General features: G+C 45.3%; 2 protein-coding genes across 8 annotated transcripts; one reads left to right on the plus strand and one right to left on the minus strand.

The window, feature by feature from the left end:
• The first annotated feature begins 15,002 nt into the window (after window positions 1-15,002).
• On the plus strand, window positions 15,003-230,857 carry RASGRP1 (RAS guanyl releasing protein 1). 7 transcript variants are annotated; one of them, XM_044271594.1, is made up of 17 exons: window positions 15,003-15,098; window positions 199,077-199,258; window positions 207,508-207,613; window positions 208,126-208,188; window positions 208,291-208,422; window positions 208,804-208,957; window positions 210,543-210,716; window positions 210,809-210,925; window positions 211,432-211,707; window positions 213,083-213,163; window positions 214,673-214,777; window positions 214,877-214,986; window positions 221,343-221,487; window positions 223,386-223,422; window positions 224,260-224,409; window positions 225,284-225,642; window positions 228,966-230,857. In XM_044271594.1, the coding sequence occupies exons 2-17, from the start codon at window positions 199,186-199,188 to the stop codon at window positions 229,098-229,100; spliced, it is 2,217 nt and encodes a 738-aa protein (XP_044127529.1). In that variant the 5' UTR covers window positions 15,003-15,098; window positions 199,077-199,185; the 3' UTR covers window positions 229,101-230,857. The 7 variants fall into 7 exon arrangements, with proteins under 7 accessions (XP_044127529.1, XP_044127527.1, XP_044127528.1 ...); XM_044271592.1 differs by lacking the exon at window positions 15,003-15,098 and adding an exon at window positions 41,230-41,354; XM_044271593.1 differs by lacking the exon at window positions 15,003-15,098 and adding an exon at window positions 41,292-41,354 and having other exon boundaries at window positions 199,080-199,258.
• A 7,335-nt stretch (window positions 230,858-238,192) lies between these two features.
• On the minus strand, window positions 238,193-264,642 carry FAM98B (family with sequence similarity 98 member B). Its single transcript, XM_044272370.1, has 8 exons — window positions 264,490-264,642; window positions 261,492-261,637; window positions 259,802-259,933; window positions 253,047-253,222; window positions 250,668-250,748; window positions 250,020-250,136; window positions 244,463-244,630; window positions 238,193-238,805 (listed from the first exon to the last, which is right to left on the minus strand). Exons 1-8 carry the CDS (start codon window positions 264,525-264,527, stop codon window positions 238,542-238,544), a joined length of 1,122 nt encoding a protein of 373 aa, XP_044128305.1. The 5' UTR covers window positions 264,528-264,642; the 3' UTR covers window positions 238,193-238,541.
• Between the last annotated feature and the right edge of the window lie 23,716 nt (window positions 264,643-288,358).

Raw genomic sequence — 288,358 nt, forward strand, 5'->3', positions numbered from 1 at the left:
AGACACTCTGATCAAATTGGGGACTAAACAAGGGGCTTGGCCAGATGACCAAGGACTATGAGGAAATAAAGACAGAATTTGTCTACCATGCACTCTGTACCCAGCTATGGCTCTGGAGGCCCATGGGCCTACACATCTGTCGAAAGGTGCTGTCACAGATGTAGTAGGGGAGAACACCAAAAGAAAACAAGAAGGAAGGGGAAAGACACTAGGCCTCACCTCTAGGGAAGGAAAAGGGTCACCACCTATAAAATCCTGCCCCTGGCCCTAACTCCTATCCGTATGGGCACCTCTCGATGGTAGAGATGCCCATACACAGTAACCTAGAAAACCCTGGTGACCCTTGGATACCCTAAAGGTAATGACAGGGCAGAGACAACCCGTTTTTTCCCTGGGGAAGGAACCAGTGTCTCGCTGAAGCCTAGTAAACAACCGGGGGGGATACAAAACACAACAAGCGGAACACTTAACTTCTGAGAATAATGGATGAACAGGACTTTAACAAGAACCACACTCCAGCTCTTCCAAAACCAAATTAAGCTATCCAGAGCAAGAAGTGATGAGTAAAGTCAGACTAAATAGGGAGAGGTAAAGGTCACATGATCCACACCTGAACAGGAGGTGTGACCATACCAGCAACACACCGACAACATTTTTTTTTTATAGTATCTTTTTATTAAAATTTAACAAAAAGCATTATAAACACTCCAATTGCAGGCAAACTAAAAATAAGTCCAGTACATTGATTTACATGGGATTGATCACAACAGCTTCCTTTAGCCCTTACTCAGGTCAGAAGCGGATATCAACTCAGTAGTGTGAATAGCACCCGATGCACACACACACATTCATACACACCTTCATCGGACAGAACAAACATCACTGGCTCTTAGGGTATCAGTGTTTGGGCTCCAATCCAAGGATCCCATATCTTCATGAAACTCTCAGGGGTCCCGCGTCTCTTATATAAACTTATATGATTCAAGGTCGGCATTGACTAGTTGTATCCATTGTTGCACCGTAGGACTCTTAGGGGGTTTCCAATTAAGGAGGATAGTTTTCCTAGCATAAAACAAAAGTATTCTGTATCATTTCCTACTAAATTTGGTGGGAACAACCTCATTAGCTATCCCCAACAGACTCGTCAGCTCAGTGCAGACATTAGGAAAGCCCAGTTTATCATTAATATAAGCATGAATCCCTTTCCAGAAACTATAAATGACTGGACACTGCCAAATCATATGTATTAGGCAACCCTTTTCATATCCACCTCTCGTACATTGAGGGTATGGTAATTTACCCATTTTAAATAATCTCTCAGGGGTATAGTATATCCTATGAAGCCACTTTGCTTGAATTAATTGATCTCTAGCGCTTACCACTGTGGATCTCCATGTATGGCTAAATTCTTTAATATGCGTATCTAAATTTTTTACATCCCATCTCCACTTGACAAATGAGTTATCAAGGGGAGAATCTTGTAACGTCATCAGCGATGCATAGAGAGCCGACACTGGTTTGACCAAAAGGAACCCTCCTGACCACTGCTTCCACAGGACCACATTCCAGCTTTAGTGGTTCTCTGCCAAACTGAGCATGACAGGCATGTCTAAGCTGAAAGTATCTGTATAGACTATGTTAGGGCAGATTAAATTCCTGTTTTAGACTGTTAAAGAATCTGAAGAGACCTTTATCATATAGTTGGGTGAGATAACGCACCCCTTTCTGGTGCCAGAATTTAAATTCTATTAATGAGAACAACTCCGGCAACACAGATTTTTCCACAATGGCAAATATGGTGACCAAGTAACACTATTTTTGCCGGCGTTACGCATCCGACTCCATTTAACCCAAATCTTTACTGCCGCAGCCATCGATTGGGTATAGTGTTCTGCAGAACCAGCCCCTTTCCTATATGCCAAATTCGTAAGTGCTTCATAGGACCCTAGCAACGCTGCATCCAACACTACCGCCGGATTACCCGAATCCGCCCGCACACCCACCACACCACTACACTGTTCGGTAGACAGGCTTGGTTTGTACTGTAATTAAACAGATGTGCGCACCATAGGGTTGAAGGAGTTCCCAGAGATGCTTAGCACTTGTTGGCACTTTTGCCTTTACTCTGCGGTCCAGCTCACCCCAAACCATCTCGATTGGGTTCAGGTCCGGTGACTGTGGAGGCCAGGTCATCTGGCGCAGCACCCCATCACTCACCTTCATGGTCAAATAGCCCTTACACAGCCTGGAGATGCTGTGGTAGCCATGTTGGTTCAGTATGCCTTCAATTTTGAAAAAATCCCCAACAGTGTCACCAGCAAAGCACCATCACACCTCCTCCTCCATGCTTCACGGTGGGAACCAGGCATGTAGAGTCCATCCATTCACCTTTTCTGCGTCGCACAAAAACACGGTGGTTGGAACCAAAGATCTCAAATTTGGACTCTTCAGACCAAAGCACAGATTTCCACTGGTCTAATGTCCATTCCTTGTGTTCTTTAGCCCAAACAAGTCTCTTCTGCTTGTTGCCTGTCCTTAGCAGTGGTTTCCTATCAGATATTCTACCATGAAGGCCTGATTCACACAGTCTCCTCTTAACAGTTGTTCTAGAGATGTGTCTGCTGCTAGAACTCTGTGTGGCATTAACCTGGTCTCTAATCTGAACTGCTGTTAACCTGCGATTTCTGAGGCTGGTGACTCGGATGAACTTATACTCCGCAGCAGAGGTGACTCTTAGTCTTCCTTTCCTGGGGCGGCCCGCATGTGAGCCAGTTTCTTTGTAGCGCTTGATGGTTTTTGTGACTGCACTTGGGGACACTTTCAACGTTTTCTTAATTTTTCGGACTGACTGACCTTCATTTCTTAAAGTAATGATGACCACTCGTTTTTCTTTACTTAGCTGCTTTTTTCTTGCCATAATACAAATTCTAACAGTCTATTCAGTAGGACTATCAGCTGTGTATCCACCTGACTTCTCCACAACGCAACTGATGGTCCCAACCCTATTTATAAGGCAAGAAATCCCACTTATTAAACCTGACAGGGCAAACCTGTGAAGTGAAAACCATTTCAGGTGACTACCTCTTGAAGCTCATCAAGAGAATTCCAAGAATGTGCAAAGCAGTAATCAAAGCAAAAGGTGAAGAACCTAGAATATGACATATTTTCAGTTGTTTCACACTTTTTTGTTATTTATATAATTCCACATGTGTTAATTCATAGTTTTGATGCCTTCAGTGTGAATCTACAATTTTCATAGTCATAAAAATAAAGAAAACTCTTTGAATGAGAAGGTGTGTCCAAACTTTTGGTCTGTACTGTATATAAATGAATGATTATCATATGAAAAAAAATCATATATACATATATATGTATAATAGATATTTCAACCATATATATATATATATATATATATATATATATATAATAGCTTGCATAAATATACAGTAGATTATTATTAATAAATAACAATATAAAAAGTTAAAGCTACATATATAAAATATATATATAAACCATGATAATATACTATTTCAAATATATGGAAAAGGGATCATATCTGTCAGGTATACAGAGAATTATGTATTAAGGACTTTAGTGAATTGTTGGGCCTGAAAACGGAACCATTAGCAATGTTGGAAACTATCTGTTGATAAAAAAATAAATAAAAAAATTATGTATTATAAATTGATTTCAAAGGCTTCGTTTAGACCCTGGGGATTCAAACTTTTTAATTTATAAATCCAAAACATTTCACGCCTTTTGATCGTCTGCATAATGTTCCGGCAGTCTGCATGGATCTGTTCTATAGGCGTTATAGAAATGCTTGAGAAAAGGCCCTGATGTTTATCAGTAATATGTCTTGAAACACTATGGTGCATACATTTATTTTTTGTGTTTGAACGGTGCTTGTTCAACCTGTTCCGCAACGTTTGTATAGTGCTTCCCACATATTGTAATACACATGAGCATTCGAGTATATAAATAAAAAAATTTGACCTGCAATCCAACTGCCGTTTGATATAAAAAATTTCCCCAGTGTTATTATTTTGAAATGAGGTAGAATTGCATATAGAAAGGCAACACAAACACTTCGGTTGTCTACATTTGGAACTACCCGCTGGTTTAGACAACAGAAATGAACTAGCGGCTGATGTTCCCGTTTTCACGTGATCACGCAATTTACTAGGGGCCAATACATTTTTCAATGTTTTTGCTCTTCTGAATGTCAAAGGCGGAAGAGTGGGTAAGGATTTGCCTATGAATGGATCTTTTTTAAGAATATGCCAGTGTTTAGAAAGAATGTTTCTCACATCTTTATGGTTGCTGCTGTATGTAGTAATGAAGTTAGCACTCCATTTACTTTTTAGTTCCTCATCTGTTTTATGTTTCTTATCGACTGATAAACAGTTTTCTTGTGAAAGGGCCTTTGCTCTATTATAAGCCGCCTCAACAATCCCGTGGGGATAACCTTTCTTCAGGAACCTCCTGCGTATTATTTCGCTTTGTAGGGCAAAGTCCCTATTCAGAGAACAGTTTCTTCTCAATCTTTTGAACTGTCCAAAGGGAATATTGGTTTTCCACTTTTCAAAATGTGAACTGGAATATTCAAGATAACTGTTGCGGTCAACTTTTTTTTAAGAAAGTGCGAGTTTCAATTCTATTATCAATTATGTCCATTTCAAGATCAAAAAATTAAATTCTCGAGCGATCATGCGTCCCAGTCAAGGCTATACCCCAATTAGAAGAATTGAGATATTTAATAAAATTCTCAATGGAATCTGAATCCCCATCCCATATAAACAGTAGATCGTCTATGTAACATTGGTAAAAAAACAATATTCTCTAACCACGAGGTGGGCCTATGAATATATCTATCTTCAAAAACTCCCATGAAAAGGTTAGCGAAGCTGGGCGCGAAATAAGTACCCATCGCGGTACCTTTACATTGAAGATATAGTTGCTCATCAAAAGAGAATGTGTTGTGAGTCAAAATGAATTTTATAGATTCTAAAATGAATGATTTTTGGTCATCTGGTATCAATGAGTCATTAGCCAGAAATTGATTGACGCACTCAATGCCTAATTTATGATCAATATTTGAGTATAGGGCTGTAACATCCAGGGCTATCTAACTGTACGTGTCCTTCCATGTAATTCTCTTTAATGATTGTAATAGGGAAGTAGAATCTTTAAGATATGAAGGTAATTGGATAACGTATTTCTGTAATAGGATATCTACATAATGGAACAGATTACAAGTCAAAGAGGATATACCAGATATAATTGTGCGGCCAGGAGGATTCTGAGTATTCTTATGGATTTTAGGTAAATGGTAAAAGATTGTCATGACTGAATCAAAATCAGAGATTTTAAGGCCAATCTATGTTCCGCCGAGGGGTCCGCTTTCAGAGGAAGATAATAATTGGTATCGGATAAAATATGTAAGGCTTCTTTAACGTAATCATCTCTATTTTGGATGACTACACCTCCACCTTTGTCTGCATTACGGATGACAATTGTAGTGTTTTCCTGTAAACTTTTGACTGCCTGAATTTCTTTGAGATTGCGATTTAAAATTGGTTTCTGGTGGATAGACTGGAAATCATCCATCACTAAACTATAGCACGGGTCTATAAATTTCCCCTTATGGTGAGTCGGATAAAAAGTTGCTGGGGGTTTTAGACTGGTGGAAACGTATTGTGTTGTGTCTGAAGTGGAAGGAACCTCAGCAATATGTTCGGTATTTGATATCTTTGAATTCTCTAAAAGACTAAAATGTCTTTTTAATGTCAGTTTTCTGACAAAATTATGAAGATCTAAATAAATCAAAGCCCTTAGTGCTGGATGTTGGGCAGAAGGAAAGACCCCTTGATAAAAGCGACGTTTCTTCCGCATTTAGTATGTGAGTAGACAAATTGAAGATTTGAATTTAATGATCTTGCGGTTTGGCTTCTATTAGACTCTTCTTTTTGCCTTTACCTCCTCTACATCCTCTCCTAGGTTTTTTCTTTTTACTGATCTCTTCCCCAGAGGATGGAAAAAATTTGTGATTGTCACCGTATTGGGGCTTTTCATTATCAGGTATATCGTAGTGGGTGTGAGAACCGATGGAAGGGATAAAAAAGAATTAGGACCTACCAAGGATGTGACATTTAATGTTTCTATATGTCCTGGGCTGGTATTAGAAATCTGGTGATAAGGTGACATTTGGATGGAAGCCTGAGAGGGAGAGAAATCGTGAAGTGTAATGAGTGAATCTTGCTCCAATTCTATAGGAGTGGAGGGTGAGGGTGGTGACCCATGGACCGTGAGTTGGCTCCTTGTGTTTTTGGGGGAAAAGGACGTGGGTGGGAGATTAAGGGGAGCACAACTTGATAGGGTTTCCAGATCAAACACCTGGGTAGTTGGTAAAACAGGGGATCCTGGAGTGATGGTCTTTGGTGCAGGTTCCGTACTTGGGTGTTCTATATTGGAAATCACTGGTAGTGACCTGGTCTGAGGAACCGCTGGCTGTAATGTATTAGTCACAGGTGTAGATGTAGTAACCTCCAGTGTGGGTGGTAATATAGGGTGCGTGTTGATGGAAAAAACTTTATTAGTGGTGCGTTTCTTGCAATAACACTATATCTGGGTTATACTTCTTCAGATAATTAAGAACTAGAGACCTTTTAATATTATTAAGACCCCTAACGTTCCAGGAAAGTAGCTTAATTAACGCCATTTTTCCCAACATAAGAAGAATATCCAAAATCCCAGTCTGATGAAGGTACACTGACACACACATACATACCAAATCAAAGATCCTTCCCATACAAACGCCAACATCCACCCACCCTTTCCAAACCTTCCCAACCCACCCTGCCCAATTCTTCCTAACATGGTTGAGCCTGAAACCCTTAACTAGCAAACTCTCGGGTATGATAGCCCTACCCTAACCCTTAAGATGAACATGTATACCATATAGGTACTTTAGTGAGAAAAAGTAAATAGACAGTTCCTCTTAAATTACAGTGCATGTCAGTTCAGGGTATTGCCACCCAGCACACGTACATAGGGTTAGAATCTTACCAATAGACAAAAACTAAAGATTAGGGATTATAACAGGAATAATAGTGGCGCGGTGAAACATAACACTCCGGCCCCCCCCCCCCCCCCCCCCCCTTAACATTCCTGTTAGTAACATTTAAGCAGTAATTAGCTCTTTCAGATGTCACCGCCGGATTTCAGTTCATCAGCGGTGAGGCCTTGCATTTAGATTCTTGTCGATCCAATCTGTTGCTTCTTCAGGAGTATTAAAGAAACAGACAGTTTTCCCATCTTGCACCCGCAAGCGGGAAGGGTAGATAATTGCGTATTTCACACTTTTCTTCTGGACCTCCGCAGTAAAGTCCGGGTAAAATGACAAGCGGACATTTTCATAGGTGATGTTGCCCTTCTGTCTGGCAGCTAACAAAATAGCGTCTCTATCCCTGTAATTCAGGACTCTCATAATGAAAGGCCTTGCGGGGGATCCCGGTGGCAAGGGCCTGGTTGGAACCAGGTGCTCCCTCTCTATAACAAAGCAACTGGAGAGGGTGGTAGGATGCAGTACCTCTTTTATGAGTTGTTCCGCGAATAATTCTGGGGTAGAACCCTCTGCTCGCTCCGGCAGGCCCAGAATACGGATTTTGTTGCGCCTGCTACGGTTTTCAGCATCTTCCGCTCTGGCTTGTAGCATCTGGACCTGCTGTAACAGCTGCCTGGTGTCATTTCCAACTGCTCTAGACGCATCTTCCACGTCGCTTACTCTTTGCTCCACGGCAGACGTTCTCTCACGTATTTTGTCAAAGTCGTGCCGTAAACAGCTAAGATTACACTGGAGATGGTTTATTTTGGATGTAAGAGCATTTTGACAATCTGCTATAGCTTTCATAATTTGAGAGGCTTCAGCAGAGGCAACAGGGACATGGGACCCCTCACTTTCTTGCTCTGTCTGACTCATGGCATCCATGTATTGTTTAACAGTTGATGGAGCCACAGAAGAGGTTTTGCGGCCCATAGAAATAGTCCACAAAAACTTGAAAGGTCAGCTTAGGTATGGCACTCCTGCAGCATATCAGATAATTACTTTATCGACTCCAGCAAGTCCTGAATATCAGTCAGTCAGACTGTCATTAATTTTTATACTGTATAGGGGATAGGTATGTCGATCCCACCATCAAGTAATACTGTATACTTCAAAGGGGTCTTCTAGCAGCCACTATAACGTTTATGAAAAGAAACTCCTAATAGGAAGACCACAATAAGGCTTACACTGACAATGATGTCAGGGGGTAGACGTTCAGACGCTCTGCCCTGCAGCCACACTCCGTCTGCCGGATCAGAGAGGAGTTCTTCGGCGCACTACCTCTGCTATCAAGATGGCGCCCACCACGCGGCTCCCTTCCCGCTACAGCCGCGGATCACAAGAGTCTAGCAGGCACCGGCAGTAGCCTAAGGTAGGATGTCAGCCACTGTCGGGATGTCGTACCTGCATTGCGCTTTCTATACTCCGTCGCTCCTTGTCACAGCGCTGGTTCTCCCTTTCTTCTGGCAGCATCCCCCTGCTCTCTCCTTTGCGCTGTCAGCGTTTCCAGTATGGCCACCAAACTGCGGCATTTAGGTCCTTGTGGCGTGTCCCTAATGCTTAAGGGATTTGACACTGCCGATGTGGGCTCAAATAACCCCGATTTTGCCAGGTGTACTTAGGGTTCTACTCAGGATTTTGGATGAGCACTGTGTCTTTGCTTCCTCACGCCATGCAGGTTCAGCCACGCCCCACACAGGAAAAGTGAAACCAAAAGAGGCTGTCAGATCACTAATGTGCAGTCAGTCTTTCAGACCTTCTAACACCTGTGACAGGTGCCGTGGTAAATGGAGGGTGGATTGCTCCAGGGTTTTCTGCAGTAGCCGCTCGATTTGTACAAGAATGTATGGTCTGTTAATTGAACAACCCTGGCCAAGTGGTGAAGACTCCAAGCAAGCACACTCCTCTGCCATTTTACCCGTTCCAGAGACGGCAGATAGACTATATACAACTGCCTTAGGTAGGAGTATATGAGCTTGTTCTTGTGTGTGTTGATCTCTTTTCAGGGTGTCCGGAAGCTCATCCCGTGTCTAAGGCAAATGCAAAGAACACTGCAAAAAAACATGCCAGTGAACTGATATGCAGGTATGGTGTTGCTGAAGTTATTGAGTCAGATAGAGGTTCCCACTTTACAGGTGAAGTGATGAGAGAGGTTATGCAAGCCTTAGGGGTGACCCAAGCCTTCCATACGGCGTACCACCCACAAAACAGTTTCGAACGCTTGAACGGGACAATAAAACTGAAAATTTAGAAAGCCATGCAGGAAACAGTTAGACCATGGGCAGAGTGTTTGCCTTATATTCCATGAGAACCACTCTGAACAAGAAGACAGGGTTGTACCCCTTTTTGGTATTGTTTGGCAGTTCTCCAAGGCTAGGATTGTATTTTCTTCAGCAGTTGCAGACTGATAGTATGGTCAGTTACATGAAGGCCCTTACTGAAAGGCTAGATCACACTCATAAACAAGTGTTTGCTTCCATTCCAGACCCTGATTCAGTAGAAGGCACACACAATCTTGAGCCTGGAGATTGGGTGGTGATAAAGAGGCATGTAAGGAAAACCTTTGAGCCCAGATTTGATGGTCCCTTCCACGTTCTGTTGAAAACGGCAACCTCTGTAAAGGTATAAAGAAAGCCTAACTGGATTCACGCCTCACATTTCAAAAAAGGTGCCCAACCTGGAGGATGGAGATCCTTGCACTGCTACTCCTGGGTCTGAGCATTCAAGCTCTACATGTGAACCTAAAAAGTGACTAGGACAATGCCCTTATTAGGCATCATCAGGTCATGTTAAAAAAAAATATATATATATGACAGATGCAGACAATTATAAAAACTGTTGGATCTGTACTCACAGTCCTGTAAGTTCAAAGACTATCCCTTATTTAGCAATTCCGATACCGTGGTTAGAACTTGCTGACATAAATTGTAGAGACTTGTTATCTATCTGAAGACCAGAAAATGAAAGTTTTAAGTTTAACTCCACTGACTACCTAGATGACCAAATATGGGATGTGTTAGGCCTTGTAAACCAAACTAATGATGTACAATCTCAGTTAATCATAGTTACTAACCAGCATACTCTAGTTTTAGGCTTTATCTTACTGCTAAGGAAGGACAAATGTGTCAAATAATAGGATCTGCTTGTTGTCATTACATAGATCCACAAGGCAACCTTCAAGTAAGAGCAGTTATTGAAAAGATTAAAGAAATGAGAGATAGATGGCTGGATGCATATAGTGCTGACAAGGACTCTTGTTAGTCAGATACCTTCTCTTTCTTGAATCCAGCAAACTGGTTTAAAAATGTTGGTGGGTGGCTTATGGGTATAGTGCAGGGAATAATAAAGATTTTGTTGATTGTTCAACTCATTTACATGGTAATTAAGCTCACATTGAGCTTGAGCAGACTGTGTAACAAGAACATAGGTAGAAAAGACTATGAGACATGTTGAGATGATCCCTCGCACAGGTGCTGATATGCAGAATCTGGGAACCAGCAGCAAGGGGAATGTCCGGCTGAAGTATGTGTATCTTACACATGTGGTGAGTGACTATCTCAAAATGGGGGAATTGTGAGGGTTAGGACTCCATGTCGTGTCCTCAGCCGCCATGTTTGTATTTCATACTGCCATTTTACATTAATGAACTGTGAGCTTCTTGTGGTAAGTTACTGTAACTTCAAGGTCACTCCTTGCCCCCACCACCGCTCGTTATAAAGGAATCTTAACAAGCGTCAGGAGAACTAGTATGTGGCTAGCACCCACAGTTAAGATTAAGGAGACGCATAGCCAAGAAGATGCTCATTTCAGATTGTATTTTTAATAAGTTAATGACGTAACTGACTACGTCTTCAGTTGGAAATGATCCAGAAAATCGCTTTATTAACCTCTGCTTTCTTTAATAAAGCTTAGAAACTCTTGATACACAGCTCTATGTCTGTGTTGGTTCTTCTCTATGGATATCCATTACTTCTAATTCAGAGTCCACCGCTCATCCGGCATTGGAGTTTTTTTCCTAATAGCATTATAACAGTAGGGGGCGATATATAAATATGGGGGCACTGTGGGGGCATTTTAAATCCAGGGGACTTAGAGAATTGGTCAGTATGCATTGGGGCTTGGGCCCCGGATCTTTTGAGACCCTAGCAATGCCCCTGCCTATGGCAAAGATTTATTTAAAGAAAATGACCTAAATAGTGACCTAGATGCCAGTATTATCCACAGAGATATTAATCAATTATCTCCAGTGTGATTGCTTATCTGTTATATAAGCAATGAGAACACATAGGATAATAGCACTACTCATTTGTTGGATATGCTGTAGTCATCAGAACTTACGTAACCAAATCTAGATCATGTATGACCTGTTGATTTAACTTGTTCTGATTCTTACTGCCTTAGGGCTCTTTCACACCTGCGTTCTTTTCTTCCGGCATAGAGTTCCGTCGTCGGGGCTCTATGCCGGAAGAATCCTGATCAGGATTATCCTAATGCAGTCTGAATGGAGTGAAATCCGTTCAGGATGCATCAGAATGTCTTCAGTTCCAGAACGGAACGTTTTTTGGCCGGAGAAAATACCGCAGCATGCTGCGCTTTTTGCTCCGGCCAAAAATCCTGAAGACTTGCCGCAAGGCCGGATCCAGAATTAATGCCCATTGAAAGGCATTGATCCGGATCCGGCCTTAAGCTAAACGTCGTTTCGGCGCATTGCCGGATCCGACGTTTAGCTTTTTCTCAATGGTTACCATGGCTGCCGGGACGCTAAAGTCCTGGCAGCTATGGTAAAGTGTAGTGGGGAGCGGGGGAGCAGTATACTTACCGTCCGTGCGGCTCCCGGGGCGCTCCAGAGTGACGTCAGGGCGCCCCAGGCGCATGGATGACGTGATCGCATGGCACGTCATCCATGCGCATGGGGCGCTCTGACGTCACTCTGGAGCGCCCCGGGAGCTGCGCGGACTGTAAGTATGCCGCTCCTCTTATGGCAACCAGGACTTTAATAGCGTCCTGGCTGCCATAGTAACACTGAAAGCATTTTGAAGACGGATCCGTCTTCAAATGCTTTCCTTACACTTGCGTTTTTCCGGATCCGGCGTGTACCTCCGGCAAGTGGAGTACACGCCGGATCCGGCCGGACAAGTGTGAAATAGGCCTTATTGTTCCGATTCTTACTACATTACACAGCAATGTAAATTGCATGAAGATGAAGGATACACTCATTGACAACAAAAAAATACAGCACAAAGAAGTTGTTGTTGGAATGGAATGAAACGGCTCTAGTACCTCTGCAGGGCAACCTCTAGCCTGGATACAAGATGAGATATGGTTAAGCATGGAGGCATACAGTTTCCGTATGGTATTCTGCAGCACATTTGTCCACAGATGTTGCAGTTTAGTCTGTAGATCCTGCACGCTTGTTGCTGAATCTGGTGTCCCAGTTGGTCCCATAAATGCTTGATCAGTGATAAATCTGGTGACCAGGCAGGCCAAGGAGATGTTGCAATCTGGTGAAGGTATTCCGGGGAAACCCTTGCTATGTGTGGATGAGCATTTTCCTGCTGAAAAATTTAATTTGGAAGCCCTGCCATGACAAGAAACACGTGTGGCCGCAGGATGTCTGGCACATATAGCTAAGCTCTTAATGTCCCTCATATCACTACTAGGGGCGACCCACTGTCCTATGTGATGGCTCCCCAGATCAACACACCAGCAGTTGGGGCAGTGTGTCGCTCCACAGAAAAGGCAGGATTAAAGTGCCCACCATGAGGCCTCTATTCTCAAACCCAACCATTGTGAGATCCCAAACAGAACCTGAATTTGTTGCTAAAGATTATACAGTAGCAGTCCAAAGTTTTTTTTCACGACACCACTGCAAATTAATTTGACAGTGGCTGTCTGTCAATGGAAGCACACATAATGGGTAACACTAAATTACTTTCTGCTAAGCACCTGGAAATGGCCTGGACAGAGACAGGGGTGTGTAATGAAGGTGCCATATATGTCTGGTTTGCAGATAATTAAACTGGGAGCTGCTTGTGCTTGTCAGCAGATAAGACAATCCTCTCTATTGGTGGTCTGTTTAGGCCATGCGGAGTCTATTTGCCGCGTGTACCTGCCCTCATGTAGCCACTGCTCCCAATGCCTGGGTCAAAACAACCAAGATGATGAGCAATTTGTTAGCGCAACCATCCTACTTCTCTCAGTCCAGTGATGTGCCCCCTCTCAAAGTCTGCCAACTGGGCAAAATGTCTTGGAGTGCATCATAAAGGCATGTCTATCAGCCCATGATCTCTCACCAAGAGGTACACTACCTAAAAGTAACCTCTGAGAGCCTTTTTATGGGGCAGTGGGGGAAGCACCTTTACACCCTCTTGTGGCAAGACCCAGTGTCTAATCAGACCACACCTACAATCATTTACATATCTGCCTGAGTGATAACTGTGTGCCAAGTTTTTTAGCCAATCCAACATTTTATCTACTTGTGTTATTTTTTTGTCATTGATTGCACAAGTACACTCTAAATACATGCACAATAAATAGAAAGAAGAGAGTCCTGCCCAAAAGAGCTTACAATCTAATGGGTGGTAGAAAACACTGTAGTAGATCAAGAAAGTCAGTGGTGGTCATGGTTGGTTTCTAATTAAAACGCCAGTGCAATAAAATTATTTCTAATTGAGAACTATCATTAGAAACAGAAGGCACCTGGCAAATTACTCTCACAGTAATTACTTTCAGCTGACTACTTATTGGACTGTGTTACTGGACTGTTTCAGTGATGTGAACACATGTCTAACCCCATGGAATGCCATCCCCAATAAACACAAAACAGTTCAATATTGCAAAATGAGTGGCATCAGCCACTCCTACTTTAACAGCTAAGGCGGGGAAGCTGCTCTGTTACTGTGTGCTAGTGTTTCTGACTAATGGAGTGTCGAGTCAGTTTACCGATCTGGTTCTGATCCAGTGACTTGGCACTCAATTTAAATCCCTTCCTGGCCATACACCATTGCCAGTGATAGTCTTGTTTGGCTCACTAGCTAGGTTCCTTGTTCCCTGTTCCAGCATTTGCATACTGATTCCTCTGTGCCTGACCTCGGCTTGTCTTCTGACCACTGCACTTATTTAGAGTAGGGACCATTGTCCAGTTGCGGTTCTGCCAAGTAGGGCTTGTACTGCAAGTAGGTAGAGAAAGCGGGCTGGGTTTTAGGTTAGGGCTCTCTGTCCTTGCCTGTTCCTACCTGCTCTACAACTTACACTTTTGGTTCCTTTCATGAGAGGAGGGGGGGTGTATGCCTACACCCTTTGTGGTTTCTTGCTGGGATTAACTCCAATTTGTCATTCTTATTATGAATCACAAAGAGACACACTTCTTCATATGTAAATATAAGAGTAAGTAAGTTATCAGGTGGTCAGGCTTATTCTTAGCTTAGAGGAACCTAATGCGAGTATCTACTCGGAAGTCTTTCTAGATGTAAATATCTTGACCCCAACTGAAGCATAGATTGATTTTAATATTACATATTATCACTTCCTACTGGACTATTAAAAGCATTCTACATTTTGTAGAGAGATTTTTTGGAGAGAGATCTGAATGTGTAGGAGTATTTCCAAAAATAAGAAATTCATTGACCGGGATACCAGTTTGTGTTAATAACTGTTTGTTCAGGTCTGTTGACTGTGCAGAACTAATCATGCAAAGATGGACTTTTGAAGGGAATGTTTCACAGAATGTTTTTTCAGTTAGTTCACGTGCAAAAAAAGAAAATAATCCAGAGGCACTCACCAATCAACGTTTTCATTTGCTTTATTAACTTTATTAACCACAGGTCAGGAGCAGACACGATACAGTGCAACCAAACAAACAGTAAGCGGCGACAGAAAGTGCTTCCTCTGGCCACAGCGCAAAACGACCGTCGCCGCTTACTGTTTGTTTGGTTGCACTGTATCGTGTCAGCTCCTGACCCGTGGTTAATAAAGCAAATGAAAACGTCGGTTGGTGAGTGCCGCTGGATTATTTTCTTTTTTTGCATGTGAATTATCAATGTCTGACACCAGCTGAGCACCGCCTGACCAGGGGATACGCTGAACAGTGTCTGCAGCTGTACTTGCAGGAGGAAGCGGGGTAATGTGCAGTGCCATCGGATCTGTTGTCTAACTCCATAGATTTTTCTGTTAGTTAAAGGGGTGCTGTGAGGATAGGTCATCAATATAAAACCTCTGTACAACCCCTTTAACCCCTTAACGCTCAGCGCCGGCGGGGGGAGGGGGTGTTCACAGCACCATGCCTGTTCTTACCGGCAGGCCATGCCGGGTAAGAGCAGCATGCTGCACCGCCCCCCTGCAGCACCGGTCACCTCCGATGTGATGCAGAGGACACCAGTGTTTTGGGTCGCCTGCTAGCGCTGCTATTGGCTGGAACAACGCTCCAGCCAATGGCAGCGCTGTAGCTGCACAGGAAGAGGCAGAACTTCTCTGCATGCAGCCATTCTAGCTAGTGACTGCATGCAGAGAGGTTCTGTGCTGCTTGTTGGCTTGCTGGGACTTGTGGTGCACACCACACCGATTTAACCCCTTTTCCTGCTGAAAAGAAGAACATCTGGAATAGCTGCACAGATTTTTTTATTTTTATTTGCAGCTGTTCCAGATCCCTAAACCACACCCGTCCCTGTCCCTTCGCAACCCCCCCTCCCCTCCATCCTTGTTTTACGGACGCCATTTGGTCTGTGCACTTTTTTTTGGTCTTTTTATTTTTTTGTTGCCTTTTTCCAGCTCTGCACCTCTTTTTCTGCATGCGAGCTGTGACCGCTAAGTGCTGCTCATTGTGTACCTGCCTGATCAGCACCTGGGATTATTTGTGCAGATTTTTTGGCAATATTCTTTTTTTGTTAAAATAGAAGACAAAAGTAGTTAGGGCTTTATATATATATATATATATATATATATATATATATATACACACACACACACACACACCAACAAATACAGCACCAGCACAGTCAGACAGTGTGCACTGGGTGCAATTCCTCACAGAGGTCGGCTTCTCCTCCACAATATGTACTCTCCAAATAACGAGGCAGCACTTCCAGCTTTCGGTGACAGGGTGAAGACCCCAAAACTTTATTCCCAGCAACGTTTCGGCCTACTCAATGAGGCCTTTGTCAAGATATATATATATATATATAGATATATATATATATATATATATATAGATAGATAGATAGAAGTAACATTTTTAGCCAGTGTTCACTGCAGTGAACTTTTATACTACAGTTTTTGCACTCACACACGATCTGTGTGCGTGCGTGCGTGCTGCAGAGCACCGATCAGTAGTGTGCGCAGTAGCATCTGCAAATTTTTTTTTTTTTTTTTTTTTTTTTTTTGTGTGAAAATAGACCTGCAGATTGTGGTAGTTAGTTAGATATATATGTAAATTTTATTTCAAATTTATTACAAGCCCCTTCACGTGTGAAAACACTGTGAATCACACCCTAATAAAATAAAAAATGGCCCGTCCATCCCAATGTGTATACTCCGCTGAAGAGGCATACGCCATGCTTGCCTCCGATACTGAGTCTGCCAGTGAGGGAGAAGATGATGCCACTTTTCTCTATTCCTCTACCCCCTCATTATCATCATCATTTTTCGCTGATGAGGGACCCTCTAGAAGGCGCCCCAGGGTAGCAGAGGAGGGGTAGCCCTCCAGAGTGAACCTTTATGGACCCCACCTCCTGACAATTATCAGCCCCAAAATCCTAGAGTTTGTGGGAAACTCTGGAATCCAAATTGACTGCACGGGCTTCACAGAAATTGATTTTTTCAAAATCTTTTTCTCAGAAGATTTTATAAATTTGATGGTGACCCAAACAAATTTATATTCCCAGCTATTTATTTCACAGAACCCTACTTTGCCATAGGTTGGACCCCAGTAAGTGCAGCAGAGATGACATTTTGTGGACTCGTGCTGCATATGGGCATTGTAAAAAAAACAAAAAACAACTATTAGAGAATATTGGAGTTCGGACATTTTCTACCAGACTACAATTTACAGTCAGACCATGACCCGGAAGCGATTTGATTCAATTCGGAAATTCCTATACTACAATGACAATGCACAGTGCCCACCCCAAAACGACCCAACATTTGACCATCTGTTCAAAGTTAGGCCTGTCATTGACCACTTCAGCACCAAGTTTGCTGAGGTGTACAACCCCGATAAAAATGTATGTGTAGATGAGTCCCTATTACTGTTCAAAGGGAGGATTAGATTCCGCCAGTACCTGCCTAGCAAACGGGCAAGGTATGGCATAAAAATATACAAACTTTGTGAGAGTAGCTCCTGGTACACCCACAAATTCAGCGTTTATGAAGGGAGAGATTCCCGGATAGAACCCCAAAATGCCCCCCATCATAGGAGTTAGTGGAAAGATTGTGTGGGAGTTACTGCACCCACTGCTGGATAAGGGTTACCACCTCTATGTAACCAGCATACTCCTATTCAGGTCCCTAACTGCCAGAGTTACTGTGGCTTGCTAGATCCCTGGTAGGGCAACCACTGAGAATGGGTGAAAGTAGGGCTCTCCTCCATGAAAACATGCTGGTGGTTAAGTACAAGGACAAGAGGGACGTCCTTGTACTGACAAACATTTACACTACCCCTGCCGCTGTAAGAGGTACCACAACCACTACCCCCAAACCAGTTTGCATCATGGACTACAACCTGCACATGGGAGGGGTGGATCTTGCAGATCAACTTATGTAGCCCTACAGTGCCACACGAAAAACAAAAGTATGGTACAAAAAGCTGGCCGCACACATTGTACAGCTGCCAATGTGCATGCTATTTCATTCTGCAGGCCACAGAGGAACTTTCCTTCAGTTCCACGAGGTGGTAATCAAGGCCCTAATTTTTCAAACCCAGGCCAGGGAGGGTCCCAGTTTCAGGAAGTTAAAGTGCCTATGTTGTACCAGGGCAATAAGAGATAAAAAAGGAATGAGGGTTAATCTGATCCTTTGGAAGGGGTTCTTCCCAAAGAGAAAAGAAAAACTAGAGGCGCCAATGGTGCTGGGAGGCAAAGAGAAGAAAGTGGATGTGTTGAAGTAAGCCGGTATAGTGAGAGGGTGGTACACTGTCAGTAAAAGTTTAAGAGGGAGGCTGCTGTAAAATCAATCAACAGGGGCAGATGCCCATGTGTATTCTAATTTTGCTGGAGGGAAAGAATGAGAACAGGGGATCTGGACAACAAAAAAAAAAAAAAAACTAGTGGCCGTGACAATCCCCCAAAAAAAGAAAGAAGAAAAAGAAGAGACCAAAGCACCAACCTTAAATGTGTGCCAAGGAATTATGTTAAGTTACTCAAATGGGTAGAGTTTCTCCTACTACCACAATCAATTAGGAGTCACCACATAGTGGATTACAGATTAATTGTGCGCAATTATGTAAACCATGAAACATAAAACATATAGGCTTGAAGCGTCTAATAAATCTATAGAGAACAAACTATAGATAAAAAATATAAAAAACAGCATGCTAAAAACATATTAAGATATCAGAGTATTTACTCACTTCACTGACACCCAAACAAACCAATCCCCCCTAGCCAGAATCACCTGTAGAGTCGCAGATATTGATGGCAGACAGTCATACAGGGGCTTCTTAGCAATATCTTTATTCGAGATTCTGCTCAACGCGTTTCAGGGTTATCCCCTGTGTGAGGTTTGAGGTAGTCATTGTGTGTTGTCCGAGACACAAAATTGTCTCTTCAAGAGTAAGTGATGCTATTCAAGCTTTAGCAACGTTTTACTGGTGAAACTATACCGATAGTCTGAAGAAAACAATCAGCACAGCAAAGGAGTCAGTGAAAGATCCTCAGGAGAACAGCTTGGAAGATGGTTCCAAAAAATATAAACCCAGCAGAAATGGCCGGACAAAAAACGTTTTCAAGGCATCAGAGTGGAGCCAAACAACAGAGGTACTATAGCTAAAATACTCAAAATGTTCTCTTCTTTTTCTTCTTTCTTTTTTTGGGGGATTGTCGCAACCCCTATTTTTTTATTTTTTTTACACTCAGTAGGTTGCCCACATCCCCCGTTCTCATCTTTGTACCAGGGCAACATTTTCCAGGTCAAGTCCCCCAGACAGCAAGTAAGGGAAGGACCCAAAAAAGATGCAGGGTGTGTTCCAAAAGGGGGATAAGGAAAGACGCCATTTACCACTGTGAAACCTGCCCTGAAAAACCTGGCCTGTGCATGCAGGATTGTTTCATAATCTACCACACATCCATGGAGTATTCATTTAATTTCATCCTTTATGCTCCCTGTAATATTTCCACTTTATATCTCTGATTTAGTCCACCTCGCTTGCATATCCACTTTCCAACAACCACTACATATTTTTTTCTGTGAGACAACCGTGCCCTTTCCACCCCTTAAAATGTTCGTACGAGTGTGCACTTTCCAAAAAGAGGTCACTTCTAGTTTTTATTTTTATTTCTGGGGACCTCAGGAATTTTTTAAATGCGACATGGCACCTAAAATCCATGTCTGTTTATTCAGGCCTACAAAAACCATATTTTGCTCATACAGCAGGCTACAAGCACATATGGGGTGTTTGCAAAAAGGGGAGAAAATGGGGAACATATACTTGGGTGCATTTTTTCCTTTAACCCCTTGTGAAAGTGAAAAATTGGGGTCTGCTAGTAATTTTCCATTTTTACAAATGTGTGCTTTGAAATCCTTTCTCTAGTATTTCTGCCTTCTGTGAGACACCTGTTTGCTGAAAAGTACCCTTTCTACCACTTAAAATGTTTGTACGGGGGTGCTCTTTCTGAAATAGGGTCACTTGTTGGGGTTTTTCATTTCTGGGGAACTCAGGAATTGTATTTAATGCAACATGGCACCTAAAATCCATGTCTGCCAATTCAGGCCTGTCAGCAAAATTCATATATTGCCGTTTGCCTGCTGCGCGCCCATACAGCAGGCTACAAGCACATATGGGGTGTTTCCTGAATGGAAAGAAAATGTGGAACAACCTGGGGTGCATTTTCTCCTTTAACCCCTTGTGAATAAAAATTGGGGTCTGCTAGAACCAGTAATTATTTATTTTCCACAAATATGTGGTTTGAAATGCTTCCCCAAGTAATTCTGTCTTTTGTGAGACACCTGTTTGCTGAAAAAGTACTGTTTCTACCACTTAAAATGTTCGTACGGGGGTGCTCTTTCAGAAATGGGGTCACTTGTTGTTTTTTTTTATTTCTGGGGACCTCAGGAATTTATTTAATGCAACATGGCACCTAAAATACATGTCTGCCAATTCAGGTCAGCAAAATCCATATTAAGCTGTTTGACTCTAGAGCCCTGCCATGCGCCCATACATCATTTTTTGAGCACATATAGGGTGTAAGCGTATTAAGGGGGAAAAGGGGAGCAAAATGTGGCGTGCATTTTCTCCTGTTACTCCTTGCGAAAGTAAAAAATGTGGATGTAAAGCAACTTTTTGGGGAATTTTTTATTTTATTTTTTATTTTCACAGCCAAGCGTTTCCTAATTCTTTGAAACGCCTGATGGGTCAAAGTGCTCACTACACACATTCAAATATTCCTTGAGGGGTGTAGTTCCCGGAATGGGGTCACTTTTTGGGGGTTTTCACTGTAGGGCCACCTCAGGGTGTTTTTACATGCAACATAGCTCCCAATTACAATTCCAGCTAAATCCTCTCTCCTAACACCATGTGATGCTCCTTCCACTCTGAAGCCTGCTGTGCGCCCATACATCATTTTTGAGCACATATGGGGAGTTGGCGTATTCAGGGGGAAATGGGGAAAAAATATGGGGTGCATTTTGTCCTGTTACCCCCTGTGAAAGTAAAAATGTGGGTGTAAAGCAACTTTTTCAGGAAAAATTTTTAATTTTTTCAGCCAAGCTTTTCCTAATTGTGTGAAACGCCCGATGGGTCAAAGTGCTCACTACACCTTGAAATATTCCTTGAGGGGTGTAGTCTCCGGAATGGGATTACTTTTTGGGGGTTTACATTCTAGGGGAACCTCACGGTGTGTTCAATTGCAAGATGGCGCCTGTCAATTATTCCGGTGAAATCTGCCTTCCAGAAGCCACTTGGTGCTCCTTTCCTTCTGACCCCTGTGGTATGCCCATATAGCGGTATACAAGCACATATAGGGTATTGCTGTAATCAGGAGAAAATGGGCAATAAACTAGGGGGTATATTTTCTCCAGTTCCCCCTTGTGAAAGTGAAAAATTTGGGCCTAAAGTTAATTTTTCTAGAAAAAGTTAAAATTTTTCATTTTCACAGCCCATTCCATGAATCACTGTTGAGGACAAAGTTCTCACTACACATCTTGAAATATTCCTTGAGGAGTGTAGTTTCTAGAATTGGGGTCACTTTTTTGGGGTTTCTACTCTAGGGGTACCTTAGGGTGTCTTTATATGCGACATAGCTCCCAAAAGCCAATCCTCCAAAATCTGTCCTCCAAAAGCCCTATGGCCCAACTTCCCTTTTGAACCCTGCCATGCACCTATACATCATTTTTTGAGCACATATGGGGTGTTGGTGTATTTGGGGGGGAAATGGGTAACAAAATGTGGGGTGCCTTTTGTCCTGTTACCCCCTATGAAAGTAAAAATGTGGGTGTAAAGCAAATTTTTCTGGAAAAAAATTAAATTTTTCATTTTCACAGCTAATCGTTTCCTAATTCTGTGAAATGCCTGATGGGTCAAAGTGCTCACTACACCCTTTAAATATTCCTTAAGGGGTGTAGTTTCTGGAATGGGGTGACTATTTGGGCGTTTCTACTGTAGGGCCACCTGAGGGTGTCTTAATATGCGACATAGCTCCTAATTACCATTCCAGCTAAATCCGCTCTCCAAAAGCCATATGGTGCTCCTTCCACTCTGAAGCATGCTGTGCGCCCATGCATCAGTTTTTGAGCACACATGGGGTGTTTCTGTAAGCTCCAGGGTAATAGATTTAAAGTTTTTTTTTTCTGTTAACCCATCAAGGGTTGCAGAAAAAATAGATAAAAATGTAAAATCTGCAAAAAAAAAGTGAACATTTTATTCCCATTTTCACTTAATTCTTGTGGGGCACCTAAAGGGTTAACACAGTTTGTAAAAATCTGTTTTAAATAGCTTGAGGGGTGTAGTTTCTAAAATGGGGTGATTTATGGGTGGTTTCTAATATGTAAGCCCCAGAAAGTGACTTCATAACTGAACTGGTCCTAAAAAAATTGGGGTTTGGAAATGTTCTTAAAAATTTTAGATTTTCTTCTAAACATCTAAGCATTCTAACGTCCCCAAAAAATAAAATGTAATTTTCAAAATGATCCAAACTTGAAATAGACATATGGGGAATGTAAAGTAATAACTATTTTTGGAGGTATTACTATCTATTAGAAAAGTAGAGAAATAAAAATATGGAAATTTGCAAATTTTTCTAATTTTTTCGTAAATTTTGTATTTTTGAAATAAATAAAAATGGATTTTTTTTACTCAATTTTACCACGGTCATGAAGTACAATATGTGATAAGAAAACAATCTCAGAATGGCCTGGATAAGTTAAAGCGTTTTAATGTTGTTACCACATAAAGTCACACATGTCAGATTTGCTAAAAATGGCCTGGGCAGAAAGGTGAAAAATGTCCCGGTCCGGAAAGAGATAAAGGCTTTTTTCGGTTTATAGTTATGCCACGTTGTGTGTTGGAGCTAATGAAAGACTAGCGTGCTCTCTGCTGCTCCATCCATCTCCAGCTTGTTTACTTCTGTCTGGGGTATGGACATGGCCATATGCGCCACTGCAGCCACATGACACTTGGGGACACGTCGCTGCTGAAGCTAGGCGTTGTCTGCAGCAGTGCACATGGCCATTTCCATACCTCAATGAGAAGTAAACAAGCCAGGTACTGGAAGATGCCCAAAAGGGAGCCAGGGGGCAGGGTCGGTGCATTGGGACGAGGAGAGTGTTTTTATTTATTTTATGCACTTATATTGCGCTATTATATTCCGAAGCGCTTTACAGACATTAGCATCACGCTGTCCCCAATGGGGCTCACAATCTAAGGTCCCTATCAGTATGTCTTTGGAGTGTGGAAGGAAACCGGAGTACCTGGAGGAAACCTACACAAACACAGGGAGAACATGTTGTTCATGGTTGGATTCAAACCTAGGACCCCGGCGCTGCAAGGCACCAATGGTAACCACTGAGTCACCTGCTGTCCTAGTATGAATCTTTTATTAGGTCATACATGACAAATAAAAACAACAGAAAACCCTGAAAACTCCTTTCAGGGAATACTTAATCAAAACAACATATCTAAATAAGGTATTTACTATATATTTTAAGTATTTAAACATTTTTATGTGACTACCCATGAGAAAAATCATGAAATATTCCAGCGTTCACACTGGAACACACAACAAGCTGATATTGCCTGTTTTCTACAGTTAGTTTTTCAGCTTTTCTGTGTAGTCTGGTAGGGTTACCAGAGTCATCTCATTATTATTAAAGGGCGGGTGATTTATTGACAGATGACAGCTCTTTTGTACTTCTGGAGGCCTAGATAATGCAGGATAGCATTACTATAGACACATATATTACTGTGGGGCACATTTACTATAGTGTTTTAGCCTGTTTTAAGTCTAAAAATTCAGTTTTAGACACTTAGGGGGTAATTTATTGACCGACATTTTAGGGTACTTTCACACTAGCGTTTTTGTTTTCCGGTATTGAGTTCATCACAGGAGCTCAATACCGGAAAAAAACTGATCAGTTTTATCCTAATGCATTCTGTATGGAGATAATTCCATTCAGGATGCATCACTTCAGTTCCTCTTATGTTTTTTTGACGGAGAAAATACCGCAGCATGCTGCAGTTTTCTCTCAGGCCAAAAATACTGAACACTTGCCGGAATACCGGATCCGGCATTAATTTTTATTGAAGTGTATTAGTACCAGATCCGACATTAAGTGTTCCGGCAAAACGGATCTGGCTTTCCGGTCTCAGCATGCGCAGACCTTTAAAAATGCCAAAAAAATTAATACCGGATCTGTTTATCCGGATGACACCCCGGAAAGACGGAGTCAGTATTTCAATGCATTTTTCAGACAGAGCCGCATCCGGATCAGTCTGACAAATGCCATCAGTTTGCGTCCTGGAATCATCTGCCGCAAGTGTGAAAGTACCCTTAGCCGCCGGTCTTAATAAAGCCCCATGTAGTGTCTCACTAGGTAAAGGTGGGCACTACACAGGTTAATGTGTTTCATTGCATTGAATGACATGTGCATGTTTTTCCCTGTGTTATTTGGGTGTCAGGCCTGTCAGGGTGTAGTTTAGCCTCCCAGGCGTTAGGGGGAACTAGAGAGCCCTAGATACATATAGGAAGGCCCAGACAGGAAGGAGTTAGTTCATTCCAGGGGACTAGAGGAGTTACTTCGTCCACCTGAAGCTCCTGAGGCTAGGATTAGCTCAGTAGAGACACCCCAGTCGCAGGACAGAACCTCCTGGGAGAAAGCCCACAGTCATCCACCAAACAAGTAAGAAAATCTCAGGGAAAGATAAGTAACCCTGATGGGCAGATGCCTTAAAAAATAAAGCAAGAATCTAATACCTGAGGAAGATATAATTACCAAGGATTTAAGCCACCATTTAAGCATTCGGGCCTTGGGATAGAAAGCCAGACAGGAGTTCTAGAAAGAACAGTGTACGCAATTTCTGAGGAAAGGTACAACCTGATTCTGAGTGCATTGTGAATTTACCCTCTGCGTATCTTGCATAATTAATACCTGCCATTTTGTGGAGAAAGCCTACTTGTGAAACTGTGATTTAAAGACTGTGTTACCACCTGCTGTACAAAGTTGGACTGTTCAGTAAAGTAACGTTTGGTTCACTATTCTACCTGTGTACCTCCATCATTCCAACTACCAACCGGTGTGCCACCGTCAAAGGCACTGGCGTCACGAATCCTAACAGGGACCTTGCCCCAGGCACTCAAAATACCCTGTAACATCCAGGGCACCTCACCCACCATCAGGCCTGGTCCCTATATACAGAGTGTGCCCCAGAGGAACCGTGTCTACCTCTCCTTCACTGCCACGCGCCTGCCCAGGGTTCTCCAATACAGTGAGTAACCCTCGATTGCCCATAACCGTGACTTCGCTATACCCTGCAGGTCTGGCGTGTTGCATAAATTGGAGTCATGAACAGGATACGAACATTCCTGCGCCATTGCGGATACAAAAACTGTGTGCTGTAAATTGCCTTAAAGTGACAAGCCCTAATTGTTTTATTGCAAATTGCTGGGCCAAAGTGAACTGTGTTAATTGCGGTGTGAAGATTTTGTTATCTGGACTGTTTGCTGCCGATTTAAGTCACCGCTTGCTGTCAGTGAATAGACAGCCATATTGCTCACTTAACCTGATCGGATTACAAGTGCGCCTCGTGGAGCTGTTTGGCGCGAAAAAGAGGACTTTGGCGCGAAAAGAATCAGGCGGTGCCGTACTATTTCGGGGCCCCCTGGTTCCCACGTTATTCAGGGGAAGCCCACAAGTTAAAAGACTTCAGGGAACAGATACTGGCCTTGTTCCGGCTTTATCCCATAAATGCTGAGCAGCAAATGGAGATCCTCTTAGCTCAGTTAGAAGGGGCCGCCCGCAGGGAAGTAATGTCATGGCCCCGTTCTGAGAAAAATAGCCTGGAACAGATCTTTGAACGTTTGGGCACCACATTTGAAGCCAGAACGGTGTCAGAAATTAAAATGCGTTTCTTCAGCAGAAAGCAGCAGCCTGGAGAGTCGCTCCGTGATTTTGCCCTGTCCTTACAGGAGACGCTGAGAGCTGTAGTCCAAGTGGATCCTAAAGAAGCTGAGGACCAGGACCGGACTCTTAGAGAGCAATTCATTGCAGGCATAAGTACTGAACATTTAAAGGGCCAGCAACGGATGTTGTCAGCTCAACACCCTCACTGTACATTCTTGGATTTTAAAGAATTGGCCATCAGCATACTAGGCCAGAACCCTGCTCCAGGGCCAGCAACCTTCCCTGAAACCCAGGCTTGTCAGCCAAAGACTGTTAATGTGGGGTCTGCAGGAGTCGGTCAAGCCACCCAAGCTCCAGTCACGGATGTAGTGGCAGCACTAATGGAGCAAGTGAACTATCTTACTCTAAGTCTAGAGAAGGTGTGCAAAAAGATAGAGGAGTGGGAGAGACCATTGTTACTAGAAGATGAAGGTCCTTTTCCTCCAAGGCTCCCACCTGCATATGGAGATGTATATCCAAAAGAGCCTGATGGGCGACCGAAGTACCGGCCCAGAAGTAGAAAACAGCCTGTCTGCCATCACTGCAAGAAATATGGACATACTGAATCAATGTGCTGGCAGTTAAACGGGTAACCCCTGAGGCAGAGGACCGCCCCTCGGGAGGTAGAACAGTAGGTCCAAAGGATCCAAACTGGATGCCTAAGTATGTAGGATCCTGTCCGAAAATTAATATATGTATCAACGGGATACCCTTTGAAGCCCTGTTGGACACTGGGTCACAGGTCACCACCATTCAACGGCCTGCTTTCAACAAGTTCTGGGATCCAAGTCTCCTCACCCAGCCACCAGAGTCCTGGCTAGATATCATCGCTAGCAACGGTAAGCCAGTGAAAGTGCATGGGTATTGGGAACCTACTCTTCAGGTGGGAGAAGCCACCCTGCCACAGCAAGGCGTGATTGTGGTACAAGCCGGAGGTAAAGGAGGACACCCTGTGATCTTAGGGACTAATGTTCTTAAAAATTGTTACTCCGAAGTGCTTGAAGCATTGAATCAGACCATATCGTCCGCCTCACCTGCTTCCAGAAGAGTTATCCAGAAAACTATTAGCGTGCTGTGCGCTCAACAAAGGTTCGCCAACAAGAAAGGAGAAATTTGCACTGTCCGGATCCGGGATAACCGGCCGGTGATTTTACCTCCAAATTCCCAGATCATCCTGTGGTGCCGTGCTGTATTAGGGATCCAGGGTCAGGACTATCAAGCCCTAGTGGAACCTATTCCTATTAAGGATCATCCTTTCGTACGGACAGCCAAGAGCCTGGTGACCGTGTCTCAAGGTAAAGTGCCTGTTCGTTTAATCAACTTTGGTGATCATCCCGTTACTCTCTTTAAACACTGCCCCGTTGCTCAGCTCTTCCAGGTGTCTTTCCAGGATGTGATCCGTCTGCCTGCCGCGGAGGCGTTCCAGACCGCGCAGAACAGCAGCACCCCAACGGCATCCTGGTGGGAAGAACTACATGTGGGGAACGAATCCACCCCAAAGGAGCAAATAGAGGGAGTCCTGAAGCTGGTGAAGGAACACCACCAGGCTTTCAGCAAACACTCCAAAGACTATGGAGAGGTCAGTGTGATCAAACACACCATACCCACTGGCTCTCACCCTCCTATTAAGGAGAGGCACAGACCCATACCACCTACTACCTATCAGTCTGTGAAAGAGATGATACAAGAGATGAAAGACTCTAATATAATCCGGGACAGTCATAGTCCCTGGGCTGCGCCCCTAGTACTCGTTCGAAAAAAAGATGGCAGCATAAGGTTCTGCGTGGATTACAGGAAAATTAATCAAATCACCCACAAGGATGCTTATCTATTGCCACGCATTGAAGAGTCCCTGACTGCCTTGGGGTCATCAGCCTATTTCTCCACCTTGGACTTAACCAGTGGGTACTGGCAGGTACCCATGGCCCCAGAAGATCGAGAAAAGACTGCTTTCACTACACCTATGGGCCTGTTTGAATTCAATTATATGCCATTTGGACTGTGTAATGCTCCAGGAACGTTCCAGAGGCTGATGGAACGTTGTTTAGGCCATAGGAATTTTGAGACGGTGCTATTATACCTGGATGACGTCATTATATACTCCAAGACGTATAAGGGCCATCTAAAGCACCTGGGTGAGGTGTTTCAAGTTCTTACTAAATATGGCCTCAAAATCAAGCCATCCAAGTGCCACCTGCTGAAACCAGCCGTCAAATATCTCGGGCACATTGTCAGTGCCGAAGGAGTACAGCCTGATCCTGACAAACTTGCTGCTGTCCGTAACTGGCCTACTCCTACGACCGTGAAAGAGGTGAGAAGCTTTCTCAGTTTTGCAGGGTATTATAGGCGATTCATCCCGCATTTCGCACTAATTGCGGATCCCATCCAGGAACTCTTGAGGGGGCATCCAAAAAAGAGCCCAAAGACTCCTATTCCTGTTGAGTGGAATGAAGAGCGGGAAATTGCCTTCCAACTCCTAAAGAAGAAGTTGACTGAACCCCTTGTTCTGGGTTACCCAGATTATCAGAAGCCATTCCACCTCTACACAGATGCCAGTAAAAGAGGCCTGGGGGCCGTGTTGGCTCAAGTGCAAGATAACAAAGAAAGGGTAATTGCCTACGCCAGCAGATCCCTGAAGGGAGCTGAGAAGAACTGACCAGAATTACAGTTCTTTCAAGCTGGAGTTTCTTGCCTTAGTGTGGGCTGTGACCGAAAAGTTCATGGACTATCTCGCTGCCACACAGTTTGTTGCCTTCACGGATAATAATCCCCTGGCGCATCTGAATACAGCCAAATTAGGGGCACTGGAGCAAAGATGGGCCTCCCGCCTGGCCAACTATGATTTTACTGTGAAGTACCGGGCAGGCCGCTCCAATGATAACGCTGATGCTCTGTCACGACTCCCCACTACAGAAGCCCCAGATGAACCGAAAGATGCCTGGGAAGAGGTGGAGATGCCAGCGTTCTATAATAAATTTACCCAGCAGGATAATATACGTACTGAAGATTCCCCTGCTGCTGACCCTTCCTCATCAGATGGTCCTGAGTCCAGAGGCGATCAAGAAAGATGGATTAAGCTCCAGTCCGAAAGTAGAGTCCTCGGTGAACTGCTTGACTTCCTTACCAGTGGAAAAATCCCTGAGAGGATCCGCAGGAAGAGTGCAGACCCAGAGCTAGTGAGACTGTGGAGACATCGCCATCAACTATTCCTTCAAAAGGGCCTGTTGCTCAGAAGGAGTCTGGATCCAGTGTCCTATGATAGAGTGTATCAAATTCTCCTGCCACGTCGGGATGCCAGCCTGGTGCTGGATATGTACCACAAGCAGTCCGGACACTTCGGTGTGCAAAAGACTGAGGCCACCATTCGCAGAAGATTCTATTGGATCGGGATGAGAGAAGATATTGAGAAATGGTGCAGAGAATGCACTGCCTGTGCTGTGGGGTGGACTGAACGCCATGACCAGAGGGCGCCTCTCCATCCTATTGTAAGTAAGGCTCCTTTAGAACTTGTTGCCATTGATTATGTAAAGTTAGAGCCGAGTCGCTCAGGGTATACATATGCCATGACTATAATTGATCACTTCACCAAGTTTGTCGTAGCAGTGCCTGTGAAAGACCTGACAGCCAAGACCACAGCGGAGGCGTTCTGGAAGCATTTCCTGCTGCCCTACGGCTGCCCAGAAAGGATCCTCACCGATCAAGGGTCTGCGTTTGAGTCACAGCTGTTTCATGAGATGTGCCTGCTACACAACTGCCAGAAAGTCCGGACCACCGCTTATCATCCGCAAGGTAACGGACTCTGTGAGAAAATGAATAAGACTCTCATTGAAATGCTGAGAGCAGTACCCCCTGAGACGAGGGGAGATTGGCCTACTCTGTTGCCGCAGCTTATGTACACTTACAACAACACCATCCATTGTTCCACCGGTTACACCCCGTTCTATTTGATGTTCGGCCGACAAGGGAGATTGCCTGTGGATCACTCCCTAGGGGTACAGGTGCCGGATGAGATCAACCCACTGCCCAAGACTGATTGGGTAGTGGAGCACCAAAGGCGTCTTCTTAATGCTAAGGAGATTGTCCAGGAACGGATGGAGATTGTTCGAGAAAGGCAGCAGAAGGACTATGATCAGACTGCCCATGCGGGACCCCTGGCTCTGGGAGACAAGGTATGGTTGAAAAACAACCACCGGACCAGCAAGTTGGACAGCAAATGGGAAAGGATTCCCTATATCATCACTGCCATCCCCAATGCTGCAGCCCACATCTATCAAGTCTCCAGAGACGGAAAAGGTTCCCAAGTCGTCCACAGGAACCGCCTCAAGCCTTGTATGGAAGGAGAACCAGCGGCAGAGGAGATGGAACCTGAGCCTTCTGAAGAGGAGTTGCCGGCTCCACCTATGGACCCTATGCAGGCTGTGGAGAACCTGATCCATGATAAAGAGCCGCTCCACTGGGCCCTCACTCCCTGGCTGAATTTACTGGTTCCTGCTCCTGTTCCTGTTAGCCCTCAGCCTCAGGACACCGTACCCCAGAGAGCTCCTGAAGAAGCTCCAGAGGCGATGGGCTCCTCTGACATTCCTGAAGCCAGGCAGGAAGAATCCCTGCCAGTAAGAAGGTCTACCCGTTCTACCAGGGGGCATCCACCTGTGAGGTTTGGGGACTACATTATGGGCCCAGGTAGCCCCTCACGGGAAACCCCTGTTTAACTTTTGCAAGCCTGGGTATGGACTCATGTGATCCTTTGAGCCTCCAAGGACTTATGGTTATTTACATTTCTTCTACTGTTCTATTATGGACTATCCTGATATTTATTGATACGCTGTGCCAGGTCAGCGCCCCTGTTCCCTCACATTATCCTGAGAGAAGAGAACGACGCCCCTTGTCACCACTCCTTTCAGTGATCCTGTTTGCCCACTGTTATATTGTAAATGTGGTGAATACTGTATGTGCATGTTCTCATCTGTCTTTCAGGTTGCCGCTTCCAGATGGGCGGACCCTCCATGTTGCACCGAGGACGGGCAACGTCATAGCGTGGGGGTATGTAGTGTCCCACTAGGTAAAGGTGGGCACTACACAGGTTAATGTGTTTCATTGCATTGAATGACATGTGCATGTTTTTCCCTGTGTTATCTGGGTGTCAGGCCTGTCAGGGTGTAGTTTAGCCTCCCAGGCGTTAGGGGGAACTAGAGAGCCCTAGATACATATAGGAAGGCCCAGACAGGAGGGAGTTAGTTCATTCCAGGGGACTAGAAGAGTTACTTCGTCCACCTGAAGCTCCTGAGGCTAGGATTAGCTCAGTAGAGACACCCCAGTCGCAGGACAGAACCTCCTGGGAGAAAGCCCACAGTCATCCACCAAACAAGTAAGAAAATCTCAGGGAAAGATAAGTAACCCTGATGGGCAGATGCCTTAGAAAATAAAGCAAGAATCTAATACCTGAGGAAGATATAATTACCAAGGATTTAAGCCACCATTTAGGCATCCGGGCCTTGGGATAGAAAGCCAGACAGGAGTTCTAGAAAGAACAGTGTACACTATTTCTGAGGAAAGGTACAACCTGCTTCTGAGTGCATTGTGAATTTACCCTCTGCGTATCTTGCATAATTAATACCTGCCATTTTGTGGAGAAAGCCTACCTGTGAAACTGTGATTTAAAGACTGTGTTACCACCTGCTGTACAAAGTTGGACTGTTCAGTAAAGTAACGTTTGGTTCACTATTCTACCTGTGTACCTCCATCATTCCAACTACCAACCGGTGTGCCACCGTCAAAGGCACTGGCGTCACGAATCCAACAGGGACCTTGCCCCAGGCACTCAAAACACCTGTAACATCCAGGGCACCTCACCCACCATCAGGCCTGGTCCCTATATACAGAGTGTGCCCCAGAGGAACCGTGTCTACCTCTCCTTCAGTGCCACGCGCCTGCCCAGGGTTCTCCAATACAGTGAGTAACCCTCGATTGCCCATAACCGTGACTTCGCTATACCCTGCAGGTCTGGCGTGTTGCACCATAGCTGGCGGAGCATCCGCCAAAGTTAAGAGAGGAGCCGGCCTCTACATTAGCATAACCAGCGCCAGTCCTATTTTTTTTCACGGAAAACGGTTCGCGGACCCATTCAAGTCAATGGTTCTGTGAAAAAACGCGGAGGCACACAAGATTGTCATCCGCGTCCGCGCGTCCGTTTTTTTCCTATCATTTGCATGGCAAACTTGACTTAGACTTTTTTTTACTTTCGCAAAAACACAAATGCTATCGCACTCTGCAACCAGCACTCTGCCCTGCCTCTATGCTGGATGTTGAATGAGGCATTGATGTACATTTTGGCCAAAGAGTAATAAGCTACTCACCATGTCAAGGTCGCCTCCATGAGTGGTCCCTAACACTAGTTCCTACCTGTTATGAGCCATGACAGCCACACAAAGTCCAGGGAGCGCAGTTACAGCATGCACGCCAAGCACACTCTGCTTTTAACCCCGTCCGGTGCCATTACAGCTTTCATCGGATTCAGGGATGCAAGTACCAACATGCATGCTGAGCCCACTATATACTTCTCCTGGAGCCAAATGGCTACTGGTAGGTGCTATATAAGCAGACTCCGTTTTATACTGACTTTAAAACCAGCCTCCAGGGCAGACTAACTGGTCAGGTGTGCATGACTGCTTGGAGATCACCATGCCTCCAATATATACTACAAAGAAATTTTTTTGGAGGGTTCAGTCAGCACAGCCCTGTATGCAGGTGCACATTGCTATGGCATAGCAATGTGCACCTGCATACAGGGCTGTGCTGACTGAACCCTCCAAAAAAATTTCTTCGTAGTATATATTGGAGGCATGGTGATCTCCAAGCAGTCATGCACACCTGACCAGTTTTTTTTTTACTTTCCTTCATGTCTAGTGATCCTCGCAAAATAAAGGAAAACACACGGAAACGGATAACGGAACCCCATTTTGCGGAACGGAACACAACAACGGTCGTGTGCATGAGGCCTTACATTTACACAATTTTCTATGTCTAATCCAGGCATAGAAGACGATAAATGAGACGGGCGTACTGGCCCACACCACGCTTACAATTTTAGACCTGGTGTGAGCGTGGAAAAGTTGCAGATTGCTGCACAACTAACCTTTGCTCCGCCATCTGTGCCTGAAATATGCCTGATACTGGCATATTTCAGTATAATAAATGACCCCCTTATTTTATATTAGCATTTACTACTGAAGCTGCACCTGTTTTGGAGACTATTTTCTGATCTATTTATGTAGGTGCACCTTTTTTTTTTTGTGCTTAAATTTGTCCCAAAAACAAATTTCTACTCCACTCCAGGGCTGCTGTAGTTTGTTTTCTTTCTGGAAGACATGCGACTTTTCTCTGCAAAGATGCAACTTTTTTCACGTGCAAATAAAAATTAGGCCAGTCTAAGGCCCCTTGCAGATAAGCGTGTGCGGATCAGGTCCAGATGTGTTGCGAATGCGTTCAGTGAAAAATGTGCGATTTCGCAAACAAAGTCATTAAGTTTTGTCTGCGATCGCGTTCAGTTCAGTTTTTATCGTCTGGGACGAAGCATTATGGCGAAACCCGGGTCGGGCAACACAGATTGTTTTTAAACACGCTTTTATACCTGTACTTTTGTGAGTATATGAAATTATTTTTATCTGACACATTGGTACGTACTTCACCATTCTTGTGACCTCCTTCCTTTGAGACCTTTGGAAGTGGAAGTCTGGTGCTATCCTCTACAAGTGGCATTCTACCTTTTGGATCGCGGTTTGGATTAATACCTGCTGAACCGACGGCTCCAGGCTTACGTCCGCTACACCTACAGAGCTCTCCTATAGAAGCAGGGCCGGACTGGGGATAAAAACCAGCCCTGGAAAAAGTTGCACACCAGCCCCACAGCATTGCGTCATTATTTACTTGTTTATAAAAGGGGAAAGCATTCATTTTAAAACACGTGTGTAAACACGAATATGAACTTTGCCCCACAATAGCTCTTTTGTAGAACCCCATTGTTCATATTACCATTTTACTGGCTAGGGCAGCGCTAAATCCCAGCCATCAGTGCCGTTGACGTCACCGGGGTTCCTGGCAGCCCCATGGAGAGCCCCGGCACGTCACCAGATCTTCAAAAAATGCCTTTGCCCTGCGCGATTTAGCGCAGGGCAAAGGAGAGCATCGGAGCATGAACTGCTCCGATGCTCAAGTCAGAAGGCCTGCCTGGGTGAAAATGGAGGGATGTCCGGGTTCAGCTCTGAACCCGAACAACCCCTTTAATTTATACTCAGATATAGTCCTCCTGTAAGTACCTGGCCTTCCTCCTCTTCCTCACCCCCTTCCCCTTCTGTCCCCCTTGAATGTATGTCAGCAGCAGCACCAGGAGAAGGACTGGAGCTGCAGGCTGCACAGGGACAAGTGAGTGACTGGCAACCCCTTCCTGCTCTCACAGAGTTGCTGGGTTCTCCTGGAAAAGTTGTTGAAGTGCAGCTGCCTGGAGGTGGTGGGCTCCAAGCTTCTCACAGCCACTCTGTCCATCATGCATGGAGTTTCAGCTGCCTGGAAGTGACCTCCAGGCTTCTATGTAGGAAGGCACAGTAGACTGCTGGGAGCTGCCTGTGTGGAGGCTGAGCAGCCTGCTGGATGCAGAGAGCTGTGTGATCACTGTCCCCTCCTGTACAGAGAGCAGCAAGGGACTCTCCAGGAGTGGCATCGGCTGGGCAGATCCGCTTCTAGGATGTGGGCTCCATGGGCACTCTGTAACCCTCACATGCTTCTTTATACATCACAGCAAGGAGATTGGGGCAGTTGACAGCAGGGCTCTGGCTGGAGGTAGCACTTTGTGAAAGGTTGTCACACAGGTTGTCAGGGGCTGGTAGTGGAGAACATCTTGGTGTGTAACCTGGTGTCACTGTGCTGTACAAAGGACCTGCTGGGCATGGTGCCTCCACAGGGGGCAGATAATCAGATTGACTGAGGAGGGCTTGTACTTTGGAGAAGAATATGTGGCTTCATGTGACAGAGCAGAGGAATCGCACAGAAGAGTGTGTGGATGAGGATACGTCGTGTCTCCAGGAGCTCTGCCCCTGACATCTCCAAGTGACAGACACTGCTGGACACCCCTGGCACCCTGCACACAGAGCCTTCCTGTATGTATGGCTGGTGCCAACTTGTGATCAGATCTGACAGTCTGAAGCCAGGAAGCGCTGCCACCCTGTCCCCAGGTCTGCTCTGTGCATGCACCCAGAGCCCTCTGTGCCCACGCCGGTGATGCCATGTCCCGCAACCATAGTGGAGGTGATGTGGGAGGCTCTGGGCTCTGGATAAAAAGCAGCTCTGGAGGTAAAGGCAGGGGCAGGGACCGTTACTACGGCACGAAAGATGTGGAGTCGGGGCAACAGGGTGCTGTTGAACTCCAGTAGAGGGGATGGGCTGCTTCTCCTGGGCACCGGTGACACTGGCAGGGGCAGCGGTGTGGGACCAGGAGGGGGCTTGCAGGAGAGCCGCCGTGGGAAGCAGGGAGCTCGCATGAGCTTATTGGGGAAGCCGCTGTCGTACAACAGCAGCCAGAGCTGCCGGAGGAACGTGAAGTACCGGAGGCTGCATAACTACCTGTGCAACGTGCTGGAGAGACCCCGGGGCTGGGCATTTGTCTACCACGTCTTTGTGAGTACCGGACACCGTGCTGCTGTGTATAATGCACCGCCACTCGCCACATGTGGGCATGGCCCTGACATCAAATACATATCAGGGAAAGCTATACTGTGCATTTATAATGTGTGCAGGGTGCCTGGGGGGTCCAGCAGGGTCTGTCACTTGGAGATGTCAGGGGCAGAGCTCCTGGAGACACGACGTATCCTCATCCACACACTCTTCTGTGCGATTCCTCTGCTCTGTCACATGAAGCCACATATTCTTCTCCAAAGTACAAGCCCTCCTCAGTCAATCTGATTCCCTGCCCTCTGTGGAGGCACCATGCCCAGCAGGTCCTTTGTACAGCACAGTGACACCAGGTTACACACCAAGATGTTCTCCACTCCCAGCCCCTGACAACCTGTGTGACAACCTTTCACAAAGTGCTACCTCCAGCCGGAGCCCTGCTGTCAACTGCCCCAATCTCCTTGCTGTGATGTATAAAGAAGCATGTGAGGGCCACAGAGTGCCCATGGAGCCCAGATCCTAGAAGCTGATTTGCCCAGCCGATGCCACTCCTGGAGATTACTGTAAACTGGAGACTGTATGTAAACTAATAGTATACACTACATAACCCTGGCAGCCTGCATAGTCACATGTGGGCACAGCCCTGGCATCCAATACATATCACAGAGAGCTGTACTGTGCATTATAAGCTATACTGCACAGTATAGCTCTCTGTGATATACCATATTTTTCGCCGTATAAGACGCACCTAGGTTTTTGAGGAGGAAAATAAGAAAAAAAATATTTTGAACCAAAAGGTGTGCTTTTGGTGGGTTTTGAACTAATTGTGGTCTGTGGATGGCACTATTACTGGGGATCTGTGGCTGACGGACACTGTTATGGGGGGATCTGTGGCTGACGGACACTGTTATGGGGGGATCTGTGGGTGACGCACTGTTATGGGGGGATCTGTGGGTGACGCACTGTTATGGGGGATCTGTGGGTGACGCACTGTTATGGGGATCTGTGGGTGACGCACTGTTATGGGGGATCTGTGGGTGACGCACTGTTATGGGGGATCTGTGGGTGACCTACTGTTATGGGGGATCTGTGGGTGACGCACTGTTATGGGGGATCTGTGGGTGACGCACTGTTATGGGGGATCTGTGGGTGACACTTATGGGGGATCTGTGGGTGACACTTATGGGGGATCTGTGGGTGACACTTATGGGGGTCTCTGTGTATGACAGTTATGGGGGGGGATCTGTGGATGACACATATATAGCATCTTATGCTATGTGTCATCCACAGATACCCTCCATAAGTGTCCCTGCAGTGAATGACCCTCAATACAGGGCTGGGGGCCGGCATCTGGCTTTATAATGACAGCGGGGCCCGTGCAGTGACTATTCTACTACACGGGCCCCGCTCACTGTATAATCGTATGTCTAATAGTAAATAGTTATGTGCATAATCGCATAATGAGCGGAGTACTTACAACTACAAGCGCTCGCCGAGAGGAGGGAGGAGGCAGGAGGCAGGCCGGGAGGACAAGCGCTGGCAGCGTGAGTCATATGTCATGCGCCCACGCCGCCTGCTTCATTCATAAAGTGGGCGGCGCAGGCGCGTGACGTATGACTCACACACTGCCAGCACCCGTCCTCCCAGCCTGCCTCCTCCCTCCTCTCGGCGAGCGTTTGTAGTTGTAAGTACTCTGCAAAAAATTTGCGCCAAAAATTCGCACAAAAAATCGCGCGGAAATTCGCACGAAAATTCGCAAATCGCAAAATAAGCTGCATTCGCCGTGCAGGCTGTCAGGGTTATGTAGTGTATATTAGTGTACATACAGTCTTAAAATATATAGGACTGTATGTAAATAATATACACTACATAACCCTGACAGCCTGCACAGTCACATGTAGGCACAGCCTGGCCCCTTCTTACCCCCAGTATTTGCGGCTCCTCAAGTCCTCTCAGGGCTGTTTGCATCGGTCATGACGGCGGGCGGCAGACACAGGGGTCGGGCTCTGCTTCCGGTCTGCGGCCTGGGCCCGGCATATTGAATGTGGAGGTGAGGCCACTTGCAGGAAGTCAGAGAGGGGCAGCCACACACAGGACAGCAAGCCAGGAGGATCACGGGCTGCTGCTCACAGTGACACCAGGTGGTCGGAGGGAGAAGTGCCGCTCCCACGGAGGCCGGCTGCCGGCCTGCTCAGCTCCACCCACCGGCCACCACTACAGAGCTTTCAGATTCGGCCTGCCGGCCGCCGAAAAGGTGCAGACACATCGTAAAGCGGCCCCAGGGCCGGCGGCCTACCGGGAAATTTCCCGGTATCCCGGTGGGCCAGTCCGGCCCTGTATAGGAGACACCGATGAGACCTCCATCTACGTGCTTCATCAGTGGAGTCTTGTGAGTATAATTTATTCACAAGGCGCGATAGGTGTTTGGAGCATACTACACCATAGTGTGTTTTTTTTCACTCCATTTCAGGTTTTCATGCCACTGTTGAGATTTGACGTGTGTATGTGGTCCTATTAGCTAAAGACCTTTTTTGAATACAAAAGAAAGGGAACTGACTGAAATAGAAAAATAACTTTCTCCTGCAGCGCAATCCTTTTTCTATTGCTATATTTGGTGGACTTTCACTCACATTGTCCTAGGATTTGCAGCGCTTGAGGGGGCAAATATCCTGTACAGAGACTTTATTATATTTTCCTGACTTGTTGAAGTCCTGTTCATCCATCATCCTCAGAAGTTGTGTTCCGCTTGTTGTGTTTTGTATACCCCCCATGGTTGTTTACCAGGCCTCAGCGAGACACTGGTTCCTTTACCAGGGACGGAACGGGTTGTCTCTGCCCTGTCATTACCTTTAGGGTATCTCAGGGTTACCAGGGTTTTCCAGGTTCCTGTGTATGGGCATCTCTACCATCGAGAGGTGCCCATACGGATAGGAGTTAGGGCCAGGAGCAGGGTTTTATAGGTGGTGACCCTTTTCCTTCCCTAGCGGTGCCAGTGAGGCCTAGTGTCTCTCCTCTTCCTTCTTGTTGTCTTTTGGTGTTCTCCCCTACTACATCCGAGACACATGCTCGTTTGCAAGGGGCCTAACTGAATATGAACCTGTCTAACTGAAAAACAACCACCAGAGGTCAGACTAATAAAAATACGCCTCGTCTAATTCATCAACGGCTTTGTGACTTTTAATAAATACTCGGCAAAAGGAAGCTGAATGAAATTCGGCAGTCTAATTTTACACCTAAAAGTAGGCGAGCTTGATAAATGTGCCTCTCTCTGGGGAACATTTACTAAAGTGCCGCCACCTGTTTCATTTACCAACAGTTTTTGCACCTATTTTGGAGGCATATGTGCCTCTTGTGCCTATTTTGAGTTTTGAGACAAATTCTGAAGTTTTCTAACTTTTGCGCCTAATTTGCATCCCATTTATGTAGATACGCCTTATTTGACATCAGATTTTGTCGGAAAAACATTCTAATTTCTCTGCCACCCCAGGGCTGGTGTACTTTTCTGTCTGTGTTTTGAGTGGGGAGTTGTGCCACAATTTGCCTAATTTCAAGGAGACATGTGCCAAAATTCAGCTCACTTGCGCCACATTTTCATGCACAAACTATTTAGGCTAGTTTAGTGAATTTGAATCTGTCTTAGGCTACTTTTACACTAGTAGTATGGAGCTCTGGCAGGCTATTCCGTTGGGTGAACAGCCTGTCAGATCCATCCTACCGCTAGTGAACTTGTGCCCCTGCACTGCCGCTCCGTCCCCATTGACTATAATGGGGGCGGAGTTCCGCCGGAGGCACGGCAGCGCACTGTGAGAGGCTGCCGGGATAAAACTACAACATGTCCGACATTTATTCCGGCAGCCTCTCGCCGTGCGCTGCCGTGCCTCTACCGGAACTCTGCCCCGCCCCTATTATATGGGGACGGAGCGGCAGTCCGGGGGCACACGTTCACTAGCAGAAGGATGGATCTGACAGGCTGTTAACCCATTGGAAGAGCCTGCCGGAGGTCCGTGCCGCTAGTGTGAAAGTAGCTTTACAAGAAAACAACCACTAGATGTCAGAAGTAAACCAAAAAGGACAAACCAGATTTATGAAAGGATAATAAATAAGGTACAAATTGAAGACAGACTTTGCCAATATGCATGTTCTTTTTCACTCCAAATAAAAAGGCGAGCTTAGTAAATGTGTGCAGCATTCCTGCAACTCTCTGCATCTGGGATAAGCGGTCCTCCAATCGACACAGTAAAGGGGCCTAAGATACAGTTCCAGACACAGCCACCTGTCTAGATAGGTCACTATAGCTGGGTATAGGCCATTAATAACTAACGGGTTCTTGGCGGTTTTTTACCAGTAAAAAAAATTCACAGTAACTGCATGTGTTTTTTTTATTTTTTTGTTTTTTTTGGGCCACCTGAATTTTTTTGCAACATTTTATTTCTTGCTTTTTTGCAAACAGTGGGGGTCATTTATCAAAGACCAGTTGGATTTTTTGCAATTCAGGGGTCGCAGTTGCAGCAGACATGCAACACGCTCTGCAACCCCATTAATTTTAATGGGATCACCGCTACACTGCAGTGCCCCTGCGTTCCTGGGCATGTAGCGGTACCCTTAATCAGGTGAACCAAATGTGTCTATGCAATTAGTTGGATAGGGAGGTCACTAGTGACAGACTCCCTGTAAATAATAAATTATTGTGGGTTAAAATGAGAAATACAAAAAATCATCTTAATGGGGTTGGCCACCTTGGGAACTTTTTGGCGATGCCCCTCCTGGGTAGACCTGCATAGATACGCATACTTACCTTCTCCCCACCGCTGGGTCTCCAGTACTTTGATCCCTGTCCTCCACTGCCTTGCCTGGCTCCTCCTCTGTCAAAATCTGCTTTGACACTGCTGCAACTAAAAGTTGATGCAATGCAAGGGAAGCAGGTCACCATTGCGGCCACAAGGGGATGTTAACAGCAGAGGACCTAAATGAGGCTGCCCAGGCTGGGGAGCAGGTAAGTATACTTTCCTTTGCAGGTGTGCCAAAAAAAAGAAACCCCAAAAGGTGGCCAACCACTTTAAGGCAACATCCACACAGTCAGTCCTGATCAGTAATTTCTATTAGTGATTGTGAACCAAAACCACGAGCAGAGCCTACACCGAGATCAGGTATAAAGGAAAGATCTGCACCTGTTCTGTGTTTCTGACCAGCAGCTGGTTTTGGGTCACAATCACTGATCAATCACTGACTGTGTGAATGAGGCCTCAGAAAGCAGTATTCCAAAAAGTGAAATTTAGCTCCGGTTATCAAAGTTTTTTTTTTAAAGAAACATTGATGTAAATGACACGGTGCTGGGAACGCGGCTGCTTTCCTGTGCACACACCTTTGTGTTTCTGCTTCCTTCAGCTTCATAGTAATCTTCAAGATGTTACCAGATACTTCTACAGAACAAGGTCAGTTAGAAATGTAGTAGATGTAACTTTCTGCTGCTACAGGCGTCACTGGTAAATTAACAACTTTTCCAGTCTCACTACCTAAAAATATTAAAACCCTAACATAAGTTATTGGAAAAAATGCAAAAAGTAATAAGAAGCAACCATGAGAAGGAACTGAGAGTCTGTAGCTCACATTCATGCATGTGGAAACCACGGTATTATAATTTCCCGACCACAGACCAGTGCACAACCTCCTTTACTACATTACAGCAGAGAAATGCACTCACAAAGTGAAAGTCAGCGTGCTGATGGCGGGTCAGCTGTAACCTTACCAGGTTGATGGGCTCCCTGGGAAGATAGCAGAGAGGAGCATGGTAAGTGTGTGCACATAGCCCAACTATATAACTACTGAGACTGGACATTGTTCATGTGTGTTATCTATAGTCCCTTCTGAAATAGTATATGCGCTGCTGTCGTACTCAATCTATGGAACAGGAGTAGCATTTAATGTTGTCACAGGAGGTAACAATATATATGGTAAAGTTCTATCTAAATCGTATTTCAGTATTAACATTAAAGGTGTCGTCTCACTTCAGCAAATGACATTTATCATGTAGAGAAAGGTAATACAAGGCACTTACTGATGTATTGTGATTGTCCATATTGCCTCCTTTGCTGGCCTGATTATTTTTCCATCAGATTATATACTCCTTATATCCAGGGGTTACGACCACCCTGCAATCCAGCAGCAGTGGCCGTGCTTGCATACTATAGGAAAAAGCCCTAACCAATGCACACTCCCACAGTCCAGACCACGAGAGAAACTGGAGCCTTTTCCTATAGTGTGGAAGCACGGCCACCATTGCAGGATTGCTGGGTGGTCATAACTCCTGGAAACGAGCAGTGTATGATGTGATGGAAAAATGAATCCAGCCAGCAAATGAGGCAATATGGACAATCACAATGCATTAGTAAGTGGCTTGTATTAACTTTCTCTACAGGATAAATGCCATTTACTGAACTGAGACAACTGTCTCCAGGAGATTCACTGGTAAAGCAGGCACAAAGGGCCTCATTTATCAAAACTGTCTTAGTTGCCCATAGCAACCAATCAGAGCTCACCTTTCAATTTTTCAGAACACTTTAAGAAATTATTGGTTGCTATGTACAACTAAGACCGTTTTGATAATTGAGGCCCAATGCCTTTTAAGACCAGCTCAGCTGAATATACTGATGCCTTTCATTTTGTGATCCATTGCCTTATTCTGGAGAAAGGTGCTTTTAATCCATATGCAAATGAGCCGTGAAGTGCACTGAGGGCGGGCCCAAGCCACTCTTTTCACCCTTGTTCTTCCTGCTTCCTCTGCCAGCTCCTTCATCTTCTCCTTCATAGTCATCTCACCTAGATCTGTCAATCACGGAGGAGAGGGAGGGGCTGACAGAAAAAGCAGGAGCAGAAAGGGTGCACAGAGTGGTTTGGGCCCGGCCTCAGTGAACTTCACTGCCCTTTTGTATATGGCATGAAAGTACGGTACTTTTTCTCCAGAATCATGCAATGGATCACAAAATGAAAGGTATCAGTATATTCAACTGAGCTAGCTGTACTAGTCATTGAGGGTCATTTTTAACGCACATTATTTTTATTTTTTAAAACAAATATTTTGTCACACGGGCATCTTGTTGCCACGTGGGACTTCAGCTCCAGCAAATTTACAATCATTTATGCCTGAAAACTACTCCAGGCACACAGACTGCCAGAAGTTACCTTTCCGTGCATTGATAATGTGTGTGATTTGTCGCTGGACTGGAAAAAATCAAATGATTTGTTCACATTTGGGAATTCCTGAATATTGCGCTAATTTTTTTTGCAGTAGTCACATAGTACAGAGAAATGGCACCAGCGTCTAGATTGGTGTTTTGCCCATCAAACCATCAGGTACTTACACACAGCAGCTTGCAGGTCTTAAAATTAAAATTTTTGTAATCCGGTATGTCCATATGTCCGTTCCACGGCCCTGGAAAAAAGATAGAATATGTCTGTTTTGCGGATAAAAATAGGCATTTCTTACATAGGATGGAATTTACGGGACCACAAAATGCGGGAAACACATGGCCGGTATCCATGTTTTACGGTTACGGGTACGGTCGTGTCAGTAGGGTCGTAATCAGATTTAGTTGAATCGTATGCGTCTGGTTGCCCATACATGACGTGACGTAGCAGGAGGTTCCACATAAAGATCACTGCTAATTTCTGGGCCTCACCTGACTTGCCAGCCAGCACCTGTATATACAGGTGAAACTCGGAAAAATTAGAATATCGTGCAAAAGTCCATTTATTTCAGTAATTCAAATGAAAAGGAATTGCATTAATGCAGCTTAAAATTAGAATTTTGTGAAAAGGTTCAATATTCTAGGCTCAAAGTGTCACACTCTAGTCAGCTAATTAATCCATACCCCCTGAGAAAAGGGTACCTCAAAATTGTGACTTTGGGGTTTCATAAGCTGTAAGCCATAATCATCCAAATTACCGTATTTTTCGCCCCATAAGATGCACTTTTCCCCCCAAAAAATGGGGGGGAAATGCCCCTGCGTCTTATGGGGCGAATGCTGACAGTTTAAGATCGCAGTCTGCGATGTATGAGCGAGCGAGGGAGGGACTGAGAGGAGGAGCTGGGGGCTGGCAATTGCGGCAGGGCGGTGCAGTCACTGTACTATAGCCCCGCCGCTCCAGTGCTGCACAAATATAAAATGTCTTATTCAATTAAAAGTGATTACACATGCCCCCTCACTCCTATTAGTACCGTACATCCTAACAGCTTCAGTAGAATGCCGGCAGGCAGGCCGGGCGGGCGGCAGCGTAACTCCCTGATGTCACGTGCCTGCGCCACCTACTTTATGAATGAAGCAGGTGGCGCAGGCAAGTGACGTCAGTGAGTGACGCGCCGGCCGTCCGGCCTGCCTGCCGGCATTCTACTGAAGCTGTTGGGATGTACGGTACTAATAGGAGCGAGGGGGCATGTGTAATCACTTTTAATTGAATAAGACATTTTATATTTGTGCAGCACTGGAGAGGCGGGGGGATCTGTGGATAACATCCGTGGATGGCACAGTTAAGGGGTAGGGGTCTGTGGATGGCACTGTTATGGGCTGGGGGGGTCTGTGGATGGCACTGTTATGGGGTGGGGGGTCTGTGGATGGCACATATATAACAGTGCCATCCACAGATCCCCCCTGTAACAGTGCCATCCACAGATCCCCCCTGTAACAGTGCCATCCACAGATCCCCCCTGTAACAGTGCCATCCACAGATCCCCCCTGTAACAGTGCCATCCACTGATTCCCCCCCCTCCCTGTAACAGTGCCATCCACAGATCCCCCCTGTAACACTGCCATCCACAGATCCCCCCTGTAACACTGCCATCCACAGATCCCCCCTGTAACAGTGTCCGTCATCCACAGACCCCCCCGTAACAGTGTCAGTCATCCACAGATCCCCCGTAACAGTGTCAGTCATCCACAGATCCCCCCGCAACAGTGTCCGTCATCCACAGATCCCCCCGTAACAGTGTCAGTTATCCACAGATCCCCCCGTAACAGTGTCAGTCATCCACAGATCCCCCCATAACAGTGTCAGTCATCCACAGATCCCCCCGTAACAGTGTCCATCATCCACAGATCCCCCCCATAAGTGTCCGTCATCCACAGATCCCCAGTAATAGTGTCATCCACAGACCACCATTAGTTCCAAACCCACCAAAAGCACACCTTTTGGTTAAAAATATTTTTTTTTCTTATTTTCCTCCCCAAAAACCTAGGTGCGTCTTATGGGCCGGTGCGTCTTAAAGGGCGAAATATACGGTATAACAAATAAAGGCTTGAAATATCTCGCTTTGCATGTAATGAGTCTATCTCATATGTTAGTTTCACCTTTTAAGTTGCATTACTGAAATAAATGAACTTTGCACGATATTCAAATTTTTCGAGTTTCACCTGTATGTACAGTTGTGTTCAAAATAATACAACTCAGACATCACTAACCTGATTAATCACAGTTTTTTGTAGAAATGATAAGGAAAAAGTGAAAAATAAAAAAAAAGTGTCAGTGAGCCCCAAAGGTTTTTTTTATGACCTCTTGGGGGATATTATTTGTAGCAGAAATATATTAAAAATTAAGTTAAAAAATCATAAAATACATAATAGAAAAAACAGCCACTCAAACCATCACAAAAAAAGTGTCTGTTCAGGCCTGGTTATTAAAGTGATAACCAATAAGTGCTTTCTCCACTAGTAAGGGAAAATACTTACTGGTTTGCATCCCATGACGGAAAGAAAACCTGCGGTTTGCTCTCCAGTATGCGAACGCAACCAAACGAAACCGAATGCATTTTGGAGCATTCCGTTCTGTTCAGTTACGTTTTGTCCCCATTTGACAATGAATGGGGACAAAACGGAAGCGTTTTTTTCCGGTATTGAGACCCTATGACGGATCTCAATTCACGAAAAATATTAACGCTAGTGTGAAAGTAGCCTTAGGATGGTCATACCCATTAATGTTGGACAGCCTTACTGATTTTGGTATGGTAGCCACTGGCTATCTAAAATATATAGCCAACTCATCTTTTTACAGTCCCAGGAGGAGGCAGGGGAGATGCCTTATCTGAGTATACAGACTACAGTGTTGTTATACCGCCTTATCGTGGCCTCCAGTAGGACAATTGAGCTGTCAGTTGCAGAAACCAGGAAATGTCAGCCCATTGTACGTGCTCCCGTTCTATTGTCAAAAGTGGAATATTTCAGGATTTTTATCTGGTTAGTTGTGTAGAAAATAAAATTTATCATAATGTTCCTAAATAAAACCCTGATGTAAAAAGTGTAATTTACTGATGATGCATTCCCTTTAAAGGAGAAGTTCCAAAGTACTATATAAAAAAACACCTATTTTTATATCTTCCTTCTTTCTAGTTCTACAGTAGTGGTTGAAGTTGCTGATCCAAACCCTTTTCCTGTGCCCTCTTGACAACACTTTCTGTTTTCTATGTGTTGGTTGATATCACTAAGATATCAGGAGTGTACACGTACAAGTGCACAAAATAGAACACATGTAATTTCTCATGTGATAACAGTGAACAAGAATAGAATAGTGTCAGGGGTGGACTGGGAACTTAAAGTGGTTCTGTCACCCGGATCAACCCTATACTACTAGGCATAGAGCCTGGTAGGGTTGCTGATGCTGATTAAAACAATACCTATCTTTTATCTGTAGGTAGCATCGTTGTGAAGCAATTTCAACTTGTATAAATATGCTCGAGTTATTGGAGCACCAAGAGGTGGACTTATGTGGTTCCAGCGACGCTCCTGGTGCCCCATACTGATGCCTCCCTCCCTTTAGATTGACAGCCTGCACACTCGCTGTCTAGAACGGTGTGTGCACAGTATGCATCTTCACTCATCGTACAGAACAAAATACTGTCCTAGCAGAATGAAATACCCTAGTGCAGCACAAAATACTACCACTCACAACGAGATACCACAGTGCAGCACAAAATACTACCTACATTAATTAATGCTAAAAGCATCAGATCTTGACTTAAAGGGATGGAAGAACTATTACGGGCTAACCGTCACTAAACCTGTCCCTCATCCCAATACCCACAAATGACACGGAGACCTTCTTGTGGTAAAACGGGCCGTGGCATAACTTTATTAACCAACATGTTCACATGTTTCTTTTAATCAAACAATTATGCATTTCCATAATAACATATATATATATATGTGTGTGAAGGCAGTTTGCCTGGATTTGTGGGAGGGGCTGAGGTCCGCCTCCAGCCTATTTAGGGCACCCCCTTACCTGGCTCCTGCACCGTCCGAGGTCTGAGCTTTGACCCTCCCACCACTCCACTCATTTACAACTCATTTCTTCCATATCTCTATCCTTGGGTGGGCCCTCTTCTTTCTCAGGCCTACCTCATCCTCGGTTTCGGCACACCACAACCGACTACGCTTATTCCCTGATTTCCTAGGGTTCTTCACTGTACTACCGTAAGCGCCTCACACAAATATATATATATATATATATACCCAACATAACATGACCACGGCCAACAAACCTGACACTGCAACCCCTTGCATTGTAGAAGGACCCCGGAAGGCAACCAATCAAGCTGTACTCTTACTCGTCATTTTCACTTGTATCACCACCTTACCCCTGGCCGTGCTCACCGACCCAAGGGCACCAATATTTCTTAGTTCCAGTAAATAACCCTGTAGGCCCAGTTTCCCAAACAGGGGCACCCAGCGTACAGCTTCAAAAACACATGAGTTGCACATTTTCACATGCAGTGCACCATTTTCACCCTTGAATTACCTTCCAGGATCCTTCCCCCTGCCTGCCCTTCGTACCAACTACGAACATCTCAACAAAATGGGAGGGTGGGCAGGAACTTCCCTCAGGCTACTAACTGGTCAGATGGACCTCCCACTAAAAACCCTGCACTTTATACTGCCCGGGAAAAAGTACCCAATCACCACACCCCTTGCCCTGCGCCTGACCTCCCCAGACACACAAAATAATTAACCCTTTAATGCCCTTTGTCTTCCCCCCCAAGTCAAGCCGCACTTCACTACGGCTACGCCCCGCTCCGTTGCTCTTCTGACTTAAAGGGATGGAAGAACTATTACGGGCTAACCGTCACTAAACCTGTCCCTCATCCCAATACCCACAAATGACACGGAGACCTTCTTGTGGTAAAACGGGCTGTGGCATAACTTTATTAACCAACATGTTCACATGTTTCTTTTAATCAAACAATTATGCATTTCCATAATAACATATATATATACCCAACATAACATGACCACGGCCAACAAACCCGACACTGCAACCCCTTGCATTGTAGAAGGACCCCGGAAGGCAACCAATCAAGCTGTACTCTTACTAGTCATTTTCACTTGTATCACCACCTTACCCCTGGCCGCGCTCACCGACCCAAGGGCACCAATATTTCTTAGTTCCAGTAAATAACCCTGTAGGCCCAGTTTCCCAAACAGAGGCACCCAGCGTACAGCTTCAAAAACACATGAGTTGCACATTTTCACATGCAGTGCACCATTTTCACCCTTGAATTACCTTCCAGGATCCTTCCCCCTGCCTGCCACAGATGACCCGAGGTGACACCTCACCTATGGGCGTCTCGCCAAACTCCCAGGGCTGTCTCCAAACCCTCCTGCACACCTAACGCCCACAAATCAGCCCCCACATCATTGAGGTGAACACCATCAGACCGCAGCAACTGAGGCGAAGCCGCCTCCAGATCTCGATGACGCACCACAAAACCTCCCAAACGCTTCACAAAACGGCCCACCTCCTTATTCAGCTTAGCGCGGGCCCTATTCACCCTATCCACAGATCTCGCAAGTCGTCAACTCCGCCTGGCAACCACATCGGACCACACCAGCAACAAACCCGGAAAATCGGACAATAACCGCAACAGGTCCAATTTAATATCACGAATTACATCTCGCGAACACCGAACACCTAGGTCGTTGCCACCAACATGCAGCACCAATATGTCTATGCCCCCCAATACACGTACGAATGACCGAATATCCAAGCCAGACAACCGCCAGACCCTGTAAGAAAACAGAACAAAAGAAAACACATTAACAGACCTCCTAAGAACCCCACGCCACAATATCATTTACACAAGATGAGGACGAATATAGGACCGGAAGCAAGACTACTCCCAGCGACCAATCCGCTTTATAACATCCTCACCCAAACCCCACCTGGCCGCTTCTGTCGCAGCACCTATGCGAAACGAATGGGCCGCATAATCCAGAGCCGGTAAACCCACCGCCGCCAAGCACTTCCTAAAAACCGCCACAAACTGAAACCTCGACAGCACCGACCCATCCTGGTGAACCAGCAGAGAACCCCCGCCATCCGGCCGCAACTGCAAAAAGTCCTCCAAACAACGCACAGGGCAAAGCACCGACCCCACCAACGGACGCAACCACACACGAACACCCTTACCCAGTTGATCAGTCTTAGACCGGCGTATCAAACAACACAAACGATCCTCACTCACGCACACATCCTCCCGCAGCAAACCACCGCCACAAGCTTTGCTGCGAGCCAACAATTCGGAGATCCGAAAAGCCCCAAAAAATGCCAGCGAAAAGACAGCACGGAACAAGCACACCTCAAAATCAGAACAACACACCAACGCTGCCCCATCCCATAACTTCCGCAGTACCTGAAACGAAACCGGGCGCCGCGTGTCACGCCGCACAGCCCCGCGGCGATAACCCTTCAAAGCCTGCCGCACCAAGAAACTCCGGGACACATCCGGCAGCCCCCGGAGACGCAACCAAAACCCCACAGCCGCAACGCGTTTAGACACCACCGAGAAAGAAACCTGAGAAGAAAAATACTCACCCAACCAATAAACCAACAACGTCTGAAAATCACCACACAGATCACTCCCACCAACCTGATCCAGCAACCGCTCCCACAAGACCCATACAGCTGAATAAGCAGACCACGTGCTGGCACTCACGGACCGCCGGATCAATCCCGAGGACAACCCAAGGCCACGTTCCAGAGCCACTGGGGACAAGGCAACCCCCGACCTCCACTCCTCCGGCCAAGACCCAGCACTCCACTGCCCTTGACAAAAAAAAACATAACCGCAAGAGCCCAACGCATCCGACCAAAGCTCCAAGTCCACACTAGTAACCGGTTCCTCCATCCACACCGATTTACCATTAAAACTAGTAAGAAAACCCCCCCAAACAGCCAAGTCCGCACGGACTTCAGCCGACAACCGAACATAATGACTCGGAACCGTGACACCCGCCGTCGCCATAGCCAGACGCCGACAAAAAACCCGCCCCATGGGCAATATGCGGCAGGCGAAATTCAACTTACCCAAAACAGATTGAACACGATGAAGCTGCACCTTCTTCAATCGTCCTAACAAAGCCACCTCATCACGCAAATCCTCGACCTTGTCAGCAGGCAGCAGACACTCCATCGCCATGCTATCAATCTCAATGCCCAAAAACCGAATCAACGTGGAAGGGCCCTCAGTCTTTTCGGGGGCCAAGGGAACCCCGAACCGAGCCGCAACCCTCTCCATAGTCCGCAACAAAATTGAACAAACCCGTGACCCCCCTGGACCCAAAAATCGTCCAGGTAGTGCAACACCGAATTCCACCCTGCCTCCCGTTTCACCACCCATTCCAAAAAGGAACTAAACGTCTCAAACAACGAACAAGAAATGGAGCAACCCATAGGCGAACAACAATCAACATAAAACTGATCTTCCCAGTGAAAACTGTCCGGGTGAATGGGAAGCAGACGGAAAGCCGCTTCGATATCCGTCTTGGCCATCAAAGCTCCCTGCCCCATCAAACGCACCCACCGAACAGCCGCATCAAAGGAAGTGTAAGAAACCGAACACAAGCCCTCATCAATGCCATCATTCACCGACCCCCCATGCGGATAAGAGAGGTGATGAATAAGCCTGAATTTATTAGGCTTCTTTTTAGGAACAAGCCCCAAAGGAGACACCCATAAACCCGGCAAAGGACACTCAACAAAAGGACCAACAACCCGGCCCGCTGCCACCTCCTTAGCGATCTTCTCACTAACCACAACCGGGCATCACAAGGCCGACCTCAAATTACGGGATGCCACCACCGCATTGCAAGGGATCCTGAACCCATCCGTAAAACCGGCGAACAGCAAGTCCACCGCCTCCCTATCTGGGTACTCACTTAGAAAGGGGGCCATCTCGCCCACCTTCACCGGCGTCACCCCTCTTCTGCCCAGTCTCAGAATTCTTTCCTCTACCCCGTTTAAAACATTGCGACAAACTGTGGGCACCGCTGCAGCCCCAATGGCGTCCATGTAACAAAACAGGGCCGAACAATGCTCCGGCGCCTTCTCCCCAACAACACCCGCCAAAATAGCAAACGCCTGCAACCAGTTCATAAAAGTACGAGGAATCGACCTGTATCGCCGTTTTTCCTCGTCCTCCTTCTTGCTCTCATCCACTCTACCCCTATCTAGATTAAACTTCTCCAAAGGCAATAAAGAAAAAATCTCCACATACTCGCCCCTCCAGATTTTTTCCCTCACCTCCGTTTTCAAATGGGCCCCCGAAGGCCCCTCAAAACAGACATAAATCTCCCCTCTTGCCGAATCCGCCAGCCTCACATCCTCACCGACTGCCCCTTTATCAACACCCACGGCGCCACCGCCAACCGCGGGCACCGCTACCGCCGTGCCTGGCAAACCAAACCCCCCAGCCGCCTGCGGCAAACAAGGTGCAGAAGTCGAGGGCGCCCAGACCGCTGCCGGGGACGCCCCAGTTCCAGAACCCGCCCCCACCACCAAGGACAATATACACGCCAGCATTTCCCTAGCAAAATTCTCCGAACCCAAACCCGGCAAACAAACCCCACCCCCCACCCCAGGAACACATAAAGCCCCAGTCGTCTCCATACCTGGCCGTCCCTGGGTGGTCCGCCCAGCAGCCGCAGAACCTCCGGAAGTCGCCCTTGACGATCCAGCCGAAGATGAAGCCGGCTCCACCGCAGGCCGCAGGCACCAGTCATCCTCAAGTCCAGAACCCGGATCCACTTCACCCTCTTCCAGGGCTAGCTCCGCAAGCACCTCATCATCAGTCACAGGGAGAACAGAGGAAGAGTGCGCCACCTGGTGGTACTGCTCCTGTACCACCAGGCCAGAGGAAACTGAAGAACTCACAGCTCCAGCCGGAGCGCAGGACCGCATCTCACCAGCAGGGGCGCAGGAGGACACACCAGGTCCGGAGCCAGCGCTGACACTGCTCCGCATCGCCACAGCCGCCCGCCGCCCAGATCGTCCCACAGAGGTACCGGCAACCCGGCGCGCCATTCGCCGCTCCTCCTCTGGCCGGACATCGCAATCCCTGAGCTGCCGACCTGCACCACCAGGCCGCAGCCGCGCCGCCGCCGCTCCCACCGCCACATGAAGAGGGCCCGCACTGCTCACATCTGCAGCCGGACGCACCGCCGGCTCCTCTGGCTCCACATCCCGAACAGGTAGGACACTCCGGGCTCGCTCACCCCGCGGGACATCTCGGGGGGGGGGGGGGGGGCGCCGCTCCAGCAGAAACACAGGCCGGGCAGGGGACCCGCCTTCTCCCGCAGGCCCGCCGCGCCGGGCAGGATTCCTCCCGCTGCGGCGGGGTGAGGCAGGCTGCGCCTGCACCGCCGACCGCAGCTGAGGGTCCCCGGAGGGGCTCCTTAGGCGCCAACGAGCCCTAGGGGTAGCATCAGGGCTCCAACGCTCAGGGGGCGCAGACCTACGCGCCCGAGGCAGCACAGGGGGATCCTCCGGGCAAACGGCAGGGACACCCAGTTACAGCTCCGTACACTCCGTACACCCCGCAGTTACAGCTCCGTACACCCCGCAGTCACTGCTACCTCCACCAATCTGATATTCATATGCTATCCCAACAATACAGTTCTTGAAACCCCCTTTATATATGCACCCTATGGTATTGTATGTCTTTCAATATATTCTTTTTTTTTAGCTCCTCTTTTCAGATTTTTCTTTTCACTTTGAGAGATTTTGATTTTACCATGATCTGTCACTAGAGGGCACTGGCGTAGTAAAAGAGGCCATAATGCCACGTGAAAGTTGCGTAAGCTGACAATTTTGAACCTCAGTCATGCCTTTACCATGCACATTCAGCCTCTTAGTGCATATTAACTCATAGAGAAACAAAACATGTAGAGTATATGATGGCTTCTTGGAGGATCCCTCTGAAAACTTGAATGTAATGTATAAAGATAACCTCAAAAACCTCTAGATAAAACATATTCAATATTCCATACATTCTATATACTGTCTATGTGCTGTGGGTAGCTAACAGAAGAGCTGTCATGGGGCTTTTGCGGTATTTCATTTTTTTATTCATTTCTTTTCAGTATACAGTCATAAAAAAATTATTGGCACTTCAAACAAATTTTTCTATATATTTTTTTAAAACACATGTGGACATTTAACTTGCCAAGTTGGCTTATTTATTGTGGACTTGGGGAAGCCTTCGGCTTACTCCTCTCTCATGTGTCCGGCCAGCTTGTGTCCCCTTTTCATCCCATCGTCTGGCCTTAGCTTTTTCGAGGGGGAAGCTTGTTACTACAGCACTGCACCCTTTAAAATCAGTGGAAGCAGTGAACAGTGGTGTCCACTACACAGTTGATCGTGCTGTGTAGTTTCTGACACCAGAGCTACGCCTGAACAGCTGGGGTGCTGGGTGTTGGAACCCGGTGGGTCAGGTAGTGATGGCTTATCCTGAGGCCATCACTTAGCAAGAGCTGGACAACTCCTTTAACACATGCAACATCTCATGTTTAGGTTTTATCACCAAATTTATGTTAGCAAAAAGCATGGGACAGATAAAAGGGAGTAAGCCTGCAGGATCGGACTGTAGTTAGGTTTCCTTCAGCTGGAGCAAAGGTTCCGTTTGTTCCCCTTGCTTTATACCTAAATACACAAGCTAAAGGCAAAGTGGCTTGTTGCTCCTGAAAAACATCATCTGGGGCACATGCCCCACCTGCTCCTCACTAGCTGTGCTCTGGAAGAAGACTACATAGTGTATGTTTGTAGTCTGTTACCATGGAGAAACATCAAAGGCAAAGGAGCTATAGGCACAAAATGGTGGAGTTGCAGAACTTAATAAAAAAATATCTGAATAAATATCTGTAATAAAAAAAATATCTGAAGCAGTTTATCTCTACAGGTTAATTATAACCTGTCCATTCAAAACTATAGTGCAGTGTTTATTGTGAGATTTTCGCCTGAGTAGTAGTAATTGCTTCTGCTTCTTAAAGGATAAATTGGCTGTAGCCAGAGGAGATTATGTCATTGTCATGTTTTCGTGCACCGAGCTCTATTATTGATTTATCGCTTTGTGATAAATCTAAACTCAGGCCCACGAGGCACCATGACTGCGAGCCTCAAAATCTGTGCAGTCTGAAAAAAAAGGGGGGGGGGGACCACTGCTTTTCAAAGAAAAGAAGTGAAGAGCAATGAGACTGGCTCATTGTGTGCTGATAAAGCCTGTGTTGCCATGGTAAGTTTGTCAAAGTGCTTGCATGTAATTGAATCTCTGTGCGTATCATTCACGCATTTAACTAAATGAGCCAGCGACCTGTGAGTCATGTGGAGTGTGCAAAGGATGGCAAGGCAGGAGAAACACCTACTCCCGACAGTGATAAGTGGGCAAGTGAACACTACTAAATGGCTATATGTATTATGGGAACTCCAACGCCTTTCCGGATTGTGGGCGACAATAATACAAAAGCTGGAGAGCTGGGATCTGGAGTTCTTACAAGTATCTGTCACTAATCCAGCATTTAACCCATGCAACAAAAAGGTAGCAGCCCCTGGCTGGAAATAGAGAAAAGTGTGTGGTTAGACTATTATGCAACTTTCCTGCAACCTTTATAAGATTTTGCGACAGCCAAGTACTGTCTGTAGACACTTAGAGTGAACTATAGCATGTTTTATAATTGCATTCGGAGAGCCATTGCATCTTATATTAGGGATGGACGGGCCACAAACCCTACAGGGAAATCTCCTGATGGGACGATGCCCAAGGGGCCACCCAAGCTTTCCTCATGACCACCAGCTGGGTACATAATGATCTGATGATCTTAGTTTCAATTAATCCTCGGAACATCAGGTACTTATGCACCTGGCTGTAGGTGCCCTTCTGAACTCAACTGCATCACCGTCCTGTGGCGAGGGTGGAAGTGTTTTGTACTGCACTGTGGTATTTGGTTCTGCTGGGATGGTATTTTTTTGCTGCTCTATGGTATTGCAAGCCCCACCTACTTCTGTTGTCCCTGCCTACTTGTGCTGCCCCTTCTGTCAATTTGGACCCACCTACAACATGGGGCCACTGTTATATATATTTTTTCTCCAGGGCATCTTTAATATCCCAGTCTGACCCTGTCTTATATGGTGCATGTGCAGTGAGCCCCTGAGGATGTGGTGCAGAGGTTGGGAGTGGTAGTGACCCTGATGAGGTGTTCTGTCATGGTGTACTCCCTCAGGCCGTTTCTCCCCGGGGATTGTTGCAATGGAAAGGTGGTTTGCAGAAGTAAAAGTATAACAGTCTCTCTCTATTTAGTGCAAAATTTTACATTTGCCACATCCAGCAGTATTAGGTACAAAGTGCAGTTTTGGTCACATCGGTCCTGTACATTGAATATATGTATGTAGTGCAGTAAGTCTACTGTGTTATGTGCCACTTGTGCAGGGAGTGGGAGACTAGGGGCCCACCTTGCTCAGGGGCCCACTGGGGGATTCCCCTATACCCCTGTGGGCCAGCCCAAGCCTGCTTATGGTGCTCAGGAATGAGAGATGAGAAGTTCTCTTTGTAGCAGGGGTCGAACAACCAGTAATCGGTGTTGGCCAAAATGCGTATAACGCGAGGGTGCCAGAGTCCCAACAGACAAGACTTTGCTGTCCTCATCAGGAGGATGACTCTTAATCTCCTCATCCTCTTTCTCCTCTTCAGCCCATCCACGCTGAATAGATGGAATAAACCTGCTGTGGGTACTACCCTCAGTAGTGGAGGCAACTGTCTTCTGCTCCTCATCATCATCTAATTCGCGCTGAGAAGACGAACGGAGAGTGGTCTGGCTATCACCCTGTGTACTGTCTTCCCCCATTTCCACTTCTTCCACATGCAAAGCGTCTTCCTTCATTGTGAGCAGGAAGCGTTTCAATAGACACAGAAGTGGGATGGTTACGCTGTTAATAGCGGCATCGCCGCTCATCATCTGTGTTGATTCCTCAAAGTTGCGTAAAACCTCACAGGGGTCAGACATCCATGCCCACTCGTTGCTTGTGAAGAGTGGAAGCTGACTGGAAAGGCGACGACCATGTTGCAGCTGGTATTCCACTATTGCCCTCTGCTGCTCAGAAAGCCTAGCCAACATGTGGAACGTGGCGTTCCAGTGCGTGCTCACGTTGCACAACAGTCGGTGAGCTGGCAATTGCAAGAGCTTCTGCAGCGTTGCCAGACCGGCGGCAGCTGTAGATGACTTTTGGAAATGGGCACACACGTGGCGCACCTTCACCAGTAGCTCAGGCAAATTGGGGTAGGTTTTGAAAAACTGCTGAACCACTAAGTTGAACATGTGGGCTAGGCATGGTATGTGTGTGAGGTTGCCGAGCTCAAAAGCCGTCACCAAGTTACTGCCATTATCAGACACAACCATGCCTGGTTCTAGGTTGAGTGGTGAGAGCCACAGCTCAGTCTGGTCCCTTATCCCCTGCCACAGCTCAGCGGTGGTGTGCTGTTTGTCACCTAAACATATTTGTTTCAGCACGGTCTGTTGCTGCTCCCCCACTGCAGAGGTACAATGTTTCCAGCTACTGACTGATGGCTGACTGGTGCTGCAAGATGAGAATTCAGAGGTGGAGGAGGAGAAGGGGGGGATTGAAGGCACTATTGTAGGTGGTGGCGGAAATCCTGATGAAAGTAGGGCCCGCAATCCTTGACGTCGGTAGCAGCTGTGCCCAGTGGTGTAGCGTGGGTTGCCAGCACCCGGGGCGAGCCATGTATTGCGCCCCCCCTCCCAACCTGTGGACACGCCCCTTTTACAGATAATGTAGCAGTCCTATATAACACCACAGATAACATGGTGGTAACTCTCTAAGTACAGATTATGTAGTAGATGGGTATAAGGCCCCAGAATTCAGAACACGCACAGTGTGACCTGAAGTCTGGGGCCAGGATGCAGCAGGGTGGGACAAATTCTCAATCCACCCCCCAATCCTACTGTGAAATAAATATGTGTTTGGACATTACATACATCACTACAAAATATACAGTATAATACAGCACCACATACATCATGCATCCAGTGACGTTTCCTGTGATGTAGACTTTCCTTAACGTCTTCATTCGGTGATAAGACCGCCATGACACCTTATTTCAGCTGCGTCTCTACAGAGTTTCACAGAAAGCATTTTTAGATTCTTCACTTTACTATCATCCTCCCCTCCTTGTACCTCAACACTGTTATCCTGCTGCCCCCCAATACTGTGGTAGAACCAGACAGATAGGAGGACCAGAGTTGAGGCACACTCATATATACTAATATTACAGAGGGGCCAATATATATTATAATAATACATAGGGTGCTATTATATATACTAATAATACAGAGGCGGCCATTATATATTCTAATCCGTGTGGAGGGGGCATAGAGGAGGCAAAACCACTGTGTAGGGAACTTCGTTTGGTGGTAGAAGCAGAGTTGCATTATGGATTCCGTTACCACAGACCATAACGCAATTCTATGACGTAGAATGCATAAGGGAATGCCTTTAGAGGTATTCCGTTATTCCTTCCGTCATAATAGAAGTCTATGGGCTGCATAACGGATCTGTCCCGTTTCCGCTATGCAGGAGAGGAGTCCCCTGCATAACGGAAACGGGACGGATCCGTTATGCAGCCCATAGACTTCTATTATGACGGAAGGAATAACGGAATACCTCTAATGCATTCCCTTATGCATTCTACGTCATAGAATTGCGTTATGGTCTGTGGTAACGGAATCCATAATGCAACTCTGCTTCTACCACCAAACGAAGTGTAAACGAATTTCAAAATCAGAAATTCGCTCATCTTTACCACTGTGTGGAGGGGACACAGAGGAGACAAAACCCACAGTGTGGAGAGCGCACAGACGAGGCAAAACCACCTTATGGAGTTAAAGGGAGTCTGTCATCAAAGTTTCACCTTTTTAACCCTTCCCATAGCTTTCTAGCAGCCTTACAGTTAATAAAAACGTTACCTTTATGAGCAATCCTGGACTTATAAAACCGGCAAAAAACAACTTAGTAGTATATGCAAATGAGGGCTGGCAAGTGCCCAGGGGCGGCGTTACCCTAATAGGTGCCCAGGCAGCTCTGCCTTATCGTCGCTTCCCCCGCCCATTCTTTCCCTCTGACCGCCCATCTTCTTACTTCTTGTTTCTCCGAGATCCCGCGCCTGCGCACTCAGTCCGACGGCCGGCGCATGCGCACTGCGATGCCCATTCCTTGTATGGCATCACAGTAATTAATGCACATGCGCCAGCTTCGCACCGTAAGCCGGTGCATGCGCATTAATTACTGTGATGCCGTACAAGGAATAGGCATCACAGTGTGCATGCGTCGGCCGACGGACTTAGTGCGCAGGCGTGGGATCTCGGCAAAACAAGAAGTAAGTAGATGGGTGGTCAGAGGGAAAGGATGGGCGAGCAGAGGGAAAGACTGGGCGGGGGGAAGCGACGATAAGGCTGAGTTAGCTGGGCACTTACGAGGGTAACGCCCCTGGGCACTTGCGAGCCCTCATTTGCATATGCTACTAAGTTGTTTTTTGCTGGTTTTATAAGTCCAGGATTGATCATAAAGGTAACATTTTTATTAACTGTAAGGCTGCTAGAAAGCTATGGGAAGGGTTAAAAAGGTGAAACTTTGATGACAGACTCCCTTTAAAATACCTAATGTAAGGGGATGTACTGTATGGTGAGCAATGTAACTGTGGGTGACTTTATAAGAGCTTCTAGCAGCTCTCACACCCCTCATATACTCCACTACAAACTACATAGAAATAGAGCCCCCAAACCCCTCACCAGAAATCACTGAGCACAGCATACTGTAAGTGCCTGCTCTCTCCCTGCTCTGGACGCTGCTCTGCTTCTCCTTACAGCCCTTTTCCTGCAACTGGCTCAGTCTGTAAGGGGCAGGAGGAAGCGGTCACATGATCTCATGATGTCATTCCCTCTAAGAAGCCAATACATTCTAGACCTGTCCTGAAGCCTATGAAGCAGAATGGAAATGCCTGCTTCCCTCCTTTAAAAAATGCCTGCTGCCGGCCGGGCGCCCCCTGCAATTTGGCGCCCGGGGCAACGGCCCCCCCACGCTACGCCCCTGCCTATGCCATCCCAGGGTACGACTCGCTCCCGGCCTCCACAACGTTCACCCAGTGTGCCGTCACGGAAATGTAGCATCCCTGGCTACAAGCACTTGTCCATGTGTCAGTCGTTAATTAGACCTTCCCAATAACTGCGTTGGTAGGCACATGCTGGTGTAAGGCGGGGACGGCACACCGGGAAAAATAGTGGCTGCTGGGGACTGAGCCATCAGGCGGCGGAAAGCTTCAGTGTCCACAAGTATAAATGAAAACATTTACAGGGCCAGCAATTTGAAAAGGTGCTCATTTAGTGCTATGGCCTGTAAGTGTATGGCTGGGTATTTGCGCTTTCGTTCTAATGCCTGGGGTATGGACATCTGTACGCTGCGCTGGGACACAGAAGTGGATGTGGTAGCTAATGGTGCTTGCGAAGTTCCAGGAGCAGTTCGGAGGCATCCGGGCCTGCATCTTGAACAGGGGATTGGCCAGCATGTAACACAGGGGAAGAGGAGGCAGTGGTGTCACCCGCAGACCCCGATTGTGAACCCAGGCATTCCGCCCACTTATTAATGCGCTTTAAAGGTGCTTTAATGCCATGTGACGGATCATACTGGTGGTGGTGAGGTTGCTAGTGTTCACGCCCCATGCTTATTTTGGTAAGGCACAGGTTGCAAATAACAATTCTTTTATCGTCCGCACTTTCCTCAAAAAAGCGCCAGACTGCGGAACACCTACCCCTTGGCAAGGGAGATTGCTGCAAGGGGGTGAACAGTTGCGGGCCTATTTGGTGTGGCCCGCCTTCTCCCTTTTGACACCCCACTCCCTCTTCCAGCCTGTTGCGGTGCTGCGGATCCCTCCCCCTCTGTACTGCTGTCCTCGCTCGGCTTGCCACCTTCCCAGGTTGGGTCAGTGATTTAATCGTCCATCACCTCCTCTTCCACTTTCTCACTCTGGTCATCCTGCTGACTTGTTGACCTAACAACAACGTCACTTATTGACAACTGTGTCTCATCATCAACCTCTTGAGACACTAATTGCTGTTGACTTATTGGCAACTGTTTCTCATCATCATCATCATCATCATCATCCACTTCGTGAAACACTAATTGCCGTTCCCCACCATCATCTTCCTCTGACTGTGGATGCTCAAGAGTTTGGGAATCAGTGCACACGATCTCCTCATGTCCCTCTTCAAGCGGGCTTGGCGAGAGGCCCAAATCAAGGAATGGCGATGAAAAGAGCTCCTCGGAATATCCGACTGTGGGATCACTTGTTTGGCAAGACTCTCCATGGTGGGAGGAAGGAGGATCAGGGTGAGGATTCTGTTGACCAGACTCTTGGCTACTGAGACTGGGCTCTGTGAAAGACAGGGTGGTGCTTAACCAACTGGAAGCATTATCTGCTGCATTCCAACTGACCAACTGGTCTCACTGGTCTGACTTCGAGAGCGGTGTTCCTGCGCCGCCCTGCAAACTGGGACATGAAGCTAGGTATCGTGGATGAGTGTGTTTCTTGTGCCCTGGCAGCAGGCACAGTTTCACCGCGCCCAGGGTCACGGCCTCTGCGTGCACCATCAGCAGCACAGCCACTTCCCCATCCCTTACTGCTCGCCTTCTGCATATTAAATGGTATATATGCTTGCAAGTATGTCACACGTACAGTAGCGCAGGTTTTGTAAGTGTATGCGAAAATAAATTGAACTGAATGTCACTGCTATTTAGTGTGTGTAAAAGTTATACAGGAGATGTAGCGCAGGTAATGTCGCTGTCACCAGCGGCTAGCAAAAAATTACAGGGAATATCACAGCTATTTGGGATGTGCAAACGTTACACAGGAGATGTAGCGCAGATAATGTCGCTGTCTGCAGCGGCCAAACAATTTCAAGCTATTTAGCGCAGGTTGCGCTAAAAATATATATTGCTGCCAGATACAACAATAGTCCTTAAAAGGACTTTTGGGTCTCTCACAATTGCACGCAATTTATCGCAGGTTGTGCTAAAAATATATATTTCTGCCAGACACAACAATAGTCCTTAAAAGGACTTTTGGGTCTCTAACACCAACCCTGCCTAACAAAAAAATTCAATTTAATTCCCTACACTATCTGTCCCTTCAACTAAACCTACAGGGCTACGGCATTACAGTGAGTGGCAGTACTTACCTGCACGAGGGAGAAGACTCGAGCATGGCGCTCAAGCACACGCGGTATTCGGCCGAACACCGTGTGTGCCGAGCATGCTCGATCATCACTACCCTTTAGACATTTATTGAATGTTAAGAAGCCTTAATAATGAGAACATGAAAGAAAGAAATGCTAAATAAACAAAATGCTAAGTAAACTACACTTGTTATGAAATAGAGGGAGAACAGAATTTTGTTACTCTATGTTATAATAATAGCAAGCAGCACAATGTTTTTCCCATATCTGTGGGTATAAATAACCATGTCATCAAGGTGCATGCAGTGTTGGATCCTGACTTCTGGGTCTCATAAGATAATATGTAGAGAAGACAGCAGCACTCATCAATAAATACAGTGGTAGTTTAATTTCATAACTCCAAACATAGCGACGTTTCGACTCCTCAGAGTCTTTCTCAAGCAATACGTTAGTGTATGTACTAATCCCCTAAAATAATGGAATCAGAATGCACAATAGGTCATGTGCCAACCCCCAATGTCTAAGCCCAACCGATATGCAAATAGAGAAAACATTCATATTTAATAAAATAATAGTTTTGAAATTCAGAAACCGGGATTGATGGCTTTTTACCATGATAACGTAGGCGTTTTATGTGGCATCTGGTGCTCCAAACTGCGCATGTGTCAGGTGTCTCACGGGACAAAGAGTCCCATTGGAAATTCTTGTGCACTTTTCCAGAGTTTCCAATGGGACTCCTGACACATGCACAGTTTGGTGAACTGGACGCAACCCGTCGCCTTCTATTGTCATGCTATAAAAACCCACTGTACATCTAATACTTGGTACCTGTACATTAACCCTTTAAGGACTAGGCCTATTTTCAATTTTGTATTTTAGATTTTTCTTTCTCACATTCCAATAGCCATAACTTTTTGATTTTTCCACTCATATCACTCATATGCAGTATGCTGGCCTATTTTTCGTGGGACAAGATGTATTTTTTAATGGCATTTAATTTTTTAATTGAAAAAGCCCACAACTATGGGTTTTGATATTACAGCATTCACTGTGCTCCAAAAATGATATGAAGTCCTTATTCTGCAGCTAAACACGATTACGGTGATAAGACATTTGTATAGTTTTTATTTTGTTTTAATACTTAATTTTTTTTTTAAACCTTTGAAAATAATCACATTTTTCTTTGCACTGCTATATTGTGACAGCATAACCTTTTTTATATTTTGGTCTACAGAGCTGTATAGGGTCTTGTTTCTTTCAGGATTAACTAGTTTTTATTGATGGGGTTGGTTGGGGTGCATAAAACTTTTTAATCATGGTTTTCCAACTTTTTTAGGGGACAAGGTGACACGAAAACTTTTTACTATTTTAAAAGTTCCGACCTTTTCGGACATGGCGATACCTGTTATGTTTTTTTTTTATGGTTTATATATTTTTGTATGTAAAATTTTGAAAAAATGGGGGTGATTTGAACTTTTAATATTTTCTTTTTTACATTTTTTATATTTTTTACACAATAACTTTTAGTCCCCTTAGAGGGTTGAACCTGGGATCTTGTTCCATTCACCATAACAGAGATCTATTATGGTGAATGGCATTCTGATGTGCTGCCTGCTTAGCTGTGCCTCATGCACAGCGCAGCAGGCAGGTTACCATGGCAGGCCTGAGACCCTTCAGAGGGCCCCAGGTTGTTATAGTAACTGATCAGAGTCCCGCGATTTCACTGTGGGGGTTCCAATCGCAAGGCAGAGGGATCCGCATCCCTCCATCTAACCTCATAGATGCCATGATCACTTTTGAATGTGGCATCTGAGGGGTTAAAGGACTGATTATGGCATAGTCACAGATCCTGGTCATGCTCCCATATACAATAAACTAGGCAAAGGCACAATCCCTTATACCTCCTATCTTGGGTTTCCTGCTCTGATGCTCCCCGTTGCCCTGCGCTGCTTAGCGCAGGACAAGGGCTTTTTCTTCAGATCCAGTGACGTACCAGGCTTCTGATGGGCATGCTAGGCAGAGGTTTCTGCCTAGCAGTGAGCCCAGTGATGGCACCGGCACTAATGGGCAGTCTTTAGAGCTTCCCTAGCCTGTAAAACAGCCTAGGGCAGCGCTAAAGAGCAGCCATTAGTGATAGTGACGTCACCAGAAACACTGCTAGGTGTAAAATTGCACCTAGTAGTGAGTCAATGTAAACAAAACAGCCCTTGCACTGCAGAATACAGAGCAAGGGGAGAAAGCATCGGAGCATGAAATGCTCCTATGTTCCACTCATAGGGGCTGAATGGGCGAAGAAGGGGTTATGTCTGGTTTCGGCTCTGAACCCGGACAACCCCTTAAAGTTTGTTTAGGTCCCTTTACACGGACAGATGATCTAGGCAATTATAGTAATAGTCTTCCTAAAGATGCCATTGATCACCCAATGAATGAACAAATGCTTGTTTATCGGGTGAAAGCATCACTGATGTGGACACCAAAGTCACCATTTCTGGGCAGCAGGTTGTGCTGTGTGATCTGCTGACAAGAAACAATGATTCTCCTTAGGGATGAAAGATCACAGGAGCAATTGCTTATCCCCATACAGGGAAGATGATAGCTACACGTAAATGCAGCTCTCACCTACACTGCCGAGCATGAAGTTACCGGGAGCAAATATTTTTTTTCCTGATAAGTGCCTGATGAGTTGGCCCCCTTACACAAAATCCTTGATAGATTGTATTGGGCCTGGATGTGATGGGATGACCATTGCTCTTCCCCTACCCATGCCCTTTGCCATACCTTAATCTCTAACCCGCTTTTTAGACGTAAGCTTTTCAGCCTCACTGCCTTTTGTGGCTTTCTCACTGCTCACTTGGTCCCTGGAATCTTTTCCTGGCACTGGCCACCAGGGATAGATTCTAAGGCTGGTATCACACCAGCAGATGCAGTTCACGATTTTTGGGGAGGGAAGCGTTCCTTCCCAACAATCACCTGCTAGTCAGAGGAGGAGACTGCTGCAGTTAATGTAGCGATCTTCTCCTCCGTATCTGGAGGAGCAATTTCTAATGCCATCGCTCGTCACCATGCACAATCATAATTTCACGGCAGTAGGCCATAATTAGACAACACAATCTGCCGCCGGCAAACAAAGATTTTTAAGCATGTTTAAAGATTGCTATTGCCTGATGAACAAGAGTTTGCTCGTTCATCGGGTAATTGGGAGCAGTATTACAGTGCTAGATCACCACTAATGAGCATTCCCACGAGCGCTTATTGGCAATAATCTGCACGAATATCTGCTGGTGTAATGCAACCTTAAGGCTACATGCAAGCAAATGTGAAAAATGGCCCTGTGAAGGCCATCATACGCCCATTTTTAGAGCCAATTGAAGTGAATGGAACTACTCACCAGGTCTTTTCTTGGCCAATGGATAGAGCCGTCAAAAAATAGGACATGCCATATTTTTGGGCCATTTTCATGGCCAGATGGACACCATCCACAGAGTACAAGTGGATAAGGGTGCCAAAGGATGGGCATCCTTTATACAGGGGGACACTAATGGTGGCACTAATAATATTGGGAGCCACTAATAGAGAACGTCTTTATAATGGGAGCCATTAATGGAGGCATTCCTTATACTGGGGCCCACTAATAGGAGCATTAATAATACCGGTGGCCACTAATGGCAGTATTAATCATTCTGGGGGGACTAAGGGGGCATTAATCATACTGGGGGCACTAAGGAGGGGAATTATTTATACTTAGGTCACTGTAGGGGTTGAGATAAAAAAAAAAAAAAAAAAAAAGCCAGTTGAATTCATACATTTTTGATGGCCGTTTTTAACAGCTGTTAAAAACAGATGCAAAATGGCCAGAAAATGGATGCACACATGGTTAAGTGCAATGTATTCGTGGCTATTTTAATAGAAGTACGCCTGGGGGATCCCTGACATGAAGTTGCGAAGTCTTACTTCATAAATATGTCATAAAAGTGCTCAAAGTTTTTGCGCAAGTCACAAAGCTCCTACCTGGGACTTTTTGAATGGCATGCAGGGCTTGATAAATTCCACCCCAAACATCTGCTGCTCAATGTACTAGTGACCACCAAGGACGAGATGCTGAGAGTTGTCCTTCTATGGACTAGAATGGTAAGCAGAAATTTCTGCTTTTCATTTTCAAGCTAATTATGTAAGTCTACACCATTGTTATTCAGCGCCTGGAACCTTGCAAAACGTCTTTGTTTCTCTTCAGTAGATAAATAGATTGTGGAAATCTGAGGAACATATTCTTCAGACATAAACGGTACAGCCTTCTATGGAACTGCAGTGCAGTAGGCAGCGTCGTGACAGCAATGCATCTGTGTGGTCTTCATAGACTGTTACATTATATATATATATATATAAAGCATGTCCTGAATACCACATGGTGGTCATCTACATTGTGTGAAGAGGCTTTTTCTAAATAATATAAACTGTAGATAGTACGCATAAAACAGAGTGGTGTGGCTTTTGCATTCTGTATACAAAAATTTGAATATATAAATATCGGATGTTAAAGGGGAACAAATTTCACATAAAGCTCTTGCAGACTACTAATAGACTTTAAGAGGGTCATTTATCAAATCTGCTACACCAGTTTTGTGCCGTAAAATGTCGAAAGTGATGTCCGCATGAGAAATTTAATGCATATTTTTTAAGTGATGTGGCCAGGTGTAAAGATTCTGTGGTCAGAGATCATCCACAGAAGAAAGTGGAGGAAAGCAATATCACTGGTGGCTATTGCGAAGGTCGGGGAGAAAAATCGGTGAAGCCATAAGAGGTGGGTTTCTGACTCATACGGACATTGGCAGTGGGAGCCAGGGTTTGTACATGTAGGAAGGGGTCTACGTATCTTGGATTGGATTTCTAACAACAATTTGGGGGTAGGGAGCCCTCTTACTAGGAGTGATTTGGTGGTGGACCACAGCAAGCGAAAGGGGTTGTCCACTTTTTTTTACAGATTACCTATCCTCAGGATAGGTCATCAATATCAGATTGGCGGTGTCCGACTCTAGGCATCCCCGTCAATCAGTTATTTGAAGAGAGAGCAGAGGTCATACGAGCGCTGCCTTCTCTCCTCTGTTTACCTTCTCAGCGCAGAAATTGCAGTGGTGAGCAGGTGTAATTACAAGTATGGCGTCCCCATTCACTTCTATGGGACAGCTCTTTAGTATTCACTTGAAGAGACGGAGCTATCCTATAAAAGTGAATGGCAACACCATACTTGTAATACCACTGCTCACAACTGCAATTGCTGCGGTGAGCAGGTAAACAGAGCAGAGCAAGCAGTGCTTGTACAGGTGCTGCTTTCTCTTCAAACAGCCAATTGGTAGGGGTGCCGGGAGTCGGATCCCAGCAGATCGGATATTGATAATTAGGGATGAGCGAATTGACTTCGGATGAAACATCCGAAGTCGATTCACATAAAACTTTGTTCGAATACTGTACGGAGCTGGAGCTCCGTACAGTATTAGAATGTATTGGCTCAGATGAGCTGATGTTATCGCATAGTAACTTCATAAACTAATTTGTACTGTAAAAAAACATTTCCTGAACTCGGGTTCGGTTCCAAGGTACCACTGTAAAATAAAACAAAACTAGTTTTCCCCTTCATTCTGCACTCCCCCAATACCCCATAATGAAAAAGTGAAAACAATTTTAGAAAGTTTTGGGTCAGAAGACTTAGTGAATACACAGTAAGTAACTGGAGTCTATGTGGTTGGGATGTGCTCTCTCAGACTGGAGCATGAATATTGAGTTCTGCAGAGGGCAGACAAGTATAAACCAACGGGAGACAATTGTTTCTTCACAAGGTCCTAAATACGTCACACAGAGCATTGTATAATTCCCTGCATGTAAAATCTTCGGATTACTTTCATGTAACAGACTGGTTTATATTCAGACTTGTGTGCGATGTGTCATCGTCATCGCTAAATTTGATTTTTCTCCCTCTGGCACTGTGTTCTGTTGCTGCAGTCACAAGTTTCTGCTATATGTTTGGCTGTCTATTATATACTACTGTCAGTCTTTTATGCTACAGTATATCTACAAAGTGTTAGGCCAAAGTATCCAGAGGAGGTGATCTAGATAGATAGATAGATAGGTAGATAGATAGGTAGGGGATAGAATAGGTAGGGGATAGATTAGGTAGGGGATAGATTAGGTAGGGGATAGATTAGGTAGGGGATAGAATAGGTAGGGGATAGATTAGGTAGGGGATAGATTAGGTAGGGGATAGAATAGGTAGGGGATAGAATAGGTAGGGGATAGATAGAACTTGTAGATATGAGATAGCATATCATAGATAGATGCTGTTCCATTAATGTCTATTGGACTGCCAGAGAGAGATCACATTTCTGATATTGGATAAAACAAGAGAGAAAAAAAAAAAAAAAAAAAAAAAAAAAAAAAACAGGAGGCAGCGCCTCGTGTGTAAAACCGTGTGGTATTTTTATAAAACCACCAAAAGCACTGATTGCGCTTACCGTGTATGGTTGTGAGCAGGCACAACTCCTCTGGATCGCTTTAGCTGGTATTAAGGCCCGTCCAGCTTGCGGGGGTAACTGCTGCTGCTGCCTAGGTCCTTGCCGGTAGCCGTGGGGTACGGTGTCCGGAATTGGGTAGTGGTAGAAGGTGATAAAAAAATATATATATGTGTATATATATTGAACCTTAACGGCGCTGCTGCAGAAGACAGGACTCAGATGCATAAAATAAAGTTGGTTCTTTATTTGATAAAAGGTCTACGCGTTTCTGGGGCGGACTGCCCCCTTCATCAGGACAATGGTTCTGTTCTATGGGGGTTTTTAACTGTGCTTTTTATTAGGGTTTTTGGCGCAAAAAAACGGGATTCTGTGGGCGTTAGAGCGCCGGCGGGGGGCGTGTCTGCACGTGCTTTTGTTGTTAAACGTTGCTATGGCGCCATAGCAACGTTTAACAACAAAAGCACGTGCAGACACGCCCCCCGCCGGCGCTCTAACGCCCACAGAATCCCGTTTTTTTGCGCCAAAAACCCTAATAAAAAGCACAGTTAAAAACCCCCATAGAACAGAACCATTGTCCTGATGAAGGGGGCAGTCCGCCCCAGAAACGCGTAGACCTTTTATCAAATAAAGAACCAACTTTATTTTATGCATCTGAGTCCTGTCTTCTGCAGCAGCGCCGTTAAGGTTCAATATATATACACATATATATATTTTTTTATCACCTTCTACCACATTTCTGATATTAGTACAGTACTCAGCTAACACTAAAGTGTGTATTAGATAAGATAAGATGCCTTTATTGTCACTGTACAATACAATGTAATACAATGTACAATACAATGAAATGTTGTAGACAGGCATATTATGCAGGCAATTGCCAGGAAGGAAGCGTCCCTTCTCGAAAATTGCCTGCTTCTTAGTAGAGGAGACTACTGCTATTACATGCAGCCATCTCCTCCACAGTATGCGGAGAAATGATCGCTATGCCATCGCTCGTCCCCATACTCGATCATTGTTTGATTAGACACCACAATCTTCCGCCAGCAAAAGATGATCTTTAAACCTGTTGAAAGATTCTAATTACGCTAGGACTACACGGCGACATGTGTTGCGCGAAAAAAAAGGAACAACTACTCCGCAACATGTGTTGCGCAACATTCATGTCGCACCAGTGTCGTGCGACATTGTTTGTAATGGCAGTCAATGGGGTCGCACTGCGACATGCAACATGCTGTGACGCGACTTGCATAAAAATCCAACTTTTTGTGCGACACCATTGACTGTCATTACAAAAAATGTTGCGCGAGATAGGTGTGACAGATAGTCGCACAACACATGTTGCCGTGTAGCCCTAAGCCTTACCTGATGAATAAGTGTTTGCTCATTCAGCGGCAGTATTACACAGCCAGATTATCACTAACGAGCATTCATATGAACACTCATTAGCGGTGATCTGGCAGACTGATTATGCCTGTCTAATACACCCTTAAGGACTATTTACAGGGATGTAATGGATCACTGGGATGCAGCTACAGTTCCTCAGAGTTTATGTATTAACATAAATGTATTTCTTAACTGGCATAATCAATTCTAGGCACTTTACTATGCAAAATGATTTCCATGTTATTACTGCTCAGTGGTGTTTCACACCGCTATAATGCAAAACCCATAGTCACTAATTAAGAGCTGCTTGGCCAGACGTCTATTTACAGCACAAAAGTGTTTTATTTATAGGCAATCGTCTATTGATTGGGTGGGGAAGAGGAAAAACAATTTAGTTGTATCAGCAGCCGGCGAGCAGAGCTTTCATTAGACATGGAAAGTCAGCGTCACACTCTTATTATCAGCAAGGACAGCTGTACTAATGAATGAGAGGCTTGTTTGAAGAATTAATCTCATCCAAATGTCACTCTGACTCCTGGCGCACAATAAAAAAAGAAACAAGGCAAATAAGGATGATGTGTGCCACTGTTTCTGTATAAAGTGTGAACATATAGATACATGGAAGAAGAGGGTGGCAGTGCCCAGGAAAACCGTGCCTTCCGCAGGGCGCAGCGTACTTCTTCATTGTGTGCCATTGGGGCGTTTTCAGCTAAATGATGAATGGGAGTGCCAATGTGCCATGAATTGTGCCCACATGGGGGGGGGGGGGCTTTTTCTAGTTAGTGGGTGTATGCAGAGCCCCCCATGTCAATCACAGATTATAAAAGTGTGCGTCACGGAGGGGGGTTAAAGGGCATCGGTCAGTAGATCTGTACCTATGACACTGGCTGACCTGTTACCTGTGCGCTTGGCAGCTGAAGACATCTGTGTTGGTCCCATGTCCATATGTGCCCGCATTGCTGAGAAAAATTATGTTTTAATATATGCAAATGAGTCTCTAGGAGCAACGGGGGCGATGCCATTACTTCTAGAGGCTCTGCTCTCTCTGCAACTACAGACCTTCCAGACCTTAGTGACATAGTCACAAACCTCAGTCCAGTAAGGCTGTAGATTGGCACATCCCAATAAACCATGAAGCAGATTTACCTTTGGGTTTTCACATTAGGGACATTGTCTCAAGTAATGCGCCGACACATTTCTATAGGCTAGCGTTTGGTGCGGATCCGTCATTGATCCACACCGATAATACAACTGCATGCATCCGTTCAGAACGGATCCGTTTGTATTATCTTTAACATCGCTAAAACGTTGTGTCAGTGAAAACTGATCTGTCCCCATTGACTTACATTGTGTGCCAGGACCGATCCGTTTGCCTCCACATCGTCAGGCGGACAGGAAAATGCTGCAAGCAGTGTTTTGGTGTCCGCCTCCAAAGCGGAATGGAGGTGGAACGGAGGCAAACTGATGCATTCTGAGCTGATCTTTATCCATTCAGAATGCATTAGGGCAAAACTGATCCGTTTGGACTGCTTGTAAGAGCCCTGAATGCATCTGACAAACAGAAAGCCAAAACGCTAGTGTGAAAGTAGCCTTTATGAAGAATTCAGAACTGAGTCTCACTCCACTGTTCATTACTTATCGCTGTCCTTACCTTGTCCATACCTTCTCTCATCTTAAGTGACAGGAAGGAATCCCCCAATTCTTTTTCCCAGTGTTTAAATACTGATCTTGCTGGACCTGCATACTGCAGACCCTCCTGTATATTATAGATAGGGACTCTACTCTTCCATATTTAGCTATTAAATTCTCTAAGCACACCAGATTATCTTTCTCCCCTAAGGAGCTCGCCTGAGAGTTACAAAAGAAGGTAAGTTGTAGGTATTGCAGCCAGCAATTCTTGCCATGAGCCTATCTTTTCCTTTGATCCATTGAGGACATCTTGTAATACTCCAATCCTCTTCTGCTTCCATTCCCCAGACTGCCGGTATTCAAGGAAACATGGGAAGGGGCAACACCTTCAATAACCCCTGGCCCCTTTACCCAACCTTGACCCATAACAAACAACACCGACAACTGTGTCACTTTTATTACATTTATTTTATATCCCGTAAAGGATTCTATATGTTCCAGTTCATTCAAGATCTTATCTAAGTGGTCTGCTGGGGTATCTTGGAATACCAGCATATCATCTGCAAAGCATGTCAACTCTATTTCCCAGGAACCCACCTTTATACCCTGATATGTACTAGACTTCAACAAATATATTGCTAATGCTAACGGCCAGGGGCGGACATACCGCCTGTGCAGCTGGTTCAGCTGCACAGGGGCCCAGCAAGAGAGGGGGCCTATCCCAGTGCCAGCAGAGGCATATCATATTTTTCATTCCCTACCTCTGCCAACAGGGTAACCTGGGCACCTTGGTGGGGAGGTCGGGAGGGGGCAGAGTTTTTCGGGGGTGGGGAGGGAAGAGAAATGCTGGGAGATGTGGTATAGAAGACTGTAAGGAAGATAGTGTCACAGATGATGTTGCAGATAGCTGGAACTTATGAATAAACGCCTGACTGGCTTGATCCCAAACTAAGGAACATATAGGTGAGCCCTATCAAACCCTAAGAGCTCTCCCTGACTGCTATGCCCATGCAAGGGTCTCTATGGTAGACGATTGCATGCCCACGTACCTAAGACTGTGTGACACCTGAAAACCCTATAATAGTGAGGGGACACGACCACCGGCTCCCTGCACTTAATATGGATGGAGTCAGTGTCACCTAGAATCAAGCCAGCAAGGAAACACAATACATGAAAAGACTTATCTGAGCAAACAGCAGCAGCAGCCTCCAGCAGTGAACACTTCATCCAGGAAGTAGTATAAACCGCAAAGTGAGGCAGTATGGGAGGGAATATAAAGGGAGACGATTAGTCTAAATAGGTGACACCTGGGAGAAGGAAAGGAGATGACAAAGTGAAACCAAAACAAAGAACGTCATGCAAGAGGTAGAGAAGGACGTCTGCCAGACCTTCTCACAGAACTGGCGGTGACAGTGCCCCTCCCTCTACGGGTGGACTCCAGACACTCAGAGCCCACCTTCTCAGGATGAGACTTATAGAAAGCCCTGATGAGACGAGTGGCCTTAATGTCCGCCACTGGGACCCACATCCTCTCCTCAGGACCATAACCCTCCCAATGAACGAGGTACTGGAGAGAACCGCGGATAATGCGAGAATCCACAATCCTAGAGACCTGAAATTCAAGATTACCATCAACAACAATCGGAGGAGGAGGCAAAGAGGAGGGTACAGTGGGTTCGACATAAGGTTTTAATAGGGACTTGTGAAAAACATTATGTATCTTCCAAGTCTGAGGAAGATCAAGACGGAAGGCAACGGGATTGATGACGAAGATCTTGTAAGGCCCAATAAACTTAGGACCCAACTTCCATTAGGGAACCTTGAGTTTGATATTCTTTGTAGACAACCACACCAGATCACCCACATTCAGGTCCGGACCAGGCACACGTCTCTTATCCGCCACACGCTTATATCTCTCACTCATCCTCTTCAGATTACCCTGAATCTTTTGCCAAATAAATGACAAAGACGAGGAAAATCTCTCCTTATCAGGTAAACCAGAAGACCCCTCTCCAGATAATGTCCCAAACTGCGGATGAAACCCATATGCACCAAAAAATGGTGACTTATCAGAGGACTCCTGGCGACGGTTATTTAAAGCAAACTCAGCAAGGGACAAAAAGGAATACCAATCCTCCTGATTCTCCACCACAAAACAACGCAGATATCTCCAGATTCTGATTGACGCGTTTGGTCTGACCATTCGACTGCTGGTAAAAAGCAGAAGAGAACGACAACCGAATCCCCAAGCAAGAACAGAAGGCCTTCCAGAATCTGGAAACAAATTGTGTGCCCCTATCAGAAACGATGTGTGAAGGAATGCCATGCAATTTAACAATGTGATCAACAAACGCTTGCGCCAACGTCTTAGAATTGGGTAACCCAGAAAAGGGAATGAAATGCGCCATTTTGCAAAGAATCACAGTCTTCCACCAGAATCACAGTCTTCCCCGAGGAACGAGGCAGGTCCGTAATGAAGTCCATGGACAGATGCGTCGAAGGACAGGAAGGAATCGGTAACGGGAGGAGAGAAGCCGATGGCCGTGTATGAGGGACCTTGGCACGAGCGCAGGTCTCGCAGACTGCCACAAAACCCTCAACCGTCTTACGAAGAGCCGGCTCTACTCCCCGGGTGCCTAGCAAGGACAGTATCGTGGTGCTCCTTAAAAACCTTGGTCATAAAGCGAGAGGCACAAACAACCTCCCAGGAGGACAAAGATCAGGAGCCTCTGCCTGGGCTGCCTGAACCTCTGCCTCCAAATCAGGATAAAGAGCAGAGACGACCACCCCTTCAGCTAAAATGGGACCTGGGTCTTCAAAGTTCCCCCCTCCCAAAAAACAACGTGACAGGGCATCCGCCTTCACATTTTTTACCCCAGGGCGGAACGTGACAACAAACCTAGAAAAGAACAAAGACCATCTGGCCTGTCTCGGGTTCAGACGCTTGACCGATTCCAAGTAGGCCAGATTCTTATGGTCGGTAAACACAGTAATAGGGTGTCTGGCTCCCTCTAACCAATGGCGCCATTCCTCAAAAGCTAATTTGATGGCCAACAACTCCCTATCTCCCACATCGTAATTTCTCTCTGCAGAGGAGAGTTTCCTTGAGAAAAAGGCACACGGTCGCCATTTGGCAGGAGAGGGACACTGAGATAAGACCGCACCCACATCCACCTCAGAAGCGTCCACCTCAACAATAAAAGGTAGAGAAACATCAGGTTGTACCAAAATGGGAGCGGAAGCAAAACTCTCTTTGATACTAGAAAAGGCTTTAAGCGCATCTACCGACCATGAGGAAAAATCCACCCCCTTTTTAGTCATATCAGTGAGTGGCTTAACAACAGAGGAATATTTCAAAATGAACTCTCTGTAATAATTGGCAAAACCTAAAAACCGCATCAGCGCCTTCTGATTCTCAGGAAGCTCCCAATCAAGCACAGCTCCCTTCTCAGGGTCCATGCGAAAACCAGAAGCGGAGAGAAGAAAACCAAGAAATTGAATCTCCAGAACCGCAAACACACAGTTTTCTAGTTTAGTGTGCAATTTATTCTCCCGCAGAATCAGCAAGACCTGACGTAGGTGATCCCGATGAGTCTTGAAATCAGGAGAACAAAATCAAAACAATGTCATCTAGATACACCAGTACTAATTTCCCCATTAAATGATAAAAATGCTGTTCACAAAATGTTGGAAGACGGCCGGAGCATTCATCAAACCAAAGGGCATAACCAAATTCCTCAAAATGACCCTCAGGGGTATTGAAGGCAGTCTTCCATTCGTCCCCTTCCCTGACCCTGACTAGGTTGTATGCCCCTCTTAAATCCAACTTAGAAAAAACTTTAGCCCCAACAATCTGGTTAAACAGGTTCGGGATCAGAGGAAGCGGATATGGGTCACGAATTGTGATACAGTTCAGCTCCCTGAAATCCAGACAAGGTCTTAAAGAACCATCTTTTTTCTTAAATAAAAATAAATAAATAACTGTGGCAACAGGTGACTTTGAGGGTCGGATGTGTCCCTTTCTCAGGCTCAGAGATACAAGTACGCATAGTGACTCTTTCAGGTTAGGAGAGATTGTATAAACGTGATTTTGGTAGCTTGGTACCTGGGATAAGATTAATAGGGCAGTCGTACTCCCGGTGAGGGGGCAACTCCTGGACACCACTTTTGGAAAACACATCCGAAAATTCGAGAGAAAAGATGGTACAGTCTTGGTAGAAACCTCTGAAAGAGACGCTGTGAGGCAATTCTCTCTGCAAAACTCACTCCAACCATTTATTTGCCTTGCTTGCCAATCAATGGCGGGGTTATGTTTAGTGAGCCAGGGTAGCCCCAACACTAGAGGAGTAGGTAATCCGCTTAGGACGAAACATGACATATCCTCAATATGAGCGTCACCCACAGTCAAACGGATATTGTGAACTATGCCCTTTAACGATCTTTGAGAAAGTGGAGCAGAATAGATAGCAAAAACAGGTATATCCTTTTCCAAAGTGAATACCTGGAAACCATGCGTTATTGCAAATTGATTATCAATGAGATTGACAGCTGCTCCACTATCTACAAAAATCTCACAAACAATGTTCTTGCTGTCTAGCGCCACCCTGGCAGGTAGGAGAAAACGGGAACTACAAGAAAACTGCAAACCTTCAATTTCCGCATCAACCTTGCCAATAGTAGCAAATGGAAAGTTTTTAGAGGTTTTTTTTTTATTTTATTTTTTTATTACCCTCAGAAAACTCCATAAATCTCCTAGAGGGGCAAACATTAGCCAAATGATTTATACCCCCACAACAGAAACAAACCCTCCTCTGAGAGCTGAATCCTCTACTATCAGAGGCAAGCAAACCCAGCTGCATGGCCTCCTCCTTAGAGGGGATTGAGAGAGACTGAGACCCCTGCGCACTGAATGAGACCACCCCACTGTCCTTGGGCTGAATATGACAGGAAGGATAGTCTCCTCTCTTAAGACGCCTGTCAATACGAACAGCTAGAGACATGGCAGATTCTAACGAGGCTGGTCTCTCATGAAAAGCAAATGCATCTTTCAATCTTTCCGAAAGACCATGGCAAAATTGACTTCGGAGTGCAGCATCATTCCAACCAGTATCAGCTGCCCATCTCCGAAATTCAGAACAATATATATCTGCGGACTGTTTACCCTGGCATAAAAGATGCAGTTTAGATTCACCCAGAGCAATACGATCCGGGTCATCATATATCTGCCCCAGGGCTACAAAAAATTAATCCACCGATCGGAGGGGCCGTGCCCCCATCGGCAGCGAAAAAAGGCCCAAGACTGAGCGTTATCCCTGAGCAGCGAGATGATGATCCCTACCCTCTGCTCCTCATCACCAGAGGAATGGGGAAGTAGGCGAAAATGGAGTTTACAAGCCTCTCTAAAGCGAACAAAACTCTCACTACCCCCGGAGAACGTATTCGGAAGCGAGATCTTAGGCTCGGAACAAACTCCATGAACGCCAGCAGAACCGGTTACCTGAAACTGAGACTGCTTGGTATAGAAGACTGGAGGGAAAGGACAGGCATTATAATTTATGGGGGCACTACAGAGATGATTATAACTCTGGGGGGTACTACAGGAGGTATTATAATTACAGGGGGGCACTGCAGGGAACATTATAAATACTGTGGGCAGTGGTGGATGGCATTACTACTACTGAGGGCTCTATAGAAGTGCCTTATAGATGATAAGAGGTGCCCTATAGGGAGGCCTTATTAGTCCTGAGGGCACTGTAGGGAGCCTTATTACCACTGGGGATACTATTTGGGGGTGGCTTCCGCCTGGCAGTGAGCCTGGTGATGTCACTGGTAGTGATGGACGAACATCTGCCGGGACGATTCACGAACGCTATCAAATGTTTGCGAACCGCAAGTTCGCTGCGGGTCCCATTCATTTTAATGGCAGGCGAACCTGAAAAAACTTTAGCTCGTATTTACAGCCAAGAAATAATTACTAGAAGTGCACAAATAGTCCCACAACATGGACAGTGACATACCAGATGTATTATTCGAATTTACGATCTCCATTCCTTATTTTTTTCAATGCAAAATATCAGCAATATAATTTTCGTGTACGCGCATGCGCAAATGCACTATACAGTACCCAAATGCACTATATTGCTATATAACACCCCGCTTCAATCAGTTTTTTGGGGGGACGATTGGTATATCACACCAGTAGAAATTATTTGTTCTAATAACGCTTGTCCCCCTATATACCTGCAGTATCGCAGCAGAACCGCACACAACTGCCGCACAATACAAATGCACTATAATATACTTTCTAACATAGAAAGTATATTATAACATTGTACAAGGAAGGCAATCCATTAGAATATACATAAAGATAAAACGCAACCCTAAATAATGTTACTATGAGGGTCCATTCACACGTCCATAAGTGTTTTGCAAATCCGCAAAACACGGACACTGGCAATGTGCATTCCGCAATTTGTGGACCGCACATCGCCGGCACTATAATAGAAAATGCCTATTTTTGTCTGCAATTGCGGACAAGAATAGGACATGTTCTATTTTTTTGCGGAAATGGAAGCACAGATGCTGAAGTGCGGATCCGCAAATGCGGATGTGGATCCGCAAATGTGGATGCGGACTGCACATTCCGGCCCCATTGAAAATGAATGGGTCTGCACCTGTTCCGCAAAATTGCGGAACGGATGCGGATCCATTTTGTGGACGTGTAAATGGAAAAGATATCCCTAAATTAAATTTAAAATTATTAAAGTTAAGCAAAAAGCATAGATGTGGTAGGCAATAACAAGTGCTCGGCGGCACTGCTAAGACCGTTTGTATATTGGTGACCGCTGATTGTCCTTTTACAAACCCTACCTGATGTTGTCCTACCAATTTTGGCAAAATGTTTCCCAGGCGGTTGGCCATAATTTTAGACAGGATCTTTAGAACTTGATTAATCAAAGAAATTGCCCTGTAAGAACTCGGGTGCGTGGGGTTTTCATTGGTCTCATTTCCTGACTGCATGGCCGCTTTACTCTGTAGTATAGAATTAAAGAGTGACACTAAGGTTGGTATGATGTCCCTATCCAATCCTTTGTAGAATTCGGCTGGATATCCATCTGGCCCTGGGGGTCCTTCCATTATTTAAAGGGGCTGGGCACTTTCTGGCTACTTGTGCCCAATGTTTATGTAACATGACTATATGGCAATTGCTAATATAGATACAATAAAACTGGTGGGCAAGCACTCAATACATCATGGAGCAGGCAAACTATTTAATACTGCATCAATAAAATAAACAGCAATAAAATTGATTAAAATAATAGGATAAAATAAATAACACAATATCGATATAATATACTGGCAATAAAATTTCACTCTGGAACATTGTGCAAGGAAATGTTCCTGCCGGAATGAATGGATATTCCAAATTGTGTTCTTATTAGCGCATCTGATATTACCGCTGATTTTGTAACAGCCTATATATAGCAGCTCGTGCACGCTCTGGTCTAGCGTTGTAGCTTGTCTGCAGGTTATGTCGGAACCGCGAGCTGGGAAAGTTTGTAACCGCAGTAAGGTGTCAACGTGCGGATAGTAAAATCTTGCTCACTGAGCACTCACCCCACCTGGCATAAAATCTTCACACTGGCTGATGTGCGCTCATGTGTGCGCACTTGGAGAGGATGGATAACCTGTGGTGGGGTCCCACTGTCGTGCAGTTGTTCAAACTGCTCTGTGTATGGCTCCTGTATAGTTCTCGCGGGAGCTTGAGTGCGAAGTCACGGGCCAGGTTTCTTCTCGCGTTGTATTCTAATGTGATCGCTGGATTAGTTCGTAGAGTTTTGAAATCGCATGGCCATGCTTAATGGAATCTTTCAGCACCAGACGCTATTCGAGGTCTTGATGACCTATTATTTGGGCATAGTGGTTAATGTGATGTCTCTTCCATTCAAATACATTGAACTTACACTAAACTCTCGAAAGTACTGGTGCAGATGGCAGGTACAGTTTATCTGAACAGAGGAGACATCACATGGAGGTAATTTGCCTGGTCATATGATCCTCCATCAGCCGCCATTTTATGGACAGGACCTCTGTGTGGACAGCACAAAAGACTTGGCAAACAAGGGAGAATACCTTATGAAATATAGAAAATGGTGCAGAATTTCAACAAAGACTATATCTGTAAGTGCCATACAATCATCTCACAAACGCATTGGTCAACAGTAACTAGAAAGTGGCCAATCCCTTTAACCTCTTAAGGACACATGGCTTACAGGTACGTCCTGGTACTTAAGGACACAGGCCGTACCTTTACGTCCTGTGTATTTCCGATCACCGCCGCACGGCGGGCAGTGATCGGAACAAGGTGCCTGCTCAAATCATTGAGCAGGCACCTTGGGTCAATGCGCGGGGGGGTCCCGCGACCCCCCCGTGTCGGCGATCGCCGCAAACAGCAGGTCAATTCAGACCTGTGGCTTGCGACTTTTATACGGGAGTTGCGGCGGGCAGTCGGAGGTTCCATCGGGTCCCCTTGCGGCTGTAATGGGGACCCGATGGCATGGAAGGCAGCCTGATGCCTTCCTTAGGCATCGGCGCTGCCTTCCAGGAAGAGCCTGTGAGATCCAGCCCCCTGGATCTCACAGGCAGGAAGCTGTGACACACAGTAATACACACAGTATTACTCATACAGCAAATGCATTCCAATACAGAAGTATTGGAATGCATTGTAAAAGGGATTAGACCCTCAAAAGTTGAAATCCCAAAGTGGGACAAAAAATAAAGTGAAAAAAAGTTGAAAAAATAAAGTGGAAAAAAAAGTTGAAAAATTAAAGTGAAAAAAAAAGTTGAAAAAATAAAGTCCCCCCCCCCCCCAAATTTTTTTTTTACGTTTCAAGTAAAAAACAAAACAAAAACGTCATTTCCCCCAAATAAAGTAAAAAAGAATTGGTAAGAAATAGGAAAAAAACCATGAACTAACCCCTCAGATGAACACCGTAAAAAAAAAAAGCTGTGCTAAATAAACCATTTTTTGTCACCTTACATCACAAAAAGTACAACAGCAAGCGATCTAAAAGGCATATGCCAACCAAAATAGTACCAATCGCCTCATCCCGCTAAAAATAAGACCCTACCTAAAATCGCCCAAAAACTGAAAAAACTATGGCTCTCAGACTATGGAGACACTAAAACATGTTGTTGTTTTTTTGTTTAAAAAAATGATATAATTATTGTGTAAAACTTACATAAATAAAAAAAGTATACATATTAGGTATTGACGCGTCCGTTATAACCTGCTCTATAAAAATACCACATGATCTAACCTGTCAGATGAATGTTGTAAATAACAAAAAATAAACGGTGCCAAAACATTTCTTGTTACCTTGCCTCACCAAAAGTGTAATATAGAGCAACCAAAAATCATATGTACCCTAAACTAGTACCAACAAAACTGCCACCCTATCCCATAGTTTCTAAAATGGGGTCACTTTTTTGGGAGTTTCTACTCTAAGGGTGCATCAGGGGGGCTTTAAATGGGACATGGTGTCAAAAAACCAGTCCAGCAATTTTCCATTAATTCTTGTGGAACACCTAAAGCGTTTGTAAAATCAGTTTTGAATACCTTGAGGGGTGTAGTTTCTATAATGGGGTCATTTTTGGGTGGTTTCTATTATGTAAGCCTCACAAAGTGACTTCAGACCTGAACTGGTCCTTAAAAAGTGGGTTTTTGAAAATTTGATTTGCTTCTAAACTTCTAAGCCTTGTAACATCCCCCAAAAATAAAATATCATTCCCAAAATGATCCAAACATGAAGTAGACATATGGGGAATGTCAAGTAATAACTTTTTTGGAGGTATTACTATTTATTATAGAAGTAGAGAAATTGGAACTTAAAAATTAGCAAATGTTTCCAAATTTTTGGTAAATTTGGTATTTTTTTTTATTAATAAAAATATTTTTTTTTACTCCATTTTACCAGTGTCCTGAAGTACAATATGTGACGAAAAACAGTCTCAGAATGGCCTGGATAAGTCAAAGCGTTTTACAGTTATCACCACATAAAGGGACACTGGTCAGATTTGCAAAAAATAGCCTGGTCCTTAAGGTGAAAATTAGCCCGGTCCCTAAGGGGTTAAGGATTTAATGACGGAGCTCACCTTTATCCGTGATTGGGGCATTTAAATTAGCTAAATCTTCCTCTACCACTCTCGGAAGGTCCAGCTGGTCCAGAAAAATCATATTTCATCTTTGCATCATATCGCCCTTGAATGTAAAGACCCTCAAAATATTGCCTAAAGACCAGCATGGTTTGTCTAGAATCCACTAGGATTTTACCGTCAGCCGATTTAAGTTTGGGCATTAACTGCTGGGGTCTTTGTCTATTCGCTAACCTGGCTAATAATTTGCCTGTTTTATTACCATACTTAAAGGGGTTGTCTCATTTCAGTAAGTGGCATTTATCATGCAGAGAACGTTAATATCAGGCACTTATTAATGTATTGTTATTATCCATATTGCTTCCTTTACTGACTGGATTTATTTTTCCATTACATTATACACTGTTCATTTCCATGGTTACAGACCACCCTGCAATGCATCAGTGGTGGTCGTGCTTGCACATTATAGGAAAAAGCACTAGCCTATGTGCGCTCCTATGGTCCCGGCCACCAGAGAGGCTGATGCTTTTTCCCATATTGTGCAAGCATAACCACCACTGATTAATTGCAGGGTGGTCTGTAACCATGGAAATGAGCAGTGTATAATATGATGGAAAAATTAATTCAGCCAGCAAAGGAGGCAATATGGACAATCACATTACATTAGTAAGTGGCTTGTATTCACTTTCTCTACATGATAAATGCAACTTAATAAAGTCAGACAACCCATTTAAAGAACTCTGCTGATCTGCCATCTGTGTAAATCCTTTCCAATTTCTTTGAGTAATGATAGAAATTGTGTTTCGCTGTCATCCATCCTATTTTGTTCTCTTCTGTGGTATATCCCAAAAATTACGTGTATAATCGTCTCAAGGCTTCAGTTGCTTGTTGGAACTTAATTCTTGCAGTTGTGTATATGATGTTACCACGCAACACAGCCTTTGCAGTGTCCCAGAAAAGAGCTTTGTTTGTCATATTTTGGAGTTTTCTAATAAATTCCTCATCTGTTGATAAATGTCCTAAAAGGCGCCAGACAAAATCCAGACCTCTAGGTCTCACCTCCATCAGCTGTACTAAAACCGGGGCGTGACCAGAGATCACCATATCCCCAATCCCAACCTACTGTATTTTTAGTGACAGAGGACTAGAACTTAATAGTCAATCCTAGACCAGGCCTGTTGGGAATGGGAGAAATGTTTAAACTCCCTCTCCATAGGATTGAAGTGGCACCACACATCTAAGACCAGTAGAAGTTATAAGGGTCTTAAGATGATGGAAAGCCTTATCTCCTACCTTAACATCAGTTCTAGTCCGATTCCTGTCCTCCGGTACCTCATGGACCGCGTTAAAATCCCCTCCCACCAGGATCATACCCTGCGATTCCTGCAGTATGTCTCTTTCATGGAAAAAGAGGTTACCATTAGTATTAGGAGCATATATATTGTATATTGTAAGGGGACTTTCTGGCATCTCCATGTGAGCCTTAAGATAACGACCTCTCCTATCTTTTTCCTGGTTCAATATTTTATGTTGCAGCCGTTAGTGTATCAATATTAGCATTCCCGTCTGCCTTCCCACCGATGGGGAGCCCAGCACCTCACCAACCCACAACCGTTTCATTCTCCCAAAATCTGCTTCCTCCAGGTGAGTTTCTTGTAAAAAGGCCATGTTAACCCTTCATTTCTTAAGATGTCTCAAGACCATTATTCTCTTGTGTGGCGATGTTAGGCCTTTTACATTCCAAGTGATTACTCGCATACTACATAATGTCTATATTTTCGGTCTGGATGCAACTGAGGGTCTTGGGTCCACAGTGCTCTGCTGAATAGTCCCCCAAAAAAAGAGTTTTCTGTCCCCTGATTGTTAATGGGGTTCCCCCCTTTTAAAATTTGCTCAAAATGTTTGCTTTGTCAGCATCGTTTAGGTACTTAACAATCACTGGACGTGGCTTTGCCCCTTTATCAGTTCTTGGTGGACCAACACAATGTGCTCTGTCCACCATGCAGGGATCAGAAATACCCAGGGCCTGTGGAATGTCTGTGGCGCATATCTGGGGGAGCTGACCTGGATGGTTTCCGAAAGTCCTATGATCCTTCTAGAGCGGTTCTCAAGGTCATCCACTTTATCCAGTAACATCAGTTTTTTTTTAAAAGTCTGTTGGATTTGAATTTGGGATCTTTATAGTTCATCTTCCAATAGGCTCATCACTTGTTCTAGTTCAGCTATTTGGTTCAAATGCAGCTCCACATCTGCTTTTAATTGATTTAATGCGGCCGAGACCGTGGCCTCCAGAGTTGATTTGATATCTGGGGCTAAGAGCTTTGCTACCTCCACTGCAAATGTTTTGCAAGAGATGACCAGTCCCTTCAGTACCTCTGGTGTGCCATTGCCTTCTTCCACTGTGTCAGTAGATCTTTGCGGTGGTTGAGAGGAGGACTGAGTGACATATGCAGCGTGTTCTGCTGCGGCCGCCATCTTAGTGTCCCTACGTAGGCCGTCGCCTTGAGACAAGGAAATACTCGCTGGCACCCTGCGGCCGCTCCTTACCAAAAATTTCTCCATCCACAGAGGGAAAGTTGTAGTAAAGTCGAGCGGAGGGGGTACTCCCTATATAGAGCGTGTGTCGCAGGTTTTCAGGGCCCGGAGCAGCGGAGCTCTCCCTTCTCGCTGCTTCACATGCGCGTAACATGCTGTGATTTTTTTTTCCCCAAAAGCAGAGATGAGTGATAACGCTCTTGTGCACAGACCCATTAAAATGAATGGGTCAGGATTCAGTATGGATGCTATGTGTTTGCCACATGCATCGCATCCGGATAGAAAATGCGCTTGTGTTAAAGAGACCTTAATGTGGTAAAAAAAATCTTTATTCACAAGATTGTAATATTATGACAACCACTTGCCCAGTGCATAGTGCAACCACAGTGTGAAGCTGAAAAACACTTCTCCCTTTCTTTGTCCAGACTCCCTTATGACTAGGGATGAGCGAACTCGAACTGTATAGTTCGGGTTCGTACCGAATTTTGGGGTGTCCGTGACACGGACCCGAACCCGGACATTTTCGTAAAAGTCCGGGTTCGGGTTCGGTGTTCGTCGCTTTCTTCGCGCTTTTGTGACGCTTTCTTGGCGCTTTTTGAAAGGCTGCAAAGCAGCCAATCAACAAGCGTCATACTACTTGCCCCAAGAGGCCATCACAGCCATGCCTACTATTGGCATGGCTGTGATTGGCCAGAGCACCATGTGACCCAGCCTCTATTTAAGCTGGAGTCACATAGCGCCGCCCGTCACTCTGCTCTGATTAGCGTAGGGAGAGGTTGCGGCTGCGACAGTAGGGCGAGATTAGGCAGATTAACTCCTCCAAAGGACTTGATTAACTGATCGATCTGCAGCTGTGGATCATTGAGCTGCTGATCCTCAATTGCTCACTGTTTTTAGGCTGCACAGACCGTTTGTCAGTCTCATTTTTCTGGGGTGATCGGCGGCCATTTTGTGTCTTGTGGTGCGCCAGCACAAGCTGCGACCAAGTGCATTTAACCCTCAATGGTGTGGTTGTTTTTTGGCTAAAGCCTACATCAGGGTGAAGCTGTCACACCAAGTGCATTTAACCAGCAATAGTCTGTTCATTTTTTGGCCATATACAAAATCAGGGGCAAGCTGCGCCTGTCACCAAGTGCATTTAACCCTCAATGGTGTGGTTGTTTTTTGGCTAAAGCCTACATCAGGGTGAAGCTGTCACACCAAGTGCATTTAACCAGCAATAGTCTGTTCATTTTTTGGCCATATACAAAATCAGGGGCAAGCTGCGCCTGTCACCAAGTGCATTTAACCCTCAATGGTGTGGTTGTTTTTTGGCTAAAGCCTACATCAGGGTGAAGCTGTCACACCAAGTGCATTTAACCAGCAATAGTCTGTTCATTTTTTGGCCATATACAAAATCAGGGGCAAGCTGCGCCTGTCACCAAGTGCATTTAACCCTCAATGGTGTGGTTGTTTTTTGGCTAAAGCCTACATCAGGGTGAAGCTGTCACACCAAGTGCATTTAACCAGCAATAGTCTGTTCATTTTTTGGCCATATCCCAGTCTAATTCTGTCACTAAATCCATACCGGTCACCCAGCGCCTAAATACTAGGCCTCAAATTTATATCCAGCTAAATCTGTCCCTAGTGCTGTAGCTGGGCGAGTTATTTAGTGTCCGTTCAAGCACATTTCTTGTTCTGGGTTGAAATACAATTCCCAATTTAGCAATTTCATAATTTAGTGGTTCCTGCTATATCAGAGCTATTTGAAATCTATCCCAAAAAGGGTATATAATATTGAAGGTGCACATTGGGTCATTCAGAATAACTTCACACACACCCGCTACTGTGTATTTCCAAGTCTAATTCTGTCACTAAACCCATACCTGTCACCCAGCGCCTAAATACTAGGCCTCAAATTTAAATCCCTCTAAATCTCTCGTTACCCACCGCTGTACTGTTGTTGCTGGGCAAGATATTTAGTGTCCGTCAAAGCACATTTTTTGTTCTGGGTTGAAGTACAATTCCCAATTTAGCAATTTCATAATTTAGTGGTTTCTGCTATATCAGAGCTATTTGAAATCTATCCCTAAAAGGGTATATAATATTGAAGGTGCACATAGGGTCATTCAGAATAACTTCACACACACGCTTCTGTGCATTTCCAAGTCTAATTCTGTCACTAAATCCATACCTGTCACCCAGCGCCTAAATACTAGGCCTCAAATTTAAATCCCTCTAAATCTCTCGTTACCCACCGCTGTACTGTTGTTGCTGGGCAAGATATTTAGTGTCCGTCAAAGCACATTTTTTGTTCTGGGTTGAAGTACAATTCCCAATTTAGCAATTTCATAATTTAGTGGTTTCTGCTATATCAGAGCTATTTGAAATCTATCCCTAAAAGGGTATATAATATTGAAGGTGCACATAGGGTCATTCAGAATAACTTCACACACACGCTTCTGTGCATTTCCAAGTCTAATTCTGTCACTAAATCCATACCGGTGACCCAGCGCCTAAATACTAGGCCTCAAATTTAAATCCCTCTAAATCTCTCGTTACCCACCGCTGTACTGTTGTTGCTGGGCAAGATATTTAGTGTCCGTCAAAGCACATTTTTTGTTCTGGGTTGAAGTACAATTCCCAATTTAGCAATTTCATAATTTAGTGGTTTCTGCTATATCAGAGCTATTTGAAATCTATCCCTAAAAGGGTATATAATATTGAAGGTGCACATAGGGTCATTCAGAATAACTTCACACACACGCTTCTGTGCATTTCCAAGTCTAATTCTGTCACTAAATCCATACCGGTGACCCAGCGCCTAAATACTAGGCCTCAAATTTAAATCCCTCTAAATCTCTCGTTACCCACCGCTGTACTGTTGTTGCTGGGCAAGATATTTAGTGTCCGTCAAAGCACATTTTTTGTTCTGGGTTGAAGTACAATTCCCAATTTAGCAATTTCATAATTTAGTGGTTCCTGCTATATCAGAGCTATTTGAAATCTATCCCAAAAAGGGTATATAATATTGAAGGTGCACATTGGGTCATTCAGAATAACTTCACACACACCCGCTACTGTGTATTTCCAAGTCTAATTCTGTCACTAAACCCATACCTGTCACCCAGCGCCTAAATACTAGGCCTCAAATTTAAATCCCTCTAAATCTCTCGTTACCGCTGTACTGTTGTAGCTGGGAAAGTTATTTAGTGCCCGTCAAAGCACATTTTTTGTTCTGGGTTGAAGTACAATTCCCAATTTAGCAATTTCATAATTTAGTGGTTCCTGCTATATCAGAGCTATTTGAAATCTATCCCAAAAAGGGTATATAATATTCAAGGTGCACATTGGGTCATTCAGAATAACTTCACACACACGCTTCTGTGCATTTCCAAGTCTAATTCTGTCACTAAATCCATACCGGTCACCCAGCGCCTAAATACTAGGCCTCAAATTTATATCCCGCTGAATTTGAATACAATACATTGGGCCAAATAATATATTTGTTGTTGTGGTGAACCATAACAATGAGAAAAACATCTAGTAAGGGACGCGGACGTGGACATGGTCGTGGTGGTGTTAGTGGACCCTCTGGTGCTGGGAGAGGACGTGGCCGTTCTGCCACATCCACACGTCCTAGTGTACCAACTACCTCAGGTCCCAGTAGCCGCCAGAATTTACAGCGATATATGGTGGGGCCCAATGCCGTTCTAAGGATGGTAAGGCCTGAGCAGGTACAGGCATTAGTCAATTGGGTGGCCGACAGTGGATCCAGCACGTTCACATTATCTCCCACCCAGTCTTCTGCAGAAAGCGCACAGATGGCGCCTGAAAACCAACCCCATCAGTCTGTCACATCACCCCCATGCATACCAGGGAAACTGTCTCAGCCTCAAGTTATGCAGCAGTCTCTTATGCTGTTTGAAGACTCCGCTGGCAGGGTTTCCCAAGGGCATCCACCTAGCCCTTCCCCAGCGGTGAAAGACATAGAATGCACTGACGCACAACCACTTATGTTTCCTGATGATGAGGACATGGGAATACCACCTCAGCATGTCTCTGATGATGACGAAACACAGGTGCCAACTGCTGCGTCTTTCTGCAGTGTGCAGACTGAACAGGAGGTCAGGGATCAAGACTGGGTGGAAGACGATGCAGGGGACGATGAGGTCCTAGACCCCACATGGAATGAAGGTCGTGCCACTGACTTTCACAGTTCGGAGGAAGAGGCAGTGGTGAGACCGAGCCAACAGCGTAGCAAAAGAGGGAGCAGTGGGCAAAAGCAGAACACCCGCCGCCAAGAGACTCCGCCTGCTACTGACCGCCGCCATCTGGGACCGAGCACCCCAAAGGCAGCTTCAAGGAGTTCCCTGGCATGGCACTTCTTCAAACAATGTGCTGACGACAAGACCCGAGTGGTTTGCACGCTGTGCCATCAGAGCCTGAAGCGAGGCATTAACGTTCTGAACCTGAGCACAACCTGCATGACCAGGCACCTGCATGCAAAGCATGAACTGCAGTGGAGTAAACACCTTAAAACCAAGGAAGTCACTCAGGCTCCCCCTGCTACCTCTTCTGCTGCTGCCGCCTCGGCCTATTCTGCTGCTGCCGCCTCGGCCTCTTCCTCCGCCTCTGGAGGAACGTTGGCACCTGCCGCCCAGCAAACAGGGGATGTACCACCAACACCACCACCACCACCTCCGTCACCAAGCGTCTCAACCATGTCACACGCCAGCGTTCAGCTCTCCATCTCACAAACATTTGATAGAAAGCGTAAATTCCCACCTAGCCACCCTCGATCCCTGGCCCTGAATGCCAGCATTTCTAAACTACTGGCCTATGAAATGCTGTCATTTAGGCTGGTGGACACAGACAGCTTCAAACAGCTCATGTCGCTTGCTGTCCCACAGTATGTTGTTCCCAGCCGGCACTACTTCTCCAAGAGAGCCGTGCCTTCCCTGCACAACCAAGTATCCGATAAAATCAAGTGTGCACTGCGCAACGCCATCTGTAGCAAGGTCCACCTAACCACAGATACGTGGACCAGTAAGCACGGCCAGGGACGCTATATCTCCCTAACTGCACACTGGGTAAATGTAGTGGCAGCTGGGCCCCAGGCGGAGAGCTGTTTGGCGCACGTCCTGCCGCCGCCAAGGATCGCAGGGCAACATTCTTTGCCTCCTGTTGCCACCTCCTCCTTCTCGGCTTCCTCCTCCTCTTCTTCCACCTGCTCATCCAGTCAGCCACACACCTTCACCACCAACTTCAGCACAGCCCGGGGTAAACGTCAGCAGGCCATTCTGAAACTCATATGTTTGGGGGACAGGCCCCACACCGCACAGGAGTTGTGGCGGGGTATTGAACAACAGACCGACGAGTGGTTGCTGCCGGTGAGCCTCAAGCCCGGCCTGGTGGTGTGTGATAATGGGCGAAATCTCGTTGCAGCTCTGGGACTAGCCAATTTGACGCACATCCCTTGCTTGGCGCATGTGCTGAATTTGGTGGTGCAGAAGTTCATTCACAACTACCCCGACATGTCAGAGCTGCTGCATAAAGTGCGGGCCGTCTGTTCGCGCTTCCGGCGTTCACATCCTGCCGCTGCTCGCCTGTCTGCGCTACAGCGTAACTTCGGCCTTCCCGCTCACCGCCTCATATGCGACGTGCCCACCAGGTGGAACTCCACCTTGCACATGCTGGACAGACTGTGCGAGCAGCAGCAGGCCATAGTGGAGTTTCAGCTGCAGCACGCACGGGTCAGTCGCACTACAGAACAGCACCACTTCACCACCAATGACTGGGCCTCCATGCGAGACCTGTGTGCCCTGTTGCGCTGTTTCGAGTACTCCACCAACATGGCCAGTGGCGATGACACCGTTATCAGCGTTACAATACCACTTCTATGTCTCCTTGAGAAAACACTTAGGGCGATGATGGAACAGGAGGTGGCCCAGGAGGAGGAGGAGGAGGATGAGGAAGAGGGGTCATTTTTAGCACTTTCAGGCCAGTCTCTTCGAAGTGACTCAGAGGGAGGTTTTTTGCAACAGCAGAGGCCAGGTACAAATGTGGCCAGCCAGGGCCCACTACTGGAGGACGAGGAGGACGAGGATGAGGAGGAGGTGGAGGAGGATGAGGATGAAGCATGGTCACAGCGGGGTGGCACCCAACGCAGCTCGGGTCCATCACTGGTGCGTGGCTGGGGGGAAAGGCAGGACGATGACGATACGCCTCCCACAGAGGACAGCTTGTCCTTACCCCTGGGCAGCCTGGCACACATGAGCGACTACATGCTGCAGTGCCTGCGCAACGACAGCAGAGTTGCCCACATTTTAACCTGTGCGGACTACTGGGTTGCCACCCTGCTGGATCCACGCTACAAAGACAATGTGCCCACCTTACTTCCTGCACTGGAGCGTGATAGGAAGATGCGCGAGTACAAGCGCACGTTGGTAGACGCGCTACTGAGAGCATTCCCAAATGTCACAGGGGAACAAGTGGAAGCCCAAGGCCAAGGCAGAGGAGGAGCAAGAGGTCGCCAAGGCAGCTGTGTCACGGCCAGCTCCTCTGAGGGCAGGGTTAGCATGGCAGAGATGTGGAAAACTTTTGTCAACACGCCACAGCTAACTGCACCACCACCTGATACGCAACGTGTTAGCAGGAGGCAACATTTCACTAACATGGTGGAACAGTACGTGTGCACACCCCTCCACGTACTGACTGATGGTTCGGCCCCATTCAACTTCTGGGTCTCTAAATTGTCCACGTGGCCAGAGCTAGCCTTTTATGCCTTGGAGGTGCTGGCCTGCCCGGCAGCCAGCGTTTTGTCTGAACGTGTATTCAGCACGGCAGGGGGCGTCATTACAGACAAACGCAGCCGCCTGTCTACAGCCAATGTGGACAAGCTGACGTTCATAAAAATGAACCAGGCATGGATCCCACAGGACCTGTCCGTCCCTTGTCCAGATTAGACATTAACTACCTCCCCATAACCATATATTATTGGACTCCAGGGCACTTCCTCATTCAATCCTATTTTTATTTTCATTTTACCATTATATTGCGATGCTACCCAAAGTTGAATGAACCTCTCCTCTGCCTGTGTGCTAGGCCTAAATATATGCCAATGGACTGTTGCAGTGGTGGCTGACATGAAGCCTGATTCTCTGCTATGACATGCAGACTAATTCTCTGCTGACATGAAGCCAGATTGTCTGTTACGGGACCTCTCTCCTCTGCCTGGGTGCTGGGCCTAAATTTATGACAATGGACTGTTGCAGTGGTGGCTGACGTGAAGCCTGATTCTCTGCTATGACATGCAGACTGATTCTCTGCTGACATGAAGCCAGATCGTCTGTTACGGGACCTTTCTGCTCTGCCTGTGTGCTAGGCCTAAATATATGCCAATGGACTGTTGCAGTGGTGGGTGACGTGAAGCCTCATTCTCTGCTATGACATGCAGACTGATTCTCTGCTGACATGAAGCCAGATTGTCTGTTACGGGACCTCTCTGCTCTGCCTGTGTGCTAGGCCTAAATATATGCCAATGGACTGTTGCAGTGGTGGGTGACGTGAAGCCTCATTCTCTGCTATGACATGCAGACTGATTCTCTGCTGTCATGAAGCCAGATTGTCTGTTACGGGACCTCTCTGCTCTGCCTGTGTGCTAGGCCTAAATATATGCCAATGGACTGTTGCAGTGGTGGGTGACGTGAAGCCTCATTCTCTGCTATGACATGCAGACTGATTCTCTGCTGACATGAAGCCAGATTGTCTGTTACGGGACCTCTCTGCTCTGCCTGTGTGCTAGGCCTAAATATATGCCAATGGACTGTTGCAGTGGTGGGTGACGTGAAGCCTCATTCTCTGCTATGACATGCAGACTGATTCTCTGCTGTCATGAAGCCAGATTGTCTGTTACGGGACCTCTCTGCTCTGCCTGTGTGCTAGGCCTAAATATATGCCAATGGACTGTTGCAGTGGTGGGTGACGTGAAGCCTCATTCTCTGCTATGACATGCAGACTAATTCTCTGCTGACATGAAGACAGATTCTCTGTTACGGGACCTCTCTCCTCTGCCTGTGTGTGTGCTGGGCCTAAATATATGCCAATGGACTGTTGCAGTGGTGGCTGACGTGAAGCCTCATTCTCTGCTATGACATGCAGACTGATTCTCTGCTGACATGAAGCCAGATTCTCTGTTACGGGACCTCTCTCCTCTGCCTGTGTGTGTGCTGGGCCTAAATATATGCCAATGGACTGTTGCAGTGGTGGCTGACGTGAAGCCTCATTCTCTGCTATGACATGCAGACTGATTCTCTGCTGACATGAAGCCAGATTCTCTGTTACGGGACCTCTCTCCTCTGCCTGTGTGTGTGCTGGGCCTAAATATATGCCAATGGACTGTTGCAGTGGTGGCTGACGTGAAGCCTCATTCTCTGCTATGACATGCAGACTGATTCTCTGCTGACATGAAGCCAGATTCTCTGTTACGGGACCTCTCTCCTCTGCCTGTGTGCTAGGCCTAAATATATGCCAATGGACTGTTGCAGTGGTGGCTGACGTGAAGCCTCATTCTCTGCTATGACATGCAGACTAATTCTCTGCTGACATGAAGACAGATTCTCTGTTACGGGACCTCTCTCCTCTGCCTGGGTGCCGGGGCCTAAATATCTGAGAATGGACTGTTCCAGTGGTGGGTGACGGGAAGCCAGATTCTCTGCTATGGAACCTCTCTCCAATTGATTTTGGTTAATTTTTATTTATTTAATTTTTATTTTAATTAATTTCCCTATCCACATTTGTTTGCAGGGGATTTACCTACATGTTGCTGCCTTTTGCAGCCCTCTAGCCCTTTCCTGGGCTGTTTTACAGCCGTTTTAGTGCCGAAAAGTTCGGGTCCCCATTGACTTCAATGGGGTTCGGGTTCGGGACGAAGTTCGGATCGGGTTCGGATCCCGAACCCGAACATTTCCGGGATGTTCGGCCGAACTTCTCGAACCCGAACATCCAGGTGTTCGCTCAACTCTAATAGTAATACCTCAGCAATGTCCATATGTCTACTTTATGTTAGCATTATTTTGTAAATGTCATTTTATTTTTTTATGGAGGTTAGAAGGTTTAGAATTTTAGGAGCAATACATATTTTTAAGAATATTTCCAAAGTCAACTTAAGGACCAATTCAGTTATAAAGTGATTTTATGGGGCTTACGTAATAGAAACCACCCATATATTACCCCATTTTAGAAACTATACCCTCAAATGATTCAAAACTGATGTTACCAACTTTGTTAACTCTTGAGGTGTTCCTCAAAATTGAAAAGAAAATTGAGGTGAAATTTCAAAATTTCATTTTTTTGTAGATTCTCTATGTTAATCCATGTTTCCTGTAATACAGCCAGGGTTAATTGGGACTTCTCTAAACGGACGTTCGGGAATGTTGTTCAGCGATTGCAGATGCTGATCAGGGGGCCATTGTCAATGACAGCAGGGCACCCCATAGAGGAGGCAGGGACAAGTCCTTCTAGATCGCTGTACAGTCAGGTCCATAAATATTGGGACATTGACGCAATTGTAAAAATTTTGGGCTCTATACACCACCACAATGGACTTGAAATTAAACGAACAAGATGTGCTTTAACTGCAGACTGTCAGCTTTAATTTGAGGGTATTTACATCCAAATCAGGTGAACGGTGTAGGAATTACAACAGTTTGCATATGTGCCTCCCACTTGTTAAGGAACCAAAAGTAATAGGACAATTGGCTTCTCAGCTGTTCCATGGTCAGGTGTGTGTTATTCCCTCATTATCCCAATTACAATGAGCAGATAAAAGGTCCAGAGTTCATTTCAAGTGTGCTATTTGCATTTGGAATCTGTTGCTGTCAACTCTCAAGATGAGATCCAAAGAGCAGTGAAGAAAACCATCATTAGGCTGAAAGAAAAAAAAAAACATCAGAGAGATAGCAAAAACATTAGGCGTGGCCAAAATAAAGTTTGGAACATTCTTAAAAAGAAGGAACGCACCGGTGAGCTCAGCAACCCCAAAAGACCCGGAAGACTGCGGAAAACAACTGTGGTGGATGACCGAAGAATTCTATACCTGGTGAAGAAAACACCATTCACAACAGTTGGCCAGATCAAGAACACTCTCCAGTAGGTAGGTGTATGTGTGTCAAAGTCAACAATCAAGAGAAGACTTTACCAGAGTGAATACAGAGATGTAAACTATTGTAAACTATTGGTGAGCCTCAAAAACAGGAAGGCCAGATTAGAGTGTGACAAACTACATCTAAAAAAGCCTTCACAGTTCTGGAACAACATCCTATGGACAGATGAGACCAAGATCAACTTATACCAGAGTGATGGAAAGAGAAGAGTATGGAGAAGGAAAGGAACTGCTCATGATCCTAAGCATACCACATTATCAGTGAAGCATGGTGGTGGTAGTGTCATGGCGTGGGCATGTATGGCTGCCAATGGAACTGGTTCTCTTGTATTTATTGATGATGTGACTGACAAAAGCAGCAGGATGAATTCTGAAGTGTTTCGGGCAATATTATCTGCTCATATTCAGCCAAATGCTTCAGAACTCATTGGACGGCGCTTCACAGTGCAGATGGACAATGACCCAAAGCATACTGCAAAAGCAACAAAAAAGTTTTTTAAAGGGAAAAAAGTGGAATGTTATGCAATGGCCGAGTCAATCACCTGACCTGAATGCGATTGAGCATGCATTTCACTTGCTGAAGACAAAACTGAAGGGAAAATGCCCCAAGAACAAGCAGGAACTGAAGACAGTTGCAGTAGAGGCCTGGCAGAGCATCACCAGGGATGAAACCCAGCGTCTGGTGATGTCTATGCGTTCCACACTTCAGGCTGCAATTGACTGCAAAGGATTTGCAACCAAGTATTAAAAAGTGAAAGTTTGATTTATGATTATTTTTCTGTCCCATTACATTTGGTTCCTTAAAGGTCAACCTGTCACCTGGATTTTGGGTATAGAGTTGAGGACATGGGTTGCTAGATGGCCGCTAGCACATCCGCAATATCCAGTCCCCATAGCTGTGTGTGCTTTTATTGTGTGATAAAAAAAAATTGATACATTTGCAAATTAACCGGAGATGAGTCAGAGCTTGAAAATATGACTCTTTTCTGGTCACACAAGTAAGATATTACTCTTTTATGTTAATTTGCATAAAAGGCGGGAAGTACAAAAATACTTATTGAATTCTTCTGCAAATGAAATTAAAAGTGCAATTTATATGTTTAGGGTAACACAATGAACATTTAGCAACGCTCAGTGAGGGTAGCATAGTAGAGGTGACAGGTTCCTTTTAACAAGTGGGAGGCACATATGCAAACTGTTGTAATTCCTACACCGTTCACCTGATTTGGGTGTAAATACCCTGAAATTAAAGCTGACAGTCTGCAGGTAAAGCACATCTTGTTTGTTTCATTTCAAATCCATTGTGGTGGTGTATAGAGCCAAAAATGTTAGAATTGTGTCGCTGTCCCAATATTTATGGACCTGACTGTATACACAGCACTGAAGCAGCCCTGCAATTAGGCTGTTATAAGGCTGTACAGCCCCTCTGGGGCCTGTATTCCCCTTGTAACTGGGGCTACTATGTCCATAACAACTAGCTCTATAAAAATATCACATGATTTAACCCATTAAAAAACGCCGTAAAAAAAAAAAACAGCTATTTTTTTTGTCACTCCACCACCTAAAAAACATAATATCAAATGATCAAAAAGTCGTATGTACCCCACTATGGTATCAACGTAAGACAAACAAGAGAAACAGGAGGCAGCGCCTCATGTGCGGTGTCGTCTAGATATAGAAATACGTTGCTGTAATAGTTGTGCTTACCAGATACTGCTGTGAGTAGTCACAACAGCTGTAGATCACCTTGCTGGTTTCTGTCCGACCAGAAAACAGAGGTCCTGGACTGCTGCCCTGGTTCTGGATCCCGATGTACAGGAAAGGTAAGTAAATAAGCGTGGAAAACCGTAAAGTAGAATTGTTGGATCGGCGCTGTCAGCAGGAATCAATGAAGAATGTGTAATGTAGAAAGGCCTTTTATGTAAAGTGAGTCAGGCCAATATTACACCAGCAGATGCCGCTGACGATTGTTAGGAAGGAAGCAATCACCTACTTGTCAGTAGAGGAGACCGCTGCTATTACATGTAGCGATCACCTCCACAGTAAGAGGAGGAGTGATCACCATACAAAATCATTATTTGCAGGCAGCAGACTGTGATTAGACATCTGCCGCCGGCAAAAGATTTTTAAGCATCCTTAAAAAATTTGATTGTTGGTTGAACAAGCGTTTGCTCATTCATGAGGCAATTGACGGCACTATACACGTAGATCATTGATAAAGAGCGTTACTAGAGATGATCTGCATGATTATCTGCCAGTGTAATACAGTAAGTTTGTACAATGAGGTTCTTGTGTCATAAGTAGAGTTGAGCGAACACCTGGATGTTCGGGTTCGAGAAGTTCGGCCGAACATCCCGGAAATGTTCGGGTTCGGGATCCGAACCCGATCCGAACTTCGTCCCGAACCCGAACCCCATTGAAGTCAATGGGGACCCGAACTTTTCGGCACTAAAACGGCTGTAAAACAGCCCAGGAAAGGGCTAGAGGGCTGCAAAAGGCAGCAACATGTAGGTAAATCCCCTGCAAACAAATGTGGATAGGGAAATTAATTAAAATAAAAATTAAATAAATAAAAATTAACCAAAATCAATTGGAGAGAGGTTCCATAGCAGAGAATCTGGCTTCCCGTCACCCACCACTGGAACAGTCCATTCTCAGATATTTAGGCCCCGGCACCCAGGCAGAGGAGAGAGGTCCCGTAACAGAGAATCTGTCTTCATGTCAGCAGAGAATTAGTCTGCATGTCATAGCAGAGAATGAGGCTTCACGTCAGCCACCACTGCAACAGTCCATTGGCATATATTTAGGCCTAGCACACAGGCAGAGGAGAGAGGTCCCGTAACAGAGAATCTGGCTTCATGTCAGCAGAGAATCAGTCTGCATGTCATAGCAGAGAATGAGGCTTCACGTCAGCCACCACTGCAACAGTCCATTGGCATATATTTAGGCCCAGCACACACACAGGCAGAGGAGAGAGGTCCCGTAACAGAGAATCTGGCTTCATGTCAGCAGAGAATCAGTCTGCATGTCATAGCAGAGAATGAGGCTTCACGTCAGCCACCACTGCAACAGTCCATTGGCATATATTTAGGCCCAGCACACACACAGGCAGAGGAGAGAGGTCCCGTAACAGAGAATCTGGCTTCATGTCAGCAGAGAATCAGTCTGCATGTCATAGCAGAGAATGAGGCTTCACGTCAGCCACCACTGCAACAGTCCATTGGCATATATTTAGGCCCAGCACACACACAGGCAGAGGAGAGAGGTCCCGTAACAGAGAATCTGGCTTCATGTCAGCAGAGAATCAGTCTGCATGTCATAGCAGAGAATGAGGCTTCACGTCAGCCACCACTGCAACAGTCCATTGGCATATATTTAGGCCCAGCACACACACAGGCAGAGGAGAGAGGTCCCGTAACAGAGAATCTGTCTTCATGTCAGCAGAGAATTAGTCTGCATGTCATAGCAGAGAATGAGGCTTCACGTCACCCACCACTGCAACAGTCCATTGGCATATATTTAGGCCTAGCACACAGGCAGAGCAGAGAGGTCCCGTAACAGACAATCTGGCTTCATGACAGCAGAGAATCAGTCTGCATGTCATAGCAGAGAATGAGGCTTCACGTCACCCACCACTGCAACAGTCCATTGGCATATATTTAGGCCTAGCACACAGGCAGAGCAGAGAGGTCCCGTAACAGACAATCTGGCTTCATGTCAGCAGAGAATCAGTCTGCATGTCATAGCAGAGAATGAGGCTTCACGTCACCCACCACTGCAACAGTCCATTGGCATATATTTAGGCCTAGCACACAGGCAGAGCAGAGAGGTCCCGTAACAGACAATCTGGCTTCATGACAGCAGAGAATCAGTCTGCATGTCATAGCAGAGAATGAGGCTTCACGTCACCCACCACTGCAACAGTCCATTGGCATATATTTAGGCCTAGCACACAGGCAGAGCAGAGAGGTCCCGTAACAGACAATCTGGCTTCATGTCAGCAGAGAATCAGTCTGCATGTCATAGCAGAGAATGAGGCTTCACGTCACCCACCACTGCAACAGTCCATTGGCATATATTTAGGCCTAGCACACAGGCAGAGCAGAGAGGTCCCGTAACAGACGATCTGGCTTCATGTCAGCAGAGAATCAGTCTGCATGTCATAGCAGAGAATCAGGCTTCACGTCAGCCACCACTGCAACAGTCCATTGTCATAAATTTAGGCCCAGCACCCAGGCAGAGGAGAGAGGTCCCGTAACAGACAATCTGGCTTCATGTCAGCAGAGAATTAGTCTGCATGTCATAGCAGAGAATCAGGCTTCATGTCAGCCACCACTGCAACAGTCCATTGGCATATATTTAGGCCTAGCACACAGGCAGAGGAGAGGTTCATTCAACTTTGGGTAGCATCGCAATATAATGGTAAAATGAAAATAAAAATAGGATTGAATGAGGAAGTGCCCTGGAGTCCAATAATATATGGTTATGGGGAGGTAGTTAATGTCTAATCTGGACAAGGGACGGACAGGTCCTGTGGGATCCATGCCTGGTTCATTTTTATGAACGTCAGCTTGTCCACATTGGCTGTAGACAGGCGGCTGCGTTTGTCTGTAATGACGCCCCCTGCCGTGCTGAATACACGTTCAGACAAAACGCTGGCTGCCGGGCAGGCCAGCACCTCCAAGGCATAAAAGGCTAGCTCTGGCCACGTGGACAATTTAGAGACCCAGAAGTTGAATGGGGCCGAACCATCAGTCAGTACGTGGAGGGGTGTGCACACGTACTGTTCCACCATGTTAGTGAAATGTTGCCTCCTGCTAACACGTTGCGTATCAGGTGGTGGTGCAGTTAGCTGTGGCGTGTTGACAAAAGTTTTCCACATCTCTGCCATGCTAACCCTGCCCTCAGAGGAGCTGGCCGTGACACAGCTGCCTTGGCGACCTCTTGCTCCTCCTCTGCCTTGGCCTTGGGCTTCCACTTGTTCCCCTGTGACATTTGGGAATGCTCTCAGTAGCGCGTCTACCAACGTGCGCTTGTACTCGCGCATCTTCCTATCACGCTCCAGTGCAGGAAGTAAGGTGGGCACATTGTCTTTGTAGCGTGGATCCAGCAGGGTGGCAACCCAGTAGTCCGCACAGGTTAAAATGTGGGCAACTCTGCTGTCGTTGCGCAGGCACTGCAGCATGTAGTCGCTCATGTGTGCCAGGCTGCCCAGGGGTAAGGACAAGCTGTCCTCTGTGGGAGGCGTATCGTCATCGTCCTGCCTTTCCCCCCAGCCACGCACCAGTGATGGACCCGAGCTGCGTTGGGTGCCACCCCGCTGTGACCATGCTTCATCCTCATCCTCCTCCACCTCCTCCTCATCCTCGTCCTCCTCGTCCTCCAGTAGTGGGCCCTGGCTGGCCACATTTGTACCTGGCCTCTGCTGTTGCAAAAAACCTCCCTCTGAGTCACTTCGAAGAGACTGGCCTGAAAGTGCTAAAAATGACCCCTCTTCCTCATCCTCCTCCTCCTCCTCCTGGGCCACCTCCTGTTCCATCATCGCCCTAAGTGTTTTCTCAAGGAGACATAGAAGTGGTATTGTAACGCTGATAACGGTGTCATCGCCACTGGCCATGTTGGTGGAGTACTCGAAACAGCGCAACAGGGCACACAGGTCTCGCATGGAGGCCCAGTCATTGGTGGTGAAGTGGTGCTGTTCTGTAGTGCGACTGACCCGTGCGTGCTGCAGCTGAAACTCCACTATGGCCTGCTGCTGCTCGCACAGTCTGTCCAGCATGTGCAAGGTGGAGTTCCACCTGGTGGGCACGTCGCATATGAGGCGGTGAGCGGGAAGGCCGAAGTTACGCTGTAGCGCAGACAGGCGAGCAGCGGCAGGATGTGAACGCCGGAAGCGCGAACAGACGGCCCGCACTTTATGCAGCAGCTCTGACATGTCGGGGTAGTTGTGAATGAACTTCTGCACCACCAAATTCAGCACATGCGCCAAGCAAGGGATGTGCGTCAAATTGGCTAGTCCCAGAGCTGCAACGAGATTTCGCCCATTATCACACACCACCAGGCCGGGCTTGAGGCTCACCGGCAGCAACCACTCGTCGGTCTGTTGTTCAATACCCCGCCACAACTCCTGTGCGGTGTGGGGCCTGTCCCCCAAACATATGAGTTTCAGAATGGCCTGCTGACGTTTACCCCGGGCTGTGCTGAAGTTGGTGGTGAAGGTGTGTGGCTGACTGGATGAGCAGGTGGAAGAAGAGGAGGAGGAAGCCGAGAAGGAGGAGGTGGCAACAGGAGGCAAAGAATGTTGCCCTGCGATCCTTGGCGGCGGCAGGACGTGCGCCAAACAGCTCTCCGCCTGGGGCCCAGCTGCCACTACATTTACCCAGTGTGCAGTTAGGGAGATATAGCGTCCCTGGCCGTGCTTACTGGTCCACGTATCTGTGGTTAGGTGGACCTTGCTACAGATGGCGTTGCGCAGTGCACACTTGATTTTATCGGATACTTGGTTGTGCAGGGAAGGCACGGCTCTCTTGGAGAAGTAGTGCCGGCTGGGAACAACATACTGTGGGACAGCAAGCGACATGAGCTGTTTGAAGCTGTCTGTGTCCACCAGCCTAAATGACAGCATTTCATAGGCCAGTAGTTTAGAAATGCTGGCATTCAGGGCCAGGGATCGAGGGTGGCTAGGTGGGAATTTACGCTTTCTATCAAATGTTTGTGAGATGGAGAGCTGAACGCTGGCGTGTGACATGGTTGAGACGCTTGGTGACGGAGGTGGTGGTGGTGGTGTTGGTGGTACATCCCCTGTTTGCTGGGCGGCAGGTGCCAACGTTCCTCCAGAGGCGGAGGAAGAGGCCGAGGCGGCAGCAGCAGAATAGGCCGAGGCGGCAGCAGCAGAAGAGGTAGCAGGGGGAGCCTGAGTGACTTCCTTGGTTTTAAGGTGTTTACTCCACTGCAGTTCATGCTTTGCATGCAGGTGCCTGGTCATGCAGGTTGTGCTCAGGTTCAGAACGTTAATGCCTCGCTTCAGGCTCTGATGGCACAGCGTGCAAACCACTCGGGTCTTGTCGTCAGCACATTGTTTGAAGAAGTGCCATGCCAGGGAACTCCTTGAAGCTGCCTTTGGGGTGCTCGGTCCCAGATGGCGGCGGTCAGTAGCAGGCGGAGTCTCTTGGCGGCGGGTGTTCTGCTTTTGCCCACTGCTCCCTCTTTTGCTACGCTGTTGGCTCGGTCTCACCACTGCCTCTTCCTCCGAACTGTGAAAGTCAGTGGCACGACCTTCATTCCATGTGGGGTCTAGGACCTCATCGTCCCCTGCATCGTCTTCCACCCAGTCTTGATCCCTGACCTCCTGTTCAGTCTGCACACTGCAGAAAGACGCAGCAGTTGGCACCTGTGTTTCGTCATCATCAGAGACATGCTGAGGTGGTATTCCCATGTCCTCATCATCAGGAAACATAAGTGGTTGTGCGTCAGTGCATTCTATGTCTTTCACCGCTGGGGAAGGGCTAGGTGGATGCCCTTGGGAAACCCTGCCAGCGGAGTCTTCAAACAGCATAAGAGACTGCTGCATAACTTGAGGCTGAGACAGTTTCCCTGGTATGCATGGGGGTGATGTGACAGACTGATGGGGTTGGTTTTCAGGCGCCATCTGTGCGCTTTCTGCAGAAGACTGGGTGGGAGATAATGTGAACGTGCTGGATCCACTGTCGGCCACCCAATTGACTAATGCCTGTACCTGCTCAGGCCTTACCATCCTTAGAACGGCATTGGGCCCCACCATATATCGCTGTAAATTCTGGCGGCTACTGGGACCTGAGGTAGTTGGTACACTAGGACGTGTGGATGTGGCAGAACGGCCACGTCCTCTCCCAGCACCAGAGGGTCCACTAACACCACCACGACCATGTCCACGTCCGCGTCCCTTACTAGATGTTTTTCTCATTGTTATGGTTCACCACAACAACAAATATATTATTTGGCCCAATGTATTGTATTCAAATTCAGCGGGATATAAATTTGAGGCCTAGTATTTAGGCGCTGGGTGACCGGTATGGATTTAGTGACAGAATTAGACTTGGAAATGCACAGAAGCGTGTGTGTGAAGTTATTCTGAATGACCCAATGTGCACCTTGAATATTATATACCCTTTTTGGGATAGATTTCAAATAGCTCTGATATAGCAGGAACCACTAAATTATGAAATTGCTAAATTGGGAATTGTACTTCAACCCAGAACAAAAAATGTGCTTTGACGGGCACTAAATAACTTTCCCAGCTACAACAGTACAGCGGTAACGAGAGATTTAGAGGGATTTAAATTTGAGGCCTAGTATTTAGGCGCTGGGTGACAGGTATGGGTTTAGTGACAGAATTAGACTTGGAAATACACAGTAGCGGGTGTGTGTGAAGTTATTCTGAATGACCCAATGTGCACCTTCAATATTATATACCCTTTTTGGGATAGATTTCAAATAGCTCTGATATAGCAGGAACCACTAAATTATGAAATTGCTAAATTGGGAATTGTACTTCAACCCAGAACAAAAAATGTGCTTTGACGGACACTAAATATCTTGCCCAGCAACAACAGTACAGCGGTGGGTAACGAGAGATTTAGAGGGATTTAAATTTGAGGCCTAGTATTTAGGCGCTGGGTCACCGGTATGGATTTAGTGACAGAATTAGACTTGGAAATGCACAGAAGCGTGTGTGTGAAGTTATTCTGAATGACCCTATGTGCACCTTCAATATTATATACCCTTTTAGGGATAGATTTCAAATAGCTCTGATATAGCAGAAACCACTAAATTATGAAATTGCTAAATTGGGAATTGTACTTCAACCCAGAACAAAAAATGTGCTTTGACGGACACTAAATATCTTGCCCAGCAACAACAGTACAGCGGTGGGTAACGAGAGATTTAGAGGGATTTAAATTTGAGGCCTAGTATTTAGGCGCTGGGTCACCGGTATGGATTTAGTGACAGAATTAGACTTGGAAATGCACAGAAGCGTGTGTGTGAAGTTATTCTGAATGACCCTATGTGCACCTTCAATATTATATACCCTTTTAGGGATAGATTTCAAATAGCTCTGATATAGCAGAAACCACTAAATTATGAAATTGCTAAATTGGGAATTGTACTTCAACCCAGAACAAAAAATGTGCTTTGACGGACACTAAATATCTTGCCCAGCAACAACAGTACAGCGGTGGGTAACGAGAGATTTAGAGGGATTTAAATTTGAGGCCTAGTATTTAGGCGCTGGGTGACAGGTATGGATTTAGTGACAGAATTAGACTTGGAAATGCACAGAAGCGTGTGTGTGAAGTTATTCTGAATGACCCTATGTGCACCTTCAATATTATATACCCTTTTAGGGATAGATTTCAAATAGCTCTGATATAGCAGAAACCACTAAATTATGAAATTGCTAAATTGGGAATTGTACTTCAACCCAGAACAAAAAATGTGCTTTGACGGACACTAAATATCTTGCCCAGCAACAACAGTACAGCGGTGGGTAACGAGAGATTTAGAGGGATTTAAATTTGAGGCCTAGTATTTAGGCGCTGGGTGACAGGTATGGGTTTAGTGACAGAATTAGACTTGGAAATACACAGTAGCGGGTGTGTGTGAAGTTATTCTGAATGACCCAATGTGCACCTTCAATATTATATACCCTTTTTGGGATAGATTTCAAATAGCTCTGATATAGCAGGAACCACTAAATTATGAAATTGCTAAATTGGGAATTGTATTTCAACCCAGAACAAGAAATGTGCTTGAACGGACACTAAATAACTCGCCCAGCTACAGCACTAGGGACAGATTTAGCTGGATATAAATTTGAGGCCTAGTATTTAGGCGCTGGGTGACCGGTATGGATTTAGTGACAGAATTAGACTGGGATATGGCCAAAAAATGAACAGACTATTGCTGGTTAAATGCACTTGGTGTGACAGCTTCACCCTGATGTAGGCTTTAGCCAAAAAACAACCACACCATTGAGGGTTAAATGCACTTGGTGACAGGCGCAGCTTGCCCCTGATTTTGTATATGGCCAAAAAATGAACAGACTATTGCTGGTTAAATGCACTTGGTGTGACAGCTTCACCCTGATGTAGGCTTTAGCCAAAAAACAACCACACCATTGAGGGTTAAATGCACTTGGTGACAGGCGCAGCTTGCCCCTGATTTTGTATATGGCCAAAAAATGAACAGACTATTGCTGGTTAAATGCACTTGGTGTGACAGCTTCACCCTGATGTAGGCTTTAGCCAAAAAACAACCACACCATTGAGGGTTAAATGCACTTGGTGACAGGCGCAGCTTGCCCCTGATTTTGTATATGGCCAAAAAATGAACAGACTATTGCTGGTTAAATGCACTTGGTGTGACAGCTTCACCCTGATGTAGGCTTTAGCCAAAAAACAACCACACCATTGAGGGTTAAATGCACTTGGTCGCAGCTTGTGCTGGCGCACCACAAGACACAAAATGGCCGCCGATCACCCCAGAAAAATGAGACTGACAAACGGTCTGTGCAGCCTAAAAACAGTGAGCAATTGAGGATCAGCAGCTCAATGATCCACAGCTGCAGATCGATCAGTTAATCAAGTCCTTTGGAGGAGTTAATCTGCCTAATCTCGCCCTACTGTCGCAGCCGCAACCTCTCCCTACGCTAATCAGAGCAGAGTGACGGGCGGCGCTATGTGACTCCAGCTTAAATAGAGGCTGGGTCACATGGTGCTCTGGCCAATCACAGCCATGCCAATAGTAGGCATGGCTGTGATGGCCTCTTGGGGCAAGTAGTATGACGCTTGTTGATTGGCTGCTTTGCAGCCTTTCAAAAAGCGCCAAGAAAGCGTCACAAAAGCGCGAAGAAAGCGACGAACACCGAACCCGAACCCGGACTTTTACGAAAATGTCCGGGTTCGGGTCCGTGTCACGGACACCCCAAAATTCGGTACGAACCCGAACTATACAGTTCGAGTTCGCTCATCCCTAATTACTATCTGTCTTAAAAGTACAGAAATTTAAATTTAGAAAATTGCTAATTTTTCAAAATTTTCTGTAAATGTAGATTTTTTTATAAACAAAAGGAAAAAATATTGACCCATTTTTACTGCTAACATGAAGTTCAATGTATCACAGGAAGACAGTCTCTGAATCAGTTAGATAAGTAAAAGCATTCCACATAAAGTGGCACATGTCAAATTGGCAAAATTAGGTCTGGGCAGAAAGGTGAAAACTGGCCTGGGGTAGAAGGGGTTAATAGAAACAAATACAAGCTACATTTTAACATTCCCACTGACCTGACACATTCCCTGCCACCACTGCTAGGGATTTCCAGGGTCTCCAGGGTTCCGGTGTATGAGTATTTCCACCTTCAGGGTCTACTCATATTGGCAGAAGTCAGGGAGTGGTCTAGGGATTCCTAGGAGGTCACCATCCCTCTCCCCTAGCTTTGAGGTCTAGACACTGGTCTATTTCCTTCTGTGTGTTATCTTGTGTTTTCCTCTCCCTATTACCTGTTACAACATGACCCTGTTACATGACACTGTTACCGAGACCAGTTCGGCTACAGACACAACACTGGTATTAGCATGTCGGCATCCAACCAGCTGCTCCCTCCAGCTAATAGATCCCAGATAGGCCTCCAATGATAATCCAAAATAAAATTGGAATTGTAAATGGACAGGCTGCTGCTCAGTAATATCAAAAAAGTTTAGTAAAACCATTACGTATAAAAATATTTTACAACACGTTTCAGGGGTATACCACTCCCTTCATCAGGTGCATATCACAATTCTCATTGGGGCTCAGTGATAAACCAGTAAACCAGAAATGAAATAGATTTAAAAGGTCAAAGTTAATAGTAATAAATTAAAAGATAAAAATATTGATTCATAATAGATTAAAAAACACATTTCTTAGGAAATAACCATGGAAATTATGCATAAATAGGACTATAGTGTTATACAGTACAAGCATTAAAGCAAAGCTAAACCCACAGGGATTGCATCCAAGGCTCTGACAGATGGAATCACATGCCGCCAGCACCGAAGACCGCCGATCCCGAGTGTTGTTAGATATTTGTTATACATTTCTTGCATATAAATAACACTATAATGCTGTATAATACAAAAGTGAAGTAAAAACTAAACCCATGGGGATTGCACCATCGGCTGTTAGACATAAAGGGATACATTAGATAATTACTATTACAAAATACGTACTGTATGTAAAGAGGAAACAAAAAGGGGAATACCTAAGCATTATTTAAAAAAATCATAATATGTCACTGAGAGTGAAAAATATAGCGATCAGCGTCTGATCTGTTCCATCTCATCATTCACTACTGGTCAAGCATAATAGGGAATGTTATAAGTAAAATGTCATGAAATGCTATGGTTCAGTTTCTGTGTACATGGCAGACATGCATGGTCGGGGTGGTTCTTCCTATATATTGGAGGTGACAAGGACATAAGGAAAGAGGAAGCACAATCACAGTGAGATGGAATCTGAAATTCCTCGTTTGTCTGAGACACAAGGGTTGTTATCTTGTATGGAAGGACAGCACAAACAGTGACTAATACCACATCATTAGGAACCCAAGGGTAGTGAAGGGGCGTCTTTGTTATCATGTTCCTTTAAGGGTGAGACATGACGAGGGACTGACAGGTTTTTTAGATTTTGCTTATTCCTAAAGGTAATTTCCACTTTCATGGGTATTTTATCCCTCATTCCAAAGTGTACTCCAGTGTATGCTCACAGACCTGAATGTGATCCCCGTAGGTTCAGCTTTCCATTTATGTATTGTATAACAATATTGTCCTATTTATGCATTTCCATGGTGTGTTTTTTAATCTATTATTATTATCTATAATTTATTATTTACGTTGACCTTTCAATCTACTTCACTTCCGGTTTACTGGTATATCACCGCACCCGATTGAGTATTGTGATATGCACCCCTAAAGCACATTGAGTGATATTTCTTTATGTATTTATGGTTTTAATAAGCCTTTTTTAAACATTATTGAGCAGTGCCTAATCTAGATGCAATGTTTGGTTTATTTTTGAAAGGAATAGTAAGTAGGAGAAGAGAGGAAAAAATGATAACACTTGTCTTTACAGGTGCCTATTTTTGGAACCAGCTAATCAAACTTTTTTTTTTTTTTTTTGGAAGGGCAGGTTCTGGGTTCAATGACAGATAATAGGTTTCTTAGCAACTATAATATTGTTGAATTTGTGCTTTTCAAGTGTAAATGTGTGATTCAGTCAAGTCACATTAAAGGGCAAAGCCTTCCAGACACCCGAAACTCATAGGAGGCTTGGTTCAATTCCAAAATGCTATCTATTTGTGTATCCGGATCAAAGTCACTTTCTGTATGTAACTTGATGGTATGGCTTAGACAAGAGCTGCTTGTTATAGTGAGTACAATGCACCAAATGAATCACCCAGGTCTCTTCCTGCCACTCTTACATGCTAATAGCTCTGCTGCATGCTCGGAACAGCAAAGAGGAGTAGAAGCCAATGCTCAAGGTTGGTAGATGAATAGAGGAAGTATAATTTACACTGCATCTCTATCGACATGTTATTGAAATATACTGTACTGCAGGGTATATTGCGGTACTTTCAATTCCACAGGGTAGTTTATAAATATTGGGTCCAAGCACTGGAACCCCCTGTAATCCTGAGAACCAGGGGTCCTCTACTCCCCTCTCTGAATGGAGTGTTAGTGTGCATGTTGGTACACCACTTCATTCACTTCTGTTACGCTGACATTGACAGAGCTTTGTCAGTCCCATAGAAATTAATGGAGCATGGAACCAACATGATCACTACTCCTCCGCTTAGAGAGGAGAATTAAGGACCCTTCTTTCTTGCAATCACAATCAGTGGTCTGACTCCCCCCCCCCCCCCCCCCCCCCCCCCCCGCAGTCCAATATTTATCACCCATCCCTGTATCTGTGATAAATAATTTTTGTGGGATCACCCATGAAGGCAGGGGAGTAGAGACAGGTCACACAACTGGTATGGGGCCCTTGAAGAGTGGTAGCCATTCCTGGGTGCCAAGAACATGTTCTTGACTCTGCTTTCCAGGGAAATTGCAGAATAGAATGGAAAATCGGGAATAAGATTTGGGGAGATAAGGGAAAGTTGCCCAAGTGACAAGGAAAAGGGTTGAGGGAAAAACAAACTCCACGTACCAATGTGGACTATAATAATTTTGATCTTTGCTATTGAGCTCCCTTTCTTTGTACTCCACGCTACTGAAGATTATAATAAAGCATACAATATTTTTTAGGTTGTGTTCCATGTACTATATTCTACATTAATATAGTTTTAAGGAATTGGTAGGCAGCTTATTTTGGGTTTCCAGTCAGCTGGCTATATTAGATGTATATGAACAATTTGTAAAAGTGAATTATTGTAAAGTCTCATGCACTATGCAGGTCCTTGAATAGTTGCTGTATATTTAGTGCCAACATTTTAAAATAAAACCTTTCCTAATTACACATAATGTGTAAAAGTTCCCATTCATGGGACTTTGTAATACTGACCTACATTACAGCCATGTTGATGAGCCCTATGAAATGAGCACATACTTGTGACGGAGATTCTATGGGTCCACCAGAGGAGATGATTTTGTTGGCTCACCTTCCATCTATACAGAACATGGGCACATCCATTTGTGATGATATCATAATCTTTCTTACTGCACACGTGATAAATCAGAACTTCAAATAGTTGATTACTGAATTCACCCATAATGGCAAGCAACATCTCTTGGAGTGTAAATGTAATATTATCTGACGACTATTGAAATTAATAGGCACCCATGTAATACAAAGATGAGTAAAACACATCAACAAATGGAAGTGTATAAAACTTGTGTTAATATAGCCTTGGTGACTCTGCTCCATTCATCAAGAGCCTTTCGAGGGTGGGCATAATAGGGCATCTGGTAAGTAGTTGTCTTAGTGAGCAATGGACAATCATACAGTACATGGTAACAATGATAGAAAGGGGTTGTCCAGATTGATCAACCTTTTTGGCACCACATATACTAGAAATTGATTCTTCACATGTCTACAATCCCTGCTAGGGTACAATTCTTTAAAAAGTCTTTTCTATTTTTCCTCAGATATATGCTCTTACTGATTTCCTTATAAGCTAATAGTTCGGCATCTATTTTTGGGGAGAGGTGATTTCATTGTCTTAGTAATAAAATGTGCATTTTCCTGTGATCTTGTCCTGGCAGGAAAACATTCATGTTCTTCTTATGGATGTTCTTCAAATGGATGTTTTTAATGGATGTGAAAGTATCTCATGAAATAACAATTAAACAATGTAAAGTCACTTTTCCTCATCACATGATCCAGCATCATTGCACTAAGACCGTATCTGTGCCGAACGTAAAATTTTGACGTTTACAAAGTTTTATGGCATTTTTATGAAGTTTAATTTAATGTTAAGAAGTATCTCAACATTCCAATAAAAGAATGTCAAGTGAAGCCATCTATAGCAGTGCTCTTCTTGTATAGTGCAGTGAAAAATTAGCCCCAGAAAGAACAGGAAGGTCAGTGGTACACACAAAAAGCCAACAGGGAACAGAAATGTTTTATCTAAATTTTCAAGTTGAATCGGCATGGTTTGACATTGTCATGTATTACTGAAGTCCAAATATGTGTGTGTGTCTTTGGAACTGCTACTCTTGCCACTATCACCAAGGTAGCTTTGGTTTTGTATGAGTCACTCATCTGCCATATGGTACCTGAGCATGAGCCTATAAACTAATGATGTGCATCAAGTAAGAGCCAAGGGGTTGGTTATACATAAAATACAGAAATTTACATTTCCACATCATTTGCAGATTGAAATCTTGAGCACCTTACTAATAGTATATTTGATTAAATTAGTCTATGACCTACCCAGACATGGTAATTTAATACTGGTATAACAAACTCTACCAGCTGAAATCAAGAACTTTTTTTTCCCAGTATGGCCTTTGGCATTGAGAAACCACTTTAAAAATAGAAGATAATAATTATGAATCATTTCCCAACGTAATTAAATTATCACAGAGATGTAGTGTTTTTCTGTTGCATTACAATGTCCAAGTTAAAACCCAAAAAAGAATCTGAACTGCAGAACTGGAGTGTAACAAGAGTGGATGTGGATCCCCGATGTCACTGAACAGATTTGGCTTGGGGCTACTGTTAAGGGTGTTGTCCTACTGAATCACTGGTCTTCACCCTTTCACCCCTATACAGGTATCTTGTCTCCACTGCAGGGGAATCACCAGACCTCTACCTTTTTGAAAAGTCGTTGTTCAGTGACTGCTGCTCCATAGGGTCGAGAGACACCTATGTTGAGCACCATGGGATCAGGCAAACCTAGTCAGGGACACATCAAGGTCAGGTCAGACAGCGTTCAAGCAATCTGATAGACAGTCCAAAGGTCGGGTGGGCAGCGAAAGGTAAGATCTGGAAAACAGGCAAAGTTGGTATATTTAAGAGCCTAAGACAAACTCACCTTCCCTAGTAGAGAGGCTTCAAACTATAAGTACAGGCCTGGAAGGTACTATGACAGCGGCTGGATCAGTGTTCAGGAGTCCATGCCTGCTAGTAACACACAGGAGGATGCCGGGAGCATGGACCATGTTTAGGTGACCATATCAACAATGCTTTCACCTGATGCACGTTTATTTGCTTGTTCATCGGGTGATTGGTGGCCTTTATACAGAACAATTATAGGTAACAAGCATTCCTAGAAACGCTCCTTCCTGATAATTGCTATGATCATTAGCCCCTGTAAACGGACCTTTAGGGACAGCAAGCTTGAGGGATCAGAGCAGGATAATGAATAGGTGAGTAATATTATGTAACCACTTGACTTGCAGGATAGTTGAAATATTGCACGTCCTGGATGACTAAAACAAGGACTTTATATGGATGGTTGCTGACCTATTTTCTTCTTCAAACATTTTACATTATACTAGTTGGGTAATAATTTGGAGTTTCCTGGAACATTTCTACTTCAGGCAAATGTGTTGATTTGGCAAATTTAAACATGACCTTAGTATTTTGGACTAGTGTTTGTAAAATCAACTTATTGCTACTACACCCAAGTGACCAGAATCTGAGTATATGGTTTATAAGGAAACATTCTCTACTTCAATACCACTTAGTTATTTTTAAACTTACCACGCTTGAAAAAGTTGTTTATTTAGTAAAGGTCACATTTTTATGCAAATAACAGGTATAGAAAGCATTTGTAAAGTCCCTTTCACTTTTCCACATATTGTTATGTTGCACCCTTGTGCTAAGATAAAAAAAAAAATCAAGTTTTCCCCAATCAATCTTCACTTAATACCTCATAATGGGAAAGGGAAGACAGAATTTAAGAAATTTTTGCTAATTTATATAAAAGGAAAAACTTATTCAGACCCTTTGCTATGACACTTTGAACCTAGCTCTGGGTGCCTCCTATTTCTCTTGATCATCTTTGAGATGTTTCTACACCTTGATTGGTGTCCACCCAAATTCCCAGGAGCACAGCGGCCATAATTTTTGAATGGAAGAAGTTTGGAACAAACAGGACTATTCCTAGAGCTGGCTGCCTAACCAAACGAGGTATTCAGGGAAAAGAAGGGCCTTAGTAATAGATGTGACCAAGAACCCAATGGTCACTCTGGCTGACCTCTAAATATTTTGTGTGCAGATGGGAAAAACTTCCAGAAGGTTAACCATCACTGCAGCACTCCACTAATATGAGCTTTATGGTAGAGTGGCTAGAATTAAGCCTCTCCTCAGTAAAAGACACATGAATGTTTGCGCGCGCGCAAAAAAGCACCTAAGGGATTCTCAGCCTGTGAGAAACAAAATCTTCATTTCAGATCTGGTCTGAAACCAAGATTGACGTTTTTGGCCTCAATGCTAAGTGTCATGTTTAGGGGAAACCATGCACTGCCCAATACCACCTCTGCAGTGAAGCATGGCAGCATCATGATGTGGTGTCTTCAGCAGCTGGGACAGGAATGCTGGTCAGGATTGCGCAAAAGCTGAAGTCAGGGGTGGATTGAGAATTTAAATTGGCCCTGAAAAAAAACAAAACTAAAACTGACCCCATGTTGTAGGTAGGTCCAAACTGACAGGATGCAAGGCAATAAAAGCAGGCAGGGTCATCAGTACCAAAGTGCAGCACCAAATACAACCCCAGCAGGCGCAAACACCACACTGCAGCCCAGTATACTGCCACCCTTAGTGATGGTCATCAGTAGCTGCCATTTTCTATCCTCCTCCTCCAGTTGTCTGTGACTTAGATATGGACCAGGGGAATTAGAAGGTGAGATCCGGGCCACAGCACTTGAATTCCAGAGGGCATGTGCGGTCCCTGGCCGGGTACATGATTACCTGCTTCTTTGACAGCTCATTATGTACCCAGCCAGTGGCAGAGATATGGATTTGGGCAGACCCCAGGGCATTGGCCCACCCAGGAATTTCCCTGTAGGGTCTATGGCCAGTTCGCCCCTGGCTGAAGTATGTTATTAATGAAGACCTGATCCAGAATGCTCTGACTGGGCTGAAGGTTCACCTTCCAACAAGACACTGACCAAAAGCACACAGCCAAGACAACACAAGAGTGGCTTAGGGTAAATGCTGTGAATATCTTTATGTGGCCCAGCTAGAGCCCTGGCTTGAACCTAATCGAGCACCTCTGGAGAGACCAGAAAATGGCTGTCCACTGATGGTCCCTATTCAACATGACAGAGCTTGAGAGGATCTGGAGAGAAGAATGGCAAAAAATCCCCACATCCAGGTGTGCAAACCTTGTGGCATCATACCCAAGAAGACTGGATGGTGAAATTGATGCCAACGGTTCTTCAACTATGTCCTGAGTAAAGGGTCTGCATACTTAGTTTTGCCTTTTCAATAAATGAACATTTTAACATTTTGAACATTCTGTTCTCGCTTTGTCAGGGGTATTAAGCGCAGAATGATGGGGAAAACTTGGATTTACAATATAACTGGTTATTCCAATGGTGCTTCTTCCCTTATTCCTCTGTGTGGCTGTGGTATCGCAGCAGAACTGCACAAACTGCTGCAATTTTCAAATACACTTCTAAATTATATCAATGATACCGCGCATTCCCTTAAACTAAATGTAGTCCCCCCTGCTGAAATGTACTCACGGTATTGGAATCACCTTCTGTACCTTTTTAGCTGACTTTCTGTCTCTTTCTATGCGCAGTCCTGTCCGAAATGCGTTGGGAGAATTTTGGCATCTGCGCCGCAAACTTCTGTACAAACGGAATCGCGCCACAGGCCAGGCACAAATAAACTCCTGCCTGTCTAGGTACTACCTAAACAAAATACGTCCCTACCTCACTCGTAGAGAACAGTTCACACATGGACATTATATGCGGCTTTCCTCAGCCAACAGCAATACAGCAGCCTCCAGGCTGTGGCAATTCCAGTACCTTTTGGGGGAGTGTGGCCCAGTAGTCCTCCTGACTCTGGCCGTGCAACCCTCATTCTCTAGGCGTCGCTAGGTCCCCCAAACTTCAGGCTACTCAAAGCCTTGTGGCCCCTCAGTCCTCGAGTTTGAGACCACACACAGAGCCTCTGTTTCACAAAACAGTCTCGCTCTCCCTCCTCAGACTGACACACTGGGAAGAGCTTTATGCCAGACTAAGCACCTCCAGCTGGTCTCACCTGTGTTGGACTAGGCGTGTGGACCGGATTATCCACCCCTTCCTTGCCTCTAACCTCTGTGAGATCTGTCACATATCGCCCCCCCCCCTTGTTTAAGCCCGTAGGGGTGAACACTAGCATCAAATCCAGATGCTCTTGAACGGGTATCGACCTGGCATACAGTCTTCCCCTTATTTTGCCAGACCCAGTACAACAGCGCTTGGTTTGTGATCCTCATGATTTTATTAGAGCTGACAGGGCCTCTGGGATTTTCTTGCCCATTTTATGAGCAGGTACTCTCTTTTTAGATTTCCTTGCTTCTGCACAGGCCCCCTTACGTCCTTTCTTGGACTGCAGCAACTCTTGACTGAACTGGACCCAGTCATGGTCATGTCCCGACCCTTTCTCTTTTGCCTTGTGGGGCTCCTTCAGCAGAGCAGGTTTCTTACGACTCGCTCCTTTTCCACGCATCTGGACCACTTTCCCCTTCTCATCAGGGGTTTCTTCGGGTTTTGGGCCAGCTTCAGAGTCTTCTGCGTCTTCAGTGGCTAGGGGTTTCTTCGGGTTTTGGGCCAGCTTCAGAGTCTTCTGCGTCTTCAGTGGCTTTTCCTACTTCGGCATTCGCTCCTTCCGCCCTACCCTTGATCTCTGGAACATCTCCAACTCATCGGCCCTAGCCTCTTCAGCCTTTGAGTGTTCTTTGAAGTCTTCATTCACTTTGTTAGCCTTCTCATCCTTCTCAGACACTGCATCACACACTTCCAATCTGAACCCCTCCTCCTCTTTCTCATCAAGGTTGGAGGCACTGGGGACACCGGGGTCTTCACTAGACTTGTCGTCTACTGGTATTTTATCCATAGGCTCACCTAGGATATTGCTCTCCCTTCGGGCAGAATTCAGGAGAGCCAGTCCTTCGTAGTAGACAGGATCCTCATGCTGGTCGTCCGTCTCCCTGTATTTCTTCCCCAGCAGACTGCTGGCTTTCTGGAGGGCATTGACAGCAGAGGAAAGGTCTTTCATGACCAGGTCCTGGCCACACACTGCCATGAGTCTCTTGTCTTTTGCATCAACGTCATCCCCATCAACTGGTTCAGCAGATACATCTTCCATCTTATTCTCTGCCTCAGCCGACGCCACCATCTCCAGTCCCATTCTTAACAGGCTCTGGCTTAGAATTCTTGATGTCTTTCAGAGGAGTCTCCTCTTCAGGTTTTTCCACCTGCTGCTCGAGAGCACACTTAGATTTCTCCAACTCATAGACGTTCTTCCCGACGTCCTCTTTTAAGCTCATGAGATTTTCCATCTCTGCTCTGAGTTGCCTGTTCAGCCTCTCAAATTTATCTTGCTCCTCAAGCGCTTCTTGAAGGGTTTTAGCCAAGGAGAGGGCCCTGTTCTCCTTCTCCCATCAGCCTCCGCTTGGTCGCGTTCCTCGGCATATCGAGCCCATATGCACATTTTTTCAACCAGGAGCTGGTCAAACTTCTTCTGTTTCTTCTCCAATCTAGACGCAGTTTGTTCAAGTTGAGCCATCCTGGCTTCCAAATGTCTTTTCTCCTCCAAGAGAGCAGATTTTTGAGGCGCTGTTTAAGACCTCATCAGCCAGCTCATCCCTTTCCTGCTCTGCATGACATATGGATCGTTCAGAAGCTGCAAGTGCCTCTTGTAATTGGAGAATTTCCGCTTCTATTTGTGACTCTAGATCCTTCAGTTCATTTATCTCTTTCTGAGTCTCTTCCTGTGACTCCTCTGGAGCTTTCTGCAGTTGCTCTGCGAGAATCGCTAGTCCCTTCTCTAGTGTATCTAGGGACTGTGCAAAGCGAGGGAAAACATCTTCAAGTTTGTAGCTGTACTGACCTGTCAGGTCATCTACCCCACCCTGGGTATGGGTCTCAGACACTAGGCTGCCGTCTCCCCACTCAGCTCTCGTCATGTCAGGTATAACTGTTATCTGGTCGCTACTAGTGACTGCCTGAATTTCGCAATACCTTGACCTGGTAGCTTCCCTCTCGGAGTTGCTAATGGTCACAGCACATACATCGCCTATGTTACTCGTGTCATTATTAACGCTGACCTCTAGGGGCACCAATGAGCCAAACCCAACATTGGACATTTCCTTATTGAACATAGAACACTGGAGAGACTGCACACTCTCCTCTGCACGCGCCCCACTTTCCCGCACATTTCTCACAGTGGGTTCCCTAAGCTGGGTGCCCTCAGCATTTATCAGCATTTCTACATCAATTACATTTTTACCAGCAGGGGGCACTTCTTCCCTGTCCACAACCTGCAACGGAAAAAGCATGTCATCACATATTTCACATGACATTACATTTTCATTCTTCAATTCCACAAACTTGGTACAATCTCTTTGCACCTTATCAGCACCATTATTTCTAATGGTCACTTCATTTAAAGGGCTAGCTACCAGTTCTGCAGGAGATTTAACACTGACTGCAGAAGTGTTTCCACTTCCCCACAAATCATAGAACAAAGGAATATCACGGCCCAACATTCCCTGATGTATGAGCACTTTTGCATTACCAAGATCATCAGTCTCAGTTTTCACCAGTGTCTCACCCTCAATGAGGACCCCTGGATAGTCTATAGTATCCGCATAATTGTCCCGAACATTTATCATTCTACCAGTCTCAGGTTTTACTATCTTGCTACCTCTTACCCGAGCTAGCATGGGATCTCTGACTTTTCCCACCCCAAATCTAGCCTTGGTCACAGATAGGGTTGAGCAAACCCGAACTGTAAAGTTCGGGTTTGTACCGAACTTTAGGATTTTTGGACCCCGGACCCGAACATTTCAGTAAAAGTTCGGGTTCGGTGTTCGGCGCTTTCTTGGCACTTTTTGAAAGGCTGCAGAGCAGCCAATCAACAAGCGGTTAACTGTCTGACCTTAGAAGCCATCACAGCCATGCCCACTAATGGCATGGCTGTGATTGGCCAGTGTAGCATGTGACCCAGGCTCTATATAAGCTGGAGTCACGTAGCGCTGCACGTCACTCTGCTGTGCTAAGTGTAGGGAGTGGATGCTGCTGGTGATTTCAGGGAGAGAATAGGAGAGACTCTTTGCTCAAAATCAGAATCTAACTCAGCGATCTACATACATTGTGGGTGCAGGGCACAATTTTTGTATCCTGCCCTGAGCCCAGTTTTTTTTTTTGCCAATATACAACATATGGATTAGTCAGTGTGCAATTTAAGCTAGAAATACACCCATCATTTTCTGGGGTTTTAAAAACACACTTTTTTGCCCAAAAATACTATTTTCAGGCCTTGCAGCATCAGCACGTGTGAAATTACAGGCTTCTATACTGCTGTCCAATTCAGTTGTTAAGCAAACATTCGTTTGGGCAAAAAAAATTAGTTGGCAGCCTTTTAAGCAGATGTCATTGTGAGATACACCCTTAATGCATTTGGGTTAGATTCAGAGATTTGAAATACCGCCATTTGGTGCACCAATATTTAATTCGGGCGTACAGTGGTTCAGGCCGTGTGAGATACACCCTTTACATACAGGGGTTTGATTCAGGCATTTGAAATACAGCCATTTTGGGCAAATAAATCTTTAATTCAGGCCTACAGTGGGTCAGGCCATGTAAGATACACCCTGTATATACAGGGCTTATATTCTTTCATTAATAAAACCCCCCTTTTGGGGCAAAATACACAATATTTCAGGCCTTGCAGCATGAGCACGTTTGAAATTCCTGGGTTATATACTGCTGCCATATTGAGTTATTAAACAAACACCCGTTTGGGCAAAAAAAAAGTTAATTTGGCAGCCTTTGCTGCATATGTCATTGTGAAATACACCTTTAATACATTTGCGTTAGATTCAGAGATTTGAAATACCGCACCAATATTTAATTCAGGCCTACACTGGTTGAGGCCGTGTGAGATACACCCTTTACATACAGGGGTTTGATTCAGGCATTTGAAATACAGCCATTTTGGGCAAATAAATCTATAATTGAGGCCTAGTCTGGTTCAGGCCATGTGAGATATACCCTTTACATACTGTCGTTCTATTCTACTATTAATTAAACACCCATTTAGGGCAAGATCCTAAATTCGGGAAATATGAGGAGTGCGTCAAATAAGGGACGTGGCCCAGGTCGTGGTGCTGCTGGTGGAGCTCCTGTTGCAGGGAGAGGATGTGGTCGATCTGTGCCAGCTACACGCACAAGTAAAACCCCTTCCTCAGGTGCGAGTAGGTGACAGAACCTGCAGCGGTATTTAGTTGGGCCTAATGCGGCTCTACGAATGGTGAGGCCTGAACAAGTACAGGCGATAGTAGATTGGGTTGCTGACAGTGGATCCAGTTCCTTTACATTGTCTCCCACCCAGTCTCCTGCTGAAAGACCACAGTTGGCACCTGCTGCCGATGTCCATCAGTCTTTCACCTCACCCCCTTGCAAATCAGCTAAGCAGTCTGAGCCCCAAGTCATGCAGCAGTCTCTTCTGCTTTTGATTACTCTGTTAGCAGGGTTTCCCAGGGCCATCCACCTAGCCCTGCCCCAGAAGTGGAAGAGATTGAGTGCACCGATGCCCAACCACTTATCTTTCAAGGTGAGTACATGGGAGGACCATCGCAGCACGTCTCGGATGATGACGAAACACAGGTGCCATCTGCTGGGGCTTTCGAAAGTGTGCAAACTGACAAGGAAGGCAGGGGTGAAGACTGGGTGGAAGATGATGTGGAGGACGATGAGGTCCTCGACCCCACATGGAATTAAGGTCATGCGAGTGACCTATGTAGTTCGGAGGAAGAGGCGGTGGTCGCACAGAGCCACCAGCACAGCAGAAGAGGGAGCAGGGTGTAAAAGCGGAGTGGCCGTCCTATAGACAGTACACCTGCTACTGCCCACCGCAGCAAGGGACCAAGCACACCAAAGCCAGCTCCAAGGAGTTCCCTGGCGTGGCAGTTCTTCAGACAATGTGCTGACGACAAGACACAAGTGGTTTGCACACTGTGCAATCAGAGCCTGAAGCTAAGCTTAAACGTTCACAACCTGCATGACCAGGCATTTAAGTGCATAGCACGAGCTGCAGTGGAGTAGACACCTCAAAAACCAAGAAAGGTCTTTGGCTCCTCCTGCTTCCTCTTCTGCTGCAGTCTTGGCCTCTTCATCCACCTCTGGAGTGACAGTGCCACCTGCCACCCCGCAAACAGAGGATCTGCCAGCAACACCAACACCTGGGTCACCAAGCATCTCCATAATGTCCCACAGAAGCGTTCAGCTCTCCATCTCCCAAACGCTGGAGAGCAAAGAAAAGGAAGTACCCCCCTACCCACCCGCGATCCCTAGCCCTGAATGCCAGCATTTCTAAATTACTGGCCTTTGAAATGCTGTCATTCCGTCTGGTGGAGACGGATAGTTTTGAAGGACTTATGGCGGTAGCTGTCCCACAGTACGTCGGTGCCCAGCGGCCACTACTTTTCAAGGTGAGCCATCCATTTTCTGCACAACCAAGTAGGGGACAAAATCAGGTGTGCACTGCGCAACCCCATCTGCGGCAAGGTGCACCTGACTACCAATACGTGGACCAGTAAGCATGGTCAGGGCCGTTATATTTCCATGACAGCACACTGGGTAAATGCAGTGGCGGCTGGGCCTGAGGCGGAAAGCAGTTTGGCGCATGTCCTTCCACCACCGAGGATTACAAGGCGCTTCAGTTTGCCTCCTGTTGCTTCCTCCTCCTACTCTGCTTCCTCATCCTCTACCAGCTCCTCATGCGGTCAGCGTAACACCTTCACCACCAACTTCAGCACAGCCAGGGGTAAACGACAGCAGGCAGTTTTAAAACTTATCTGTTTGGGGGACAAACCCCACACTGCGCAGGAGATATGGACGGGTATTGAACAACAGACTGATGAGTGGTTTGTGCCAGTTAGCCTCAAGCCCGGCCTGGTGGTGTGCGATAATGGGCGAAATCTTGTAGCAGCTCTGGGACTACCCGGTTTGACGCACATCCCTTGCCTGGCGCATGTGCTGAATTTGGTGGTGCAGAGATTCCTTAAAAATTACCCCAACATGTCAGAGCTGCTGCATAAAGTGCGGGCTGTCTGTTCGCGCTTCCGGCGTTCACATCCTGCTGCTGCTCGCCTGTCAGCCCTGTAGCGTAACTTCGGCCTTCCCGCTCACCGCCTCATATGAGACGTGCCCACAAGGTGGAACTCCACCTTGCACATGCTGGTCAGACTGTGTGAGTGGGGCAGGCGATAGTGGGGTTTCAGCTGCAGCACGCACGGGTGAGTCGCTTGGCAAAACAGCACCACTTCACCACCAAAGACTGGGCCTCCATGCGAGACCTGTGTTCCTTGTTGCGTTGTTTCGAGTACTCCACCAACATGGCCAATGCCGATAACGCAGTTCTCAGCATTATTATCCCACTTCTATGCCTCCTTGAAAAAACGCTCCTGGAGATGATAGAAGAGGATGTGGCACAGGAGGAGGAGGAGGAAGAGGGATCATTTCGTAGGGTTTCCGGCCAGTCATTCCCAAGTGGCTCCAAGGGTGGGTTCCTGCACCCACAAATGCCAGGTACACAATTGTCCAGCCAGGGCACAGTTCTTGAGGATGACGAGGTGGAGGATGAGGAGGAGGAGATGAAGGAAGAGGAACCATGTTCACAGCAGGGCAGGGGCGGATTAAGTGCATGATAGGCCCGGGGCTGTCTATCCAATTCGGCCCCCCCTTCTCCATTTTAGTTTTCTTTTTTTTTTCTGTATGAAGAGGCTGCGGTGCTTCGTAAGTGCCAAAGTCTCTTCCTAGGCCATGTGACATTGTTCACATGGTCTAGGTGCAGTTCTGTCCAATCCTGATTGGGGCTGAGCTGCAATACCAAGCGCAGTGCTATCAAATGGACAGACCTGTTCTTGGTAACGAGCAAAGAGGCTGCGGCGCTCACTTTAACATCACGGTCTCCTCAAACAGCTGATTGGTGGGTGTGCCAGGAGCCCGACCCCCACCATCTCATAACTCTCTGAGTACAGATTTCATAGATGTTCCCTGCAGTCCTATGTAACAGCCCACATAACACAGTGAACTATTGTGTTAGGTGGGGTGTTACATAGGACTGCATGGAGCATCTACTACATTATCTGTGCACAGAAAGTTATCACTGTTATCTGGGCTGTTACATAGGGCTGGAGGGGACAAATTAAAATTTTTGTTGCTAAATTTAAAATACATATGAATATGATAAAAAAAGACTTGGAGGAGAAGATGAGACGCAGGTCACAGTAGTGAGTTAGCTCTACATATAGGAGAATACAGCATCACATACCTCTTACATCCAGTGACATCTCCTGTCATTTAGAGCTTCTCTTTCCTCTTCTCCTCAGTTTGACCCAGACCGCCATGACTAATTCTTTCCGCTGCATCTTGTCTCTACAGAGTTTGTTACACAGACACGTTAGAGTTCTCATAATTGGGGTCATTTATCAAACTGGTGTAAAGTAGAACTGGCTTTGGTGCCCATAGCAATCAGATTCCACCTTTCATTTTCCAAAGGAGTTGTGAAAAATGAAAGGGGGAATCTGTTGCTATGGGTAACTAACGCAGTTCTACTTTACACCAGTTTGATAAATGACCCCAAAGGTCACCATAGTGTCTACTCTACAGCAATTATAATGTCCCCTAGAGTGTCCCCAGTAATAATAACACCCTATAATGTGCCCCAGGTAATCATGCCTGTATAGTGTCCCCAAAAATAATGTCCCCTAATAGAAACGCCCCCACACTGCCTCTATATTGTAATTTCCCCCACATTTCCCCCATATTGTAATATTCCCCACACTGCTCCATACAGTAATTTCCCCCACACTGCCCCCATATAGCAATTTCCCCCACACTGCCCCATATAGAAATTTCCCCCACACTGCCCCATATAGAAATTTCCCCCACACTGCCCCATATAGCAATTTCCCCCACACTGCCCCATATAGCAATTTCCCCCACACTGCCCCATATAGTAATTTCCCCCACACTGCCCCATATAGCAATTTCCCCCACACTGCCCCATATAGCAATTTCCCCCACACTGCCCCATACAGTAATTTCCCCCACACTGCCCCATATAGTGATTTCCCCCACACTCCCCCCATGTAGTAATTCCCCCCACACTGCCCCATCAAGTAATAACCCCACACAGTGCCCCCATTACATCATTTGCCCTGACACTGCCATCCATTAAGTAATTTGCCCCTCACACTGCCCCCACGGTATTATTTCTCCACACTGCCCCCACAGTATTAATTCCCCCCATGGCAGTAATTTGTCCCCACAGTATTAATTGTACCCCACACTGCCCCCACAGTATTAATTTTCCCCACACTAGTAATTTGCCCCCACGTAGTAGTTTGCCCCCCCCCCCCCCCCCACTGTTCCTTCAGTAATGTCCCCCAAAGTTGGCAGTTGGCACACAAAATAAAAAATCCAATACTTACCTGTGTCATGGCGCTCACTCGTAGATGGTGCAGGAGCGCTGCGCACACACATCAGTGTGCCTCGTCCGGGCACAGGCGTGGCGCGATGATGCCATCACGCCTGCCTGCGTCGGGATTTTACTACCACATAGGCTTCAGGCCTACTAGGCAGGGAACTATGCGCTCCTGTGCCCCTCCGTAGTTTGTGGGCGTTTGGGTCGGCGTTGGGCCCCCCAGGGATGCCGGGCCCGGGGCTACAGACCCAAACGCCCCAATTATAATCCCCCACTGCAGCAGGGTGGCACCCAGACCAGCTCATGGACATTACTGATGCGTGGCTGGGGGGATACAGAGGACACAGACAATACACCTCCCACAGAGGACAGATTTTCGTTGCCTCTGGGCAGCCTGGCACACATGAGCGATTACATGCTGCAGTGTCTCCGCAACGACCACCGAGTTGCCCACATTCTGACTTGTGCTGATTGACTAGGTGGCCACGCTGCTGGATCCCCGTTACAAGGACAACGTACCGTCCTTAATTCCGTCAATGGAGCGTGATCGTAAGATGCGCGAGTACAAGCGCACGCTGGTAGCATTCCCACCTGACAGCGGGGGCACAGTGGAAGCACAAGGCGAAGGCAGAGGACAAGGAAGAGGTCGCCAACACAGCTGGGGCACAGCCAGCACCTCCGAAGGCAGGGTTAGCATGGCCAACATGTGGAAAAGCTTTGTCAGCACACCACAACAACCAGCACCACCAGCTGATATTGAACGTCTTAACAGGAGGCAGCATTTCACCAACATGGTGGAGCAGTATGTGTGCACACGCCTACACGTACTGAATGACGGGTCTGCCCCCTTTAACTTCTGGGTCTCCAAATTGGGCACATGGCCTGAACTTGCCCTTTACGCCTTGGAGGTGCTGGCCTGCCCTGCAGCCAGTGTATTATCTGAACGTGTGTTTAGCACGGCAGGGGGCGTCATCACAGACAAGCGCAGCCGCCTGCCCACAGCCAATGTGGACAAGCTCACGTTCATTAAAATGAACCAGGCATGGATCCCTCAGGACTTGTCCGTACCTTGTGCAATAGACATGTATACCGGCACTAACCAGCCATTGTTATACTGCAGCGCAATTGCTCATTCTTGTATTTTGGATATTTCACACTCTTTTAGAGTGTACCCTAATTTAAAAAAATATATATTTTAAAACCAAAAACCTGTGTTGGCTACCTCGTCCTCCTCCACCGCCGCTTCCACCTACATCGCTACGTCCACCGCCTCCTAAAACTCTTACTCCATATGGAACTCCACCTCATAAATCAAATTTATTTTTTTATTTGTACGTATTTTATATCATTTCACTTCTTTGTCAGTTACATTTTCCGGTTAAAATTAAGCAATTTTGGGGTGTATAGTACCACTGCTATACCTAGTAGGCCAGTTAAAAAAAAAAATTATAAAAAAATTGTCAGTTACATTTACTGGTGAAATTAACACATTTTTGTGTGTATAGTACCACTGCTATACCTAGTAGACCGTTAAAAATAAAATTGTCAGTTATATATTCTGGTGAAAGTTGACAGCTTAATACGGTACATTTCAATAATTTTTCTGTTACATTCTTGGGTTGACATTATACAGTTTTAGTGTTGAATCTCTTTTTATTGCAAAGAAGGACAAAGCAATTGAACAGAGCATTATAGACATTGTAAACAGTCAGTGCCCCTATTTCTAAATCAAAGTAGAGGCTTCAGTGGTTATATGGATATACATTACACCAAAAACCTTTAGTCCAGGTACTATGAGGAACGAGGTGTATCAGAGATGACGCCCAAGACAGCCGGGCTTGTGAGACCAAAGCCTCCTGTACCCAGAGGGTACACGAATAAGGTAAACCCTAATTGAGGACGAAGAAACACTCTAGCTGGGGAAAGTGAGATGTCTCAAGTACCACTTGGTACACACACTCCAAGTAGCATAGTAATAAAGGGAACAAAAAATATAAGAAACACCAAAAAGTAAATTAACATAGACAGGCAAACAAACCAGAACACGACATAGACAGACAAAAGACAGGGAAGGAAGGGAAGAAAGGGAGAGGGGAGGGATGACTGGAAAACTTATCAAAGAAGTCTCAGGTGTAATTACCTGTATCTAACCATGTTTGAAAGCGAGAGGAGCTCCTAAACTGTAGCCAGGGCTCCCAGGTCAGCTCGTACATTTGGGATCGATTTATGGGCCTCGGCCTCTAGCTCCTCCATCCTAACCAAGGCATCCAAAGCAAGCACCCACGTGATTCTCCGTAAATCATCTGGAGATCTCCATTGGCGTGGTATAATCTGCCTCAGACTGAACAAACGTTCTAAGCGCTCCTCTTTTGACATGTTGATATCTGCCCGAGTAAACAGAGAGTAGAGCAATCAGAGGGGACGCAGGTATAGAAGACCGGTACAGAGCATTATAAAGAGCAAAAATATCCTGCCACAAGGGGGCAACCCCAGGGCAGTCCCACCAAATGTGGAGCATAGATCCAACCGCTGTTTGGCATCGCCAACAGGTGTTGGGGACCGATGGGTAGAAATGATGCAACTTGACCGGAGTCCTATACCAACGTGTGAGAATTCAACTCTTGCAGGCAACATGATGTAGACGATTTATGAGTAAACAAGAGGGAACGACTCCATTGTTCGGAGACTGTCAGTTCGCTTTCCCATCCAGAGGCAAATCCAACACTCACATTTTAAGAGCTCCTATTGCACAGGGCCATAGTCTGTGATAAAGGTCAGAGACACGGTGACATCTGTCTCTGGCCCCCTCTTTAGAAAGTCCAGTACTTCGGGCTTAACCCGGGACACGCGTTGGCGGGAATCTAAAGTGACCCACAGCGGGATTCCCACAATCACCAACTCGCAGGATCTTTCTGTATCAGATCTTCTGACCTCACAATCATTCATTGAGTAGTCCTGCTGCAGCTGGGTCTGCACAGACCTCATAGTGACAACAACAAAAAAATTATATATATTTTTTTCAGTCAGTCTCTTCTCTTGGCCTCTGGCCCTTTAAATCTCTGCACCACAGCAAAAATAATCCACAATAGCACGAACAGCACCTGCTCCACCGAACAAACAGGCTTCCGGCCCTTTAACTCTACACACGGCAAAACAGCTTTCAGCAGCATCTGCTGTCTCGTCGTTGCCCCTAGCAACCGACTGTTGCCCTTCTCTCATAGACAATTGCCGCATCCTCCACCAATTGTAAGGGATCGTCTCTTTTCAGGGGGTCACACTCACAGATATCTCACCAGACAACGGATTTTCATGTCCAAACTGTGCATTTATTTTGACAGTCTTCTCATAAAATATAGTCCAGTTTTGCATCACTGGGTGAGGTTCCTGCACCGCCAACACTTAAAACACAAAGAAACTCCTGCCCGTCTAGGCGCTACCTAAACAAAATACGTCCCTATCTCACTCGTAGAGCACAGTTCACACATGGACACTGTATGCGGCTTTCCTCAGCCAACAACAATACAGCAGCCTCCACGCTGCGGCAACTCCAGTACCTTTTGGGGGCGTGTGGCCCAGTAGTCCTCCTAACTCCATGCAACCCTCGTTCTCTAGGCGTCACTAGGTCCCCCAAACTTCAGGCCATTCAAAGCCTTGTGGCCCCTCAGTCCTCCTGACTGAGACCACACACAGAGCCTCTGCTTCACAAACATTCTTGCTCTCCCTCCTCAGACTGACACTCTGGGAGGTGCTTTATGCCAGACTGAGTACCTCTAGCTGGTCTCACCTGTGGTGGACTAGGGGTGTGGATTGGACTATCCACCCCTTCCTTGCCTCTAAACTCTGTGAGATCTGTCACTATCTCACAATACATAGTGATTTGTTATTCTCTACATTAATACATCTTATACTAGCGGCTTATACTAGATGCCTTATTTCCGCAGACCAGTGGTTAATACACTGAGCTGAACTGGCCAGGCGCATGTTCAAGAATCATGTACAAATTGTTCTAAATTCTTTTTATTTGGCTGCCAAATACGCAGAAGACAATTTAGAATGTTGCTGGTTTAGAAAACCTTGGCAGTCGTACGTAGTAATTCACAGTCCACAACATCACCCACATTTGTTGTCTCTTGCTTTACTTTAAAGAGGTGATTCACTCAAATATGAATTTTCCGTCGTTCTTCGCAGGTCTTATGAGAAAGGTTTATTTTCCTTTATTACTTGGAAAAACAACAACTCCTGTAAATCTGATGATTACCTCAGTTTGCAAGAAGTCAAGAGATGAGGAGACATTAGTACATGTTAATATCACAAACACATGAGAGCTTCATTTATATACCGGACCAGAGGTGTCAGGCTTACAAGTCTTTATATGATTCTGCAGTAAAGCCTTTCACTAGGAAAGGGTGGTGACCGACACAATGAAAGAGGGAGACAGTCAGGGCCAACCTGTCCCATCACTCAGGGTGCATCAACCAACCTGATGAAGGTCACCGATGGCCTGGTCACCACAAATCTTCATAGTCATCTAAAATTCATACCATAAGTTAGATTAATTATAAGACTTTATGAAGCTTTTATTTGGTCACTGTATTTGAGTGTTATGCAAGCAGGTGTGGACCCACTGTGCCACTGACCTGCTATAACCTAGAGGGGCATGACTAAGGGACTACCTGGTCTTCAATAGAGCCTCTGATGGTGAGAATAAGGCTTGGGCCCTTAAGGTAGTTACCAGGTACCTCTCCAGAGCAGTCCCCGGGCTAGTGGCAGCTGACCTGGGGTTCAGAGATACCGATGCAAGCACCGAGGAGAAGGACGTGGTCAGGAAGTCAGAAGTCAGGGCAGACAGCGATCAAGCAAAGTCCGTAAACGAAGTCTGTTAAATCCAAAAGCTGGGTCCGGTACACAGAAAAGCAGAATATCCAAATACATCTTCACACTAGGAACTAGACTAGCTAGTGACCAAGATTGCTCAGGTGCCTTCCTGGGGCAAGAAGCGCCCTTAAATACTTCCTGCAACTCAGCCATAGGCTGGGGAGATAGAGGGTGTGTACATGCTGCCTCACAAGGGAGAAGAGACCCACCCATGCAAACCCTAACAATCCAGTACAGGACTCAAGCAGAAAGTAAGCTCTGGCATGGAGCACAGATACAAGAGTTAAGCTACCTGCCCATGTTTTTCAGCATGGCGCATGGCAGCAGTAGGGAAAGAGGGAGCCAGGCTCCCATGCTCGCGGGTAGGGGCAGCAGTGCTGGCACGAACCACTGGGCTAACATTGAGTACTATGTGAAGGTAATTACTTATGGCGCTGCTATTTAGGCACTGTACTGTATATATTTTTTTGCAATGTAGCTTTGATGGTGGCATTGTATAGTATTAAATAGAAATATTATTTCGCCAATGTATGGCACTGTTATGTGGGTCCCATTGTCACGGTCACTGTAGGATTACTTAAGTGATGATCTTTTCCTCTTTCTAGCTTCTAGGCCAGATACCTCCCCCCCCCCCCCCCCCGCTTGTGTTTGGTGTGGTGTTCCCTCCCACACCTTGCCATGACACCCATGCTATATGGTGCTTTTTTAGGTACTCTATGGTATTGTTATTTCTCAAGTGTATGACTGTACCCTGAATAGAGGGGGCACCAACTGAAGGTAGCACACATGGTTTCATCCATAGTAAGGCCAGCCGTAAAAGCAGTTACTAATCTATGTTGGCAAGCAAAAGAATAGCCTGGCGGCCAAATATCTAGATCTACTGGTTTGTGATCTAAGGTCTTCAAGTAGATGGTCATAGAAAGAAGGTCCTATACAAACACTGGGAACCATTGCTGGGTATAATAAATGTGCAGTCTGAATATAACCAGTAACAGTCCTTTTCAGGCTGTAAATGTGGTCATCTGTGAGCTCATAGCATTGATCACCAATTATTTTATACAGTATATATGCCACAGATGATAGATATGTCTTACTTGATGCTGTGAATTAGCAAAAGTTACCATAATTGAATTCCTGAACATAATAATGTTTGAGATTTCACTCTAATTCTTCACATTACACAATTTCATTGTGTACAATATTTATGACCACTGAGGAAGGGGTGCGGACGCCCCGAAACGCGTCTGGTGACAAGAAAGGAAAGCGCCTACCTAATCCACCGGACTCTGATTGCATGGCCATGCGATAAGGAACTTTGCTTTTACAATCATCACCCTAGGATACAATCACGGGTGACACTTACAAAGGACTATTCCTGCCTGATCCCGCGATACAGTGACGTCAGCAACCCGAGTTTTGAGACGCGAGACGCCGTAGCAGCCGGCATTACTCGCTCCTCGTGGAAGGATGCCTGAGCGGGAGGTAACACTTGGAACCAGGTAGGAAATTGCCAAATCTAGCACACAAGTAGCCCAAAATTAACTGCCTTCGGCGGTTATACCAAACAAACTTTGGAGAGACTTTCTGCTGGAATATACAATTATATGCACGAGGAGACTATTCTTCCGGGACACAGTGACTCTAATTGCGGTCTGCGGTACTACCAATACAATTAGTGGTTCAGTTACCAATACCACTAGTGGTTCATCTACTGCAAGTTCCTAGGCGTTACAGGGTGCCAATTCCTGAACACAACTGTACCCCTTAGTAATTTTATTTGTTGGTACCAACAATTAGTTCTATTGTATCTGAGTTTTATTGCATTTGAGTGTATGTGCGAATGATTTATTGGACATAACAGGTCCTATTTAATAAATATATCCATGTATCCTATGGTCCAGATGGTGTGAGTGCTCACTCCTTTCTTTTTTCCATTATCTTTATTTCTTTGGGTTCGGGCACCCAAGTTGTGAGCTAGCAGCACCCGACCATAGCCACCAAGGTGTGAGCCAACCACCAACTTATTTTTAATATTCATGACGTGCATCCATTTAACAGCTAATAATGGAATTTTTTTCTTTGGGATGCACCCTTTATCTGAAAAAACTATAATTTTATAGCAAAGAATAACACACTCTAAAGGGGTTGTCTCATCTGAGACAATGGTGGGATATTGCCAGGATATACCACCAATGTCAGACAGGTGCTGGTCCCACCTCTGATTTTTACTCAAGACCAATTGAAAACATGATTTTTAGATAAAAAATTAGTACAACGTAATAATCATTTAAAAAAAAAATGCACACAGTGCACACAGCCTTTGCGGATGTAGACTTTGCTGAGGGTTAGCGACCAGATTGCTACCTCCTAGGATGGACCCGCTATACTGGCATTTGACCTACTGAGGTCAGGAATGCTAGTACAAAACAGTAGTGTTGATCGAGCACCGTAGTGCTCGGTGACTCGGGCCGAACACATCAGGATGTTCGGGTGCTCGACTGAGCACCCAAGTATAATAGATGTCAATGGGAGAACCCGAGCATTAAACCAAGTACCCCCTGCCTGGTTCATAAGAAAATGTCAGAAATTGTTGGTAACACCACCAATTTAAGAGGAAAAATGTATAGAAAATATTCTTTCCTGAATATTTACTTGTATATAAAGTGCAAGTGCTACCAAAAATTACAAGGAAGAGGCACTCCGATACACCCTTAGTTACACATAAAGGAGGGCATCATACACACCCTTTAAAAATTATGATTGATGGCCTGCTGGTGACCCTCAAAAACATTAGGAGCAAGGGCCTGCTGATCTGACAATCTAAAACAATATGGGCAGTGGCCTGCTGCCGCTTTGGTGACTCTAGTTAACCTGGGGCCAATGGCACGTCTTTGTGACGGTGACGATCCATTCGGATGTCTGGCCTATCAAGTCAATGGGAGAACTCGAGCATTAAACCAGTTACTGCCTGCTCTGAAGAGTGGAGGGTGCCTGGTTCATAGGAAAATGTTGGAAATTTATGGAAACCCCACCGAAATGGTTCTGGAACAGCATAGGGAGGATGTCTGGATGCATCTTGTACTCGCAGGTCGCTGCTGGGAACTATGTTGTCCGAATAGTACGCTACTTTTACAGACTGACAATAATACGCACAAAACTAAATAAAAAATGGATTTTAGAGAAAAAATGTATAAGAAGCATTCTTTCCTGTATATTTACTTGTATATAAAGTGCAAGTGCTGCCAAAAATTACAAGGAAGAGGCACTCCGATACAACCTGTATATCACATAAAGGAGGGCCTCCTTCACATTGTGGTACAATTGTTCATGTAGTGGGACTCCTACACTCATAAAGCCTATGCACTAAGTGAAAGGGCTGCCAAAAATTACAAGGAACCGGCACTCCAATGCACCCTTTGTTACACATAAAGGAGGGCATCACACACAACCTTGAAAAATTCTGATTGATAGCCTGCTGGTGACCCTTATGGGTGAGAGCCTGCTTCAGCTTTTTTGACTCTAGATAACCACAATCTATTCGGATGTCTGCCCTATCAACTTTCGATGTTATTTTCAGTCCAAACCATGTAGACCATGGGTAACTGGGGAATCATGGTTCGATTCCGGAGAGGAAGCCTAAGAAACAGCTACGGCTACCACATCCAAGCAAGGCAGCATGCGCGCAAATTGCCTATTAGGTATAATTAGGTGAGGGCCTGCAGATGAGCTGACCCTGTAAAAGATTTTAGGTGAAGGTCTGCTGGTGAGCTGACCCTGTAAAAGATTTGAGGTGTGGGCCTGCTCGTGAGGTGACCCTGTAAAAGATTGTAGGTGAGGGCCTGCTGGTGAGCTGACCCTCTAAAAAATTATATGCGAGGGCCTGCAGCTGACCTGACCCTCTAAAAAGTTATATGCGAAGGCCTGCATGTGAGCTGACCCTGTCAAACATTATATGCGAAGGGCATATATGCGAGGGCATTATATGTGACGAATAAGCAGTTGATATGATGGAAGAGGAGAAGGAGGATGAGAAAAGGAAGATTCAACCATATGCCCTTGTTTGTGATGGAAGGGGTGCATGGGAATACAGTGTATTCAGTACATTATAAACAACACACTTAAAGTGCCTTTATGTTCAGCCACTTTCCTCTGGTGGAGTCGAGAAGTCATGGTCAATCCAGGCCTTGTTTATTTTTATAAGAGTCAACCTGTCAGCATTTTCAGTTGACAGGCAGATACGCTTATCTGTTATAATGCCACCAGCAGCACTAGATACCCGCTCAAAGTGCCACGTCAGGGCAGGCCAGCACCTCTAAGGCGTAGAGCGTCAGTTCGTGCCACGTGTCCAGCTTGGACACCCAGTAGTTGTAAGGCACTGAGAGATCCATGAGGACGCTGACACGGTCTGCTATGTACTCCTTCACCATCTTCCAAAATTTTTCCCTCCTTGTGACACTAGGCCGCGCATCAGGGTGAGGGTGCTATCTGGGTGTCATGAAACTTTCCCAGGCTTTGGAGAGTGTTGCCCTGCCTCTGTTGGAACTGCTGTGTGTTTCCCCTTGTCTCCCCTCCTCGGTTGGCCAAGGAAGTACGGACTCTGCCGCCAGCGTTGTCAGATGGAAATTTTTGGAGCAATTTTTCAACAAGGATCTTCTGGTATTGCACTGTTTTGCTGGTCCTCTTCACCAGAGGAATGAGAGATGAGAAGTTCTCTTTGTAGCAGAGGTCTTCATCGTCCAATTCGCGCTGAGAAGACAAACTGAAGGTAGTCTGGCTATCACCCTGTGTAGTGTCTTCCCCCATTTCCACCTCTTCCACATGCAAAGCGCCGTCCTTAATTGTGAGCAGCGAGCGTTTGAGTAGACACAGAAGTAGGATGGTTATTCTCACCATCTGTGTTGATTCCTCAAAGTTTCTTAAAACCTCACAGAGGTCAGATATCCATGCCCACGCCTTGCTTGTGAATAGCGGAAGCTGACTGGAAAGGCGACAACAATTTTGCAGCTGGTATTTCACTACTGCCCTCTGCTGCTCACAAAGCCTGGCCAACATGTGGTACGTCGAGTTCCAGCACGTGCTCACGTCTCACAACAGCAGGTGAGCTGGCAATTTCAAGCGCTGCTGCAGCGTTGACAGACCGGCTGAAGCTGTAGGTGACTTGCGGAAATGTGCACACACGAGGCGCACCTTCACCAGTAGCTTAGGAAAATTGGGGTAGGTGTTGAGAAACCGCTGAACCACTAAGTTGAACACATGGGCTAGGCATGGGATGTGTCTGAGCTTGCCGAGCTCCAAAGCCACCACCAAGTTACGGCCATTATCAGACACAACCATGCCCGGTTCTAGGTTGAGTGGCGAGAGCCACACCTCAGTCTGGTCTCTTATCCCCTGCCACAGCTCTGCGGCGGTGTGCTGTTTGTCCCCTAAGCATATCAGCTTCAGCACGGCCTGTTACTGCTTCCCCACTGCAGTGCTACACTGCTTCCAGCTACCAACTGATGACTGACTGACTGGTGCTGCACATGGATAATTCGGAGGTGGAAGTGGAGGAGGAGGCGGAGGAGGAGAAGTGGGGGGTTGGAGCCACTAACGTAGTTGCTGGCGGAAACCCTGGTCGAGGTAGGGCCCGCAATCCTTGGCATCGGTAGCACTTGTGCCATCCCAGGGTACAGCTCGCTCCCGGCCTCCACAACATTCACCCAGTGTGCCGTCAGTGAGGTGTAGCGTCCCTGGCCGAATGCACTTGTCCATGTGTCTGTGGTTAAGTGGACCTTCCCAGTAACTGCGTTGGTCAGGGCACGTGTGATGTTACGGGACACATGTTGGTGTAAGGCGGGCACGGCACACCGTGAAAAATAGTGGCGGCTGGGCACTGCGTAACGAGGGACGGCCGCCGACATCAGGCTGCGGAAGGCCTCAGTGCCCACAAGTCTAAATGGCAACATTTTCAGGTCCAGTAATTTGGAAAGTTGCACATTTAGTGCTATGGCCTGTGGGTGGCCGGGTATTTGCGCTTGCGTTCAAATGCCTAGGGTAAGGACATTTGTACGCTGCGTTGGGAAACGGTAGTGGATGTGGTCGCTGATGGTGCTTGCAAAGGACCAGGTGCAGGGCGGGATGCATCCGGGCCTGCGCCTTGGACAGGGGATTGGCCAGCACATACCATAGGGGAAGAGGAGGCAGTGGTGTGACCCGCAGACACAGATTGTGGACCCAGGCATTTGTCCCACTTATTACGATGCTTGGATGCCATGTAGCGGATCATGCTGGTGGTGGTGAGGTTGCTAGTGTTCACGCCCAGGCTCATTTTCGCATGGTACAGGTTGCAAACTACTATTCTTTTGTCGTCCACACTTTCTTTAAAAAAGCATCATACTGCATAATATCTACCCCTTGGCAAGGGAGATTTTTACAAGGGGTTGCTCTGTGGAACAGTTGCGGGCCTGTGTGGTGTGCCCGCCTTCTCCATTTTGCCACCCCACTGCCTCTTCCAGCCTGTGCGGTGCTGCAGATCCCTCCCGCTCTGTACTGCTGTCCTTGCTTGGATTTGCACCTTCCCAGTTTGGGTCAGTAACCTAATCGTCCACCACCTCCTCTTCCACTTCCTCACTCTGATCATCCTCCTGATTTGTTGAACTAACCACAACCTCAGTGATTGACAACTGTGTCTCATCCTCTTCATCAACCTGTTGAGACAGTAATTGCGGTTGACTCATTGGCAACTGTGTCTCATCTTCATCCACCTCATTAAACACTAATTGCCATTCCCCACCGTCATGTTCATGTGACTGTGTATGTTCAAGAGGTTAGGAATCAGGGCACAAGATCTCATGTCCTTCTTCAAGCGTGCTTGGCGAGAGGGCCAAATCAAGTAATGGCGATGAAAAGAGGTCCTCGGAATATCCAAGTGTGGGATCACTTGTTTGGCCAGACTGTAAATGGTGGGAGGAAGGAGGATCAGGGTGAGGATTGTGTTGACCAGACTCCTGGCTACTGAGACTGGACTTGGTGGAAGACAGGGTGGTGCTTAACCGGCTGGAAGCATTATCTGCTGCAATCCAACCAACCACCTGGTCGCACTGGTCTGACTTCAAGAGTGGTGTCCTGCGCCGCCCTGCAAACTGGGACATGAAGCTAGGTATCTTGGATGATTGTTTTTCTTCTGCTCTGGCAGCAGGCACTGTTTCTCCGTGTCAAAAGAAATTAACGTGTACTGCTAAAAATACCTTTTAATAAATGGGTAATGGGCTAAGGTTGCCCTAGTGAGACTTATTAGCACAGACTAATACCATGTCGATTCATAGAGAGAACAAAAAATAAGTAAGGAGATTATTTTCTCCCTTTCTCAGCGCTCGGATACAATAGGGAAAAAGGTATCTGTTTCTCCGTGCCCTGGGCCATAGCCTCTGAGTGCACCATCAGCATCACAACCACTTCCCCCTACCTTTGAGTCCAGAGGGGAAAAAAAACTGGCTGGTGTAGTGAGCTTCATTTATATTTATTTAAGCAGATATATAACGTGACTTTTACTGCGACGCGTGGTTGATTAAGTGTGTGGTTGTCTAAGTGTGTGACTTAAGATTAAGTGAGGGAGTATCTGAGAGCTTAATTATTTGTGGACATTGATGAGTGGCTGTATTTGACTGTATTGTGTGCTGTATTAACACTTTGTTTTTTCCTTCTCCACGGGTTGCACAGGTGAGTAATTTAGGGTGTGGCTGTGTAATAAGAAGACTATAAAAAGTCAGCAGTGAGGGCAGCTCAGCCTATGAGTCCAGAGGGAAAAGAAAACAGGCTGGTGTAGTGAGCTTCATTTATATTTATATAAGCAGATATATAACGCGTGTTTCACCGCGACACGTGGTTGTGTGACTTAAGATTAAGTGACTTTAGATTCAGGGACTTCAGTGGGCTACTGCAATTAGCCAGTTTCTTATTACTACATTATATTGTATTTTTCGCTTTTGTGGTGTAATCCCCATTTAGTATGTGTTGCACAATTGACAATGCAGTCCAGTGAACATCTTGCATGATGTATGCAGTCCTGTAACAGCCGTTCGAGGGTGTATATCTTTGTTCAAGATGTGAGCAAATTACTCGTTTGGAATCGCAAATCGAGTCTCTAAACGGGCAAGTTGCAACACTGAGAGGCTTTGACAATTTGCAAAAGAGTTTGCTTCTCACCGAGCAAGCACTCTGGGGTAGATGAGGGGGAGGGTGACAGAGAGGAGGCTGAGGAAAGGTAGCTAGCTGGGTAACAGTTAGAAAGCGGGGTAGAGGAAAGAATGCCAGGGACACTAGCCCTGATCTGACACACCCCAACAAGTTTGCACGTTTGGCAGATGAGGGGTATGTTAGTTCAGGGACGGCACTGCTGCAGCCGGACACTTCCTCTGCCAGTCAGGGGAATGTCGGCTCCAGTACGCAGGGGACCAGTAGAGCAGGGCAGGCCAGACAGGTGCTGGTAGTGGGAGACTCCATTATTAGGGGAACAGATAGGGCAATCTGTCACAAAGACCAAGATCGCCGAACAGTGTGCTGTCTTCCTGACGCTATAGTTTGACAGATCGTGGTCGGATCGGGTTGACAGATTACTGGGAGGGGCTGGAGAAGATCCAGCGGTCCTGGATCATATCGGAACCAATGACAAAGTTAGAGGTAGGTGGAGCGTCCTTAAAAATGATTTCAGGGACTTAGGTCAAAAGCTTAGGGCAAGGACCTCAAAGGTAGTATTTTCCTAAATACTGCCTGTACCACGGGCCACACAAGAAAGGCAGCGGGAGATTAACAAGTGGTGTAGGAAGGAGGGGTTTGGGTTCCTGGAGAACTGGGCCGACTTCTCTATCGGCTACAGGCTCTATGGTAGGGATGGGCTGCACCTCAATGGAGAAGGGACAGCTGTGTTGGGGAGACAGATGGCTAGAAGGTTGGAGGAGTGTTTAAACTAGGGACTGGGGGGAAAGGGAAATTACATTTTAGGAGGGGAAGATAGTGCAGATAGAGACCTGGGGGAAGGTAGTGAGACTGGGGGAGGAATGGGAGGAGGGACTAGAACAGTTCAGAAGGAAAGGTGTAGGGTAAAAATATACATAAACCTCTCAAATGTATGTATACTAATGCCAGAAGCCTGACTAATAAAACTGGGGAACTGGAATTAGTTATGTGTGAGGAGGACTATGACATAGTGGGAATAACGGAAACATGGCTGGATGATAGCTATGACTGGGTGGTTAATGTACAAGGTTACAGTCTGTTTAGAAAGGATCGTCAAAACCGGAGAGGGGGAGGGGTCTTGCCTTTATGTAAAGTCCTGTCTAAAGCCCACACTCTGGGAAGATAAAAGTGAAGGACATGAACATGTGGAGTCACTGTGGGTAGAAATACATGGAGCTAAAAACAATAATAAATTACTAATAGGAGTTTACTATAAACCACCTAATATACCAGAGTCCACAGAAAATCTACTACTAAACGAGATAGATAAAGCAGCAAATCATAATGAGGTGGTTATTATGGGGGACTTCAACTACCCAGATATAGACTGGGAAACTTAAAGCTGTAGATCTCATAAAGGAAACAGGTTATTGGCAATAACCAAAGACAATTACCTCTCCCAACTGGTTCAGGACCCAACTAGAGGGAAGGCCATACTGGACTTAGTATTAACGAATAGGCCGGACAGAACAACAGACGTGCAGGTTGGGGGACACCTGGGAAATAGTGACCATAAAGTAATAACCTTCCAATTATCATTCAAAAGAGCGTTTCTACAGGGAGGAAGGAACAAAAATACCAGACTTCAAAAAAGCTAAATTTCGCCAACTAAGAGAGGCCATAGGCCTAACTAACTGGGACAAAGTCCTCAAAAATAAAAATACAGCCACAAAATGGGATATCTTTAAAAGCATCCTAAAATCTCAATGTGAGAGGTACATACCGTATGGGAATAAAAGGTTAGGGAACAAAAAGAAACCAATGTGGATAAATAGTACTGTAAAAAAAATCTATAAATGAAAAAAAAAGAAAGCATATAAATCAGTAAAACAGGAGAGTAGCGAGGAAGCACTGAAAAACTATAAGGAAAAAAATAGAACATGTAAAAAACTAATAAAAGCGGCCAAACTAGAGACCGAGAAATTAATTGCCAAAGAGAGTAAAACTAACCCTAAAATGTTCTTCAATTATATAAATGTTAAAAAGTATAAATCTGAAGGTGTCAGCCCTTTAACCTCTTCCGGACACATGACGTACCGGTACGTCATGTATAGTTCCGATCACCGCCACACGGTAATCGGAACCCGGTGCCTGCTCAAATCTTTAACCTCTACTGGACCTCCGCACGCAGGGATGCGTCTTTGTGGCGGCCCTGTAATTCCTCCTGGACGCGCCGGCGCGTCATCTCGCGAGACGCGAGATTTCCTGTGAACGCACGCACACAGGCGCGCACGTTCACAGGAACTGCAGGTAAGCGAATGGATCTACAGCCTGCCATCGGCGATCGTTCGCTGGCAGGCTGCAGATGCGATTTTTTTAACCCCTAAAAGGTATATTAGACGCTGTTTTGATAACAGCGTCTAATATACCTGCTACCTGGTCCTCTGGTGGTCTGTTTTACTTGGATCGACCACCAGAGGACACAGGCAGCTCTGTAAAGTAGCACCAAACAACACTACACTACACCCCCCTGTCACTTATTAACCCCTTATTAACCCCCTGATCACCCCCCTGTCATTGATCACCCCCCTGTAAGGCTCCATTCAGACGTCCATATGTGTTTTGCGGATCCGATCCGTGGATCCTCAAAACACATACGGACGTCTGAATGGAGCCTTAGAGGGGGGTGATCACCCCATATAGACTCCCTGATCACCCCCCTGTCATTGATCACCCTCCTGTAAGGCTCCATTCAGAGGTCTGTATGTGTTTTGCGGATCCACGGATACATGGATCAGATCCGCAAAACACATACGGACATCTGAATGGAGCCTTACAGGGGGGTGATCAATGACAGGGGGATGATCACCCTATATAGACTCCCTGATCACCCCCCGTGTCATTGATCACCCCCCTGTCATTGATCACCCCCCTCTAAGGCTCCTTTCAGACGTCCGTATGTGTTTTACGGATCCACGGATCAGATCCGCAAAACACATATGGACGTTTGAATGGAGCCTTACAGGGGGGTGATCAATGACAGGGGGGTGATCACCCGATATAGACTCCCTGATCACCCCCCTGTAAGGCTCCATTCAGACGTCCGTATATGTTTTACGGATCCACGGATCGGATCCACAAAACCTCATATAGACTCCCTAATCACCTCCCTGTCATTGATCACCCCCCTGTAAGGCTCCATTCAGACGTCCGTATGTGTTTTGCGGATCCGATCCATGGATCCGTGGACCAGCAAAACACATACGGACCTCTGAATGGAGCCTTACAGGGGGGTGATCAATGACAGGGGGGTGATCAGGGAGTCTATATGGGGTGATCACCCCCCTGTCATTGATCACCCCCCTGTAAGGCTCCATTCAGACGTCCGTATGTGTTTTGCGGATCTGTGGATCCGCAAAACACGGACACTGCGGATCCGCAAAACACATACAGACGTATGAATGGAGCCTTACAGGGGGTTGATCAATGACAGGGTGGTTATCACCCCATACAGACTCCCTGATCGCCCCCCTGTCATGCTCCATTCAGACATTTTTTTTGCACAAGTTAGCGGAAATTTTTTTTATTTATTTTTTTCTTACAAAGTCTCATATTCCACTAACTTGTGACAAAAAATAAAATCTCACATGAACTCACCATACCCCTCACGAAATCCAAATGCGTAAAATTTTTTTGACATTTATATTCCAGACTTCTTCTCACACTTTAGGGCCCCTAAAATGCCAGGGCAGTATAAATACCCCACATGTGACCCAATTTCGGAAAGAAGACAGCCGAAGGTTTTCGCTGAGGGGCATATTGAGTCCATGAAAGATTGAACTTTTTGTCCCAAGTTAGCGGAAAGGGAGACTTTGTGAGAAAAAAACAAACAAACAAAAAAATCAATTTCCGCTAACTTGTGCCCAAAAAAATAAAATCTATGAACTCGCCATGCCCCTCATTGAATACCTTGGGGTGTCTTCTTTCCAAAATGGGGTCACATGTGGGGTATTTATACTGCCCTGGCATTTTAGGGGCCCTAAAGCGTGAGAAGAAGTCTGGCATCCAAATGTCTAAAAATGCCCTCCTAAAAGGAATTTGGGCCCCTTTGCGCATCTAGGCTGCAAAAAAGTGTCACACATGTGGTATCGCCGTACTCAGGAGAAGTTGGGCAATGTGTTTTGGGGTGTCCTTTTACATATACTCATGCTGGGTGAGAGAAATATCTCTCTACAATGACAACTTTGTATAAAAAAAATGGGAAAAGTTGACTTAGAGAGATTTTTCTCTCACCCAGCATGGGTATATGTAAAAATACACCCCAAAACACATTGCCCTACTTCTTCCGAGTACGGCGATACCACATGTGTGACACTTTTTTGCAGCCTAGGTGGGCAAAGGGGCCCACATTCTAAAGAGCACCTTTAGGATTTCACAGGGCATTTTTAACACATTTGAATTTCAAACTACTTCTCATGCATTAGGGCCCCTAAAATGCCAGGGCAGTATAACTACCCCACAAGTGACCCCATTTTGGAAAGAAGACACCCCAAGGTATTCCGTGAGGGGTATGGCGAGTTCCTAGAATTTTTTATTTTTTGTCACAAGTTAGTGGAATATGAGACTTTGTAAGGAAAAAAAAATCCTCATTTTCCGCTAACTTGTGGCAAAAAATAAAAAGTTCTATGAACTCACTATGCCCATCAGCGAATACCTTAGGGTGTCTACTTTCCGAAATGGGGTCATTTGTGGGGGTTTTCTACTGTCTGGGCATTGTAGAACCTCAGGAAACATGACAGGTGCTCAGAAAGTCAGAGCTGCTTCAAAAAGCGCAAATTCACATTTTTGTACCATAGTTTGTAAACGGTATAATTTTTACCCAAACCATTTTTTTTACCCAAACATTTTTTTTTAATCAAAGACATGTAGAACAATAAATTTAGAGAAAAATTTATATAGAAATGTATTTTTTTTTCGAAAAATGTTACAACTGAAAGTGAAAAATGTCATTTTTTTTTGCAAAAATTTCAGTAAATTTAGATTAATAACAAAAAAAGTTAAAATGTTAGCAGCAATGAAATACCACCAAATTAAAGCTCTATTAGTGAGAAGAATAGGAGGTAAAATTCATTTGGGTGGTAAGTTGCATGACCGAGCAATAAACCGTGAAAGTAGTGTAGTGCAGAATTGTAAAAAGTGGTCTGGTCATTAAGCTAGGGGGGCTGAGGTGGTTAAGCAGGCACCTTGGCTAAATGCGCCGGGTGGTCCTGTGACCCCCCCCCCCCCATGTCGGCGATCGCAGCAAACCGCAGGTCAATTCAGACCTGCAGTTTGCTGCGTTTCCGGGACAGGATGGTGATCGGTGGTGTGATAATACACCACCAATCACCACCCTGCGATCCTGAGAGGTGATGGTGACATCACCTCTCAGGATCGCTCTCATTGGTCGGCTGCAGGGGCAGGAGGTTCAAATCATCGCAGCGCTGCACGGATCTCCAGCCTGCACCCCCATCTGTGCCCCAGCACCCAGGTAATTAGGGAAAGGCTAGGGACAAGTTAGATTAGGCAGGGATATTTTAGGGCAAGTTAGTGAGAAGAAAAAAAAAAACATTTTTGATTGTATCACTCTAAATCGGGTGTCTGGGGTCCACAGCACAGCTGCATGACCCTAGACCCCCCAGGGGTACTGCAGCTTTTCCCCATGCCCCAACTTTTTTTTGGGGCGCAAGCAATTTATATATTTTTTTTTTGCGTACACTGACTGTGGCCAGCACTCTTAGTGTCCGTCCACTGTTAGCGCTTTTTTTTATTCAAATTTTTTGCCCATTTTTTAGTTAGTCTTTTTTTGTCTGTTAGGTTTAGGGTGAGTTCGCGAACACCCGTGCCCCCACACACACGCACACCAAATAAAGTAACACGCAAGCACACACACACACTCCCCTATGGCCCGCCGGATGTCCTCGGTCGAGGAGGCATACGCCCAGCTGGCCTCCGACTCAGAGAGTCCTAGTGAGGACGAGGATGACCCCATTTTCCTGTTGTCATCCGCGTCCTCCTCATCATCTAGCGATGATGATGAGCCCCCACCATGCTAAGGACCCTGTGGCCCATCCTAATACGAGCAGCTCTGGGGCTCGTACTAGTTTTCCAGCCCACCAGTTAAATGCACCGGAGCCCCCTGCTGGTGAACTTGTCTGGTGTACCCCAGAGCGATTTGAGACAGTGATTCCTGATTCTGAGCATAATTAGCTCTTTATATGCCCCCCTAGGTCTTATAATAAGTTCCCAATTCATATCAGTATTATCCCTGTGCGCATTATAAAACGTTAAAAATAATCTTTATAATCACCTGTCCTTTCTGCCCAAGGGGCGTTCTTTGTGCCGCATTTGTGCCCAGCCGCGTCCCAACTGCCGGATCCTTAGACACGCCCATCTCATTAGTATTCACTTCGCTAGGCGGTATTTTCCTGTCCCCGACATTCGGAGATCCTGCGCATGCGACCGGCACCCTCGCTCGCCGGGATCACATTGCGCCATGTGAATACTAATGAGATGGGCGTCTCTAAGGATCCGGCAGTTGGGACGCGGCTGGGCACAAATGCGGCACAAAGAACGCCCCTTGGGCAGAAAGGACAGGTGATTATAAAGATTATTTTTAACGTTTTATAATGCGAACAGGGATAATACTTATATGAATTGGGAACTTATTATAAGACCTAGGGGGGCATATAAAGAGCTAATTATGCTCAGAAGGCCTGTCAGTGTCCCTTTAAGTATGATGCCACAAGGTTTTCACACCTGAATTTGGGGATTTTCTGCCATTCTTTTCTGCACATTCTCTCAAGCTCTGTCAGGTTGGGTGGGGACAGTTGGGAGACAACCATTTTCACATCTCTACTGAGATGTTCTATTTGGTTCAAGTCAGGGCAGTGGCTTTGTTACTCAAGGACATTCACAGAGCCACTCTTGTGATGACTTGGCTCTGTGCTTAGGGTCATTGTCTTGTTGGATGGTACACCTTCAGCCCAGAGCACTCTGGATCATGTTTTTATTAAGAATATCTCTGTACTTTGCTCCATTCAGCTTTCCCTCAACCCTGACCAGTTTCCTTGTCCGAGCCACTGACAGACACACCCAAAGCATGAAGCTGCTACCACCATGCTTCACAGTAGGGATGGTATTAGGCAAGTGATGAGAAGTGCCTGGTTTCTTACAAACATGATGTTTAGAATTGAGGCATAAAAGTCCAATCTTGGTTTTATCGGACCAGACAATCTTATTTCGCATAGTCAGAGAGTTGCTTAGGTGCATTTTTTGAAAATGCTACTGTAGGCAGGCTTTCATGTGTCTTTTACTGAGGAGAGGCTTATTTCTGGCCACTCTGCCGTAAAGCCCAGATTGGTGGTGTGATGGTTGACCTTCTGGAAGTTTCTTTCATCTGCACACAGGATCTTTTCAGCTTAGCCACAGTGACCCCAGGGTTCTTGGTCACCTTTCATACAAAGGCACTTATCCCCATATTACTTAGTTTGGTGGAGTAGCCAGCTGTAGTGGTACAAATGTTTGTACCCTTCCCTAGACCTGCGCCTCCACACAATCCTGTCTCTGATCGGTACTTTCCTTCTCATGGCTTGGTTTTTGTTCTGATATGTATTGTCAGCTGTGAGACCTTATATAGACAGGGCTTTGTTTTTCCAAATCATATCCAATCAACTGAATTTACCACCGGTGGACTCTAATCAAGGTGTAGAAACATCTCACAAATGATCAAGAGAAAGGGGAGGTCCCCAGAACTAAATTTCAAGTGTCATAGCAAAGAGTCTGAACAGATAGAAATACCCATGTCAAATTTTAGTTTTTCCTTTTTAATAAATTTGCAAAAATGATTACAATTCTGTATCCCTTTCTCGTTCTAGGGTATTGAGTGCATATTGATGGGGAAAACTTGCATTTTTTTATTTTAGCACAAGGCCGCAACATAACAAAATTTGAAAAGTTAAAGGGCCTGAACACTTTCCGAATGCACTGTAGTTTACATGGAATTTGTTTTTGTTTTTTTTTGTTTTGTCTTATGCTGAACATTGAAATTACAAGACCATTCTAGCAATGTATAGACTATAAGGCTTTGTGAAGATCATCTCCCCTTTGTCATTTCTTACCAAAGATCAGCTGGATGAAGGACTGTGGTTTCACCACAGTCTATTAGCTACAGTATGTAAACACAGGTCCCCCTTATCTCCTTGTACACCCCTGGTGGGTAAAATTCTTCTTTGCCTTGCATATCAACTAGTGCAAGCAATAACATTTATTTGGCAAATGATACCAACATTATGGTGCCAAAAAATTGCAAGTCACAACTTGCAAAGTTTTAGGCTCATTGTGGTCTCTGCGGTTTCCTATTACAGGAAGTACTTCTGCAGCAGATGTTGAAGGTGTGTATACAATCAACTTTCATACACAATTATATCAGTGCTTATGATACATCACCTGTCTTATGACATTTCGTTATAATTCATTTCTTTTTTAAAAACACATTCACAATTATCAATGTAAATAAAGGAAACTCTGGTAAACCCAGAGTTTCTAATAGTAATTATTTATAGAGTGGTGGGGAGGATTTGGGTCTATCTACTCGGTAATAAAAATACATTCCCCTGGTATCAAGTCACACGATCAAATCTGATCAAATCAGACGTTAGTGGTTGTAAACTTCTATTGACGCCATGTCTGAGCATCAGCTGTTGACTTTTGTTGCAAATTCTTTTTTTTATTATGTTGAATAGTGTGGTAGACTACTCTTTAAATACTGTAAAAAACAAACAAAAAACAGTATCCAAATATTAGACGGTCATACCTCACAAAGAAACTCTTTTGGCATGTTATGGATCCATGGTAATTTTAGAGGGATGTCACAGGATAAATTTGCATACAATGTTTTGTTGACCACACATGTCCCCTAATAGCGACAGAGGCTTACTGCTAGATTTCAACATGGATGCTACCTGCATTTTAATAGTTACAAGAACGAGCAGCATTGAGATAAAACACACAAAGAATATTGAGTGGAAATTGGACAGCAGCATCTCTGTACTTCACCAGCATTTCCAGTTCGGCGACTTGTTTTGAAGCCCATGCTGGCAGGACTCAGTGTATAGATGTGGGAATCACATGCTGATGGCACCCACACACACGCATACTCACACAAAACCTTAAAGCAACATGAAGTCAAGTAGCAAGAGCTGAATAGAGATGGCCTTGCGGTTTACCCTATAAATAAACCCGATGTGGCAGCCATTTTACATTCTGTGTTTTGCCAGTGTAGAGAGAGGTTGCTTTGTGGAGCAGGGACAGGCTGTTAGGGACACCAAATGCTAGCTAAGGCTGCTTTCACACTAGCGTTCGTTGGTCCGCTCGTGAGCTTCGTTTGAAGGAGCTCACGAGCGGACCCGAACACCTCCGTCCAGCCCTGATGCAGTCTGAATGGTTGCGGATCCGCTCAGACTGCATCAGTCTGGCGGCGTTCAGCCTCCGCTCCGCTCAGCAGGCGGACACCTGAACGCTGCTTGCAGCGTTCGGGTGTTCGCCTGGCCGTGCGGAGGCGTGCGGATCCGTCCAGACTTACAATGTAAGTCAATGGGGACGGATCCGTTTGAAGATGCCACAATATGGCTCAATCTTCAAGCGGATCCGTCCCCCATTGACTTTACATTGAAAGTCTGGACGGATCCGTCCGAGGCTATTTTCACACTTAGCTTTTTTTTGCCATTTTAATGCAGACGGATCCGTTCTGAACGGAGCCTACGTCTGCATTAATATGATCGGATCCGTTCAGAACGGATCCGATCGAACGCTAGTGTGAAAGTAGCCTTATAGGGCCACAAAAGTCCTTTTAAGGACTGATATAGGTGTGCTATCAATAGGTGTGGGTACAGAGGGGTGTGATATACTTATAATATACTTTCTAACATAGAAAGTATATTATAGTGCATTTGTATTGTGCAGCAGTTGTGTGCGGTTCTGCTACGATGCCGCAGCTATATAGAGGGATAAGCGCTATTGGAACAACTATTTGCAATGGTTGTAATATACCTGTTGCCCCCCAAAAAACTGATTGAGGGGTGTGATATACCTGCATCCACAAAATACTGATTGACGGCTGCGATATATCTGTTGCCCCAAATAAACAGGGTGGTGTGATATAATAGTTGTGTCAAAAATTATAATTGAGGGGTTTGATATGCCTGTTTCTACCAAATATTGATTGAGGGCTGCGATATACATGCTTCCACAAAATACCGATTAAGGGGTTTGATATACCTGCTTCCTCAAAATATTGATTGAGGCCTGCGATATACCTGCCTCCACAAATATTGCTCTTCTCTAGGGACTTAGGCACAGGGTCATTTTGAAAGTGACAAGCAGAGGAAGAGGAAGAGGCAGGCCATTCCGCAGGGGTGGTAGAGGTCGGGCAGGTGCACCAGGCCGGAGCCTAAGTGGGAAGTTGGAGAAGGCGCGTGCGATTACTTCAAAGGACGCATTAAAGTTGGTTGAGTGGCTCATTCAGTCTTCTGCACCCTCCTTATCCTCTGTATCCGCACCCTCCTCACTCTCTGCTGTGTGCACCCCCAAAGGCGCCACCACCATAGCCCCTCCACTCGAGTCAGAGGAATTATTTTACCATCTATTCCCAGACCTTACCGATGCGCAGCCATTCTTGACATCGGATAAGGAAGAGTAGGTAGCAACGGCAGCCACCCAGCAGTCTGACAACAGTACCCAGATCAGCCCAATTTGGGGGGTCTCCGCTGTTGCTGCCTACTCTGACATTTTAAATGTCAGTGGTGGTGAAGGTGACGATGATGACGTGTCGATGGATATCACGTGGGTGCCAACAAGAAAGGAAGAGGAGGGGAGTTCAGAGGGGCGACTGAGCAGCAGAGAGGGAGGAGAAGCAGGCAGAGCTCGCAGGGCACAGGAGGCAAAAATTATGTGGTCCAGCTACAGTGTAACCCTTGCAAAAAAATAATAATAAACTTTATTACTACTTACAACAAACAATATGTCCATTAGTGTCCAGGCGCATACCAGACCACCAAAAAATGCTGGCCAGGATATGGGAATAAATAACCCTAATTGCGTGTCCTAAGACTAGGCCCTTAGCCCAGGGGCGACTCCTGATGGTGGAGGCCCCCTGTCCTCGAAACCTGACTGGCAACTCCTAGTTTACCCTAAAATACATGGGTTGAAAATCGTTGACATAGTGGTGGGCTGGTATAGGCGTGGACAGGGAGGATCAAATACAAAAATGCACAGTGTATATAGCCCTGATGATATCATATACCAAAAGGTACACGGTGCAGCTAACTACAGATATAAAAGACACCTAATTACGATGACTATTGATACCACAGAACCAATCTGTGGTCAACCCCCTTTGGATCCTCTCTGTCCACGCCTATACCAGCCCACCACTATGTCAACGATTTTCAACCCATGTATTTTAGGGTAAACTAGGAGTTGCCAGTCAGGTTCGAGGACAGGGGGCCTCCACCATCAGGAGTCGCCCCTGGGCTAAGGGCCTAGTCTTAGGACACGCAATTAGGGTTATTTATTCCCATATCCTGGCCAACATTTTTTGGTGGTCTGGTATGCGCCTGGACACTAATGGACATATTGTTTGTTGTAAGTAGTAATAAAGTTTATTATTTTTTTGCAAGGGTTACGCTGTAGCTGGACCACATAAATTCTGACCTTTTAACCCATTATTTAGACTTATATCCTAAATTGCTGGATGTTGATTCACAGGAGGCAAAAAGCAGACTTCAAATGTATCTGGAGTGAGCCATCCACCATGCACGGTCACTTCTGGGGCTCCCAGGACGCCGGCACATGGCTCCGCATTGTGGGCTTTTTTTAAATTGTCAGCTGCTGACAATAGTGTCGCCATCTGCAGGCTATGCTATCAACGCATAGGTCGCGGTAAGCCCAACACTCACCTGGGAACGACCGCCTTAAGAAGGCACCTGGCCTCCCATCACCGAGCCCAGTGGGAGCAACGCTGTCAGAACCCACAAAGCCACACTCTCGGTGCTCCACGTCCTGTCTCTTCTCGTTCTCTTCTCTCCTCCCATTTGTCCTCCACTACACCTTCCACTGTGTCGTCGTTGCGTTCATCTGGCAGAAGGTAAGGTTCCGAGGCCCGAATGTTCGAGCATAAAAAGTTGATGACGCCAGATAACCCTCTTTCCCAACGGCTGACCGCTGGCTTGTCGGAACTGCTAGCCCGCCAACTACTGCCATATAAACTGGTGGACTCGGAGGCCTTTAGAAAATTTGTGGCCATTTGCACACCGTAATGGAAGGTCCCTGGAAGGAAATGTTTCTCCCAGAAGCAGATCCCAGAGCTATATGGCCACGTTCAACTGCAAGTGAACATATCTCTGCCACACAGTGTCGGTGCCAAGATGCATCTTACCACAGACACGTGGTCTAGCAAACATGGGCAGGGAAGGTACATAACTTTTACTGCCCACTGGATGAATCCTCTGATTGCTGTCAAGCATGCAACCCATGGCTCCCGTGTGGATTTGGTGTTACTGCCATGGATTGCATGCAGGCCTGCCTCTTCTTCTGCTCCTTCTACTCCATACTCCATCTCCTCCTCGGTTGACTCTTCCTTTTCCACTGCTACCGCCTATTCCGCTGCCCCCCTCACCAAGCTCCCAGAACCTATTCGACGTGTCAGGTGAGACGTTGCCATACTGTGCTGCGGCTGTTGTGCCTGGAAGCCAGAAGCCACACCAGTCACAGGGCAATCAGTGGCTAACCCCGCTGAATTTGACAGTTGGTAAAGTGGTGTGTGACAACAGTGCCAATCTGCAGAGTGCGCTGAAACAGGGCAAAATGACACACATGGCACATGTCCTGAACTTAGTCATGGAGCGATTTGTTGCCAAGTACGCCGGGGTCCAGGACGTCTTGCGGCAGGCAAGGAAAATCTCTGGCCATTTTAGAAGATCTTACATGGCCATGGCTCGCATTGCTGACCTTCAGCGGCGACACCACTTGCCCGTCAGATGTCTGATTTGTGACAGCCCGACGCGCTGGAACTCCACCCTGTATATGCTTGATAGGCTGCTCCAGCAGCAACGTGCCTTTAATGACTACCTGTACGAACTGTGCAGCAGGACAGGTTCTGGGGAGCTTGGTTTATTTTCACCGCGCCAATGGCTGCTCATGCGCGATGCATGCAGACTTCTGCGGCCATTTGATGAGATCACCAAACTGGTCAGTCGCAACCAGGGCGCCATCAGTGACATCGTACCTTATGCCTTTTTTTCTGGAGCGTGCATTGCGTTGTGTCATTGATCAAGCCGTCGAGGAGCAGGAGCTGGAAGATGAGAAAGTCTGCCCAATATACTGAATACTATCGATAGCCCCTGGCCCTATCTTATATGCATGCTTAAACTCCTCCACTGTATTTGCAGCTGCCACTTCTGCAGGAAGGCTATTCCATGCATCCACTACTCTCTCAGTTAAGTAATACTTCCTGATATTACTTTTAAGCCTTTGCCCCTTTAATTTAAAACTATTTCCTCTTGTAGCAGTTTTTCTTCTTTTAAATATTCTCTCCTCTTTTACCTTGTTGATCCCCTTTATGTATTTAAAAGTTTCTATCATATCCCCTCTGTCTCGTCTTTCTTCCAAGCTATACATGTTAAGGTCCTTTAATCTTTCCTGGTAAGTTTTAGGCTAGTTTCACACTAGCGTTCGGCTGTCCGCTCGTGAGCTCCGTTTGAAGGGGCTCACGAGCGGACCCGAACGCTTCCGTCCAGCCCTGATGCAGTCTCAATGGATGCGGATCCGCTCAGACTGCATCAGTCTGGCGGCGTTCAGCCTCCGCTCCACTCAGCAGGCGGACACCTGAACGCTGCTTGCAGCGTTCGGGTGTCCGCCTGGCCGTGCGGAGGTGTGCGGATCCGTCCAGACTTACAATGTAAGTCAATGGGGACGGATCCGTTTGAAGATGCCACAATATGGCTCAATCTTCATGCGGATCCGTCCCCCATTGACTTTACATTGAAAGTCTGGACGGATCCGTCTGAGGCTATTTTCACACTTAGCTTTTATATGCCAATATAATGCAGACGGATCCGTTCTGAACAGAGCCTCCGTCTGCATTATTATGATCGGATCCGTTCAGAACGGATCCGATCGAACGCTAGTGTGAAAGTAGCCTTATCCTGCAATCCATGTACCAGTTTAGTAGCTCTTCTCTGAACTCTCTCCAAAGTATCAATATCCTTCTGGAGAGATGGTCTCCAGTACTGAGCACAATACTCCAAATGAGGTCTCACTAGTGCTCTGTAGAGCGGCATGAGCACCTTCCTCTTTCTACTGGTAATGCCTCTCCCTATACACCCAAGCATTCTGCTAGCATTTCCTGCTGCTCTATGACATTGTCTGCCTACCTTTTAAGTCTTCTGAAATAAGGATCCCTAAATCCCTTTCCTCAGATACTGAGTTTAGGACTGTATCACTGATTTTATACTCTGCTCTTGGGTTTTTACGCCCCAGGCAATATAGGTGCATTATCTTGCACTTATCAACATTAAATTTTAGTTGCCAGATTTTTGACCATTCCTCTAGTTTTCCTAAATCCTTTTCCATTTGGTGTATCCCTCCAGGAACATCAACCCTGTTACAAATCTTTGTGTCATCAGCAAAAAGACACACCTTACCATTGAGGCCTTCTGCAATTTCGCTGATAAAGATATTAAACAATATGGGTCCCAGAACAGATCCCTGAGGTACCCCACTGGTAACAAGACCCTGGTCTGAATATACTCCTTTGACTACAACCCTCTGTTGCCTGTCCCTCAGCCACTGCCTAATCCATTCAACAATATAGGAGTCCAAGCCCAAAGACTGCAATTTATTGATAAGCCTTCTATGTGGGACAGTATCAAAATCCTTACTAAAGTCTAGATAAGCAATGTCTACTGCACCTCCTCCATCTATTATTTTAATCACCCAATCAAAAAAAAAAAATCTATAAGATTAGTTTGACATGATCTCCCTGAAGTAAACCCATGCTGTTTTTGATCTTTCAATCCATGGGATTTTAGATGTTCCACAATCCTCTCCTTAAGTCTGGTTTCCATTACTTTCCCCACTATTGAGGTCAGGCTTACTGGCCTATAGTTGCCCGATTCCTCCCTACTACCTTTCTTGTGAATGGAAATTAGCAAATGTTGTGCCCAGTCTTCTGGGACGTCTCCTGTTGCCAGTGATTGGTTAAACAAATCTGTTAATGGTTTTGCTAGTTCACCGCTGAGCTCTTTTAATAGCTTTGGGTGTATCCCATCAGGCCCCTGTGACTTATATGTATTAATTTTAGACAGCTGACTTAGAACCTCTTCCTCTGTAAAGACATGCATCAAAAGATTCAATAGTCGTCTTTCCTAACTGAGGTCCTTCTCCTTCATTTTTCCTTGTGAAAACTGAACAGAAGTATTCATTGAGGCACTCAGCTAGTTCTTTATCTTCTTCCATATACCTTCCTTCTTTTGTTTTTAATTTGGCAATTCCTTGTTTTAGTTTCCTTTTTTCATTTATGTATCTGAAGAATGCCTTATCGCCTTTTTTCCCTGACTGAGCTAATTTCTCTTCTGCCTGTGCTTTAGAAGCTCTTATAACTTGTTTGGCCTCTCTCTGCCTAATCTTATAAATTTGCCTGTCATCCTCGTTTTTTTTTTTTTAAATATAATTCCTAAATGCTATATTTTTGTTTTTAATGATTTTGGCCACTTCTGCTGAGTACCACAGTGGTCTCTTCCTTTTTTTGCTTTTACTGACAATTTTCTTTTGCCTTCAATAGTGCCACTTTTAAGTAGTCCCATTTCTCCTGGACTCCAATGAAACTGTTCCAATCTGATAGGGACTCGTGTACCACTAATCTAATTTTAGAAAAGTCAGTTTTTCTAAAATCTAAAACTTTTGTTTTTGTGTGGTGTGACTCAGTCACTGTACTTATAGTAAACCACACTGACTGGTGATCACTAGATCCCAAGCTTTCCCCTACAGTAATATCAGATACCAAATTCCCATTTGTGAATACTAAATCTAAAATGGCCTCCTTCCGGGTTGGCTCCTCCACTACTTGCTGTAGAGATAATCCCAGTAGGGAATTTAGAATATCTGTACTCCTGGCAGAACTAGCTATTTTGGTTTTCCAGTTTACATCTGGAAGATTGAAGTCTCCCATAATGATAACTTCCCCCTTCAATGTCATTTTAGCTATTTCCTCAACTAGTAGATCATCTAATTCTTTGACTTGGCTAGGTGGTCTATATATCACACCTACACGAGTTACCTTATGATTATCAAGCTGCAAGGTAACCCAAACTGACTAAACTGTTCTCGCTAACTTGTATCAAATTAGATTTTATGCTATCTTTCACATACAGGGCCACCCCTCCCCCTTCTTGCCTTCTCTGTCTTTCCTGTATAGAGAGAACCCTAGTATTGATATATCCCAGTCATTACTCCCCTTGAACCACGTCTCAGTAACAGCCACTACATCTATATTCTCAGATGCCATTATAGCCTCAAGTTCATTGATCTTATTCCCTAAACTGCGAGCATTTGTAGACAAGACTCTGAGCTTGTCATTTCTTAACCTTTGTGTTACTGGCATCTTCTGGCATTGTTCCAGGGGGCAGTCGGACTGCTGGATTATCACTCTTTTGCCCCCCTTTCCTAGTTTAAATGCTCCTTAGCAAATACTTGGAACTGTTCACCGAGGACATTCGTTCTATTGAGAGAAAGATGCAAACCATCTTTCTTGTACAGTTCTTTTCTATTCCAACAAGCACTAACATGAGACACAAAGCCAAACCCTTGGTTCAGACACCATTCACCAATATATACATTGAATTCCTTAATGCGCATCTTCCTGTCATGCTGAAGGTTACGCACAGGCAAAACTGCAGAAAATGAAACAGTTGATGCAACCTCCCGTATATCCTTTCCAAGTGTGTGAAAAGCTTCTTTCACCTTTGGGCTGGCAGAATGCAGCATTTCCAGGCCTTGCTGCGAGAGATACTGCATTCTGCTGTTGAAGGGCACTGACAGAGGAATTTCCACCCAAAGCAAAACAGGTGCGGGTACCAATTCTACCGCGCCTGCAAGAAGAGGGCGGTTTGAAGATGTGTTGGTCACTTTCTATATGAGATTATTCTTGCAGACAACCCATCGACAGCTGCCCTCCGGATCCAGCCTCAGGGAATGCCTAGACCGACAGGTGTCCGACTACGACCACCGGCTACGACGCTCTGAGAAGCGAGGAACCCCTGGACTACTGGGTGTGCAGGCTTGACCTGTGGCCAGAGCAAGCACAATTTGCCATGGAACTCTTGGCTTGCCCCTCGAGTGTCTTGTCCAAAAGGACGTTCAGCACAGCAGGGGGAATCGTGACCGATAAGCGCACTCGCCTAGCTCGCGACAGTGTGGACTACATCAAATTTTAAAAAATGAATGAGGTATGGATCTCTGAGAAATACAACACCTGTGACGACCTTGTGTAATTGAATTTCCTCATGCCAGCCCACACATATTCGCCACCACACAGAACAACGACTGGTCCTTGTCTTATGTATATACAGTGGCATAAAAGGCCTTCTGTCAGGCAAATGCCCAATTTTTGGGGCGCCTCTACTCCAGTGGCCTACAGTAAAAATTTTATCCAGTGACCGCCTAATGTACCTCCAGCCACATAATCACAAGTTATTTTCTGTCAGGTTAATGCCTAATTTTTGGGGGCCTGTAATAGCCTACAGTGAAATTTGTATCCAGTGACCACCTAATGTACCTCCAGCCACATAATCACAAGTTCTTTTCTGTCAGGTGAATCATTTTTGGTGCCTGTACTCCCGTGGCCTAAAATAAAAATTTTCTAGGATCCAGCAGGGCACATTTTTCAGAGTTTCCCTTTAAGATGCATAAAAATTGCCCCTGATTAAAATACATATTTTTTGTGGGAATTTTTGCCAATAATCCCCCTCTGGTATGTCACTGTCCATGTTGTGGGACTATTTGTGCACTTCTACTCAGTATTTGGTGGCTGCATATATGACCTGAAGGTTTTTCAGGTTCGCCTGCCATTGAATTCAATGGGGCCCGCCGCGAACGCGCGTTCGCGAACCTTCCAGGCCGATGTTCGTCCATCACTAGAGCTGAATGCTTCTTTATTCCTTCTGCATCCTGTGGTTCTCTCCCCCACAATTATGGTAAATATTTCCACTTCCTCAGTATATTTAGATGGATCACTTCTCGTCTACTGCTGGGTCAAACTTTCAGGTACATTTCTGGGTTATCTGCTGGTTAGTCTGTCAACCCTAACTGTCCCAGCAAGTCTGTCCATGTTTAAGTATTATGTGCAGAGCCTATTTGTATCACTGCCCAGTCTATTGGTTGCTCTGAGTTACTAGATTAAGCTGCTATTGAAGGAATGCTGGGTGGTAACGTGACATGTTTGTCTACCTTATCTCATTTGGCAGCTGTGTATAAAACCCTCGGTTTCCTGCGCACTGATAAACACACAGAAAACATGCTAGGATCATGTACAGCAATAGCATGGCTGTTAGATTTCTGCTCCCATATAATTGATATAAGTCAACCATCCATCAACATCCCTATAAGATACTAACAACAAATACTGAAAGGGGCTCCCCATTTTATTCTAAATGTGGTTATTTAGACCAAACACCAACATTGATGGACATTCCAGTCTTCAGACTTTCAAGTTGTAATGGAGCTGCGTTGTATTGTTGGTGGCCATGGACCGATGGCTTCACTCTGTACCTGCTCCACCAAAGTGTGAGTAGTTGTGCCTGCTCCAAGCTGTAGGCCTCTTCTGGTCTTCCCACCACCTGCCTGCTATTCTTTTCTCCCAAAGGGCACAAATGCTCTCCCGAGGTCTTAAACAGCCACCCCCTGTGCGGCCTAATCAGTCCCCAGCAAATGGCGCCCTTCCCTGGGTTATTTACAGTTGCTTCTTCTATAGGAAGGTGCCTGAGCAATAGGCTCTTAGCTTGCCCAGTCCTGTGAAGGTGCGCCATTGTGTTGTTCTGACTTCCAGTGCTTTGATATTGACTCTGTACCTCCTGCCTGTTTATCAGATTGAATAAACTCTGTCTGCCTTTACCTCATCTTATCGTCAGACCAACTCTCGTCTTTCCCTTTGGTGCCATGCACCAGGTCACATGATTCTCCCAGGTCAGCTGTCACTGAACAGAGACTACTTACAGAGGTAGCAACCTGGTGGTTCCCCTGCAGTGGCGTCCAGATCCATGTTCAGTGGTTAATGGGTGAGGACCAAGCTGGGGGAGTGCGGGGGAAGCACATAAAAAATAAGTTTTGGAGTAGCCCTAAGTCATATCGGATCAGTGACACTGCTGCATTACATAAGTCGTCAGACACTGATCTCTAATGCAAGGCATTGTGGGTTGAGGCTTAATTCACACCATCGTAGGAATAATTTAAAACAGTCCCGCCAAATGTATTGACAGAAATAATGCGTAGACATTTGCATATGTCTTCCATACTAATACTGTCACAACCAGACAGCTGAGAAGCTCTGACAGATGCCTTTCAGAACCTCCTCCTTGAGTTTTCTTTGTTGTGCTGTTCAGTTCCTCATCTTGTTAGCCTCTCTCAGCTGTCATGTAGTTAGACTGATTGCTTCCCTTTAAATTCCTCCCCATGATGCATTACTGGGCGGCTTATATTTCTTCCTGGAGTGTGTGTGCATGCTGATCCCATTTCCCAGTCTGCTACTAAATTTAAGTGCTGTACTTTCATCTGTTATTTTCTGTTTGCTGGATCCCAGGTGACCCTGACTCCCTCCGTGTCTGGTGTAGGGAGCCGGTGGTCGTGTCCCCTCACTATTGTAGGGTGTTCAGGGGTTATATAGTCGAGGTACGTGGATATGCAACCATCCACCGCTGGGATCTTTGCATAGGCTGAGCAGCCAGGGAAAGTGCTAGGTCTTGTGCAGGGGTCTCCCCTTGGTTCCTTAGCTTTGGATCCAGTGAGTCATATATGCATGTTGCTTTGTCTTGTTTCCTGTACACCGTCCGTGACATTATAAGCCGCCAAAACCGTCTCAAGCATGGATCCGGTTTCACTTTTGGCTGAACGCCTTCAGGGTCTTTCATTGGAGGTAGCTGATCTCCGCAGGACTTTTTCTCAGCTTCAAGTGACCGGTTCAGCTGGCGTTCATGGAGTTTGTTCTGAGCCTAAGATCTCGCTCCCGGATACGTTTTCCGGGGGTAGTGAGACATTTGTGCGTTTTAGAGAGGCTTGCAAACTCCATTTTCGCCGCCTTCCCCATTCCTCTGGTGATGAGGAACGGAGGGTGGGGATCATTATATCGCTGCTCAGGGGTAACGCTCAGTCCTGGGCCTTTTCGCTGCCGGAGGGGGCACGGCCCCTCCGTTCACTGGATGAATTCTTTTTAGCCCTGGGTCAGATATATGATGATCCGGATCGTATTGCTCTGGCTGAGTCTAGACTACGTCTATTATGCCAGGGTAAAAAATCCGCAGAGATATACTGCTCAGAATTTCGGAGATGGGCAGCTGATACTGGTTGGAATGATGCTGCACTCCGAAGTCAATTTTGCCATGGTCTTTCAGAGGGATTGAAAGATGCATTTGCCTTTCATGAAAGGCCTATTTCCTTGGACTCTGCTATGTCTCAGGCTGTTCGTATTGACAGGCGTCTTAGAGAGAGAGGAGAGATCTCTCCTTCCTGTCATACTCAGTCCCAGGACAGTGCAGCGGTCCCATTCTGTGCGCAGGGGTCTCAGTCGCTATCAGCCCCTTCTGAGCAGGAGCCCATGCAGCTGGGGTTGATTGCTTCTGACAATAGAAGATTCAGCTCGCATGGGAGGGTTTGTTTTTGTTGTGGAGGTATAAATCATTTGGCAAATGTTTGTCCCTCTAGGAGATTCAGGCAGTTTTCTGGGAGTAATAAAGAAACAAAGAGGAAAAAATCTTTTAAAAATGTTCCGTCTGTTACTATTGGCAGGGTTGAGGCGGAAATTGAAGGTTTTCCGCTTGCTTGTAGTTCCCGTTTTGTCCTGCCTGCTAGGGTGGCGCTAGAGAGCAAGAGCATTTTTTGTGAGATTTTTGTGGATAGTGGAGCAGCGGTCAATCTCATTGATAGTCAATTTGCAATAACTCATGTTGAGGATGTGTCATGTTTCGTCCATAGCAGGTTGCCTACTCCTCTAGTGTTGGGGCTACCCTGGCTCACTAAACATAATCCTACCATTGATTGGCAAGCGAGGCAAATAAATGGTTGGAGTGAATTTTGCAGAGAGAATTGCCTCACGACATCTGTTTCTGAGGTTGCTACTAAGACTGTACCATCTTTTCTCTCTGAATTTTCGGATGTCTTCTCTGAGAGTGGAGTTCAGGATTTGCCCCCGCACAGGGAGTACGATTGCCCTATTAATCTCATTCCAGGCGCCAAGCTGCCTAAATCTCGTTTATACGATCTTTCCCAACCTGAGAGGATCGCTATGCGTGCTTATATCTCTGAGAGTCTGAGAAAAGGACACATACGACCCTCGAAGTCACCTGTTGCCGCTGTTTTTTTCTTTGTTAAGAAAAAAGATGGTTCTTTAAGACCTTGTCTGGATTTCAGGGAGCTGAACAGTATCACTATTCGTGACCCTTATCCGCTTCCTCTAATCCCGGACCTGTTTAACCAGGTTGTTGGGGCTAAAGTCTTTTCCAAATTAGATCTAAGAGGGGCATACAACCTGGTCAGGGTCAGAGAAGGGGACGAATGGAAGACTGCCTTCAATACCCCTGAGGGCCATTTTGAAAATTTAGTTATGCCTTTTGGTTTGATGAATGCCCCAGCCATTTTTCAGCATTTCGTGAACAGCATTTTTTATCATTTGCTGGGAAAATTTGTATTAGTGTATTTGGATGACATTTAGATTTTTTCTCCCGATTTCAAAACTCATAAGGAACATTTACGTCAGGTCTTGCTCATCCTGCGGGAGAATAAATTATATGCGAAACTGGAAAAATGTGTGTTTGCGGTTCCAGAAATTCAATTTCTGGGGTTTCTTCTCTCCGCTTCTGGTTTTCGCATGGACCCGAGAAGGTCCGCGCTGTGCTTGAGTGGGAGCTTCCTGAGAATCAGAAGGTGCTGATGCGTTTTTTGGGCTTTGCCAATTATTACAGGAAGTTTATTTTGAATTATTCCTCTATTGTTAACCCACTCACTGATATGACCAGAAAGGGGGTAGATTTTTCTTCTTGGTCGGTAGAGGCGCGTAAGGCTTTTTCTAATATCAAGGAGAGTTTTGCTTCCGCTCCCATCTTGTTGCAACCTGATATTTCTTTACCCTTCATAGTTGAGGTTGATGCTTCTGAGGTGGGTGTGGGTGCGGTCTTGTCTCAGGGTTCCTCTCCTGCCAAATGGCGACAGTGTGCCTTTTTTCGAAAAAAACTCTCCTCCGCAGAGAGAAATTACGATGTGGGAGATAGGGAATTGTTGGCCATCAAATTAGCTTTTGAGGAATGGCGCCATTGGCTGGAGGGAGCCAGACACCCTATTACCGTGTTTACTGACCATAAAAATCTGGCCTACTTGGAGTCAGCCAAGCGTCTGAACCCGAGACACGGGTTGTCACGTTCCGCCCTGGGGTTAAGAATGTGAAAGCAGATGCCCTGTCACGTTGTTTTCCGGGAGGCGGGAATTTTGAAGACCCGGTTCCCATTTTGGCTGAAGGTGTGGTGGTCTCTGCTCTTTTTTCTGAATTGGAGGCAGAGGTGCAGGCAGCCCAGTCAGAGGCTCCTGATCTTTGTCCTCCTGGGAGGTTGTTTGTGCCTCTCGCTTTAAGACACAAGATTTTTAAGGAGCACCACGATACGGTCCTTGCTGGGCACCCGGGGGCAACAGCCACACTGGATCTCATCGCTCGGAGATTCTGGTGGCCTGCGCTTCGTAAGTCGGTTGAGGGTTTTGTGGCAGCCTGCGAGACTTGCGCTCGTGCCAAAGTCCCTCATTCACAGCCATCAGGTCCTCTCCTTCCCTTACCCATTCCTTCCCGTCCTTGGACACATCTGTCCATGGACTTCATAACGGACCTGCCTCGTTCCTCGGGGAAGACGGTGATTCTGGTGGTGGTGGACCGTTTTAGCAAAATGGTGCATTTCATCCCTTTTCCTGGTTTGCCCAATGCTAAGACGCTGGCGCAGGCATTTATTGATCACATTGTCAAATTGCACGGTATTCCTTCAGACATAGTCTCTGATAGGGGCACACAGTTTGTTTCCAGATTCTGGAAGGCTTTCTGTTCTCGCTTGGGGGTTCAGTTGTCATTCTCTTCTGCTTTCCACCCGCAGTCGAATGGCCAGACAGAGCGCATTAATCAGAATCTGGAGACATATCTGCGCTGTTTTGTGGCGGAGAATCAAGAGGATTAGTGTTCTTTTTTGTCCCTTGCTGAGTTTGCTTTAAATAACCGTCGTCAGGAGTCCTCTGATAAGTCACCATTTTTTGGTGCATATGGGTTTCATCCGCAGTTTGGGACTTTCTCGGGAGAGGGGTCTTCTGGTTTACCTGATGAGGACAGATTCTCCTCGTCTTTGTCATCTATTTGGCAAAAGATTCAGGATAATCTAAAGAGCATGAGTGAGAGATATAAGCGTGTGGCAGATAAGAGACGTGTGCTTGGTCCGGACCTGAATGTTGGTGATCTGGTGTGGTTGTCTACCAAGAATATCAAATTGAAGGTTCCCTCCTGGAAGTTGGGTCCTAGGTTTATTGGGCCCTACAAAATCCTGTCTGTCATCAATCCTGTTGCCTACCGTCTTGATCTTCCTCAGACTTGGAAGATCCATAATGTTTTTCATAAGTCCCTATTGAAACCTTATGTTCAACCCATTGTACCCTCGCCTTTGCCTCCTCCTCCGATTATGGTTGATGGGAATCTTGAATTTCAGGTCTCTAGGATTGTGGATTCTCCTCTTGTCCGCGGTTCTCTTCAGTCCTTGTTCATTGGGAGGGTTATGGTCCTGAGGAGAGGATGTGGGTCCCAGTGACGGACATTAAGGCCTCTCGTCTCATCAGGGCTTTCCATAGGTCCCATCCTGAGAAGGTGGGCTCTGAGTGTCCAGAGTCCACTCGTAGAGGGAGGGGTACTGTCACAACCAGACAGCTGAGAAGCTCTGACAGAATCCTTTCAGAACCTCCTCCTTGAGTTTTCTTTGTTGTGCTGTTCAGTTCCTCATCTCGTTAGCCTCTCTCAGCTGTCATGTAGTTGAACTGATTGCTTCCCTTTAAATTCCTCCCCATGATGCATTACTGGGCGGCTTATATTTCTTCCTGGAGTGTGTGTGCATGCTGATCCCATTTCCCAGTCTGCTACTAAAGTTAAGTGCTGTACTTTCATCTGTTATTTTCTGTTTGCTGGATCCCACGTGACCCTGACTCCCTCCGTGTCTGGTGTAGGGAGCCGGTGGTCGTATCCCCTCACTATTGTAGGGTGTTCAGGGGTTATATAGTCGAGGTACGTGGATATGCAACCATCCACCTCTGGGATCTTTGCATAGGCTGAGCAGCCAGGGAAAGTGCTAGGTCTTGTGCAGGGGTCTCCCCTTGGTTCCTTAGCTTTGGATCCAGTGAGTCATATATGCATGTTGCTTTGTCTTGTTTCCTGTACACCGTCCGTGACAAATACCATGTGGTGCCAGCCGGGTGTATTGCGGATCCGCAATACATTTATTTTTGTATGGTCATTTTGAAAAGTGCAGTAAAACTATACTATGGGGACAATATGGGGTTGCAGGATCCTAATGTATGCTATACAAACATATGCTGAATGCCAAACATTTGCCGACTAAAGTCTATGGTTACCGTATGTCAATATATACATCAGGATATAAAAATTGTGTAAGTGATCTAACTTCCCATTTATTAAGCAATTGTTTCTGTAATAATTTCTCCAAATCCTTAAAGGACTCGTCCATTGTCCTAACAGGTTCAGTATAAGTGTCTTATGACATTTCTCATAGCAATAACATTGGATACTCTCCTCTAGCAACATGTCCCGATTAGAAATGGCATATGAGATATATACATTCCCATGGGTGAGATTTTATATAGGCCCTTTGGGTTAGGGAAACATAGATATTATAGTGTCTCATTATTTTAGACTAAATCTATGATGGTAATAGTGTGTAACGAGAGATAGACCAAATATTACATAGGAAACGCATGTACTTTTTTTTATATATTTTCAGGGGTGGTTATAATTAAATATTTTTATTGCAAATTATTTATACTTATGCATTTAGTATGTAATGCTTATGATGCAATAATATTGTTTGTTGTACTGGTTCCCTATTTGGAAATGTTGGGGCATCCGGGTCTATATATTACGGCTATCTCACTGTCCCAGCAAACATTGCTTCTTCCCTTATTTACTACATAAAATGGTGATCCTTGACACTCACTGTTTAACCATTGAGGAAGGGGCTTGTATAGCCCCGAAATGCGTTTGGTATAGAGCAGTGAGAGATTTATGGTGGCCAAAATTGGACTAATTGAAACCCATTATGTGAATATTCAGAGTTATACTCAGCCGGTTACAACACATCAAGCTACCGTACCTTCAGTCTGGACACTAGGACCCGGGGAACCACCTTTGCCTCCGTCACGTGGGACGCCACGTGGAGGCTTATGGACCACGTTGGAAGCCGCGTAGGTCTTGACAGGGCAAAGGGATTCATCCTATGGAGGACCTCGGCAGCGTGGAGCTGTAAAGTACAGAATTTTTAGTCATCATTTATAACCGGCAGATGGGTGAAAAAACCTGTTAAACAAAGGGCACATTGGCCGCATACTTCTGGATTGTTTAAAACTTAAGGGTCCGTTCACACGTCCGCAAATGGGTCCGCATCCGTTCCGCAATATCGGGAACGGGTGCGGACCCATTCATTCTCAATGGGGCAGATACGGCCGCGGCTCCGCAATTGCGGACAAGAATAGGCAGTTCTATGGGGGGTGCCAGCCGGGTGTATTGCTGATCCGCAATACACTACGGACGTGTGAATGGACCCTAAGAGTTTTGTACAGCTCCTGATAAATAGGTCCGGACAGTTGACATCTATACACAAAAAGACTATCTTGTTATATCGTTATACAAGTCCCTGGAGGGTAAATAACCCCAGTGGGAGAGTGGCAGGGATGGCCAACCTGCGGCCCTCCAGATGTTGCAAAACTCCAACTCCTGGTATGCTTGGACAACCTAAGGCTATTAGGGTATGCTGGAAGTTGTAGTTTTGCAACAGCTAGAGGGCCACAGGTTGAGCATCCCTGATCTATGGCAATAAAACCATCAGTACGAAGCAATGGAGGTTTGTTCCACCACTTGGAACAACTTTTTAAAGGCTAATATAGATGTACTCAGGTAATAAGTACATATAGAACATACAAGTATGGACACAAATACTATGTACACTGAACAAAAATATAAACGCAAGACTTTCGGTTTTGCTCCCATTTTGCATGAGCTGAACTCAAAGATATGAAACATTTTCTACATACAAAAAAGACCCATTACTCTCAAATATTGTTCACAAATCTGTCTAAATCTGTGTTAGTGAGCACTTCTCCTTTGCCGAGATAATCCATCCCACCTCATAGGTGTGGCATATCAAGGTGCTGATTAGACAGCATGAATATCGCACAGGTGTGCCTTAGACTGCCTACAATAAAAGTCCACTCTGAAATGTGCACAGTTTTGCCTGGTCAGAAAACCAGTCAGTATCTGGTGTGGCCTCCATTTGCCTCACGCAGTGCAACACATCTCCGTCGCATAGAGTTGATCAGGTTGTTGATTGTGGCCTGTGGAATGTTGGTCCACTCCTCTTCAGTAGCTGTGCGAAGTTTCAGAATATTGGCAGGAACTGGAACACGCTTTCGTATACGCCGATCCAGAGCATCCCAAATATGCTCAATGGGTGACATGTCCGGTGAGTATGCTTGCCATGCAAGAACTGGGATGTTTTCAGCTTCCTGGAATTGTGTACAGTTCCTTACAATATGGGGCCGTGCATTATCATGCTGCAACATGAGGTGATGGTCGTGGATGAATGGCACAACAATGGGCCTCAGGATCTTGTCAAAGTATCTCTGTGCATTCAAAATGTGCACCTGTGTTCGTTGTCCATACCATAACCCCACCCCCACCATTGGCCACTCGATCCACAACATTGAGCGTGAATATTTGAATTGCGAATTTTAATCGCGAATATCGCTACTTCGAGAATTCGTCAATATTTAGAATATAGTTTTATAAATTCGTATTTAGGAATGGTGTTGAATATTGTAATCACAAATTTATCGCAAATATATTGTGAATTTATGGTGAATATTTGGCTAAAAATTTGCGAAATATAGCAAATTTGAATATTGCCTATGCCGTTCATCACTAGTCAGCAAACCGCTCACCCACACGACGCCACACACGCTGTCTGCCGTCTGCCCTGAACAGTGAAAAACAGGACTCATCCGTGAACAGAACTCCTCGCCAAAGTGCCAGACGCCATTGAATGTGAGCATTTGCCCACTGAAGTCTGAACTGCAATCAGGTCCAGACCCCGATGAGGACGACGAGCATGCAGAAATGAACATTCATTGCACGGGCAACAGCTCTGGTAGACATTCCTGCAGTCAGCATGCCATTTGCACGCTCCCTCAAACGTTGCAACATCTGTGGCATTGTGCTGTGTGATCAAACTGCAAATTTCAGAGTGGCCTTTTATTGTGAGCAGTCTAAGGAACATCAGTGAAATATTTATGCTGTCTAATCAGCACCTTGAAATGCCACACCTGTGAGGTGGGATGGATTATCTCGACAAAGGAGAAGTGCTCACTAACACAGATTTAGACAGATTTGTGAACAATATTTGAGAGTAATGGGTCTTTTGTGTATGTAGAAAATGTTTCAGATCTTTGAGTTCTGCTCATGCAAAATGGGAGCAAAACCGAAAGTGTTGCGTTTATATTTTTGTTCAGTGTACATAGTATTTGTGTCCATACTTGTATGTTCTATATGTACTTATTACCTGAGTACATCTATATTAGCCTTTAAAAAGTTGTTCCAAGTGGTGGAACAAACCTCCATTGCTTCGTACTGATGGTTTTATTGCCATAGATCAGGGATGCTCAACCTGCGGCCCTCTAGCTGTTGCAAAACTACAACTTCCAGCATACCCTAATAGCCTTAGGTTGTCTAAGCATACCAGGAGTTGGAGTTTTGCAACATCTGGAGGGCCGCAGGTTGGCCATCCCTGCCATAGATAGTACCATTAATAAGATTTGTTACATGGTTGAATTTTAATAATGAATGTTAAATGGATTATCCAAACCCTCAATTAAAATTTATTAAGGCTGAATCGGTCCATTCCAGTCCCATCCCCGCTGCTTCTAGCCCCCTCTTGATTGGAAGTGTGAGGACTTGTCCATTGTCACGTGTACCGCTGCATGCATTCACTGGCGTTGGTGGTCATGTTGTGCTTGGAGACATGTCGCAACGTGGATTTCCATTGGAGACAATGGTACACCTCGGTTTTCACATTATTTTTTGTTTGGAATGCATATCAAAATGCAAATTTAGGCTGGGTTCACACCTGAGCGTATTCGATAAGCGCGTTTTACAGGCGTTTTTATCGGGTGTTTGTATAGGGCGTTTTTAATGGGCAGAAACAAGCAAACGCCCATTTAGGAACGTTTCCGCTGAAGTCTATAGGCGGGAACGCCGATAATACGCCCCAAAGAAGCTCCTGTACTTCTTGGGGCGTAGGGTGTTTTACAGCGGGTTCGTACTCGCTGTAAAACGCTCAGGTGAGAACCATGCCCATAGGGAAACATTGGTTTTTGCCTGTTGAGCATTTTACAGCGAGTAAAGCGCTGTAAAGCGCTCAGGTGTGAACCTAGCCTAAATGTAGACAATGTAATGATGTCCAAACACATGTATGGTCAGGTGCAGCTTCTTCGGGTCAAGTTCCTCCAATCCTTGGAGATAAATTAGTCAATCATCTGATTGCTTGGGCATGAAACAACCCCTTTAGTTTGCACTTTAGGGACATTTACTTTTATTTTCTAAATGTTCTATGAGTGCCCCTATTCTATCTTACATTTTGTACAGGATACATGGGTATATATGGTGCTGTCGCCATTGGATTTGTATAAATGCGGGCTCCTTGTGTTCCTAGTAAATCAGGTTCTTGAGAATTTAGCGAATATTATTTTTGCATATGCAGTTCTCGAAAATACTCACGTGAATCTTTGCTCTTCCTGCTGATATAAATCTCCAGTCACTTCCCACCTGTACAGCTGCTGTGAAATGTATGTGAGATTGTGCTGAAAACACCGCAGATTTACATATAAAGATGTTTTAACCATTTTTGCGAAAAAACCAAGACATTCCAACAGAAGAAAATAGATTGAGGAATCTATAAATGGTGCGGTCCGTGAGCGCTTTTATTTCTATCCTTTCATAATTCCTGGTACTTAACCCCTTAAGGACACAGCCATATTTCACTTTAAGGACCAGGCCATTTTTTGCAAATCTGACCAGTGTCACTTTATGTGTGAATAACTTTAAAACGCTTTTAGTTATCCAGGCCTTTCTGAGATTGTTTTTTTCGTCACATATTGTATTTCATGACACTGATAAAATGGAGTAAAACAATATTTCATTTTTATTTATAAAAAAATACCAAATGTACCAAAAATTTTGAAAAATTTGCAAATTTCCAAGTTTCAATTTCTCTACTTCTATAATACATAATAATAACTCCAAAAATAGTTATACATTTACATTCCTCATATGTCTACTTTATGTTTGGATAATTTTGGGAATGCCTTTTTTTTTTGGTGGGGACGTTACAAGGCTTAGAAGTTTAAAAGCAAATCTTGAAATTTAAATATTTTTCTAAAACTAACTTTTTCAGGACCAATTCATGTCTGAAGTCACTTTGTGAGGCTTACATAATAGAAACCACCCAAAAATGACCCCATTTTACAAACTACACCCCTCAAAGTATTCAAAACTGATTTTACAAACTTTGTTAACTCTTTAGGTGTTCCACAAGAATTAAATAGAGATAACATTTCAAAATTACACTTTTTTGGCAGATTTTCCATTTTAATCAATTTTTTCCAGTTACAAAGCAAGGGTTAACAGCCAAACAAAACTCAATATTTATGGACCTGATTCTGTAGTTTACAGAAACACCCCATATTTGGTTGTAAACTGCCGTACGGGCACACGGCAGGGGGCAGAAGGCAAGGAATGCCATACGGTTTTTGGAAGGCAAATTTTGCTGGACTGTTTTTTTCACACCATGTCCCATTTGAAGCCCCCCTGATGCCCCCCTAGAGTAGAAACTCAAAAAAGTGACCCCATTTTGGAAACTACCGGATAGGGTGGAAGTTTTGTTGGTACTATTTTAGGGTACATATGATTTTTGTGTAACAGTCCTACAGGCTCACCTGAGTCAGAGCACAGCTGGCTGGAGGTAGGAGTGGAGCCCAGTGGCAAGGACCGCAGGCAGGTAGTAGGTGCAGTAAGTCTGGCAGAGGCATAGTCGGTAGGCAGGCGGTGGGTCAGGGCAGGCGGCAGTAAGCGTGGTCAGACAATCCGGATGGCAACGGTGGTAGCAGTTCAGTAGGTAGGGACAAAGCAGAAGAGTAGTCGGTAGTCAATTCCTGGTCAGCAGTGGATTTCCAGTAGTAGCAAGAGCAGCAGATGAGGAGAAGCTTGATCAAGGCTCAGGAGCTCAATAATCAGCAAGCTGGAGTGCAAGGGGCTGGACTTATATAGGGAAGTACCAGGTGTGGGGAATCAAGGGTGATGCGCAAGGCTTGGCAAGACTGAGGTTAAATAATAGGCTTCAGGAAGGAATGTCACGGGTTCGAATCCTGACATTTTGGTTGCTTTATATTACACTTTTTGTGAGGCAAGGTAACAAGAAATAGCTGTTTTGGCACCGTTTTTATTTTTTGTTTTCTTACAACATTCATCTGACAGTTTAGATCATGTGGTATTTTTATATAGCAGGTTATTGTGGACACGGCGATACCTAATATGTCTACTTTTTTTATTTAAGTTTTACACAATTATTTCATTTTTGAAACAAAAAAAAATCATGTTTTAGTGTTTCCATAGTCCGAGAACCATAGTTTTTTCAGTTTTTGGGCGATTATCTTGGGTAGGGTATGATTTTTGCAGGATGAGATGACTGTTTGATTGGCACTATTTTGGGGTGCAAGAAAACAAATTATTCTGTTACGTTGCCTGGATGAATAGCCGCAGTAGGTCAAAGGTAATGTGGGTACAATTCACACTCAGTTCAATGCGTTTTGGTAGACCGCGCGTGTTTCAGGTAACCACTCCAGAATCAGAGTATCCACTTCTGCACGTATGGGTAAATCATTAATCTCCACAGGAATCCCTTTTCCTCCACTGACTCTTACGGAATACCAAAATTGCACTGATAGTGAAGTACTGCTACTGTCGATTGCAAGCACACTTGATATTATACTCACAAGCACAGAGTAGTAGGCAGACACTTCAAACAGACGCTATAGAAGCGAGTCCATCAAAGTCTCCCTCCCGATGGTAACCCTTTGAGGAGTTTGCTACAATAGTGAAGTACCGTCTCCAATTTGTATAAAACAAGTATTTATTATACTCACAAATTCCATAAAAAGTATAAGCATTTCTCAGATAAAAAGCAGCAGCCTTTTGCACGCCCTTTTTTGGCCTCAGATTTTTTTTCCATTTCTTATTGTGAGCTCCACTGGGGACAGCAAGTGATGATAATGTCTGTGCAGCGCTGCAGAATATTTCAGCACTATAAATGTGTATAAAATAATACAATGCATTTCAATCCACACTAGGTGTTGTCATTAGAATCTCTCAGTCGTACAGCTTCAGGGTTTAGACCTGCATCTCAGCAGAGAACAAAGGTAAAGGCCTGTTTAAGGCCTCTTTCACACTTGCGTTGTCCGGATCCGGCGTGTACTCCACTTGCCGGAATTATACGCCGGATCCGGAAAAACGCAAGTGAACTGAAAGCATTTGAAGACGGGTCCGTCTTCAAAATGCGTTCAGTGTTACTATGGCAGCCAGGACGCTATTAAAGTCCTGGTTGCCATAGTAGTAGTGGGGAGCGGGGGAGCAGTATACTTACAGTCCGTGCAGCTCCCGGGGCGCTCCAAAATGACGTCAGAGCGCCCCATGCGCATGGATGACGTGCCATGCGATCACGTCATCCATGCGCGTGGGGCGCCCTGACGTCACTCTGGAGCGCCCCGGGAGCCGCACAGACGGTAAGTATACTGCTCCCCACTACACTTTACCATGGCTGCCAGGACTTTAGCGTCCCGGGAGCCATGGTAACCATTCAGAAAGAGCTAAACGTCGGATCCGGCAATGCGCCGAAACGACGTTTAGCTTAAGGCCGGATCCGGATCAATGCCTTTCAATGGGCATTAATTCCGGATCCGGCCTTACGGCAAGTCTTCAGGATTTTTGGCCGGAGCAAAAAGCGCAGCATGCTGCGGTATTTTCTCCGGCCAAAAAACGTTCTGGTCCGGAACTGAAGACATCCTGATGCATCCTGAACGTATTTCTCTCCATTCAGAATGCATTAGGATAAAACTGATCAGGATTCTTCCGGCATAGAGCCCCGACGACGGAACTCTATGCCGGAAGAAAAGAACGCAAGTGTGAAAGAGCCCTCACACTGTCAGTATTTGTAAGCCAAAACCAGAACCTGCAGAGAAAAGGTATTATAGAAATATCTGTGCCTCTTCTGTGTTTTGGACCCACTCCTGGTTTTGGCTTACAAATACTGATGCAAAAATACTGACCAAATACTGACCGTGTGAAAGAGGCCAAAGGGTGATTCCCCTTTTTGAGGTTTGGAAGAAATATGTTCACATTATACAAGACAGAATAAAACAACATTTCTAAAGGGCAACCCCCGCCCCCCAAAAAATATATATATGTTTCCTCATTTATCTTTACACTGCTATTATTAGATAACCTTTCCTGGTTTGAAAAAAGATTAAAGGGGTTATCCAATTTCAAGAAAACACCCCCACGTTTGTCGGGCCCCTCACTGGTGACATAATTACCCCCGTACCCGGGTACGCTCCTGGTCCCCACACTGCTGCTGCTGCTTCTCCCTGTACACGGATGAAAACATCCGTGTCGGGGGGAGCAGCCAATGGCAGGCGGGACGGGGACGAGTCTCCCTAGCATCGTGGGTGACGCTAGGGAGGCTCGTGATACTCTAGACAGTGGAGAAGGAAATACATACTATTTAAAACGGAAATATGCCTAAATATGACGTATTTCTGGAGCAGATTGCGGTGCAATCTACAACTTCTCCCCTCTCACGCCAGGTGTAAAAAAGGGGGTGTGGGCTATATGTGAGGGACTATTTTCTAGGCGTGGGAAGAAGGGGTTAACCAGAGCTAAATGCAGTGCATCCTGGGAGATAAGCTGTTGTCCTCTCACAGAAAGGGAAGAAATTCCTCCAAATAAAGAGATAAGTGAGTGAAAACGCTGACCCCACTGTACGTCATCGGGGGTCCTCCATGTGCCATGTGGAGCAACTGGTGTCAGTGGTGCAAGGGAGAACACAGCCTGAAATAAATAGTGTAAGTTAGCCCTTTAAAGAGGTTTTGGGACTTGAGCAACCCAATATAATCTATTGGTAAAATAATGGCATAAAACAATTCATCAGTGAAATTATTTTAAATAATTATGCATATGAGTGGTTTTTTTTTTCACAATATTTTTATTGTCAGAATGGCACAATAAAATTACAACATTTGCTTTGTGGACGCAGCCACTCAGGATGAAAAAAGCAGATATCGAACCATTAAGGATTGGTCGCAGCCACTAATTATAGTAACCTGACAAGGATTTAACATATATCAAGTCCTGCGGCATCCGCCTGGATGCTGCCAACGTAGAACCGCGACAAATAAGAAAAGGCAACACATGAGAAAGGAATATTAAGACAAATAACGACAAACTAAAATAAAAGAATAAGGAAATCGATGGACACAGACTTATCTTCACTAGAAAACCAGACCCGAGTAAGGGACTAGTCTGGTATCAGACAGGAGGAATTAAGTCACCTAGGAATAGGGAATTTTTCAAGCCAAGGAGACCAAGAGGATTGGAAATATCGCAACCTATTGGTCCGCTGAGCCCAAAGGTGTTCGACTATAACATGTGTGGAAATTTTTCCTTTGAGATCATTCAGGGAAGGAATCGTGGATGATTTCCAATGTGCATATGAGTGTTTGACATAACCTGTAAGACTGTGGACTGTGCCTGGTCTTCAAGCTTAAACTGTACCTGCGTCTGCAGTCCATTGACAGATCACAGACTTCCAGAGTAAATCTCAAATTCCTTGCAACCTTGGGTCATATCTTCTAATGTGAGTGTACCTAAACATTCCCAAAAATTGCTCCAAAATTTCCGCAAATTTGTTCATTTGGGTGCACTTAGTTTTAGAAGCACCACTGAGCCTGTCTCGCTAAGAGGGCATGGCTTATCATGTAACGGGTGCGACATAACTAGAAAGAGACGTGGCCTAATATGAAACATTATGCACCAAAATTGCTTTACAATTTTGCAGCAAAATTCTGTTGCAAAGAAAGTCAAGCAATAACCAGTATAAAGTTAGACTAAAATGTCTGGCCCTACACCAAACTCATCATCCGGCCTGAGCCTCTGTGATCTGTCTGGTGCCTTCTACAGGATTAGCAATTTATGTACAGTATTATTCCTTAAGGGGGTTGTATGAGACTCTTGTCCATGGACTGTGTCTAGTATTGCAGTCTCATTTTCTTGGTTGAAGATGCGCTGCGTGACCAGACACAATGCATTGACAAGAATGGCGCTGTAACCTAAACTGCTGGATACTGTAGATTTGTTCAGTATTTTACATTGCCAAAACCAAGATAAGATCCTAAATACAGGGGGAATATAATGGAAAGGTACAGGGTGCATTCACACGGCCATGTCTGTTTTGTAAACCATGGAACCGGCCATGTGCACCCTGCATCCCATTGCCGAGCTATTGATGATTTGCATGTTGGCAAAGGACTTCTATCTCTGTCATTGTGGCTGCACAGAGCTTGAAGCTGAAGGAAGTCCGTGTGGCTACACCACAATAGACAGGTTATGTCTTTGGCCCAAAATATTTACCAACATTTAAGCCTGAAAACAGGTGCAAATGTTGGTGAAAACTACTCCGGCCAGGGTCTGCTCAAGCTTTTCCTCCAGGCACACAGGCTGCTGAAGATGCGCCTAATTTATGATGAGGTGCATCTTCCACCAGCAAAGCCAGCACAAAAGAGGAAACAAAGAGTGGCGTAGAAAGCTGGTCTTTGTAAATGACCCCCAGAGACTTTTCCAGGGGAACAGAGCACTTTCAACTCAGGTAGAATTGATTTGGACTCAAATCTCATGAGCCATTCAACCGAATCGCCCCCGAAACATATTTTGAGTGATTTGCTCATTTCTGCTAGAGTGATTTAATGCCAATTCCACATGAGTGTAATACAGGCTCATTTCTCATTCCATACTAGTGGCAAATCTTAGCCCGACCTCAGGACTGATGTTCCTAACATCCTCGAATTTGATATTGACCTAAAGCTTTAAATACACAACTGTATTCATATCTCGGTCCGCAGACCACAGATCCACGAAATACAGAAACCTTCTGTGTGCATTCCATGTTTTTCTCACTACCATCAATAGAAAGGACTATTCTTGCCCAAATGCGAATCGGAAGAGGATGTGTTTATAATTTGGGGAATGGCCACACAGATCTAACAAAAATACGGATGTGTGCATGACCCCATAGAAAAGAATGGGTCAGTGTGCTATCCTAAAAAAATGCAGATCGAACACGGATGAAAAACACAGGCTTAAGGGCTCATGCCCACAAACTTTTTTTTTTTCCATGTCCGTTCTGTTTTTCTGTGTAAATGACTCCGTGTGCATTCCGAGTCCATATGCCCGCATTGCCCTTCCACAAAAAAAATAGAACATGTCCTATGATAGGACTGTTCTATTAGTGGAATGCATACGGCCGGTATCCGTGTTTTGTGGATCCGCAAATTTGTGGGCCACAAAACACGCAGCAGTTGTGTGCATGAGCCCTAAGACAGAAGCCTGTCTGTGCTCAAGTGGTATCCTCAAGCAAGGACTTCATGCCAATGTAGAAAGTGTGTGGACTATAGAGATCACTGTACACAGTGCTGCCCTCACCATTCACATCATGATCTGCATTTCTGCATGCACATACAGCCGCCTCTCCTTTGAAGACAGCACTTGAGGGTTTCCATAACTCCCGTTGATGTTGAGTGGGCTGCACCGAGTGGCAGTGGAGGTCTCAGAACACAGGAGCCCACTGCAGTGACCTTCTCATATGTCTGAATGGAAGCTGGGGATGCTATTGTTGGAGTAACCATTTAAAGGGATTCTGTCACCAAGTTTTGGGCTATAAAGCTGCCGACATGCACGGCTAGATCGCGGCTAGCATGTCCGCAATATACCTGTCCTCGAGGGCTGTGTGGTTTTAATTTCTTTAAAAAAGGATTTTATAGATATGTAAATGAGTCTTGTATGTGTCCAAGGGGCTGCACTAACCTTCCTGGTGCCCAGCCACGGCCGCCTGTGAAGGAGCCCAGCACCGCCTATGTCCTCCCAATCTCCTCCTTTCGTCAACTATAGATTGCCGTAATCTCCTGATGCACGAGCTCGCGCATGCGCAGTGCCGGTATAGTGTTTCTTCCCTGTGCTGGCATCAGCCTCAGGGAAAGAACTGCGCATGCGCGAGCTCGCGCATCGCGAGATTACGGCAATCTATTGATGATGAAAGGAGGAGATTCGGAGGACATAGGCGGTGCTGGGCTCCTTCACAGGCGGGCGTGGCTGGGGACCAGGAAGGTTAGTGCAGCCCCTTGGACACCTTACAAGACTCATTTACATATCTCTAAAATATTTTTTTAAAGAAATTAAAAGCACACAGCCCTATAGGACAGGTATATTGCAGACATGCTAGCGGCGATCTAGCGGCGATCTAGCGGCGATCTAGCCGTGCATGTCCGCAGCTCTATAGCCCAAAACTTGGTGACAGAATCCCTTTAAGATCTTCACTGTAAATTAAATAAGATATACATATACTGTATGTTTATCAATGCATTACACATCTGATGCTGACATTTCTGGAAGGGAAACACTGAATGGGCGGAGTGTGAAACTTGTCATATAGAAATTTGCATAACATAATTTATAGAGGAACACCACCCATATATAAAAGTCATGCTACAATGTCTGAACCTGGATGCGTAGAAGCTACACTGAAGTTTTATTGGTAGCTCATGCTTGACTCGGGAAAGGGCGTAAAGGGTTTGTTCCAGGACTAGAATATTGATGACGTCTCCTCAGGATAGGTCACAAAAAGTTAGGGATATTTGGCTTTCAGGTGAAATTTATGGAAAATGTAAAAAGTTCCAGCTCCAGTAATATTATATCATGAAAGTAGGTCATTTAAGTAGAAGCATGTAATGGTGATTTCCGCATCTCCAACAATTTATTTAAACTAAAGCTAACACCAGTGCTGGGTATACCCCCCAAAAATGTCAGCGTCTCAATAACTTGTCATGTGGCCTTGAGCATCAATTACAGCTAGACAACGACGTCTCATGTTGTTCACAAGTCGGCTTATTGTCTGCTGAGGCATGGCATCCCACTCTTCTTGAAGGGCAGCCCTCAGATCATTGAGGTTCTGGGGTACAGAGTTATGAGCCTCTACACGGCGACTCAAATGATCCCAGAGGTTTTCAATGGGATTCAGGTCTGGAGAAAGTGAAGGCCACTCCATTTGAGGTCCCCCAGTATCCAGCAGCCGTTCCCTAATGATGCGACCTCGATGAGCTGGTGCATTGTCGTCCATGAAGATGAAATTAGGCCTATGTTGTTCATGCAGAGGCACAATGACTGGATTAATGATGCTATTCAAATAGTATGGGCTAGTCACTGTACCAGTAACAAAGTGTAGGGCAGTCCTGTATTGACTAGACCTTCCCACACTGTAACACCACCACCACTCTCCTTGACGTCTCTAAAATAGTTAGCGGCCATTATTTCTGCTCAGCGTCAATACAACTTTCATCAGTGAACAGCACTGAGGTCCACTAGTCCCTCATCCAGCGTATACGCTCCCTGGCCCATGCAAGACAATGACGCCTGTGCCTGGTGGTGTGGTCAGGCAACCTTGCAGGTCGTCTAGTACACAGACCACGTTGATGTAAACAGTCTGATGTGACACTTGGGTGCCTCTCACCTCCCTTAAATGTGCCTGGATTTGTGTGGCATTCATCATCCTGTTCCAAAAGGCATTGTTCACAATGAAGCGGTCACCAGTGTGGGATGTGGCTAAAGGACGTCCACTTTTATTCCTTTCTGTGACTGTTCCAGTCTCTCGTTATCTCTGTTGCAACCTGCTGTATACACTCTGTGACACTCTAAGCTCAGTGGCCGCTTCCATCTGACAAAACCCAGCTTGAAGCCTCGCAATGGCGAGGTACTGTTGATCAATTGTTAGGTGTCGTCTTGGTCTCATTATGTCAAAATGTGAACAGCATGATGAGGAGGACTGTTTAAATACCAATTCTAATTGAACCAGGAAATGTATTGGGTGATTTATGAATTAAACACCTGTTGTGAATTTTGCTATTAAAGCTCCTTGTTAGAGAACAGCAAGTTGTGCAAAAAGTACTGAAACATTGAACAGTTGGACATGTACATTCAAAAGTTTAGAGAAGGTCACATTAAGTTCATCTGTAAAGTTTAGAGTGCATTTTAGGTTCATCCTGAAATTTCACCCACAAGCCAAATATCCTGAACTTTTTGTGAGTAGTGTAGTGTATATCTGATTGGTGAGTGGGTCACACACCTGGCATTGCCACTGAACAACTATTTGAAGTGGCCTCCTCACAGCATACCGGGTAGGAGTCGGACCCCCACTCATCTGATACAGATGGCCTATCCTGAGTAAAGGTCATCAATATTGTACTTACGGAAAACTCCTTTAAATAGTAACTATTGCCTGTGCAAAAAACCTGTTTGGAAAGGTAACTACTTATTCCCTACTTCACAGTGAAGGATGGCAGATAAGGAGATGTGTGAAATCTCTTCCTTCTAAAATACAGCATGGCCCAAAATTTCAGGACTATTAAAAATGTCCCTCTGCGAGGTTATTCTGAAGTCTGACGTAAAAAATATGGCAGTGCAAATTTGTGTGTAGGGGGACCATAATGGGTGTTGCAAATCCTAAAAAAATCACACGTGACACGTTTATAGCCCTGGCCTAAGGCCTCATGCACACAACCGTTGTTGGGTTCCGTGTCTGTTGTTCCGTTTTCCGTGATTTTCTGCAGACCCATTGACTTTCAATGGGTCCGTTGAAAACTCGGAAAATGCACAGTTTGACATCCGTGATCCGTGTTTCAAGTCCGTAAAAAAAATATGACCTGTCCTATTTTTTTGACGGACAACGGTTCGTGGACCCATTCAAGTCAATGGGTCCGTGAAAAAACACGGAGGCACACAAGATTGTCATCCGCGTCCGTGATCCGTGTCCGTTTTTTTCCTATCTTTTTCAAGGCAAACTTGACTTAGATTTTTTTTCCACTTTTCATGTCTGGTGATCCTCCAAAAATCAAGTAAGACACACGGAATTGACTTTCAATGGGTCCGTTGAAAACTCGGAAAATGCACAGTTTGTCATCCGCCTCCGTGATCCGTGTATCCTGTCCATCAAAAAAATAAGACCTGTCCTATTTTTTTGACGGACAACGGTTCACGGATCCATTCAAGTCAATGGGTCCGTGAAAAAACACGGATGCACACAAGATTGGCATCCGTGATCCGTGTCCGTAGGCTACTTTCATACAGACGGATCCGAAGATCCGTCTGCATAAAAGCTTTTTCAGAGCTGAGTTTTCACTTCGTGAAAACTCAGATCCGACAGTATATTCTAACACAGAGGCGTTCCCATAGTGATGGGGACGCTTAAAGTTAGAATATACTACGAACTGTGTACATGACTGCCCCCTGCTGCCTGGCAGCACCTGATCTCTTACAGGGGGGTATGGTACGCACAATTAACCCCTCAGGTGCAGGCACCTGAGGGGTTAATTGTGCGGATCACAGCCCCCTGTAAGAGATCGGGTGCTGCCAGGCAGCAGGGGGCAGTCATGTACACAGTTTGTAGTATATTCTGACTTGAAGCGTCCCCATCACCATGGGAACGCCTCTGTGTTAGAATATACTGTCGGATATGAGTTTTCACGATGTAACTCAAATCCGATGGTATATTCTAACATAGAGGCGCTCCCATGGTAATGGGGACGCTTCAAGTTAAAATATACCATTGGATTGGAGAAAACTCTGATCCTGATGGTATAATAGGGAATCCTGACTTTAGATTGGGACGGATCCGGTTGCAATTGCACCATATTGTGTCAACGTCAAACGGATCCGTCCCCATTGACTTGCATTGTAAGTCAGGACGGATCCGTTTGGCTCCGCACGGCCAGGCGGACACCAAAACGACTTTTTCCTTCATGTCCGTGGATCCTCCAAAAATCAAGGTAGACCCACGGAAGGAAAAACGGACACGAATCATGGAACTACAGAACCCGTGTTTGCGGACCGCAAAAAAAAAAAAACGAGGCCTAACAGAGAGAAAAACACAAAGGGAACATGTTCTTCCATCGTAGAGCAGTAACGCCTGGACATACTGCTCTGTCATGCCCCATGTGCTGGAGAATATATATATATATAGCAAACAAATAAAGTAGCAGCACACCACTGAATGCACTAAGACTGAGTGAACAGGTGAATGTGTGAACAGGGTCAAATACATGACGCCAATACTTACTGCAAAGCAGTGAAGAAGCTCCTAGCGCACATTATTGATGATATAAAAATATGTCTGGCCCACCTACCAGATGACAAGGTAGCTTCTTATCAGGTGGGACCTACTCTAACACAGAGGGTCCAGCTCCATTGTTACTCTGATTAAAAACACCAAGGGGTGGGGGATGGGCAGGCAGTGCTAAGTTCCAAAGAGGATGCCTGGTCCTCTATAATGTACATATAAGCAAAAAACGGAACAGCACCTCCTGAGACAAATCGCAAGTCTTAGTGCATTCAGTGGTGTGCTGCTGCTTTATTTGTTTGCTGTATTATTGCCAGGTAGCTTGCACCTGAGATTTGTCTCTAGAGGGGCTGTTCCGTTTTTTGGTTATATATATATAGTGTGTGTGACGGTCAGTGACTGCGACAGGTACCGGATGTGCTCTGAAGCAGCTGCAGGTGGAGCTGCCTGTGTGCGGTACCTAAGGGTTAATGGAGAAGCATGGCATGTGGGAGGAGTGAGCCGTGAGGGAGGCTTAGGGAGCTGCTCAACTTGTCAGAAGTGTAGTGTTCTCCTGAGTGCAGAGCAGGCGCCATGTGTGTGACACCGGGCACAGGTGCTGGCACAGCTGCAGACTGGGAGGTGTGCTGGGGTGGAGACCAGTGAGCAGCCCCATTCCAGTATGGGATACAGGCGCAGTACTGGGACAGCAGAGCACACACTCCACACAAGCATCTTCATCATGGGGACCGTGGGCAAGAAGAAGGGCATCCAGTAAGTGTCTGTGTGTGTGTCACTGTACATGTATGACACATGTAGTATCAGACCTTTATATTACACATATATATTATACGTGTAGTGCTGACCCTGCTGTGTACAGTATTACACATGTATGTACATATATATTATACGTGTAGTGCTGATCTTGCTGTGTATATTGCACATGTACATACATGTGCAATATACATGTAGTGCTGCCCCTGCTGTGTATATTGCACATGTATGTACATGTATTATACATGTAGTGCTGCCCCTGCTGTGTATAATACACATGTATGTACATGTATTATACGTGTAGTGCTGAACCTGCTGTATATATTACACATGTATGTACATGTATTATACATGTAGTGCTGACCCTGCTGTGTATATTCACATGTCTGTACATATATATTACACGTGTAGTGCTGCCCCTGCTGTGTATAATACACATGTATGTACATGTATTATACGTGTAATGCTGACCCTGCTGTGTACAGTATTACACATGTATGTACATATATATTATATGTATAATGCTGATCCTGCTGTGTATATTACACATATAGGTATGTGTATTATACATGTAGTGCTGCCCCTGCTGTGTATATTGCACGTGTATGTACATGTATTATATGTGTAGTGCTGATCCTGCTGTGTATATTGCGCATGTATGTACATGTATTATACGTGTAATGCTGACCCTGCTGTGTACAGTATTACACATGTATGTACATATATATTATACGTGTAGTGCTGATCTTGCTGTGTATATTGCACATGTACATACATGTGCAATATACATGTAGTGCTGCCCCTGCTGTGTATATTGCACATGTATGTACATGTATTATACGTGTAGTGCTGAACCTGCTGTATATATTACACATGTCTGTACATATATATTACACGTGTAGTGCTGCCCCTGCTGTGTATAATACACATGTATGTACATGTATTATACGTGTAATGCTGACCCTGCTGTGTACAGTATTACACATGTATGTACATATATATTATATGTATAATGCTGATCCTGCTGTGTATATTACACATATAGGTATGTGTATTATACATGTAGTGCTGCCCCTGCTGTGTATATTGCACGTGTATGTACATGTATTATATGTGTAGTGCTGATCCTGCTGTGTATATTATAGATGTATGTACATGTATTATACGTGTAATGCTGACCCTGCTGTGTACACATGTATGTACATATATATTATATGTGTAATGCTGACCCGGCTGTGTATATTACACTTGTATATACATGTACATATATTATACCTGTAGTGCTGACCCGGCTGTGTAGTATGAGACCTTTATATTAAACTTGTATGTAAATGTACATATATTATGCCTGTAGTGTTGACCCTGTTGTGTAGGGACTTTTATATGACGCTTGTATATACATTCCCATATATTATACATGAAGTATCACTGCTAGGTTCTGTATGCTATGAGACTTTTATATTACACACATGTCAGTTTACATACATAATAAATGTAGTTATGCCCTTGATGTGTAGTTTGTGATCTTTATATTGCATACACATTACTGTACACATATGGTACGTGTAATGGTGCTCTGGCTGGATTCTGTGTATTAGAAGCGTGTGTATTATACATATGTTTATTACTATACACAAAGTGCAGATGTGCATGCAAAATGTCTGTTCTATGGGACCTATATATTACACATATCACACATGCTCTGGTGTGTGCTGTGTATTACACACATATGTAAGTGTAGATCTACAGACATGTATTGCTAATGCTGTGTTTTGTGTATTATAGCACTTTTATATTGCTTCCATGTTGTTTCACATGTACAGTGCTCCTGCCGTGTTCCGAGACCTTTCTATTAGGGTACATCTACACGGTGACATTTCATATAATGTTTGTCAATGGTGTTGCAGTGCCACACGTGAAATGTTGCCCCCTTGGATGCAGCAGGCACAAAATATCCAGACATGTCGGATTTTGTGCCTCAGGTCGTGCATGACTTTTACTCCATTGGCTTTAATGTAATGGCGTGTGACTCCTGGTTCACCTGCGACCTGGTTGTGTTTTCACGCGACAGACAAGTCGTGCCCTTCCACACATGTACATAAATGTGCACAGGTTGTATGTGCCGTGGTGCTGATCCGATGATGTCTGGAGACGAGTGAGCAGCTGGCACATATAGGCTACCTGTACACAATGCGTATTTGGATGCAAATATAAAAACAGAAATCCACACGCTCATGGTTTTTGTGCATTTTTAATTGCTGTTTTTCTTGTGGATTTTCTGTTTATTTTAACAACCCTCATTGAAGTCTATGAGAAAAAACACTGTATTTAAGGTGCAGAAATGCAAAAACTATTGACATCCTGCAGATTTTAACCCTTTCTGCCATACATATACAGCGGAAGTGCCACCGGGTTTCTGCTGTTTTGAAAAGGCTCCCCCGTACAGCGATCGGGGGGGGGGGGCAATGGTTGTAGGTGAACACTCTGGTATCTCTGAAGAAACTAGGGCTTTCATAGGTGTAGCTCCTATAGTGACTTGCAGGTGACAGGGCTCCAGGAAAACAGCAAATCTGCAATGCATTGCAGTGTAAGGCCCCTTGCAGACGAGTGTTTTCGGATGTGTTGCGAATGCGTTCAGTGAAAAATGCGCGATTTCACTGGCAAAGTCATTCAGTTTTGCCTGTGATGGCGTTTAGTTGTTCCGTTTTATTTCCCAATTTTTTTTTGAGAAATGAACAGCATAGTTTATCACAATCTGGGTAACTGGTTCCATTTTTTAGCAATAGTTGTAGGGCCAGATTTATCACGACTCTGACAGCTCACTCAGCTTTCACATATGGCTAAAGTCAGTTTTAGCCAAGTCAGATTTATGATCGGCCCTTTAAGACTGTAATAAATGTGGTTTGACGGTAGCAGTTTATCCGTCAGTAAGCAGCTTTACAAAAGGCGCACATCTTTACAAAAAAATCGCACGTTTTAATGAAAAAGTCGCATGTTCTATAAAAAAATCTCATAAGATAAGCATGGTCCTCACTGGAGTGAAATTGCGAGTTTTTTGCGACTTTTTAAATAGTCCCAATAGTAAATCTGTCTAGAGATTCATTTACATAAGAAAACACGCCCACTTCCAGAAAACTGGCGAGCATAGTGCAGAGCAGAAAAAAGTCGCAAATTTGTGCGCAGTTTTAGCGTTTGGCATTTTTTGGGGACTTTTTCACTCCATTATTCTGAGCTGAGCTAATGATAAATCTGGCCCGTAGTCTTTTTTAAGCTGGTGGGTAAGAGAGGCATAATTAGTAGCCTGTAATTTGCTAAGGGGGGATGTTAAAGTAGTGCCCAGGTAGGAAATACTGTCCGTGGCCCACTTAAACGGAAATTGCGATGAGATTGCTTCTAGTAAGTACACACCCAGCAGCATGAGTGGTTTGTGAGAGTTGATCTCATAATAGCTGACTTGGCCGAATTGATCAATTATCTCCTTCACTGATCCCAAGGAAGCTACAGGGTCAGTAATTAAAATAATGACATCATCAGCAAAAAGGCCTATTTTATGTTCTGTGTTCCCTACTAAGATACCTTTTTATAGATGAAGACATGCGAATATGTTGAGCAAAGGGTTCCATTAACAAGGCAAATAAAAGGGGTGATAAAGGGCATCCATGACGGGTACCATTTGTAATGTTAAAGGGAGAAGAGAGGGATCCCGAGGAGAAAACCCGTGCTAAAGGACAAGTATATAAGGTTAAGATAGAGGATATGAGTCTTGGAGGAAGCCCAAACTTACTAAGAACTGTCTTAAGATAGCCCCAGTGTATCCGGTCGAACACATTCTCAGCGTCCAAAGACAGGAGCAGAGAAGGCGCTCGACCTTCAGTCACCGCCGACATAATGTTGAGAAAACGACGTGTGCCATCTACTGTTTGGCATTGTTTCACAAACCCCACTTAGTCTGCAGTTATCAATGTTGGAAGAATATTAGATAATTGTGTCGCGATAATCTTTGCTAAAATTGTATGTCGCTTTCTGAGATTTTCCCGGTTTCGGAAGTGTCACAATCAAAGCATTTAACATTTCCTTGGAAAAGGTCCCAGATGAAGCTGCTGCATTGAAAACTCGGTCAGATATGGGGCTAAGAGCTCATTATGAGCTTTATAGAATTCATTGGTAAGACCATCCGGGCCTGGGGACTTACCAAGTTTCAGGGTTTTAATCACTAAGATGACCTCATGTAGTGAGAATGCCGAGGACGCCAAAGTTCCCTGGGCCTCCGTCAGAGTGGGCAAATTGAGATGATCTAGGAAATTTTATATACCAGGTAAGGAAGATTGCGGGGTAGACGTATCAGATGACAAATTGTATAATGTGGCATAATAGTTGGCAAACTCGTTAGCGATGCCCTGCGGATCCAGCACCCGTGAGCCATCCGAGCGCAACAAAAAAGGGATTTTTGACTTTGCTGTGCAGGACTTTAGTTGCTCAGCTAGTAAAGCTCCGCTCTTGTTGCCCTGCCAGTAATGGTTAAGCTTTAAGGGAACCTGTCACCAGGATTTGGGGTATAGAGCTGAGGACATGGGTTGCTAGATGGCCACTAGCACATCCGCAATACCCAGTCCCCATAGCTCTGTGTGCTTTTATTGTGGAAAAAAAATATTTGATACATATGCAAATTACCCTGAGATGAGTCCTGGCCCTGACTCATCTCACGTACAGGACTCATCTCAGGTTAATTTGCATATGTATCAAATCGTTTTTTTTATCACAATAAAAGCACACAGAGCTATAGGGACTGGGTATTATGGATGTGCTAGGGGCGATCTAGCAGCCCATGTCCTCGGCTCTATACCCAAAATCCCGGTGACAGGTTCCCTTTAAATCGCTTTGAAAAGTGTTAAGTTCATGCAGGCGAGATTGGGTTAATGCGATCTCCACTGCTCTGCTAGGGGAATAAACGTCTTTGTTCAGTCGCTAGAGATCTGCTAATTGAGTTTGTAAATGAAGCAAGGTCTGTAACCAAATTTTTTGGTCATAAGAAGCTTGTTTAATGAAATGGCCCCTTATAGTTGCTTTCATGGCGCACCAGAGAGTACTATCCGAGGTTTGACCATTATCATTGTCTTGAAAATAATTCTCAAGACATTGAATAGTTTGGGGAGAGTATCACGGACTTTGTAACATATGACTGTTGAGTCTCCAGACAGAGTAAGGTGATGAAGTGTATTGTTCCGTCACAGACATAGAAATAGGTGCGTGGTCAGACCACGTAATCGTTTGAAAGGCCGTGGAGTCTATGTGTGGAAGCAACCGCTTGTCCACTAAAAAGTAATCAATACCGGTATAAATCTTGTGGGCACATGAGAAAAAAAAAAATCACGCTCAGTAGGGTGCTGAATCCGCCAGGCATCGTACACATTATGGGTATGCACAATCCGAGACACCTCTGTTGGTTCCCTGGTTTTAGTTAATGAAGTGGAATCCATAGAGGGCCACATGGCGGCATTGAAATCCCCCATTACAATAAGGTGTCCCTCATAGTAGCAACTTTTGACAGGAGAGAGCGGAAAAAGGCAGAGGGACGTTTGTTGGGGGCATATAATGATACTAATGTATAATAAACATTATTGATCAACTCAATTAGGATAACATATCTACCGCCATCGTCCACTTCCATCCTATCTTGTGTAAAGGATAAGAGTCCCGAATCGCATTGGACACACCTCTTTTTTTCCCTTCCGATTGCAGGTGAGGAGTATATATACGGATCATTTTGGTGTTTTAGTCTAGGGACATCCCAGGACAGCAGATGTGTTTCTTGCATGCAGATTATGTCTGCTTTGGAACACATAGAGTCCCTCCACAACAATGATCGTTTGTAAGGGGAGTTAAGCCCCTTAGTGTTCAGAGAAACAATCTTAAACACCATAGTAGTAGATAGAGGATGGCGGCAGACCTAGATCCTACCGTGCTGTTCCAGCACAGAGGGTGCAGATATATGATTACTATGGACTAAAATATCAATATAGGATAAATGATGGTGTAGCATACATATAATAACTAGATTGAGAAAGATAGAGGTAGAGTAAGTTACCCCTATGAAGAACACATGAAATGCACCAGTTGGCAAAGATAATAGAACAGTGGGGTCAGCATAACCGCGAGCTAGGGTCAGCCTAGAAGGCGGAAATAGCGCCCTGCTAAGAAAAGGTTAGAAGCAACGTGTAAGTCCCTGATGGAGACGGGTGCATGTAAAACTTCTCACCCATCCGAGTTAAACAGTCTTTCGCTTGCGATGAACAACCGTCGTCCATTCTTCATCTACAAGTCGAGGGGACGATGAGGTTGATTGAGCACTTTGATGATCCTGAAGGGTTATGTTCCACTCTTGACACAGCTTTAAGGTCGAGGCAGGTGTAGAGGCCACATATTGAGTTCCATTGTAGGAGACAAGTAGCTTGACAGGGAAGCCCCACTTGTAGGAGATTCCTTTCCCACGCAGTATTGTTGTACTTGGAGCAAATTCCCGGCGTCGTGCCAAAGTAGCTGCCGATAGGTCAGCGTATATGGATAGTTCCTTGAAAAGGTCAGGCAGAGAGGTCCTCAGAATTTGCTCCTTAATATGGAAAAAAATATTTGCGGGCAATACTTTAGACTTAGGAAGCCTGTGCGCTCTGTCAATGAGAAGGTCTCCTGTGCTTGCTTGTGGTAGGAGACAGGCAAAAAAGTCCTGTAGGAAGGTCACCAGGTCTTCCCCACGGACAGATTCCGCGAAAAAAAAAATGTAGGTTGTTCCTACAGGAGCGACCCTCCATATCAGCAATCTTTATATTCAGTGTTGCTATTTCCTCTTCATGGGAATTGGTAATGTCTACAATTTCATTATAGGCAGATGTTAGCTCCGCCATTTTAGATTCCACATGGGAGGTTCTGGAGCCTATAGAGAAGATGAAGCTGGTGGAACGCAGTTTTCAGATCTTTTTGCAAGGAGTTTTAAAGGTCAGATAGTAGGATCCTCATTGTAGCTTCTGTGATAGGGGCATCCCCGAAGGTGCCCCCAGGAGGAAGGGAGCTATTGTTAGATTCATAATACTTCCCTCCTTGAGATGCAATGTCAGTATGGTTGCTGCTTTTCCCTGAGTTGTTGCTGCTGTGCTGGTTAGGGAGAGGTGAAGTCACCGACAGTTGTGAGGTAGGTGATGAAGAGGGGGTAACCCTAGAATGGAGGGACGCTGGAGAGGAAGTATGTAGAGCTGCTGGTGATGGTGTCGCAGCTTCGGTATCTGGAGCGCGGGAGGCTCCATCTTGGGTCGCACCTGCTGGAGGGAAGAAGCTGGTAAGCTTCATGGGGCTGCAGCGTTTCCTACCTCTTGGCATATTCGCCGGTGTTTGCGTCGCCAGTGTATCCCGTACACCTCTCAGGGGATGTTAAAACTGGGCACTTAGCCGCGTTGGAGCTGGTGTAAGGCTAAAAGCTCAGGAGCGCAGGGTCCACACGTCTGCCTCCATGTGCCGCTAGCTACGCCCCCCAGTTGTTCAGTTTTTATCGTGCAGGTTTAATGCGTTTTGATGCGTTTTGCACACACATGATAAAAAACTGAATGTATACAAACAACATCTCTTAGCAATCATCCGTGAAAAACGCATCGCATCCGCACTTGCTTGTGGATACGATTTTCACGCAGCTCCATTCACTTCTATAGGGCCAGCGTTGCCTGAAAATCGCAGAATATAGAACATGCTGCGATTTTCACACAACGCAGAAATGATGCGTGAAAAACAACGCTCATGTACACAGACCCATTGAAATGACTGGGTCTGTTAGGCTGAGTTCACACGAGCGTGACAGATTTGGTCCGGATGCGTTCAGGGTGCGTTCAGTTAAACTCGCACCATTTTGCAAGCAAGTTCAGTCAGTTTTGGCTGCAATTGCGTTTAGTTGTTCAGTTTTTTCCGCGCGGATGCAATGCGTTTTGATGCATTTTTCACGCGCGTGATAAAAAACTGAATGTTTACAAACAACATCTCCTAGCAACCATCAGTGAAAAACGCATTGCATCCGCACTTGCTTGCAGATGCAATGCGTTATTAACGCAGCCCCATTCACTTCTATGGAGCCAGGGCTGCGTGAAAAACGCAGAATATAGAACATGCTGCGATTTTAAAGCATTGCAGAAGTGATGCATGAAAAAAAATGCTCATGTGCACAGCCCCATTGAAATGAATGGGTCAGGATTCAGTGCAGGTGCAATGCGTTCACCTACTGCATTGCACCCGCGCGGAAATCTCGCCCGTGTGAACTCAGCCTTAGGCCTCTTTCACACTACAGTTTTTTGCGTTCCGTATACGGTCCGTTTTTTGCGTTCCGTATACGGAACCATTCATTTCAATGGTTCCGCAAAAAAACGGAATGTGTTCCGTATGCATTCCGTTTCCGTATTTCCGTTTTTCCGTTCCGTTGAAAAGATAGAACATGTCCTATATTTGGCTGCAAATCACAGTCCGTGGCTCCATTCAAGTCAATGGGTCCGCAAAAAAAACGGAACACATACGGAAATGCATCCGTATGTCTTCCGTTTCCGTTCCGTTTTTTGCGGAACCATCTATTGAAAATGTTATGCCCAGCCCAATTTTTTATATGAAATTACTGTATACTGTATTTGCCATACGGAAAAACGGAACGGAACAACGGAACGGAAACGGAACCACAACGGAAGCAAAAAACGGAACAACGGATCCGTGAAAAACGGAACGCAAAACACTGAATTCAACATACTGTAGTGTGAAAGAGGCCTAAAAGGGGAATATTAATCACCAATATTTATGCAAATATTGATAATTAATATTCATAAATAGGCGCGAATCGTCTAGTGATGACTCCGCCTATTTATGACTAAATCATAATATATAAATATAGATACCTACCTCTGTTACCTATACACTACACTGAACTACACTACGTGCGACTTACTATCACTATACTAGGGCGGCGACTAGTAAAAACACCATACACTGTATTATGAACAATAAGGAATATTTATTACACAATACAATTATACAAGTCTAACAATACGCTATATCTATATATATTCCTAGATCAATGGATATATATATATATATATATATATATATAGAAGTACACACCGCAGTATAGAAACTGTACTACAATAAACACAATACAAACCTAACTACACTACACAGCACAATCCCAAATTCCACCCCACACACTAGCTATACTTACAATAATACCGCCTGGCTACTCACTGTCCCTACGGGGGTACAAGAGGGTAAATCACACAATTGTGGCACTGCAAGGGTTAATACCTGCAGGCCAAGGAACACAGGGTCACAGTCTAATATTTGCTTATAATTATATATATCTATATCAATGGGATAGATATATATATATTTATAGCAGCACACAACAATATAAGTACACACACTATAACAATACACTTCTAACTACACTAACACAGTCCCAAGTCCTCCCCAACTTCTAACTACAATTGAAATAATACACATGCATACACTTTACCAGCAGCCCACCCAATCCTGGCAACATACTATCCCTAAGGCCTCATGCACACAACCGTTTTTTTTCACGGTCCGCAAAAACGGGGTCCGTGGGTCCGTGATCCGTGACCGTTTTTTCGTCCGTGGGTCTTCCTTGATTTTTGGAGGATCCACGGACATGAAAAAAAAGTCGTTTTGGTGTCCGCCTGGCCGTGCGGAGCCAAACGGATCCGTCCTGAATTACAATGCAAGTCAATGGGGACGGATCCGTTTGAAAATTGAGCCACAGTGTGTCATCTTCAAACGGATCCGTCCCCATTGACTTACATTATAAGTCTGGACGGATCCGCTTGCCTCCGCACGGCCAGGCGGACACCCGAACATAACTTGAAGCGTCCCCATCACCATGGGAACGCCTCTACGTTAGAATATACTGTCGGATATGAGCTACTTCGTGAAACTCATTTCCGACAGTATATTCTAACACAGAGGCGTTCCCATGGTGATGGGGACGCTTCAGGTTAGAATACACTGCAAACTTGGTACAAGACTGCCCCCTGCTGCCTGGCACCACCCGATCTCTTACAGGGGGATATGATAGCACAATTAACCTCTTCAGGTGCGGCACCTAAAGGGGTTAATTGTACTATCATATTCTCCTGTAAGAGATCAGGGCTGCCAGGCAGCAGGGGGCAGACCCCCCCCTCCCCAGTTTGAATATCGTTGGTGGCACAGTGTGTGCCCATCGCCCCCCCCCCCCTTCCTCCCTCTATAGTTAAAAATCGTTGGTGGCACAGTGTGTGCCCATCGCCCCCCCCCCTTCCTCCCTCTATAGTTAAAAATCGTTGGTGGCACAGTGTGTGCCCATCGCCCCCCTCCATCTCCCCCCCCCATCATTGGTGGCAGCGGAGTTCCGATCGGAGTCCCAGTTTAATCGCTGGGGCTCCGATCGGTAACCATGGCAACCAGGAAGCTACTGCATCCCTGGTTGCCATGGTTACTTAGCAATAGTACAATTGTAGAAGATTCATACTTACCTGCCTGCTGCTGCGATGTCTGTGACCGGCCGGGAGCTCCACCTACTGGTAAGTGAAAGGTCTGTGCGGTGCATTGCTAAAGAACTGTCACTTACCAGTAGGAGGAGCTCCGGGCCGGTCACAGACATCGCAGCAGCAGGCAGGTAAGTATGAATCTTCTACTATTGTACTATTGCTAAGTAACCATGGCAACCAGGGATGCAGTAGCTTCCTGGTTGCCATGGTTACCGATCGGAGCCCCAGCGATTAAACTGGGACTCCGATCGGAACTCCGCTGCCACCAATGATGGGGGGGGAGATGGAGGGGGGCGATGGGCACACACTGTGCCACCAACGATTTTTAACTATAGAGGGAGGAAGGGGAGGGGGCGATGGGCACACACTGTGCCACCAACGATTTTTAACTATAGAGGGAGGAAGGGGGGGGGGCCATGGGCACACACTGTGCCACCAACGATATTCAAACTGGGGAGGGGGGGGTCTGCCCCCTGCTGCCTGGCAGCCCTGATCTCTTACAGGAGAATATGATAGTACAATTAACCTCTTTAGGTGCCGCACCTGAAGAGGTTAATTGTGCTATCATATCCCCCTGTAAGAGATCGGGTGCTGCCAGGCAGCAGGGGGCAGTCTTGTAACAAGTTTGCAGTGTATTCTAACTAGAAGCGTCCCCATCACCATGGGGATGCTTCTGTGTTAGAATATACTGTCGGAAATGAGTTTTCACGAAGTGAAAACTTAGATCAGAAAAAGCTTTTATGCAGACGGATCTTCGGATCCGTCTGTATGAAAGCAACCTACGGCCACGGATCACGGACACGGATGCCAATCTTGTGTGCATCCGTGTTCTTTCACGGACCCATTGACTTGAATGGGTCCGTGAACTGTTGTCCGTCAAAAAAATAGGACAGGTCATATTTTTTTGACGGACAGGATACACGGATCACGGCCTCGGCTGCAAAACGGTGCATTTTCCGATTTTTCCACGGACCCATTGAAAGTCAATGGGTCCGCGAAAAAAAACGGAAAACGGCACAACGGCCACGGATGCACACAACGGTCGTGTGCATGAGGCCTAAGGGGAATAACCAGGGGTTATTACGGAACAGGGATATGAGGGATCTACAATCCTGGGGGAACACAGGGGATATTAGGATTATAGGGGGACTCAGGGCAGGAGAGGTTAAGGGTAACCAAGGGTTATACAGGGGGTGACTGGGCTGCTTCCAGGGTACAGGCTCATCAGGGATTATTGCTGCAGCCAGGGGTTAGGGGATGGTTGGTACTCAGCCATTTCCAGGAGAATGTGGCCTCAGGGATGTGACATCATAGTGTGACTGTGACGTATGCCTGCCAGTTGGCCCCCTGAGGCTAGCAGCACCACACGCCCAGCCATGTCACAAACACAAGGTGGGGCCGAGCATACTAACTAGGCTGATAAACTCAACAAAGTGCCTCAAATCAATTGATCCCTTAGCCTTATATACTCATTATAAACCTGGGGCATACATGGGCAGTTATAGGCCCATATACAGACGTGGACAAAATTGTTGGTACCCTTTGGTCAATGAAAGAAAAAGTCACAATGGTCACAGAAATAACTTTAATCTGACAAAAGTAATAATAAATTAAAATTCTATAAATGTTAACCAATGAAAGTCAGACATTGTTTTTCAACCATGCTTCAACAGAATTATGTAAAAAAATAAACTCATGAAACAGGCATGGACAAAAATGATGGTACCCCTAACTTAATATTTTGTTGCGCAACCTTTTGAGGCAATCACTGCAATCAAACGCTTCCTGTAACTGTCAATGAGACATCTGCACCTCTCAGCAGGTATTTTGGCCCACTCCTCATGAGCAAACTGCTCCAGTTGTGTCCGGTTTGAAGGGTGCCTTTTCCAGACTGCATGTTTCAGCTCCTTCCAAAGATGCTCAATAGGATTGAGGTCAGGGCTCATAGAAGGCCACTTTAGAATAGTCCAATTTTTTCCTCTTAGCCATTCTTGGGTGTTTTTAGCGGTGTGTTTTGGGTCATTGTCCTGTTGCAAGACCCATGACCTGCGACTGAGACCAAGCTTTCTGACACTGGCTAGTACATTTCTCTCTAGAATTCCTTGATAGTCTTGAGATTTCATTGTACCCTGCACAGATTCAAGACACCCTGTGCCAGACGCAGCAAAGCAGCCCCAGAACATAACAGAGCCTCCTCCATGTTTCACAGTAGGGACAGTGTTCTTTTCTTGATATGCTTCATTTTTTCGTCTGTGAACATACAGCTGATGTGCCTTGGCAAAAACTTCGATTTTTGTCTCATCTGTCCACAGGACATTCTCCCAGAAGCTTTGTGGCTTGTCAACATGTAGTTTGGCATATTCCAGTCTTGCTTTTTTATGATTCGTTTTCAACAATGGTGTCCTCCTTGGTCGTCTCCCATGTAGTCCACTTTGGCTCAAACAACGACGGATGGTGCGATCTGACACTGATGTTCCTTGAGCATGAAGTTCACCTTGAATCTCTTTAGAAGTCTTTCTAGGCTCTTTTGTTACCATTCGGATTATCCGTCTCTTAGATTTGTCATCAATTTTCCTCCTGCGGCCACGTCCAGGGAGGTTGGCTACAGTCCCATGGATCTTAAACTTATGAATAATATGTGCAACTGTACTCACAGGAACATCTAGTTGCTTGGAGATGGTCTTATAGCCTTTACCTTTAACATGCTTGTCTATAATTTTCTTTCTGATCTCTTGAGACGGCTCTTTCCTTTGCTTCCTCTGGTCCATGTCGAGTGTGGTACACACCATATCACCAAACAACACAGTGATTACCTGGAGCCATATATATAGGCCCAATGGCTGATTACAAGGTTGTAGACACCTGTGATGCTAATTAGTGGACACACCTTGAATTAACATGTCCCTTTGGTCACATTATGTTCTGTGTTTTCTAGGGGTACCATCATTTTTGTCCATGCCTGTTTCATGAGTTTATTTTTTTACATAATTCTGTTGAAGCATGGTTGAAAAACAATGTCTGACTTTCATTGGTTAACATTTATAGAATTTTAATTTATTATTACTTTTGTCAGATTAAAGTTATTTCTGTGACCATTGTGACTTTTTCTTTCATTGACCAAAGGGTACCAACAATTTTGTCCACGTCTGTATATATATATATATATATATACCTGGAGGAGAGCCATGGCAGATACACATATATAGATGTTTGGAGCCATGGCAGATACACATATATAGATGTTTGGGGCACATCTACCTGCATGTACATGTACACAATATAAAAGGGCCAATATACATGCATATATGTAAGGGCATATATACATATATATTTAAATCCAAACTTCCCTCAACAGGGTCCGTATTCAGTGCGGGTGCAATGCATTCACGTCATGCATTGCACCTGCGCGGAAAACTTGCTCGTGTGAAAGGGGCCTAAGGGAGAAGCAATCTAATAATTGCTTCTTATAGTCACCTAGGGTGACATAAAAACATTTTAAATATAAAAAATAATAATAATAATATTCAAATCAACCACCTTTCCCATAATTTAAATTAAAATCATAAATAAACATCATAGGCATCGCCGCATCCCAGAACGCCCAGTTTGCCATTTTCTCGTCGCTTCGCCTCCCAATTTTTTTTTATAAAAAGTGATCGAAAAGTTATGCACACGGCAAAATGGTATCAGTGAAAAGCACAGATCCGCACCGTGGGAAACCACCCATAAGGGGATTTCTCAGGGAATTTTCCAGTTACCTGGAGTGAGGCAATAATACGCATTTACAGACAGGACGGATGAAGGTAGAGGGCTGGATTTCTCTAAAAATCTAACCAGAGTAGAGGACTATAACGTGCACCTGAGCTTCACATACGGTAATACATATCACAGCGCGTCTGATCCGGTCCACACATGGCGGTAAAATCCACACGCGTAACGTTTTGCTGCAGATTCACCATGGATTTCACCATACTACATTATTGCGGATTTTCAACCTTCTCAGAAATTGACATGATGCAAAATGTTAAAATCCTCACCGCGTATCTGGAAAAATTCTGCAACATGTGGACCAGACTACATGCACACGGTCGTTGTTTTGGTCCGCATCCGAACCTCAGTTTTTGCGGCTTGGGTGTGGACCCATTAACTTCAACGGGGCCGCGAAAGATGCGGACAGCACTCCGTGTGCTGTCCGCATCCGTTGCTCCATTCCGCGGACCGCAAAACACACATTGGTCATGTTCATGTAGCCTAAGATTGACCCACACGGCTGGTGCTATGTGACTTTTACCTGCACAGATCTGCGGCATCTCCATCCCATGTTGGCACACCCTCTGGAGCTGTGTGCACGCTCCTGTACGATACCGCTGAGAGGAGTATAAAGTGTGCAAGACATATTTTGTGCAAAAAGTGATTTTTACCATTTTGCCCTTTCCCTGTCTCTTTTTTCTAGTGAACGGGTGTAAGGGGTAATAATCTACAGTGTTGGAGAGTCCATCACTTATAGTTTAGACCCCAAATGAAAGAGAGCGCCAGGCCTTGTTACAAGTGTAGTTAGAAAGGGAGTACCACTAAACCGTGATAGTTATCAAGAGCAGGAAAGGAAGCAATGTTGTAAAACCTGGATGGTGGGTGCTCCAACGTGGAAGACCCTAAGTAAACCCTGCTCCACAGGAAAGACCGTCTAACAGCCCAATATTCAGAAGACAAAGTGGTTGACAGAGATGGAGATTGATACAAATGGAATGGAATTAATATGAAAGAATAAATGATGAAATAATTATAAATAAATAAATATATATATATATATAGAGGATAAAATATCAGATAAATAATAATAATAATAGAGGTGAGCGATGCCCAACCAGGACAAAATCACACTCTTAAAAAACACTCACTTCACTGGGGGGGGTGGTCACCAGGATAAGCATATGACACCTGTGACTTGAACCCCCCCGGCCAGGATCGTATGTAGAGTCGTAGTGATGAAGGCAGCAGGTAATCCGGTGCTTCTGATCAATCACCTTTATTGTAAAAAATGGCTCGACGCGTTTCGGGGACAATAGATCCCCTTCTTCAGGAGCATTACATAATCAAGTAATAGTAAGACAAACAATTTATACATTAATGGCCCTCAAAAAGGCGCGTTTTTCAAACCGGAAGTGGTGAAGCCGTACTTCCGGTATTTGGAACGCATATGCGTTCCACAATCAAATGGATGAATGAATCTAGAAAATGTAAAATATAAAAAAATATATATAGGTTTACAACTAAATGCAAATATAAATGTATCATCTAAGTCATAGTACCAACTATAGGCACAGTAGAGGGACCGGATCGAGCCTGTCGGATCGGATGGAGTGGCACTTCCGCCCTGTGGAACGCATGACGATGCGTCTCACCACCGGGCGGAAGTAGAGGTGGATTGCTGGAACAAATGTCTGGCTAAGCTCCCTGGGGTGCCGCTGATAGCCCCACCAACCTGCGGCGTCCCGGACCGGAAGGAAGGCCGATTTCCGCTCGGTGGAACGCACCTAGTGCGTTCCAAAAGGGACGGGAGCCGGGGTTTCCGGCCCAAAGGCTGCGAGGCTCAGGTGGAACGCACAGCGAGAGCCAATAAGAGCCCGTGGCGATCGCAAGTGGAAGAAACAATGTTGTGGGCACAAAAATGAACCGAAATATGCTCAAAATGAATAAATATATATATGTATACAAAAGGCATATACGAAAAAGGCATATAAGAAAAAGAAGCAGCAAAGTGGTGGAGCTTACCGGTAGAGAAAATGGCCTCTCAAGGCCAGAAATTGGCATAAATGATGACAAAAATCGATGCCCACTTCTAGCAGATGTAGATTTGTTTTCTGGCGCGCAGTGAAAGCACAGATTCGCCAGATTTATTAAGAGGAGCGCACTTCTTAATAGATTTGGCACATTGTATTAAATGTCAAAGGAGTTTCCAAGTGTTTCTTTACTGATGACCTATCCTCAGGTCACAGTTTGACAAAGGCAGATTGTATGCCGAAACGCGTCGCTGGAATGTGACAATAAATCACAGCAAGATTATCTAAACAAGCGAGTGCCGGTCTCTTTTCTCCCTATCCTCAGGATAGGTCATCAGTATCTGATCTATGGGGTCTGTCACCCGGGACGCCCGCCGATCAGCTACTTGAGAAGGCACCAGCGCTGTGAGCGCCGCCGTGGCCCTCTCCGTGCTCACAGTGCCGTACATTGTATAGCGGCTGTGCTTGGTTTTACGCTCAGCCCCATTCACTTCTATGCCATGTGACCGATGAACGTGATGTCACTTGCCTAGGACAAGCTGGAGAAGGCCGCAGTGCTACTGCGAGCACCACTGCTTTCCCAAACAACTGATCGCGAGGGTCCTGGGTTTCACGTCTTGCCCTCCGTGCGCCTGGCGTAAAGTCTGCTCCGGCCCCGGCTGCAGTAGTTTCCACTCCACGTTTACCAGTAAATGTGCTGAGCTGATATCCCGGCCCCCGCCATGCCTGTCACTCCCTCAGTGCAAAAACACTCTTGTGATTTTTATTTTATTTTTTTCTATTCCAAACATTGGTAAATGACCCCCCAGAGCGAGTTATACAGCTTTAGGGTGTTACATTATCAGTACCAGCGCACAGTGGAGAGGGTGACCTTTAGTGACCTTTGGGGCTGCTTTCCATGATAAGGATTTCGTCTCCATTGCCTTTCCTGGCAGAATTCCCCCTGGAATCTGCAGGATCTGACCGCAGCCCACCATTGTCTCCTCATCCCCGAGCTGCTATATATAACATAACACAATCTAGTCCGGCCCCGGGACCACTGAAGGAGTCGGTGGGTATTATACTAGTACTATTGTAGTAGTCCTTTATCCTCACAGATAGAGGCCGATGTCGCCTTCTTGCGAGATACCTGCCGTACAATCTGCTATGCTCTCACCCAACATCTATTCATTATGCTGTTATTATGTGTATTGTGTGAGACAAATGGAGGAAATCTAAGGCCTCTTTCATAACCAACTAACAGATCCAGACGATCTTATATCATGCAAATGTAATCACTCTCCAGACTATGGGGCTGTACAGATCACTTTTTATTATTATCATCACAGGCAGGACTACAATGACAGATAACACCTCTTTATAGGCAACACCAGATCCACCATTCACAATACGTGATATCACAGCTTACCTACTCCCTCCTGACCCCTGCACAAGTCACAGAGCATGCCTAGAAAACTCTCCCATAGAAGTCAATAGAGTCATCTCCTGTCCATTGTGTCTATGGACCATGGTGGCTGCTATAAAGCAGTTCTCTAACTGTTGTTAAGAACAGCCCCCATAATCGTGTTCAGGAAAGACGATCAGAAAATTGGTAGAAAGCAAATTCAGAAACAAAATGTATGTTACAAATGTGCTGAACAAAAAACACAAAAACAGAAAAAAAAAAGCCTAAGGGCCCATTCATACTGCAGGTGTTACAGTGTAATGTTAGCGCGGAAAGTCCTAAACCTAACTGAGTCCATTCTGACTCCCCTACATCACAATAGGAGGCAGCGCTGAGGATCGCAGAGCGCAGCCGCACCGGTAACAGACACGTCCCGTTCCTCGATCCTCAGCGCTGCCTTCCATTGAGATGTAGGGGAGGCAGAAAGGACGCAGCCATGGGCAGGTTTTTGGCAGAATTTCAGCCTAGCTGTCTGTGCCAAAATTACTCTGTATAACACGCCGTGTAAATAGGCCCTAAGGGTGCTGCAACACTTCGTTTTTTGGGGGGGAGTTTTTAATTTTATTGATTTTTTTTTAGTTTTGTAAGAAGCTCCATGAAATTCATGTTTTTTCACAAGCATTATTGTGGGGTGGTGTTTTTTTGTTGCATCGCATTGCTTTTTTGTCCAAATCCCAGCATGCTCTGGGTGTGGCAATGTTACAATTATCACACCCGGAGCATGCTGTGATTTGGGAAAAAAAAGCATTTCGCGTGTGGCCGCTTCTTTAGGAGGACCGGTATGGTGAACTTAGATGAAAAAGGATCGGATTTCTTTTTTTTATTTTGCTCCTGGCAGTTTTAAAATCCATATCACAGGTCAATTTCCACATATAGTTTTTCCACAGCGTGTGGATGAGATTTGGTAAATTGACAAAATCCAGACAGAAAATCTGCGCTATGTGAACGTACACTATGGGCGCCTGCATACAGATGACGTGGTTTTTTTCCCACGTGGATTATGTGCGGAGAAACCACGGCGTAATACAGTGTGGCTGCTCGTGAGTTTTCAGCGAAATTTCAACTGTTTGAGCGAAAATGACTCTGTAAAACCTTAAGGGTACATGACGACATTTCATGTAACGTATTTCAATGGCGTCACAATGCATCATGCGACGTGCAGTCGTCAAGTTGGGTTTTGTTGCGACTGTCGCATTGTGACAACATTGAAATACATTATGAAAAGTCGCCATGTAGCCGTACCCTCTTTTCTGCGATTAGCTACTAGCTGTGTTAGGTTGTCATTCGAGGAATCTTCACTTAATTTTTTATAGAAAGAAATGGGAATTTAGACATTTTTTTCTTTCTCAGATCCCCCAGCAAACATAAGCTGCCATTACAGCAGCCTGTATTCTGTAAAGGCAATCTTTCCCCATGGACTCCGTCTGACAGAAGGATAAGGTCTTGCACTGAATGTATACGCACAATATAACTTGGTTATTTAGTTGTCTCCAAGGTGATTGTGGAGATTTTTTCTTGAGAAATTCATTGGTACAGCAGTCACGTCAGCCAGTTTTATAGGCTTGTCTCTGGCGTTCAGACTTCCGGCATGTGATTAATTCTTAATTCTTCAGCTCACCTTCAAGAAAGTGACGCTGTGCTGCCTACCAGATCCTGGGTGTTGCAGTGTGTTACGTTCTGTCATGACCGAAAACCCCCTAGTCCATTACATAGCGCCATGAGAAGACCTCCAAGAAGTGACTCATTAGCCAGAGGGGCTCGCTGCATCATCTCACTCTGTGTAAGGGGTTCTACCTTACCCTAAGTTTACACCTGAGCGTTTTACAGCGCGTTCAAACGCGCTGTAAAACGCTCAACACATGAAAACCAATGCTTCCCTATGGGAATGGTTCTCACCTGGGCGTTTTACAGCGCGTACGATCGCGCTGTAAAACGCCCGACGCATAATCAAGTTCTTGAGCTTCTTTGGGGCGTTTTGACGCGCGTTTGTGGCCATAGGACACTGCAGTCAATCACACAAACGCGCGTTTACTATTGCAAAAAACGTGCATAAAAACGTGTGACAAAAATGCGCGTAAAACGCGCGTTTGAGAAACGCTCAGGTGTGAAAGCAGGGTTAAGGTGACGCCAGAATCCACCCTATAATAATACAGAAGTCTATGGGAAATTGAAAAAACACCACACCCTGCATGCTGCGATTTCCGAAAAATTGCTTAAGGCCGCGTTCACATCTGCGCCGTGAACTTCGACAGTCTGTTCTGGCAGAGGACCGTGCATCGCTGGATCTCCTTTCACTATAATGGGATCCAGACGCTTTCTATAAATATAAGTCGGCCAAAAAAATTAAAAAAATACCACAATCATTTTTTTTTTGTTTGGCGGAAAGACGGCATACGGTATATGCTAGAAAGCGTCTGGATCCCATTATAGTGGAAGGAGATCCAGCGATGCACAGTCCTCCGGAACTTTTGTGCTGAGTTCACAACACAGATGTGAACACGGCCTAAAGGAGCAAAAAATGCTGCTAGGTATTTAGCAATTTCAGGTTGGCCAACATTAAGGGAGCATTCGCACAACCGTATACAATATCTCTGCCTGTAAATGTTTAGGGGTTGTGCAGTGGTGTAATATTGATGCAGCGTCTAAATAACAGGTGTGGGGGGGGGGCACACTTCAAAAGGAAACACTAAATGGGATAGTGATGATACACTTTATTATATAAAAAATATATTTAAGAACATACCCCTAAAACATACATAAAATATGGTACATCAATCAATATGAACCAAGTAAGTGCACACTCAGTTGCAAAAATGTAATATAACATTTTAGAACTTACTTGGTTCATATTGATTGATGTACCATATTTTATGTATGTTTTAGGGGTATGTTCTTAAATATATTTTTTATATAATAAAGTGTATCATCACTATCCCATTTAGTGTTTCCTTTTGAAGTGTGCCCCCCCACACCTGTTATTTACACTCGGTCCTGAGGGTGGGACCAGGGGGTGTGCACCTTATCCATATAGGAAGGGGGTGAGCCGCTGTATTTTTTATATTTTCAGTTGTGTAATATTGATGACCTATCCTCTATCAGACCGGCGGGGGTCCAACTCCTGGTGTCTGGATGAGTTGTGGCACTTGTGTGAGCGCTGCTTCCTCTTCATAGTTTATCTGCATGTCGTCAACTCTGTAGAGGCGGCAACGTGTAATTATAACTGCTCGTCAGTAGGAGAAGAAGCTGTAATTACACCGCCGCTTCAAAGGAGACAACCCACAGGTAGACCCTGCAGATCTGCGGGGGTGCCAGGAGTCGGACCCCTGCTGATCTGATATCAGTGACCTGTCCTGAGGGTAAGGTAGTGTTTCTCACAATGCTTGTGTAACATAGCCAGCATAGTCTACTAGGACTCCAGAACAATCACTGCTTCCTGTACTGCCACAGACTACAGCATCCCAGGTTCGTATTATTTTTAGGATTGTATAAAGGGAACCTGTCACCATGAAAGTGCAGTGTAATCTGCAGGCTTCATGTTATAGAGCAGGAGGAGCTGAGCAGACTGATATATACGGTAGTTTTAGGGGAAAAGCCTCCAAAAAACCTTTAACTTATACATTTATATCTCTGCTCTTTTTGCTCATTCACTGTGATCTGAGATTGATGGCATTCTCTGTAGTGTTGTGCAAGGAGAACTATGGATCATAGATCCGAATTTGCTTCGGTCAAAACTTTGTCGTTATCTCCAAAGTCTCGCAAGTCTTCGTGAATAACTTGAAAACAGTTTTAAAACTGGGATCCGAAGTCGGCGTCAGTACACAGGTAACAGTAGGTACCAAAGCCGACTTCGGATCCCAGTTTTAAAATAGTTTTCAAGTTGAAAAATCAAAGTCTGAAATGATTCACCGAAGTCTCGAAAGACTTCGGAGATGACGAATTTCACCTCGGCACAGCCCATACATTTGAATGTTGTAGAGAGACGGATCTCCGTACAGCATTTAAACAAAGTTTTGAGCGAAGCGACTTCGGATCTATTTTCTGAAGCTCGCTTCGCTCAACACTAATTCTCTGTAGAAGACAGCATATCCATATTTAAATCCGCAGTATAAAGATACTTTCCATGTGCATTCCACATTTTTCTCACGGACCAGAACAGGGCAGGTTCTATAACTTGTGGAACGGCCATATGGATCCATAAAATATAGGGACGTGTGCATGACCCCACAAGAATGAAAGGGTCCGTGTACTGTCTGCAGTGCACTGAAGAAACATACAGCTGTGTGCAGAGATAGCGGTCAGTCACGGATAGAGCGGCCCCCAGGTACAGCCCAGCTCAGAAAGATCAGGGAAAGTAATAGCATTACAAGTGAATCTCTTCCCACAAAGCTATGGCAGAGAGTAGTCAAGACCACCAGAAGCCACATCATAAATTAGGTGCATCCTCCCGAAGTCCGTGCACCTAAAGTGTACGGCAGTTCTAAACCACCATAGATTTCTGGCTTCATTTACGGCGAATCTGAAGATAAATATGTAAAAAAAAAAAAACACATCATCCCCTCCTTGCTAACAATTAATAAATGACTGTAATGTTTCCACATAGACCAGAGGTACAGGTTCTTGATTGTCACTTTTCCTGGAAGGAGAGCTGAAAGTACTGATTTGTGGCTGGAGGAGGAGGAGGAGGAGGAGGAGGTAACCTTCTTCACCAGCACTGGGCTCTATAGATCCTGACATTTCATGTTCTGTCTAATGGTAGCTGTACAGCCGTCTAATCTGTCGTCTCTCTCTTTCTCAGTAGACCTGCACATGGCTGTACCACTATTCCTAGACTGGCGCTGGAATTGAAGCAAATCATCCATTGCACCTCGCATCCCAAACTTCCCCAGGTCACCCCCATACGGGTGATGATGCCTCTAGGACAGCTTATCAAGGGGGCCAGCTTGGACGAACTGATCCAGATGTGCATTCAAACTTTTGGTGAGTTATTACGACTCTTGTCACGTGGTTATGCCCTTGGGTGCACTACACGAAGCAATCTCAGCTCTGCTACATCTGCACTAATCGAATGTATAGCTGTGATTTTCCATATGTTTGCAGATTACTGATAACTGTATATGCAGGGTGGGTTTGTGTAATTTTGCGCGGTGCTGCATTGTCGCAGCAGTAATCTGTTGTCCGGGACACAGAGGGACAAAGTGACCTGAAGGAACTGGAGGATTTCAGCATTTCTCTGTGCCAAGGTGCTTAGTCATGGGACCAGTCAGCTAGTATACCAGCTGGTACAGCCAGAAAACCAGATTTCCAAATATGCGATGTACTATACTTATTTCACTATTGTATTCAATGAATGTACATATATATATACTTGTCCAAGTCACCGAGGGGAATCTAAGAGACAACCCATCTCCCCTACAAAACTACATTTCTGGACATAGGAGCATGTATGGATTTTATGTAACGTACTGTGTTCAAAATTGTTTTTTTTCCCCCAAGAAAGTCAGCTCTAGCCCTAACTTTAGAGGCATAAACTGGAGATCCTCACCCCCCAAAGCAAAATCGGTAACAGCGGATCCTCAACTGCCATGCATCATTTAGCGGCCTGAGTGCCATGGACTTCTGTAGACCTGACATGGAGGGAACACGGTAGTCATTAGTGAAGCTGTTACAGCCAGAAGACCCAGACCACCAATGGTTTTTCTCCACATGGGTCCAACGTCTTATAGCCATAATACAGACATTTGTAATCGGCAATTCCCAACTTACTGCAGCCATGAAATGTGTTCACATTACAGATGTGTGAAATACATGTACCCCATCACAGTGCCAAGGCAAGAAGTGGTTAACATGCAGTGTGCCTAGTGGAAAATGGAAAATTCCTGAAAGACCCCCTCCCCATGAAGGAGGCAACTGTGAAGATGAACAATACCCCATATCTTGAAAAGAAAACATTGTCTATCCTATGTTGGTGTGGCTGGTGCCAGGGCTGCAGATAAGCACTGTCCCTGCTAACAGATGAGGACAAGTCTGTGTCCCTAAACCACTCATCACCCACCAGTTTTACGGGGCCCATATCTGGATTTTGTAATACATTTTATAGCCAATTTAAAGAGTATAATTTATATTTAATTAATTTATATAGCATAAATAATAGCAATTTCCTAATGTGTTTTATATATCATTTAGTGACACCACAGGTTCTCATAGTAATCTACAGAGCTGTGAAAAGTTACACACCCTGTACTTTTACAACTTTATTATGGGTAGGCGGTCATCTTATTTTTTTTCAATGTTTTAGGCTACTTTCACATCTGCGATTTTAACTCATGTTTTGATATCCAGCAGAGAATCTCAAAACCTTAATTAAATGGATCTGCTCCATTTGATACATCCCGTTTCGGTCGGATCCTGTTGTATTAAATCAAAACTGAACAAACCTGATCAGGCCTGAAAATCATTATTAGGATACTTTCACACTAGAGTTTTAGTTTCCAGTATGGAGATCCGTCATAGGGGCTCAATACCAGGAAAAAAACGCTTCAGTTTTGTCCCCATTCATTGTCAATGGGCACAAAACTGAACTTAACAGAACAGAATGCTCCAAAATGTATTCCATTCCGTTTAGTTGTGTTCCCATACCGGAGAGCAAACCGCAACATGTTGTAGTCTGCTTTCCGTCCTGGGATGTGGAGCAAGACGAATCCGGCATGACCCCCAATGGAAGTCAATGGGGACGGATCCATATTCTCTGTCACAATCTGACACAATAGAAAATGTACTTTCAATGGAGTTCATGACGGATCCGTCTTGGCTATGTTACCGATAACACAACCAAATTCGTCCATAACGGATGCAGATGGTTGTATTATCAGTAATGGAAGCGTTTTTGCTGAACCCATACGGATCCAGTAAAAATGCTAGTGTGAAAGTAGCTTAAGTCAGTGGGCGCTGGATCCGTTTTTTTCTATAACGACCATTGATTTTTATGCCTGATCAGGTTTGTTCAGTTTTGCAAACCAGCCCCAAAACGCAACTGAACTGATGCATCCTGATCAGTTTTGTCCCTATTGACAATGAATGGGGACAAAACTGATCCGATTAATTCAGGTTTTGAGATCTTCTCCCGGATCTTAAAACCTGAATTAAAAACGCAGATGTAAAAGTAGCCGCCCAATGACTCCCAGGCTCTTCCCGTCATGGTCAGTGCCGTCCAAGTCACCTTCCCATAAACCCTGGGGACAGAGACTGAAAATGCGCTAGATTTCACATTTGTGACTGTACATACACAGTGTATATTAATACGTCCAGGGCGATTCTGGGCACTGACTTTGAAGGCGATTCATCTCATTTGCGTAAAAACATGAAGCCTTTTTTAGATATAATACTGGAATATATAGAATGAATATTTAGGGGACATGAAAACATGATGCCCCTCTTCTCCAGTGATAAGTTATTACTAATCTTCATTGAAGGCCACCAGTATGTGATTGATGCTGACGGGATCAGGGGAGGATTCTTCTTTTGCCTTTGAGGATGGAGTCAGAATGAATGTGCCTTCTTACATTTCCGTCTGCTCTCATACTGGTGGCAGAGGTCCATGTGCCGCACTCATTTCTCACAGAGACACTCAGGACGGTACAGCTTGCTTCCTGTCTTCTGGAGGTATTGAAGCTTGCACGGTACAATGTGGTCGCTTACACAGTAAATGTTAAAGTGCCTTTTTCCAGTAAAATAGAAAACCACCATTAAGGCCACAGGTGCACGGCCATATCACGCCTCTGTTTTGTAAGGAGCCATAACATGGCCCCCAGTGTAGTACATGGGACCTTTATAGTATCGTCATAGGTCCATTTGTACAGTCTGTCAGAAAATAAGTTGTGAGGGGCTCCCTTGGATGCAGGTATGCTCCCCTAAAAGCGTAGTCCACAGCAGTGAACGGACACAGTGCGGCTTTATACTAGAGGGCCATATGGCCTCCATGTGATGAAATATATGGCCTCAACTTAGTGTACGCAGTCCCTCAGAGCGTCCATCACATGGTTGCACCATTACAGCAGTAACGCAGCCTATCCACACTCGTCAATGATAAATCTGCTGCGCGGTGCAGGGGCACCAGGTGGAGAATGTATTGCGGGATAACTTGGCAGACAGAGTAGCCTCATGAGTTAATATGGCTGACCGTGGTTGATGTCAGACGGCTACTTCCTGTTGAATGGAAGCAGGAGTCTAGTCCCACCGATGACCAGCTCTGAGTATCCGCCCTTGAATGTCTGCCATGTGCACTGCAGCACTCCTCCCTACCTACCATAGACTGTAGTAGAGGGGGGGGGGGGTGCACTCTTCTACTCTTTCTCCTCCCATTCTAGGTTGCATTTTACTTGACACAATGGGACTTATGGCATCCCTCTTTACTCGTTAGGTGGGACCTGGAGGTTTCTGAGATCTTCCTCTATTGCTTGGGCTACAACGTGACCTATTAGACTGGTTTCACAGCAGGATTAGTGGCCAGGGGTGTTATCCCGTAAAAAATGAAAATCAGACATCATATAGTACATGACAATATCTTCCTAACAAAGATCTGCCGCAGTTTTTAGCACATGTATTTTGGCGTGTAGACGTTGCCTCACAGAAGTTGCTGCCACATGGACGTATATTCATGGGATAAAGTACACGATTTAAATGTGGATGTCGCCCTACGCATTGTAGAAGGTCAAATCCACAGTGAGAATCTGCAGCCTGGTCCATGAAAGGTCTCCTGTCATCATAAAATGTAGGTTATGGGGCGGGTTTCTGTAAGTTCACAGCTTTGTCACCCCCTCGGAGCTCAGCTGAAATGTCACTGTCCTGGCACCAATCACAATGTGCTTGACGTGAGAACCTCAAGCTGCGTCCGAATCAATGGAGAATGACATCAGGAGACTTTGTTGTCACCTCTTACAAGCAGTTAACCATTTATTACTTTCTGACCTCCCGCCCTCTAAACTAGAGGGTCTCTATAAAGGTTAGGTAACCGGGATATAGTCAAGCCCAGGTCAATGGTCTTCTACAACTAGCAAGGATGGGAATACACAACGTGGACATCCACGCATCACTGCTGTGTTTCTGACAGTGACATTAACCTCTTAGTGGGCAGCCTGTTTGGGGTCTTAGTGATAAAACAAATGTTTTCATCACATTACAAGAGCTATAATTTTAGTTTTTCATCCCAGAGATAAAAGTCCCAAGGCATTATAGGTGTTGGTCCACCTTGGCCATTCGGGGGAAATATCACTAGGATTTGGCCCCAATGTCTGATAGGTGCGGGTCCCATCTCTGGAACCTGCACCCATACTTAGAACAGAGCCCGCAAAATGCTGGAAGGTGCACGGGACATGTGTGGCTGCACTCCATTCTTTTCTATAGGACTGCTGGATATAGCAAAGTGGCGCGCTCAGCTGTTTTCTGACGTCCCATTGAAATGAATGGGAAGCGCACAGCACAAGCGCGGCCACCACTCCATTCACTTCCGACTAGCAGTACCCTACAATCAGCTGTTTGAAGGGGCCGGGGAGCTTGGACTAGTGCTGCAGCCTCCTCATAGTAATGCCTTTCACGTGAATGGGACTAAGCGGCAAAAAGGCCATGCAACCGATGGACGTGATGTTGCAAGCCGAGGAAGAGGCCCCTTCCAACGGCTGATTGGCATGGGTTCCAGGAGCTGGACTTCCTCTGATCAGGTACTAATGACCCATCCATAGGATAAGTCTTCAACTTTTCAGTCCTGGACAACCCCTTTACTAGAAAAATTCCTCCATGGTAATAACAATCATTATCATCTGTTCATGTACCACCAGCCTAAAAAAAAATCACGGACACAGCAATTTTTTTTCACAGACTAGAAAAAATGGCCCCTATTTTCACGGACTGTCCAGGAATTTACGAACATACAGAATTGTCCACCAAATTGTGCATTGTAGACGCTCGGCTTTGCTTTGCTAGTTTTACTGGTAGACTGAGAACCGCCTGCAGGAGCTCTGTCTGGATCCAGAATGGCCAGATGTTACTGTGTGCCTACCATTGTCCATTGACTATGAAGGGATCTGGCTACTACCCGGCAAATATGCTGGGATTCAGCTGGAACAAAAACACTGCACTGGTATATTTGCTGGGTAGCCGCATTATAGTCAATGGGGCAGGCATGCGGTAACATCCGTCCGTGCCGGATCCAGAGAGCTCCTGCAAGCTGTTGTCCGCTGGAGAGCTCTAACTCAGATGTGGAAGAAGCCTTATAGAGGCAAAGATTCACTATACCGACCTAGCTCTGTATCCAGGGGCAGATTGGCCATAGACCTTACAGGGACCCCCCAGTGGACCGAAGCCCAGGGGGCCACCCAAGCTCTCCTGATGGCCACAGGCCAGGTACATAATGGTCTGATGCTCAATGCCACGATTGCCCTCCTGAGGGACGGTGATACAGTTGAATACTGGCGGCAGTAGTTTCTGCTGCACTGTGGTATTAGATTCTGCTGGGGAGGTACTTTGTGCTGCACTTATGTTCCCCCATCTTCTATCAATTTAGTCCCGCCTACAACATGGGACCACTTTTTTTTACCAGGGCCACTTTAAATTTCAAATCCACCTCTTTTTATATCTAAATACCTTGGCCAAGGCTTGATGGTGCTCCTGGAACCCAGAACATGGAGCACATGTCCTCCAGCTTCAACCCTGTATTGTGTCTTCACCGCTTATAACTCCCTACAGAGTAGTTACTGATACAACAATACAAATGTGCCAGGCGCAGCACCCATATAGCCCAAAACTCACAAGTGCTGTATGATTGCTGAATTGTGAATTGATATCTCAGGAAAAGTCCTGGTTTCTTTGTCTTGCTGAATTTTGGATACTTGCTTGTTAAGGGGCTGGAGAGTCATACAAGCATACTAGAGCCACACCTGTCTAGTGCATGAACCTGGGACTGCAAAGTATAAAACACTATAGCAGGCTCCACATATACCCTACCTATAGGAAGATGTAATCCCCTGCCATGAAAGCTACAAAATGTAAGAGGAGCATTCCTCAAAGTCTGTCAGCCATGATCTTAGCAAAAACCTATAGCTGTCATTTAACTATCCTTGAGTGTTGCCTCATTGCGGGGGACTGCGGTATGTGGTACCCAGAGAACAGGAATCAATTGGAAACCCCCCGGGGACTGATTCAGTGCTGGGAAATGTGGGAGGAACATTAACAAAAGAAAGTCTATTGTTTGTCACTCTGGAAGAAAATGGAGGAAAATTGCAATCACATTAGCATTAATACAACAAGTTTCCCTGAATGGAAATGCGGCAGGAACTCTTCTAACCTGTTTGAACAGAAGAAGTGAAATGGAGAAACGGCCTCCTTAATTTAGATTCATTTTCCATGACATGATGTTCAAAGTAAATGACAGATTATGTGCTAAAGTGGTATCTTATGTTCTGGGAGTGATCGTAGAAAAAAACACTTGTCACACTATAATAATCCTGAGTACCTTTGCATGCTACTGCTTATGTAACTGGGACAAAGCCACAGGCTGGTGTGATAACATGCAACGTGCTCCACAGACCTCAGCATGTGCTGTTCTCCCTCGTACCCTCTCCTGGATGTAGTGCGTGCTCGTACCATGTGCGAAATGTGAACACCCCCCACCTTCCTTTCTCTAAGCTCATCATCTTAAAATGACTCTCAAAACCACTTCTTGTAAACTGTAATAAGCGAGAACGAGAGAGGAAGCTCATAGCCAAGTCTGAGGGACCAAAAGAGAGCAGATACTTCCTGCCTAGTCTGTACTGATGTGAACATGGAACATAAAAAGGAGCCTACAACGGAGACCTATACCTTAATATTAGAGCATGATGCCACCGTAACAGTCAGGGGCTGGTTGTATATCTGTATAACAGATACCAGCTTTCATGGAGATCAGATGACCTCACATAAATTTTATTACTGGCCTCCTAAACAGTACAACTCAGAATGTAAAAATTAAAGGAATATGGATCAGACATATTGGATTTTTATATGTCCAATACCTTGGTCTCCCCAGAAGATATCCTCCACCTCTCGTTATGGCAGCAAACATGCATGCTCGGGCAGTCCATGCAGCATGTTTGTGTTCAGGGAGATGTGTCATCAGATGATCACTGTGGGTTCTGCTCCCTGCACTCCTGCAACCAGTTGATTTTGCTGTGGGACGTCGTGGCCAGCCAAGGCTTTCCCCATGCAGGAAATGTAATATTACATGGTGGCTATTCAGATGAATGGTCATCCAAGGGTGGCTGAAGCCTACCAAAATGGGATCCTTACTGCCTCTAGATGCCTGTCTATGATCTCCATGTGCCCTACATGAGCCTGAGGACAGTGGTTGTATTCGTGAGACAACTGCTTCAAATGGAATCTGTCACCCCGATTTTGGACTATTAGCTACAGTAATACATGAGTTAGTACTTCAGATGAAGACTCCAGATCACAATTTTTTTTTGTTTCCTACTACCCCTGATTGCCCTGCTGTCAGCTCTCAAAGCTGCACTGAAATATACAGTCCTGACTGCTGTGCTGTTCTAACATAATGGAGAGGTCTCCTGTGCGCATGCGCAGCAGTCTTGACAATGGATTTCAACTCGCCTCTGAGCGCCAACAGTAGAGGAATGGGGGGCAGTATGAAAATAAAAAATAGTGATGTGGACATCTTATCTGCAGTACTACTCATGTATTACTGTAGAAAATGAGCCAAAATTGGAATGGCTGATTCCCTTTAAAGTTGAGGGATATAGGTGTCAAATGTATACACAGTACTGTCAGCTATTTCCTGTGTATAGCTAGCTTTAGAAGTATCTTTGGCATCTAGTTTTGCTCACACATTAGAAAACTGCATGCAAGAGACTTTCCTACTGTCTTGCGTATAGTTCCTATGTGTTGTCGTGGTAACAGACTACAAACCCTGTGTAGTCTGATACTGCAGTGATACTTCCACCTGTCCTAGTAATTAGCAGGATCCACAACATAAGTCAAGTCAAATAAGGGACTATTTTTTTGTAGGACCAGAATTTGTACCTGCGCCCATATTGACGTCACAACACTTGTGTTTACCGGCGGCAGCATGAATGTCATATCTCGTCCTGCTGATGATGTTCTCCCGAGCAGGAAAGCAGAGTTCCTGTTACCTTATTAGATTGGATTCACTCTTGTAATCTTTATAACCGTTATCTCTCTTGCAGATTCTGATGGAAATGTTTGCCAGGGCAGTGAGCTGGTACAAATCATGCTGACCATGCATGGCTTCCTGATTCCCTCAGCAGACCTGCTCAACAAGCTCAGGAAACTATATCCTTTGCTGCATCAAAAACACCATAGAAGTCAGTTGAGGGTCATAAATTGTTGTGTGTCCTGTTCTCTTGCACATGGATGAAATGAATGGGTCAGGATTCAGTGTGGGTGCTATGGGTTCACTACACGCATCGCACCCATGCGGGAAAACTCGCTTGTGTGAAAGGGGCCTAAGTGGAATAAAAAATCCAAATGCCCGGAGAGTGGCATGCATATGTTTGTGAGCATGTGTGCTAGTATTGACAGGCGTGTGCTCATGAGGGTACAGGTAATGAGGATTCTCATGGGGGAGGCATAACCTGGCAACAGAGAGATTACGTCCAACGCTTGTTTATTCTATAACCTACTTAAACCTCATCCTGTCTCAGAAAACAGAAAATCTTCAGTGTTTCACACGGTACATAGCACGTGAATACAGCTACAGTAGTCTCCAGTAATCTACACTCCTTCTCCCCTTTTCCTATAGCTCTGTTTTATTAGATCTTTTTACCTTAACTGAAATTCCATACATATGAGGAGGCTTTGGAGAAGAGGTCACTGATGTTCTGCAGAAAAATCTGCTACTTTGTGAGGTGGGCTGATGACTCTGCTTCTCTGTCTCTCTTGTTCATGGCTTTCCAGCCATGTGCCCCATTCACTGTGGTGTTAATAACGCCTCCAATTATTCACACTAGGTATTGGATCACAGAACTTTGGACCATGTTTAAAACAGACATGCGACTAACTCAGACCATGGAAGACTTCCAAGAGATGGTGCAAGTACATGGCGAAGAGTCACACCGGCATCTTCTGGACGTTGCGCAAATGTAAGTAGTTAAACTTCACAACCATCAGTCTATCTATCTAATATCTATCTCATATCTATCTATCTATCTCATATCTATCTATCTATCTCATATCTATCTATCTATCTCATGTCTATCTATCTATCTCTGTCTATCTATTTTATATATATTTATTTATCTATCTATCTACATATCTATCTATCTATCTCATATCTATCTAATATCTATCTCATATCTATCTATCTATCTCATATCTATCTATCTATCTCATATCTATATATCTATCTAATATCTATATCATATCTATATCATATCTATCTATCTAATATCTATCTCATATCTATCTATTTATCTATCTACATATCTATCTCATATCTTTTGTATCCTTTTCTACAATTCTAGAAACTCTCGGGAGTGGTCAAGAAAGCTGACACAAAGAATAAAGTCAAACTGCAGCAAGAAGAGGAAGGTCTCCCTTCTCTTTGACCACCTGGAGCCACAAGAACTTGCAGAACACTTGACTTATCTTGAATTTAAATCATTCCGCAGAATTTCTGTAAGTGATCAGGACAAAGTATGTGATCTGCTCCACACAACAATACTAGGGACTAAAAGCATAATGCTTTACTGATTGCATCCATAGATAAAACATAAACCGGTGGAGTAGACAGAACTAAAGGTAGCGCCGGGTCAGTATTGTATCAGTAATACAATGTGATTTGCCCTGTTCTAGATACATCATATACTGCCTAGTGCTATGAAGTAGGAATGGACATAGCCATTTATCCTACAAGATAGTAAATGGATCAGTTCAGGATAAAGTGACAAATACTCAGACCACAGTGCAGCCATGATGCATGTCTCACTCTTGCTTCATATGGGGGAAGAAGAGGTTTCAAAACACAAAGTATGGCAACATAAGGGTCATGCTATATGGGATTCTGTGTTAGGCCTATTATGCTGTGGAAGAATCTGGCTTAGGCCTCATGCACACGATGTATCCATTTTGTGGTCCACTAATCGTGGATCCACAAAACACAGATCCCAGCCGAGTGCATGCCACCATTTCTTTTTTTACCTTCTGTAGAAATGTCCTATCCTTTTACGCAAAACAGACGAGAATAGGACATATTCTATCGTTTTTTCGGGGCTGCGGAACAGACACACAGATGTGGACATCACACTGTGCTCTGTCTGCATCTTTTGCGAATGGGTCCGCATCCGTTCCGCCAAAAATGCGGATTAGATGTGGACCGAACATACAGACATGTGCATGAGTCCTTACTGTGACTTACTTTCCAGTTTAGAAGACCTGCATGCTTGGCTGATTGTCTATGGGGGGGTTGTGTGAGATGGCTGTTGGCAGAACAGTGGTTTGACTAGCAACTATCTCATGTGTATAGTCAGCCTAAATATTTAATCTGCTTTTGATTTTAACAAATCAGATTTGTAGTATGTCTTAAAGGGGTTGTCCAGCCATATAGATTGATGACCTATCATCAGGATCAGCTGTTTAACGAGGAGGTGGTGCTGCATGTGAGCGCCACTTCCTGGTCATTACACTACGCGTCGTCTCCTGTGGATCGGAGGCGTAGTGTAATTATAAGTGCTTGTTCCATTCACTTGAATGGAGCGAGTACTCGTCATTACACTGCACTTCCGAGACGACGCGTAGTGTAATGAAGAGGAAGCAGTGCTTGCATGGAGTGCCACTTCCTCTTCAAACAGCTGATCGGCAGGGTTCCTGGGTGTCGGACTCCTGCCGATCTGATATTGATGACCTATCCTAAGGATAGGTCATCAGTATATATGGGCCAACAACCTCTTTAAAGATAATAACTACAAACCATAATCATTAGCTGTAGCTAGGTGCATGTTCCTGCAGTTCCGTATCTTCACAGGCATATATCTGCCCTTGACATATGGCGGCATAGATTATTACTATATACGATAAATAACTTAGAAGTAACTCTTCATCACTCTCAGGTACTTAGTATGTGAAGGTTGTGTGAGAAGCACTTTTAGTTACTAAAGCTGTAATATTTATTTTGTGCACCACGGTCCATTGGGTTGTGTGAAAATATGACATCTAGAGCTGCAAACTTGAGTTCTTTATTCTAACCTTGATGTGTTCCTCTTAGTTTTCTGACTATCAAAACTACATTGTGAATGGTTGTGTGAAAGACAATCCCACAATGGAACGGTCAATTGCTCTCTGCAATGGGATCTCTCAGTGGGTTCAACTGATGGTCTTGAGCCGACCAACTCCCCAGTTACGAGCTGAAGTTCTCACCAAGTTCATTCATGTGGCTCAGGTAAGCAGCAAGTCATACCCATGCATAGCGAGGGAGGAAAGACGTATCCAGCCATCTACACTGAGATGATATGTTTTTGGTTGTTCTTATAGAAACTTCAGCAGCTGCAGAATTTTAACACTTTGATGGCCATCATTGGAGGTCTTTGTCACAGCTCTATATCTAGGCTTAAGGAGACCAGTTCTCACGTTTCCCATGATGTGCACAAGGTACGTAATAAATGAGACAATTAGACATCACATTAAGAATCACTGAAGGCCCTTGGAGATGTTAAAGATACTCAAATATATGATCCTTCATGTGAATCTTCAAGATTTAAAAGGGTTTTCCAAGATTTTAATACCGATGATGACATATCCTCTAAATAAGACATCAGTATCTGATCGTGGGGGTACGAAACCCGGGATCCCCACAGATCAGCTGTTTGAGGAGGCACCGGTGCTTCTTCGTGCTCATCAAGCACAGCACTGTACATTGTATAGCCGCTGTGCTTGGTATCTCGCTCAGCCCCATTCAGTTCTATGGGGTTGAGCTGCTCTTAGGCCACATAACCAAGGGAAAGCAGTGAGAAGGCCATTGCACTGCTACGAGTGCCACTACCTTCTCAAACAGGTGGTCGGCGGGGTTCCCAGGTTTTTAGAGGATAGCTCATCAGTGTTAAAATTTCAGAAAACCCCTTTAATGAACAGAATAAACATAGTACTTTTCGTTTCAGGTCCTCAGTGAAATGACAGAGCTCCTGTCCTCCTGTAGAAATTATGATAATTACAGGAGAGTATACAACGAGTGCAGCAGCTTTAAGATTCCCATCCTTGGGGTGCATCTCAAAGATCTCATTTCTCTTTATGAGGCCATGCCTGACTTTCTGGATGAGAAGAAAATCAATGTGCCCAAGCTGCATTCCATGTACAACCACATCAATGAGCTCATCCAGCTCCAAAACATTGCTCCCCCGCTGGATGCCAATATGGATCTTGTACATCTGCTTACAGTAAGTAAATCCCCTCAACATGCCGTATTCCAGCTGCTTCTTCAATTCTCTACATATATTGTCTGTACTGTAGGTTCCACCGCTGTTTTAATAATTTGTAACTTTAAGGGGAACCTGCCCCAACACTTTTGCCCCAAAACCGCTATACTAAATCTTTTACTTACATGCAGTTACAAAGGTATTCAGATCCAGGTGCTGGTTTGAAAACTGTAGAATATTTTTCGTGTGACAACCCCTTTAAGATTATATCCTGTTCTCACTATATGCTAATTAGTTCTTTAGCACCACAAAGGAGGAGCCTGCGCTAATACAAGTCAGGATGGCTATGCCCAGCCAGGTTTGCTTGACTTCTCATGCATGCACCATTGCATCTACTTCAGGTGTATGCACAATATGCTGCTGAAGCCAGGGCCTTCACTGCGCATGTGCCAGAAGTAAATGCAGTGACACACACAGGATTTTGACTGGCCTTGTGATGCCATTACCATCTTCAGAAACATCCGTCAAGCCTAGCTGAGTGTTGGCGCAACTGTCCTAATCCTGTATCATCAAGAGCCTAATTAGTATATAACGAGAACCAGATACATATTTCATTTTCTGAACAACGTGGCACATCTTTGGCACACTAAGGACAACTTTGCAAAATGCTTGAACATACCAGGTATTGGTAGCAGTTTTGGGGGCACAAATGACACCTATATAACTCTAAATTCTTGTTTCATGCAACCTACTACACAGATACCCCCACCCCTCCCCATATCCATGTTAACCACATTATGGTAATCTTTGGGGAGGAATGATCACATAGTCCATTCTGCTTTAGCTAGATAGTCTGCTGCAGCAATTCTATCCTGTGAATAGCCGCTTCATGTGTTGAAATACACTTTAGCAGCAAACGGAAAATTAACAAAAGCCATGGAAAAAGTCAGTTCTCTGTAACGGTGTATTTAAAGCATTAAGTGTCACATTAATAACTGCTACATCTGTGGATCATAAACAGCCAAACCTCTAGCAGCCATCTAGTCCTCACGTAGCCATACCCCCAGCACCAATGCTAACCCTCACCATGTTACACCCCACTGGTAGTCAAGCCGTCTTGTAAAATGCCATACTGCCCATTAGTTACCACTCTAATCACATGCTCCGATGGTTCCTATTGCGTGTGGTAGGAATATTAGGAAATATCTACATACAATTCTCCTATTTCATAACCCTGCTATGTTGTTGCTGCCCTAGAAAAACAGATGTCTGTTTTAATTGTGCAACCTCTAAAATTGAATTACAATTAAAAAAAATTTGCCCTGGGTGACATCTTATACTTATATGTACTGCTTTTTATAAATGTGCTTCATTGTTCTATTTGTGTGTTTTTCAGCTTTCCTTGGACTTGTATTACACAGAAGATGAAATGTATGAGTTGTCTTATGCAAGGGAACCAAGGAATCACCGGGCTCCGGTAATTTTAAACACCCGTGCAAAAATTATTATTTTTTATGCCATCCTCACCACTAGGGAACTGGAGGCGGGGAAGGGGGGTAGCGGTACTGGAGTAGATTTCAATCTAGGAACATGGCTCATCCAAATAAGGCACATTCTCCAACAGCGCAGCGACCTGACTAAAACCCTGTAGAAGCTCAATTATATATGATATTTTTGTGACATTGTTAGATGCTAATTATGGACCGTTGGGATCTTCAGTTGCAAATTCTGTTTTATTTGCTGGAACAAACAGTGCAACATGCAGATCTACTTATTCTAGTAAAATGAGTAATGCCATGATGGTGCCCAAAGGACCCCTTCCTAGAGTAAATCAGTGGTGTCATTCATGTGACTCCATCAGATATGTGAACAGAGCCTAAGGCTAGCTATATGCATCATATCATCTAATGTGCCTTCCGACTCCCCCAAAAGCAGATGTTGAGTGATATAAGGATGCTCGGTCCTTGCCAGAGGTATTTGGCAGTGGTTTTCTCCTCATTCCCCGTGCCTCCTTCTAGCGTGCCCAAGCCCAGTGTCCATGTGTGTGGATGGGTCAAACAATTCATACAAATCAAATTAGTTAAAAAATCATTCTACTTGAGCAGCAAGGGGCTGGGCCCACTACTCAAGAGACTGTCCCCTCCTCCTTGATTGACAGGCCGAGACTTGCCTGGCCCTGTCAGTCTTGTGCCAAGTAGCAGCGCAAGCACGTAGGTTTTGCTGCTGCAGCTTGAGCAGCAGAGATGCATACTATGCATGCGCCCCTACACTTCTGGACACTGACAGGGCCAGGCGAGATGTCTGTCTACGGGGAGCCTCTTGAGCAGCAGGGACAGTCCCTCACTGTGCTAGAAGGCTGATATCAACAATTGATTTGCTCATTTCTAGTCTGGTGAGATAGCTGTCGCCAAATGAGCTTATGCCCAGCCTTGACCTATTTGGCATAAACTTCTGGAACTGGACACTTACGGTAGATAAACGCCTGAACCCGTCATTAGATAAATGTTCCGTCAGGTCAGCTGGAAATTAAGGATGGAAAGCTGACGGTGCATACATTAGAGCTATCACTTATATAACACTCATTACTTGCATAAGTATGTGATTCATATCATGATACCATAGCCTCCATATTCATGGGCGAGTGGAGGTATTAATATATCGTAGGCACATCTGTAAGGGAGAAGATGCAATAAGAGAATTCCTTTTGGGTGGAATTTATTGGGGAACTGCAATTAAAGGACCATAATATAATCATATAAACCTCACTGCAGTAATGAAACTGTTTTCTGTGCCCCAAATCCCATAGGTAGTTCCAAAGGATTCTGCAATTCCTGACGCCTGGTGTACAATCTGATATAAATAGCAGTAGGATTTTTACACCTTAACTGCGAACAAACACACGTATTATATGTGATAAAACTGACGGTGGATATAGTTGGCTGGAATTGCAATAGAAACTCTCATCTCTTCGCATCTCTTCATACAGCCTGTCACCCCCTCCAAACCCCCAGTTGTCGCAGATTGGGCATCCGGTGTCGCCCCTAAACCAGACCCCAAAACCATCAGCAAACATGTGCAGAGGATGGTAGATGTAAGTACAATTGCACATGTCTTACATGACTGCAACCGTTACCATATACATTCCCTAATCTTTGTAGCTTAGTATACGAAGTGATATTTTTCTTTCTAGTCTGTATTTAAAAACTACGATCTGGACCAGGATGGATATATATCCCAAGACGAATTTGAGAAGATTGCTGCTAGCTTCCCCTTTTCTTTCTGCATCATGGATAAGGACAGGTAATAATTATTGTTAAAGTGTTCCTAATATTCTGATACAATGTGCGCCAAAAGTGTCTTCACACTTTCACAAAATACATGTGGATTCACACAGGGCATTGCCACGGGAATCCACGTCTTATGTGAGGATATTGATGGTCAGTTCCTGCGGATACACTCTTTTGCAATTGTGAAATCTGCATCAAAAACCGCAGGCGAGACGTACAGTCGTGGCCCAAAGTTTTGAGAATTACATAAATATTGGAAAAGTTGCTCCTTAAGTTTTTATAATAGCAATTTGCATATACTCCAGAATGTTATGAAGAGTGATCAGATGAATTGCATAGTCCTTCTTTGCCATGAAAATTAACTTAATCCCAAAAAAACCTTTCCACTGCATTTCATTAAAGGACCTGCTGAGATCATTTCAGTAATCGTCTTGTTAACTCAGGTGAGAATGTTGACGAGCACAAGGCTGGAGATCATTATGTCAGGCTGATTGGGTTAAAATGGCAGACTTGACCTGTTAAAAGGAGGGTGATGCTTGAAATCATTGTTCTTCCATAGTTAACCATGGTGACCTGCAAAGAAACACGTGCAGCCATCATTGCGTTGCATAAAAATGGCTTCACAGGCAAGGATATTGTGGCTACTAAGATTGCACCTCAATCAACAATTTATAGGATCATCAAGAACTTCAAGGAAAGAGGTTCAAATCTTGTTAAGAAGACTTCAGGGCATACAAGAAAGTCCAGCAAGTGCCAGGATCGTCTCCTAAAGAGGATTCAGCTGCGGGATCGGAGTGCCACCAGTGCAGAGCTTGCTCAGGAATGGCAGCAGGCAGGTGTGAGCGCATCTGCACGCACAGTGAGGCGAAGACTTTTGGAAGATGGCCTGGTGTCAAGAAGGGCAGGAAAGAAGCCACTTCTCTAAAAAAAAAACATCAGGGACAGATTGATCTTCTGCAGAAAATATGGTGAATGGACTGCTGAGGACTGGGGCAAAGTCATATTCTCCGATGAAGCCTCTTTCCGATTGTTTGGGGCATCAGGAAAAAGGCTAGTCCGGAGAAGAAAAGGTGAGCGCTACCATCAGTCCTGTGTCATGCCAACAGTAAAGCATCCTGAGACCATTCATGTGTGGGGTTGCTTCTCATCCAAGGGAGTGGGCTCACTCACAATTTTGCCCAAAAACACAGCCATGAATAAAGAATGGTACCAAAACACCCTCCAACAGCAACTTCTTCCAACAATCCAACAACAGTTTGGTGAAGAACAATGCATTTTCCACCGCGCCATAAGGCAAAAGTGATAACTAAGTGGCTCGGGGACCAAAACGTTGACATTTGGGAGGCTCACAAGGTGGTGGTCAGGGGAGAGCTCATTAGCCTAGGATCTAGAGTCAAGAGAAGCAGGCAGAAATTGCTAGATTCCCTTCTTCAGCAGATCTCCACGCTTGAAATTCTTCATAAGAGATCACAAGCGGATGAGGTCCTAGGATCACTTAAGAAATTAAGAAAGGAGGTTGTTGATCTTCTTAACGTACGTTCAGCAAGGGCATTAAAGGTATTGCGCTTTAAACAGTACTTACATGGAAACAGGGGCTCCAAGTTGGTCTCCAGCCTCCTCAAAGGTCAGAGGAACAAGTCTTTCATTCAGGCCATCAAGTCATCTTCAGGCTCACGGCTTATTAACACACCAGCCATAGCCCAGGAGTTCTGTTCCTTTTACTCGTCCCTGTATAACCTCCCGGCCCCACTCTCTAGACAGCAGCTCGACGACCGGGCAATGGAGTTTCTCGACTCTATAACTATCCCTAAATTACCGGAAGAGGATAGGCGTAAACTGCTTCTGCCGTTCACATGGGAAGAAGTGGATAAAGTGCTAGCCTCTATCCCCTCTGGCAAAAGCCCGGGACCGGACGGGTTCCCAATATCATATTATAAAAAGTTTAAGGATGTTCTAGTCCCTCATTTCACTGATGTCTGCAATCTTCTGCTCACAGGGGGCTCCTTGACTCCACAGGCCCAGGAAGCACATATTACGATCATACATAAGGATGGTAAGGATAGAGAGAGCTGTGGTAGCTACAGACCAATCTCGTTGCTAAACACAGACCTGAAGTGGTGGGCCAAGCTGCTGAACGGTAGGATAGCGGGATTGCTTCCTGGGCTTGTGGGAGAGGAGCAGGTGGGCTTCGTGGCGGGCAGAGAGGGCAGACATAATATTAGTAGAGTGATCCATATGATTACTCATGCCACCAAAACTAAGTCCCCCCTTGTACTATTAGGTACGGATGCTGAGAAGGCGTTCGATAGGGTCAGTTGGAACTATATGGGGAAAGCATTAGGCGCCTTTGGATTCCCAGCAGACTTCATTAGGGCCATCTATACTTTATATTCTGCTCCATCTGCGAGAGTATTGGTCAACGGTACCCTATCGAGCGCCTTCCAAATCAGAAATGGTACCCGCCAGGGGTGTCCGTTATCCCCCACCCTATTTATCCTTACTTTAGAGACGCTTTTACTTAAGTTTCGCCAATCTCCCTTGATTAATGGGGTAAAACTAGGCGGTTACAGTCACAAGATGGCCGCTTTTGCGGATGATTTGTTGCTATGGATGACGAACCCTGAGATAGCCTTACCAGAGGTCATGCAGATTTTTGAAGCCTTTGGGGGGGTCTCGAATTTTAAAATAAACTTTGATAAATCAGAGGCCTTAGGGATTTCGCTGCCGACAGCCCTGCGTATCCGGGTCAAAGCTCTCACGCCATTCAAATGGCCCAAGCAAGCTATCAAATATCTAGGGGTTTTGATCCCGATGGAACCCAAACTTTTATTTAGTCTTAATTACCCCCCGTTACTCTCCAAAGTCACTTCCATTCTCTCAAAAAGTTATTCGCCTTTCCTCTCATGGCTGGGTAGGAAAAATGTTTTGACCACCTATATCCTGCCTCTAATAATGTATACACTGAGAGCTCTCCCCATTTTGATCCCTGGATCTTATACTAATAAACTACAGGCTGTCATGAGCAGATATCTTTGGGATAAGGGTCGCCCTAGAGTATCCTTACGGCTTCTTTCCCGTAGGAAAAAACAAGGGGGTGTATCCCTGCCAGACATAACAACTTATATCCAGGCCATTAGCTTGGAGAGGTGGATTAGGTTAGCTAGACAGGAGACCCACTGGATGTACATAGACTTGGAGTTAGCTCTACTGGGTAAGGAAGTATTCCGCAGGTTGTGGATCCCTGGGAAGTCAGGGGAAGGGGCTAGAGTTGATAGTGAGCTTACCAAGGGACTGCTTCATGTCTGCCATAGGTCTGGGGAGCTCTCCTCTGGCCACGCCAGGGTCTCTCCTTTGGCTCCTCTGCCGGTGGTCCCTATAGCGATGCACCCACAGATACAGTCCCCTTCAGATATTTGGTTATCCCTATCTCACTGCAAAGTGGGAGAGCTAAAGAAAGTACAGACGTCTTCGGACTTCTATGCTAGCTTGTCAGGAGATGTTACACCAGGAAAGGACTTTATCCAGAGAAATGATTTTGAATCTATTTGTAAGCAATTCGTGGCCTCTAGCTTTACTCCACTGCACGATCCGACTTGGTTGGAGAATTTTATTCTATTACCAAAGCTGCCGAATAAATGTGTAACCCTCATCTACCGACAGATCCTTAACGCAAGGGATTCAAATGTGCCGCCGTGGGTGGTGGAATGGGAAAAAGAACTACACCTGGTAGCAGATGATATTAGTAGAAAGTGGATCCAAAAATGTTCACATGGGTTTTCCAGGTGTATAAAGATACAGGAGAATTCAGTCAAGATAGCGCTAAGGTGGTATAGGACCCCGGAATACCTTTTTAAAATTAAGCTACTTCCTACAGACCTCTGTTGGAGGTGTAAAGACGGCACTGGTTCCCTCTCCCACATTTGGTGGTCCTGCCCGATGGTACGACCTTTCTGGGATGGTGTAGAAGGGGCCATAAATAGGATATGTGCCACAAATTTAAGGCTCACAGTTCAGTTAGTGATGCTCTGGCTACCCACATCTGATTTTCGCCCGGGGAAAAATAACCTGATCACACATCTACTGATGGCGGCAAAGCTCCTAATCCCGGTCAAATGGAGATCAGTGGAGCCGCCAACGCTAGAAATGTGGAGGGACAGGGTCCATCAGATGTGCCTAATGGAGGAGCTGATAGGGTGGACGTACCACTGCAGAGATAGCTTCCTGAAACTTTGGCAGCCTTGGATAGAGTACAGGTCCAGCCTCCTTGATGGCCAGTGATCCTTTACATACACAATTTTCACAAATACTGTCCTCTGTCCAAGATATGCTCATACCATGTCGTATCCAAGATATGTTCATACCATGTCATAGAAGTTGTGGCCATCGCTAGCAATCTTGATGCTCCTGAGTGAATGATAATATGGGTAATGGGTTGACACACTGTTGTGTTTGTAGACGTTTAGACTTTTTTGTTTTTATGTCCTGTAAGATCTCTCACCTTGGGGCCTTTGCCCTAACCGAGGGATTAATGTATCCTAGCCTGTATTGTTAGGCTCTGCCTTTGAAGATTTATGCCTTGCTGAAATGGGATATGTATCACCCTCTATTTTACATATGTATTAAGCTGATGATCTTTGTTTGTCTTAATAAAAAGAGATTTCAAACAAAACGTTGACATTTTGGGTCCATGGCCTGGAAACGCCCCAGATGTTAATCCCATTGAGAACTTGTGGTCAATCCTCAAGAGGTGGGTGGACAAACAAAAACCCACTAATTCTGACAAACTCCAAGACGTGATTATGAAAGAATGGGTTGCTATCAGTCAGGAATTGGCCCAGAAGTTGATTGAGAGCATGCCCAGTCGAATAGCAGAGGTCCTGAAAAAGAAGGGCCAACACTGCAAATACTGACTCTTTGCATGAATGTCATGTAATTGTCGATAAAAGGCTTTGAAACGTATGAAGTGCGTGTAATTATATTTCACTACATCACAGAAACAACTGAAACAAAGATCTAAAAGCAGTTTAGCAGCAAACTTTGTGAAAACTAATATTTGTGTCATTCTCAAAACTTTGGGCTACGACTGTGTAGATTTCTGTCATGCAATGTGTGAATCCATCTTAAAGGGGTTGTCCAGGATTATATGAAAGGCCTGCTTTTCATGGAAACAACACCACTCTTGCCCATGGGCTGTGTCTAATATTGCAGATCAGCCCTATTTCTAAAGCCTGTATTAGACAGGCAGATCAGCAAGCAATTGTCGGGAGGGAAGAGTTCCTTCCCGACAATCGCTTGCTAGCTAGCCGAGAAGACCGCTGCTATTACATGCAGCGATATCCTCCGCTATGCCATCGCTCGCCCCCATGATATATAGTGGTTTGCCGGCGGCTCGTTCATCTGGCAACCGGCGGCAGTATTACACTGCAAGATGATTGCTAACAAGCGTTCATGCGAATGCTCGTTAGCCATTATCAGCCAGTGTAATACATCCTTAAGTATTTTTGCATAAGGCTGAGCTGCATTACCATAGACTGCCTACAGAATATATACATATTATTGAGATTCAGTGCTATTTTTTAAGATTATGGCTGCGGTGGGGTGTTTTGTTTTGGGTTCTTATATAAATGTGTCCAATGATCCCCATGTAAATATCCAATGCCCATATGAAAACCAGAACTGCTTCCCTCTGAGACTTAGGCCTCATGCACACAACAGTAGAAAACGGGCATGTGACAGCTGTTTTTAGAACCAATTAAGTCTATGGGGTATTCACATGGCTGCTTTTTTAATGACCAGTAAAAAAAACAAAAAGGGTTAAAAAACAAAACATCCATTTGAACGCTCAGGGGGGACACGTTCCTTGAATCCTCGCTCCCCACTGGATGTAGCAGGACCTGTGCTCCTAGAGAGATGTCATCAATTGATCACGATGGGAGTACAGCTCCTGCAGCATCCAGTGAGGTGTGAGTGTCCCCATAGCCATATTCCCTACAGGATAACTTCCTGGTGGGCTGATGCCTAGGAGGGCCGCCAAGGCCCACCTCCCGGCTGCCAGCCAGCTACATAATGATCTGGTCCTCTCCTATGTACCTGGCCATCGGCTGTAGGTGCCCTCCTGAATCTGTATGGTATTTTATTCTGCACTGGGACTAAAGGTGGCATTTTATAATAATGGGGGCACAAAGAGGGCCATCATCAATACTTGGGGGCACTGTAGGGGCTGGAATTTGAAAAGAAAATAATAATCTGCAGACGTAAAACATTTGTATTGTAAATTCCATCATGTAAGAAAGATTCACACAATATTCAGATGTCATGATGTTTGGCCAGAGTGGTCGTCCGTCATTGTTCACCATCTCTTCTTAACAGGGAGGGTCAGATCAGCAGGCAAGAAATCACAGCATATTTCATGCGCGCCAGCTCCATATGTTCAAAACTGGGACTGGGTTTCCTCCATAACTTCCAGGAGACCACATACCTCCGTCCAACGTTTTGTGACAACTGTGCAGGATTTGTGAGTATTTCACTATTAACACCTTTATCCTTCAAGTTGCATGTACAAGGTCAATTCTAAAATGTGCCGGCATTTAGATTTACTCTATAAATAGTACAATGCAAATTTTATGGTGTTCTTGGATGTTGCTTAATAATGTTGGGTGTGCCACAGTGTTATGGAAAATATAATTGGCAATTGACAGTACATTTACAAGAAGCTACTGTGAGACAAGAGATCCACAACACTTTATTTACATGTAGGAAACATGGACGACCGGAACTTCCCCATAGGTGTGTCCAACCATTAACAGGACTGTACATCAGGACATCAGACATTGCAAATAGACTGTCCGATGCCTGTGTAGGATGAGCACTAAGGGGCAATAAACACGTCCATTGGTGCTTGTTTGCATCAGAGGCCGATGCAAAATGAATGTGGGAGGAATCTTCCCTCATTCTGTTCTGTTATCTGCAGCAAATCCCTGACTACATGGGGAGATGTACTGCCGATAATCGGGCATCTTTCATTCAGTCGTGCAGAGAGCATGGTTGCTATAGTACATGGTTTGACCATACCTGCCCACCTAGCCTTTCCCCATACAACCCTGAAAATTCCCAATAACAAAGCTTTTAGTTTTTGGCTGGAGATGGATTTTAGTGATTTCCGTGTTGCAGTGATGGCAGTTCATTTGTAAATCTATTTTATTCTACTATCTAATTCCATATTTATACGTTAACCTGATTGTCCGCTTGGGGCTCTTCTCTGCTAAAGTGTATGATTTCTCTGCCGCACCACCAGTGGGGAAATCAACCATTATACAGTTGCGCTCAATGGGTTGTCTATATAATGTGCAGCCATGCTGGGTGCATGCCTGGCCGCCCTCCATGCATTGGTATGGGAGTGCCAGAAATAGCCGAGTAGTGCGCTCTGCTAGTTTCAAAAGTCCCATAGAAGTAAATGGGAAGTGCTCTATTCGCTACTATGGGGCTGACCCTCAGAAATGAATGGAAGGTGGCTCAGCATGCACGGTCCACTCTCCTTCACTTTGCAGGCTCCATTCTAGAGCTAAGTGTGGGTCCCAGCAGCTATCTGACATTGGTGGCATATCCTAGTGATATGTCACCAATGCTTGAGATAACACAACCCCTTTAAGAAGTCCTGGACATCCTTGAGTGCATTTTAAACTTTTGCCTCTCCCTACAACTCCTGGTTAAGGAGATATTGCAATCCCTGAGATTTATGGCATGGTTGCTGGAGACATGGTGGTACCCACTGGAACCTCATCTATCAATTTGCAGAACAGGAAACCAGTTACAATGGTTGAGAAGCAGAAGAGAGCAGGTCAAGAATGCGCACTGCTCTCTCCAATTTAGTCCGAGAGTTATTGGAACAGCCAAATTAGCCCACTAGGTTGATAAGTCCCATAGACTACAATAAAGTCATGCACAGGACCCTGGTTCCCCCCATAGGAGGAGGTGAGGGTAGAGTTGTCACCGAGGATACACCATAAATCTCAATGGTGGGAGAATCCTTTTAATGGCAGTCTACTTTTCAGTTTTGTATTTTATGTCTTGCATATAGCTGTACTAGGAACGCGATATTACCCAGATTTATGTGAGAATCGGTTACGTAAAGCTGGCTGAACCTATCATCTAATGGGGGTGCATGGGTGGTGTCCCGACTTTCCCACAATGGTAGATCCTCCATCAGGGGAAGGAAAAAAAAAAAAAAAAAAAAAAAAAAAAAAAAAAGGATGGGACTGTTGGATTTCAACATAATTCCCAGGGGAGAAAAGCTGCCACCAGAGGTTTCTTCATTGTCCCTATTTGAGAATACATGCATGGTTGGCTGACAGCTAATGTGAATGGCCGGCTTTAGTATCTTGGAATGACTGATGTTTTCTGTATGTTTTTCAGCTTTGGGGCGTGATTAAACAAGGATACCGCTGCAAAGGTAAAAATTACCACTTCACGTCTGTCACCCACAATTAGGGTTCTTCATGTGTATATTTTGATTTATTTTTGTAAGAATTAGGGCTCACGCACATGACCGTATGTTCTGTTCGCATTTTTGCGGATCCTATGTGGACCCATTCATTTCAATGGCGCAGCAACAGATGTCCGCATCCTTGTGTGTGCATTCTGCGACCTGGAACAAAAGTATAGGATATTTCTGCAGGATGGTGGCATGCACTCAGTCGGGATCCGTATTTTATGGATTGGCGATTTGCGGATCATGTGCTTGAGCCCTATGAGGAGTTATCCAAGACTAAAAAAATGTCCCCCACATGCCTGGGTCCCCCCCCCCGACGTTTTCATCCACGCACGGGGGAGAAGCGGCGGTGCGGGGAGCCAGGTAAGTAGATTCAGTATGAAGGGCCCTGGCGTATGGGGGACATTTCTTAGTCTTGGATAACCCTTTTAATAGCAGTTCTATCCATGTAGGTATTCTTAATAGGTGAAAACACTGATTTCTGCCACTTCCATTTCACATAATTTCTATAGACGCAAATACCTGCAATTGCATGAAGAAGATGAACTAGAAGCGGGATGTACGTGGTCACAGCCACAGTATCATACACATACCAGCCCATATCAATCACACGATACTGTAATTGTTATTGCAGGGAAACTCACGAGGAAGTCTTACTCACCACACCTACCCAAATGTAGTCTGTGCATTCCCCTAGTACCAGTGCAGACACGTAGAGTAAATGAGGTGTGTAGATATACGCCTTGTCTCTCAGATCATACTTATTATTCAATGTTGTCCATTGTGTTTGTACCACAGACTGCGGGATGAACTGCCACAAGCAATGTAAAGAGCTGGTTGTGTTTGAATGTAAGAAGAGGTCGAAGAGTGCCACTGGGGACAGCAGTTTGTCAGTGGACTCCGGACAGACTGACGTTTCACTGGCCAACGGCAAGGGGATGACTAATGGTGAGCAAAGTGAATTTCTAGAGTTAAAAAAGGTCACCACTTGTATGGAATGCAGCATGCAAGCCCAAATCTTCTTTGGTTCCTGTATATTTTCTTAAGGGAGCGGATTTTCTGGCGATTGTGCACCAGAATTTCCATAGAAATGTGGAGGATAAAGTGACCTGCAATGCAGCACGTCGATTTCTTAGGCAGGGAGTGGAGAACATTTACATAAATCTCACCCACGTTACTGGTTCCAGCAGGAGAACAGCCTGCTAGATCCGTAACTACCCTGCGCAGGCGTGCGCTGCTGGAAGTCTGTCCACCTCATTCAATATAATGGGGAGCGGCGGAGATCTAGTCAAGTGGCGGCCAAACAAAAACCACTGCATGCAGTGGTATTTGTCTGGGCCACCTCTCTGTATGTTTGCCATGCTCTAACCAGATCTCCACCGGTCCCCATTATATTGAATTAGCCCAGACAGACACATGGCTGCACAGGGTAGTTATGGATGCGGCAGGCTGTTCACCTGCCGGAACCAGTAGCGCCAGTGTGAAACAGGCCTAAGACTGCAGAAAATTCCATGTTTTCTAAAAAGGTGACCACTGTGGATATTAGTGTACAAGCTGCCATGCTCCATTCACGTCTGACCACAACTGATAACCAGACACAAACACACAGCACGATAGTCCTTCAGGTAACGGTAACAAGTGGCAGATTTGCATATTGGAAATTTAACACATACTGGCCAGGTACTAAAGTGTGAATGAGACAGTATGGAGGCCCACAACTTTTTGGGATCCCTACTTCCAACCTCCTGTGACGATTCCTTAGTCAGCCCTCCAAAAAACTGTAAGCTATTTGTATTTTAAATATTTTTTAATATTTCCACAGACTGTGAGGATTCATTTCCTTATACAAATGGTGAAGTAAATGACCATACAGAAATCAACAAGGACAGAACAATTATGTTGATGGGAAGCTCGGCTCAGACGATCTCTGTACGGTTACAACAAGCTGTGAAACATCGCGCTACACAGACAGATGACTGCCCTCCCAGTCCGTCCTTACAGATTCCTTCCATGCACCGGAGCCATACACCAGATCCCCTTTTAAACCGCAGCCCATCTCCTTGTCCCAGTCCGATGTTAATAAGGAAGCGGGCGTATGCCAAGTGGGATAATACAGACTCTGTTCGCAAAGCACGAGAGGAGAGACGAGGTATTAGACCCACAACCAAAGAATTGGACAAAGTAAGTGGCTTAGAACACTACGAAAAATAGTGCATAAAGTATATATATATATATATATATTATATATAGTACAGACCAAAAGTTTGGACACAGCTTCTCATTCAAAGAGTTTTCTTTATTTTCATGACTATGAAGGCATCAAGATTATGAATGAACACATGTGGAATTATATACATAACAAAAAAGTGTGAAACAACTGAAAATGTCATATTCTAGGTTCTTCAAAGTAGCCACCTTTTGCTTTGATTACTGCTTTGCACACTCTTGGCATTCTCTTGATGAGCTTCAAGAGGTAGTCACCTGAAATGGTCTTCCAACAGTCTTGAAGGAGTTCCCAGAGATGCTTAGCACTTGTTGACCCTTTTGCCTTCACTCTGCGGTCCAGCTCACCCCAAACCATCTCGATCCACATCCTGGAGGTGTGTTTGGGGTCATTGTCCTGTTGAAAAATAAATGATGGTCCAACTAAACGCAAACCGGATGGAATAGCATGCCGCTGCAAGATGCTGTGGTAGCCATGCTGATTCAGTATGCCTTTAATTTTGAATAAATCCCCAACAGTGTCACCAGCAAAGCACCATCACACCACCTCCTCCATGCTTCACGGTGGGAACCAGGCATGTAGAGTCCATCCGTTCACCTTTTCTGGGTCGCACAAAGACACAGCGGTTGGAACCAAAGATCTCAAATTTGGACTCATCAGACCAAAGCACAGATTTCCACTGGTCTAATGTCCATTCCTTGTGTTCTTTAGCCCAAACAAGTCTCTTCTGCTTGTTGCCTGTCCTTAGCAGTGGTTTCCTAGCAGATATTCTACCATGAAGGCCTGATTCACACAGTCTCCTCTTAACAGTTGTTCTAGAGATGTGTCTGCTGCTAGAACTCTGTGTGGCATTGACCTGGTCTTTAATCTGAGCTGCTGTTAACCTGCGATTTCTGAGGCTGGTGACTCGGATGAACTTATCCTCCGCAGCAGAGGTGACTCTTGGTCTTCCTTTCCTGGGGCGGTCCGCATGCGAGCCAGTTTCTTTGTAGCGCTTCATGGTTTTTGTGACTGCACTTGGGGACACTTTCAAAGTTTTCCCAATTTTTTGGACTGACTGACCATTTCTTAAAGTAATGATGGCCACTCGTTTTTCTTTACTTAGCTGCTTTTTTCTTGCCATAATACAAATTCTAACAGTCTATTCAGTAGGACTATCAGCTGTGTATCCACCAGACTTCTCCACAACGCAACTGATGGTCCCAACCCCATTTATAAGGCAAGAAATCCCACTTATTAAACCTGACAGGGCACACCTGTGAAGTGAAAACCATTTCAGGTGACTACCTCTTGAAGCTCATCAAGAGAATGCCAAGAGTGTGCAAAGCAGTAATAAAAGCAAAAGGTGGCTACTTTGAAGAACCTAGAATATGACATTTTATGTATATAATTCCACATGTGTTAATTCATAGTTTTGATGCCTTCAGTGTGAATCTACAATTTTCATAGTCATGAAAATAAAGAAAACTCTTTGAATGAGAGAAGGTGTGTCCAAACTTTTGGTCTGTACTGTATATATATATTTTCACTTTTTTAACCCCTTAAGGACCTTTTATAAAAGGTGATTAAAAGGTTGCACACACTTCTAATTGGTATCACTGATCATCCCGCAAAAAATTAGCCCTCACACAGCCCCGTACATATAACTATCAAAAAGTTATAGTGGTCAGAATGTGGTTATAGCATATTTTTTTTCCCCTCAAAGGTTTAAAAATAAAAATAAAAATCTGTATAAAAATGCAAGAAAAGTTATACAATGTGGTACTGTTGTAACCGTACTGACCTGGAGAATAAAGATAACAGGTCAATTTTACCGCATCGTGTACAGTGTAAAAAAAAAAAAAAATTATTTCAGAATTGCGTTTTTTTTGCCAAATTCTACACCATTTGGAATTTCTTTTCCGCTTCCTACTACATGGTATGCAACCATAAATGGTGCCAATAGAAAGTACAACTTGTCCCGCAAAAAATAAGCCCTGATAAGGCTATGTGAACGGAAAAATAGTAAAGTTAGGACTATGGGAAGGCAGGGAGTGAAAAATGAAAACGCAAAAATTGAAAATCTCAGGGTCCTGTAGGTGTTAAGAAGTAGGGTCACAAGCATTTTGGCCACTATTACGGTGTCCAATGTTCCCAGAAAATTTAACGAAAGCAATGCAGATTGTCAGTCAGCCTGAGGCAGATCTTGCAGCTGCTATGAGTCCCTTAAAGGGGTTTTCCATGACTTAGATATTGATGACCTATCAAAACTCCCAACAACCTTGTGTGCTTGCTGCCAGAAACTGTACCCATCCATCTGATATTGCCGACTGATCCTGAGGATAATTTATCGATATCCAAGTCCCAGAAAACCACTTTAAAAGGGGTTTTCAGAGACTTTTTAACTGACTCAATATCTGGTTGGTGGGGGTCAAACAACCGGGACCGCCACCGATCAGCAGTTTGAGAATGCACCAGCCGATGCAGTAGTTCAACAGCCTTCTCGCAGCTCACCAAGCACAGCACCGTCCATTGTATAGAGGCTTCTATCTCGCCTAGGTCACATGACAAATAAACGTGACATCACTGACCTAGGAAAAGCTACGAGGAGTCAGTAGCACCAGTGCCTTCTCGAACAGCTGTTTGGCAGGGTTGTACCAAGTGTCGAACCCCCACCGATCAGATACCTAGGACTTATACAGAGGGTAGGTCATCAGTTAAAATGTCTTGGAAAACCTCTTTAAGATGTCCATACACGTCAGCAGAACACACCATCTAATTTGTATGGTAACCTCCCTGAGATGGCGGATGTTGGGGGAGAGAATGGGGTCTGTTGCACATTATAAATAGTGTTGAGCGAACTTGTGGTTAAAGTTCGGGTTATCGAAGAATCGCATTATGGATTCTGCTACCACGGACCATAACGGAATTTAGAATCCATAACGCGGTTCTTCTATAACCCGAACTTTAGACGCTGAACTTAAACCACAAGTTCGCTCAACACTAATTATAAAGCCAACCATACACAAGATTTCAGCCGAACGTTTGTTCGAATGACAGCTGTTACTCCCCATCCCCTCATACTCCTACCTGCTCGCCTCACCAGAGGACCTGCATTTTTACGATACTAGGGGGGTATGGAGTTGACCCAGGCATGATAAAGCACAGAGAACATAATCTAGCTTCTTCTTTCCTGAATGGAACAACTCGCCACCATAATGGGGTCCCCTTTGTTGTACTGCAGGGGAGAGTTGAAGACCTGAGTCATGACAGTCCTATTTTTTTGTCCCCTTCATAACAGGAGAGATCATATCTGAAGGAGGAAAACACAAGTCTGAGGATCCAGCTTAAAGATGCGCAGCGTCGAATAGAAGCCTTGCGAGCAGAACTCAAAAAATACGTTCTGGATAGTGAGCCTGTTGGGAAGGGATCATAGCACTAGAGACTGGAAACCTGCATTGCCAAGTATTGTAAAGATAATGACTACTCCACAGCAGATGAGGATGCTTGCGGATCCCTGTGGATGGAGTCCAGTGTGGTAAATCCCAGTGCCTGCTCTTAGTGGGTAGCTTAGCAGGCGATCTCTGTGTTGTACTGTATAGAGTGGCATATGCGCAGTATTCACATTGTTTTCAGAAGGGGCACTTGGCAACTCTCATCATTAAACATTCTTTAGGAAGCCTACTGCCGCACATTACTAGGTAATGTTTTGGAAGGAGACGTGTTAAGTTTCCCTTTATCTACCTGTGCCCTATACGTATGCTTTGTTTATCCCTGCCCCGCTGGCAGCAGAGGTGGAGGGTGGCACCATGCTCACGTTCACAGCTGCTGCAACAATGGACACAAATATTTAAATCTCAGTTTGGTCACTAAGACAAAGCCGCGCTGTATGTTTCAGGCCACTCTTCATCGTCCATGCTGATTACATTGGGTAACGTGTTAGATCTGTATGACTGGAACACGGGGCTGATTGGCCATAGACCCTACAGGGAAGTTTACAGGTGGGCCGATGCCTAGGAGGGCCATCCAAGTCCTCCTCATGGCCACGGGCTAGGTACATAGTGATCTGATTCTCTCCTACACACCTGGCCAGCAGCCGAAGGTGTCCTCCTGAATTCAACTGTATCTATGTCTGCAGGACAACGATACAGTTGAATGCTGTTCAGCAGGTGGCACTATTGTGTGCTGCACTGTGGTATTTAGCTCAGCTGGGGCAGTATGATGCTCTGCACTATGGCATTGCTGGCCCTGCCTTATTATGTTGCCCCGCCTTCTTTCAGTTTGGACCTACCTATAACATGGGGCACTTTTACATTTTTCCAGGGCCACATTTAGTTCCCAATCCGCCCCTGCTGGAACAGGATTTAAAGCATAACTCCAGGAAGCTGAGATTTGGAGTGCTTTTTATTTCAGATCAGAGACCTACGTTAGCCTACAGCTATGACACGGAAGAAGCAAGCTGATCATAGTGAACTGGCTTACCAAACAGTATGTACGATAGGTTGAACTAGATAGAGACCAAAGGTAAGCAAACTGTGCCTCTTCAGTAGTCTTAGTTCAGGATAGCAGATTTGGCTGCGATCTGTAGTCCCCCCAAAGTGTGGGGTGGCAATAAGGTTGGTTTGGAGCAGGGGTCAGGAACCTTCGCACGCCAGCTGTTGTGAAACGACAACTCCCAGCATGCACATTCGCCCAACTGTTCTCCGAGATCGAATAGTATAGAATGGAGCATGCTGGAAGTTGTTCTTTCAAAACATCAGGAATGCCGAAGGTGGCAGATACCCAGTTTAGAGTTCCTCCTAGAAAGGTAGGTCATCGCCAAGCAATAAAATAAAAAGCCATATAAAAGCAAATGTAAATTGGGTATGAGACCATTCCACCTACCAGTGGTCCTGTATAGATGTAGATTTCCAGAGTCAGTCTCACCATTAGCTGTTAGGGTGTAACTTACGTGAATAGCTGCGTGACTGGGACACCTTCCTTCCATTGCTGCTACTCTCTCTGTATTAGGTGCATAACCTTCTATGTAAATTTTGTACAGGATTTTTTTGTATTTGTGTCTGTTATTTAAATGCATTATTCTGGTTCCACAAAGTGAGTGTTAAACAGGTCAGAGGATTTCTGGAACCGTTCTTCTGGGGAGGGAACTAGAGATGTCAATCTGATGTTAATAAAAAGAGAAATTGAGCGGTTTATGACTGCTGCTTTGTGTCATTTATAGGGGCTTGACTTTTGCAAATAATATAACCCGATCCAATGAAGGCATATACATACGATAAGGCCTTATTCAGATGGCCACATTTTAGCATTTATATTGCAGCTGCACATCCTCACCGTGGGCTGTTAGGCCTCTTTCATGTGTCCCTGTCTGTGATTACATCTGTGTGTCACGGACACTGCTAGGCGGAAAAGGAAAGGGTTTCTACAGCCAGTACATATTGATGACCTATCCTTAGAATACGTCATGAATATCTGATGGGTGGGGGTCCTACTTCCAGCCCCCCCAATTAGCTATTTGAACAGGAGTCTGAGCTCGTACAAGTGCTACTTCCTCTTCAAGATAATACAGCGCGTTGTCTCAGAAGTGCTTGTTCTGTTCAAATAAATAGGACGAGCGCTTGTAGTTACACTGCACAGTCGCTATAAATACGAGCGCTGCCTCCTCGTCATACAGCTGATTAGGGGGCTCAGACCTCTACTGATCAGATATTGATGACCTATGCTGAGGATAGATCATCAGTATTACTGGCTGCACAATCCCTTTAATTTTCGGAGCATATTTTTGCAACAATCCTTGAAAACCACGGACCATACACAGATGGCACCTGTGTTGTGTCCATGGTCTTCCCTGACCTATAGACTATAATGTGCATGAGGGATCTGTAATTACACACACAAAAATGGGGCATGCTTCAGTGGTATCCCCACAGTCTGCAAAACCACTAATGTGTGAACACACACAAATTAAAGTCCATGGATACGTCTGCAGTGGGTGGAGACCACAGATGGCGCCATGGTTGGGATTCACCTACATGTGAAAGATGCCTTAGTTTGGATCAAAGTGATACTGCTTCTAGGGCAGGGATGGCCAACCGGCAGCTCTCCAGCTGTTGTAAAACTACAACTCCCACCATGCCCTGCTGTAGGCAGTCTGGGTCTGCTGGGAGTTGTAGTTTTGCAACAGCTGGAGAGCCTCAGGTTGGCCATCCCTGCTCTAGGGGATAGAAAAGACAACAGAAATCCAATACCTAGAAAGCAGTAGAAAAAGCCCACAGTAAGTAACGTCAGGTCATCAGGTTGTTGGACTTGTGTAATGCTCGGTATACTCTGGATTCTCTGAAGATCATTACGTTTCTTCAACATTTTTTCTGCAGTGGTAAAACTAAGGACTCTTGTGTAAAGTCATGGTTTCCCTTTAAGGGTACATGCACATGTTCAGGATTCATGTGCGGACAATCCCCACTGAAATCTGCAGGTGTTCGCAGGGAAATCCATGCGGTCAATCTGCATCAATTGATGCCGATTTTCCTGTCCCCATTGAAGTGAATAGACAAAATCCAGACAGAAAAAATAAAATAAAATTGACATGCTGTGGATTTTAAAATCTGCACCGTATGTCAAAATCAGCATTGTGTGCATGAGAATTAAAAATTCTCATAGAAAATGTACATGACCAGTGCGGATTTTCTGCACGCAATCCTGATCGTGTGCATTTAGCCCAAGAATAGGGATGTAAACTCCAGTTACATTTTTGGGTCATAATCTGCCAGATACAAAAACATCTTGCGTCAGTCATACCTTTCATCCCCTACTTACATACAGTAGGTACAGAAATCTCTGAGCCGTGAGTCAAAGGGGCAGCATCCGAGGTCCCGGCCCCCGGCTCATCCTCTGACCCTTTTATATTCTATGGTTTCTTCCCGGCACTAGTTTGGACTCGCTGGGTATTTCATGCCTGCTGCTTGACTCATGCGTCTAGAACAAACCATAATAATAGCACAAGCAATTAGTTTTTCCACATCATTAAAGCCGGGAGGACATGTTTTCAGTGCAGGAAACTACAGCTATGAGCTCAGCGGAGTTTCCAAAAAGAATGCTGTAGTAACAATTTCAGATGCAGCATTTCTCCCCAAATAAAGATCTCTGTTCTGTCAAGTGGCAAAAAAACTGCACAATTAAACTATTCAGCCATTTCATTCTCTATTCCATTTCTGGGAAGTTGTGTTCTAGCCAATATGGCCACTGCTGTAGCTCCCAGAGTCTTTAATACAATGATGGGGGCTGTAGTCCAAGGAGCTTCTTAGAGCGTACAGTATATACAAATACATTAAAAACAGAAAAAACATCCTTCACTCATCAGGAAGCACAAAACAGCCAAAACTCCCGTTCTCAGACTCCTGAGTATTTTTTATACCGGTTTACATATAGAACTAGTGGTATTACTGACCTTTAATCCAGCAGCGTCTCAAGGTGGCTCAGAACTTGCTCTGGTGGTGTGCATCCTTGTTACACCAGGCACAGTAATATCATGTACCAACCAATGTGAACTGTGTTACTGGACAAGCATGCTGACAGTTTCCAAAAGCAACGTGCCGCAATGTACACTGGCAGCAGAGGGGTTGAACTGTCCAATAATCCTGAACCTTCTCAGTCCCGAGGATGCCAGATTAATGGAATCTTACTGCATGTACAAAAATCACTAATTTATGTGCATTAGATTTCTAAAGCATAAAAAAAATATATATATCTCGTACCAACACATCGCGCTGCCTCTCCTGATGGGCCTATAGACTTTCTACCAAGCCCGTCCCCTGGAGCGATGAGTGAGCGCACTATGTAAGCGTCCACCAAATAAAACCTTTTATATATAATCGCTATGACATATTAAAACGTTTTTTTGGAAAGCTCAGTGACCCTTTAAACTTTTGTTTGCAGTAGTAAAGTGTCTGTACTTTATAAACCCGTCATCACATTGCACATTCTGTGAGGAAATGTAGGTCTCGAGCACTGAGAAGAACACCATTGCACAGGTTTGTCATTTCTTCCTTTCCCATTTATTGCAGTCTATTCACTGCCGTCTAATCAATACTATGGCAACACAAAGTCATGGTATCATCTGGACATTACCAGCACCATACAGACAAATCAAGTACATTACCGAGTGTTTACAATGAGTTCTTCAGTTTTCCAAACATGCTCACAGTAACATAGGATTCCTATTCACACGTGCTATTACTATGTGTATGTTGTAAAATGCATCGTCTGACACCTACTTCTCCGTGACCCCACAACCTGTGGAAGACTATGCCCATCTGCATCTGTCACCTCATAGGGGGTCCTTTATGAACATTTTTATGCCAGTTTTTGGTGTAAATAATGTTGCAAGACCCCATTTTGAGACAATATTTTGTCCCATGGGCGTTTCTGCGCCGTCCTTGGGAGTGGTGGGGACTGGGCCCTTCTGCAAATGTACTATCTTTTATACCTAAAACGTGCCTAAAAGAGGAGCAAAAACTATTAAGTCAGGGGCTGGAGTGGTTTTTACTTCAGGCACACGGACTGCCGGAGGTGCGCGCCTCGTCATACATTAGGTGCTTCCTGTGGCAGTCCGTAAAAAGCCGGTATTTGTTAATGACTCCCATTGACTTTAAAGGAATCCCGTTGCCTTGAAAATCCTGTCCGATCTACCTGCACGTTATAGCAGATGATATGTAGTTTTGTGGGAAAAGATTCAGTATAGTTTTTAACTTACCTGCACTTTCTATACTTAGGAGTCATGTGGGCGGTCCTTATCAGTGACTGACAGCCTTCCCCACAAGACAATCACAGATAGCTCCACCCACATGACTCCTGTTAATGAGTGACAACCTTCCCCGTATGCCGCTTCATATTAAGACAGCCGCCAGTCAGTGATTAGCGCCCCCCACATGACTCCTGTTAATGAGCGACAGCCTTCCCCGTGTGCTGCTGCACCCCCCACATGACTCCTGTTAATGAGCGACAACCTTCCCCGTATGCTGCTGCACCCCCCACATGACTCCTGTTAATGAGCGACAACCTTCCCCGTATGCTGCTGCACCCCCCACATGACTCCTGTTAATGAGCGACAGCCTTCCCCGTATGCCGCTGCACCCCCCAAGTATAGAAAGTGAGGGATTTAAAATCAGCAAGTTAAAAGCTCTACTGGACCTTCTGCCACAGAACTACATATCACTCTGCTCCGCTCCTCTCGCTCTATAACATGTTCAGTGTGACAGGTCTCTATTCCTTTTCTGGGTACAGTCGTGTATCAGTTAGGCTAATTTATTCCAACAAAAACAACGGAAACCTGATGAAAACAGAAGAAAACTGCAGTCACCTGATGGTATATGGCAGCATAACAATCACATTGAAATCAATGAAGACAATAAAGGGGACTTAGACTTTTATGGCATATCAACAGGTATCCCATGAAAGTCCCACTTCTGCAACCCTCCCCCATCTCGAGGCACCTCTCCAGACACTGAAGCAATATACCGGTAGTAATCCAGCATCTATGGGAGAGGTATACCACTTTAAATGGGTGTGTGTCGTTTCGTTATTCGGTTTCTGCAGGTTTACAGAAAAACAGTCAAACATCAATGTGAATAAAGAATTATACACATATAAGGAGGGAACACAGAGCATGTGAACTGGGCATAGAAAACACATGCATTGCATTGAGAACTACAACAGATTCAGATGCACGTAATCCGGATATAATCCACTGCAAAGGGGTTGTCTCACTGCTCATGTAGAGAAAGTTACTACAAGGCACTTACTAATGTATTGTGATTGTCCATATTGCTTCCTTTGCTGGCTTTATTCATTTTTCCATCACATTATACACTGCTCGGATCCAGGAGCAGTGGCCATGCTTGCACACTATAGGAAAAAGTGCTGGACTCTGCACACTCCCACCTTTTCCTATAGTGTACACGCATGGCCACCACTGATGGATTACAGGATGGTCATCACTAAGCAGAGGAGGCAATATGGACAATCACTATACATTAGTAAGTGCCTTGTAGTAACTTTCTCTACATGATAAATGCCACTTGCTGAAGTAAGACAACCCCTTTAAAGCAAGTGCCCCCAGCCTGCCTCTGTAAACAGGAGATTCATACTTCGGGTACTTTCACACTAGCATTAAATTTTTCCGGTATTTGAGTTCCGTTCTAGGGGCTCAATACCGGAAAAAAACGCATCAGTTTTATCCCGATGCATTCTGAAGGAGAGCAATCCGTTCAGTATGCATCAGGATTTAAAAATGTGAAGAAACACTGGAGAGACTCATCCAGTATTTCAATGCATTTGTCAGACGGATCCGGAAACAAATGGCATCCGTTCGCATATGGATTTCCGGATCCGGAAGGCAGTTGCAGCAACTCTAGTGTGAAAGTACCCTTACCTGCTCCCCGCCGATCCAGTCCTTGGCTTGTTTTCATTTGGCATTGCATGGTCACATGCTCCGCTGCAGCCAAAGACTGGCTTCAGCGGTGACGTGCTGCTTTTGACCACATCACTGCTAAGGCCGGTCATTGGCTGCAGCGGAGCATGTGACCTTGCCCATGGAATGCCAAAAGAAAACAAGTCGAAGACCGGATCGGCGCGGAGCAGGTAAGTATTAATCTTCTGTTTACAGGGGCAGGCTGGAGGCACGAGATGAAAAAAAAAAAAAAAGAAATCTGTGTTTCCAGAAAAGCCCCTTAAAGTCAAGCCTAACAGCAGGGACTATATGTGAAGTTACACGTGCCTGGGATATCCATGTCTGTCCTAAGAGAAGGAGGCCTTTTTCTGCCGTCAGTCTTCTATGTTCCTATGCTGTACCAAACCTTACGTAAAATGCACACACAATATGCAATTGTCAAAAAATCTGCAACACAATTAAAGCTGAATTCCCCTTTTAAGATTTTATAATTATGGAAGTTGTCTGACTTCTAGCACACAAAGGTGAAACGGTTTGTCCCACAAAAATTATTCAAGAACTATTTGTCACCTATCTGCGAATGGTGATGAATATCAGATCTCCCAGCGGTCTGCAGAGCTCAAAATTATTAATCCTGATGATTTCTGACAATTAAATAATTTTGTGGGATAACGGCTATATCACCAATTTACAGGATAGGTGATAAATATTGGAAAGCTGGGACCCCAAGAACAAGGGGTCCCAAATCCGCCTAAATGGAGCGATAGTGTCCATTTGGCTAACTTCTATGGGGCTGACATTGACGATACTCCGCCAGAGCGTTGTTTTCAGCAGTAGGGTGTGCCGCACCCCACTGCTGAAGACAAACATGTCCTTTTTTACCTGGCATCCATGAGAGACTCCCTGCTGCTGTATACATCTTGTGCTGCTACCCCCCATATATACCAGACTATGTAACAGGACCTTTAGACCCAGAAGCCTCCTGCAGCTCCTAGGCCCTAATAGGAAATCTCTAATAGGGTCTACCAACTATGTCATTTACAATACTGCTTTCTTAATAAGGGGCACCTCGGGTGCCAGTCACACCCTCTGCACCCCATATAGACCAGCAGCAGTCCCATCCACTAAATGCAGGTGTAGGTGTCAGAGGACTATGGTGCAGCTTAATACTGGACTTACATGTTCATTATGAAATTGATTTAGTAAAACACACGTCTCTGGTGCTATACACTGATAGAGACATCTTCACCTAGGCTTAGGACTGGTACCAGTGATTGACCTTGTGGCAATATCATCCATCAGCAGATCCCGTGACCCGTGATACCGTACAGTTCACACATTTCTGCGACTAAAACCGGAATTAGACTTAACGGTAATTCAGTTTCCATGAAATCACCATGACGACCCATATATTCCTTGTGGCAGTCATGGTGATGATATGGGAAAAATCAGTTTTGTTCATCTAAATGGGGTTGTGTCTGCATAAAGCATACGGACTTCTGAAAGCCCCATTAAGATGAATGGGAAAGTCACAGAAGGTGGGTGAACGCACCCGAGCACCGCATGGACCTTGTGAAATCCAACACTATATTCCGTTCTGCGCTAGAAAGACATTCTGGATTCTCATTTTCTGGATTGGTGACTGCATTGCAATAAAATGCCTGGCAATCACCAAGCGTAGTGTGAAGAGCTAATGATGCATTTAAAGCGTGTTACGGTTATAAAGGGAAAATAGCGCCCCCTTAAAGGGAACCTGTCACCGAGATTGTGTGTATAGAGCTGAGGACATGGGTTGCTAGATGGCCGCTAGCACATCCACAATACCCAGTCCCCATAGCTCTGTGCGCTTTTATTGTGTAAAAAAAACGATGTGATACATATGCAAATTAACATTAAAAAAAAAGAGTCATATCTTACTTGTGTGACCAGAGAAGAGTCATATTTTCAAGCTCTGACTCATCTCAGGTTAATTTGCATATGTATCAAATCGTTGTTTTTTTTTACACAATAAAAGCACATAGAGCTATGGGGACTGGGTATTGCGAATGTGCTAGCGGCCATCTAGCAACCCATGTCCTCAGCTCTATACACAAAATACCGGTGACAGGTTCCCTTTAATACCAACAATACGAGGGCAGTGCTTTATAAGACCTTCCATGTTGCAGAACAAGATAATTTGTTGATTTTGACATAAAACGTAGAAAAGTTATTGCAAATCTACTAAAAACTGACAGCAACCATGAACAGGAATGGTATTTACTACATGATGAGAAGCAAGTCCGCAGGTCACAAGTGTCCTGGTCACATTATCAACTTCAAGTCCGTTTCCATGATCTCTTCGGTTACAAACATAGAAAAGTAGAAGTTCATTCACAACAGTCTTCACAGGTGCAGAGATTGTGATTTAGGAGGCTGTATAACCATGTCCATTCAATATCTCCTATAGTTCCCTCTTCCTCCAAAGCCTCCATCACCATAGCCTCCCCTGCCGTGGTGGCCTCCTCGTCCACCTCTATTAAAATCCCTTGCTCCTGAATTATACCCGCCTCTTCCATAACCTCCACCTCGCCCACCTCCTCTCCAGCCTCCTCTTCCTCCGTCGTCCTGTCTTTTCTGCCATGGTGGCATTTCTGGAGGTGGGGGCTCGATCTCCGAAGGCCTTCCTCCACGATCCGGCACTCTGCCCATCAGAATCTGAATAAATTGATAGAACCAGAAAGAAAGCCCACATGAATCTTGTACAGCAAGAAATTCATATACTTGAGAGTCATAATATCTATGATTTATTCATTTTTATAAATGGGAGATGAATAGATATGCAGACTTATAAATATCTACGGCAATTTCGGACACAGAGCTCCATATCACCTACAGACACAGATTTAAAGGGCCACTCTACTTTCAGTAAACTTTTGATGAGTTATAGAGACTAGGGATGCACCAAGTATCGATACTTTTATTCCTGGTTTGGTTCAGGACCAGGATTGTCAGTTTTTCAATGCCAAGCAGTTCCGATTGGAGAAAATGGCTCGTGCACCGTGCAATGCGGTGCGCGGCAAATTCTCAGCGGCGGCACATGTAGAAGGAAGAAGCATTCCTCCCTTCCCACTGTGATGTGGTCGGCCACTGCCACCAGTGACAAAGCCGAGTAGGAAGTGTCCGAGAGGATGAAGAGCAGAAGTGCAGGGGACACGTACACTTACCGCTATATACCGGGTCCACAACATTATAGAGCACCGCCCACAGGGGAAACATACACTGACCGCTATATACCGGAGGGGTCCACACACGTGTTGTGTTACTTGCACAGTACAGACCATACATGTGTGGAATATGCAAGCTGCAGAGCTATGTAAAGGGGATGGAGGGATGCCTAGAGCTTTAGGGTATAGTTGCAACTGGCATATTTGTTATAAAAATGTATGTGACTGTCTGTATTCTATGACTGGGGCGTGCGAGCGGAGGGTTCTTCTAATAAGGTGCACAGCAGCAGAGAGGTATATAGCATAGACCCCATCAAATACCTCCTCACATATTGGGCAACATGGGGTTAATGCATAGGTATTTTTATATTTTTTGCATGGTATCATATTGAGTATCGCAATACTTTTCTTGGTATCAAAATTGAACTAAAAATTTTGGTATTGTGCCAATTTTAAAGGGGTTATCCAAGACTTAAATGCTCCCCATACGCCCAGGCCCCTCACAATGAATATACTTACCTGGGTCCCCGCACCGCCGCTTCTCCTCTTTGCCGGAGTCGGGGGAAGGGGCAGCCATTGGGAGGCGGTAAAGGGGATGAGCCTCCCTAGTGTCACCAGCGTTGCTAGGGAGGCTCGTCCCCGTCACAGCCTGCCATTGGCTGCTCCCCCTGACACTGGATGTTTTCATCTGAGCGCGGGGAGAAGCAGCAGTGGCGGTGCGGGGACCAGGAGTTGCGCAGGGAGCGGGGAGCCAGGTAAGTATATTCATTGTAAGGGGCCCGGGCATATGGGAGGCATTTAATAGTCTTGGATAACACCTTTATTAGCGGCATATGAAAAGATTAGATTGTTGGGATCTGAGTGCAGAGATCCCTATCGATCTCTAGAACGAGGGGATAGAGGCGCTCGCTTAGTGTGCCCTCTCTCCACGCGATCATCTGATTGAATTTTTATTGAGTCTGTCTCACTTGCTCTCCTGCAGTGAGCGCTCTTCGTTCTAGAGATCGGTGGGTGTCTCAGCACTGTGACCCCCACCAATCAAAATTTGATATGTCCCTATAACATATCAAAAATTTACTGAAGTATACTAACCCTTTAAAACATGGATGCTTGTAGTCACCACTAGAGGGAGCACATTGAGCTCAATAATAACAGTATGCAGTATAGTAAACTTAAAAAGATTCAGCAAAACCTGTCATTTATTCATTATGGGGGGAGGGGGGGTGATGTGGCTGTCGCAGTTATGGGAAGGGGAGGGTTCAGTATAAGTTATAGGGCTAATGCAAACGAATGTGATCGGCCAAGGAATAACAGTCCATGTGTTGGCCATATTTTCCAGGCCTAATGCAGCTTCCCTGACCAGCACTGCCTGTATGATAGTAATGTATGATACAACCAGTCTTTATCTGACTGCGGGGTGTTTTTCATGCACTCGCCTCAACATGTACTTGCGCCCCGATCAGATAGAGGCTGGCTGTATCATACATTACTGTAGGAGAGACTGCCTGGGAGATGCGTCCTAAACACAGATCGCGTTCCCCAGGCTGATCATGGTCGTATCACCCGGGGTATCACACATGATTGGCCAAGATAAACACATGCACACAACCGTATCCTTTTTTTGCGGTCTGCAAGGTGCATATCTGCTAAATAAATATATTGCCCATGTGCAATCTGCAATTTTTTTTTTGCTGAGCCATTGACTTCTAGGTCTGCATTTTGAGGACCAGAATACGATGTGTTCTATGTTTTGTGGAAGTGGCTTACGGATGTGGAAAGCTCACTGATGACATCCATGCGCTTTACAAATCTGTATGCGACTTCCACAAAACATAGAACAAGTCCTATTCTGGTCCTCAAAATGCAGACCTAGAACCCATAGAATGGCTCAATAGCTCTGCAAAAAAATGTGGATCGCACATGATGGTATCCTTATTTAGAGGATCCGCAACTTGCAGAGCATAAAACAGATACGGTTGTGTGCAGGAGGATCTATACACACACACTTCAGCAGGTTGTATCATACAAGATAGGATTAGATACACAGCTCAGCAGGTAGTATAGTACAAGATGGGATTAGATACACAGTTAGGCAGGCAGTATCGCACACAACAGGCTGTGTATCAGACTCAGCAGGCTGTATCATGTATGATTGGATTAGATACAGCTGGTGAGGGATGAGCCTGTGGACTGTCAGTGATGTGATGCAGACACTGAGCGAGAAATAGACCAGCAGGATTCATGTATTGCTGTAGTAACACGGCCACGGGAGTTATAGTAGGGGTAGCTCCTGCAGACTGAACAGTAAGGGGGGGGGGGGGGCCTGGGGGGCAGCCTGTGGCTCATCACTGTGCAGTGCAGCCAGGCTTTATCAATAAAGTTACCTATTGAACAAAAAAACAGAAAACTAGGAAAGTAAACAGATCTGCCAGAATAGGCTGATGCCCAGACAAGGGAAAAGAAAGCACATACATCAAAAACAGGTATTGGGGGTGTATGTATGCATGGTATTAGGAGCACATAAAAAGAATTTTGATTTTGGACCCAGACAACCTCCTAAATTCTCTGTCCTTTCTGAGATCAGTAGTCCAAATGGCCACCTTATCAGTGACTATATATACACATTGTATAGGTAATGCTATCAAACACTGATAGGACCCCCTGTTTTAAGGGCTACTGAGCTCAGAAAGAGCAGAGATCTAAATGTATAAAATTACAAGATTTGCTGAATGTTCTCCCAATAAACCAGATATCAATCTGATCATCTCCTCCTGCCCTCACCTCTGAAGATGGCAACTGAGGCCAACAGTGCTTAGCAATGACGGGTGCAGATGAACCTCACTAATACAACTATTATTAACATACCAGATTTATAAAAAAATCCATTACTGGAATGCTTCACGCAGTTTAAAGGAATAGATCTACATAAGAATGATATAATCCAAGTGTCACAACATTTAAAACAGTCTTCTTGAAAAATACACTTCCAAGAAGCCGTACTGGCATCGAGACCATGACAATAAGTCCCGGGTCCTAGTAAGAAGTAGGACTGCACTGCGGTGTCTGAATACACAGCATATGGCAATGTCACATAATGCACGGAAAACAAGACTGTAAATCAGAACAACAAATCCCAGTCGCTAGGTCTCCATGGTGACTGAAAAATGAGACCTGTGACTAAGTCCAGCTGCCTTGTGAGGCTCGCATTGTTCTGTCTGGGTAGGTCAAGCGTTATATAAAAAACCCACATAAACAAGAAAGAGATGTCCTCGGTGAAGGGCAGAGTAGGACATTTTCACAAACTGCACTCTGGGAGTAATGGAAAAAATTAAAAAAGTTTTAAAAATGCGCCACCAAAAGGGATAAAAAATATAAAATATACAGACTATCCACCACAGCCGTAACGGCACTGATCCAGCCTCAGCTATTCTTTACTTCCTGGCCCTGGCTTGACCCTATAAACACCGGACTTCCTTGTTCCTGTGTTTTATAAATCTGTTTATTGTAAGATAGTCTCTTGTTTTTTAAATGTATCCAGCTCCGAAGACTTGGGGGAACAGCAGTCATCCAGAATCGGGCAACCGTTTCCCTAGCCTGGGATAAAGTTTTATTGAAAAGTACTCTATCATCTGTGGAGAGGAAAAGCTCAGGTGGACAAACAGGAGGCAACCCTTAGGGTCATCTGCCACCGTTATCCCCATATTATTGTATAAAAACTTGCAAATCTGCTCCCAAAATCCCTTTACCAGAGGGTAGGACCATATTAAATGGAAACAGGAACCAGGTCAGGGAACTCAGGCCCAAAATTATGGAGCTTTTATATGGCCATATATCCTCTGTGACGTATATAAACCCGAGACATTCTTTCACTTTGACTCAGGAACACCAACTTAGGCGTGGTGAAAGCCTATTTCTCATCTGTAAAGGCCCCACATCAGCATCTCTAGCCGGGAGAAGAGTTCTCTTATACCTAAACGACTGGATCTCTCTGTACAGGATATAGCCTTCAGCCCTGAGGTTCCCACAACATATTTAGGAAGACTAGAGTAATTCTCATGGAATTGGTCCCCAGGGAATTGGGTCTGAATTGAATGCCTTAGCTAAAAAAAATCATTAGTGAGATTAAACTTGTCTTTCAGCTGTTGAAAGGACTGAAAGACCCCATCTACACGCAATCACTCATAAAAACCCCCCCTTTTGCTTTCCACCTCCGAAGCTTGGCGAGTAAAGCATTATGTCACAGAGGCGTATGGGCATCAGACCCTATTGTATACTTTAAAGATCTAACAGAACACCAAATCAAGAGGATCTGCCTCAGAATGGGGCCAACCGATCCACAAAATAGCAGGGACAGTGGTAAATCTCAGAATAGGGATGCACTAGTAATACAATAGTCAACAGGGGAGATGGGAGAGCGGTGCTGCCCAGTAGTAATACTTACAATCCTTTGTGACCACAGTTTAAAAAAATTGATTACCTTGGAAAACCGCTTTAAAAGGGAACCTATCAGATCCTTAATGCTGCTCTCTGTGGGCAGCATAGTGTAGTGAAAGGCCGCTGGCTTCAGTGGTCAGTCATTTCTTTGATAACATCAGGCAGTTTTATAGAATTGGCCTTTGAAAGTGTACAATGCATGGCAGTGCTAAGAGAAAGAGAGAAATCTGAGTATGTACAGAACCCCCCACCTCCTGGCGATGATCGACACCCCCCCATTAAGCAAGAAACTGGCCATCATTGTCCAGAGGGCAGGAGCAGGGTGCCTACGTAGCTCTTCATGGGTCTTAACGCTCTCTTGGTGGGCAGCATAAGGTAGCTGACAAGTTAGCTTTAATGAGCGAGATGAGGAACTAGAATGTGCAGAGGAAAGGAGATGGAAAGAACGCAGTGACCATAAAGTCAGCCATAGAATGAGAACCCAGCCCATTCATGAGCCTGTGGCCCTCAAGGGATTGACAGCTTGCTCGCCATCATCATGGAAAGGGTTCAATCCTGGCTAGTGGGCAGAGAGAGCATCCAAAAACCCATTAACAGTAGCATATTCCTTCTATGATGATTTTTCTGGTAAGAACTATACAGAAGTGTCGCTGCCATCACATTGCTGCTGACAGACATCACAGATTATATGTGACAGTACCGTGGGTAATTTACCTTATTGATAGGACATGCCATCTTCTCTCGGACTGACCCGCTGCTGGTACGCACTATCCTAGAGAGATCCTGTCTAGCAGCCAAGAGATGCGACACGGAGATTCCTGATTTTGGGGACAGCGAGTAACGGATTGGTTGGTAGGCTTTGGCAATCTCATCCATTTTTGCCTAAAAAAAATTACAGATTATTTATCTTGTAGACTGTGAGTCAATACATTTTTATTGAATAAAATATGAAAGCGTACAAAAAGAAAGTCGGATTCCCACTGCCACATATATTTCAGAGCGGATATCTTACATCCAAATTGTTATGTAAGTGAGGTGGGGTACTGGGGAGCAAGGCAAGATGATGTCTGACCAGTAAAGATCTGAAAGTACGACTTCTGTACTGTCACAAATGACTGGTAGATACACCTTCATTTGGTATTCACCCCACTAAGACTTAATATCATAAAATAGAACCAGATTACTTTCAATCTGCTTCCATATTGCATCTGTGCTCGGACGTACCACCCCATAATAATGACTGCAGAGAAGGGATTCCCATATGCCCCTCTGAACATGTGTAGTCAAACTTTTTTCGGTGGGTGTTATCTTGATATGAACTTGATAAGGATAAAGTAAGAAATCCTGAGGATTGGCTCTCCACCGATTGCATATTCATGGACTATCCCAAGTATAGACCATCAATCAAAAAACATTACGGTAAAGGAGTTATTATTATTAAAGTGCCATTCATTCCATAGCGCTGTACATATGATAAGGGGTGCACATACATAATACAGACAATTGCAATAAGCATGAACAAGACGAGTTACAAACTGGTACAGAAGGAGAGAGGGCCCTGCCCGTGAGGGCTTACAATCTACATGGTATGTGAGAAGGACACAGTAGGTGCGGGTGAAGTTGGTCATGGCGGTAAAGAGGCAGCAGGGTCACTGGTTGTAGGCTTGTCTGAAGAGGTGGGCTTTCAGGCTTCTTTTGAAGGATTCCACTGTAGGTGAGAGTCTGATATGTTGCAGTAGAGAGTTCCAGAGTATGGGGGGGATACACGGGAGACATATTGGGGGCGATAGGAGTTCTCCCATCATTCTTATTGTTCTCTCCCCAGCAGCTCAGTTATCGTTTCGGACAGTTCAGAAGAGCCTCCTCGCATTCTCCTGGAAACGCTTGTTTGTTTATGATGTTGGGACAGCGGCAGAGGACTTTCATCACTGGTAGTTCTTGTGGCATCCCAATAATGAATGCACAGCTCTGCAGAGCCTAGCAGCGCTGATGTTCAGTACCGGGCATGGACAGGCATTTAGCCACCAGACCCTACTGTGCAATCACCGAAGCAACAGAGACCAGAAGCAATGGAGAAAATCTGTCTGTAATTCCTTTTCCAGCTTGATTGTGGACTACAGGGGAGCAGAGCTAATACGCACTAGATAATAACTTCCAATGGTAGACATGATGTCGCCACAGATTTCTGCAAGTCCTGATTACAATGATGGGAATACCCCATAATGCTACATCTACATAGGACCTATATATGCTGGGGATTTACCCCTGCAGTATGACCGAGGTTTACAGTACAAGCTAATGGGTGAGAATAAATCTGATGCACATGCTGCCAAAAAATCTGCAGCCGAAACGGACCTGCAATGCTGCAAATTTCCACCGCAGATTTCACCCTTTGCAATACAGAAGGTGAAATCCGCAGTGGAAATTCTAACCCACGTGGCCGTAACATGCAACATGTACTGGACCTTTTCGGTATGCTCCAGCAACTGAGCCCAAGCAGTGCGATAGATATAATGTGAATAGTCAAATATCTGAGTTCTGGGTGTGTGAACATTTCTTACACCGAGCACTGAACATCTGTGATACGACTGTCTGCCCATGTGGACTAGTATTCGGCAAGTCACCAGCTGAATGCACAGATTAACCTCTTCCTCATCATTTACTTGTCACTGAGTCAATCATATACAAAAATCTATTACAGGGTCAACATCTGGCTTAGGCCCATTCACACAACCGTATTTTTGGACCAAATCCGATCCACATTGTTTGCAGATTGCACACGGAAAGTGTTGAGCGAACTTGTGTTTTAAGTTCGGCGTCTAAAGTTTGGGTTATGTATCCCGTTATAGATTCCGCTACCATAGACCATAACGGAATTTAGAATCCATAACGGGATACTTCGATAACACGAACCCGAACTTTAGACGCCGAACTTAAAACACAAGTTCGCTCAACACTACACACGGACCCATTCATTTCTATGGACAGCACACCGTGAACTGCCTGCATCCGTATGTCTGTCCCACAAAGAAGATGGCACATTGTCCTATGCTTGCCCGTTTTGCAGACAAGAATAGGCATTGTTACAATGGGTCTGCAAAAGAAAAACTAACAGAAAAAAACAACAACGCACAGACGTCATCCATATTTTTTGCGGAGGGGGCAGCAATGTGTGCGCTACTGATGCTGCCTCACTGAGGTCCTAGGTGTGTGGTTATCCACAATCACCCTTTCCCTAATAGGTTTAGTGTTCTAGTTTGAGGGCACTAGGTGACAGCATATCTGATCTCGGCAGCTCCTTGTGCCTGCCTGAATTATTACAGACACTAGAATGACTGGTTACGCACTGTAATTCAGACGGAATATGTAAACTCCACCAGATCTTATCAAGTCGGAGGATTTACAATGAAACCCTCAGTATGGAAATGCTGCCCTCCCCTGGCCCTTAGCTTTATTGCATGTATTAACATTCCACCATTATCGGTTTCCTGTTTTTAGGTAACATACATAGGTTTATACGTTCTTGGTGAGCTGCCTTCTCAAACAGCTAATCGGCGGGGGATACTGATGACCTATCTAGGAGTATAGGTCATCAGTAAAAATCTCAGAAAACCCTTTAAGTATTTTTTATACAACTGAGAAAATTGGTTCGCTTTAAATTTTCCATATTTGTCCGTTTTTTTTCTATATTTTTAAAGTTTTTTAACTTTTCTTCCAGTTTGGCGAGTGATAGCAGGAGCCGCCTCTGTCTGTATCATTGTCCATTTGCTTATTGACTGCAGCATCTGAGCAGTTTAGATATCTGAAATCGGAGTGATCGCCGATCCTGGACAATGCCAGCAGAGGTCAGCTATATCAACAGTCACCATGTATGGAGGAGACTTAGCTCCTGTTGTTAAGGGGTTAAAGCGTGGGAGGAAGGCCTCATGCCGACATCCGAGCAACATTCTAATAGCACCATTTTATATTGCATACAATGTAGTGGAGAGATGTAAAAAAAAAAAAAAAAGAATTCCAAATATTTTGACCGCCATAACCTTTTCATATTTACATCTATAGAGCTGTGTGGGGGCTCACTTTTTGCAGAATAATCTGTAGGGGTTTTTCATACCATTTTGGAGTAAGTATGACTTTCTGACCACTTTTTTTCTTTTTGTGAGGTGAAGCGGCAAAAAATAAAATAAAAAGGAAATCGTCCACTACGTTCGTGTTTTAATACTACGGTATTACTATTATTTATTATTAAAATCATTCACTCCATAGCGCTGTACATATGATAAGGGGTGCACACACAGAGTACAGACAATTGCAATAAGCATGGACAAGACGAGTTACAGACTGGTACAAGACGAGTTACTATTTAGGGATGCAAATGATCTTTCCTTTTTTTCATTGTTTATTTTTTATTATGGGGAAAGTGGATGATTAGAATTTTTATAGATTTTAAAAACTTTTTTTTTTTTTTTTTAAAACATCTTATTAAGCTCCCTTCCCTTGAGGGCTTTTGACATCAGATTCTTAGATCGCTGGTCACTTACTCTGAAATGAATTAAAGGGGTTATCCAATCACTATACTGACCCCCAGAATGTCCGGGACCCTCCTCTAGAGCATACTTGGGCTATTTTCCCATCTTCATTTTTGCTAGATCCATCATGGATCAGAAAAAACGCTTCCATTAGGATAATGCAACCGTCTGCATCCGTTATGAACGGATCTGGTTGTTTTATCTGTAAAATAGCCATGATGGATCTGGCACTAAAACTATTGTAAGTGAATGGGGCGTCAGATCCATTTTCTTTTGTGTCCGAGAAAACGGATCCGGCACCATTGACTTACATTATGTTTCATGCTGGATTCGTCTTGCTCTGCAACCCATGACGCAGTGAAAAGCGCTGCTTGCAGTGTTTTTCTGTCCGGCATGGGAACACAACCAACTGGAACGGAATGCATTCTGGTGCACTCTGTTCCGTTCGGTTCTGCCCCCATTGACAATAAATGAGGACAAAACTGAAGCGTTTTCCTATGACGGATCTCAATACCGGAAAGCAAAAGCGTAGATGTGAAAGTAGCCTTACCTACTCCGCGGGCACCCGTGGCCCTCCGGATGCCTGCACGGCCGCCAATGCATCTCGCGCGCATCAAAACATCCAGCAACAGGGGGAGCAGCTAAAAGCAGGCCGCGACGGGGGCCAGTTTTCCTGGCGTCACCCGCATCGTGGCCTGCTATAGGCTGCTTCCCCCGTTGCCTGATATTTTTATCTGGGCAACAAGGAGGCAGCGACCGTGCAGGGATCCAGAGGGACGGGGATGCTGGGGAAGAGGCAAGTATGCTCTAGAGGAGGGGCCCGGGGATTCTAGGAGTCATTATAGGGATTGGATAACCCCTTTAGTATTGCATTGCAAGACACTTGCACCATTTTGCTATGTAGCACAGCTGTAGGGCTCAATAGGAACTACAGCTCTATTACCCTGGAACTCTTCAAGCGTACCTGAGTTTAAAAAAAAAAAAGCCTGCATTATAGCTGTGCATCTTTGTATGTCTGTGAAAGAGTGGTTATGTTTGGGCTTCACTAATGTTTTTTTCATTCATACTACTCCCTGTTTCAGCTGCACAGCTAGATGCATTTCACTCAAAAGCAGGGGATGACTCCCTTCTGCCAGCAATGTACTGCTGTGACATCCTTTCCCTTACTTCCCACTATGTTTGTTTTCACCTGCACATTGGGATATGCTGACTAACCCCCCTTTGTTTCTTTCTGGCCATAACTAACAAACAGCTTGTTTCAGGTGGGCGCAGGCATACTTTTTTTAAATTAAATGATTTAGAAATTTGCCTTTTTTTTTTTTTTAAAACTAGTACTCCCAAGAAATGAGATGGCCAAGAAAAGTTACTGCTCCATTAAATTCTATAGACATTGTGGTAGCAAAAAAATAAAATAAAAATATTGAAAAAAATGTAAAATAAAAAATAAATAGGCAAATTGAGTTAACAGGACCCCTGAGCATTTGGAAGTGGGACCCGTACCTATCACACAATTTATCCACAGCATATGTCATAAATGTATATGATGGTAATACCCCTTTAAGGTTTGATTGGTGAACATCTGTAAACATATAATATATATGAATAAACTAACAAACTGTCACATCTACAGGTCGACAATGTACCCAGGAGGAGCATCACCATCAGAGTGGAGATGTGGTGGCAAGATGTACTCCGATACATAGCTCCCCATATTGCAGTTCTTCTGCAGTTACTACGTCACTCACCTTTGCTTTGTCAGACCAACCAAATGACTGCACGGTTACATCCAAACGTTTTATTAGCATTCTGCGCCGGCATTCATATTCTTTACAGAGAGCTTCATTTATTTTCTCTAGCTGATCCTAGAACATGAGAGAAGCAAAGAAACACATAACGGTATTTTCAGTGGAGAAGACGGTAGATCCATAGGAACGTCAAGGCTCCTGAAGCCGGTGCTATGAAACACTGCACAACTCTGGTAAACCTTCTACAGAAGAGTAGAGATATTAGTTATCCAGTATTCAAGCAGTAAAGCACTAGGAGCACATCTACGGTCATTTACAGCATATTTGCACCCGGTCACATGGTTTCACACAAACGTAAAATGCGATTTTTTTTCACTTTCTAATTGCATACAGTTTATCACATAAATCTGAAAGACAATAATTATGCCATGCTCCATCGGATGACATATTAGAGAGTCGCTATTCTGGAACTCTCTCTGTTATAAGGCACGGTATGAAGGCACCATACAGATGGCCTCCATACACGCTGCTCTACCATGCTGTGTAACCATTTGGGCTTTCTATAGTTCTCTGGTCATGGTGACCTTACATTATCTACGATATACACCTCACCCATCTAGCATACTGAATATTTTGCAGTGTCCTCACCAGCTGTTGTTCATTCAGATCCACAATCAGCAACGCCTGGTCAATGCTGGTTGCCTTAGCTTTCGGTAAAAGTTCAGTAACCTGCAAAAAATTACAACAAAAAAAATGCTGATTGAAAGAAAAACACATGGATGCTTGAGGAACAGGAGCTTGGTGAAGGTATGGCCGCGAAAGCCATTTATCATAATATGTGGATGGCCAACATCATCTTGTATGTAAATGCACCACATTAGGCTTTCTGATTTACTTGAAAGGCTAGATACATCTTTGGGGGGGGGGGGGGGGTAATTTTTACTTAAAGTATGCATTTTTGCCTAAGAATCATTTTTATAGGACTTTAGTCCCTTTCTCCGCTCCAAAAAGATCTCCTAAGCTGATTTATGTCCCGTGTCATGCTCTATCATAATCGATTGACACATTGGGGGAATATTTACTGAGCTAAAATGAGACAGAATTCCAGCTCAATTTGTCATACGTGCAATAAGCCAGATTTATTATGTGCTTTAGACATTTTTTTGCGCCTCACCAGACAATGTGTAGAAGAGGGGTAGGACTTAGTGGAAAGGCCATGGCTTTAAAGGCATCAAGATGCACCAAAACTGGCACAAAGTAAGCTAACCAAGAGATAGCATAAGGCCTCTTTCACACTTGGGTTGTCCAGATCCGGCGTGTACTCCACTTGCCGGAATTACACGCTGGATCCGGAAAAACGCAAGTGAACTGAAAGCATTTGAAGACGGATCCGTCTTCAAAATGCGTTCAGTGTTACTATGGCAGCCAGGACGCTATTAAAGTCCTGGTTGCCATAGTAGTAGTGGGGAGCAGTATACTTACCGTCCGTGCGGCTCCCGGGGCGCTCCAGTATGATGTCAGAGTGCCCCATGCTCATGGATGACGTGCCATGCGATCACGTCATCCATGCGCGTGGGGCGCCCTGACGTCACTCTGGAGCGCCCCGGGAGCCGCACGGACGGTAAGTATACTGCTCCCCCGCTCCCCACTACACTTTACCATGGCTGCCAGGACTTTAGCGTCCCGGCAGCCATGGTAACCATTCAGAAAAAGCTAAACGTCGGATCCGGCAATGCGCCAAAACGACGTTTAGCTTAAGGCCGGATCCGGATCAATGCCTTTCAATGGGCATTCATTCCGGATCCAGCCTTGCGGCAAGTGTTCAGGATTTTTGGCCGGAGCAAAAAGCGCAGCATGCTGCAGTATTTTCTCCGGCCAAAAAACTTTCTGGTCCGGAACTGAAGACATCCTGAACGGATTTCTCTCCATTCAGAATGCATTAGGATAAAACTGATCAGGATTCTTCCGGCATAGAGCCCCAACGACGGAACTCTATGCTGGAAGAAAAGAACGCAAGTGTGAAAGAGCCCTAAGTAAGGGGAAAGCATCTAACATGTCTACCAAGATACACAACTTACTCTCCTAGATTAATGTCTATTTTGAAGACTTTGTTGCTTTGATTCATTCTCGTGTTGACTACTGTAACTCATAATAAATGGTCTCCCTCCTTCACTCGCTCCTAAATGCTGTAGCCAGGCTAGTTTTTGTGTCCAATCACTACACCGATGCCTTTAGCTTGTACCAGTCAATTCACTGGTTGCCCATCTATGACACAATACAGTTCAAACTTCTCACCCTCACCCACAAAGATCTCCAGAGTGCTGCACCTCCATACATCTCCTCCCTCATCTCCGTCTACCACCCTACTCGTGCTCTCCGTTCTGCCAGTGACCCAAGATTACCATCCTCCATAATTCATGCCTCTCACTCCCATCTTCAGCCTTTTCTCGAGCTGCACCTACTCTCTGGAATATCAGGTCTATTCCCAACTTCCCTGCCTTCAAATGTGCCTTGAAAACACATCTTCAGTACAAAGATGGCTGGACCACTACATATAACAATCACCTTTTAGGTCACCCCACTTCCTCATAGATTGTAAGCTCTTGTGAGCAGGGCCCTGACTCCCAGTGTTTCAGTTGTGCATCAGCCAGTTATGTTGTGATGCCTTTTGTTTTGTACATGAACCCTCTGAATTGTAAAGCGCTGCGGAATCTGGTGGCGCTATATAAAGATTATTATATTAATAAGACAGTAATAATACATCTCTCCCACTGTGTGCAAAGACTATGCATCGCCCCAGCCTAAACATGTAATGAAAAGATGTCCAATGTGGTCAGCATGTGTATGACATAGCCATAGCAGGCATAAGCCAGTTCGATGAGTGCCTTCATTCATGTGGAAAGGATAAGGCTGTTACGTAGTGGTTATCATTTTGCAGCATTAATAGGAAGAACGCAGTGAAAGGGAATCTCTTCTATGTGATTCTGGTGTAATGGAAAGACTGATGCCTGTAATGTAACGCCCCACCTTTTCCTCTACACTTTTTAACACCGAAGCAGCAGCACTTGAAGAGGTCTGTTCAGGAAGTCGCAGAGCCCCACAGATAGTTCGGAGTTCCTTAAACAAGTCATCGTGTGAACGCGAGTCCTTCTGCTTCTTGCTTTGTACAATTTGCACGGCCTGAAGCTCTGATCCTAAAAATACTGGAAGAAATGGGAAACATGAGATGCGGCTTAACATTACAAAAACAACAGAAACTGCCTAAAAATAATGGTGAGAACCGCTGAGAAAAGCAAGTAAATAGCACAACAGAACAAATGTAGTTAGGACTTTCTGAGCGGGGTTCACACCTATCTTACATCACAGTCTGACACTATCCAATCAGTGCGGCCGGTGTCACACTCTGCAGGGGCACACCCCAAAGGTAACACCCCAGCTGGACCTTTATTGCAGACGGCTGGCAAGCCAGCCATAAACCTCTAGTAGGAATAATTGAAAAAGAGCACAACACGGAGTCATAAGGTAAGATAGATGCTCCAGAACTGTTATTACATTGAGAATGCAAGTAGTTACTAAAACGGACATGTCAGGTGAGGTTACAGGTCCTCTTCTGGCCTCATGGTCACAACCATGTCCATATTTTACACAAACAACAAATCTGCAAATTACAAACACCTTCCATGTGCGATATACATTTTTCTCACTCCCATCATTAGAAATTACTATTCTTGCCCAAATATGGACATGTTCTATAATTTCTGGAACGGACATATGGATGACACCCATGTGCTGTCCGTTTTTTGTTTTTTTTTGCGGACCCAAAGAAATTAATGGGTCTATGTACCGCCTGCAAAAATTATAGTCATGTGCATGAGGCCTTAAAGGGGTTGTCTTATCACAGACAATGAGGGCATATCGCTAGGATATGCCCCCATTGTCTTAAAGGTGCAGGTCACACCACCGGGTCCGGGACCCGCACCTATATCGAGAACAGAGCCTCGAAAGTGTTAGAGGGCACACTGACTAGCGCAGCCGCCCTCCATTCATTCGATCGCTAGCTTGGCTATTTCCGTCAGGCCCATAGAAGTGAATGGGAGAGGTGGCCGGTCATGCACGGTGCGCTCCCATTCACTTCTACGAGGAGAGCGCTTGGTTGTGGCAGGTCATGCGCGGTGCGCTCCCATTCACTTCTACGGGGAGAGAGCTTGGTGGTGGCCGGGCCGGGGTCCTCCAGCCACTACCTTGCAGGGCCCCGTTCCCAATATAGGGACCCGCACCTATAAGACAACGGGGCGATATGCCCCCATTGTCTGTGATGAGACAACCCCGTTTAATGCATTAATGTGAAAACATCCACCTGGGTAGGAGATCTTCCTTTTATTAATAGTACCCATGGTGCCTAGAGGGAGACCAATATGATCTTTTATACGAAAAATACAATTGAGCTCAGCAATAAACACTGCAACTGGGGGAACATCTGTTTGTTTCCAGAATTGGGAGATTAGTCGCCTAGCAGCTGCTAAGAAGTGGTGAAGAACTGTCTTCCAACAGCCACAGAAGGAGTGATGTCAGCATCAAGGACAGCGGACAATCCCTACAAGGGCTGAAGAACTAAACCGACAGACAATGGAGGTGAATGGAAACATTTAAGGTGGTGGACAGTATCTTGGAGCTCTTCTCCTGGGTGAGGCAACAAATAGAGTTAAGAACAAAAAATAAGATAAAAAAAAAAAAAATGGCCTAAGATCCTCTTTCTAACTTGGAGAAAAATGGGGGATCCAAGGAAGGAATTTGTCTGCTCCCCTGAAATAAATATATAGGGGGAAACTTATCTCCCTTGCGCCAGAAAAGTGGATGAAAAAAGTCACAAGTGCCTCTTTTTACACCACCCCAGCCATTTTTCCCCAAAAGTGGGCATGGTCAACAACCGAGACAAACGTATCTTCAGTTACAAGTCTCTGGCACAAATTAAGACAGAAATGTACTGTAGCTCAGAGCTGCCGTAGATTTCTGTTGAGACGCACGGACTCGTCATAAATTAGGCACATCATCCGACAGCACAGGGGATATCAAGACCAGCCTAGGAAGACCATAATAGCAGCTACACCTTAAAGGGGTTGTCCCATGAAAAATATTCTACAGTTTTCAACCCAGTGCCTGGATCTGAATACTTTTGTAATTGCATGTAATAAAATAAATTGCATAACCACTGAGTTATTCACTAAAATGTATCTGTATAGCGCCACCTGCTAGTTTTAGTTTCTTATTTCTTTGTCCGGCTCACTGTAATGGCCGCACATGCTCAGTTTCATCCTTCGACTGTTAATGGAGCTGTGATAGGGAGAGAGCTGCAGCAGAAAGGACACATCCCGTAGCTGTCAGCTTGATATAAATCTAGCAGACAATGAATGGAGAAATCTCTGGATCCATGTGAGGTACAGGGCTGGTTCTAGCTTTGCTAGAAATAGATTGTCGTGTACTATATGAGGTCTGATTCAGTTTTTTTACGTTAATTATGGGATAAAGCGAATCTGTCAGTTCTTTCAAGCATAACTAACAAAGCATATCAGGTCAGTTTAACATCACCATAGCTATACTTTTGTTAAGGCTGTTGCAGTCTATCTTTACTCTACCCTGAATCACCTGAGGGCTTTACCGCTCCCAGCCCTATTCCATCGCTGGACCTTTTCAATATCTTCCCCATTTCTGTGCCGTGACGCCTGCTCCTAACTGCTGTTTTGTGGGGCGTTGTTTCCGGTCCACGCCTTGCCACGCCGTCTAACTCCGCTCTACCCTGAATGACCTGAGGGCTTTACCGCACCCAGCCCTGTTACATCGCTGGACCTTTTCAATATCTTCCCCGTTTCTGTGCCGTGACTGCTTGTTGCTAGCTGCCGTCCTGTGGAGGGTTCCCTTCTACCGTTCCCCTCCTTGTGTCCTCTGCTTCCTGATGGTCCTGGGATTGAGGTTTGAAGAGACACGTCTTGTGTCCTCCCTTGTTTGAATTGTCCTTCCTCCCCTCTCCTTGGGTACACCCTCTGACCCTTCTGGGTTTGTTTTATTATACCAAAGAACTGTTATAATCAGAGAAACAGAGGATACATTACCGGATGGGTACCGGCTATTCTGGATGAACTTTTCTGGATGAATAGTTTTTTTCTTCTTTTTGATTGTTACCTTCCCTCCTGGTAATTAATGTAAAAGGGTAAAGAAAGGAGGGAGACGAGAACAGAAGAAAATGGAAGAAAGGGGGGGGGGGGGGGGGGGGAGAGAAGAAAAGGGAAAGTAGAGAAGGAAAAAAAATGGCCTCCAAGTAAAATAGGCATTCTGCTGAGCATACATGGGCCAAAATTGTGCATTTCTTCAAGTCTCCAAAGGTTGTAACTACAAGAGCGGGACATAAAGGGTCATACGATTTGGATGTAGCAAAAAAAGGTGGATCTAGAATGGAAGAGGCTTCTGATCATTATATTCAGGAGGTGGGGGCGGAGAGAGATGATGTTCTTGTCTTGTCTAAAGACAAATCCTCACTACTGAATGAAGTCCTGTGTGCGGTTGAAAAAAAATTGAGAGTTAATTAAAGACATCTCCACTCAACTTGGGGTAATTCAGACCAATGTGGTTTTGATAAGAGATAATGTTTCCAAAATTCGGGACAGAGTTACTACCATAGAAAAATCTGTGGAGGTCCTGGAGAAGGAAGTTAAAATGTTTAAAACGGAAATGCTGAGATCTGAGGGTAATACCCTTAAAAAAAGATGGTGGATCTGGAAGATAGGTCTAGGCGATGTAATTTGAAACTTGTGGGCCTACCAGAAGGTATGGAAGGGGACGATCCTGGCGATATGATACAGAATTTAATTTTGGTGAAGTTTGGAAAGGTGCATTTTCCCCCATTATTTTTTGTGGAAAGGGCCCATTGGGTTCCAGGGGGTAAGTCAACTTCTGGAAGGTACCTGCGGATGCTTCTTGTGAAGATAATTGTTTCACGAGATAGGGACATGATCTTGAGAAGGGCAAGGGAGTGCCCCCCCCCCCATTCTATACAATGGAAATAGACTGTCCCTTTTTCCTGATTTTTCTAAGGACATTGAAGATAAGAGACGCAGTTATACTGAGGTTAAGAGACGACTTTGTGAAAAGAATATTAAATATTCATTTGATTATCCAGCTAAATTGCGGATAATATTCAACAGTGGGACTTATTTTTTTGACACTTCTGACTCTGTGGTAGACTGGTTAGATCAGAATCATATCTGATCCTCTTTTTTTAATTGTGGCGGGGGGGGGGGGGATAAGGAGAGGTGGTCTCAGTTGAGAGATCTGTCCTAAGACTGTGGTGGATCAAGAGCCACATTTTATGGAACGTCCGGCCCATAATCGCACAGTCCTATCCTATTTTTGGGTGGGGACAAGGTGACTAAAAAAAAATGGCGAATCGCCCGTTTTTTTTTTTTTTTTTTCTTTCTATTACGGCGTTCACCGCATAGGAACCTGGGATCTTTTAACCCCTTGTCCTATTCTCCCTAATAGAGCTCTATGAGGGTAAATAGGATCTTACACTCTCCCTGCTGCCCTGTGCACACAGCATCAGGGAGCTGACTAAGGCAGTCAGGACTTCAGTAGCGTCCTGGCTGCCATAGTAACCGATCAGAGTCCCAGGATTACACTGCTGGGGCTCCGATCAGAAGCTACCACTGCCACCAATGAGAGGAAGTGAGGGGACTCTGTGGCCACTGCCACCAATAACTTAATACTGGGGGGGAGTGGAGGGCGCACTGCGCCACCAATGTTTTAAAGCTGGGAAAGAGGGGGGGGGGGGGGCGCACTGCGCCACCAATGATAATAAATGTTTAATACAAATACAGGGATTAGTTTCTCATAATTTTAATCATGTATTGGTTCAATTTAATATTTTACACAGAATTTATATCACACCTTTATGGCTCAATAAATGGGGTTTGAGAAACACTTTTAACGGTCCACGCTGTGATATGCCTGAGGCCGATCATTTACATATGTTTTGGACTTGTACAGAACTAAGAGAATATTGGGGGCAACTCATAATTAGATTACTCAAAAATTGAAAGTGGCGATTCCATTTATGGTAGAGTCTTGGATTTTGAGTGGTGATCTTTCCAGGGTTGGGTGCCATAAATACAAAAAGATTCTTTTGCTTAGAATAATGTTTTTGGCAAGGCTTTTGATTGCACGGGCTTGGTTCTCATCTAATGCTCTAAGTATAGATAAATGGCTAAATCTCGTTAATAGGATTAAAAGGTATGAAAAAAATCTTATATAAACAAATTATTGCTGAGGAGAAATGGTTTAAGATATGGGGAGATTGGAAATTATAATTCTCAACCTTCTCATTATTCCCGTTCTGTCCTTTTTTTTTTTTTTTTTGGGAGACGAGATTATAAAAAAAGAATGGCAATAATAACTTTGATGCTACACTTTGTATGGAATATTATTGTTTAATAAATATATATATATTTTTTTAAAAGGCTGTTGCATTTGCCGATGATCAGAAAATGACATTTGTGTGATATGCCATGATTAGAGGTTGCTGGAGCCCAAGCCTGTCTCCATGAAGGTTCGCCTCTACACGACATGACTGCCCACTCCTCTGCAATGTCAGAAGGTAGCCCAAATTCTGCAAGCCTGCTAATTCTGCATCTTGCAGAAATCTCACACATGCACAAAGCAGTTGACTGACAGATTTCGGCAAGACGAAGGCTAGTTTGTGACGTCGCAGAGGAGGGGGTGGTCATGAAGGGGCGACATTGAGAACTCGTGTTGAGGTGGACCTGGTCTCTTTATGAAAACAGGCTTGGGCTCCAGGAACCTTAACCCTAAGTTCACACCTGAGCGTTTTACAGCGCGTTCCTACGCGCTGTAAAACGCTTAACAAGGAGAAACCAATGCTTCCCTATGGGAATAGTTCTCACCTGGGCGTTTTACAGCGCGTACGATCGCGCTGTAAAACGCCCGACGCTCAAACAAGTTCTTGAGCTTTTTTTGGGGCGTTTGTCGCGCGTTCCCGTACATAGACTTCAGCAGGAACGCGCGACAATGTGTGTTCGCTTGTCTCTGTATGCGCGATTGTAAACGCCGGTACAATCGCGCATACAGAGCGCTCGTTTCAGAACGCTCAGGTCTGAACCCAGGGTTAATCATTGCCCGCCGGGGCATGATTACACAAAATGTCATATTCTGGGGATCAAGAACTGTGACTGCTATAACAAAGGTACAGTTATGATGATGTTAATCTGAGCTCACATGCATTGCCATTTGTTAGATATGCTTGAACGAGCTGACTGTTTCTCTTTAATGGTCATGATACCCCAGTTGGCAATATAGTCTATAGTGCTGATATATGATACTGGAGGTCAGGGATATCCAACCTTTTCAGTGTGGGGACACATTTACTGCTTTCCTTACAGGAGGTGAACACAATGAATACACTGCCCTGCACCTCTATATGTCCCTGCCAAAGAAAGGCTGCTGATGATAGGATATCATAGACACATCCTACAAGAGGCTGGCACAAAAGTGAATGCTTTGCTATCTTGAATTAACACAGTCCCCCTGGATTGCTATATGATAACAGAAGACAGTCTGAGTCACTTCAGTAGGTCTGAAGAAAAGATACTAGTGTGAACAGAACCTTACACATTATCGGTGCATTCTCCACAGTCACAAGTATCCGTTCTTGGACTGTTAGTAGAGTCCCTACTGTGAGCTCTGAAGGACTGATATTTTCCTTGCACTCTACTCACACAGTAGTTTCAGACAGTCCTCTTTGTTCTTTAATCTGTCCTTAATGTCTCCAGAAACCAGGGTAGGATAAGGGCAGACGAGCTCCTTCAAGAATCCACTGATTTCCAGTTGAACGCTTTCTACATCATCACCTAGAGAGGACAGATAGACGGTTAGGTAGATGCTTACAGGTTACATATCACCAAGTATTAGAGCTGATATACATATGACACATGCACATTTTTCAGGTCCTATAGAGAAGATGGACCTCTAGTGGTGGGAGCAGAACTGTGCGCTAAAGTCACTGGAACAATAACACTGATGCTCTTTACAAAAAGGGTAAGAGCAGACTGAGGTCCTTTGGAGTGCACGGAACGCTCCTAAAGACCTTCTTTGACTCAGTGGTGGCTTCAGCCATATTCTATGGTGTGGTTTGTTGGGGGAGCAGCTTATTTGTGGCTGAGAGACAGAGATTAGATAAGCTCATTAAAGGGGTATTCCCATATTAGACAATGGGGGCATATTGCTAGGACCCGCACCTATATCGAGAACGGAGCGCGGAGCGCTGTGGCTGGAGGACCCCAGATTTCCCGGGGTCCGTCCACCACCAAGTGCTAATCCCCGCCTCTCCCATAGAAGTGAATAGGAGCACACTGCGCATACGCGGCCCATGCTCCCATTCATTTCTATGGGGCAGACAGCAATAGCCAAGCCAGCGCTTGTCTATTTTTGGCGGCCCCATAGAAATGAATGGAGAGCAGCTGCGCATGCGCAGTGCGCTCTGCTTCACTTTCAGGGCTCAGTTCTTGATATAGGTGCGGGTCCCAGCGGTGGGACCTGCACTTATAAGACAATGGGGGCATATCCTAGCGATATGCCCCCATTGTCTGAGATGAGAAAACCCTTTTAAGAATGCCAGCTCTGTCCTAGGTTGTCCCCTTGATCCTGTACAGGAGGTGGGTGACAGAAGAACTCTAGCAAAATTAACATCACTGTTAGACAATGTCTCCCACCCCATGCATGAAGCTGGAGAGCTCCTTCAATGACAGACTGCTGCATCCTAGGTGCACGAAGGAACGTTATCGGAGGTCCTTCCTCCCAGCAGCGGTTAGGATTTATAACACCACTGTTCCCAGAAACCCAGTAGAGAATTTTTGGGGTAAATTTTGTGTTATGTTTTTCTTGTATTTTACTCTTTAATTTGTAATTACTCTTATTTTGCTCCTGTTGTGAATGTGATTGCTGCTGTTATGCCAAAATTTCCCCACTAAGGGACAATAAAGGGATTATTTTCTTCTTCTTCTTAAAGACTTCTAACCTTCTCCCTATCCTGAAGCTTTCTGTAGAGAAGATCTGTCTTCATTGTCATTACTTTTACAAATTAGAATTAGCAGGTTCATATGCACTGCCTCCTCATACTCCCTAATAAACCGTTTCTTCCGGCGGTCAGAGTATGGGCAGCGGCCACAGAGGTGACCACACTGGAGCTTCTAACTGCTGAGCAGATGCAGCACCATCACCTTCTGTACTGGGCAAAGTAAAATGTACTGAGCAGGATTTAAATGGAAGGAGATGTATAAAAGAAATAATATGTCTCCTCACCTACATAAACTTCTGTGTGTGAGGTTCAGGAACTGCAGAAAAAGGTGGAGGGAGACGTCACATGGGACTGGGACAGCAGGAGAGTTATTTGGCTAAATTGTCACTTACCTTCAGAACTTACACTCTCTTCTAAATGATCCAATAACTTGATCTGAGACGTGAGCCATTTCAGGAGCTGAAAGTAGTCAGGAGAAGACAAACCAGCTTCTAAGGCTGGAGCCAGGGAGTTCTCCTCCAGCAATGGACCCTGGTACCTAGATGAAGACACATTTCAGGAAATATCATTAAGAAGAGAATTAAACTGATCTCCAGGAATTGTTCATTATTTATTTGAAAATATTTTCATTAAGGAAAAAAAAAAAGGAATTACTGGTATAGATCCTTTGTTGTTAAATCCAGCTCATTATCATGAACAGTTTTTGGTACTGATGTTTTAATATATGCAAATGAGCATCAGTTTCAGGATTAACAATGCTGGATTATCAGCACATCTCTCTGTGTAATCAGGGATGTGCTGCCGAAAATTACTGGAACTGAATGAGGGAGGAACAACTGTGGTAGTGATCATTCCTCCCCCATTCACAGGCTGAATAAAACGAGCGCCGACCAGAATTTTCTTTGTGGCCCCTTGAAATAGAACATTGTGACAATGCGCCTCCAAGACCAAAATGTCTGTGTACCCCTGTCCTAAATGGATACTTATTATCACCAAGGAGGAGCTTGACTGGAGAAGCAGCGAAACATGCACACTGCCTGCCGACAGACTATGAAAATGGGTGATAAATGTGCGTGGCTGGAGTACCCCTTTAAAGGGAACCTGTCACCTGGATTTTGTGTATAGAGCTGAGGACATGGGTTGCTAGATGGCTTCTAACACGTCTGCAATACCCAGTCCCCATAGCTCTGTGTGCTTTTATTGTATAAAAAAACCGATTTGATACATATGCTAATTAACCTGAGATGAGTCCTGTATGTGAGATGAGTCAGGGACAGGACTCAGCTCAGGTTAATTTGCATATGTATCAAATCGGATTTTTTACACAAAAGCACACAGAGCTATGGGGACTGGATATTGCAGATGTGCTAGCGGCCATCTAGCAGCCCATGTCCTCAGCTCTATACACAAAATCCCGGTGACAGGTTCCCTTTAAGCCTCATGCAGACGTCCGTGGAACACATTCCGTGAGATACCGGACTGGCGTCCTGCTTAGTGCAGTCATTGGTTGCTATGACGCTGTGCGCTTTGTGCCGCCACAGTACAGTAATACACTGGTATAGATCATACGAGTGTATTACTGTACAGCAGCGGCAGCAGGAAGCGCAGGCTTAAGTGACCCCTGTAAGACACTGTGGGGGTCATTTATCAATAATGGCATTGCTATGCTGATGTCGTTATCCGTGCGGCTGGAGGATGCGCTCATTTTATGATGAGGTGCAGGGTTTTCATAAATTAAGCGCAACCTCCGCCATTCTGAGTGCCGAGACAGAAATCTACGCAAAGAGCTCAATCATTTATGTCTGAAAACTGGTAAATGTGCCACCCACACCCTTCTTTGGAAAGGCGACGGCGGCATTAAAACATGACATGCCTTAAATTTGGAGCTATGGTCTCCATACAAACCAGTGGTCCTATAAATGACGCTAGGGAGGCTCGTCGCCGTCCCCTTAGTGTTGAGCAGAGAAGGGTCTGTGGAACACAGATGACACACGGACCAATCGCAGATTCTTCACAGATGAAACACGGATAGATTTTCCAAGGGAAACATTTCGGTGTCAGTTTAACGGCCGCAAAAAAAATAAAAATCAGTATGTGGGATGTCCGTGAAAGATCTGTGTTTGGTCCATGTCTCTATATTTTGCCCTCTGTGCGTCATCCGTTTTCCACGGACACTGCTAGGCTCTAAGTCAATTACAAGAGCCTCTCCTATTAGGGGACAATAAGGGTACCACTACATTGTGACATTCACGTCGCGCTAGATTTTTTTAAATCAGTCAGTGGTGTCGTAATGCGACATGCTGCAACTGCGACAGTCACACAAAAATCTAACGGACAGATTTTTTGTGACTGTCGTGTAGCAGCGCGACACCACTGACTAGGATTATAAAAAAATGTTGCGAGACTTTTCTGTGACACACGTAGACCTAGCCTTAGTGGTCAGTGAAAAACGGACCCTACACAGATGCCATCCGTGTTGTGTCCATGTTTCTTCACCGGCTCATAGGCTGCACTGGGGCGCGTTTGGTCCGCATCACATAGCACAGTGCACGTCTCCGTGATTTTTTCACTGACCTATGGATATGTGAAGACACACATTCAAATAAACAGCTACGTGGAAAATACGTACAGCACGCGTCAGTGAAAACCGGAAAAGTAAGTGAGGCCTTAGGCTGGGTCCAAATGACTTATTAGCTGCGGATTTTCTGCAGCGTTTCTGCTTGTAATTTGCGCCAAACGATGCGTTTTGTCAGCGATTTTGTCGCAGAAAAGCTGCAGATTGGACTCAGGTTTCATTTTTTGCTATTGAAAGGGTAATTATGCCATGTGTGAATGAGACTTGCTAGGTGTGACTGGGACCGTACACTGCTGCAGACTGGCCGCACGAAAACCCACAACAGCAAAGCTGCAGTGTGAACCCAACCGTAGGCCTCATGCACACCTGGTTCTGGTCTGCATACAGATCGGATGCAGACCCATTCATTTCAATGGGGCTGCAAAAAATGCAGACAGCGCACCCGTATGCCTTCCGCACACGCACGTCCGTGTCCATTTTGCGGACAAGAACAGGCACTTCTATCATAGGGTCGGACGCTCCGATCAACAAAACGCGGAGCGCAAGTAGCCGGCATCCGTGTTTTACAGATTCACAAAAACGGATACGGTTGTGTGCATGAGAGGACTTAAAGGGATTCTCCTCTCCGGGCAACCTTTTTGCCCAGAACCCATTGCAGGGTGTCCTGTTGCTGCAGTCCTCACTGATCATATCTGGGAGAACACCGAACTGGTCTCATATACAGAGGTGTCATGTCCATCACATGTGAGGAAACAGAGCATCAGGCACACGGTGCGGTCTCCAGCGGTTCTGCCCGGTATATACACGGCACTCACCCCAAAGCCTCTAACGTATCCAGTAAATCCGCCTCCATCAGCGCAGGCGCAAAACAAATAAATTATAAATAAATAAATAAAAAACACAACACAAGGCCCCGGCTGCTGTCAGACTAAAGCCTAGAATGTATTGGCTTCTTTGATGGCATGACGTCACGAGATCACGTGACTGCTTCTTCCTGCCCCTTTCAGAGTGTGTGAGAAGCAGGACAAAAGCTGTCGAGAGCGCTCTTTTTTCCGACGACTTCCGGTGCAGCAATACAAGTGGTCCGTGCAGCAACATGACTTCCGCTCACAAAGCACCTGCGCTGCGAGTCATGCGATGTGGCGGCTATTCGGACACGGGACGTTTGTAGAGGAATTCGCTCCGATACCGAACAAGGAACAAGATTTGGTCCCCAATCACAGCCTGCTGCCAGCAAACAATGAAGCCCTATCAGATTACCGCTTTTATTTTTCCAAGACTAGTTAGAAAATGAAAGAGGCGATGTGATTGGTTGTCAGAGGGACCTGCTCCACATTTGTCTTTTTCATGCTTTTGATTTGTTATATGGGAAAAAGTCATTTTTTAAAATCTATTTTGATGATGTTATGAGGGTATTTTTTTGTGTGTTTTAATAAAAAAAATGAACAGCACACCAGTTATGTATATACTAAATCGGAGAAGTCTCCTTTTATGTCTTGCAAACTTTCTAGAAGGGTTACCAGGATGACCTTTAGGACTGCTTTCACACTAACGTTTGGTGCGGAGCCGTTCACATAATACAACCGTCTGCATCCATTCAGAACGGATCTGTTTGTAGTATCTGTAACATAGCCAGGACGATCCGACTTGAACACCATTGAAAGTCAATGGAGGACGGATCCGTTTTCTGTTGTGCCAGATTGTGTCAAGTGAAAACCGATCCAACCCTATTGACTTACACTGTGTGTCAGGACGGATCCTTCTTCCTCCGCACCACATGGCGGACAGAAAAACGCTGCAAGCAGCCTCCAGAGCGGAATGGTGACTGATCGGAGGCAAACTGGTGCATTCTGAGCGGATCCTTTTCCATTCAGAATGCATGGTTTTGGACGCTTGTGAGAGCCCTGAACGGATCTCAGAAACGGAAAGCCAAAACGCCAGTGTGAAAGTTTCCCATCTGAGACAATAAGCTAGGATATGTCCCCATTGTCTGATAGGTGAGGGTCCCACATCTGGGACCCGCACCTACACCTAACATGGAGCAGGGAAGGAGGTGGCTAGAGGACCCCAGGTCCGGCCACTGCCAAGCGCTCTCTCCATAGAAGTGAATGGGAGCGCACTGCGCTTGCGCGGTCACTGCTCCTATTCATTTCTATGGGGCTGATGGAAATAGCCGAGCCAGTGCTCGCCTATTTTCTGCAACCCCTTAGAAATTAATAGAGGGCGTGTGTGGTGCGCCCTCCTTCACTAGTCCGTCTGTGTCTATGAGATAGGTGTGGGTCCCACGATATGCTCCTATTGTCTGAGATGGGAATACCCCTTTAACCACTTCAACCCCGCTAGGTGAGATAAATATCTTGGTCAATGCCAACTTTGTATAAAAAAAATGGGAAATGTTGTCTTTTGCCAGGATATTTCTCTCACCCAGCATGGGTATATGTAAAATGACACCCCAAAACACATTCCCCAACTTCTCCTGAGTACGGCGATACCAGATGTGTGACACTTTTTTGCAGCCTAGATGGGCAAAGGGACCCACATTCCAAAGAGCACCTTTAGGATTTCACCGGCCATTTTTTACAGATTTTGATTTCAAACTACTTCTCACGCATATGGGCCCCTAAATTGCCAGGGCAGTATAACTACCCCACAAGTGACACCATTTTGGAAAGAAGACACCTCAGGGTATTCCGTGAGGGGCACGGCGAGTTCCTCGAATTTTTTATTTTTTTTCACAAGTTAGTGGAATATGAGACTTTGTAAGAAAAAAAAAATCATCATTTTCCGCTAACTTGTGACAAAAAATAAAAAATTCTAGGAACTCGCCATGCCCCTCACGGGATACCTTGGGGTGTCTTCTTTCCAAAATGGGGTCACTTGTGGGGTAGTTATACTGCCCTGGCATTCTAGGGGCCCTAATGTGTGAGAAGTAGTTTGAAATCAAAATGTGTAAAAAATGACCTGTGAAATCCTAAAGGTTGCTCTTTGGAATGTGTGCCCCTTTGCCCACCTAGGCGGCAAAAAAAGTGTCACACATCTGGTATCGCCGTACTCAGGAGAAGTTGGGGAATGTGTTTTGGGGTGTCATTTTACATATACCCATGCTGGGTGAGAGAAATATCTTTGCAAAAGACAACTTTTCCCATTTTTTTATACAAAGTTGGCATTTGACCAAGATATTTATCTCACCCAGCATGGGTATATGTAAAATGACACCCCAAAACACATTCCCCAACTTCTCCTGAGTACGGCGATACCACATGTGTGACACTTTTTTGCAGCCTAGATGCGCAAAGCGGCCCAAATTCCTTTTAGGAGGGCATTTCTAGACATTTGGATCCCAGACTTATTCTCACGCTTTCGGGGCCCCTAAAAAGCCAGGGCAGTATAAATACCCCACATGTGACCCCATTTTGGAAAGAAGACACCCCAAGGTATTCAATGAGGGGCCTGGCGAGTTCATAGAATTATTTTTTTTTTGGCACAAGTTAGCGGAAATTGATTTTTTTTTTGTATTTTCTCACAAAGTCTCCCTTTCCGCTAACTTGGGACAAAAATTTCAATCTTTCATGGACTCAATATGCCCCTCAGTGAATACCTTGGGGTGTCTTCTTTCCGAAATGGGGTCACATGTGGGGTATTTATACTGCCCTGGCATTTTAGGGGCCCAAAAGCGTGAGAAGAAGTCTGGAATATAAATGTCTAAAAAATGTTATGCATTTGGATTCCGTGAGGGGTATGGTGAGTTCATGTGAGATTTTATTTTTTGACACAAGTTAGTGGAATATGAGACTTTGTAAGAAAAATAAAATATCTATTTCTGCTAACTTGTGCCAAAAAAAATGTCTAAATGGAGCCTTACAGGGGGTGATCAATGACAGGGGGGTGATCAGGGAGTCTGTATGGGGTGATCACCCCCTTGTCATTGATCACCCCCCTGTAAGGCTCCATTCAGACGCCCGTATATGTTTTGCGGATCCGATCCGTAAAAATCATACAGACGTCTGAACGGAGCCTGACGGGGGTGATCAATGACAGGGGGGTGATCAGGGAATCTATATGGGTGATCACCCGCCTGTCATTGATCACCCCCCTGTAAGGCTCCATTCAGACGTCCATATGTGTTTTGCGGATCCGATCCGTGGATCCGTAAAAATCATACGGACGTCTGAACGGAGCCTGACAGGGGGGTGATCAATGACAGGGGGTGATCAGGGAGTGTATATGAGGTGATCACCCCCCTGTAAGGCTCCATTCAGACGTCCGTATGTGTTTTGCGGATCCGATCCGTGGATCCGTAAAAATCATACGGACGTCTAAATGGAGCCTTACAGGGGGGTGATCAGGGAATCTATATGGGTGATCACCCGCCTGTCATTGATCACCCCCCTGTAAGGCTCCATTCAGACGTCCGTATGTGTTTTGCGGATCCGATCCATGTATCCGTGGATCCGTAAAAATCATACGGACGTCTGAATGGAGCCTTACAGGGGGGTGATCAGGGAATCTATATGGGTGATCACCCGCCTGTCATTGATCACCCCCCTGTAAGGCTCCATTCAGACGTCCGTATGTGTTTTGCGGATCCGATCCATGTATCCGTGGATCTGTAAAAATCATACGGACGTCTGAACGGAGCCTGACAGGGGGGGTGATCAATGACAGGGGGGTGATCAATGACAGGGGGGTGATCAGGGAGTCTATATGGGGTGATCAGGGGTTCATAAGGGGTTAATAAGTGACAGGGGGGGTGTAGTGTAGTGTTTTGTGGTACTTTACACAGCTACCTGTGTCCTCTGGTGGTCGATCCAAACAAAAGGGACCACCAGAGGAGCAGGTATATTAGACGCTGTTATCAAAACAGCATCTAATATACCTGTTAGGGGTTAAAAAAATCGCATCTCCAGCCTGCCAGCGAACAATCGCCGCTGGCAGGCTGGACATCCTGTCTCTTACCTTCCGTGCCTGTGTGCGCGCGTTCACAGGAAGTCACGGCTCTCGCGAGATGACGCGTATATGCGTCACTCTGCTCAGAGCTGCCGTCTCCGGACCGCAGATCTGCGTTAGGCGGTTCGGATGCGGTTAAAGGGGTTGTCCTACAAAAAATATTCCACAGTTTTCAAAGCAGCACCTGGATCTGAATACCTATGTAATTGCATGTAATAAAAAATTTTGCATAGCCACTGAGTTATCTAATAAAATGTAGTATCTGTATAGCGCCACCTGCTGTTTATTTTTCTTATTTCTTTGACCTGCTCACTGAGAAGGCCGCACATGCTCAGTTTCATCCTTCATCTGCCTCCTGAGCTGTGATAGGGAGAGCTGAGACACGCTTCCTGAGTTGTGATGAGGAGAGCTGAGACACGCCTCCTGAGCGGTGATGGGGAGAGCTGAGACACGCCTCCTGAGCTGTGATAGGGGAGAGCTGAGACACGCCTCCTGAGCTGTGATGGGAGATCTGAGACACACCTCCTGAGGGGAGAGCTGAGACACACCTCCTGAGCTGTGATGGGGAGAGCTGAGACACACCTCCTGAGCTGTGATAGGGAAAGCATGGACACGCCTCCTGAGCTTCAGGAGAAAAGACACTCCCCTTTAGCTTTCATCTTGATATAAATCTAGCAGAGCAATGAATGTGAAGATCTCTGGATCCATGCGAGGTACAGGGCTGGTTCTAAGTTTGCTATAAAGAGATTGTCCTGTATTGTACGATTTCTGATTTTTATTTATTACAAGAATCATGGGATAACCCCTTAAGGACACAGGGCGTACAGGCACGCCCTGATGTCCTGGTACTTAAGGACACAGGGCGTACCTGTACGTCCTGTGTAGTTCCGATCACCACTGCGTGGCGGGCGGTGATCGGAAGTGAGTGCCTGCCGAATTCATTCAGCAGGCACTCTGGCACAATGCCTAAGGGGGTCCTGTGACCCCTCTGCATCGGCGATTGCAGCAAACCGCAGGTCAATTCAGACCTGCGGTTTGCTGCGTATTCGGGTCTCTGGTGACCCGGAACAGGATGGTGATCGGTGGTGTGATAATACACCACCAATCACCATCCTTAGATCCTGTGAGGTGATGGTGACATCACCTCACAGGATCTCTTCTGATTGGCTGGGCGGGCGGGGGTTAACTACCCCGTTCTCTCCTCCTCAATTCGGCCGTTGGAGTATGCAGATAGAGCAGCCTGCTGCCCGATCTCCAGATTGCACCCCCTGATCTTTGCACAGCACCCCCTCTTTCGATCCTCCACAGTGCCATCTGGCACTAAAAGGTAGGTTAGGGACAGGGTAGGGAAAGGTTTAGTTCAGGCAGGGAGACTTTAGGGAAAGTTAAGGTTTTTAGTGTTGCATCATCCTCTTAGGGTGTCTGGGGTCCACAGCACAGCTTTGTGACCCTAGACCCCCCCAGGGGTGCTGCAGCTTGCCCCCCCCTTCACCCTTTTTTTGGGGGCGCAAGCTTTTATTTTTGCGTACACTGACAGTGGCCGGCGTTCTTTAGTGTCCGGCCACTGTTAGTGCATCGCCCACCCCACTGCTGATCAGCGAGTTAGATATTTATTTATTTATTTTCACAATTTTTGGGGCTCTTTTTTTTTTTGTTAGTTTTTATTTTTCCCTGTTAGGTTTAGGGAAAAGTCCGGGAACACCCGTGCCCCCACACACACGCACACCTAATAAAGATTTACAAACACGCAGACACACACTCACACACCCTATGGCCCGCCGGACGTTCTCGGCCGAGGAGGCATACGCCCTCCTTGCCTCCGAGTCCGAGAGCCCCAGTGAGGACGAGGATGACCCCACTTTCCTTTTGTCATCCGTGTCCTCCTCATCATCAAGCGATGATGAGCCTCCAAGGCGGCAAAGACGCCGCCAGGCGGATCGAGGGGACCCCCATGCTTGGGACCCTGTGGCCCACCCTAGTACGAGCAGCTCTGGGGCTCGTACTAGTTTCACCTGAGCCCCCTGCAGGTGAACTTGGCTGGTGTACCCCAGAGAACTTTGATCCCGCAATTCCTGATTTTGTTGGACAGTCAGGAATCTAGATTTAAACAGTGGGCTTCACTGAATACGACTTTTTTAGTCATTTTTTCAGTGACCAACTGGTAAATCTAATGGTGGAGTGACGAACCTGTACGCCCAACAGTTCGTCACTCAAAACCTGGGCTCCTTTTTGGCTAGGCCCGGTGCCTGGAACCTGGTCAGTGCAGCCGAGATGAGGACATTTTGGGGCCTCGTGCTGCACATGGGCCTAGTCAAAAAACCTAGTGCCAGGCTGTATTGGAGTGGGGACGTCCTCTACTAGACCCCACTCTACAGAACAGCCATAACACGCTACTGGTTCGAGGCCATCCGGAAATGCCTGCATTATGCAATGCAAACTTTTGGAGGCCTACGTACCTGGAAGGGAGGTCGCGGTTGATGAGTCTCTCATTGCTTTCAAGGGGAGACTCATTTTCTGCCAGTATGTTCCCTCAAAACGGGCGAGGTATGACGTGAAGCTGTACAAACTTTGTCAGGGTACACTTACAAGTTTCGTGTGTACGAGGGGCGATATTCCCGTATTCAACCCCCAGAATGTCTCCCCACTCTGGGTGTTAGCGGGAAACTTGCACCCACTGCTAGATAAGGGTCGTCACCTTTACGTGGATAACTTTTATACTAGTATCCCCTTGTTCAGGTCCCTCGTCGCCAGATCCACCTCCGCTTGTGGGACCGTGCAGAAAAATCAATGCGGCCTCCCTGCCCACCCCCTCCAGGTACCTATACCCAGGGGTGAGACCCTTGCCCTTACAAATGGAAACCTGTTGCTTTTCAGATATAAGGACAAGAGGGATGTCCTTGTACTGTCCACAATTCACGGTAACAGCACCACCCCTGTCCCTGTGCGAGGTACCCCAGCAACGGTCCTCAAGCCCGATTGTATCGTCGACTACAATCGGTATATGGGAGGAGTTGATCTCTCTGATCAAGTCCTCAAGCCATATAATGCCATGCGCAAAACGGGACATGATGCAAAAAAGTTGCGGTCTACTTGGTACAGGTTGCCATGTACAACTCTTTTGTACTATCCCGAAGCGCTGGCAACACAGGGAAATTCCTGCAGTTCTATGAGGCAGTCCTCAAGGCCCTGATCTTTTCTGACCGGCCAAAGAGGAGGCCGGAGTACCTCGGGAACTGTAGGCGCCCGGATCGTCCCTGGCCAACACTTTCCAGGTGTGGTCCCCCATACTGGAAAGAAGGGACGGACCCCCAAAAAGTGCAGAGTATGTCACAGGAGGGGGATACGGAAGGACACCACCACTCAGTGTGACACGTGCCCCAATCATCCGGGCCTCTGCATTCAGGGAGTACCACACTTCCATGGAGTACTAAATTTATAATCCCCTTTTCCATTTAGCCACTGACAATCGATAAAAACTATGGTTCTCCGACTTGAGACACCCCAAAAATGTGTTCAAAAAGTTTGTAAAACTAAAATAATTAAAAAAAAATATACAAATTAGGTATCACCGTGTCTATAAAAATAACCCATGAACTAACCCCCCAGATTAACACAGTCCCAAAAAAAAAAAAAACGGTGCAAAAAAAGATAACAAAAAGTTTAATAGCAAGCGATAAAAAAGTAATATAGCCCCCAAAAATAGTGCCATTAAAACCGTCCCCTCATCCCGCAAAAAATGAGCCCCTACCTAATACAATCGGCTAAAAAACTAAGAAAATTGTTTTCTGATGGCCTTTTTTATTGACACCATGTCCCTTTTGAAGCCCCCCTGATGCACCCCTAGAGAAGAAACTCCCTAAAAGTGACCCCATCTAAGAAACTACACCCCTCAAGGTTTTCAAAACTGATTTTACAAACTTTATTTACCCTTTAGGTGTTCCTCAACAGTTAATGGCAAATGGAGATGAAATTTCAGAATTTGAATTTTTGGTAACCTTACTTCACATAAATGTAATATAGAGCAACCAAAAATCATATGTATCCTAAAAATAGTCCCAACAAAACTGCCACCTTATCCCGTAGTTTCCAAAATGGGGTCACTTTTAGGGAGTTTCTACTCCAGGGGTGCATCAGGGGGGCTTGAAACAGGACACGGTGTAAATAAACCGGTCCATAAAAATCAGCCTTCCAGAAACCACACAATGCTCCTTTCCCTCTATGCCCCGCTGTGTGGCCGTACAGTAGTGTACGACCACATATGGGGTGTTTCTGTAAAAGGCAGAGTCAGGGCAATAAAGATACAGTCTTGTCTGGCTGTTAACCCTTGCTTTGTTTGTGGAAAAAATGGGTTAAAATGGAAAATTTGGCAAAAAAAAATCTGAAATTTCATCTCCATTTGCCAATAACTCTTGTGGAGCACCTAAAGGGTTAACATAGCTTGTAAGATCAGTTTTGAATACCTTGAGGGGTGTAGTTTCTTAGATGGGGTCACTTTTAGGGAGTTTCTACTCCAGGGGTGCATCAGGGGGGCTTGAAACAGGACACGGTGTAAATAAACCAGTCCATAAAAATCAGCCTTCCAAAAACCACACAACGCTCCTTTCACTCTACACCCCGCCGTGTGGCCGAACAGTAGTGTACGACCACATATGGGGTATTTCTGTAGACGGCAGAGTTAGGCCTCATGCACACGACCGTTGTGTGCACCAGTGGCCGTTGTTCCGTTTTCCGTGATTTTCTGCGGATCCATCGACTTTCAATGGGTCCGTTGAAAACTCGGAAAATGCACCGTTTGTAATCCGCCTGATGTGATCCGTATATCCTGTCCGTAAAAAAAATAGGACCTGTCCTATTTTTTTGACGGACAACGGTTCACGGACCCTTTCAAGTCGATGGGTCCGTGAAAAAACACGGATGCACACAAGATTGGCATCCGTGTCCGTGATCCGTGGCCGTAGGTTACTTTCATACTGACAGATCCGAAGATCCGTCTGCATAAAAGATTTTTCAGAGCTGAGTTTTCACTTCGTGAAAACTCAGATCCGACAGTATATTCTAACACAGAGGCGTTCCCATAGTGATGGGGACGCTTCTAATTAGAATATACTACGAACTGTGTACATGACTGCCCCCTGCTGCCTGGCAGCACCCGATCTCTTACAGGGGGCTGTGATCCGTACAATTAACCCCTCAGGTGCCGCACCTGAAGGGGTTAATTGTGCGTATCATAGCCCCCTGTAAGAGATCCGGAGCTGCCAGGCAGCAGGGGGCAGACCCCCCTCCCTCCCCAGTTTCAATTTCATTGGTGGCCAGTGCGGCCCCCCCCCTCCCTCTATTGTATTATCATTGGTGGCACAGTGTGCCGCCCCCCTCCCTCCCTCTATTGTATTAATATCATTGGTGGCACAGTGTGCGGCCCCCAGCCAGGCCCCCCTCCCTCCCTCTATTGTATTAATATCATTGGTGGCACAGTGTGCGGCCCCCCTCCCTCCCTCTATTGTTTTTATATCATTGGTGGCCAGTGTGCGGCCCCCCCTCCCCCCCTCTATTGTATTTATATCATTGGTGGCACAGTGTGCGGCCTCCCCTTCCCCCCCCCCCCCCCGATCATTGGTGGCAGCAGAAAGTTCAGATCGGAGTCCCAGTTTAATCGCTGGGGCTCCGATCGGTAACCATGGCAACCAGGACGCTACTGCAGTCCTGGTTGCCATGGTTACTTAGCAATATTAGAAGCATCATACTTACCTGCTGGCTGCTGCGCTGTCTGTGACCGGCCCGGCGCTCCTCCTACTGGTAAGTGACAGATCATTAAGGGCTCTTTCACACTTGTGTTGTCCGGATCCGTCGTGTACTCCATTTGCCCGAATTACACGCCGGATCCGGAAAAAAACGCAAGTGAACTGAAAGCAATTGAAGACGGATCCGTCTTCAAAATGCGTTCAGTGTTACTATGGCAGCCAGGACGCTATTAAAGTCCTGCTTGCCATAGTAGTAGCGAGGAGCGGGGGAGCAGTATACTTACCGTCCGTGCGGCTCCCGGGGCGCTCCAGAATGACGTCAAAGCGCCCTATGTGCATGGATGACGTGTCCATGCGATTACGTCATCCATGCGCGTGGGGCGCCCTGACGTCACTCTGAAGCCCCCCGGGAGTCGCATGGATGGTAAGTATACTGCTCCCCGCTCCCCGCTACACTTTACCATGGCTGCCAGGACTTTAGCGTCCCGGCAGCCATGGTAACCATTCAGAAAAAGCTAAACGTCATATCTGGCAATGCGCCGAAACAACGTTTAGCTTAAGGCCGGATCCGGATTAATGCCTTTTCAATGGGCATTAATTACGGATCCGGCCTTGCGGCAAGTGTTCAGGATTTTTGGCTGGAGCAAAAAGAGCAGCATGCTGCGGTATTTTCTCCGGCCAAAAAACGTTCCGGTCCTGAACTGAAGACATCCTGATGCATCCTGAACGGATTTCTCTCCATTCAGAATGCATGAGGATAATCCTGATCAGGATTCTTCCGGCATAGAGCCCCGACGACAGAACTCTATGCCGGAAGAAAAGAACGCAAGTGTGAAAGAGCCCTTAGCAATGTGCCGCACAGACCTGTCACTTACCAGTAGGAGGAGCTCCCGGGCGGTCACAGACATCGCACAGCCATCAGGTAAGTATGATGCTTCTAATATTGCTAAGTAACCATGGCAACCAGGACTGCAGTAGTGTCCTGGTTGCCATGGTTAACCGATCGGAGCCCCAGCGATTAAACTAGGACTCCGATCGGAACTCTCCGCTGCCACCAATGATCGGGGGGGGGGGAGGGGAGGCCGCACACTGTGCCACCAATGATATTAATACAATAGAGGGGGGGAGGGGGGGCCGCACACTGTGCCACCAATTATATAAATACAATAGAGGGAGGGAGAGGGGGCCGGGGGGGCCGCACACTGGCCACCAATGATATAAATACAATAGAGGGAGGGGGGGCTGGGGGGGGGGCCGAGGGGTTAATTGTGCTGATCACGGCCCCCTGTAAGAGATCGGGTGCTGCCAGGCAGCAGGGGGAAGTCATGTACACAGTTCGTAGTATATTCTAACTAGAAGCATCCCCATCACCATGGGAACGCCTCTGTGTTAGAATATACTGTCGGATATGAGTTTTCACGATGTAACTCAAATCCGATGGTATATTCTAACATAGAGGCATTCCCATGGTGATGGGGACGCTTCTAGTTAGAATATACCATCGGATTGGAGAAAACTCCAAATAGGGACTCCTGACTTTACATTGAACGGATCTGTTTGCAATTGCACCATATTGTGTCAACGTCAAACGGATCCGTCCCCATTGACTTGCATTGTAAGTCAGGACGGATCCGTTTGGTTCCGCACGGCCAGGCGGACACCAAAACGACTTTTTCCTTCATGTCCGTGGATCCTCCAAAAATCAAGGAAGACCACCGGAAGGAAAATTGGACACGGATCACGGACCTACGGACTCCGTTTTTGTGGACCTTAAAAAAAAACGGTTGTGTGCATGAGGCCTTAGGCCAATAAAGATACAGTCTTGTTTGGCTGTTAACCCTTGCTTTGTTAGTGGAAAAAATGGGTTAAAATGGAAAATGTAATCTCCATTTGCCAAAAACTCTTGTGGAGCATTTTAAGGGTTAACATTGTTTGTAAAATTTGTTTTGAATACCTTGAGGGGTGTAGTTTCTAGAATGGGGTCATTTTATGGGTGGTTTCTATTATGTAAGCCTCACAACGTGACTTCAGACCTGAACTGGTCACTAAAAATTGGGTTTTTGAAAATTTCTGAAAAATTTCAAGATTTGCTTCTAAACTTCTAAGCCTTGTAACATCCCCAAAATATAAAATATCATTTCCAAAATGATCCAAACATGAAGTAGACATATGGGGAATGTAAAGTAATAACTATTTTTTGAGGTATTACTATGTATTATAGAAGTAAAAAAAATTGAAACTTGGAAATGTGCAATTTTCTAAATTGTCTTTGTAAATTTGGTATTGTTTCAAAAATAAAACTAATTTTAATTTTTTTACTTCATTTTACGAGTGTCATGAAGTACAATATGTGACAAAAAAACTATCTCAGAATGGCCTGGATAAGTCAAAGCGTTTTAAAGTTATCACCACTTAAAGTGACACTGATCAGATATCACCTCCAGTTCTGTGAGAAGGTCTGGCAGATGTCCTTCTCTACCTCTTGCATGATGTTCTTTGTTTTGGTTTTACTTTGTCATCTCCTTTCCTTCTCCCAGGTGTCACCTATTTAAACTAATTGTCTCCCTTTATATTCCCTCCCATACTGCCTCACTTTGCGGTTTATACTACTTCCTGGATGAAGTGTTCACTGCTGGAAGCTGCTGCTGCTGTTTACTCAGATAAGTCTCTTCATGTATTGTGTTTCCTTGCTGGCTTGATTCTAGGTGACCCTGACTCTGTCCGTATTAAGTGCAGGAAGCCAGTGGTCGTGTCCCCTCACTATTATAGGGTTTTCAGGTGTCACACAGTCTTAGGTACGTGGGCATGCAATCGTCTACCATTGAGACCCTTGCATGGGCATAGCAGTCAGGGAGAGCTCTTAGGGTTTTATAGGGCTCACCTATATGCTCCTTAGTTTGGGATCAAGCCAGTCGGACGTTTATTCATAAGTTCCAACTATCTGCAACATCATCCGTGACATCAGATTTGCAAAAAATGGCCTGGTCCTTAAGGTTAAATATGGCCGTGTCCTTAAGGGGTTAAGGGCATGTGCACACAGGATTTTTTTCATCTGAAAACGCCATTATTTTGCAGAGGCTGACCCTCAGATTTCTTGGGGTTGCCATCTTTCCCAATCAAAAATACTGGCCAGGATTACAAGGGGGGGGGGGGGGAAGGGGGTTGGCTTAAAGAGATTTTCCAGTATTTTGGTTTTGATGGCCTATCCTCAAGGTATACCATACAAAATTGGTGATTTCCGAGTCCTAGCTGTCATGCCCCACTCTGACCATGTGCGGAGGTCAGCCAGGATAGCAGCACGAGTTTAGTGATTGCTTTGGAGCCGTGCTGGATCCGCCTCTCTCAGGTGCACTGGGTGGGGTCTTTAGGTTAAATAGCACACTGCCCAGTGCCCTTAGCGGATTATACTGTTCATTCTGTCTGGGAAGTTTGGAGAGAAGGTTGGCTGTCTGTTCCTGCTCTCAGAGATAAGTGTCATTGCTTGTTCGGTTGTTTGTGTCTTCTTGTCCATCCAGGTTCTGTGCGAGCAGACTGCTCCTATCTCCCCACTTCACCATCTTAGGGAGTTCAGGGTTTTTGTTAGCCCAGGCTGGAGGACACTAGTACACCTACCTTCAAGGTCTACTGTGGGCTGAGCAGTGCAGGGAAAGAGGTCAGGGATAAGCTAGGAGGTGACCCTTCCCCTGTCTCTCGTACAGAGCCTGGTTGGTGTGTTGTCTTTGATACTGGGTGTACGTCCGCCGTGACATTATAATCCGCCAGACTGTGACGGCCATTGCTCAGCGCTTTTGTGATGGCGTCAATTGATGCACTGGTTGACCGCATGCAGGGTTTATCCCTAGAGGTTGCGGATCTGCGTAGTTCGGTCACACAGTGTAAGAAGGTGCTGGCAACAGGTACAGGTCAAATTGTTGGGGAGCCTAAAGTCGCTCTTCCTGAGAAATTTGCAGGGGATACTGATGATTTTTTTCGCTTCAAAGAATCATGTAAATTGTACTTTAGATTGTGCCCATTTCCTTCAGGTAATGAAGATCAGAGGGTGGGTATCATCATGTCTTTGCTTAAAGGGGACGCGCAATCCTGGGCTTTTTCTCTGCCGCCCGGTTCTCTGGCCCTCCGGTCAGTGGAGGAATTTTTTAAAGCCCTGGGATTGATTTACGATGACCCAGATCGAGTTTCGATGGCAGAATCAAAATTACGTAACTTACTACAGGGTAAACATACTGCTGAGGTTTACTGCATAGAGTTTAGGAGGTGGGCTACTGAGTCGAGGTGGAACGACCCCGCGTTACGTAGTCAGTTTTGTCAGGGCTTATCTGAAAGGTTGAAAGATGCCCTGGCTTTTCATGAATATCCAGATACTTTGGAGAATGCAATGTCTTTGGCTATACGCTTGGATAGACGTATCAGAGAGCGGTGTAAGGGTCCCTCGGTGCAGGGGATTCCTCCCGCGTGTGGTTTTGTTTCACCAGCTGCCCAGGGTGATATTGCTTGTTACTCTGGGGTAGGGGAGGAACCCATGCAGTTAGGTCAGATTTCTGGCCATTCTGATAGTAGAGACTTTAGAAAAGTGCACAATCTATGTTTCTATTGTGGGAAGAAGGGTCATTTTATTTTTTCTTGTCCTTATGTTAAACCACAGGTAGAAGAGAAAAAGAAAAAAGAAAAAAAAACTCCCCTCACACTTGGTTGTATGAATGGTGTGGTGGAGCAGACGAGTATGCAAGCTCCCTGCAGTTCCCGTTTTCTCTTTTCAGCTATGGTGGCGCTAGAGTCTAGAAATGTGTTTGTTGATGTTTTCCTTGATTGTGGTGCTGGGGTGAATTTAATTGACTTTCTTTTTCTTCAGGACCTGGGACTAAGTACTTGCACGTTAGAGAACGAGATTCCTGTTTTTGCAATTGATTCTTCCCCTCTTTCTTAAAGGAGCCTTACTCACATTGTTCATGGTATTCATTTAAGGGTGGGTGATTCACATGCTGAGATTATTTCTTGTTTTGTCATGAAGGATTTGTCAGCGCCAATAGTGTTGGGGTTGCCATGGTTGTCTAGACATAACCCAATTATAGACTGGCAAGCAAGACAAATCATTGGTTGGAGCAAGTTTTGTTCGGATAATTGTCTTGTCACATCTATCGCTGAAGTGTCCATTACGGCCTTGCCTCAGTATCTCTCGGATTTTTCGGATGTCTTTTCGGAGGGTGGGGCTCAGGAATTGCCCCCTCATCGAGACTATGATTGTCCAGTGAATCTTATTCCGGGGGCTAAGTTGCCTAAGTCTCGGCTTTACAACCTCTCTCAACCCGAGAGAGAGGCCATGCGAAAGTATGTCGCCGAGAGTTTGGCAAAGGGTCATATCAGACCATCTAAGTCTCCAGTGGCAGTAGGTTTGTTCTTCGTGAAGAAGAAAGATGGATCTCTGAGACCGCGTTTGGACTTCCGGGAGTTGAACCGTATTACAGTCCGGGATCCATATCCCCTGCCTTTGATCTCTGATCTTTTTGATCAGATTGTTAGAGCCAAGGTGTTCTCCAAGTTGGATTTGAGAGGAGCATACAATCTGATCAGGATCAAGGAGGGGGATGAGTGGAAGACGGCCTTCAATACGCACGAGGGTCATTTTGAGAACCTGGTAATGCCTTTTGGGTTGACGAATGCGCCAGCGGTATTTCAGCGATTCGTCAATGATATTTTTCATCACTTGGTGGGGAGGTTCGTAGTAGTTTACCTAGATGACATCTTAATTTATTCTCCTGATCTGAAGACCCATCAGGATTATGTGAGACAGGTTTTGACGATCCTTCGAGAGAATAAGTTATATGCTAAACTAGAGAAATGTTTGTTTGCGGTGCAAGAGCTTCCGTTCTTGGGATACATGCTTTCTGATTCCGGTTTTCGTATGGACCCCGAAAAGGTCCGGGCAGTTCTGGAATGGGACCGACCGGAGAATCAGAAAGCTTTGATGCGGTTCTTGGGGTTTACGAATTATTATAGAAAACTTATTTCGAATTATTCCACCCTAGTCAAACCCCTTACTGATATGACCAAGAAGGGCGCTGATGTCTCTGTCTGGTCGGATGTGGCATTGCAGGCCTTTTCGGCCATTAAGGAGCGTTTTGCGTCTGCTCCCATTCTGGTGCAGCCGGATGTATCTCAGCCATTCGTGGTGGAGGTTGATGCATCAGAGGTGGGGGTTGGGGCGGTGCTTTCGCAGGGTTCTTCTCCTGGCAAGTGGGTCCCGTGTGCCTTCTTCTCCAGGAAGCTCTCGGTCGCCGAGAGGAATTATGATGTTGGAGATAGGGAATTGTTGGCTATCAAGTTGGCCTTTGAGGAATGGCGTCACTGGTTAGAGGGGGCGTCCCACCCCGTTACGGTGTATATAGACCATAAGAATTTGGCCCGCCTGCAATCTGCCAAGCGTCTGAACCCTAGACAGGCCAGATGGTCATTGTTTTTTACCAGGTTCAATTTCGTGGTTACCTTTCGCCCAGGGGTCAAGAACGTCAAGGCAGATGCCTTGTCTCGCAGCTTCCCTGGGGGAGGTGATTCAGAAGATCCGGCGCCGATTTTGGCGGATGGGGTGGTGGTCTCCGCTCTGTACCCTGAATTGGAGATGGAGGTATTGGGAGCTCAGGAGGGGGCTCCTGGTTCATGTCCTCCAGGGAGGTTGTTTGTTCCTGAGGGCCTACGATACAAGGTGTTCAAGGAACATCACGATACTGTTCTCTCTGGACACCCTGGTGGTAAGTCCACCTGTAATCTGGTGTCCCGGAGGTTCTGGTGGCCAGGGTTATGTAAGAGTATTGAGAATTACGTGACAGCTTGTGAAACCTGCGCTCGGTCAAAGGTTGCTCATACTCGACCGCCTGGTTCACTTCTTCCATTGTCTATTCCATCTCGTCCTTGGACGCATTTGTCCATGGACTTTATTACGGACCTGCCGAGTTCCTCCGGGAAAACAGTGATTTTGGTGGTAGTCGACCGTTTCAGTAAAATGGCTCACTTTATACCACTAACGGGTCTGCCTAACGCTAAGACTCTTGCGCAGATCTTTGTGGATAATATTGTGAAATTGCACGGTGTTCCTTCAGATGTGGTCTCTGATAGGGGCACGCAGTTTGTCTCCAGGTTTTGGAGGGCGTTCTGCTCTCGGCTTGGCATTCAACTTTCTTTCTCGTCGGCTTTTCATCCACAGTCGAATGGTCAGACGGAGCGTACCAATCAAAACCTGGAGACCTACTTGAGGTGCTTTGTGGCTGAGAATCAGGAGGACTGGTCCTCATTCTTGTCCTTAGCAGAATTTGCATTGAATAACCGTAGGCAGGAGTCCACGGATAAGTCGCCATTTTTTGGCGCATACGGTTTCCATCCTCAGTTTGGAACCTTTTCTGGGACTGGTTCCTCTGGGATGCCAGAGGAGGAGAGATTCTCTTCTGCCTTATCCTCCATCTGGCGGAGGATTCAAGGGAATTTGGAGAAGATGGGTGAGAGGTATAAACGAATGGCTGACAAGAGACGTGTGACTGGTCCGGACCTGTGTGTGGGTGATCTGGTGTGGTTGTCCACTAAGAATATCAAATTGAGAGTGCCATCTTGGAAACTGGGTCCAAGATTTATTGGTCCGTATAAGATTTCTGCGGTGATCAATCCGGTGGCGTTTCGGCTGGATCTTCCGCAGACTTGGAGGATCCATGATGTCTTCCACAGGTCTTTGCTAAAAAAATATGTTAAACCGGTGGTACCATCGCCATTGCCTCCTCCTCCTGTTCTAGTCGAGGGAAACTTGGAGTTCGAGATCTCCAGGATTCTCGACTCGAGAGTTCTTCGGGGCTCCCTCCAGTACCTGGTGCACTGGAGGGGATACGGTCCTGAAGAGAGGATGTGGGTTCCGGCGTCTGATGTCAACGCCAGCCGACTGGTGAGGGCCTTTCATAGGTCCCATCCGGATAAGGTTGGTCCGGGGTGTCCGGAGGTCACCCGTAGAAGGGGGGGTACTGTCATGCCCCACTCTGACCATGTGCGGAGGTCAGCCAGGATAGCAGCACGAGTTTAGTGATTGCTTTGGAGCCGTGCTGGATCCGCCTCTCTCAGGTGCACTGGGTGGGGTCTTTAGGTTAAATAGCACACTGCCCAGTGCCCTGAGCGGATTATACTGTTCATTCTGTCTGGGAAGTTTGGAGAGAAGGTTGGCTGTCTGTTCCTGCTCTCAGAGATAAGTGTCATTGCTTGTTCGGTTGTTTGTGTCTTCTTGTCCATCCAGGTTCTGTGCGAGCAGACTGCTCCTATCTCCCCACTTCACCATCTTAGGGAGTTCAGGGTTTTTGTTAGCCCAGGCTGGAGGACACTAGTACACCTACCTTCAAGGTCTACTGTGGGCTGAGCAGTGCAGGGAAAGAGGTCAGGGATAAGTTAGGAGGTGACCCTTCCCCTGTCTCTCGTACAGAGCCTGGTTGGTGTGTTGTCTTTGATACTGGGTGTACGTCCGCCGTGACACTAGCACTCCCGCCGATCAGCTGTTCGAAGACGCTGCTGCGCTCTCAGAGCTTTGGCCTCTTCCTAGGCCAGTGACATCACTGTAAGGCTTCATTCACACTTGCGGCAGTGTGATCCTGCGGGCAGTTCCGTCATCAGAACTGCCCGCCGGATCCACCGATTTTGATGTGACTGAAAGCATTTGTGAGGCGGATCCGGATGTGGATCCGTCTCACAAATGCATTGCAAGAACGGATCTGTCTCTCCGCTTGTCATGCAGACAGGCGGATCCGTCTTGTATTTTTTTTCACATTTTTACCGGTCTGCGCAGGCCGGAAGGACGGCACTAATACAGTCCTATGGGGAAAAATGACGGATCCGGCATTCAGGCAAGTCTTCAGTTTTTTTCGCCAGAGATAAAATCGCAGCATGAACTGAAGACATCTTGATGCATCCTGAACGGATTACTCTTCATTCAGAATGCATGGGGATAAAACAGATCAGTTATTTTTCGGTATAGAGCCCCTGTGACGGAACTCTATGCTGCAAAAGAAAAACGCTAGTGTGAAAGTACCCTTAGTCAGTCAGATGGCCTAGTTGCAGCTCATTCTTATTCAAGTGGATGGGCTGAGCTGTGATACCATGGATGACCCTGTGCTTTGTAAGCTCACTGGAGCTCTGGTAAGCACAGCGGCCTCTGATCGCAGGGGTGACAGGTGTTGGACCCTGCTGATCTGTTATTGATAACCTATCCTGGGGATAGGCCGTCACTATCAAAATCCCAGATAACCCCTTTAAGATGAGGAGTTATTTGACACCTGGTTTGTGATTTATGTGAGAATGTCTTTTCCTGACTGACAGAAACCTTTTCCATTCCTCAGAACTACATGACGTATTCCTCTCTAGTGACGTTGGTATTACTTTTACAGCAGCATGTTACCGGTATCGGTACAGAAGTGATCTGCATATTTTGTGCTAAAGATTCGGTATGGGCAGGAGGACAGTGTAACATGGAAACCTTACTGATGTGTGTGTTTGGTGTCTGGTAAACATCTGGGTCATAGCATCAATAAAATGGCCTCACTAGGACTATAGGTTCTAAAAATGCATAAAAATAATGCATATGACAAATGTCTGAATAAAAAAAAAAAAAAAACAGCCCAAAACACTTGTTAACCACCTCCGGACCGCCTAACGCGCCGATGCGTCCGGAAGGTGGTTGCTTTTCTCCTCCTGGACGCATCGGCGCGTCATCTCGCGAGACGCGAGATTTCCTGTGAACGCGCGCACACAGGCGCGCGCGCTCACAGGAACGGAAGGTAAGCGAGTGGATCTCCAGCCTGCCAGCGGCGATCGCTCGCTGGCAGGCTGGAGATCCGAATTTTTTAACCCCTAACAGGTATATTAGACGCTGTTTTCATAACAGCGTCTAATATACCTCCTACCTGGTCCTCTGGTGGTCCCTTTTGTTAGGATCGACCACCAGAGGACTCAGGTAGGTCAGTACAGTCCCACCAAACACCACACTACACTACACTACACCCCCCCCCCCGGTCACTTATTAACCCCTTATAAACCCCTGATCACCCCATATAAACTCCCTGATCACCCCCCTGTCATTGATCACCGCCCTGTCATTGATCACCCCCCTGTCAGGCTCCGTTCAGACGTCCGCATGATTTTTACGGATCCGATCCATGTATCCATGGATCCGTAAAAATCATGCGGACGTCTGAATGGAGCCTTACAGGGGGGTGATCAATGACAGGCGGGTGATCACCCATATACACTCCCTGATCACCCCCTGTCATTGATCACCGCCCTGTCAGGCTCCATTCAGACGTCCGCATGATTTTTACGGATCCGATCCATGTATCCATGGATCCGTAAAAATCATGCGGACGTCTGAATGGAGCCTTACAGGGGGGTGATCACCCATATACACTCCCTGATCACCCCCTGTCATTGATCACCCCCCTGTCAGGCTCCATTCAGACGTCCGCATGATTTTTACGGATCCGATCCATGGATCCGTAAAAATCATGCGGACGTCTGAATGGAGCCTTACAGGGGGGGTGATCAGTGACAGGGGGGTGATCACCCTGATTACCCTGATCACCCCCTGTCATTGATAACCCCCCTGTAAGGCTCCATTCAGACGTCCGCATGCGTTCTGTGGATCCGATCCATGTATCCATGGATCCGTAAAAAATCATGCGGATGTCTGAATGGAGCCTTACAGGGGGGGTGATCAGTGACAGGGGGGTGATCACCCTGATTACCCTGATCACCCCCTGTCATTGATAACCCCCCTGTAAGGCTCCATTCAGACGTCCGCATGCGTTCTGTGGATCCGATCCATGTATCCATGGATCCGTAAAAAATCATGCGGATGTCTGAATGGAGCCTTACAGGGGGGGTGATCAGTGACAGGGGGGTGATCACCCTGATTACCCTGATCACCCCCTGTCATTGATAACCCCCCTGTAAGGCTCCATTCAGACGTCCGCATGCGTTCTGTGGATCCGATCCATGTATCCATGGATCCGTAAAAAATCATGCGGATGTCTGAATGGAGCCTTACAGGGGGGTGATCAGTGACAGGGGGGTGATCACCCTGATTACCCTGATCACCCCCTGTCATTGATAACCCCCCTGTAAGGCTCCATTCAGACGTCCGCATGCGTTTTGTGGATCCGATCCATGTATCCATGGATCCGTAAAAAATCATGCGGATGTCTGAATGGAGCCTTACAGGGGGGGTGATCAGTGACAGGGGGGTGATCACCCTGATTACCCTGATCACCCCCTGTCATTGATAACCCCCCTGTAAGGCTCCATTCAGACGTCTGCATGCGTTCTGTGGATCCGATCCATGTATCCATGGATCCGTAAAAAATCATGCGGATGTCTGAATGGAGCCTTACAGGGGGGGTGATCAGTGACAGGGGGGTGATCACCCTGATTACCCTGATCACCCCCTGTCATTGATAACCCCCCTGTAAGGCTCCATTCAGACGTCCGCATGCGTTCTGTGGATCCGATCCATGTATCCATGGATCCGTAAAAAATCATGCGGATGTCTGAATGGAGCCTTACAGGGGGGTGATCAGTGACAGGGGGGTGATCACCCTGATTACCCTGATCACCCCCTGTCATTGATAACCCCCCTGTAAGGCTCCATTCAGACGTCCGCATGCGTTTTGTGGATCCGATCCATGTATCCATGGATCCGTAAAAAATCATGCGGATGTCTGAATGGAGCCTTACAGGGGGGGTGATCAGTGACAGGGGGGTGATCACCCTGATTACCCTGATCACCCCCTGTCATTGATAACCCCCCTGTAAGGCTCCATTCAGACGTCCGCATGCGTTCTGTGGATCCGATCCATGTATCCATGGATCCGTAAAAATCATGCGGACGTCTGAATGGAGCCTTACAGGGGGGGTGATCAGTGACAGGGGGGTGATTACCCTGATCACCCCCTGTCATTGATAACCCCCCTGTAAGGCTCCATTCAGACGTCCGCATGCGTTTTGTTGATCCGATCCATGTATCCATGGATCCGTAAAAAAATCATGCGGATGTCTGAATGGAGCCTTACAGGGGGGGGTGATCAATGACAGGGGGTGATCAGGGAGTCTATATGGGTGATCACCCCCCTGTCATTGATCACCCCCCTGTCATTGATCACTCCCCCCCTGGTAAGGCTCCATTCAGCCATTTTTTTTGGCACAAGTTAGCGGAAATTTTTTGTTTGTTTTTGTTTTCGTTTTTTCTTACAAAGTCTCATATTCCACTAACTTGTGTCAAAAAATAAATACCCCTCACGGAATCCAAATGCGTAAACATTTTTAGACATTTATATTCCAGACTTCTCACGCTTTAGGGCCCCTAAAAAGCCAGGGCAGTATAAATACCCCACATGTGACCCCATTTCGGAAAGAAGACACCCCAAGGTATTCCGTGAGGGGCATATTGAGTCCATGAAAGATTGAAATTTTTGTCCTAAGTTAGCGGAAAGTGAGACTTTGTGAGAAAAAAAACAAAAAAAATCAATATCCGCTAACTTATGCAAAAAAAAAAAAAATTCTAGGAACTCGCCAGGCCCCTCATTGAATACCTCGGGGTGTCTTCTTTCCAAAGTGGGGTCACATGTGGGGTATTTATACTGCCCTGGCTTTTTAGGGGCCCGAAAGTGTGAGAAGAAGTCTGGGATCCAAATGTCTAAAAATGCCCTCCTAAAAGGAATTTTGGCCCCTTTGCGCATCTAGGCTGCAAAAAAGTGTCACACATCTGGTATCGCCGTACTCAGGAGAAGTTGGGGAATGTGTTTTGGGGTGTCATTTTACATATACCCATGCTGGGTGAGAAAAGTATCTTGGTCAAATGCCAACTTTGTATAAAAAAAATGGGAAAAGTTGTCTTTTGCCAAGATATTTCTCTCACCCAGCATGGGTATATGTAAAATGACCCCCCAAAACACATTCCCCAACTTCTCCTGAGTACGGCGATACCAGATGTGTGACACTTTTTTGCAGCCAAGGTGGGCAAAGGGGCACCTTTCAGATTTCGCAGGCCATTTTTTACACATTTTGATTTCAAGGTACTTCTTACACATTTGGGCCCCTAAATTGCCAGGGCAGTATAACTACGCCACAAGTGACCCCATTTTGGAAAGAAGACACCCCAAGGTATTCCGTGGGGGGCACGGCGAGTTCCTAGAATTTTTTATTTTTTGTCACAATTTAGCGGAAAATGATGATTTTTCTTTTTTTTTTCTTTTTTCCTTACAAAGTCTCATATTCCACTAACTTGCGACAAAAAATAAAAAATTCTAGGAACTCGCAGTGCCCCTCACGGAATACCTTGGGGTGTCTTCTTTCCAAAATGGGGTCACTTGTGGCGTAGTTATACTGCCCTGGCAATTTAGGGGCCCAAATGTGTGAGAAGAACTTTGCAATCAAAATGTGTAAAAAATGCCCTGCAAAATCCGAAAGGTGCACTTTGGAATATGTGCCCCTTTGCCCACCTTGGCAGCAAAAAAGTGTGACACATCTGGTATCGCCGTACTCAGGAGAAGTTGGGCAATGTGTTTTGGGGTGTCATTTTACATATACCCATGCTGGGTGAGAAAAATATCTTGGTCAAATGCCAACTTTGTATAAAAAAATTGGAAAAGTTGTCTTTTGCCAAGATATTTCTCTCACCCAGCATGGGTATATGTAAAATGACAGCCCAAAACACATTCCCCAACTTCTCCTGAGTACGGCGATACCAGATGTGTGACACTTTTTTGATGCCAAGGTGGGCAAAGGGGCACATATTCCAAAGTGCACCTTTCGGATTTCACCGGTCATTTTTTACAGATTTTGATTGCAAAGTACTTCTCACACATTTGGGCCCCTAAATTGCCAGGGCAGTATAACTACGCCACAAGTGACCCCATTTTGGAAAGAAGACACCCCATGGTATTCCGTGAGGGGCATGGCGAGTTCCTAGAATTTTTTATTTTTTGTCGCAAGT

The sequence above is a fragment of the Bufo gargarizans genome, chromosome 11, assembly GCF_014858855.1.
Source record: "Bufo gargarizans isolate SCDJY-AF-19 chromosome 11, ASM1485885v1, whole genome shotgun sequence".
NCBI classification, from domain to species: domain Eukaryota; kingdom Metazoa; phylum Chordata; class Amphibia; order Anura; family Bufonidae; genus Bufo; species Bufo gargarizans.

Coding starts and splice junctions, on each gene's coding strand:
- RASGRP1 (XM_044271589.1), top strand. CDS start 176,410: ATGGGATACAGGCGCAGTACTGGGACAGCAGAGCACACACTCCACACA. Junction 176,502..199,076: donor GGCAAGAAGAAGGGCATCCA/GTAAGTGTCTGT, acceptor TCTCTTTCTCAG/TAGACCTGCACATGGCTGTA. Junction 221,488..223,385: donor GTGACAACTGTGCAGGATTT/GTGAGTATTTCA, acceptor TATGTTTTTCAG/CTTTGGGGCGTGATTAAACA.
- FAM98B (XM_044272370.1), bottom strand. CDS start 264,527: ATGGAGGCGGATTTACTGGATACGTTAGAGGCTTTGGG. Junction 259,934..261,491: donor AGAGAGTGTAAGTTCTGAAG/GTAAGTGACAAT, acceptor TGTCCTCTCTAG/GTGATGATGTAGAAAGCGTT. Junction 250,749..253,046: donor TAAAAAGTGTAGAGGAAAAG/GTGGGGCGTTAC, acceptor AATTTTTTGCAG/GTTACTGAACTTTTACCGAA.